The 288358-nt window shown below is 38.4% G+C and overlaps 16 protein-coding genes across 24 annotated transcripts in view; 12 read left to right on the top strand and 4 right to left on the bottom strand.

Annotated features, from left to right (window-relative positions):
* The first annotated feature begins 5833 nt into the window (after positions 1 to 5833).
* LOC124376574 (skin secretory protein xP2-like) lies at positions 5834 to 6803 on the top strand. The gene is made up of 2 exons (XM_046835738.1): positions 5834 to 6143; positions 6520 to 6803. The coding sequence occupies exons 1-2, from the start codon at positions 5834 to 5836 to the stop codon at positions 6801 to 6803; spliced, it is 594 nt and encodes a 197-aa protein (XP_046691694.1).
* A 5245-nt stretch (positions 6804 to 12048) lies between these two features.
* Positions 12049 to 23685, top strand: tnfaip2a (tumor necrosis factor, alpha-induced protein 2a). Of its 2 annotated transcripts, XM_046836969.1 has the most exons (12): positions 12049 to 12260; positions 14505 to 14654; positions 14769 to 15420; positions 15537 to 15651; positions 16501 to 16623; positions 17460 to 17548; positions 17864 to 17974; positions 18205 to 18325; positions 18436 to 18561; positions 18687 to 18842; positions 21975 to 22096; positions 23373 to 23685. In XM_046836969.1, the coding sequence occupies exons 1-12, from the start codon at positions 12209 to 12211 to the stop codon at positions 23530 to 23532; spliced, it is 1977 nt and encodes a 658-aa protein (XP_046692925.1). In that variant the 5' UTR covers positions 12049 to 12208; the 3' UTR covers positions 23533 to 23685. The 2 variants fall into 2 exon arrangements, with proteins under 2 accessions (XP_046692925.1, XP_046692926.1); XM_046836970.1 differs by lacking the exon at positions 14505 to 14654 and having other exon boundaries at positions 12051 to 12260.
* A 1932-nt stretch (positions 23686 to 25617) lies between these two features.
* Positions 25618 to 42699, top strand: LOC124376516 (exocyst complex component 3-like protein). Its single transcript, XM_046835638.1, has 14 exons — positions 25618 to 25902; positions 33530 to 33668; positions 33816 to 33962; positions 34520 to 34645; positions 34737 to 35355; positions 35473 to 35587; positions 36243 to 36365; positions 36474 to 36565; positions 36874 to 36966; positions 37385 to 37508; positions 39222 to 39347; positions 39567 to 39722; positions 40820 to 40941; positions 41864 to 42699. The coding sequence occupies exons 2-14, from the start codon at positions 33578 to 33580 to the stop codon at positions 42105 to 42107; spliced, it is 2178 nt and encodes a 725-aa protein (XP_046691594.1). The 5' UTR covers positions 25618 to 25902; positions 33530 to 33577; the 3' UTR covers positions 42108 to 42699.
* Positions 42700 to 48154: 5455 nt separating this feature from the next.
* LOC124376520 (macrophage-expressed gene 1 protein-like) lies at positions 48155 to 52236 on the bottom strand. Its single transcript, XM_046835644.1, is given in 5 exon segments — positions 48155 to 48558; positions 48560 to 48838; positions 48840 to 50032; positions 51707 to 51795; positions 51798 to 52236. Coding segments are annotated over 5 exon segments (2133 nt in total). The 5' UTR covers positions 52156 to 52236; the 3' UTR covers positions 48155 to 48344.
* Positions 52237 to 85290: 33054 nt separating this feature from the next.
* On the top strand, positions 85291 to 92262 carry eif5 (eukaryotic translation initiation factor 5). The gene is made up of 12 exons (XM_046836481.1): positions 85291 to 85419; positions 85681 to 85906; positions 87281 to 87560; positions 87662 to 87743; positions 87838 to 88010; positions 89234 to 89345; positions 90185 to 90306; positions 90406 to 90567; positions 91147 to 91308; positions 91414 to 91578; positions 91684 to 91824; positions 91913 to 92262. Exons 3-12 carry the CDS (start codon positions 87489 to 87491, stop codon positions 92009 to 92011), a joined length of 1290 nt encoding a protein of 429 aa, XP_046692437.1. The 5' UTR covers positions 85291 to 85419; positions 85681 to 85906; positions 87281 to 87488; the 3' UTR covers positions 92012 to 92262.
* A 171-nt stretch (positions 92263 to 92433) lies between these two features.
* Positions 92434 to 98416, bottom strand: enpp5 (ectonucleotide pyrophosphatase/phosphodiesterase 5). The gene is made up of 4 exons (XM_046836480.1): positions 98343 to 98416; positions 94437 to 95296; positions 94145 to 94321; positions 92434 to 94064 (listed from the first exon to the last, which is right to left on the bottom strand). The coding sequence occupies exons 2-4, from the start codon at positions 95269 to 95271 to the stop codon at positions 93664 to 93666; spliced, it is 1413 nt and encodes a 470-aa protein (XP_046692436.1). The 5' UTR covers positions 95272 to 95296; positions 98343 to 98416; the 3' UTR covers positions 92434 to 93663.
* A 1575-nt stretch (positions 98417 to 99991) lies between these two features.
* On the top strand, positions 99992 to 106147 carry fam167ab (family with sequence similarity 167 member Ab). Its single transcript, XM_046836577.1, has 3 exons — positions 99992 to 100287; positions 102369 to 102735; positions 104337 to 106147. Exons 2-3 carry the CDS (start codon positions 102376 to 102378, stop codon positions 104598 to 104600), a joined length of 624 nt encoding a protein of 207 aa, XP_046692533.1. The 5' UTR covers positions 99992 to 100287; positions 102369 to 102375; the 3' UTR covers positions 104601 to 106147.
* Positions 106148 to 108288: 2141 nt separating this feature from the next.
* On the bottom strand, positions 108289 to 120607 carry ccm2 (CCM2 scaffold protein). Of its 3 annotated transcripts, none has more exons than XM_046836575.1 (10): positions 120175 to 120607; positions 114261 to 114437; positions 113721 to 113804; positions 113434 to 113614; positions 113124 to 113254; positions 111576 to 111717; positions 111216 to 111270; positions 110927 to 111068; positions 110626 to 110764; positions 108289 to 109824 (listed from the first exon to the last, which is right to left on the bottom strand). In XM_046836575.1, exons 1-10 carry the CDS (start codon positions 120202 to 120204, stop codon positions 109538 to 109540), a joined length of 1368 nt encoding a protein of 455 aa, XP_046692531.1. In that variant the 5' UTR covers positions 120205 to 120607; the 3' UTR covers positions 108289 to 109537. The 3 variants fall into 3 exon arrangements, with proteins under 3 accessions (XP_046692531.1, XP_046692530.1, XP_046692532.1); XM_046836574.1 differs by having other exon boundaries at positions 113434 to 113617; positions 120175 to 120605; XM_046836576.1 differs by lacking the exon at positions 120175 to 120607 and adding an exon at positions 115092 to 115271 and having other exon boundaries at positions 113434 to 113617.
* Positions 120608 to 126873: 6266 nt separating this feature from the next.
* xkr6b (XK, Kell blood group complex subunit-related family, member 6b) lies at positions 126874 to 168348 on the bottom strand. The gene is made up of 3 exons (XM_046836391.1): positions 167777 to 168348; positions 129216 to 129412; positions 126874 to 128149 (listed from the first exon to the last, which is right to left on the bottom strand). The coding sequence occupies exons 1-3, from the start codon at positions 168346 to 168348 to the stop codon at positions 127176 to 127178; spliced, it is 1743 nt and encodes a 580-aa protein (XP_046692347.1). The 3' UTR covers positions 126874 to 127175.
* A 119-nt stretch (positions 168349 to 168467) lies between these two features.
* On the top strand, positions 168468 to 185632 carry mtmr9 (myotubularin related protein 9). 3 transcript variants are annotated; one of them, XM_046836393.1, is made up of 12 exons: positions 172231 to 172248; positions 173006 to 173109; positions 173907 to 174162; positions 174929 to 175037; positions 175862 to 175987; positions 176080 to 176253; positions 176341 to 176558; positions 177285 to 177446; positions 178463 to 178604; positions 181243 to 181463; positions 181904 to 182055; positions 184029 to 185632. In XM_046836393.1, the coding sequence occupies exons 3-12, from the start codon at positions 173981 to 173983 to the stop codon at positions 184190 to 184192; spliced, it is 1650 nt and encodes a 549-aa protein (XP_046692349.1). In that variant the 5' UTR covers positions 172231 to 172248; positions 173006 to 173109; positions 173907 to 173980; the 3' UTR covers positions 184193 to 185632. The 3 variants fall into 3 exon arrangements, with proteins under 3 accessions (XP_046692350.1, XP_046692348.1, XP_046692349.1); XM_046836394.1 differs by lacking the exons at positions 172231 to 172248; positions 173006 to 173109 and adding an exon at positions 168468 to 168614; XM_046836392.1 differs by lacking the exon at positions 173006 to 173109 and having other exon boundaries at positions 172161 to 172248.
* Positions 185633 to 190733: 5101 nt separating this feature from the next.
* Positions 190734 to 196730, top strand: tdh (L-threonine dehydrogenase). Its single transcript, XM_046835601.1, has 9 exons — positions 190734 to 190882; positions 193293 to 193492; positions 193658 to 193700; positions 193826 to 193896; positions 194319 to 194468; positions 194597 to 194769; positions 194871 to 194961; positions 195253 to 195522; positions 195616 to 196730. The coding sequence occupies exons 2-9, from the start codon at positions 193303 to 193305 to the stop codon at positions 195753 to 195755; spliced, it is 1128 nt and encodes a 375-aa protein (XP_046691557.1). The 5' UTR covers positions 190734 to 190882; positions 193293 to 193302; the 3' UTR covers positions 195756 to 196730.
* Positions 196731 to 201464: 4734 nt separating this feature from the next.
* Positions 201465 to 221792, top strand: pinx1 (PIN2 (TERF1) interacting telomerase inhibitor 1). Its single transcript, XM_046836910.1, has 7 exons — positions 201465 to 201542; positions 201879 to 201988; positions 202526 to 202618; positions 202712 to 202793; positions 203130 to 203219; positions 207088 to 207170; positions 220183 to 221792. The coding sequence occupies exons 1-7, from the start codon at positions 201524 to 201526 to the stop codon at positions 220909 to 220911; spliced, it is 1206 nt and encodes a 401-aa protein (XP_046692866.1). The 5' UTR covers positions 201465 to 201523; the 3' UTR covers positions 220912 to 221792.
* Positions 221793 to 225598: 3806 nt separating this feature from the next.
* On the top strand, positions 225599 to 229236 carry sox7 (SRY-box transcription factor 7). The gene is made up of 2 exons (XM_046836901.1): positions 225599 to 226198; positions 227343 to 229236. The coding sequence occupies exons 1-2, from the start codon at positions 225967 to 225969 to the stop codon at positions 228296 to 228298; spliced, it is 1188 nt and encodes a 395-aa protein (XP_046692857.1). The 5' UTR covers positions 225599 to 225966; the 3' UTR covers positions 228299 to 229236.
* Positions 229237 to 241919: 12683 nt separating this feature from the next.
* rp1l1b (rp1 like 1b) lies at positions 241920 to 260853 on the top strand. The gene is given in 5 exon segments (XM_046836372.1): positions 241920 to 242058; positions 243774 to 244422; positions 246495 to 246672; positions 250839 to 255253; positions 255256 to 260853. Coding segments are annotated over 4 exon segments (9696 nt in total). The 5' UTR covers positions 241920 to 242058; positions 243774 to 243924; the 3' UTR covers positions 259861 to 260853.
* A 6159-nt stretch (positions 260854 to 267012) lies between these two features.
* Positions 267013 to 278383, top strand: blk (BLK proto-oncogene, Src family tyrosine kinase). 4 transcript variants are annotated; one of them, XM_046836368.1, is made up of 14 exons: positions 267013 to 267511; positions 268050 to 268188; positions 268404 to 268488; positions 268639 to 268663; positions 269023 to 269116; positions 269303 to 269401; positions 269493 to 269596; positions 270941 to 271090; positions 271776 to 271928; positions 273234 to 273413; positions 273522 to 273598; positions 274101 to 274251; positions 275456 to 275587; positions 275693 to 278383. In XM_046836368.1, exons 3-14 carry the CDS (start codon positions 268405 to 268407, stop codon positions 275893 to 275895), a joined length of 1452 nt encoding a protein of 483 aa, XP_046692324.1. In that variant the 5' UTR covers positions 267013 to 267511; positions 268050 to 268188; position 268404; the 3' UTR covers positions 275896 to 278383. The 4 variants fall into 4 exon arrangements, with proteins under 4 accessions (XP_046692324.1, XP_046692325.1, XP_046692326.1 ...); XM_046836369.1 differs by having other exon boundaries at positions 268057 to 268188; XM_046836370.1 differs by having other exon boundaries at positions 268067 to 268188.
* Positions 278384 to 288294: 9911 nt separating this feature from the next.
* The window catches only part of fndc4a (fibronectin type III domain containing 4a), a 36546-nt gene continuing 36482 nt past the window's right edge, over positions 288295 to 288358 (top strand). Inside the window, exon 1 of the mRNA XM_046836463.1 lies at positions 288295 to 288358. This exon is cut by the window's right edge and continues 470 nt beyond it. The gene's annotated coding sequence lies outside the window, so the exon portion shown is untranslated.

Below are 288358 nucleotides of genomic sequence, written 5' to 3' on the forward strand. Positions count from 1 at the left end.
GCTCTAGGAATGATTAAATCAGATTTTTAAAGTCATCTTGTGACTAGAGAGAGTATAATACTTATTGTAAAAGTTTATTACTTTCCCTTCTTAAATGAGCACACTCAGTATTCCTGGATTTCAGCTCTCTGTGCTTATGATAGTAGCAGTCGTTAAATTATAACAGGATGAGCCATCATCGTGAATGTGAATGAGCAGATGATGCTGCCAAAGAAGGTGTGATGATGGCAAGCTGAGGGGCTGAAGAAGAACAGGCTTCAGCTCGATGTGGAACTGTCATACAGATGAACAAATTTTTTAGTACAAGAATTCTAAATTAATTGTTTTGTAAGAAGGTCTATACCAGGGCAACTGATCATGGGCAAATAATGTAATGATGTTTAATAGCATCTCTTGTTTCAGGTGATTCTTTAAGATTTAGATTTCACCAGTTATCATAAGCCATTTGTTGCTTTTTAGTATAATAGTAAAAAGTAGAATGAAAACATCTTTTATCTTAAAAGAGATAGAGAGAGAGGTAGAAAGAGTGAGCGAAAACGAGGTGTCGTGACTGTAATAGCCAGCAAGGCTCTCTCATATTTCTTTGTTTTGCAGGGATCTCCCTCAGCTTTTTCCTGTTGCCCTGCCTGAGCTGAATCATTGATTACTTCTGGGATCATCTATTGAAACTAAACCCTAATGTGAACTTCTACATATTGATAGTGATTCCTAATCTCAGCCAGATATTCAGAACTATTCAGTTACATAAATACATTTTGTATTATCAGCATTGTCCTTCTTACAGTCATTTATCAACATCCAGGTGGTAATATACATAAATTAATTTCAATTTAAATAAAGATTGGGTCCTATTGCAAATAGACTGTGAACTTATTCAAACTAGCTCTAAAAAAATAAAGATCTACATTGCCCTCTGTTGACAAAAAGTCATAAATACAGCACAATAACTGATGACTTTAAGTACACTATTCCCAAAGTGTTTTTGCTGCATAATACTGTACACATAAATAAATAAATGAATAAATAAATAAATAACATGGGTTGAGTAAATATAAAAATGTGACTATAAAGTAAGATATACAAAGAAAAAAAAATTTTTTTTTGATGCATAACTATTTGGTTCCAAAAATATGTTCTTATTAAAAAGCCAGCCTAATTTGCTATGTCATTTATTTTATTCCCTAACATTTCTTAATCTGCCATGCTTCCCCAAAGTTCATAGCAGACATGTTGTATACTTAACCAATCAAACACTTCTGCAGCTCAAGTTATTGGAAATTTCTGTAAATTTATTAAAAAATCAATGTAAGCCCTAACTCAGTACATTGTAGACTAACCTAGGTCCCTACACAGTTGTTCTTTCGCTTTTTCTTTTATTCTTTGGGTCATTTTTGTGTTGAAATGTGAACAAAGTCTGAGTGTGCAGAATCTAGGTCATGTGCAGTCTGGAGGGTTTTCTTCAGGGACCTTTTAAAATTTTCATCTCTTCCTCAACTCTGAACCTTTTTATTTCGTCAAGCATATTATTCATCACAATAAGGTTGGTATTATCCAGGTTGATGAGCAGAATCTGGTTTTCAACCAATGTAATGCTGTTCAGCACAATTTTGGAATTTAGTTTTTGTCCCAGTGGACCAGAGAATATTTTTCCTCATGCGTTCACTTTAGCCACTCAACCATTAAGGTTTAATTGCTTATGTTTTTCTGTCTTCCAGAAGGTTCTGCCATGTCTGTGGAAGTTATCAGGGATCTCATTCGATTCCTTAATGAATGCCATTGAAGCCTGGTTACAGCACTAGGAAGAGACCTTGTGTGTCTGAACTTCTGTAATATCACGCAGTCCACTGTGGTCCAATGAGGTGGGAGGGAGTGCTTCAAAGCCAGAAGCACGGCTGGCATTTCTAGGCAATTGATGTGCCACCATAAATGGGGACTCCCAATAGACCTTGCGCCTGACCGCTCATGACCGCTCCCAATCCTGTGAGGAACGCATATGTCGTTATCACTGTGCGACGACCGGGAAGTCCAAACACAAGGCCTTAGTGTAGATCTCCCCACGCATCTAGGGCATGTAGGCATCGCCGTGTAACCTTGATCGTGCGGAGGGGATTGCCCCCCTAAAAGAACCCCTGGGCCCTGAGCCAACACTGAAGCGGTCTCATGTTCAGGAGGCCAAGTGGAATGACATTGGACACTACTGCCATGAACCCGAGCAGTCCAGATTAGAGTTCAACCTATTTATGGAAAGCATTTAAATATATTTTTTCGAAAACAAAACAAAACAAACAGCTTCTACGTACATACTTAGATAGCAGACATATGATTATGCTGCCCTATTTGTGCTCACTTACTTATGTACACAGAAAAAAAGTCCTATTCATGTTCCAATATACTGCAATAAGCTGCACATAGATGAGTTCAACAGTTTGTTCCTCATAGCACTATAATGGTGTTTTGGCTGTCAGTTAAAAATCATTCATGGCCCCAAAAAAATCATGCTTTGGTTGAAAATTGAAAAGATATTTTGGTTATTTAGAAAAGCAAAGTGGTAAGGCCTTCATATAAATTAGATATGTTCTAAGACAAGCACATCTTCTACTGCTGAAAACTAGCATATTTAAGCAGTACAAGCATGAGATACTGAAGATATTTTTTTATCTGATAAAACAATTAACAAAATAATTAATTAAATAATTAACTAATTAATTCATGAGACAATTAACAAAATAAATCACAATAAATGTATAAATTATTAGTAAGTACATTAATTACAATTTAATTAAAATTTCATATACATTTACTGTAGTAAAAAAAAATGTAATGTCTTTTACCCACTAGGAGTCTTACTACTATTAGCAATGTTCAGTGCCTTGCATCAGATCCACCCTCTTTACTATACTTTATAATGTTATACTTCATAACATTGACCAGTTTTATTTTGAAAATTTTCTCTTGTATGTGGGGGCGGGGGTTGTTTAGCTCATAAGAATTATTGATTTAAATATTTAACATTTAATTTACATGAAATTGATTAAATAACCTTATAATCAGGATCCTTTCTCTCTGCTCCCTGTAAATGTCCGCAATGGTCGGCTTAGATATCTTGTTCACCACAGAACAGTCAGGACATCCTTTCTCTCTGCTCCCTGTAGATGTCCTCAATGCTCTGCTTAGATATTTTGTTCACCACAGAGCAGTCAGGACAGCACAGGCCAAAGTATTTACTGTTTGTGTATGGGTGTAAGTTTTCCACACCACCACGGTTGTTATCAAATTTAAACAGATATCAAGTTACTACACTTACACACACACACACTGTTCACTGTGTGTTTAGCAAAATTCTACAAGCCAAACTGTCTTGAATCAGAGACACCTGCAGTCAAGCAAGGGCAACAAGCCTAGGCAACAAAAGGAATCTAAGGTTAGCTGAACCTAAAGTATGAAATGATGTTTTCCGAAATTATGTAATATATACATTTGCATAGCAGCCCTTAACAGGTAAAATGCGTAGCTTTACACTTAATAAAGCGCCATATCTATAGACTATATCTAGTTCCCCCTGAGCATTGAGCTATCTTTAAAACAAACACTGAACTGAATGATTTCATGCGGCTCTTACGTTCATATCGAAGTTTGTGTTTGTGTTTTTTTAATGTGCGTGTTCGCTTCGCTTGAGTTCAATACCGTATTTTCAAGACTTAAATGATCGTGCCCGTACTGGGAAACTTTGCGGTATATTCATCTCGCGCACATGCGCATTTGACGGAACACAAGGCAGATTTGACGGGGATTGTTTAAGGCAAGGAATGCCAAAAGTCCCACTATGTAACATGCATAGTAAAAGAAAAACGCTATTGTAAATTATTATATTTTTGTTTGTGGACTTGGTTAAACTAAAAGTTTGTGTGTGTGAGACAGTGCACACAATGTTCCTTGTTGAAAATGACTGTCCTGTGGTCTTAGAACTGTAGGAGTTAATTTCTGTCATTATGTTAGTGTGTGACACTTACAATAAATCTGGCTGAGCAGAGGTGCGTGTGTGTGTGTGTGTTAGAGGAAGGGATGGGTGATGTTCATGTGTGCCCATGTGTATGATGTGGCTCTTTGCGGTAACACAGTAAAAAATGTGGCTCTCGGTCTCTGACTGGTTGGCCACCCCTGGTTTACAGGGATGCATGCCAATGAGAAAATGCTTGTGAGAAAGAGAAAGCACATGCCTTCCAGGAAGCAGAGCAGTATTTATCACAGACTGCCTTACGCATGTAAAATGGGCTTACTGACCACTTTTTGCACCATGCGCATACTGTATACTCTAAAAACCTTTGACAAAGGTGTAGGTAGATAAAGTAATATATCTGCAACATTGTTTCAATTTCTCGCTTCTGAGCTCGATAATCTCGCACAGTAAGCCATTCCATTTAAAAAAATACTATGGAATTTGTATTCCATCAGAACCGTGTTATTATGTTTGGTAAGTCTATAAGAATAACAGCCAAAGTTGGTCATATGAGGTACGGTGACGTTGGAGCACCCTGACCTTAGAAAAGGATCGCCTCTTCTATCACAAAGACATGGAACAAGTTACGAATGATGAAAATCTCTGTTATCAAAAGTTTAGTCACTTTCTACATGTATCAGCTCGCTTACAATGTCACTCAAACTGAGCATAATGGATGCATTAAGGTTTTCCAAATGTTATTATACTCAATACAATAGTTTTGTTTCTTGGTAAAGATATAAAGTATCATAAAGTATCCTGACCACCTCAGACTGGTTTCCTAGCAAACTGTGGCTTTTCTTAGCTTTTTACAGCCCAGGATTTGATTACTGAAAATGCACTGGACTTTCCATTTTATTGCAGTTAACCTACTGCTTCCTGTAAAGATTAATTATTTAATGAATACATAGCTTGTCATGTTGTAGTCTATATTTAAAAGACACAAACATATATATACTGTACAATTATATGAAATGTTTAGTACCAACCATGCAGTCACAGTTAGTCCTAATTTATAAGCAAGTGCTTGCAAATAACCAAAGCAGATTAGTTCTGGAAATTATCAGTCTTATCTAGGTCCTGCTTAATATTCTGTGAAAACAGAGCATCTAGGGTGTGACATGTGTGATACTAATGAAAGAGTAAACAAGGATAATAACAATAATAAAGAAGAAATAATGTAACCACAATTCCAATAAAGTTGGGACATGCCCATGTTTACCACTGTGTAGCATCCGCTCTTCTTTTAACAACCGTCTATAAATGTTTGGGAACTGAGGAAACTAATTACCGGAGTTTTGGAGAGGGTTGTTGTCCCATTCTTGCCTGATCAATAGTCCTAGTTTGATTTGTCTGACCAAAGAACAGTTTTCCAGATTGCCACAAACCATTATACATGATCTTTGGCCCAGAGATGACGGTGACATTTCTGGATCATATTCATATATGGCTTCTTCTTTGCATGATTGTCAGGAAACCACCTGGCATGCCCCCCTCGGCGGCTGTCATGTTGCTGCTCTCTCTGCCACTTCCGGCTTTGATTCCCGACACCTGGTCCTCATTACCGACTCACCTTTATAAGCTCCCGTTTCAGAGTTCATTCCCCGCTGGCTCCTGCTCCCTGTGCCAATTGCACGGATTACAGTCTCTGTACGGATTCTACCCTTTCCGTGAATTCAACCTGTTCCGTGGATTCTACCTGTATTGTGGATTATACCGGCTGTGCCGATTTGACCTGTCTTCCGGATTCGCTCCGCGTTATGGTTAGTGACTCTCCCTAACTCTGGTATTGTTTCTCATCACCATAAACAATGTGTTTCAAGTGTTTCTCCGAGCATGCCGCTCCGCTCCGCTCCGCTCCAGTGTTTCTCCGAGCGCCCCTCCCCGCTCCAGTGTTCCTACGAGCACGCCTCTCCGCTACAGAGGTCCTTCGAGGGTGCCGCTCCGCTCCAGTGTTCCACCGAGGGTGCCGCTTCGCTCCAGTGTTCCACCCAGGGTGCCGCTCCACTCCAGTGTTCTGCCGAGGGTGCTGCTCCGCTTCACGTCACGCCTCCAAGTTTGTCCGAAGGCGATGTCACGCCTCTAAGTGAACCTGGAGACGATGTCACGCCTCCAAGTGAACCTGAAGACGACCTCATGCTTCAAGGTCTCTCCGAAGGCGTTGTTGCGCTTCACAGTCTTCCGAGCGCGCCGCTCCGCTCAAGTGTTTCTCCGAGCATGCCGCTCCGCTCCGCTCCAGTGTTTCTCCGAGCACCCCTCCCCGCTCCAGTGTTCCTACGAGCACGCCTCTCCGCTCCAGAGTCCCTCCGAGGGTGCCGCTCCGCTCCAGTGTTCCACCGAGGGTGCCGCTTCGCTCCAGTGTTCCACCCAGGGTGCCGCTCCACTCCAGTGTTCCGCCGAGGGTGCTGCTCCGCTTCACGTCACGCCTCCAAGTTTCTCCGAAGGCGACGTCACGCCTCTAAGTGACCCTGGAGACGATGTCACGCCTCCAAGTGAACCTGAAGACGACCTCATGCTTCAAGGTCTCTCCGAAGGCGTTGTTGCGCTTCACAGTCCCTCTGAAGGGGAGGCCGCGCTTTACAGCTCCTACCACAACAATGTAGCACTTCCAAGCCTCTCCGAAAGCGCCGTCAAGCTTCAAGTCCCCTTCGGAGGGGCCAACGCACTCCAGGATCCCTCAATAGCCGACGTTACGGACCTAGGTCCCTCCCTCCCACGGTCACAGAGTCCCCTGGAGGCTACGTCATGGTCCAAGACTCCGCCGAAAGCACCATTGTGCTTGATGTCGCCTTCAGCAGGAACTTGATGTCGCCTTCAGCGGGACCTTGGAGTGTGACGGCGCCTTCGCTGAAGGCGACATCAAGTTCCAGACAGCCACAGTGGGCGCTGTCATGTTCCAGACAGCCACAGTAGACGCTGTCACGCCTCCGCCATCCTCAGTAGGTGCCGTAACTGACAACCCCCGTGGATGCATCATACCCCCAGGTCTGCTCCAAACTCCCACAGAGGGCGTCACTGATCTCCGCCAAGGGCATCACACGGTCTCTGCTGACGGTGCCGCTCAGCCTCTGTTCTCTGCTGAGGGCATCGCTGGGCCCCTGATCTCCGCCGTGGTCACGACTCTAAAAATGATAGATCTTTTATTTACATTTTTGGATTGAACTGCAAAGTGTGTTTACAGATTTTTGAAAGTACTTCTCAGCCAAAGCAGTGATGTCCATCACAAAATAATGCCTGTTTTTAATACAGTGCTGCCTGAGGGCCTAAAAATAATGGGCACCAATATTACGATTCAGCCTTGTGCACAAATATTTCCTCGGATATTCTAAAACCTTTAAAAATATTATGTACTGTAGATGATGATATATTTAAAGTCTTTGAAATTTTACATTGAGAAACATTATTCTGAAATTGTTTGACAATTTGTAGACAGAGCTTTTCACATATTGGTGAACCTCTGCCAATCTTTACATCTGAAAGTTTTCAGACTTTCTTGGATACTTGTTTTATACCCACTTATGTAACTGACCTGTTGCCAATTAACGTAATTAATTGCAATATGTACTTCCACCTCTTTCTTGTTAGTACCACCTTTCCAGACTTTAGTTAAAATATTTGAGTGATACTGAAAGTGTTTGTGGTCTTTAAAGGTTTTTACTTTAAGTTACTTGGCATTATGTGGGTCTAGTGAAAGATCAAATGATCAATGTCCCTTGCTCTAATTTTCTGTTAACTACAGAATGCTGCTCAATTCCCAAACGTTTTCAATGATTCAGATATAGAATCTGAATGGGTTTTATTGCCAAGTGTGCTCACACACTCAAGGGATTTGTTTAGTTCTTTCTTTTTTAATGTAATAAAAAAAGTAGGTGCAAGGTTACAAAATTAACAGTGAGAAAATATGTTAGGAACAAAATAAACTAGTAAAAACTGCCATTGGTGAAATGCAGGATCATGCAAAATTGCTATGAGGTCAATTACATTTCACAGTACATACATGACACAGGATAGAACTGAAAAAAAAAAAACAGGACCTATGCAAAAAGGTCAAAAAAGTTTTAATAGCAGAAGTGAAACAAAGAGAATCTAATTCAAATGATACATTAACCATGAACTATTTTGAACCATGCCGTTTTATGAAGTGGGTTCATGAGGAAATGGGTGTATGTTTGAATTAGCACTTTTCTACTCTTTCAAGTCCATCCATCTATCAATTAAGGGTGTAACGATACATTAATTCATAACAAACCATTTCGGTACAGACCTTTTGGTTGGGTGCACATGTGTACCGAATTTAATCCTTTGTATGTGTGTAACATATTTAAAATTCCTGAGTTTCTGAGTTCCTCACAAAAATATTAAGTGCAACAGCAAGGTTGTTTAATCTCCACCTTGCATTTTAAGCATTGTTTCACTGTGGCCCCTTATTTTACACCTGAAATACAGTTTGTAGTGTCGAAATATGATTTGTAATGCATTGTAAAACTCAATTGGTTTGGTGCATGCGTGAAATCACTGCCAGTTCTGTTTTTATGACAGTTTAGTGAAATTCTTTAGCATTTTATGTCCAGATTCAAAAGTTTCTCTTAAAAGGAGAAAATCCTGATAATTCCATATATTGATGGAGTGAATAAATGAAGGATGGAAGGAATAAAGACATTTGTTAAAGTATGCTGAAATAAGTAGAAGATATCTTCAGAAAATTATATATTAAATGTAAAACACCCACCCACCCACACTTATATACACATCTGTATTTCCACAAATGTAAACTTTTTAATTTATTCCATTTTATTTTTGCTATCTATCTATCTATCTATCTATCTATCTATCTATCTATCTATCTATCTATCTATTTATCTATCTATCTATCTATCTATCTATCTATCTATCTATCTATCTATCTATCTATCTATCTATCTATCTACTGCAGTTAACAGAAGGTTTTGTCTTATATTTGTAACACTATGTGCAGTGGGTATTGTAAAAACCCATGTTTTGTCTTGCTAGTTATACTATGATTCTAAATCCACAATTTTCTTTTCCCACTGTACTATATATAATTACCCTGTTTTACTTTGCATGAGTTCACCTTCTTTGGCTTTCTTCTTCTTCCAAAAAAACATGTTAGCATTAAGTGTTGAAAATTAGCAATAAATGTACATAAATGTATACCAAACTCTCATCCCACACAAAAGAGGATTTACTCATACCTTGTACTACTGCGATCCACTTCAACCTTGACCAGTATAAACGAAAGATGATTAAACTTGTTTAAAAAAGACAAGCAAAGAAAACTCTACTGGGAGAGACATGAGATTTTTTTTGACAGACAGCCAGGGGAAATCCATCCTGGCAACTGATTGCCAGGAAAGAGAACTTGCCTACTTCTTTGTGTTTTAATGATTAATAGGTGTAGTCTACCCATTTTTGTTTGAGGTTTGAAGGGAGCAGTGCAGAGTATGTATGGTGTGGGCTGTAAGTGGGCACTGGTCTATTTGTTAATTTGTAATCAGTAAGGATTGGCCATTTAAATCCTTTATGGAAAATTCAGAAAGGGAGTGGATTAAACATAGCAATTGGGTTGGGTGGGAGAAATCTGGTATAAAAACTGAATATACAACAATATGAAAGGCCTCTGTGGACAGGAAAAGCTTTATCAATGTATTGTTGTAAAGGAAGTTGGAAGTCAGATAAAGAAGGTTCAGATTAATGATGTTAGGTGAGAAAGACAATTAGTCTACCCCAAGGTTTGCATGCAGTGACAGTTATGTGAATAATGTCTAAGAAGATAACAAGATATTGTCATCTTCAAGCATATATAGCATCTCAGCCTTGCTCTGAATTGGCCATTATTATGCTGCTCCTAGAGTATGATGACTAGTTATTTAGCTATAATGGAAGCTCTGTTGAAGAAAATGAGCCAAGTGATGCACTCTCAGTTCCTTATTCATCAAGATCAGCTGAGCCATCACCACCCAAAACAGTATTTTGCCTTGAAGTAGCACCATATTTTATTGGCTTATTATTACACCTAAGACTCAGTGCTCTTGTGTATTGTTGCATATCTTTCTTGAATGAAAAGAGTTTTAAAGATGCTACATACACATCATATAAAAAAACAGCAGATAATGTCATTTACATCTCTTATTTTTTGCATGCTAGCCGTAAGGATTTATATAAAACCAGTGACAAAATTAAGAGAACTCTAATTTAAGAGTTTGATCAGAATTTAGTTTTCCCCATGCTTCTTTAATGTCATGTAGCTGTGCTGCTGAGTGGGGTTGTGTATTTATAATTGATAGCCAACATTATGTTTGTGAATTATCTGAATGTACAGGGAAAGCAAAAACAGAACTTCATATAAGATTTATTTAAGCTTTGAAGTATTTGTTTTAGTGCTAACCAAGTAGTGACATACCGCCATTTATTATCTAAAAACAGGCATGAAGTTATCTGTTTAAATCGACTGAACTTGTGCAGCAAACTATCATGGTCACTGGTGTAAAATGCTGCCTTCAACTCCAGCAATACCAGATTAGCAACAGAAACAGAAACCTCTGAATAACTTTAGCCAGTAATGAATACTGTACTATGGCAGTCATAATTCTATAAACACTTTGTTATATTTAGATTTAACTAAACCAGCCTGGCATGCAGCGTAAAACACTTTCCAAATATTAAAATCTATTAGCTAATTAAACATTCAGACATTCTCCAGAATCATGTTTAATTTTTGATAGATTTTTAAAATAATATATGGGTTAAAATAATTTAGATCAGCTGCGAGAGCAAAATGAAGTGTCTCACCAGAGTCCATGTAAAATAAAAAAAATAAAGTAGACTTGTTTTTGAAACTGCTGTATTTTTCATGATATGCACACTGGTATTTACACAAACATTTATAACATTTGGCAGACACTCTTATCCATACTAACTTGATCTTATTTTTCAAGTGCATAAGGGCCTCATGGACTTGGAATTTGAACTAAGGACGCTTGGATGAGAAATCGAAAGTCTTAAATTTTAAATAACAAAAATCCGCATGTAGACAAATGTTCCAGACCTAACACATACACAATGAACAACAAGTGCATATTAAATGGCAGACATGGCAGACAGGAAGTGCTTGTTATAGACAATAGATAATAATCAGCAAATGGAAACATTTATTTGTTATCCTTGTGGAAACCAGCAAAACATCCTATCCACATCTCAACTAATTCACCATACAGGTCTTTTAACTCTGACGATTCTTAATATGCCAATTGAGTTTAAAAAATGACCCCACTGTAATTGCATTGTCACCCACAAACAAACTGCTCCCCAAAATCTTAAAAGCATAACCTGTTTCTAGAGGAATACATTCCAAGATTCCAAGCTCTTTCAAAAGATTTTTCAAAACAGTATGTTGTCACAAAGCAAACAGAATATTCCATTGTCAAAGTTCTAACTTTAAGATTTCCCTTTATTGGAACTAAGAGCCCAAATCTAACCTGCCGCAGCAAGACAATGCATTTGTACACAAAGCAAGATCTATAAAGATAAAGCAAAACAACTTTATAGACACCCAAATATAGTTTTATATCCCTTATGAGCAAACTCAAGGTGACAATGGTATAGAAAAGACACACGTAAAGAAACTTGAAAGGAACCAGACTCTAAAGGAAACCCACCCTCTTCTGGATGTTAACAGACAGTGTAATTATGAGTAAGTGCTCTTCATAAAAAGTTCATGGTCATTTTGTCACTTTCTTTAGGTTACATGGTATAAACATTTTAAATAAAGAGCCACACAAATGCCTGTATCGCAAATTATTATGATGCACAAAAATATTTTATTGGATCTATTTTAACCCTTTCTGTCTAGAAAACATCCTGCACAAAATGTGGCATACTGTAAAGAATGGAAAGTTGTGCTTGTAAATTAGCACCAGTGTTTTAAAATGATCTCAGCCCCAGAGGAATCCTGATTTCCAGGGTTGAGTTTCAGGATGGGGGGAATCCATGATTAACATGCAGGAAAACTGAAAATGAAAGAACTTCTATTTCTCCGTGGGCATTTCCACAACACTCCCCTCCCTGATGACATAACGGGGGTGGTAATATATATAGAAGTATCTCAGAAAGCGACAGTCCCACACACAGCAAGGGAACACGACTGCACTGATTTACAGAAGAGTTTCCGGGAAAAAGCAATCTGGATGAATCATGATGAAAACCTTCCATCTACCCACAGTAACCATGTGGAGGAGAAGTAGAGGTCAGGAAAAACTTTTTTATGTAGCTTAAATAGCTTTTGTACATAACTTATTATCATACTACTACTACATCATCATAATAATAATAATAATTATAATAATAATAATAATAATATTGATGAGGATCAGTATCATAATCATGGTGATGATGATGATGATGGTTCACCACACAAAGAAAAAAGAAAAAGAAAAAACATTATCATCTGCAAGTCGAAAAACTTTTCTTCCTATTTTTTTAGTTTAGTTTTTGGTTTAGTTTTTAATTATCAAATGATGCAGATGCAGGCAATGTTAAGGCATATAATACAAACTATATCAAATACCATTTTTATGCGTGTTCGTTCTCCAGAATGCGGTTATCCAGCTCATTGTATTAGACACAAAATGCGGTTTTTATGTAATAAAGTCCATTAGTGTAGCTCTTTCGTTTTTAAATAGAATAGTCGCTATATATGCGGGATTTTCTCTGTTCTGGCATGAACTCCACACATAGACTGCACGTATACAGTGTGTTCTGGGGGGAAAAAATCTTGAACAAGCTCCAGCCCTACCTTTTTTTTCTTTTTTCCTACTCAAGGACTCGTTTTACTTTTTTTTCTAAAGTAAGCATTGCGCAGTGCTTGCAATTTTATAATAATTACCTACCTCTAACAAAAAAAAAAAAATAAATAAATAAATAAATAAATAAATAAATAAATAAAAACCCATCAACGTGTAATTCCAGAGGTTTGCTCGGGGGGTTGGAGTTCTGTAGTCTGTCGGCTCTGTTCCCTGGTTAGTGACTGGCGTTAAAAGCAAGATGTCCGCGAAGAGCATGAGAAAGAAACATAGCTGAAATTCATACTTTTGCGTCAGTTCATCACCATACGGGCAGACATGCTTATGAATACGTGTGACTATTCGTGATTATACAGATCATTGTTAGAGGAGCTTCATAAATATCACATAACTGTATAACAATCAGCTGAACCTCTTAGGGACTGTCTAAAAAGTGCTGGAATTTTCCCAAAACGCACACTGTTGAAGTAATGTATTCATTGAGTAATATTATTGTATTAGTAGTAAATTATATGATTACTCATATATTGTTAACATTATCAGTAATATTATTCTCCATTTTAAACAGTGAATAGGACGCAAAAAAAGTTATAAGAGTAATTTCTCCTATTATAACTTTTTTTGCGTGTTATTCTCAGAAAGAAATAAAGTTTATTCTCAGCTTAAAATGAAGAATATTACTGATAATGTTAACAATATATGAGTAATAATTAATATATATATATATATGATATATGATATATAGATTGATTTTTTTAATTGTATATGTGGCATTATTGAACTATGTATTAGATACTATATGGCCAATTATAGACACTTGATTATCACAGCAATTTTTTTAATTATATTATATTACAAACCCTATTCCAAAAAGGTTGGGACACTGTACAAATTGAGAATAAAAAAGGAATGCAATAATTTACAAATCTCATAAACCTATATTTTATTCACAATAGAATATAGATAAAATATCAAATATCAAACATCAAATTCCAGAAAAGTTGGGACAGGCATCAATAAGAGGCCGGAAAAGTTAAATGTACATATAAGGAACAGCTGGAGGATCAATTTGCAACTTATTATTTCAAATGGCAACATGATTGGGTATAAAAAGAGACTCTCAGAGTGGCAGTGTCTCTCAGAAGACAAGATGGACAGAAAGGAGTTTCTCAGAGAAAATTGCAAAGAGTTTGAAGTTATCATCATCTACAGTGCATAATATCATCCAAAGATTCAGAGAATCTGGAACAATCTCTGTGCGTAAGGGTCAAGGCCGGAAAACCATAATGGATGCCCGTGATCTTCGGGCCCTTAGACGGCACTGCATCACATACAGGAAGCTACTGTAATGGAAATCACAACATGGGCTCAGGAATACTTCCAGAAAACAATGTCGGTAAACAAAATCCTCTCTGAAACTCTATTGGTCAAAAAAGAAGCCATATCTAAACATGATCCAGAAGCGCAGGCGTTTTCTCTGGGCCAAGGCTCATTTAAAATGGACTGTGGCAAAGTGGAAAACTGTTCTGTGGTCAGAAGAATCAAAATTCGAAGTTCTTTTTAGAAAACTGGCACGCAATGTCATCCAGACTAAAGAGGATAAGGACAACGCCTCTTTACAAAAACATGCTACATATATGACAGCTACATACATTCTGCCTGTTGGTTCATGAATTAAATTTTCACAGGTGAAGCAGAAGCTCATGACGATGACCTTGTTTGCTCAAACAATGTGGAGTCCCTAAATAAAGGTCCAGCACAGGAGAAAGCAAAAAATAAGCGAAACATTTTACACATGCTAAAAAAAACAAAAAAACAGCCAAAAACATGCACTCCGGGTAGGTTTTCGTTCATTAAAAATATTTGTACTTGTTTGTAAAATGAATTCAGCACAGGTTATGATCATTAAAATAGCACAGATGTAACAATAAATTATTCTCACATTCTTTCAGATTCCACAGAAATTTTGGATTTCAACCAGAATGTAAAACTGAATCTTTTGGCTGAAGCAAGCCAGCAACTTTTAGCAAAGGAAATGCAACTCTTTAAGCAACAATCATCAAATACAGAAGTGAATTGCCCTGAAGATGAAGAGGACAGTTTGCAAAAGGACTATGAAATTTTAATGCTTCATTTAAGAATGGCAGTCCAGGATTCCTTTAACAAGGAGAATCAGAAAATTCTGTGTAATGCTTTAAAGGCTATAAGTCAACAGGAGGAGCAAGACAGGAACTGGAAGGAAGAAGCAACAGAGAAGTGTCCACGTTGGAGGCCCCTAAAATGCAGAGAGATCCATGACATATTGCTAAAAAACATAGTAGAGGTTCGGCTGCAACAAGCCAATGAAGAAGAGAATGGTGCAGATAGGCTGTCCACCTCTCTGAAGAGAGAGGTATGTCGGATGGGCAAACGCATTCAAAAGGACCTGCTCCAAGTTGTTAGAGATGTGCAGCAATGTTACACTCCAGAGTTTGATATATGTAACATGTATATTCAGCTCTACCACCAAGCGTTCTCAACAAAACTGATGGAGTTGGCTCAAACCACCACTGAAATACAAGACTGTATCTACATACTATCCTGGATTCATGTTTATTATCCAAAGTAAGGGACAAGTGCTCAAGCATGCTCATTGGATGTCTACTATTCAAAAATGTGCATAATTTGGTTGAGTAGTGAACGGGTTAATTTTAAATACTGTAATGATTATTACTTTTCAGGGATATTTTGCAACATAGTGAACTGAAGCCACACATCAACACAGAATCATTAGAAGCTCTCTTACCAGAGAAAGATCTGAAATCGCTGGAGGAGCAGTATCTCTCACACAAAGAGGTGATGCCAAATGATAGACTTTGGATCCATGTAATATCATGAACTGAATACATATTTGTATTTTCTCAAAGACATTAGGTAAAAGCTTATAGCATACAGTCGAATTACAAAAAGAATGACAGTGTATGAAAATATTTCCCAAATCTGTTTTTAATAGGGAGTTTTTGCTTGAAACAAGTCAATTTGGCTGAGCTAATTCAGAAACTTTGGTGAAGCTTCCTTTATGAGGGAGTTCAATGATACCAACATTTTGAAAAACCATAATCAGAAATATTGTTAAGATTTGAAGCATATAATTGATTTGTCATTTATGTTATTTTATAGTGCTAATGTCACCATTATTATCCTACCTAAAATTAATATAAACGATCTCATCGAATTTGTGAAGTTGTGTTTGATAAAAGAAAAAACCATTACAAAAATGTCCATATCCCATGAAATTATAACCTTCGAACTTTTAAACATTTTATTCAGGATAGACATTCTTTGTTATCCTGTAAGTAAAACATAAACAGCTGTCTGTTAAATAAGTAACGTATAAATGAGGCACCGCCTTGAATAAGTAAAAGCTGCTGGATTAACATGTTACTAAATAATTAAATTTAATAAATAAATAAGTTATGAAATTAATAAGGTAACTCATGAGTAACTGAGTAAAAGCAGAAGCTTCAAAAAAACAAAATGCCCCCTAACTAACTTCAAATTTTTCTTTTTAGTTTCAGAATAGTTGAAAAAGCAATAAAATATAAATATAGTATTCAGAATGTTTTTGTGTTTAAAAAAAAAAAAAAAAAATAAATAAATAATGTTTTTTAATATTTCAAGGTAAATGTATATATTGTTTTATAGGTGGAGGTCAGTAAATGGCTGTCCAATGCTCTTAAAAAAGAGGAGGAAATGTGGCAGACGAGTGTTAAACCTGAGCTCATCGATGGGTGCTACTTCTCCAATCTTGCTATAGATGTGATACCTGTATGAACACACATTTTGTTTCTAAAGGACATACAGTGTTTGGACAGAAGTTTGCAGACACCTGAATATAAGATTCTTTTGTGCTTTTTGAACACCCCACTTCACCTTTAGTCCCCATTTGCTGTTATAATAATTTTCACTTTTCTGGAAAGAAGCTTCACTAGATTTTGGGAGTGTGCTTGTGCTTGGTCATTCAGCCACAAAGGTGTTCAATAGGGTTTAAGTCAGAGCTCTGTAGCAAGCCACTTCAGATCTTTCCCTCCAACCCATGAGCCAACTTCATGGAGCTGGCTTTGTGCACAGGGGCATTGTCACGCTCGAACTGGTTTAAGACTACAACATTTAAAGACATCCTATACAATTGCATATTGATTACATATTGATGGAAAAGTCAGGTGTCCCAGTATGTTTGTCCAAATATTGTATGTGACTCATGTTTGTGAAAGTTAAACAGATTCAATTTAATGCTTTTGTTGCAAAATGCTGTCTTAGCAAGTGAAGAAAAAGAAAATGTTATCTAATAATTTTTATGATGACATGGTTATATTGCATATATATATATATATATATATATATATATATATATATATATATATATATATATATATATATATATGACAATTCAGCCCATTTATATACTGATACTAAGTTCAAACGTATTTTATGTTATTTGTTTTTCCAACTTTAAATTTGAAATTCATTTTATTTTGCATATATTTAAGATATTTTAGATGTCATGAGTGGATTCACATTAAGTTAGCTACAGAGTAAATTTCTTATTGTCTGATACATGCATTATATAAATCTATCATATAAAATAAATCTCTGGTTTACAGATTATTGAGGCAGCCAGGAAAGAAACCATTGAAATTCTGGGTAACACAGATCAGAGAATTTTGCATCAACTGCACAGCTTCCTAGAGAGGTATCAAATATCTATTGTCACTATCAAGTTCTGTGTAAACACGATTTATCTATTAATCTATATTTAAATGAGTATGTGCTGCTATATTTAAATGAGTATGTGCTCAGTTTATTGTTCTGGAAACAGGAATTGCCTGGCATTAGCCCAGAATTCTGAGCCCCTGCCCATACCCCAAACACACTGTTTCAATACTAATATCATTTACTGCATTCTATTAATAATACTTAATGTTGTATTACTAATGTTTTAACTATACATTACTAAGAATAAACTTGTTTTTTTAATATTGCATTAAAATATTGTTTCTATTTGCAGCTATAAGAAATCCATAGCTGAGCTTATCAAAGGAAAGCACACCCCTGAAAGTATCCCTGACAATATCCCCAACAACCTGAAAGCCAATCTAAATAGCATTAGGCAGTTCAGGTGAGATAATGTCACATAACACAATAGTGCATATGGAAATACAGTACATACTGTATAGAATATTAGTTAGAATATACAGCTTTATTCTTACTCTCCAGCATTTCGTTCTGTACATAGACATATACAACTTTAGTCCAACATCTTAAAGTCTTAAGAATAAGAACAAATATGAACATAAGAGGACATCTAGATGTTTGAGAAAATGTTGTGAAATGATTGTATGTCTACAGGGAGTATATAGAGAAACACGACAATCTCACAGAAGGAAAGAAAGACATGCTGTTTACTGTATCAGAGATGAGAGACTCCTGTCATAGTTATTTCCTCACCCCCATACACAAGAATCTCAAGGTATCTACAATAAATTCATAAATCATATTTATTTAGTATTTCCTATTGTATAAGAGCATTGACTTAATAAATTGATAATGTAGCTGACTTTGATATAATTTTCTCTACAGGAGCAGTATCGTAAGTTGTGGACTCCAGCCTGGTTTTCCCAAAGTCATACAATCATTGACAATCTACTAAGCTTCCTGGAAGATATGATCCAGCATTTCACAGACCTACAGTCTGCCTGCTTAATGGTTAGTCTCTAATGAAACCTGAAAAATATCAAATTATATATATATTTTTATATAACAAATTTACAAATTCCTAATATACAAATATTAGGAATATCAGTAAACATAAACTCTGGCTGTGTATGTAGGAGCTGTTGAGGCAGCTGTATTCTGAGGTGATGATACAATATGTCAAGAGGATTTTGAAGGGGAAACTAAAACTAAAAGACAAGGATGAGCAGGAGGCAGCTGCACGCTTCATGTGTGAGGACAGTGCGAGAATAAACTCAGTGTTCATCAAAATTGTAAGTATGCAATGTCTAATTTATAGAATATATTCTATACATTTAGTAGCCAAAAGGCTGAGCTGCTGCGGTTTTTGAAAAAACTGAATTAGAGGGTATTTTTTCCAGGTCCCAGTCCCAGTGGCAATAAAATACACACCTTGCATTAACTTAAAATTATGCTAACCCTTAACCCTGACCCCTCCCCCTCCCCATCCACTGTAAACATCACTGATTACATTACTGCTTAAAATAAAACTTTGTATACATACACACACACACACACATTTCCTGAATGCTACTTTAACCACACATAAACAAAACAAATGACAACGCAACCCGCACATCTGGAATCTGTAATGAAGCAAAAAGCTTTGTATTTTTTTCAGAATTCCCCTAAAAAGTACATGTGTATGCAAAAAAAAAAAAAAAGACCCACATTAAATATAACATGATTGCATGTGTTCTATTATGTGCATTCTGTTTGGGTCAGAAACTTAAAAACTATTTCTATACCAAGAAAATCGAAACATTCTAATGCGATGCGCTGTACACTTTTTGTATGGTTTTTTCCAGGAAGAGGGAATGTTGGGGTTAAGCCAAACAGTCATTAGCTCAAAATTTCCCTGGATTCCCACGTGTCTGCTTTTTAAACACACGTTTAATCAATGCTATTTTCTCCGTAGTCATTTCTCATAATCCGAAAGTACTGCACTTGTAAAAGTGACAAAGAATGTACTTCTTTGAGGTTTTCCCAGAAGTTAAAAGTGTGTGTGTGTGTGTGTGTGTGTGTGTGTGTGTGTGTATCTCTATGTATGTATATATGTAAGAAAGTAAGTACACCCCTCACATTTCAGCACCCATTGTAGTATATCTTCTAAAGGGACAATGCTATAGAACTAATAGAACTTGGGTATATTTTAGCGTAGTCAATGTGCAGCTTGTATAGCAGTACAGATTTACTGTCTTCTAAAAATAGCTCAACTTACAGCCATTATTGTCAAAATTACTGTCAAGAAAAGTAAATACACTTTAAGTGATAACTGCTGTACGCCGTGTAACCATGCAAAGCCACAGGTCCTATTTATCATGTTCATGTTTCTGTCTGCTTGACAGGACCATACAAATTTGTGTATCTTGTATTAGAGCAGTTAAAATTTGGTGCTTTGAGTACAATTCTCTCAATCTGACCACTGGATGTTTAAAATGGCACCTCATGAAAAAGAACTCTCTGAGGATTTGGGCATTAGAATTGTTGATCTCTACAAAGATGGCTAAGGCTATTAGAAATTAGTAACATCCTAAAACTGAGTTACAGTACAGTGGCCAGAGTCATACAAAGTTTTTCAAGATGGCTTCCATTCAGAACAGGCTTTGCAGGGGCATCGTGCTATGTGTTTCAGGTGCAGAATCTGGCTTCAAAAACAGATGCATGAGTGCAGCAACTTTAGAGGTTGCAGAAGTGAAATGCATATGCCTCACACTCTGCAACAAGTCAGTTTGCATGGTCGTCGTTCCAAAAGGAAACCTCTTCTGAAGCTGTCTTTCAAAAAAACCCACAAACAGTTTGCTGAAGACAACCTGTCCAAGAGCATGAATTACTGGAATCATGTTTTCTGGTCTGATAAGATTAAGATTAACTTTTTTGGCTCAGATTATGTCCAGCATGTGTGACAATGCCCTGGTGAGAAGACCCAAGAAGATTGTGTCTTGCCTACAGTCAAGCATGGTGGTGGTAACATCATGGTCTGGGGTTGCATGAGTGCTGCTGGTACTGGGGAGCTGCGGGTTATTGAGGGAAACACAGATTCCAACATGTACTGTGACGTTGTGAAGCAGAATATGCCCCCCCTTCATAAATTGGGCCAACATGAAAACGACCCCCGACACACCACCAAGAGGACAACTGCCTTGTTGGAGGTGAAGGTGAAGGTGAAGGTGATAGGGTGGACAAGTATGTCTCCAGACCTGAAACCTATTGAGGCTGGGCATCCTCAAGCAGAAGGTGGAGAAGTGTCATGTGTCCAACATCCAGCAGCTCAGTGATGTTATTATGAATGCAAATGGATTCCAGCAACAACCTGTGCAGTTCTGGTGAATTCTGCTGAATTTCCATGGAAAACATTTCATGAATAAGGCAGTGCTAGATAACAATGGTGCTCACATAAAATACTGACACAGTTTTAAAATGTTACTTAGGGTGTCCTCAGATTTAATTACATTTGTTGTTAGTTATTTAGACAATAATGGATGTATGAGTTATTTTCAGAGGACACTAATTCTATATTGCAATACAAGCTAAATATATCCTAGTTTCATTTCTATAGTATTTTCCCTTGAGAACATATAATCAAAATGGTTGCTGAAATGTAAGGGGTGTACTCACTTTTGTGAGATACTGTACAGAACTAATATAAAATATTGAAACATGAATACTCCAAATGATATTTCAGTAGTTATTGAATTTAGCCCTTTTTTTTTTACTTTCTGTAAAAGTATTGCTGTTAACAAGCAAGAGTAGCTTATATACACAAGTTTATTATTGTGTAAACTGCGAGCATAAGCCATAAGTCACTTTCCTTAGAATACCTTGTTCAGCACAGTTTTATCACATTTTGTAGATAAGAAAAAAAACATATTCAAAATGGCTGAATATGCAAGACCTGAGTATTCAAATCAAACTAAATCATATCCACCAATTGTTTTCTTAAATTTTTTTTGGCCAGTTCCCTCTTGTCCCTGATCAACAGCTTCCAAATAAAGAATGAGGGCTGACATGTTGCTTACTCATGTATAATGTATAAATCATGTATGAATCATGAATCATATACATGATACATAAAACTAACTACATTTTAAAAAATCTTCTAATGCAAACACACTCAAAGGAAAGTGCTGCTCGCCCTGTCCATATACATGAGCTCAAAGATGTGGTTTAAATTTGTAGATATTTCTGCCAGACTCATTTTTCCATCCAAGATTTGCTTTGTAGTCTGGATTTCAGGCAGCTGTTTTTTTAAGCTTTCCAGCAGCTGTGAAACAGTAATAAACAGTAAAAAATCCTTGCACATGCTTGAGAATAACATTTAGCAAATAGAATCAATTATACAAAATTAATCATTATCTGACAAGATTGTTACTTTGCTCCCACAGGGATTAGAAGATAATTGGCTTTATGGCATTTTACCCAAATTATCAGAAGTGGTGAGACTGCAGGACCCAGGAGCACTTCAGCTTGAGATAGTTACGCTGGCCAGAACATTCCCGGACATCAGGTGAGACACATGACTGAAGACAGTTAGCATTGAAATAAACATTCCAGGTTGTCCTAAACTACAATAACAATAGATAATGCATTAAGTCATTAATATTCATCTCTCATAGCAGTGCATGCTTGCCTTTTTAATACTGCGGTGACTTTAGATTAGACCTATTACAGTCATTTGAACCTGGCCAAAAAAACTCCAACGCTTCCAGATATAAGTGCTGAAATGACTTATGATTCACACACACCATTAATGTGGCAAGAGCTGGTTCCTAGTCTGAAGTGGGAGTGTTAACTTTCGCACTTAGCAGCTGCAGTGGTAACACTTAAACTCATTTGTCAGGCATTCGGACAATTTGACACACTTTCATGGGCTGTTTTGTGATGTATTTTGCATTCATGTAAAAAACATACACTATATGGACAAAGGTATTGGGACACCTGACTTTTCCAGCCATATGGGTTTTACACCACAAGGTTGGAGGCACACAATTTTATATGATGTCTTTGGATGTTTTAGCACTTAATTTTATTTGAACTAGGAGACCAAAACCTATATGACAATGCCCCTGTGCACAAAAGCAGCTCCATGAAAATATGCTTTACATGGGTTGGAGTGGAAGACCTTAACCCTATTGAACACCTTCAGGATGAATTGAAAAGCTGACTGCACTAACCCTCCTTACCCTGCATCAGTACCTGACTTTACTAACACCATTATGGCTAAATCAGGATTCAATAAAGTGAAACACTTCATTATGACATCATTATGTTGGAAGTCTGTGTCTAAGCTTATTCTAAGTACATCATAGAAGAAGCAAAGACAAAGCAAAAGCAAAACAATATCCCAGAAATCAGAAAACATAGATATAAAAGAAGCAAAGTAGTGCAACTCCTCTAACATAGATCATTTTAAAGCCGTAATCTATTAGAAAATGATAGCAACTTTTATAACTAATAGTAAACTAAACCCCAAATATTTTTATAGCTCTTGTCGAAGAAAATAACAGAGTACCATTTAACGAAAAAAAAATTCCTGCTTACTTACTGAATATAAAAGCGGACATAACAGTTTGGGACAGAATCTATTTCCCATTGTTCAGGAAAATAAATAGTCTTTAGGATTCGGTTTCAAGCAGCAGAATTGAAATTTTCAGAATAAAAAGACAAAAAAAGTTAGGAATGATGAATGCCGTGAAGTCAAAATTGGTCTTTCACAGTATTGAAACTGTATTTCTTATTTAGAGGTGATCCACAATAACATTTCCTATGTTTTTTGTTAACAGTGAATGCCAAGTCCTTGCACTCCTGAGCTTAAAGGCGAACCTCTCAAAAGCAGATGTGCGCAGCATCAAAAACAGCCTGACTGAGAATCGGGATTCGCTGAACACTGAACCTACAACAGATTTCTTTTCTAAAGTGCCAATAAAACGGAAATTGCTGTAAAGCCGTATTATTGCTACAGATAAACTTTTAAATTTGCTATAATACTCAGGAGGTCATTGCTTATATATCATATGCTACATTTACTAACCCAATTATAGATTGTAGAAAAAATTTCATATCTGTTGTTAGTAAGAAACTGTACATATTATATATACATACATATATATATATATATATATATATATATATATATATATATATATATATATATATATTTTTTTTTTTTTTTTTTACACTAATGAATAATTTTCACAATTTTATAAAATGTTTGTGTGCATGTAAGCACTGGGGTCAAATACTTACAATGCTATTCTTATCTTTATGTCATTCTATTATATCCTTAGTTAAAAGATTGACGTGTAAGGGAATTATATAAAATTATAAACCTAAAAGAATGACCTCATGGTTCTTTATGCATTTTGTGGTTTCATTTAATGTCTTTTTTTGTGTATTGACATTTTTGTCTTTTTTTTATTTTATTTACCTTCTCTAATATAGATGGCATGCATCAGGTTTAATATATAAAGATCTGTTATAATAGGTCATAAATGACATTACATTTTAGAATTTGTTGTATGTTTAATATACAGTAAGCTGGGTTCTAAAAGTGTGTGATGGTCATTATTTTGTTGTGTTACAAGTGATAATTTAGCAATTTTAATTGCCACATTATTGATTAATTACTGATCTATTGCTATGCTAAGTTAGTGGGAAGATACAGTGATCTACTGTCAGGGTCACACTCACACACGCATGCACACACACTTACACACACTCACGGCAGTCCTTAGGTTGAAAGAGTCTAAGTTGCGCTAGGGAAGAAGTGTAGCTGATTCGAGATGCGCGGGGAGGAGAAGCGCAGCCGGTACCAGATAGTAGAGTCCGAATGGGACGGATAGCATAGAGTACTGCATGTAACAGTGACCCCATACAGCAGTACGTAACATCCCTGACACCTACACTAATATTAGCACCCATTATAAATAAGTAATAAAGGCTGTAAAACAATTTATTGTTTAACCTTTTTGGTCAAATATTTCACAAAATGCTCTCATGAAAATCAAACAACTTCAAAGTCCTCACAGTGTTATCAGGAAAAATAAATAGTTCATTATATGTGTGGCACATATTTACTGGCTCCTAAATATGCAGCAAAAAGTATAGAATGAAAGGTTCCAATCATTTTGCCACACATATGCAATTTTTATATTAGTATGCAATTGTTTGATATCCATGAAATACTTTTTGTGATTTTTCTTTGAACTAATGATCAGAAAAAGTATTTTTGTACAGCCTTCTTTGCACATGTTTACCAAGGAGGGCAGAGTATAGGAGATGGAGATTCACATGTTCATCTTGTATCTGCATGGGTCTTAGGTGTGTGTGTGTGTGTGTGTGTGTGTGTGTGTGTGTGTGTGTGTGTGTGTGTGGTGTGTGTGTTTCCCTACAGTCAGGTTTATTTCTGCCTTTTAGGATATACTCTGGACCCACTATGACCCTGACTTTAGTGCAGATAAAACAAAATAACAAAAAACAGTATTTGAACGTCAACAGATTTACCTCTGTCATACATCTTTTTACACTTTCCTGCACTCACAGGTTATGTAAATTGCTGATTTGGCACAGGAAACACATATTTCTGTTTGACATGTTTCTCTAAAATAATTTTTTCATGCAATAAAATGTCCAGCTGTGCAAAATTTTATACATCCCTGCCAGACCGACACTACTGAAACTTTACATTGTTTAAACTACCCTCACATGCCTTTTCTAATTTCTATCTATCTATCTATCTATCTATCTATCTATCTATCTATCTATCTATCTATCTATCTATCTATCTGTCTGTCTGTCTGTCTGTCTGTCTGTCTGTCTGTCTGTCTATCTGCATGCTTGTCTGTCTGTTAGTCATTCTGTCTGTCTGTCTGTCTGCATGCCTGCCTGTCTGTTTGTCTTTTCTTTTATTACAGTCTATCACAGATTCAGTGATGTCTCTTCAGGCAGTGAATGGTATAACAACTCTAGTGGGATGATGAGGCATAGCGGAGAGAGTAAGCATGTGATTTCAAGGAAAGCAGCCGGGGCTCTTATTATAAAGCAGACAGCAAAATAGCAGCATGCAATACTCTCTCGAGAGAAAGGTTAAAAAACATAAAAAATGACAAATATCTAACTGCTTGTTAATGTCAACAAATCTGGTTAAACCATTCGGCTGTGGTGTAGCAGATTAGAAAAGGAAAAGCCTATTTGAAGCAGTGACTGATAGAACTGAAACCGAAACAGTTTCTCCATCTGCTGACGTCAGTGATGTGAGGTAAGGACCAGGCTGCAGCATCCACTCACAACCGCACCCAGCCAGAGAAAAAAGAGGTAAGCAATGTCTTTTTATCCATCAATTCAAGGACTTGGGGGATATTTATTATACAATTTTGAGTTTAAAAGAGAATGTTGTCTTTAATATTTTTGCATGCATGTATCACTGTGCATGTTTACATTACTGTAGTATGGATTATTGATTTTTCCAGACACCGCAGTGCCAAATCTACTGTCAGATCTAGCATATCTGATTTTTATCAGTAAATAAGCTCTTAATAGATATCAAATTTTATCAGCTTGTTTTATTCAGTGCTGTAGGGGAATGAGATGCCACGGCTGCAGAATTGCTTCTTAAAGTCCACACTCTGCAGCTTGCATAATCGAACTGATGCAAGATCATTATCCATGGAAACAAATAGGTTTAATCGGGTAATTATCCAGATTAAATCATAAATGCCTGCATAGATTTGCTTAACTGGAATGGAAATGACAGTGATATCAGGGAAAGGGTGTGGTTAATAACTGGACTTTTTTTTTTTTTACATTTTAAAAGCATTGTGGCACATAGATCAATATTATGTGGTAGAATTAGTAAATAAATAAATAAAAAAGGAGAAAACAATTGCTCTGTTTATTTCTATAGCGCTTTTCACAACAGACATTGTCTCAAAGCAGCTTTACAGAAATCAACAGTCAAGGTGAATGGTGTGCATTTATCCCTGATGAGCAGCCGTGGCGACTGTGGCAAGGAAAAACTCCCTTAGATGTTATGAGGAAGAAACCTTGAGAGGAACCAGACTCAAAAGGGGAACCCATCCTCATTTGGGTGACATCAAGAGTGTGATCATAAGTCTTTCAACAATGCAGAACACTTGAGAATGAGAACTAACATGAGTACTGAAGTATAAGATTATAAGTAATGTTCTTTCTACAGTCTTATACAGTCATTATGGTTCTAAAACTAGGAGCTACTGAGCAACTCATAAAATAGCTCAACATTTGTGATCATCACAGATCCAGCACCATGCCAGAGCCTTTAAACACTCCAGGAGGTCCAATGTCAAAACTCCACACATGAAGTGGGATCCAATTGGCACTGGTACATGCCAATTGAGAAAGAGAAGCAGTGGAGAGAAATTAGCATAGCTGCTGTTCATGATTTTAACAGCACAAGTTGATAATGTGCATTTAATCAGATGTTCTGGAGCACAAGTTTATGATAAGTGACGTATGTTATGTGTAGGCTTTGCTAAAAAGATAAGTTTTTAATCTGCACTTAAACTGTGAGAGTGCGTCTGAGCCACAAACAATGTCAGGGAGACTATTCCAAAGTTTAGGAGCTAAATGTGAGAATGATCTACCGCCTTTAGTCGATTTTGCTATTCTAGGAACTACTAGAAGTCCAGAGTTTTGGGAGCGTGACGGATTGTAGCGTGTTAAAAGACTGGATAGATACATGGGAGCTAAACCATTTAGTGTTTTATAAGTAAGAAGTAGTAGTTTGTAGTCGATTTGAAATTTAACAGGTAGCCAGTGTAGGGACGATAAAATTGGGGTTATATGATCATATTTCCTTGACCTTGTTAGAACTCTGGCTGCCGCATTCTGAACTAACTAACTGTAGCTTGTTTATTAATGATGCAGGAAAACCACCTAGTAATGGATTACAATAGTCTATTCTGGAGGTCATGAACGCATGGACAAGCTTCTCTGCATCAGATATAGATAACATGTTCTTAGCTTAGAAATATAAGGTTACTGTCTATACAAGTTGCTGTCTAAAATAACTCCCAGGTCTTTTATCATTGAACTAGTAGTTACAGAATCTCCATCTAAATGCAGGTTGAAATGCTGGAGCTTCTGTGTACTGGTATTTGGGCCAATGTGCAAAATCTATAGTAGAAATTTATGGGTCATCCAGTCTTTTAATTCATTTATACACTCAGTTATCCGAGCTAATTTAGCTGTATCGCCTGGCTTTGATGAGATATATAGCTGGGTATCATCAGCATAACAGTGGAAGCTAATTCCATGCCTTCTAAAAATATTTCCTAAGGGAAGCATGTATATTGTGAAAAGCAGGGGTCCTAGAACTGAACCTTGTGGCACGCCATAATTAACTAGCATTAACCTGGATAGCTCTCCATTTAAGGCTACAAAATGGTAACAATTGGACAAGTAGGATTTAAACCAGCTTAATGCCTGTCCCTGAATGGCAATATAATTCTGTAAGCGATCTAGGAGGAGATCATGATCTATAGTGTCGAATGCAGCACTAAGATCCAGTAAAACTAACAGCGAGATGAAGCCTTGGCCTAAAAACAGGTCATTAGTGATTTTAACCAGAGCAGTTTCTGTGCTATGATGGGGCTTTAAACCTGACTGAAACTCTTCAAAGATATTGTTCTCTTGTAAGTGGGAACATAACTGGGCAGCGACAATCTTTTCTAAATCTTAGACATAAATGGGAGATTTTAAATGGGTCTGTAATTCGCTAGTGTGTTTGGATCCAAATTAGGTTTCTTAATGAGGGGCTTAAAACTGCTAACTTGAGGGATTTAAGGACATGACCTAAAGATAGTGAGGAGTTAATAATATTGAGAAGAGGCTCACCAGCTGTATATAACACTTTCTTCAATATATTAGTTGAAATGGGATCTAACTGACATGTTGAGTTAGCTTTGGTAATAACAATTTACAGCTCTTCCTGTCCTATACATGTAAAGCAGTGGAGTTGTGGAGTTGTAGGTGAGATTGTGTCAGGAGATGCTGTCAGAGGTTGGACCGCCACAATTGTTTTTCTAATGCTATCAATTTTTTCAGTGAAGAAATTCATAAAGTCCACTACTAAACTGCAATGGAACACATTTTTTAGATAACTGATTTGTAGTTAATTTAGCTACTGTACTGAAAAGGATCCTGGGATTGTTTTTGTTGTTTTCTATAAGTTTGCTCAGGTGTTCAGCTCTAGTAGCTTTTAGCACCTGTCTGTAGCTGAGCATACTGTCTTTATACGCAATTCTAAATACTTCCAATTTAGATTTCCTCCATTTTCTCTCCAGATTACGGACTGTTTTTTTGAGGGCATGCGTATGACTATTATACCAAGGTGCAGGTGTTTGTTCTCTTACCTTTTTTAACCGGATGAGGGCAACAGTGTCTAATGTGCTAGTGAGGATAAGGTCTATGTTGTTAGCCATTTCATTAAGATAATTAGCAGTTATGGGTTTAGTGAGAAATTGAGATAAATCAGGCAGGTTATTTATGAATCTGTCCTTAGTGGTCGGAACAATAGTCCTACCAGGTCGATAACGTAGTGGAACACGGCTAATCTGCTCTACCGGTAGTGTGTACAATATAAGGTAATGGTCTGTGATGTCATCACTCTGGGGTAAAATATCTATATCAGTGACGTCTGCTCCGTGGGATATTATTAAGTCTAATGTGTGGTTAAAACAATGAGTTGGTCTGGTGATATTTTGTTTAACCCCAAAAGAGTTTAATAAGTCCACAAATAATAATCATAAATCATAAATGACAATAATGTTTGATTGCTTTTAAATACTAGTCTTTGAGTAATACTTGCATTCAAACCAAAAATAGGGGGGTTAATCGAGCATAACCAGTGGGTCTGTGAATCAAACAGGTGGCATCTTCTGTAAAATATGCAACTCAGACACAGAAGGAGGTTTCTAGGAGGTTTTATAATTTTGTATGGAACTGTAATGAATGGATATTTGGTGCCACGCAGATGTCCAGGTTCCCTTTTGAGTCTTTTTCCTTTCCACAGTCGCCACTGGCTCACTTATTAGGGATAAACTTAAAATTATAAGGAACAAACTTACAAGCACTAAATTTATACATTATATTTTACAACTTTGTAACATATTTATCTCTGTAAAGCTGCTTTGAGACAATGTCCATTGTTAAAAGCACTATACAAATAAAAATGAATTGTATTATTATAAATCTAGGCAAAATTAAACATTATTTAAAAGCAATGTCAACAGGTAAGCAATGATCAAAACATGGTTGAGCATATCTAATATGAACAAAAGGAGTAATCCAAATGAGAAAACACGGGTTCACAGAGAGGCCAGCTTAGAACTTTGGGGTAGGAAAAATGTATTGGGTCTGTGTTAAACTATGATTACATTAAAGGGATTTAAAATACAAAAAAAGCTGGTCTGGAAGGAAAATATCATAATTAGGAAAGAGGAAATCCTAGAGGTTAAAATGGGTACAAATATATGGTATAGAGAATTTTGTAACTCCATACAAAAGACTTTTGTTAATTCTAACTTGAATGTAACTTGTTACCTATATAATAAACAGTCTTTCCATTACCCTTCTTATACACACTTTTATATGTCATGCCATCATGTTTTCTTCCCAACCCACTTGTTTATTGGACAGGCTTTAAAAAGTCCAATGCAAGAACAAGGTGAACAGGTGTTGGAATGTATTACTGAAGCCAAGGAAATTTCCAACGCTTGGGAAAAAAAGCTTTGAGGAGGTCCAAAGTGTGACACCAAGGAAATAAGAGAAGCACAAAAAAATGACCTTTTGGAGAAAAAAACCCCGGAAACTAACTGAGGAGTAGATTAGATTCAGGGATGTTTGTAGAGGATGATTCAGACAGAGGGAGATTTTAGGGGAATGAAAAAATGTGTAAAAAAAAAAACATTTTGGCAGAGACAATATTAAAGTTCAGGGGGATAAGCTTGGGACTGGAAAATATTGACTGAAAATAATCCCACTTCCTCAAAGACCAGGTTACACATTCACTTCCACTCACTCCATATCTGACTATCTCTTTTTGCTTGTAGGAAAGAATAAAATTATTGTACTTGCCCCCCTTTTTTTGGATCTTATTAGTGCCATTGCATTCCAGTTCTGTAAAACATCTCGAGTGTCTTATGTAAGTATAAGCCTAGAGGCTGAGATAGAACAGATCATGCAAAGAGTCAAGAGCAGTAAACAAAAGCTAAATTCAAACTAAGGGCATAACAGAAAATCCAACACACACACACACACACACACACACACACACACACACACACACACACACACACACTGTGGCTCTTTAGTGTTTTGGACTGGATAATTCCTAGGCCTATACAAGTTTCTGCAGAAAATACTATGTATAGCATACTCACTCTAATGATCCAATTGTACTGTACACATATACTGTACAAAACTAGGAAAGCTGAATGGTTTTATTGCTTGCATCATAAGTTCCTCCCTTGTTGTTTATTTATGGTGTGTTTGAGTTCAGGCTACATAGTTCAGAATTGTTTGATATGTATGCTGTAGCAGGTCCTATACATGTTCCAGTCTGATAGTTAAGGTTAATAAATACATGGTTTGACATGGCTAAAGTGCAACAACTCAAATGCCCTGCATAGAGCCCTGACCTTAACCCACTAATCATTTTTGAAATGCAGACTGCACACCAGGCCTCTTCACCCAGAAATCAGTGACTCAATAATGCTATTAAAGCTAAATGAGCACAAATCTATATAAACATGCTCCAGAATGTTTTGGAAAGTATAGAGGAAATGGAAAAGTAAAGTCTGTTAAAACAACAAATGGGATAAAGAACTTCATGTTGGTGTAATGGGCAGGTGTCCACATACTTTTAGAAATATATATTTTTTGAGTTGATTATAGTATTTTATACAGTTGGTTATAGGATTATAGCACACTATAATAAGTATTATCTTAGCATGTAACAATGTCTTGAATATAGGAAAATTTTGTATTTGTTTAAAGCATTAAATTGTCCTATTATATTGGTAGATTCAATACATTAGATTAGATTAGATTAGATTCAACTTTATTGTCATTACACATGTACAAGTACAAGGCAACGAAATGTAGTTATCAGCAATATCAATTGCAATATCAATAACAATATCAGCAAGTACAGGATATACAGTTTTTACATGATTTACATAAGTTAAATAGAAATAGAATGTAGTAGTGTATGAGGGAAGTAGGATCAGCAAGGGCAGAGTTCAGTAAAGAGACAGCTCTAGGAAAAAAGTTGTTCTTTAGTCGGCTGGTCCTGGTCCGGAGGCACCTGAAACGCCTGCCAGAAGGCAGAAGAGAGAACAGTCTGTGGGTGGGATGAGAAGAGTCCTTAAGAATACTGCGAGCTCGGCACAGACAGCGTTTCTTTTGGATGTCCACCATGGCTGGGCGTTAAGTCCCTGTGATGTGCTGGGCAGTTTTTACCACCCGCTGCAGTGCCTTGCGCTCTGCAAGAGAGCAGCTCCCATACCAGACTGTGACACAGCTGGTCAGGATGCTTTCTATTGCGCAGCGGTAGAAGTTCACCAGTATATCCAAGGAGAGCTGATTTTTCGTCTCTAGGTTACGACCGTAACCCTAGTTCCCCTTCAGGAGCGAGCTGCGTCGAAACGCTATGGGGCGTTCCCATAGCGTTCGACGCAGCTCGAGTTCCTGAAGGGGAACTTAAGTTTCCTCAGGAAAAAGAGGCACTGGTAAACCTTCTTGACCAGGCTGGAGGTGTTGATAGCCCAGGACAGGTCCGCCGAGATGTGGATCCCCAGGAACTTGAAACTGGAGACGCGCTCAACAGCCATCCCATTGATGTGGGTGGTGTCATGTGTGCCTCTTGTCTCCTTCCTGAAGTCCACAATGAGCTCCTTTGTCTTGAAGGTGTTAAGGAGCAGGTTATTGTTATTGCACCATGTGGCTAGGTGCTGGATCTCCTCCCTGTAGTCTCTTCATTGTTGGTGATGAGACCGATCACAGTAGTGTCATCTGCAAACTTGATAATGGAGTTAGATCCATTCACAGGCCTGCAGTCGGAGGTGAAGAGGGAGTAGAGGAAGGGGCTCAGCACACAGCCCTGTGGTACACCAGTGTTGAGTGTGATGGTGTTGGAGCGGATTGGGTCAGATCGAACCTACTGGGGTCTGTTGTTCAGAAAGTCCATGACCCAGGTGCAGGTGGAGGTGTTAATGCCCAGATCTACAAGTTTGGCTATTAACTTGGATGTATTGATGGAATTAAATGCTGAGCTGAAGTCAACAAACAGCATACGTGCATAAGTGTTCTTATTGTCCAAGTGTGTAAGCACAGAGTGGCAGTGCCATAGAAACTGTATCTTCTGTGCTCCTATTGCTGCGGTAGGCAAACTGGTGAGAGATGTGGATGGCAGAGAGTCCTTCAGGTGTGCCAGGACCAACCGCTCAAAGCACTTCATGACAATGGGTGTCAGTGCTACAGGGCGGTAGTCTTTCAGGCACCTTGGGTTGGAGTGTTTTGGCACTGGCACAATGGAGGTGCATTTAAAGCAAGTGGGAACAGCTGCTTGGGCAAGAGACAGGTTGAAGATGTCAGTAAAGAACCCAGCGAGCTGCTCAGCACATGCCCTGAGTATGCGTCCAGGGATGTTGTCTGGTCCAGTGTGCACTGATCCGGCACTCAGTGCATTGCAGACATCTGTGGAGTAGAGTGTGATACATGCCAACAGAATAAGACCATGACACTAGACAGGATGTCTAGAAATTGATTTTATGAATTAATTATCTCATTTGTTGTAGTTAATTTCAGAATAAGAAATAATCAATATTTTTTACTTTACTCGAGATGCATTCAAGATTTTTTGCAGTCCATTAGCTGAATTAAGAGTTTGTTGTCTTTTCAGCTTGACAGGAGAATTGTTGAGACTCATTGAGGCTTCAGTTGTACATCAATGACAAAACAATCTGGTTCTGCAGCTGCTTCTCCAAAGCAAAAAATGAAGAGTGAAAATAAAGTTCAGGAGTCCACTGATAGGCCGGAAGGTAAGGTATTTCAGATGTACCATTATATGCTATGGACAAAAATATTGTGAAAATATTGGGGACCACACAATTGTTTGGGATGTCTCTGGATGTGGCAGCATTAATTTTTCCATACTTGAACTGTTTACAAATTATTCCTTTTTCTAGAGCCCAATGGAGCTGCTGGTGAATCTAGCTCTGCATTGATGGCTGAAGAAAATAAAAAAAAATACAGTGGTTCTACAAGTCATTTTCTAAATCGCATGTTAAAGCCAAAAAAGCTGGGCAAAAAACATTCCTCAAAATCAAATATAAGTAAGTCTGGGCAAAAATACTGTATACACAGCATGTGGTGTACTTTTGTATAAGCAAATCTTTTCTAACGTTCATAATCTCATTATTATTATTATTATTATTATTATTATTATTATTATCATTATTATTATTATTATTATAGCATGCCCAAGAAAGCATCCATGTATTATAAAAAACTAACAAAAACATTATAATATACTTTGTAAAAATTTGTATTACTGCTCAAAAATTCACAAGAAGAAATGTATAACTATTCACATACACTTTTGCTTATTCTATTAATTACTGGAAACTGCTATTTAATTATTATTAAGATTGTTAGGATGCATTCACTAATAAAGTAGCAATTCTTGAGTTTTATATTTCTCCTCCTACTACTATTACTACAAGCAGTAAGTAATGATGACTCTGTTATAATAACTAGTAATTAATAACACTTCACATTAGATTTATTTCTTAAAGTCTAACCTTCTTCCTTGAAATCTACTTCCTCCATTACCACATTGTATAAAATATAAACATCTGTCTGAATGTTTATTGTCTTAATGGGGCTGCAGCTGACACGGATTCCATCATGATGGTTGAACAAACATCAAAATCCTTAAGTGGTTCAGCAAAACATTTCTTAAATCTCAAAATATCAAAAAAGTTGGGCAAAAAAAATTCCTCAAAATCAAATCCAGGTAAGTTTGACTAAACTGACTCCTGATTTCTGTACAGTTTGCTGTCAACATTTGTATCTGTTGTTGCAATGTATGGTGCTAATTATTTCAGAGCTCCTGGATTTCAGTCAGAATCTAAACATGGGATATTTGGCTGAAGCTAGCCAGCAACTTTTAGAAAGAGAGAATTGCCTCTTCAAATTACAGTCAACAACTGAGGATGTGATTTGCACAGAAGATGAAAAAGAATGCTTGAAGAAGGACTATGAGACTCTAATGGATCATTTAAAATTTGCTGTCCATGATTCATTTAACTTGGAGAATCAGGAGATGCTGAGAAGTGCTATAATGGCTATAGTTCAGCAGGAGGAAAGAGACAAGCTCTGGGAAGAGGCAGCAGAGGAATCCCCATGCTGGCGACCCATGAGATGCAGAGAGATCCACGACACAATAATTAAGGAGGTAGTGGAGGAACGTCTGCAGCAAGCAAATGAAGAAGAGAGTGACATGGACATACTGAAAAGAGATGTGATAAAGATGTGTGACATTCAGAAAGACCTGCTTCAAGTTGTCAATCATGTGCAGAAATGTTACACAGATTTCAATGTGGTTCACATGTACGCTCAGCTCTATCACCAGGCTTTCTCAGAAAAACTGAGGAAGCTTCTACAATGCAGTGTTACTATAGACGATTACAAATCCATACTGCAACAAACAAATGGTTTTTCAAAGTAAGTTAAAACAAGGAGATCATCCAAACAGTACCGTATTTGTTACATGTTATTAGAAAGCAGATTTAATGACACATTCATCAAACAAGCTTTATATAAATGTAATGCTTTTTTCAGGCAGATTTTGCAACACGACGAATTGAACCAACACATAAAAATTGAATCATTAGGAGCTTTGTTACCCGAGGAAGAGCATATGTCACTGGAGGAGCAGTATTTGTCACACAAAGAGGTGATGCAAAAGCCAAAAAAAAAATGTGTACCTTTGTATCTTATTGTGTCAATTCACTCTGGGCACATTTATAGGAAGCTTGTAGCTTTGCCCTTTTGAGCAGCTATTTGATCAGCTATGTGTCTGCAAGCAGATCAGTGCCTTCAATCATGCAGCTACAGGTTAAAAGTTTTTGTTAATGCTTTGGTTGCACATTTTAATTTGGAAAAGGTGATCTCAACCGATGAGATAGTCTCAGTGGTTATTTGAGTGGACTTCCTGTTAGTTCATATCATTCTTCTCTATTCAGACTCATCAACAAGCATTTTCTACCTGCTGTAAAATCACCCAGAATTTTCTTTTCTTTTCTCACCAATCTGTGTAAACTGTTTAGATTCTTTAATTCTCAAAGCAACCCTTCTGGCAGAACTACACCATTGTTAATGTCAGTGAGAATACGTTTTCCACATTCAGTTGTCTAATGTGAACATTAACTGAAGCCCTTAATCTGTATTAGCATTAATTTAAAAATCAGACTGCTGCCACAGACTGCTATCTATGATTGGATAACTGAACAGGTTTTTCCTATTAAAATGGAGAGTCAGTGTAATGACATACTCAGGAAATGCAAATTTTCCATGCAAAACCTTCTTTTCTCTTCTTGTCTTGTTTACAGAAAGAGGTCGAAACTTGGTTGACTAATGCTCTCAAGTTGAAGAAGACCGACTGGGATGCTAATAAAAAACCTGAACTTCTTGATGAATATTATTTTTGCAATCTGTATTTAGATGTTATAGGGGTATGGGCATCAGGCTATGTTGGCTCATTTTATTGTTTAAGTGATGTACATTAGCATGTCATTAATATTTTATCTTCTCTGGTCTTATTCTAATCTCTTATTCAACAGCTTTTTAATGGAGCCATAAATGAGGTCAGTGACATTTTAGGAAATGATAAAGCACAGAGAATTTTGATGCAGATGGGCAGCTTTCTAATAAGGTAATTTTACATTCACAAGATCAAGTGGTTATTTTTTCCATTAAAAAAAAATAGAAATATGTTTATACAAGCTAACTGAAACACTGGAACACTAATCTGGACATCTAATTCAGGCAAAAAATGATAGTCGAGCTGTAACGTAACTTTTGAGGTAATCATTTGAACTCAAACAGCACATATTTAATTTTATTTGCCAAATTGTATGGTCCCAAAAGGTAATGTAGCTAGGCTAGCTAGAATTATGGAATTATTTAACTAATTGCATGTGTCCAAAGCCTTCAGTAAATATAAAGATCTTTTTTTGTCAGTTATAAGAACTGCATGGAGGAATTTCTCCAAGGTCAGCAGATGAACATCACTGAAATCATGAAAGCCCAGCTGTTTAATATCAGCAAAATAAGGTAAGAAAATATAGTCCTGGATCCCTGGTATGCATGTTTGCATCACAAAACTTTTTTTGTATTTAAAAAAAATGAAGATTTTAATTTCAATATACTTTGATTGGTAGGGAAACACCAAGAACTTATCAAACTTGATTAGAAATTCGGCATGTACAGCTGGCATATTTCATTGTAATTAATTAAGACACTATTGAAAACAGTAGGAGCACTTTTTTCCTTCAACCAGTTTTGGTCATTGCAGAGTTAAAGAGAGTGTACAGTTTCAAAAAACTTTTTTAACTTGGAATATTAGGAACAGAAGTTAACATGAAAATTTGAAATGAAATTGATTGCCATTTTTGTTTTTTTGATATTTGACCAAAATGAGGAACATCTCAGATGGGAAGTTGTACTGTCTCTCTACTAACTGTATTCACAGGGAGTATATTGAGAAACAAGAGAGTCTTCCAGATGAAGTGAAAGTGGCCTGGCTGTCAACTTTATCAGAGTTGAGAGATTCCTGTCACAATTACTTCCTCAGTCCCATACACAAGGACCTCAAGGTACTTTTACACAAACACAAGTCCATCACTAAATTGTTTTTTAATGGTGGATTCACATAATATAATTAACCTACAACCTAGAGGGAACATTTGCAGCATACACAACTCTGTCTGGTTACAGTCAGAAAAATGTATATCTACCTTTTAATGGAACCTTCACGCATAACTTTTTTTTAAATGCAATATCCATTTTTGTTAGTGCTGTCCATGATACAATCACCTGATGAGAATTGATGTGCAATTTGTTTTGCTATACACTGATGCCATTAAGGGTTTATGAACAAAAAATAATATAAGACGTAATCAGACTTGATTACTTGATGTTTAAATATGGATGTTAGATAACAGAACATGGCAACTTTATATCTCTCAGAATATTTCACATCAATCTGCTGTTGTTTTCCAGACTGTTAGATGTCTGATTAGAACAGTCACACTTAACACTTAATTCTTTTTCAGGACCAAATTTCATGCTATCATGCTTGCTTACATAATTTAAGAAAATCCCTCAGTAACCCAGACAGCTTTGCCACATATTTCATAATATGATACATACTGCTGTTATTATTACCGCAAACAGCAACATGATAAGCGCCAATATACTGGCTCAACATGGATGATCTCTGATGATCGCAAATGTTGAGCTATTTTATGAGTTGTTCAGTAGCTCCTAGTTTTATTACCACACTGACTGTATAAGACAGTGGAAAGAACATTACCATACTTATAATCTTACATTCGAGTGCTCATGTTAGTTCTCACTCTCCAGTGTTCTGTATTGCTTAAAGACTATAATTACACTTTATACTTCATGTCACCCAAATGAGGATGGGTTCCCCCTTTTGAGTCTGGTTCCTCTCAAGGTTTTTTCCTGATTTCTGTAAAGCTGCTTTAAGACAATGTCTGTTGTGAAAAGTGCTATAGAAATAAACTTGACTTGACTTGACTTGACTTGACTGACACTTTATACTCATTCAGACGGATTCTTGGAACATGTTTTATATTAGCTGTATATATAGTGTTCACTATACTGATTCCTTGTAAATGAATTGTTGCCACAGAACATGCCAACTTTGGTGACAGTCCACTCAATTTTTGGTGGGCAAAAGTATTGGAACAGATAGTAAAGTGAATGAGAAATGTAAAGTACATGAGACTTATTTTACTTGTTGTTTATATAGAGAGATGATGTAGAGAAACAAGAGAATTTCCCATATGTAATGAAAGTGTTTTGGGGATTTCATTTATATCTCTCAGAATATTTCAATATTTTATTTTTAGTATTTTACTTAACTCTTTTTCAGGACATTATAAATTGTTGTTTTGACTATGCCTGATACTTGCCTGATGTAAAAGGTTCTTATCAAGTTATCCTTTCTTTTTTTACAAAATGACTTGAATTCTGTTTCTATAGACAGCTTTCTGGTGTTAATGTTGGTTTATCTTTTCAACAACAAACACATTCCTCACAGATGAAACCAAAACTCAAACCATGAGTAGACATCAATTGTTTAACATGCTCAAATGCATGCTTTGTTTATTTTGCATATTTAATTTTCCTTGTTTTCACTGAAAGGTTCCAGTTGATTTTAAAAATTATTTTATTGTAATAATGGCAGATTATTGGCTTTTTTCCATACTACATTTTAATAATTTTTATAATATGTACTTGCCTGTTTACATCTTTAACCTTGTTCCTGTGTTTTCATGCAGGAAAATTACTGTAAATTGTGGACTTCGATTTGGTTTTCAAAGCATGAAGAGATTGTTGACAAGTTCGAAGATACATTGAATGAGAAAATACATACTTTGAATAGGTTACACTGTGCCTGTCAAAAGGTCAGATTCACCACAAAATTCTCTCTCTCTCTCTCTCTCTCTCTCTCTCTCTCTCTCTCTCTCTGTTATTCCCTCTCTAATTATCTAACTTATATAGCTCAGTGTGTGTGTGTGTGTGTGTGTGTGTGTGTGTGTGTGTGTGTGTGTGCGGGTGGGTGTGTGTGTGCATGCGTGCGTGTGTGTGTGTGGGGGTGTGTGTGTGTGCGTGTGTGTGTTTAGGAGCTGTTGAGTCAGCTGCATTTTGAGGTGATGATTGAATATGTGAAGAGGATGTTAAAAAGGAAACTGAAACTTAAAAACAAGGACAAGCAGGAGGCAGCTGCACGCTTTCTGTGTGAGGACAGTGAAAGAATCAACACCCTGTTTAAAAGAAATGTTAGTAGGTCTCTCTCTCTCCCTCTCTCTCTCTCTCTCTCCCTCTATCTATCTATCTATCTATCTATCTATCTATCTATCTATCTATCTATCTATCTATCTATCTATCTATCTATCTATCTATCTATCTAACACACACAAATATACAGATAGCACAGCAAAACTTACCAAATTTCATGCTATCATGCTTGCTTACATAATTTAAGAAAATCCCTCAGTAACCCAGACAGCTTTGCCACATATTTCATAATATGATACATACTGCTGTTATTATTACCTCAAACAGCAGCATGATATGCTCCAATATACTGGTTTAACATGCTAGTCCATGTTTACTGGTAGTTTTCTTGAACAGCACATCCCAAAGTGGTTTATTCGTTATAGCTAGTGCAATTTCCTGATGATTACAATTGTTTCAATAATAAATGTGATGTGTTGTTCTTACCCATTTATAGGTACATGTAACATGATGAAACAAAGTTCTTTTTATAATAAAAATGATATAACAGTAATTTTGCTCATACCAGTACCTTCTTTTTCTCTTGATGTTAATAAGTCATAAATGCAACTTGTCTCAGAAATTGCAGAAAAAATTACTGACTGTTATACCACACTGACAATTTATACTCATTCAGACTCATTCTTCGAACATGTTTTTTATTAGTTGTAGATATTGTGTTCACTATACAGATTCCTTGTAAATGAATTGTTGCCACAGAAACAGTAGCATATTACACCAGCTAATTTTAGAAACCTATGATTTCTATGATTTTTATTCGGTTATAGAAAACCAATCAACACCGTCTGACCAATCAGAACTGAGATCTCTAATTTCACTGCTCTGATTTTAAACTGTATTATTCGGTTCATACACCCCAAAATGTGAATTTGCAGCTGTCCTCTATTTAAAATGCTTAAAATGTTCTGCACAAGTATTAATAATGTGCAAAGTAAACTTCAGATTTAGATTAAACCATATCCCAATTATTGCTGTGGGGCTTACATTTACATTATACACTATACATTTATTTAAATAATAAATCAAATGTTTGAGCATTTTTCACGTTTGAGAATAATTGATTACTTTATTTAAACAGGGATCGGAGAATGTATGGCTATCTGACATTTTACCCAGAGTTTCAGAAGTGATAAAGGAGCAAGATCCAGAAAACCTTGAACTGGAAATCTTTGTGTTGTTAAAACACCACCCTGACCTCAGGTGGGTTTTGGGCAACTTTACAGTATATAATTAACTCATACATTCAGTATTCACATAGTAAAATATACACTGAATGATGCAATGGAATGATGCAAAGATACAGCACATTATTGCTTGTCATGCAAGTGTTTTGATTTGCTTGCAACACTCATGTTTCTGCACACATCTCAGCAACTTATCCTGATAATTATTTGTTTAATTCCCAATAAGAAGCTGCTGTACTTCTCCAGAAACCTAGTGAAATTATTAATCAAACTAACTATATTTACTGGTTAACAGACATATTAATCTACAGATATGCTTTTTCAGTCCCTTGTCATTTCTAGTCCTGACTGCTGCAGCTTGCTCCTGCATACCATCTGATCCCTGTAACTAATGCATAATGCAGCTGCATGAATTGTTTTTCATTTCCACAAGGTTTCATTTGCGTTCATTTTCTACACTCCCTCTATTGGCTTTCTATAGCTGCTCTTGTATGATTTAATCTGATGCTTGCCTACAAACCAAAAATGGGTCAACACCCATATACTTAAAAACACTAATCATCATTTTTTTTTTCCCTTTGCCTTTTCATACTCCTCGCAACAAGAATTTATCCTGTTGCTACTCTTTTGTTTTTGATCAAGTGAACTATGAGGAGATTTTAAACTAATGCATATTCCAGCTCAAATACTGTATGTCAACTATTATTACTGTATGCAAGAAAAAAGTCCAATGGCATAGTCACAAAGGTGAGTCATCCAACTTATCCCGCCAGAAATTAGCTGTTCCCTAGTACAGTTTTTTAGAATGCACTGGAATGTGGATGGCCCATATATTCTGGAAGAAAAAATGAGCAGAACAACTTTCAGCCTTACAATTAAACCAAACAGCCAATGCTTTGTGCATTCTAATCACATTGTTTCCTCTTCTTCTTATTTAGTGAACGCCAGGTCTGTCAGCTCTTGCAGCTGAAAAGCAGATGTCCAGATGTGCACATGATCAGAGCGTGTTATCATCAGACTGTAAACAATCAGCCAGTACCCTTAGAAGAAAAAGACGACTCTGCGCTGGCACCAACATTCTTCTCCCATTTGCCTAGAAATATCTCGCTGAGTTTCCCTTCTTGTTTCTGCATTCTCCCCATCTTTTGTTGGAATGTAATGCTTCCATGTAGGAAATGTTAACAACTACGCTTTAATGAGCAAGGACAAAGATTCAAAAGCATAATTGCATAATTACATTACACATAGTTCAGGTTATAAAGACGAGCTGGCATTATTCAATATTTCTGCATCTCATTTTATAGGATTACAAAAATGGATAGCTAAGAATTAGTATAAGAGGGTTTTCAGGAGAAGAGAAGGAAACTATAAAAAATGCAGATGAGAGTAAACATGTCAATATTACATCCTAATTACTATGTGTAGTTCAAATATATTGGCATTATGTGATGCTGACATTTAAAGATTCATTATACAAGAATCTGGATAACTGACTTATTTGGGACAAAATTGCACCACCTTTTTTTCCTTTTCAGCATTGCCAACAGTAATTAAAGTCATTATCATCCTCCTTTTTTATTTAATTAGAAGCTAGAAATATATTAAATGTGGGCATGAATATAGGTACACATGTATGTGAACTAAGAGTTTTTACTTACCGTAATTTCTGGACTATTAAGCGCACCCATATATAAGCCGCACCCACTGAATTTTACAAATATTTTTATTTTGAACATAAATAAGCCGCACCTGTCTATAAGCCACTGAAACTAATGAACTTTACACAGGCTTTAACGAAAGACACGTTACACACAGTGTAACGAGTGAAATATGTTGCGCTTTCTTTAGGAGCAGAGCGGTATTTTGGGAATAGCCTGGCACTGCATTTTTCCGCTATTACTGCATGTGTGCAAGACGAGGATTATGTCCTTATTATTTTCTGATGCTCATTTCTAAGTTTCTTTGACTAACCCGTAACGCTGTTGCCAAGAAAATAAAAAGCACGAGTTTTGAAAACCTGTCTGTGCTTATATGATTTCTGTTGCAACTGGAGTTAGCGAGCTCTCCCTTCACCCAGACTCAACGTGCTACAACGGCTTGTATCTAAACAGTAGCCGACCAAGAAAGTCATTGTTCACTGTCTTTCTCCTTCCTTTCTCTTGGGAGTTTAACTTTTCTTCGTTTCCGTTCGGAAATTTCATTGGTCTATTGTTATGGGGTTCAGTTTTTTGGCTTGAAGTTTGTGAAACCGAGAAAAACCCAGGAAAAATTCATAAATTGCCCGCTTCGTTGTTTAAGCCGCGGGGTTCAAAACATGGGGAAAAATTAGCGGCTTATAGTCCGAAAAATACGGTATTTCAGTGTCTTTACAAAAAGCGTTATTAAACTAATACACCAACTACTTTGCCACACAATCAACAAAAATAATGGTAGTAGTTTAAATAAACCAAAATCTTCCAAAAATAAATAAATTAATCTTGTAAATAAATAATTATTTCACAAACTGTCAGGTTTAGTGTGATTTACCTGTGCTGGTGACAATTCTAAATGTTGTTTCTCAAATAAAAAAAATATAGCCAGTGTTTGGTAGAGAGGTTACGGTGGTGGTGTTCCAATATTAAACTAATAGCTTCTTTGCAACAATCATATCAGTTGGCCAAAATTTCCAGTTGTTCTTACTTGTTGTTGTTACTACTTGCAACTTGCAACTGTAAAAGAACAAAATCTGTGGGAAAATGAATCATAGTGACCTTGTCCATAAAATCAAGCAGTTCCAAAGCATAAGTACAGTGTCCTAATTTCCTGATTTCCTGATTTCTTAGTGGTGGTGGTACGTTTTTTCAAGTTGTATCTCATTTCCATCATTTCACATTACTGTTTTAAATGAAACATGTACTGTGATTGTTTTAATATATAGTCTGTGATACAAAATAAAACATGTTGAACCTGTTTAATGACTATTCATACTTGGTTTATGACTCAGCATGTATGCATTAACTAATCAGTATGAAACTCATAGTTATAAAAAAAAAAAAAAAAAAAGAAATACACACAGGAAGGATTAATGCAGTTCTCACAGAGTTAATGCTGGCCCCATTGCTCAGGAAACATGTGCTTTATTAATAGCATATGTGATGTCGAAATTGAGAAATAAATTGGCACAGAGTCCTCACATTTTTCGAAAAACAGCCTCAATTATTTATGGCATGGATTCCCCAAGAAACCATGTTGAATTTTGTTTTTTATATTCTCAACCATGTGGAGATGATTGCATCAAGACATTTTTGTAGATTTGACAAATGCCCTGTTCTACCAAAACCAAATGTGTTCTGTTGGAGTCACATCCGGTGACTGGAAAGGCCAATGAAAAACACTAAACTCTTTGTTATGTTCATGAAACCAGTTTGAGATGACTTTTGTATTGTCCCTGATGCATTATCATGCTGGAAGTAGTCATTACCGCAAGCTTGCAGTTTGATATGATTTTCTGCTCAAAACAGTTATACAGACTGGTTATCAAAGTTACTGTAGCTTTCTGTCAGCTTAAACCAGTCAGGTCATTTTTCGATTGACCTCTTCTTCATCATGCTGCTTTTTGGATACTTTTGCAGCATTGTGAATAAACTTTTGTGTGTGAAAAACTCCCATGTAATCAGCAGCTACAGAAATACTCAAACCAGCAGTTATGACATGATATAAACATTATACAAAGCTTTTGGCTTGTATCTGATTTTATGCATTGTACTGCTGTCACATGATTGGCTGATTCGATAATTGTGTGAATGAGTAGTGTACAAAACTTCGTAATAAAGTGCTCGTTGAGTGCCTCCATATTCTTTTCAAGGACCATTAAGTTTATTGTTTCAATAATATACATATTGTGTTTACACATGGTGGTTATGACTGTGTGGCCACTTCCGACTTCACCATTATCAAGTTTGCTGACGACACTGTTGTGGTGGGCCTGATATCCAACAACGACGAGACAGCCCACCTACAGGAGATTAAAAACCTTGAGAGATGGTGCCAGGAGAACAATCTTCTCCTCGATGTCAGCAAGACTAAGGAGTTGATAGTGGACTTCAGCACAAATCAGGAGCGGTCATACCAACCGCTAAACGTCAACGGGACCCCAGTGGAGAGAGTGGACAGTTTCCGGTACCTAGATGTTCACATCACACAGGAACTGTATTGGTCCTGCCACATCAACACCCTGGTGAAGAAGGCCCGTCAGCATCTGTACATTCTGAGACGCCTAAGGGACTTTAAACTACCATCTCAGGTGCTAAGGACCTTTTACACTTGCACCATTGAGAGCATTCTGACAAGTAGCATCACTCCTGGTTTGGGAACAGCACCATGCAAGACAGACTAGCCCTCCAAAGGGTGGTGCGTTCAACTGAACGTACCATCTGCACCGAGCTCCCTAACCTCCTGGACATCTACAGCACGCGGTGCTGGACCAGGGCCAGGAAGATTGTGAAGGACCTCAGCCGTCCAAACAATGGACTTTTTTCTTTGTAGCGTTTCGTTGTTGCTTTATATATACATATAATCCCGGTGAATATTCCTCATAAAACGTCTCAATGTGTAAGGTGCAGTATACATCCTGGTATATGTAAACATACTGATGTACTGAGTATAAGGCATTCGTAAGATGCAGGACAGATAGCAGCAGTATGACAGTAGTATAAAAAGACTAATGTGTAAAGTGCAACAGTGTCAGGTTTAAAGAATTTGTACATGTAACAGTTATTAAATAGGTGTTTATAAAACAGGTCTATTTTCTGCAGAATTCTGCAGAGAGCATAAAGTGTATGTGTATTAGTAGGAGGGAAATGCTGAGAGAGAGTGTTGAGTGAAGGACGGAGGAGTGGCTGGTGACTCCCTGACAATTCTCAGTGTAACAATAAACAACATAGAGCATGAAGACAAAATATTCTTGTAAATGTTTTAAAGTAATTATGGTTGTGGCAGCAGGGGTGTGGCCGAGCACCGTTTTGTAAATGGAGGGCGAGCCTGGGAGAGACAATAGGTAAGAATCACACACACACCTGTTGGGACCCACAAGAAGAGTGGCAGAAGGGCACCTAAGAAAAGAGAGACACGCAGAGACATGCGTGTGTGTGCATGAGTGAGAGAGAAAGTACAGAAATTAAATAAAGAATCTGGTTCTGTCAAACTGGTCACTGCCCCACTGTTCTTCCTTACTGACCTGCCCAAACCGATCGCTCTCCTACAGTGCTGTTTTAAATTACATAAATCATCAGGACACCAAGCCGAACTTTTGCTCCGTTTCGACACGGACGGTTTTAACTGCATCATTGCATCATAGCGTTTTGGTCTGGGAAATAGGGATATAAGTTTCAAATGCTTTACTTCAGAATGCGAAGCGCTAACAAAGAGGAAGAACCAGAAGCAGAAGCAGAAGCAGCAGAAAGAATCATGGCGGATTTGGTGCTTGATTTGAGACTTAGGGCATCATTAAAACAAATGTTTGGTGATTTAAAAAAAACAATTTTTGATGGAGTTTATAATTTTTTTTTTTTATATATCTGAGTAAAGAAAGGATTTTCATTTACTCTCTAAGAGCCTCTTTAATATTTATTTATTATTCCTTTATTTATATCTGTCATAAAAATTGTCAAACAGATATTTTCGTTAACACATTATTAACGCGTTAATTTTTACATTCCCACTTAGCTACAAAGACAGAGCTCAAATAAAAGAGATCTGTTAAATGATTCCTCTTAGGGTTATTTTAGGTCAGCTAATGGTATACAGTACACTTATTATATGTTATACTGCCCTCTGGAGCATATTCAATAAAATCACAATCCCAAAGTTACAGAAAGTGGTCGCTTCAGAATATGATGAAACTTGTATGCATTTTTTTACTATATATCACATCAGTGCATAAGAAAAGTGCACATTGTGAAACAAACACTAAAGTCAAAATAATGTATCTGCACTTTATTATATCACATTTTCTTTTTCCTTTTTATTAATTATTAATGATAAAAAAATACAATTAAAAAAGTACCAACATTTGTGTAATTATATAAACAGTTAAGAAAAAAGAATTATATGAAGAATAAATGACAAGATGAATAAAATAATGAAAATATTTATAGCTTGGATGTTTTTTTATATTAAAAGTCATAAAAACAAGAAGAGTCTCGACATTCTTGTGCATAGATAGAGGATATATAGACAATAGCAATGTATTTACAGGTATGAATATAGAATAAAGAAATAATATTAAGAAGAAGAAGAAGAAAAGGAGAAGGAGAATAAACTGATCCAAATTACTTATAGTTTTATTCCATTAGCATCTTCAGAAAGTGTTTCAACACTGGAAATTTACGTTTTTAACCAGAGTGTAAGTACATAATGTGTAAAAGAAAAAGAACATTATTACAGAATGCACAATAGTTCTGTTCACAACCAAATCAAGTCCTAAAATATTATTATGCTATCATTATAGTATTATAGTTATCATAATAAATGAATTATGAATTATTTTGTAGTTTTTATAATAAATGAACCAAATGAAAAAAGCATAGGTTTGTGGAAGCAGAATGGCTTGAATACGATTCATGGCATACTCTGCAGTGCTCTACTGCATATAAGCATTAGTTCCACCTTTTACTAAAGACTTTTAATGCACATTTGCTTTGTTTTACTCTGTTACTCTGTACTTTTTTAAGTTCTTTAGCCATGGTCCCTGGTCACAGTGATGTATGATCTACAGTAAATCACAATCTTCACAAACAAACAGTCAGCACTGCCCCAATGTTATAATAAATGCACAAGACATTTAAGTCTACCTGTAGAATATTTGTAGAAAAAAGAAAACGTGACGTTTAACCAAATCTTTGTTTAGAGAACAATCTGCACAATTTAATTTTCAAAAGCTCAACCTAGGTCTTGTGTAAACTTAGCAAGTTCATCTTAGCTATGTGATCCACAAAAATTTTTGAGAATGGAAGAAGGAGAGAATATACATTTATGCATTTGTACTTTTATGTGTCTCAAACAAGGATATAAGGATATAAGCATAATGCTAATAGTATAATATAGGCCAAATTGTTCACTTAAAGACAATTGTTTTATATTCTTTTCTTTAAAGATGACACATTAACTATGTTAAGATGTTTGATTCTCATTTCTTTGTTACAGTATCAGTCTGTATGCACATCATGCTGCTTGCATTAGTGTAGTTTATTGGGCTTCAAATACTTTTTCGACATAAAAATGAACACTTATAGCAGACTCAGCAGTTCAATAACATTAATTCTGGAAATAGGGCATGAAGCAATATATTTTATATGACCAATTTCCAGTAAGATTTACTATAAATGTACAGTGTGTATGTTTTTATAGAAGAGTTTTAATAAGTACACTGAGGAAGAAACACTATGCCAAGAGACTGGTGGTTTGACTCTCAGACTGTTGCTCTGTCTGGCATTCTATGGTTGTCTCACACTGTTCTTCATTATGAATCTCCTCATAGCCTCTATTGCTTACAAGAGACTTCTTCCTCCTTCTTATCACTACTGCTACAACTGACACCACAAGCATCAGCAAGGCTACAGCACCAAAAGCTATGCCAAACATTTTATTTTGTGACTGAGGATTTGGGTCCTAAAATTTGGGACATTTTCTCAATGTCCTCAGGCCTGGCCACCTTCCACATCTTAGTCCCTTTGATTCTTACCCAGGCCTGGTTTCCTTCAGTCATTACAAATACAGTGTTTGTGGCTATCAAACTGATCACTGGAGGTCTTGTAAAAGGTGGTAGATGAATGGGGGGTAACTCACCACCAGTGAAAATACCTGACTGAACACAGTAGAGAACCTGGCAGCCATCGCTTATGGTAAGGAGATGTTGGCTAAACTGTGGGGGCACCGTGATTGACTCCTGCAAGCAGATTGGTGGCCTGGCAACTAAAAAACCCTCCAAATGGTACAGAGAATTTTGTTGCTGCCTCATAGTCATTGCTTAGACAGATCATAATGCCACTGGATAAAAATTTTAAGGCAAAGAAGTTTGAAGGACAGGATCGAAATTTGGTTAAAGGATTTTGTAAAGAAGGGCCAAATAGACCACCAAAGAGATACCCTGAGTATTCTGGAACTTGGGCATTAGTGGAACACCAATAAGTATCAACCTGTGCTTTTCGAACATGATACACATTTTCACATTCATCTTGACAATTTTGGAAAAATAAAAAGAATCTAGAACATTGTTGGTAGCACTCATAACTATTATATGGTCTTTCTTGCACTTCAGAGCACAATAGTGAAGCAGTGTATGGATGTTGGCAGGAAAACAAGCCAGTGGCTGGATTTTTTACTGCAAGTTCCTGACAAATTTCACCTGCATCTGGAGTCAGCTGGGTGCACTTTTGAAAAACACCACCAAAACTGAGGTTGGTGCTTGGACCTTCACAAGATGCATCATCCACATTAGCTTGGAAGTTGAAATTTTTGGAGTCTGGATTAACACATCCAGGATAGGTGTTAATTTTGTAGTAACGTTCTATGGCCTTATGCACTGACAGAGCTAACTTGTTTACTGTTGGAATTGGGAGGTCTGGGAATGTTGATGGATTGAGAAAGAAAGGAAGTGGTAATCCACTACAGTCAATCGCAATTAGATTGTTTAAAGTGCTCTCCTGCCATTTTTGTAAAGTGATGCCAGGAAAAAACAAAGCTCCCCCATGACTCATGGTTATGGAGTATGTAAGACTACTCTGGTATGTCCTAGTTTCAGATGTTTCTTGTGACTCCTTACTGCCAATATCAAATTTTGCTTTGTTAAAAAAGTTTAAACCAGCCAATGCTGTAACAGTGGTCTGAGAGGACTGTGTATCATTAATATAAGATGATTTTAAATAGTCCTCTTGCATCAAAATAGCACCAGCATCCACACTTGTGATGACATGTGTACCATAATCAAGCACCATTTTTTCTGACAGGTAGGCAACCTGGCGTGTTTGATGGTTTTCAATGGCATCTGCAATTTCCTCTGCCTGTCGAGCAAAACGTGCATCCAGAGTGAAGTCAGGATAAGCCTTTACTGTGTACAGATGGTTACGCACCTGTGGTGAGCAAAAACAAGAAATTGAGGTGGTAGGTAAACCAGCCTAAATCAATTTATATGAATAAGATGAGGTTTTACGAATACATACAATTCAATAAGCACACACACACACACACACACACACACATTTGTTGTAAGTTTTATTTGGAGGGGTTTTTCCCTAAAACATTAACAGTTTCACAGCTAATAATTAAGTTTTGTATTGTGATCAATCTTTACCACTGGAAACTGCACCAGCTGGAAATTATTAATTTAAAAAAGGTTGCTTTTTTTCAGCATTGATAAAAAGCAGTGAAAAGGAATAATCAATATATTTTACCTTTACAGATAAAGATTAAGAGGACAACAAATATTACCAAGTAAATGCTATTGTACCAGTGTGTAGGTGTATATTATATTTGTCTGGTTACTTCACAGTGTTATGTTAAGTATTGACTGTATGAGAATACCCGACCCCTGTTCTGTAACAGGAGTGTAATATTAAAAAATTCTTCATGGTACATGCACAAGACCACCACCAATTCTGAAATGTGTTAGATGTGTTGTTATTTGCATATTCCTGTGCAGGTTTTAAACTTTTCTGTGTGAATATGCATGTGTTATATAAATTTCCTTTTCATTGATGTGTCAGAGTTAAATTTTGACAATTTAACATGTTTTGACTATATCACTGGTCCTCAAACATTTTCCTGCCATTCCCCACTTTAGAAGGGGTGGATTTGGAATACTTCAAGTTCAAAAATGTCAAAATGTATTAAAATATCAAGTTTTAATTAAATAACATAAAAAAGCATCAATAGATGCTTTAATTTACTTGCATTATGAATTACCTAATTGTTTGTTTGTGTTTGTTTTGAGTGTATGAAATAGAAACAAATCATAACTGAAGATTAAGGAAGAACACAGAAAAATTATATAAATCCTGCCATTCTTTGTACCCCACCTTTAATTCCCACTAGAGAAGCGTGCCCAACACTTTGAGAACCTAACATGTTTTGACTACACCTAAAATGTTTTGACTATCCCTAACATGTTTTGACTGTACATAATTCCAAAGAAGTAACTTGATGCCTTCTTGATGACTACAGGTGCCAGAATTTCACCATCAAATACAAAGAAAATACAGAATGCCAATAGAAATATAGAGTTATTTTTCTATAGTAAGTATATTCACCTTGAGGATATAATAAATATAAGTTGCATATTTATTTTTTTAATGGCAAATCAATTTAGACAATTTGGAAATGTAAAAAGTGTCCCAAAATATCTGAATTCACTAATAATTTACTAATAAGACAATAAAAATAAAAGTATGTCTATAGTTTATTTGCACAAACGTTTTATTAATAATTACAATTTTATGTTGACAAATAATTCTAGGCATTTACATGATTTACCACTTCTCAAAAAAAAAATATTCAATTGTTTTAAGCTTTAATTTAGTGCAAAAAGCAAAATGGATAAAATGCTGGTTATAAGGTTAATGTGTTTCCTCACAGTGTCCCAGAAAATAAAAAAAAGACATTCTCTGGACAAACAATGAGCTTTTTAAAAGATACTATTTCAATCATTTTAATAAATCAGTGTTTTTTTGCCTCATCATACTCTGTGTTATAAGTCTTGGTTAAAAACTACTGTTTTACTCTGAAAGACTGAAAGGTCTGGTCCTTACCTGCACCTGAGCCGTAACTGACTTCTCCTTGACTTGATATGTTTTCATGCGTTTGTTCTCTGTAGAGAACTTGCCATTCAAAATGTGTCGAAGGAAGCATCAGCATTGATCGATTTTGAAGTGGAACTTTTCTGTTTAAGCCATGAGCTAATTATCTCAGAGTTCATCTCCACTGAGCTCATCTTCTGTGGTATGACAAATGTCTCATCTGGAATGATATAGGCGCCATCCTCAGTGGTCTGGCATAGCGAATAGCTTATTTTCATCACCCGGCCCATATCTATGTTGCGCAGGTTGTCCCAACCTCCACCAGGCAGAACCTCGAGTGCCGGAACACCAAGGTTCTTGAGGCAATCACGAAGCCCATTGCTAGGTCGAATGACTGGATGAAAGTCAGCAGGATCGACGAATGAAAGAATAGATAAAAGAGAGAATAATGCTAAGCCCATGGTTATCAAGAGAAAAGGCTCTAAATCATAGGTATACAGGTATTTATTGTCTTGTTCTCAAGTGATGGGAGGGTCTTAAGTACCTCAGGCTGAAAATGCTAAACCGCATTTCTTTCAGTTTCATTTTTGAACTAAAGAAAAGAGAAACATTCAACCACATCCTGTTTATACAGAGTTCTGCATGTTTGCAAACGAATTTTCGGAATCTCTGTCTATGTTTTCTCTAAACATTGGCAAAATGTGATTAAATAATGTTTGAAGAAAACAGTTAATACGGGTCTGCAGGAAAAAACTGCATAACTGCATAACGTAGGTAATGTAGTGTTTAGAGCAGCAAATATCCAAATTAGACTAACGTATAATAATTTTACTACTTTCAGTGCAACCCAGATGAGGATGGGTTCATAGATCAATTTCTGTATTATGTTAGTTCAGGCAAATATGTAGCTCCTTGTTATTGTTTGCTGTTTAAAGGCTTTGGTTCAGCTCATTACAATAAGCACTGGACAGTGCTACCTATTTTATGGGTTATTATTATAACCCATAAATATAACCCGGATTTCTAATTCCAAGTTTAACCACAGCTTTTTTTGTATATAAAAAAGTTCAATAAAATCTGTTTGGTTAGAAGGTGTGGATTAATTTTCTAACACAGAAATCTTAAGAACACATTTGATGGTGACTCTGCAAGCACATTTCAGCTTTGATGCATGTAATTCATTGTTTGATTATGATATATAAATAAAATATGAAACTAAAATGTCCTTGAAGCCCCTTATGGTTGGCTGCAGTACAATTCTCATTTAAGCTCATTAAGCACTTTATTATGAATACTATACTAATTCAAGATGTGGGAAACATTTCTTTGAGATTCTGGTTCATTTTGACCCATTTCCTGCAAAAATGGTGCCGTGAATCTCACATTCTACTACATTCCAAAGTAGCCTATTGGATTCGGATCTGGTGACTAAAAAAACAAAACAATGAAGAACACCTAACACAAGAAAATGGTAAAAAAAAAAAAACAATCCTCAAACCGTAACACCCCCTCCAAAAGCCTGACCTAATGGCACAAGCCAGGTTGCTACATTTGTGCTTCGTCAGAAATCAAGATTCATCAGACAAGGGTAAATTTTTCCAGTCTGCCTGGTTTTGCTCAGCCTATGCTCAATGCAGCCTCAGCTTTCTCTTCTTGGCTAAACAAACTCAACCCGACTGTTGAACCCCATCTACCTCAAGTTTTGATGTATATTTTGGGATGCTTTTCTTCTCACCACAGTTGAACAGAGTGGCTGTCTGTGTTACTATAGCCTTTCTGTCAGCTCGAAACAGTCTGGCTGTTCTCTACTGAGCTCTCTTTTATTAACAGTTTCCATATGAAGAAATTACCACTTTTCTGATGTTTGTTTTTGCACATTTGTTAGTAAACTCTAGAGACTGCGATTTATAAAATCCCAAGAGATTATCAGTTTGAAATACTTGCTGATCAGCTTTCTCTAGTGTTTGCAGATATCTTCAACATCTCACTGAAGATATGTTATGTGCCAGCCTGCTTCAAAATCTCCATCCTTCATCCATGTTCCCAAAAAACCCAGGATCACAGTATTTAATGACTACAGACCTGTCACTCTTACATCTATAGTAATAAAGTCCTTTGAACTCCCTATGCTGCCCTACATAAAATACATCACAGACCCACTCTTGGACCCCTACAGTTTGCCTACAGAGCAAACAGGTTTGTAGATGATGCAGTTAACATGACCCTTCACTTTATCCTCCAACAACTGGACTGTTTGTGGATTTCAGCTCTGCCTTCAATAAAATCATCCCCACTCTGCTACAGAATAGGATCTCCCCCAGCTAAGTGTGCCTGACTAAACCTGCAGGTGGTTAACAGACTTTCTGTCTGACAAGAGACAACATGTGAAAATGGGAAGACATGTCTCCGAGTCACAGACCATCACCACTGGCACCCCACAAGGCTGAGTTCTTTCTCCTCTACTCCTTCCTATGTACAAACAGCTGCACCTCTAGTCACCAGTCTGTAAAGCTACTTAAGTGTACATGTAGCACTTGTCCTACAGTCTAGTATAAACGACCTTCTAATATCTCGGACCAGATCAGAAGACTATGTCTGCTCTTGAACCGGTGTTGCAGCAAGGCAGAGAAAACAATTGCAAACCAATATTATAATTGTATGGTAAGTATTTTCTCCTTATATCTCTATGTTGACTTATATTTTCGGTTTATTAATTTTAGTCACTCACTATTAGTCAGTTATCTTGCTCTTTTATGCACGTCACCCAGTTCAAATTCAAAAAGCAGGATGTCAATTATTTTACTCAACAACCTCTGTATTTTCTTCATTAACAGAACAATTTCAACAAGGTGCAAAAAGAAAATCAAAATAAGCAGTATGGTGACAATAAATGTCAGGTAAGGTACCTGTTATGCGGGAAATGGAGGCGGGAGCCGTAGTAACAGCAAACAAAGTTTATTTCCAAAAGAAAGGCAAAAGCCAACACAAAACACTCACACCGGATACGGAGAGTCACAAACTGAAAGTATATATCCGCTCGGGACGAGTAATCCACAGATGCGCTTGGGAAAGCGCGGTGCTGGGCAGGAACATAAAAACTTAATCCACATCGAGAACACAAATACAGCCATACCAGGAGGATCAGGGTAATCCAGGGTGCGCTCCGGAAAGGCAAGCGCAGCTGTGGAGAGAGAGAAGTTCGAGAACACAGGTACGTAGTGGAAACGTGCATACGCCGATTAACCTACAATAACGGACAGGGAGTGTGGGTGAATGTGGGGTTTTTATAGGAGCTGGGGAGAAGTGAGTGAAACGAGTTACAGGTGTTCCCCATGAAGCCCAATTGCGAGCAGCTCTGTGCGGGCGGGGCACGCACGGGAGAAGGAGCGAGGTGCTTTGGGAAAACCTGAAGTTTGACAGCCACCAAAGGGGGCGTGGCAGGGGAATTCCTGACACCCCCCCCCCAAAGGGGCGGCACCACCAATCTCCCAGGGTCGGAGGGGACCCGGCCGGAAACGCCACGGAGCCAGGAACAGCCAGGAAGGGCCTGAGGCTGAGCGATGACCACCCCAGCGACCTGGAATGGATCGACGTTACCCAGGAAGGTCTGGAATGGAACCTCATCACCCAAGGGGGACCTGGAGTGGAGAGACCACCCTGGTGACTACCGGAAGCAGGGCAGAACTCTCAACGGGGCTTACCGGCTGGAAGACCCTCTGGATGGAGACCGGAGATGGAGTGACGCCCCTGACTGAGCACAGAGGCTGAATGATGACCTCGGCAGGGTTCATCGGTGTGACGTCACCCTCCAGGGAGCTCAGGGGCGACCTGTCACCGTCCAGGGAGCTTGGAGGCAGGATGTCGCTGTGAAAGGGGTCACCGAGGGAGGAGCTCATGAGCGAGACGTCGCCGTGGGAGGAGCTTGGGAGCGAGACGTCGCCGTGGGAGGAGCTCTGTGACGTGACTTTGTCTTTTGAGTGCTCGTGGGGCGAGCCGTCACCTTTTGGGAGACTGTGGGGCGAGCCGTCGCCTTCGGATGAAGCCAAGGGCAGCGGTTTGACGTCCCTTTCGCAGTCCCAGAGCTGAGGTGAGTGCTCTGGGGACCCCTTGGCCGAAATGGAGATCTGTGATGTAGCTTCGCCTTCTGAGTGCTGGTAGGTTGAGCCGTCACCTTTTGGGAGATTGTGGGGCGAGCCATCGCCTTCGGGATGAAGCCGGGGGCAGCGGTTCGACGTCCCTTTCGCAGTCTAGGAGCCGAGTTGAGAGCTCTGGGGATCCCTTGGGTGAAGCGTCGCCTTGAGAGGTGGCGTCGCCTTCAGGGAGACTGTGGGGCGAGCCGCTGTGGGATGCTGGAGCGGAACCGAGCTCTCTTTGGGACGCTGGAGCAGAACCGAGCTCTCTTTGGGACGCTGGAGCAGAACCGAGCTCTCTTTGGGATGCTGGAGATGAACTGAGCTCACCTGGAGACCCTGGAGATGAACCAAGCTCTCCTGGAAGTCCTGAGATGAAACCAAGCTCTCCCGGAAGTCCTGAGATAGAACCGAGCTCTCCTCGGGGATCTGGAGCAAAGCTGAGCTCTCCTGGGAGTCTTGGAGCTGAGATGAGCTCTCGTCGGGGATCTGGAGATAAACTGAGCTCTCCTCGAGGATCTGAAGTGGAGAGGGATTCTCCTGGAAGCCTAGGAGCGGGACCGAGCTCTCGGGGACTCTCTGGAGCGCGGGGACTCTCTGGAGTGGGACCGAGCTCTCGGGGACTCTCTGGAGCGGGACCGAGCTCTCGGGGACTCTCTGGTGCGGGACCGAGCTCTCGGGGACTCTCTGGGACAGAGAGGAGCTAACAGGGACTCTCTGGGACAGAGAGGAGCTCAAGGGGACTCTCTCGGACAGAGAGGAGCTGTCACGGAGGTCGCTCTGGGACACAGAGGAGCTCTCACAGGGGTCGCTCTGGGACAGAGAGGAGCTCTCACGGGGCTCGCTCTGGGACGGAGCTGAGCTCTCACAAAGGTCGCTCTGGGACGGAGCCGAGTTCTCACGGAGGTCCTGGGACGGAGCCGAGCTCTCACGGAGGTCCTGGGACAGAGCCGATTTCTCACAGAGGTCCTGGGACGGAACGAAGCTCTCACGGAGCTCTCTTCAGGACTCTGGAGCAGAACGGAGCTCTCTTCAGGACGCTGGAGCGGAACGGAGCTCTCTGGGCCTCTCTGGACGCTCTGGAGCGGAAGGGAGCTCTCTGGGCCTCTCTGGACGCTCTGGAACAGAGAGGAGCTCTCCATGGAGACCTGGAGTGGAGCTGAGCTCTCCTTGGAGACCTGGAGCGGAGCTGAGCTCTCCTTGGAGACCTGGAGCGGAGCTGAGCTCTCCTTGGAGACCTGGAGCGGAGCTGAGTCATCCCGGAGGTTCTGGAGTGGGGCGGAGCCATCCCGGAGGTTCTGGAGCAGAGAGGAGAGCTCCTGGAGGTCCTGTAGGGGGACGGAGCCGTCCTGGATGGCCTGGAGTACGGTGGAGATCCCCTGGAGAACCTGAGGTGGAGCGGAACTCTCCTGGAGGGCCTGAAGCAGGGCGGAGATCTCCTGGAAGCTCTGGTGCGGAACGGCTTTCTCGGAAGCGGGGGAGAGGAGATGGAGATCAGCCGTGGTCATCCCGAGTTCCTTGGTGAGCAGCTGCAGGAACCGGGCGCACGAGCAGAACTCACCTCCAGTCGCGTCCCACAACTCACTGGCAAGCGAGAGAGTTTCCCCAGTCAGTAGAGAGATGTGGAACGCGATCTTCGCTCCTTCCGTAAGGAAGCTGGACGGGTACGCCTCCATATAACCCTTCACACTCCGTAAAAACACCCTCCACTCAGCCCTGTTGCCGAAGAAGCGAGGGGGTGTGGTGCTGCCGAGCACGATCGAAAAACAGCTGTGGGCTTCTGGGTTTTCCCGGAGGCGGAGATTGGCTGCCGCTTGATCGCGGCCAAGTGAACCCGACCTCCGAGGTCCGGTTCGTGCCGGGACCACGGCGTTAATCCGATCATGTCCCCTTTTTTTTTTTTTCTTCTCTCAGTCCGTAAATTCCTTTTCAGGGGTCCGTTATTCTGTTATGCGGGAAACGGAGGCGGGAGCCGTAGTAACAGCAAACAAAGTTTATTTCCAAAAAAAAGGCAAAAGCCAACACAAAACACTCAAACCGGATACGGAGAGTCACAAACTGAAAGTATATATCCGCTCGGGACGAGTAATCCACAGATGCGCTTGGGAAAGCGCGGTGCTGGGCAGGAACAGAGAAACTTAATCCACACCGAGAACACAAATACAGCGTACCGGGAGGATCGGGGTAATCCAGGGTGCGCTCCGGAAGGGCAAGCGCAGCCGTGTAGAGAGAGAGGAGTCCGAGAACACAGGTACGTAGCGGAAACGCGCATACGCCGATACACACGCACATGAACCTACAATAACGGACAGGGAGTGTGGGTGAATGTGGGGTTTTTATAGGAGCTGGGGAGAAGCGAGTGAAACGAGTTACAGGTGTTCCCCATGAAGCCCGATTGCGAGCAGCTCTGTGCGGGCGGGGCACGCACGGGAGAAGGAGCGAGGTGCTTGGCAGGGGAATTCCTGACAGTACCCAAAGACACACCAAATAAAATGTTTTTCAAATAATTGTTATTGCATAGAGAATAATGGAATGAACAAAATTAGTGCAGTTCAGTGTCTGTTCTGTTGCAAATAAAAAATAAAGAAAAATCAGGGAAAAATACTGATGCGCAGCTCCAAGGACAAAGGGAAAAATAAATGGCTCGTGTTAACAAATGTGGTAAAATCCGGGAAGAGAGAGGGAGGACAAAAAAAAAAGGAAAATGGTGCACTTATGGTCCTACCAAACAGATGAAGCACAGAAAATGATCCAGGTTCACAGGAAAACAAGGGTGGCTCGCCAGTTTCCACCAAGGTTATACACTCCTAGCCGATGGTAGAAACAATTCTAATTCCAGAATTCCAAATCCTCATCCAGCATCAAGGAGAGATGTCAACCAAATTGGGAAGTGGAAACAAGGGTAGAGGGGGGAAAAAAAGGGAAAACAACAAGGAAAAAAAAAAAACCAACCTTGCGAAGACAAGGCAGGAAAATAATTTATTGCAGTAAATTCTTATTTACCCACATTAATATTTCTAAATATAATTTCTAATGTAATAATATTCAAAATGCATCAACACATTTACTCACAGTCAATTACCCTTTTTTTCACATTTTCCTAAAAGAACTATAACAATAATTACTTCTTTAATTTATCTATGAGCATTCAATTAGCCTATAGCTCATAACAGAGCATGAAACAGCATGGTTAGCAGAACAGCACGTGAGCTATGTTACACACACTACACTAATACAATTGTACATGAAACTTAAGCAGTAAATCAACTCATATTTTATCACTTCACTTAAATGTTTAAACATATTTCAAAGGAATTATCCACAGTATTATTTCAAAACGTCTAACCCAGCCATTAGGGGGGCACAAGCCAGTGCACTCTTAGTGCCGGTCCCAAGCCCGGGTAAATGGGGAGGGTTGCGTTAGGAAGGGCATCCAGCGTAAAACATGTGCCAAATCAAATATGAGGATCACAAAGGAGAATTTCATACCGGATCGGTCGAGGCCCGGGTTAACAACGACCGCCACAGGTATCGTTAGCCGACAGGGTACCGTGGAAATTGGGCTACTGTTGGTCAAGGAGGAGAAGGAGAGGAGGAAGACGCCTACAGAGACGGCAGGAAAAGGAGCAGTGTAGGAGAGTAGAGGTTCGGGTTGGTACTTTAAATGTTGGTACTATGACGGGTAAAGGGAGAGAGATAGCTGATATGATGGAGAGGAGAAAGGTAGATATGCTGTGTGTTCAGGAGACCAAGTGGAAAGGGAGTAAGGCCAGGAACATTGGAGGTGGATTTAAACTGTTTTATCATGGTGTGGATGGAAGAGAAATGGTGTAGGGGTGATTCTGAAGGAAGAGTACAGTAAGAGTGTAGTGGAGGTGAAGAGAGTTTCTGATAGGGTGATGATCGTGAAGGTGGAAGTTGAAGGATGATGATAAATGTCATCAGTGCCTATGCTCCACAAGTTGGCTGTGAGATGGAGGAAAAGGAAAGATTCTGGAGTGAATTAGATGAAGTGGTAGATGGTGTACCTAGGAAAGAACGATTGGTGATTGGGGCAGACTTTAATGGGCATGTAGGTGAAGGGAACAGAGGTGATGAGGAGGTGATGGGTAGGTATGGTTTTAAGGAGAGGAATGTGGAAGGGCAGATGGTGGTAGATTTTGCTAAAAGGATGGAAATGGCAGTGGTGAACACGTATTTTAAGAAGAAGGAGGATCATAGGGTGACGATAAGAGTGGAGGAAGGTGCACACAGGTGGACTATGTGCTATGCAGGAGATGCAACCTGAAGGAGATTGGAGACTGTAAGGTGTTGGCGGGGACAGTGTAGCTAGACAGCATCGGATGGTGGTCTGTAGGATGGTTTTGGAGGCGAAGAAGAAGAGGAGGAATGTAAGGATTGAAAGAAGAATAAGATGGTGGAAACTGAAGGAGGAAGAGTGTAGTGAGGTTCAGGGAAGAGGTCAGACAGGGGCTCGGTGGTGGTGAAGAGGTGCCGGATGATTGGGCAACTACTGCAGGAGTGATGAGGGAGGCAGCTAGAAAAGTACTTGGTGTGACATCTGGAAATAGAAAGCAAGACAAGGAGACGTGGTGGTGGAATGAGGAAGTGCAGGAGAGCATTAGGGAAAGAGGTTGGCAAAACAGAAGTGGGATCGACAGAGTGATGAGAAAAGTAGGCAGGAGTACAAGGAGATGCGGCAGCAGGTAAAAAGGGATGTGGCGAAAGCCAAGGAAAAGGCATATGAGGAGCTGTATAAGAGGTTGGACACTAAGGAAGGAGAAAAGGAGTTATACCGATTGGCCAGGCAGAGGGACCGAGCTGGGAAGGATGTACTGCAAGTTAGAGCAATAAAGGATGGAGAGGGAAATGTGTTGACTAGTGAGGAGAGTGTGTTGAGAAGGTGGAGGGAGTATTTTGAGCAGCTGATGAATGAGGAAAATCACAGAGAGAGAAGGTTGGAGGATGTGGAGTTGGTGAAGCAGGATGTAGATAGGATTAGTAAGGAGGAAGTGAGAGCAGCGATTAAGAGGATGAAGAATGGAAAGTCGGTTGGACCAGATGACATACCGTAGAAGCGTGAGATGTTTAGGAGAGATGGCAGTGGAGTTTTTAACCAGATTGTTTAACAGGATTCTGGAAGGGAGAGGATGCCTGAGGAATGGAGAAGGAGTGTGCTGGTACCGATCTTTAAGCATAAGGAGATGTGCAGACCTGCAGTAACTACAGGGGAATTAAGTTGATCAGTCACACCATGAAGTTATGGGAAAGAGTAGTGGAAGCCAGGCTGAGAGAAGAGGTGACCATCTGTGAGCAACAGTATGGTTTCATGCCGAGGAAGAGCACCACAGATGCCTTATTTGCTTTGAGGATGTTGATGGAGAAGTATAGAGAAGGACAGAAGGAATTGCATTGTGTATTTGTGGATTTAGAGAAAGCGACGACAGAGTGCCAAGAGAGGAGTTGTGGTATTGTATGAGGAAGTCAGGTGTGTCAGAGAAGTATGTAAGGGTGGTGCAGGACATGTATGAGGACAGTGTGACGGCAGTGAAGTGTGCAGTAGGTACGACAGACTGGTTCAGAGTGAAGGTTGGACTGCATCAAGGATCGGCCCTGAGCCCTTTCCTGTTTGCAGTGGTGATGGACAGGTTGACGGACGAGGTCAGACAGGAGTCTCCTGGACTATGATGTTTGCAGATGATATTGTGATTTGTGGTGAGAGTAGAGCAGGTTGAGAAGAGCCTGGAGAGGTGGAGATATGCGCTGGAGAGAAGGGGAATGAAAGTCAGTAGGAGTAAGACAGAGTACATGTGTGTGAATGAGAGGGAGGGCAGTGGAGTGATGCGGTTGCAGGGAGAAGAGGTGGAGAAGGTGGAGGAGTTCAGGTACCTGGGGTCAACAGTGCAAAGTAATGGAGAGTGTGTTAGAGAAGTAAAGAAAAGAGTGCAGGCAGGGTGGAGTGGTGGAGAAGAGTGACAGGAGTGATTTGTGATAGTAGGGTATCTGCAAGAATGAAAGGGAAAGTTTATAGGACTGTGGTGAGACCTGCGATGTTGTATGGATTAGAGACAGTGGCATTGAGTAAAAGGCAGGAGGCAGAGCTGGAGGTAGCAGAGCTGAAGATGTTAAGGTTTTCGTTGGGAGTAACGAGGATGGACAAGATTAGAAATGAGTTTATTAGAGGGACAGCGCATGTAGGATGTTTTGGTGACAAGGTGAGGGAGGCGAGATTGAGATGGTTTGGACATGTGCAGAGAAGGGACATGAATTATATTGGTAGAAGAATGCTGAAGATGGAGCCACCAGGTAGGAGGAAAAGAGGAAGGCCAAGGAGGAGGTTCATGGATGTGGTGAGGGAAGACATGCAGGTAGTTGGTGTGAAAGAGGCAGATGTAGAGGACAGGGTGGTATGGAGACGAATGATCCGCTGTGGCGACCCCTAATGGGAGCAGCCGAAAGAAGAAGAAGAAGATTATTTCAAAACGTCTGACTCCACAAAAGACTGAACAATACACAACCCATAACTAAATAAGGTAGCCTTAGTTTTTTCTCTTTTTTTTTTGCTAATGTAACCCCTCTTGGTTCTCATGTCAGATTCGCCCGAAAAAAGACCACATTCACACCATTTTAGAGTTCATCCATGAGTTGTGTTTTGCTGAGGGTAAAATAAAAAGACACGCAGGCTGCATAGTTACACAGCTCATCCGGTCACAAAACTGTTAAATAATACAATTAAGGGAAACAAAATAAGTACACAAAAATAAAAAAAGGGATAACACAAATTACACACACGTATAGCGCGCCCGCACACGTGTTGAACACGTGTGAAACACCTGCTACTTAATTATGAGCTTAAAATAAATAAAAAAACTCAACTACTCCAAGTTGTCAAAAAACACTTTAGTGAAATCATATCATTTGTAAAATAAATAAAAAGTTTATCAACAGCATGTGTATAAATATTACCGGAGAGGACATTTGTTGCTTACCGTTTACCTCAACAGTTCAGGTGGAACTGAGAGAAAATGGCCGATGCAACTTGCGTTTTATTCTTTTCTTACTTCACCTATAGGTGTCACTAATTCCCCTCTTCTCGGGTATAATATAAAGACAAATGAATTACACAAAAAATATATATACTGTATAATGAACTATTTCACAGTAAAAAGTATTTTGGCACCATTCAAAATAAATCCATTTTCTTTGTTACATTCACCCCCTCTGAATGTGCCAAAATATAACAAACACGAATCAACAAAGAAACAAAACTCCCACAGAGACAAAATCCCAGAATTGCCATTCATAGCACAATGCTGTTGATCAGAAAAAAATGTTCATCTAAAGAACTGATAAGAAAAAAAAGTGCTGCATATCACTTCTTCTTAAACACGACCCAAATAAAGTGCCTTCTACACTTCATCCCGGCAACTCATACCTATATGCACTCCAAAATTGACATAACACCTAAACTGTGTACTCTAATGTTTCAAACCAAGAACAGAAAAGACCATTTGCCATGGTTCTGTTGTCCAGTGTTGAGCAGGGTCTGCCTGTTCATAGAACAAATAAGGCGGGACCGAGCTCTCGGGGACTCATCATGTCCCCCTTTTTTTTTTTTTTTTTTTCTTCTTCTTCTCTCAGTCCGTATATTCCTTTTCAGGGGTCCGTTATTCTGTTATGCGGGAAATGGAGGCGGGAGCCGTAGTAACAGCAAACAAAGTTTATTTCAAAAAAGGCAAAAGCCAACACAAAACACTCACATCGGATACGGACAGTCACAAACTGAAAGTATATATCCCCTGCTTGGCAGGGGAATTCCTGACAGTACCCAAAGACACAACAAATAAAATGTTTTTCAAATAATTGTCATTGCATAGAGAATAATGGAATGAACAAAATTAGTGCAGTTCAGTGTCTGTTCTGTTGCAAATAAAAAATCAAGAAAAATCGAGGAAAAATACTGATGCGCAGCTCCAAGGGCAAAGGGAAAAATAAATGGCTCGTGTTCACAAATGCGGTAAAATCCAGGAAGAGAGAGGGAGGACAAAAAAAAATGAAAATGGTGCACTTATGGTCCTACCAAACAGATGAAGCACAGAAAATGATCCAGGTTCACAGGAAAACAAGGGTGGCTCGCCAGTTTCCACCAAGGTTATACACTCCTAGCTGATGGTAGAAACAATTCTAATTCCAGAATTCCAAATCCTTATCCAGCATCAAGGAGAGATGTCAACCAAATTGTGAAGTGGAAACAAGGGTAGAGGGGAAAAAAAAGGGAAAACAACAAGGAAAAAAAAAAACCCAACCTTGCGAAGACAAGGCAGGAAAATAATTTATTGCAGTAAATTCTTATTTACCCACATTCTTCTTCTTCTTCTTTCGGCTGCTCCCATTAGGGGTCGCCACAGCGGATCATCCGTCGCCATACCACCCTGTCCTCTACATCTGCCTCTTTTACACCAACTACCTGCATGTCTTCCTCACCACATCCATGAACCTCCTTCTTGGCCTTCCTCTTTCCTCCTACCTGGTGGCTCCATCCTCAGCATTCTTCTACCAATATAATTTATGTCCCTCCTCTGCACATGTCCAAACCATCTCAATCTCGCCTCCTCACCTTGTCACCAAAACATCCTACATGCGCTGTCCCTCTAATAAACTCATTTCTAATCTTATCCATCCTCGCCACTCCCAACGAAAACCTCAACATCTTCAGCTCTGCTACCTCCAGCTCCACCTCCTGTCTTTTACTCAATGCCACTGTCTCTAAACCATACAACATCGCAGGTCTCACCACAGTCCTATAAACTTTCCTTTCAATTTTGCAGATACCCTACTATCACAAATCACTCCTGTCACTCTTCTCCACCCACTCCACCCTGCCTGCACTCTTTCTTCACTTCTCTAACACACTCTCCATTACTTTGCACTGTTGACCCCAGGTACCTGAATTCCTCCACCTTCTGAAGCTCTTCTCCCTGCAACCGCACCACTCCACTGCCCTCCCTCTCATTCACACACATGTATTCTGTCTTACTCCTACTGAGTTTCATTCCCTTCTCTCCAGCGCATATCTCCACCTCTCCAGGCTCTTCTCAACCTGCTCCCTACTCTCACAACAAATCACAATATCATCCGCAAACATCATAGTCCAGGGAGACTCCTGTCTGACCTCGTCCGTCAACCTGTCCATCACCACTGCAAACAGGAAAGGGCTCAGGGCCGATCCTTGATGCAGTCCAACCTTCACTCTAAACCAGTCTGTCGTACCTACTGCACACTTCACTGCCGTCACACTGTCCTCATACATGTCCTGCACCACCCTCACATACTTCTCTGACACACCTGACTTCCTCATACAATACCACAACTCCTCTCTTGGCACCCTGTCGTACACCTTCTCTAAATCCACAAATACACAATGCAATTCCTTCTGTCCTTCTCTATACTTCTCCATCAACATTCTCAAAGCAAATAAGGCATCTGTGGTGCTCTTCCTCGGCATGAAACCATACTGTTGCTCACAGATGGTCACCTCTTCTCTCAGCCTGGCTTCCACTACTCTTTCCCATAACTTCATGGTGTGACTGATCAACTTAATACCCCTGTAGTTACTGCAGGTCTGCACATCTCCTTTATGCTTAAAGATCGGTACCAGCACACTCTTCTCCATTCCTCAGGCATCTTCTCACCTTCCAAAATCCTGTTAAACAATCTGGTCAAAACCCACTGCCATCTCTCCTAAACATCTCCACGCTTCTACCGGTATGTCATCTGGTCCAACCGACTTTCCACTCTTCATCCTCTTAATCGCTGCTCTCACTTCCTCCTTACTAATCCTATCTACATCCTGCTTCACCAACTCCACATCATCCAACCTTCTCTCTCTGATTTTCCTCATTCATCAGCTGCTCAAAATACTCCTCCACCTTCTCAACACACTCTCCTCACTAGTCAACACATTTCCTCTCCATCCTTTACTGCTCTAACTTGCAGTACATCCTTTCCAGCTCGGTCCCTCTGCCTGGCCAATCGGTACAAATCCTTTTCTCCTTCCTTAGTGTCCAACCTCTCATACAGCTCCTCATATGCCTTTTCCTTGGCTTTCGCCACATCCTCTTAACCTGCTGCCGCATCTCCTTGTACTCCTGCCTACTTTTCTCATCACTCTGTCTATCCCACTTCTGTTTTGCCAACCTCTTTCTCCTTATGCTCTCCTGCACTTCCTCATTCCACCACCACGTCTCCTTGTCTTCCTTTCTATTTCCAGATGTCACACCAAGTACTTTTCTAGCTGCCTCCTCATCACTCCTGCAGTAGTTGCCCAATCATCCAACACCTCCTTAACACCACTGAGCCTCTCTCTGACCTCTTCCCTGAACCTCACACTACACTCTTCCTCCTTCAGTTTCCACCATCTTATTCTTCTTTCAGTCCTCACTCTCCTCCTCTTCTTCGCCTCCAAAACCATCCCACAGACCACCATCCTATGCTGTCTAGCTACACTGTCCCCTGCCAACACCTTACAGTCGCCAATCTCCTTCAGGTTGCATCTCCTGCATAGCACATAGTCCACCTGTGTGCACCTTCCTCCACTCTTATACGCCACCCTATGATCCTCCTTCTTCTTAAAATAAGTGTTCACCACTGCCATTTCCATCCTTTTAGCAAAATCTACCACCATCTGCCCTTCCACATTCCTCTCCTTAAAACCATACCTACCCATCACCTCCTCATCACCTCTGTTCCTTCACCCACATGCCCATTAAAGTCCGCCCCAATCACCAACCGTTCTTTCCTAGGTACACCATCTACCACTTCATCTAATTCACTCCAGAATCTTTCCTTCTCCTCCATCTCACAGCCAACTTGTGGAGCATAGGCACTGATGACATTTATCATCATCCTTCAACTTCCACCTTCACGATCATCACCCTATCAGAAACTCTCTTCACCTCCACTACACTCTTACTGTACTCTTCCTTCAGAATCACCCCTACACCATTTCTCTTCCATCCACACCATGATAAAACAGTTTAAACCACCTCCAATGTTCCTGGCCTTACTCCCTTTCCACTTGGTCTCCTGAACACACAGCATATCTACCTTTCTCCTCTCCATCATATCAGCTACTCTCTCCCTTTACCCGTCATAGTACCAACATTTAAAGTACCAACCCGAACCTCCACTCTCCTACACTGCTCCTTTCCTGCCGCCTCTGTAGACGCCTTCCTCCTCTCCTTCCTCCTTCGCCAACAGTAGCCCAATTTCCACCGGTACCCTGTCGGCTAACGATACCTGTGGCGGTCGTTGTTAACCCGGCCTCGACCGATCCGGTATGAAATTCTCATTTGTGAGCCTGCAACGTAGATCTTCAGACATGTCCGTCTTAACCACTGACTGCTGAACAGTCGACCGAAGCGGCAACTCACTCTCTGTTTCACCCACATCCTCCAAAGCAATGCAAGGATAAACGTCGGCCACTTTAGAGTTCCGCCTAAGCGTCACTGGTTTGTCGCTAGGATTGATCAACTTAAGTGGTATACTGCCATCACCCCAAAGCTGAGTGACAACACGACCCACCAAAACTTTCCTAGTGGCAGAATGAAGTCTAGAAGGTTCTACCAAAACAGTACTGCCTAGTGAAAATGTTCTGGGACCTTGGTTACACCCTCCCCTCTGGAATATATGCACGTCCCGTTGCATCTATCAGCGACTACAGGGCAACTACTGATTCTTCTAAGATAGAAGTGAATGCTTCGCCTAGGATAAGGACAGAATGACCAGGGTAAGTGGATTCCCTAACTGTGGATATTCAAACTTTTTGGGGGGGTGTCGCTCTCTTTGTGAGCACCTGGGGGCAACACTGTCTTTGGGTTCAGTGCTCCCATCTTCAGTTTGGGTGCTCTTAGTATGCCTCAATTCATTAGTAATTATGTTTCTTCCTTCGTCCTGTGACTCAGAGTTAATCGGAGCTACCTCAGTCGTTCGAGTGGGAGATTTACTTAAGGGCTCAGGGGGCTCTTGAGGTTTTGGTCTGGGCTCCACTGAGACATCTGGCTCAGTACTGCATAATTCAGGCTCATCCACACCTACTTCCATTATGACAAGTTCATCTAAAATTTGCCCTACAGGAATGTGTTCAAGCAAGCATTCCCTCATAGGCTCTTCAGTATTATCCTCCACATGCCCCTTAGCCGACGACTCTTCCCAAATAGGATCAAAGGCAGATAAACAAATTGCATTTTCTGGAACACCCAATGAGTGGCCAGTAGTAATTTGGGTTTCAGAGCACAAAATTCTTCCAGATTCATAACAGGGAATTTGTTCATCCTTAGATTCTGAGCATTCAGAAACAAACTCTGACTTCTGTCCCCATTCAACACTAGGAATAGCTCTGGTTGCAGGCCTTCTGATTACTTTCTGTTTTAGTTGTTTTTCAGATTTGCTTGGTTGCAAAAACCCACAGGGTAGCAATAAATCTCTGTGCAATGTCCGGAGAGGACCACATTTACCCTCTGGTTGGACAGTATATACTGGTAGATCGTGAACTCTTTTGACAATCACATGAATGTCTTGTTCCCATTTGTCAGCCAGCTTTTGCTTTCCTCTCAACTGCACATTTCTTGCAAGAACTCGATCACCTTTTTCTAAAGTTGACGCAACCACATGCTTATCAAATCTCCTTTTATTACTCCCAGCTACTTTCTCGGCATTCTTAGTGGCCACCTAATAACTGTCTCGCAACCGATTCTTTAAATCTTGCACGTATTGAGAGTGGGACTTAATTGTACTATCTACGGGCAGTCCGAAAGCCAGATCAACTGGTAGGCATGGTTGCCTCCCAAACATGAGTTCGTAAGGCGTGTATCCAGTGGTATCGTTACAAGTGCAGTTGTAGGCGTGAACTAAAGGCTTTATGAATTCCTTCCACCGTGACTTCTTTTCATTTTCCAATGTCCCCAGCATCTGGAGAAGTGTTCGATTAAATCGTTCAACTGGATTGCCCCTTGGGTGGTATGGTGTAGTCGTAACTTTGCGAATCCCTGCAACCTTACACAATTCCTTTATTGTACGTGAATCAAAATCTGCTCCTTGGTCGCTATGCAGTTTCTCTGGAAACTTATAGTGTACCAAAAATTTGTCCCACAAGCTCTTGGCAATGGTCTGAATAGTTTGGTTTCGAGTTGGTATAGCAACAACATACTTCGTGAAGTGGTCTGTGATGACCAATATGTTCTTGATGTTACTTTGGTCTGGCTTCAAGGACAGGAAATCTATGCATACCAACTCTAAAGGCCTGCTTGTTTGGATGCTCACCAAGGAGCTGCCCTGTCTGGGGGTGTTTTCCTACGCACACAGAGTTCACAGGTTTTGATTCTTTCCTCCACTGTCTGTGACATTTTTGGCCAAAAAAACCTCGACCTGACGAGATCCAGGGTCCTGTCGATACCTAAATGACCCATATCATCGTGGAGACTTCCTAAAACCATGTCTCTCAATTTGGTGGGCAGGGCCAACTGATACTGGGAGGCTCCATGTTTTTGCCTTTTCCTATATAGCACTCGACCCCTTAGTTCAAGTTGGTTCCATTCCTTTAGCCATAATCCCATTGTAGTTGGCTGGTTTCCCAGGTTCACTCCATTTTCCATCCCTTCAATAACCATGTTAATTTCTGGATCTTTCCTCTGCAGTTCTGCCAAGGCAGCTTCTGGGAGGTGAGGAAGATCTGTCAAACCATGATCATCCTCATGTTGGAACCCATCTGAAGAGCATTTACATTGTGAGTTAGGGATTCGACCCAGGTAAGTAAGGAGTGAAACGGGTTGGTACCTCCAGACGACCCGACCACCTGATGCCTTTCACAAATGGCCTTTATTGCGTCTGCCGTGAGACCAGATGACTCAAGTCCTGGTTCCATGAGATGGTGTAGAGTGAATTGTTTAATCCTTTCTCTCTCCTTTTGTGAGACCAGATCATCTAGAGGTTCACCGTGCGGTCGTCTGGAAAGCCCATCAGCATCTTGATTTTGGCTACCTGCTCTGTACTGCAGCTTAAAGTTGTAGGTTGACAAGCTGGACAGCCAGCGGTAGCTGGTGGCATCAAGCTTTGCTGAGGTTAAAATATACGTCAACGGGTTACTATCTGTTACGACTGTAAACTCTGAGCCATAGAGGTAGTCACTAAATTTGGAGGTGACAGCCCATTTTAGTGCCAAAAACTCTAATTTATGTGCAGGGTACCTACTTTCACCCTTGGTCAATCCTTTACTGGCAAAGGCTATGACTCGCATCTGTCCCTCCTGTTCCTGGTATAAGGCTGCACCGAGTCCAGTAGTACTAGCATCGGTGTGAAGAACATAGGGAAGCTTTGGGTCAGCAAAGCCCAAAACAGGTGCAGTTGTATCAATTATGGAGTCAAAGGTGCTCTGACAATCCAAATTCCATCGGTCACCAAAGTCTTCTTTGGGGTTAAAATACACCCTATCCTTTGGTTTCTTATTACCACTCTTCTTGAGTGGAGGATACCCCACTGTAAGGTCCGTGAGAGGTTTAACGATCTTGGAATAATCACGCACGAACCTCCGGTAGTACCCAGCAAAACCTAAAAAGGACCTTAACTCCTTTAAATTTGCAGGCCTCAGCCAAGTCTTTAAAGCCTCAACCTTTGCCGAATCTGTCTCAACCTTATATTGTGAGACTATATGGCCCAAATACTTCACTGACATTTGGAAGAACCGACATTTTCGGGCGACAGTTTCAGCCCATACTCCTTAAGTCGATTGAGGATTTGTTGCAGTCTCATTTCATGCTCATCTAGAGTCTTGAAAAGACTATGAGATCATCAATGAAGACCAGCACCTGTTTCCTATTTAAGTCTCCCATGCACCGTTCCATTAATCTTTGGAACGTACTGGGTGCATTAGTAATCCCCTGCGGCATTCTGTTGAACTCCCAGAACCCGAGTGGGCAAACAAAAGCTGTTTTACACTTATCAGCTTCCTCCATCTCAATTTGGTAAAAGCCGGATTTCAAATCAAGCACAGAAAACCACTTCGAACCAGTTAGTGTGGAAAAGACCTCCTCTAAGTTTGGCAAGGCATATGCATCCTTAATCGTCTGCAAGTTGAGCTTTCGGAAGTCAATGCATAGTCGCACCATACCATTCTTCCGGATGACACCAGCTGCCAGTAGTTCTTTAAGGTGCTTTCTAACAGCGTCAATGTCCTGGGTGTGGATGGGTCGGGTTCGATGCTTGAACGGTGTTTCATCACTTAACTTTATCTGGTGTTTGACTTTTTCAGTGTAGCCGTAGTCAAGGTCATGCAAAGAAAAGATTTTAGGCATGGAATTCAACAACTTAGAAATTCTCTCTTTCCAGCTTGTGGACAAGGGGGAATTACCAAAGTCGAAAGTGAGGTTAGCGCAGGTAGGTCTCACTTCCCTGGCTTTTACATTTGAACCCTGGCACTGCTGATCTATGACCTTTTGGACAGCATGAATCTCTGCTAACACAACTTTTGAAGGGATTTTTATGTCAGTCTGTGTTCCATTTTTCAGCAAAACTGGAAATTTAGAGGATCGTTTGTGAGGCAAGGTGTGCAAGGAGTTGGCAATCAGCAGACCACTCGGTAAGGGAACTGATAGTGGCTCAAGGGTAACCCAGTTCTCTGTGTGAGGGCCATTTAAGTGGACATAACCATCCAAAACCACTATGCTTCCTGCAGGAACAACTTTAGTAGAGTTCCCTCTCAATTTCACACAACCCAGAGTTTCATTGTTAGCTTGTTTCCACCTAGCCTCCAGGACCTTAAGTACTGCTTGGTAACCATGGAAGTCTGACTGAAAACTAGAAGCATTTCCCATAGCACACTTGCTGTAAAGCACATCTAATGAGTTAGTCCCTACCAGTATCTGGAAAAGACTTGTTAAATCTGGCACCACCAGGGCCAGTGAGGGGAATTCCATTTCGATTCCTATGAATACCTTGGGGAATTTTAGACTCAATGTACCCCAGATAAGGCACTGCCTGTCCGTTAGCTCCTTCTACCTCTAGCAAGTTATCCAATGGATTCAAAGGGTGGTCTTGCAAATTTATTTCATAAAATGACTGAGGAATCGTGGTTACCTGTGACCCTGTGTCTAGCAGGCAATTCACTTCCTTCCTCCGATGGTGACTTTGGCTGTGCATTTTACTCCCACTAGCCCCTTTGGTAAATGCTTCAATCGTGGTGCACTATGGCTGTTCACATAAGATGTCTGCTTGTAGCGTTCAGGGCGGCAATCTAAATGTCTGGTCTCCATATGCCCTGCTACAGAGACCCTTTTTAGTTTAAAGGCTGGGTGAGCTTTCCATGTAAAGAGTCCCATCGGCTTTGCCGCTCTCTTAACTTAAGTCGCTTCTCCTCGACTTTAGAAGGGTTTGCAGCGTTCTCGCAATTCATAGCCAGGTGTCCATCCTCGCCGCAGTGGAAACAGTACCAGGGCCATGGCCTGTTCATTTTCAGTTGCCCATTTCTGAAACTTATATCTGTCTCTGTTTCACACTGTCTATGTGTGGGAGAAGTTCTATGTACCTTATGAGAGGCACTTTGAGTGTGCAACTCCGCAATCTGACGTTTCAGCCTAGTAACTTCCAACTCATCTGAATCATTTAGCTTCAGTCCCTCTGTGACAGATGCTTTCATCATAGCTACCTGGGTACACAGTCATTCCACTATTTCCCTTAGGGCTGTCAACTCAGCCTTCTCTGAGTGGATCTTTTGACCGGGAGGCTGCTTTATAGCAGCAATTTGAACTTGGATTTCTGCAACTTGTTTTTTAGAAAACTGGTTTCAGAATTTTAGAGTTAGACACATCACATGAACAGACTGAAGCTTGATTAGAAACAGGCCGTGACTTTGGATAGGCATTAGAGGGCTTTGTCATCCCAAGATGCTTTCTCATCCGCTCCTCCTTAGAAGCTTGTTTATCCTCTTGTGTTCGAATAAGCACTGATAATTCAGCAAAGGTGGGTGGATGGGTTTCTCTTTTTTCTAGCTGGAGGTCAGCAATTAGATGATTGTCCCAACACCCTCTGCAAAATTGTTTCAAAAGGTAACGGTCACGTTTACTTTCTGCTATGCCACCTCGTCTGATTGCCGCACTCAGGATAACTTGTAAACAGTGCAGGTAATCAGATGATTTTTCACTCTGGTTCTGTAAAGTGCCCATGAGTTTGGCTAACAACTCATCTCCGTCCTCAACAGAACCATATACGGACTCCAACAGTTCAAGATATACAGTAGGTAGGGCTTGAGGGCGCACATGGTTTACAATGTCAGCAGCAGGAGGCGGAGACTATCAAGAATTTTCTCGTCCTGTGCAAGTCAGAGATGGAAGGGTCATTTAACAAGTGTCAAAATCAGGTTCATTGGGAGGTGTGAGAACCTCCCTGAGAAGACCCTAAGACAGATTGAAATCTGCTGTGACAGAGTGGCTTCGTTTGTTTTCACTATATGTTCGACCACCATTCTTTGGACACTGGGTGGGTCCATAATATTTTGGGGAAAACAGTGCAAGCTGTCACATCACCACTAGTGGTGGTTTCTGGAGAAGGCGGTGATGCAAAGGCTATTTTAGTCTTGGTTGGGTTTTTAGGCTCCAAGCTTTGGCTTTCTGACACTTTCACATTTCTTATACAGGGGGTGAAGGAGTTACTTATTGATGGTGGGATGATGGCCTGTGCGCTCTGATGATCACTACTACAACCATGTAAGCTCGCTTGCTGAGGTTCTGTTGGAGCTTGATTTTTGCATTGGGTTTCTTTCAGTTTCCCCAATTCCTCTTAAAGCACACTTTGAAAAGGCCTCCCACTCTCTTTGGCAATGGCCTTCAATTCTTCAAGGTACTCCTCAGTGGCAGAGCGGCTAGCAGTTGGAGTGTAAACAGTGGCTAGAGCACGCACTCGGAAGGTAACAGCTGGGTCAGAGATACTTCCCAAGGTTAAGGGTAAAAAAGGGTGCAAATTTTGGATTGCTGAGTTATGGTTATATTCTACAATAGCATTTCTATGAAACTCTGAATCTGGGCCATCAATGATAATATTACGGCCAATTGAACCATATCTCTGCAGGAACGTTTCTAGCTCATTGTCTACTTCAGTTAGTGTAAGACCTCCAACTAAGAGTGCATTTGCTACATCAACATTTTCCAATGCCACAATTTCCATTGTAACTGTTAGAATTTTAAACAAGATATTTCTGTTGCAAAACTAATTTCCCTTCACAGTTTTCTTGACAGCTACCCTTTGCTGCAAGAACCAGCTCCTGGCTGGCTCGCCAACTTTCTGTAGCACTTGTCCTACAGTCTAGTATAAACGACCTTCTAATATCTCGGACCAGATCAGAAGACTATGTCCACTCTTGAACCGGTGTTGCACCAAGGCAGAGAAAACGATTGCAAACCAATATTATAATTGTATGGTAAGTATTTTCTCCTTATATCTCTATGTTGACTTATATTTCTGGTTTATTAATTTTAGTCACTCACTATTAGTCAGTTATCTTGCCCTTCTATGCACGTCACCCAGTTCAAATTAAAAAAGCAGGATTTCAATTACTTTACTCAACAACCTCTGTATTTTTTTCATTAACAGAACAATTTCAACAAGGTGCAAAAAGAAAATCAAAATAAGCAGTATGGTGACAATAAATGTCAGGTAAGGTACCCAAAGACACACCAAATAAAATGTCTTTCAAATAATTGTCATTGCATAGAGAATAATGGAATGAACAGAATTAGTGCAGTTCAGTGTCTGTTCTGTTGCAAATAAAAAATCAAGAAAAATCGAGGAAAAATGCTGATGCGCAGCTCCAAGGACAAAGGGAAAAATAAATGGCTCGTGTTCACAAATGTGGTAAAATCCGGGAAGAGAGAGGGAGGACAAAAAAAAAAAAAAAAACACACACCTAGCCGATGGTAGAAACAATTCTAATTCCAGAATTCCAAATCCTCATCCAGCATCAAGGAGAGATAATAATAATAATAATAATAACCTTTATTTTGTATAGCGCCTTTAAAAGGAGTTTCTCAAAGCGCTTGACATAACAGATAAAATTAAAAGATACACATAATAATACAAACACTAAAACTGCCTGTACAAAAAATAAAAATTCAATAAATAACAGACAAAGAAGTCACATAAAAGCTACCCTAAAAAAGTATGTTTTAAGATGGGATTTAAAAACACCCAGGGATTCTGCATTCCTGATCTCTGAGGGCAGGGAATTCCACAGTTTAGGAGCCAAAGAAGAAAAAGCCCGATTACCCACAGTTTTTAGCCGTGTTTTTTGGGCAGTGAGAAGACCAGCTTCAGAGGACCGTAGAGCACGTGAAGGTGTGTGGGGGGTTAACAGCTCTCATAAATATTGAGGGGCCAGATTATTCAAGGCCTTATAGGTGAGCATGAGAATTTTAAACTCAATACGAAAACTAACTGGAAGCCAGTGCAATTTTTCCAGGATAGGTGTGATGTGTTCCCTTGCACTGGTCCCAGTCAGAATTCTAGCAGCAGAATTTTGTACCAACTGTAATTTACTTAGTGTAGCTTTAGGAACTCCAGCCAGCAAAGCATTACAGTAGTCTAAACGTGAAAATACAAATGTGTTGATCAATTTTTCAGCAACAGAGAAAGTCAGCATGGGACGTAATTTGCCAATGTTTCTGAGATGGAAAAATAACGCTTTGACAGTGCTACGAACATGATGGTCAAATGTTAAATTGGTGTCAAATATCACCCCTAAATTTTTTTGTTTAGTTTGGAATTGTAAAGCAGAGCCATCCAAACTTAAAGTTACAGACTCTGCTTTACACAACTGATGAGGTGAACCAATAAGCATCACTTCGGTCTTGTCACTGTTCAGACAAAGATAATTTTCTGACATCCATTTCTTAATCTCAGTAAAACATTGAGAGAGAAAAGACACAGGCATATTGACATCAGGTTTAGAATGAATATAGATCTGAGTGTCATCGGCATAAAAGTGATAGTTAAGACCAAGTGATCTTAAAAGCTGGCCAAATGGATAAATATAAATACTAAAAAGTAATGGGCCCAAAACCGATCCCTGAGGAACACCAGATTGCACCACACCAACCTTAGACTTGCAATCACCCATCACAACAAACTGCTTACGGTCAGAAAGGTAGGACTTAAACCACTCTAATGCAGATTCAGAAACCCCTAAAATAGTCTCTAAGCGGTTAATCAAAATTGCGTGATCTATAGTATCAAAAGCGGCACTGAGATCCAGAAGAATCAGTATAGATAGACGGCCGGAATCAGAAGCCATTAATAAATCATTAGTGACCTTAACTAACGCCGTTTCAGTGCTGTGGAGTTTACGGAAGCCAGACTGAAGTGGCTCAAAAAGATCATTAGTAGAGAGATGCAAAAGTAGCTGAGAAGCCACTGTTTGTTCTAAAATTTTGGCGAGGAATGGAAGATTAGAGATGGGATGAAAATTGTTCGGATTATCAAAGTTCAGGTTGTTAGTTTTTGGTACTGGGGTGACAGCAGCAGTTTTAAGTGCTGATGGTACAACACCGGTATACAGAGAGTTATTGATAATTCTCAAAACAGCAGGAGAGAGGGAATCAAAACAAGATTTAAAAAGACAAGATGGTATCGGATCAACTCTGGAAGTTGAGGCTTTCAATTTTGAAACCATGTTGTATAATGACTGGGAGTCATGAACAGCAAAGTTAGAGAGACAAATACCAGAGAATGCAGACACACTTAAGGATGAGGGAGCAGTGGTAACAATGTGATTACGTATATTTACTACTTTGGTGCTAAAAAACTCCAAGAACATATTACATAGGTGAGTTGAAGCTGGAACATTAGAGAGGCTGTGATTTTTAAGCAGCTTATTGATTATGTGAAACAGTTGTTTAGGGTTTTTCTGATTATTGACAATTATCTGGGAAAAATACACAGATCTTGCTGACACCATTTCAGCCTTATATTCAAGTAAGCTGACTTTCCAGGCCTGGTGATGAACCGTTAAACCTGAAATGCGCCATCTACGCTCCATTTTGCGACACAAAGCCTTCATTGTACGCAAATCATCATTGTACCACAAAGCAGAGCGTGCAAAAGAAACAGATCGTGACTTTAAGGGAGCCAATGTGTCCAGGCCACACAGGAGGACGGAGTTCAGCATAGAAACGTTATCATCCAGATCATCAGATAGAGAATCACAACTCAAAGAAGAGTCAATAAAGTCTGAAAAATCAGTGGGCTCAATAGATCTCCACTTGCGATAATTAATGATGCGAGTTCATGACAGGTAACTCCATTTTAAAAAAGACAGCCCGGTGATCAGACAGACCTAAATCAGAGGTTGACAAATGAGACACAAATGGAAATCACAAGGTCTAAAGTATGGCCTTTGTCATGCGTAGGAAAGTCCACGAGTTGGTCTAATTCAAAGCACTCCAATATGGACAAAAGTCTTTAGTTATTGTGGAGTCTTTTACATCCATATGGATGTTGAAATCACCCAGGAGAAGAATTTTTTCAAATCTGAGGCAGAGAAAAGACAACATATCTGAGAATTCAGATAAAAAGTCTTTTTTTGACTTAGGAGGCCTGTAGACTGTAGCCACTGCAGTAGCAATGGGGGCAGAAACACTCAAAACAAGGCACTCAAATGAGTCAAATTTGGGGGCAGCAACCAGACGCATGTTGACCTGTTGATTGTGTAACACAATGATACCCCCACCTCTGCCAGAAAAACGCGGAAGGTCAAATAATCCATAGCCAGCAGGTGTTAGTTCATTAAAAAGAAGACCATCAGATTCTTTGTGCCATGTCTCAGTTAAACAGACAAGGTCCAGCTTTTGTTCTAAAATAATGTCAGATAAAATGACAGCTTTGTTGTTGACAGAGCGTGCATTTAGCAGTGCTGATTTTAGCAGACGCGAGGGAGGAGATGAATCCGATGCAACATCCCCACGCCTGAGAGCTGATAAATTATTAAAATTAACCCCTAAAGGTCTGAACGGCAGTCTATGGGGTTTACGCAGAAATCTCGGACAAGCGACAGGTTTAGATGTTGAGCTCACACAGCTCCGCCTTGACGAGCGATGAATGTAACGCTTAGGTCGCAACATTCCAACATTACTGCAGAGAGCACGTACATCTTTCGCCAAATCGAAATGTCTGTTCAGGTTCAACAACTGGTATGCAGTGTACCTGAGAGCCATTCGGGGAGGGTCCACACCAACAGCAGCCTCACAGCGGTGTACGCAGTGTACGTCCTGGACCAGGCAGCAAAACAGTAAAATCCAGTAAACAGCACTCAGAGAAAAAAGCAGTAATCCAACATGCGAAGCATGAATCCACATCACGCAAAAAGACGCAAATTGTGCGACCAAAAACTACTAAAATTAAAATTAAAATAAACAAGGGAGAAGGAGCGGCAGCCAAAACGTGCCAGCGTGCCCTTTCAACCGAAAGTCAATCCAATGTCAACCAAATTGGGAAGTGGAAACAAGGGTAAAAAAAGGGAAAACAACAAGGAAAAAAAAAACCCAACCTTGCGAAGACAAGGCAGGAAAATAATTTATTGCAGTAAATTCTTATTTACCCACATTAATATTTCTAAATATAATTTCTAAATATTCAAAATGCATCAACACATTTACTTAGTCAATTACCCTTTTTCTTAAAAGAACTATAACAATAATTATTTCTTTAATTTATCTACGAGCATTCAATTAGCCTATAGCTCATAACAGAGCATGAAACAGCATGGTTAGCAGAACAGCACGTGAGCTATGTTACACACATTACACTAATACAATTGTACATGAAACTTAAGCAGTCAATCAACTCATATTTTATCACTTCACTTAAATGTTTAAACATATTTCAAAGGAATTATCCACAGTATTATTTCAAAATGTCTGGCCACGGGTGGGCTAACGCATCCACATCCATAGGTGCACCGTTTCGCCAGAGAAAAGAACAGAGGGCAACGAGTGTTTTATGGCGAATCTCTCCCATAACAGGTTTACCACCTGAGGATGGAGAGACCACTCCCCGTACAGGGATTTCCCCTGGACAAGAGATCCGCCCCCGCATTCAACACTCCTGGCACATGAGTCGCTCGCAGCGACAGGAAATGCTCCATGCCCCACACCATGAGATCTCGCGCTAGACGGTGAAGTCGAGGAGAGCGCGTTCCCACGTTCCCATTTATGTACGCCACCGCCGTCGTGTTGTCTGATCTGACCAATACGTGGTGACTCCGAAGAAACTGCACGAAATGTTTCAAAGCTAGAAACACCGTTAACAGCTCCAGAAAATTTATGTGCGCGCACCGAAGCGAAACGGGCCATTTCCCTTTCGCTATCCTGCCTTCGCACACCGCACCCAAACCTGCGAGTGAGGCATCCGTCGTCACTACTTTTCTCAGGGAAACAGCCCCCAGCGGGGTTCCCAACTCAAGAAAAACGCAATTTCTCCAGTGATGGAGAGCGCGTAAGCACAGTGACGTCACCATCACCTTGCGATTGAGGTGGCGCTTCGGACATACGCGCTGTGCCATAACCCAGCACTGGAACTCTCTCATTCGCAACAGTCCCAACGGTATGACAGACACTGCCGAAGCCATCAGCCCCAGCAGGCGTAAACAGAGTCTGAATAGAACTTTCTTTCCTCTCTGGAAAAGAGAGAGACAACTGCGAATCGACCAATAGGAAAGCCTGATACAGGTCTGAGTTCAATCTGAGACCCAGGAATATTATTTCCTGTGTGGGCACCAAGCAGCTTTTTGTCTTGTTTATCCTGAAAACGAAGCCAGTCAGGTGAGACAGAAGCACACTCGTATCCACCTCCGCTTGCTGCCGTGACGGAGCGCAGAGAAGGAGATCGTCCAAATACGCTGACACTCTTAAACTCATCGTTCTCAACGGAGATAGTGCAGCCTCGACACATTTGGTAAAGATCCGCGGAGCTAGAGCTAGCCCGAACGGAACCGCCAAATATTCGTAGGCTGTGCCCTGATAGGCAAAGCGTAGGAATTTCCTGTGTGCCGGATAAATGTGGTAATACGCGTCCTTCAGATCCACTGACGTAAACCAGTCTCTGGGACGAATAACACTGTACAAAGCTTTCATTGTGCGCATCTTGAACTTGTACTTTTTAAGGTGTTTGTTGAGGTTCCGTAAATCCAGAATGGGACGGAGACCCCCCGTTTCTTGGGAACGACAAAGTACCGGGAATAAAAGCCGAGCTGGCTGTCCTCTCGCGGCACCGATCGAATTACCCCTTTGCTCAGTAAGGAGGTTATTTCGTCCTCCAAAACCTGAGCAGATTCGCCCTCTGCTGTCGACCAAATCACGCCAAAATCAGACCACAGGTTAGGTTGCCCGCCTTTTCTTCCCTCCCTGAGGGTCCGCTGGGCGATGCCTAGCAGCTGCCGCTGCAAAAGAGGTCTTGTTCCTGGCCTGGGGCTGTTTCTGGCGAGCCTCCCTGCGCATTGAATGCTGGGCTGGGGGTTGCCTAGGGGCCCTGAAACCGGGCTGTCTCTCTCTGGATGCAGGGGCGAAATATGAATGTGCGGGTTGGGGAGGGCGAGCAGGAGGCTTTCTTGGGAGGCATGCCTCAAACGCTTCACCATCCTTCTTGCAAAGGTCGCATTGCTGGCGCATATTCGCCACTGCAGCCCCGAAAAGGGCTTTCGGCTCTATCGGGGCATCAAGGAACTCCACCTTCTCCCTCTCTGATAAGCCCGTCAACCCCAACCACAGGGCTCTTTCGCCTACCACAGCGAGGCCCATGCTGCGGCCGCTCTGGACCGCTCCCCTAGAAGAACGTAGGTTGAGATCCGCAATGACGCAGATTTCTTCCCACAAGGCTGAATCTGGTGACCCAGCATCAATCTGCCTCCCATCTCTTCCATGAGCTCTGCCTGGTAAGCCGTGAGCATTGAGGTGGCTGTGTGTGTGGTTGTACATCCCCAAAGCCTCCATATCGTGCACCTCCAGTCTAGAGAAACCCTTAACGGGCACTCTATGCGAGAAGGGTTTGTCCCAAAAACGACGCATTTCTGTGACACACGCCGGTACAGCAGGAATCAGCTGCTTAACTGGGGAAGTGCACGATGGCAGCCTCTTCCCATCATATAAATCACTCTCAGCATCGGGATGCACCTGCTGAGATGGCCATTCGATGGAAAGTCTTTTGGCTGCTCTCCTACACACCTCCATGAGGTCCAGCTCACCTGGCATGGGGGAAGGGCCCGTAGCACTTCCAGGCCTGGAGAGAAGATCAGGAGGGAGGATAGCATCCTCCTCGTTGTCCTCCAAATCTTCCTCCAAAAAATTAGCGACCTCATCATCTTCCTCTTCCTCACCCTTGTTATCCAGTAGAAAGTTTGATTCGAAGAGTGAAGGAAGGACAGGAGAAACCTCGTCCATCAACTCTCCCCAGCTGCACTGTGCTTGCGAAGCAGCCTCGTCCCTCTCTGCGGGCAGCGGAGAGAGACATGGGTCCCCTTTATTCGCGGCCACGACGTGCCTCTCAAAAACAGGTCTCGAACGATAATTCTAATACTAGCTTGACGCGATGTGAAAAGAAAACAGCAGAACGGAATAGCCGTTTTGACAGTGGATATTCTCCCCAAAAAGCAGCCGCGCTCGGAGAAGTACCTTAACGGCCTGTCTGTAAACAGTTAAGCGACCGCCCCCAGAGGATCTGCTGAGGATAGCTTCCTAAAAGGATCTTCACGGGGAAGAGAACGAGAATGAGGCAGGGACCGCCAGCAGTGGTGTATATAGGGAGGCGGGACTCCCGCATCACTGTCGTGATTGATCTGTCAGCCAACAGACGTGGTGTGATTGATGCTTCCAGGATTGGTCACGCCCGAGGCGATTCCCATAGTGAGATACCAAACGAAGGTTTGAAAGAGAACCTAGCAGTAGCCTCACTCCCCATCATATTATGTGACTCCGCTGTTGACACTGTCGATTCCTTCTGCTTCCTGGAAACCATTATCTCTAAGGACCTCAAGTGGGAGAAATAATTTCTCTGATGAAAAAAGCAGACCAGAGGATGTAGTTCCTGTGTAGGTCAACCTACCAAAGAAAATGATAGTGCACTTCTACACCTTCATCAGCGAATACATACATACATCCTCAATCACCATCTGGAACACCATTGCCACTGCTAAAGACAACAGCAGACTGCAGTGTGTCATCCACCCATACTGAGAAGGTGAATGGCTGCAATCTTCCACCCTTACAGGACCTGTATCCTTCCAGGACACTAAAGCTGGCAGCTAGGATTGTCACTTCCCTCGGGCAGAAGGTTGTGGTCCATCAGGACCAAAAACATCACGCCACAAAAACAGCTTCTTCCCATCAGCAACTAACCTCATTAACAAAAATCCACCTTCCTCTCTGATCAGCCTTCACAAACTCTAACATTAATGTAAACCTCACACTGTCATCTCATATGAGTTACATTAATGCAACCAGCATTGTCTACAGCACTGCAACCCTGCACCTTGGACTCATTTGAACATTGTATTATTTGCTTTGCCTCACTTTTACATTATCATTTGCACTGCCTCACTTCAAATACCCTACAAAAATTATATAGATAATCTTTATCTTTCTTAACTTTATTTTCCTATATTTTATAGTTGTTTATATGTTATAAACAACTATACATTCCTTGTACATGCAACCCAAAATACTTGTCATTGAAAATTATTCTGAAAGATAATTCTGAATAGGGGTTCCTATTAAAAGTGCTCAGTGAGGGTATATGCTATGCTGCCCTCTAGAGCATATTTAATTAAATCACTCCACTCTGCATTTAGTGTTTATGGTTACACATTAATTCAATCTAACCAAGTCAAAAGTTCATCCCATTCTTACATGTTGCTCATTATTTAAATAATAACTATTTCATCCTGGTCATGGTAATGATAAATCTCACTCAGGGAACACTGGCTACCATCATCTTCTCACGTGGCACTGCGAACTCATAAACATTCACTACGGACAATGTAAAGTAGCAGACACAGACAGTGACTCAAGGTCAGAAGTAAACAGAGAACCATAAAGCTGTGACACAGAAATGATACATGCAATTACAACATGCAGCCCATAACTATATGAGAACATATGCTATGTAAATATGACAGTAATTAAACTCAGATTTTGAGATTGAATCACTCTTGCTAATATACCTGAGTTAATATAATGAGCCCTCAGAGAAAGCCAGAAAGCAGTCTCCTAATTATGCTCAGTGGCAATCAACACCACCTGTACCTAGATCTATTTACAGGGAGCTCTTTACTCACCCAGTCTTGACTCAACCTTGTTGTGTGCTGGTGCGCAGTTCTCAGCTGGTAAAATTCTCCAGGGTACAACTTGGTATTTTAGGCTTCTGTAGACAACTCTTGAGGGAGAGCATTAGTAACAAGCCCAGTAAGCCTCTTTACTATTACATTGGTTGCAATATAACAACATAATTGTCCTCTTGTTTCATGGCAATTATGAATTAAAGCTCTGACTTCAAAATGTCCACAACATTATTTTAACTGCACTAAAGGTTTAACCCAAAGGTATTCATTATTCCAGAGATTCTCATTTAACTCATTTGATGGCATAGTTACTGAGGCCTTCATGAGCTTTGTTTAATTGGACAGAAAAAGAAAAAGACATTATTTCAGCACACTGGTTTTGCCAACCTGGTCGATACCCACTAGGGCCTTTCAGTGGTGCACTGTTGTCCATTGTGCTGCCCACTGGCTCAGTCAATAGTAAGCCTTTTCAGCCCTTCTGATTTCAAAGGTAATCCCGAGAGTCCATGTCTGTCCAAAGCATTCTTGTGTCATTGTCCTTTGTGTTTCTGGCAGCAAAGCTTTTGTTTGGCAACAGGATGAAAACACATCTAGAGCTTTCATTCTGTGTGCCATCCTCTGCACTGGTTAGCTGGGTATTTAGGTCAATACAAAAAGAGGAATGTGCTCTAAAAGAGAAACATGATCTGAAAATGTCCCTATTTACAAGTCTCTTGTTAATCAACTCATTTATATTGTATATATGCCCTCAAATTGAATACTGTTGTCCAGTTAACATCAGAATATTGGGTGCATACAATCAAGAAGTCGTCAATAAGCTTTTATTGTTATTTCAAGCATGTATAGCTGAACACAGAACATAGTGAGACAACATTTCTCCAGAGCTCTGGTGCTACATAAAACAACATAGAGCTATATACAGAACACAGAGCTAAGGACTACAGTAAGTTGTACTAACTACATAAAGTGTATCATGTGCAGCCTAGTGCAAACAATGCAGACAAAAGACAAGTGCAATAGACAACACAAGACAGATTGTGTGGGACAAATACACAAAACACAGAACAGCGCCACCCGTAAAGCTACTGTATAATATGTTATACAGTCCAATGTGCAAAAGGGAACTGTATACAAGAGACTACTTGTAAATAAACACAAAATGAATTTTGAATTTTCACAATTCTATGCATAGGAATCACAAAGAATGTGGTCCATATAACTAAGTCAAGAAGTCAAGTCAAGAAGCTTTTATTGTCATTTCAACCATATATAGCTGACGCAATACACAGTGAAATGAAACAACATTCCTCCAGAACCCTTAAGCTACATTAAACAACAATCACAGAAACAGAAAACACAAGGCTAAGGACTAGTAAGTGTCCTCACCACATAAAGTGCATGTGTGCAACCTGGTGCAAACAGTGCAAAGACAACACAAGACAGTGCAGAACAAAACACAAAATAGCTCCGCCAGTAAACCTGTTGTGACAAGACAAAGTAAACAAAATTGAACAGTAGCCAAAATGTAAACAAAAATGTTGTGCAAATGAGCAAAATAGCAGCAGTTCAGAACTGATGTGCAAAAAAGCATTTAAAAAGTTTATGGTAATGAAGTGATGTAATGTGAGTAGTACTGAAGTCATGGGTGTGCAAAGTGAGTATGAGTGTGTGTTGAGTCCTGGTTGTACAGATCAGTCACACAGTTCACAATAACATTCTTGTAATTACACTACATATTCAAAGGTCCATTAAATTAGATTTCATTCTTTTATGGATATAAAAATTTGAATCGTGCAACAGAAAAGGTCTGTTTTATGTTTAAAGAGTTTGGCCAGGATTAATATAAGATTTAGAGTCACCGAAGATTTATTTACTAATGTAAAGTGCTTCCACATAGAATCATTTTTCTTGTTAGAACTCAATAATATTTATTGTTAAAAGTTTTTATTCGGTTCCTGAGCTAATTTTAAGCAGTATTTATTTATTTATACTCCATATGCGAATTATTTATCAAAGCATGTTTGGTCAGTGGCATCAATTACGTCACAGTTAAAATTTGGTCAATGGCCTCCCGTACAAAAAACGTCACTGAAAAGGGCCGCATAGAATGATTGACAGGAAAACGAACCAATGAGGTTAGCCCACAGCGATAATGGGCGGGGTTAAACAACCAAGTTAATACTCGAAAGCACGCTGCTATAGAAACCGATTTGGAAGACGCGCTGTAAGAGGTAGGTGCGACGATGGTTACTCTTATTAACACACATTACAATTATTATTTAAAAAATATATATAAAGACAAAAATGATGTAAGATAAGTCATTTTGACAGAATATATTTCGTCTGGCTGGAGGTAGAAATGGTAAGCTAGTTCACAGCAGGCTAAGACGTTCTGCCATATGTTAGCTTGGACCAGCCTGTGTGTTTTTGAGCTAGTCTTAGATTAGATTGTCAGAAGAGGAAAAAAAATAATTTGTATGTGTTTATTTCAGATCCTATGATTTGAGGGCGTTACAAAGTTTATATTCAGGCTTCACCATTACGTTATAAGGACTGTTCCAGGCTGTTCAGTGCTGTTCTATAGGACGCAGTGCTGCATTGAGAGTACGACTGGCTCATACTACATTCATCTCAGGGAGACCAGCAGTGTGCTGTGTTTATGTCTTTGTTGGACGAAAACGCAGACTATTCGTACGTCAGGAGCTGCGGATGGGAAAGGTATACACGCATTTCCTCACTTCCTTGCCTGATTTTATTTAGCTTGCATGTGCTCATGCTCCTGTCTCGTGCCTCGGCTCCAAAATGGCGCCTTCCTTATAAATTCGCTTCACATCTGACCGCAATAAATCTGAATCTAATCGTTCACATGGACATTTTAACCCCCCGAGCCAGCGGCAGCTTCGTATACATGCGTTTATTTCTATGTTTTTTTCCCCCCTTTTCCCTTTGTAATATTATTAGTATTAAAGCAACATGTGGTCTCGAGTAGGGTTCATTCCCTGCTTCTGCGTTTCACTGCGCGTAATCTCGCGAGATTTCTTTGCTAATCGAGATTAACTTCCGCCTGCTCACGTGCCAGGCGTGACTCATTAGTGCGTGTGTTTCTAAGAGATAAGTGTGTTTGGACGAGGATCGGACTAAACATCATAACCAAACAGTAAATTTGGCAGCAGTGGTCATAGCCCCTGGATTGGAGACAAATGATCCGCAGTGGCGACCAAGAAAACGAGGTCTTAACCTCGGTATCGCCAAATTGTCACTCTTGGGGCACTTTAGTAAGGCCCTTCACCCTCTGTGCTCCAGGGGGGCATTCTTTCTTTTCTTTTTTCTTCATTCAGAAATGGTATAACATTACAATCTATCGGTTTTCAGACCAAAAATCTAGTCATTACAATTCAATCATTGTTGCCATTTGTTTGTTCATGTCCCACCAAGCAAGTCATGATGACATTTAATGATGCCGAGTTCATTTTTATCCAAGATTCACCATTAATCGCTGTTGCAGGCGAATTCACACAGAGGAATGCCAGCTGCATTTGGTGTCCTTTGAGGCCAATTTATTTAAGTCCACATCAACTACACAAGTGACTAGCAACAAAAAAAAAGTCCAGGTGTCATAAACATGAACATGCTGGTTTGCTGTTCATTTGAATAAACACGAGAAGCAGATAAACAGAATATAATGTTTTGTATGTAATTAAAGGTCTGCCACTTTAGTATTTTAGTGAGTGTCTGTCACCGTGCATGCATATTAGCTGCGTTTGCACTGGAGTCTATTGTTGTACACAAAGCCTCACTGGTTCTGCTTTGTAGAAATGTTCATTTGTTCATTTCATCGTGGCCGGTCATGACTGCTGCGCACTATTAAACATATGCATTACTAGTTCTTTTACCAGAATGCTAAAATGGGTTTATATATAGTAAATATTCTATAAAGTATAGAAAAACCATTAGTGGGTCAAACCATTGATCTAAACACACTCATAGATGTGGTGTAATTTCACGTGTGTAAATGCAATGTCTGTACTGATTAATGTGGACATACCTGATGATCTTCTCACCCTGCCTCCCCATCTCTCTCTTGTTTTACAGAGCTGTTGGACAGCTGCTGGAACCTGTGTGTGGGGAACTTAGCCTACAGGGTTGCCATTTAGAGCCTCGGTGGCCAAACTACTTTCATGTCAGAGACAGAGTCTTCTTGCATTCGTTTATGTCATCCTTTCCTTTCGGGACAGACAGTACGAAAAATCGTCACTTCAAGAACTCATCATCTTTCTGATAAATCCTATACTAAGCCACAATGTCTGTCAACGTCAATCGTAGCGTTACAGACCAGTTTTACCGGTACAAGATGCCTCGTTTGATCGCTAAGGTAGGAGTTAACGTTAAAAAAAAATTCAGAACTTTGCAACAGTGGTTTTGGAGTATATTGTATTTATTTTCCCTCTGATGTTTTTTTTTTTTTTTTATTAGGTGGAAGGCAAAGGGAATGGAATTAAGACTGTAATCGTGAACATGGTTGATGTTGCGAAGGCATTGAACAGGCCTCCAACTTGTAAGCATAATTTAATACAAAATAAAAATTTTTAATATAGCTTCATTGTGACTTGATAAGAAAAGAGCTGACATTTTAATAATGCCATCTTTAGATCCAACCAAGTTTTTCGGATGTGAGCTGGGAGCCCAGACCCAGTTTGATTCGAAGAACGACCGTTACATTGTCAACGGGTCTCACGAAGCAAACAAGCTGCAAGACATGCTGGACGGATTCATTCGCAAGTTTGTGCTGTGTCCGGAGTGTGACAATCCTGAGACTGATTTGGTAAGTATGCTCAAAGTGCTTTCATGCGATGACCCTGGATATACACTGCATTTCTCTTTATTTGTCTTTGATGCTCTTAAAAACAACCGCTTTCCGAACCTTTGAGCGTTTTATTTACATGGGTGAACCTGGTGCCCTCTGTGGTTGTACCCACTTTTTGTCAATTGGCACGTTTTGCTGAGTGTGCAGGTCACTTCCAGCATGTGACTACGAAGGGTTTAATTTCTCAGTGTGCCGTGTGAAATTGCTGTTCATAAGGGTTGCCATGACACCTACATTTTTTTTTTAAGTTAGAAAATGTGTCTCTATTGAGTTAAGTTGGTGTGTGTTAGGGGGTGGTGGAGTCTGGCCTTTTTTTTTAATTCTGCAGTGCAGCAGTCTGACTCCTGCATAGTCACAGATACACAGGTTTCTGCTTAGACTGCAGTAGGTGTATTGCCTCCAGCACTGGCACAGTCTGTGATGTATTTTGGTGTTGAATGTACATTGCAACTGTGTACAAAGTAGAGCAAGATTGTTTTAAAACCTCTTCCCAGTCTCTAGCAACTTTTGTCTACATTTATAGCATGTATTACAGTTTATTATTCAAATATGCCATAAATGAGTAGCTATAATACAACACAATTTGCCCCAATAAAATGAGACACGAGCCACCTGGCATATGAATCTTGAATGATTTACATGATGTTGAACTTTGCACCGTAAACAGCCGCTTCCTGGAAATCCTGCCCCCTTTCCCTGTAACATTCTTTTTCTCAAGGTAAATGCAGAGTGTTTAGTTTATTATCTGAAATGAAAACCTACCAGTATATCTTCACGTTGGATAACATGAAGTTTATATTTTTTATATATATATATTTTACACCCATAACATTATCTTTGAAATGTACCTGGTCACAATGTTACCTGCAAAATGCTCAGAACTGCTTCAGGTTTTGGCTGAAAGAGAAAAGGGTTTTGACCTCTAAAGATTCAATTGTGTCAAAATGAACACTGAATATTATTTACAAATAGTTTTAATTACCCTCTTTCTATTTAGTCATAATTTTTCATTTTAGAGATTTGTATTCCTGGCTGTTCCTCCACAAAACGATATATTAAATCATGGTGGTGTTTTTTGTTAATGCTGACTTAAGGTAGTCATTGTTTTTGTGCTGCTCAAATCTAAGTGGCTCAGGGGGTCTGTAGAGATTGTGTCTTAAATGTTTCTCTGTATCTTTTAGCATGTCAATGCCAAAAAGCAGACCATAGGAAACTCCTGCAAGGCCTGCGGATACCGAGGCATGCTGGACACCAGGCACAAACTCTGCACCTTCATTCTCAAAAATCCACCTGGTGAGTACAGATGAGTGTATTGAGGATTTCTTATCATATTCCATCTGTTAATTAAGGAGACGTTACCAGACAACCCCAAATGGACATTATTAATTTACTTTTTCTGATCAATACTTCATTTTAGATTTGGAATTTGGGATAAAGGAGAGATTTGACTCATTTATCATGTCCGTAGTAAATAATGTCCCTTGCGCTGACCTGCATTTCTTAGTACAGATTTCAGTGGTGAGGAGGTCTGGGGTAGGGTGGAATATACTCATTTCCAATGTCACCTGCAGCTTCAAATAATACTTAGTTCTTGCCTCCATTACAATCACTGACTCCATTTTGCTTATTTTTGTTTTATTGGTACATACAAGCCATTTTGGTTTCTTTTTATTCTTTACTGCCATGTTTCAGCATACCTTTTGTGTTCTTGATTTCTGTTGTCCCTCAGTTCTATTGAACAAGCAAAGGTACACAGATAAAATCTTTTTATTGCTGAACACATCTATATTCGTGCAGCGTGACAGGAGCGCGAAAGACTAAAATAGAACGCACGCTCCTAATTTAAATGTGCCTCGTTTCATCATGACTCAAAATGGTACATTTCAAAATGGTAGCGCACAAAATCTCTTCAGACAAACGCAGATTGAGGGAGTGGCATTGTGTTTCATGCCTAATGCTTTATACCCCTGGGGGTGAACTTTTATGTGGCTTCATAAGAGTCACTTTGATCGCTAACCACATTTAGAGGTTTAGTAGTCTTTCCCATATTTAATGTCTTTTCATTTAATTTGTTATAAAGAAATCCAAACCTAGCTCCAACTATTTCTTCTCCCCTCCCTGTCCTGGAGCAGAGAATGAGAGTGGTTCTATCAAGAAGGAAAAGGAGAAGAAAAACCGCAAAAAAGACAAAGAGAATGGCTCAAGCAGCGGTGAGACCGGAAACCGTAAGGACATAGATGCCCCTGATGCTGTGGTGAGTTCTGTCTTGTACATACCTGATCAAGGTGCTAATTATTAAATAAGGTGGTGTGTGTTAACCAATCTTGCTGTCTGCTGTGAAATTCCTCTGTAGGACGGAGATGATGATGATGAAGATTGGGCTGAAGAGACAACCGAGGAGGCACAGCGTCGTCGGATGGAGGAAATCAGCGAGCACGCTAAGGTCCTGACGCTAAGCGACGATCTGGAGAAAAGCTTAGAGGAAAGGGTCAACTTGTTCTACAATTTTGTGAAGGTGGGGTAAACCAGCCATTAGATATATATTGTATCCCTAACAAAATGGTACCATTTGTCCTTCAGGGTTTTACAGAGTCTTAAAATGTCAAAATCTAAATTTTAGACATTATTTAGAACAGAAAATGTAAGACTTTTTAAACAGGTCTAAGTTTTACAATGTACATATACTGCTGCTTCTAATGCTCATTGAAATGCTTCCGCAGCACTTTACAATGTTGTATTTATTCATGTTTTTATGTTTCTGTGGTGGTGCTGTTTTTTCTTTCACTAGTCCAAATTTCCCCGTCTTACGGCTACAAATGAGACCAATAAGCAACAGCCAATCAGCTTTCTGTTATTGGCGCAAATCTCTCTATTGTACCACAGACGGCTTTGATTTGTCAGCTATGGCGAAGTTTAGTGATACTCGGCTTGGGGGAAAAAAATTTAATTTAGGGTTTCAGGCTAGTTGCCACATATTTCAGTGGTTTTTTTTTTTTTTTTTTTTTTTATGTGACATGAGTCTTAAATTTCGTTCTTAATGGTCGCAAAAAGTCATACATTCACACAGAAACCCTGTTCCGTTTTGCCACTACAGCAAAAGAAGGAGCAGGGACTGATCGTCTCCGCTGATAAAGAAATCCTGGCTGAAGCAGAGCGGCTCGAGGTGAGGGCCATGGGGCCGCTCATTTTAAGTGAGCTTCTCTTTGATGAAAACATCCGCGACCAGATCAAGAAATACAAACGCCATTTCCTTCGAGTGAGTCCATCCATGTTTTTCTATATCGGTCCATTTTGTTAAGAGTAGCTGGTCCTGCTTGTAGCGCATGCATTGTGTAGCTTATGGAGCTTTTCCCCCTTACAGTTTTGCCACAATGACAAAAAAACTCAGAAGTACCTCCTGGGTGGCATCGAGTGTCTGGTGAAGCTCCATCAGAGTCAGCTGCTGCCCCGCGTCCCCATCATTCTCAAAGACCTGTATGATGCCGACCTGCTGGAAGAAGAAGTCATTCTTGCATGGGCCGAGAAGGTACGAGTGAAGACGCAAATCAGGCCAGGTTCCAAATTCAAAACTATAAGTTACGCTTACAAATCTAGTTTTTGTTTAATTTTAATATATTTCATGATGATCCAGGTCTCCAAAAAGTACGTGTCTAAAGAACTCGCTGCAGAGATCCATGCCAAGGCTGAGCCCTTTGTGAAATGGCTGAAGGAGGCAGAGGAGGAGAGTGAGGGCAGTGACGAGGAGGAAGCGGAAGACGAAGACAATGTGGAGGTAAGTATTTTTAAGTATATTATAAATATTAAAATGATCTCTGAATGTTTCTTTGCTCATGCTCCGATGTTTTCCATGTCCTTACCAGGTGGTGTATTCCTCTTCTGCACGTGAGCTGAAGATGGAAACTACAAAGCCGGTAAAGGCTGATAAGGAAGAGGAGGATATCGATATTGATGCCATTTAAATAATAATAAAAAAAACATAAAGTAATGAAGCTGCCTCTTGACACTTTGCAATGCTTGTTAAACTGTTCCTGCTCTTCAGCTGTAGGCCTGCGTCAGTGCTGTACTAGAACGCCTTATTTCAGTCAATATTTGAATTTGTTGCCATTGTATTTATATGCATGGATATGGATTGGGAGTGCTTTAATCATGTTCCTACCCCTTCCCACCCCCATTGTATTTTTGAGACTATTAAAGAATGTTTGCCAGTGAACGCTCTCTGCTTTGCTGCTGAAAGCTGCAGATGGACAACATGATACTGAAAGCTCCTGTTTCCTGCATGCTTGAATGAGCTGTCGGCAGAAAAACACATTTTTCAGACGGCATCTAGATGTCGACGCTTTTGTAAATCCGATTAAATTCAAAGATACAGTGACAAAAAATGTGTGCATCTTGCACTGGTCTTTATTTAAAATCCAGAACATGTTAGACAACAATTAAATAATTTACATCATACTTTAAACACTACAATATAATTTTACAGAAGTAGGGCAATCATCATAGTCAATCTTTTTTTCCTCCTCAATTTTAGCCACAGCATAAAAGCGTAAACAACACAAGCAACGTATGTACCAACAAAATGTATCAGCAAAACTACGTTAAAAGAGTGTGTTAAACACTGTTCTTTCCCCCTTCTTTTTAAAGCAACGTTTTTAAGGTACATCACAGTGGTTCTCCCCAATTGGGGTCTTGTGTAAAATTCTAAATCTAACATTAGAAAATCAATTCCTACTAATTTATATAACAACTTCACATGTTAGCTAAAGGATTTTGGCACACATCTGTTAAAAATATCCAAAGCTTGGGGGAAAACATTGTGCAAAATGCAACTGATCTAAAACTCTTGCGTTCCTTATACCTTCTACAAGTCCTGATGAGCTTGTGGTAATCTTAGTGCAACACGGAGGCAGATTAAACTGCCTTCTTTATGTAAAACAAACAAAAAAAACCCTGCCAGCATGAAACAAAACATTAGAAGCATGTAGCTATTGCACGTAACTAGATGGAAAAAAAAATACCAATGAAAACACAAATGATCAAAATCAATAAGCAAAGCGGTCAATGCCCTTGCCTTAAACTTTCACTTGTTAAACATACAATAAATACGGAACAAAACACTTTTTTTCTCTCTTTCTTGGAAGGAAAAAAAAGTTTCTGGTTGTATTTTTAAAATGGTTAAAGGTTTAGTTTTTTTCTAAAGAATTTCCTGTTCTTTCATTTTTTTTTAAGCATACCGGCCAGAGGAATTCAGAAACAAAATGCTCAGGCTTCTTTGAATTGAGGACTTCTTTGAATGATTGTTCAGACTGTTTGCGTGTAGCTTTTCTTGCTGTATTGCTCTACAGTTGCTAAACCTTGGCATGGCACCACTGGCACGAATTTGATTGGGTAGTCCTCCCTTCTTTCACTAGCCCGCAAATGAATGCGACCTTTTCCCCAAGTCTAAATGTCAATATTTGGAAACTAATGAATGGTTAAAACGGGCTCTGAAGCACCAGAGTGTGGAGAAATGCTACATGCTTCCAAGAGCCTCCCACTAGAGACCTCAGTGTTACTGCAAGCTTCACTTAAACTAAATAAAAGTAATGTGATAAGGAAAAATGCTGTTTTACTATTAAAGGCGTAATTCGTCCTGCAGTAAGGGCTGTGAAATCTCCCTGTTGGTTAGAGGCAAAGGGGGCAGTTGCCTCTGTGTGACCTGCTTCACAAACATGATGAGGAATCCCAGGACGAGGCAGCTGCCCAGGACCGGGCCCACAGCCCAGGTATACGAGGGTTCTTCAGGTACGGATGGGAGTACGGGTCCAGGTGTAAACGTCTCCACCAGCAGATCCCGCACACTCATCTGTGAACCGTTGTTAGGCAGTGGCTGAATGCCTAGAACGCTACACATGAGAGGGTACAGGTCGACCGAGCGCATAGAGGCTTTAGTGTAACCTGTGCGGAATGATGGGCCACGAGCAACAAACACAGGGTGCATGCTGGGTAGGTGGTTATCATAGCCATGGTTGCCCACTGTGAAAAATGAAAATCAGTTATGACCTGCTGATTGAAATAAGCACAACATTAGAGTACTGATTCCCATTAATACTCACACATAAATGATCCAGTTTTGTTCTGCACAATTGTCCAGCCTTCTTTCACCTCAATGATAATGGGCATTATTCTTACATTGTGTTTGTAGTGGAAATGATCAGGAATGTCTTCTCTCTTGTACACGACCATGTTAGGATTTGCATTCTCCAACAAATTATACACCTCATCAAATTTGCCTGAGAGAAAAGGGAAAAAAGTGTCACCTTGCTCTTTCATAATTATGTGACTGGTGTTTGTGTGTGTCAGGAAAACAAAATATCAAATAGATCAGTCCTAAATATAAAAACTTACCTTCTTTAGGTAAAATGCCCACCACTGGGCTCTTGTCTATCCATGTATAGAGATCTCGACTCACGTAGGCGTCCAGCTCAATGACTTTGTCATGTGACAGCTGTGTCATGCCGTGGTCGCTAGTGACAATGAGATTGATTTTATCATAAAGCCCAGCTTTTTTGAGCTTGTCTCGGAGAAAGCCCAGTTTGACATCAATGTCCTCAATGACCACGTCCATAAGCGGGCTCTCGGGCCCCAGGTTGTGGCCGCTCTCGTCAGGCTCTTCCCAATACAGCACTCCAAAATTGATCTCCTCTGGTCCTAAGAACCAGTTGATCAGCTTCTCGACACGCATCTCGAAGGGCACAGAGGCATTGTATGGCATGTAACGGGTCGGGTATATTCCTCTGATGGACACATCTGATCCAGGCCACATGGCAGCTCCACTCCTCTGCCCAGAATTCTGATTGGTTACCCACAGCGGTACCGCCTCCTCCCACCATCGAGAGTTGTACACTTCTGGCCCCTCCATGGAGAAGGAGCGATTCAGAACTGGGTCATACATTTCATTCGCTACGATGCCGTGACTCTCTGCGTGCAAGCCTGTCACTAAAGTGTAGTGGTTAGGAAAGGTCTTGGTGATGTAGGTGTTCTCCACACGCTCCACCTGCACTCCTTCGTCCATCATGGCACGGAAGTTTGGTGTGGGAACCCTGTTGACATAATCCCAGCGGAAACCATCAAATGACACTAGCAGCAGCTTGTGATGCTCTTCTTGGTGTGACAGAGGTGGAAGCAGCAGGGCTAGAAGGCCGCTCAGTACGTACATCTTCCTCATCGACAAAACGGTCATGTTGCACTATGATGTCACACAGAGCCTATAAATAGAAAATAATTCATAATGCACAGCTTTTTCTATCCAGGATCCAATCTGCATATACATTCAAGCACAGACACACACACACACACACACACACACACACACACACACACACACACACACACACACACACACACACAAACACACACATAGCATCTGGAAAGTATTCATAGTGCTTCACTTTTTCCACATTTTATGTTAAAGCATTATTCCAAAATTTATTACATTCATTATTTTTCACCAAATTCCTAAAATACCCTATAAATGACAACATAAAATAAGTGTGTTTGAAATCTTTGCAAATTTATTACAAATAAAAAAAACCCGAAGAAAATCACATGTACACAAGTATTCACAGCCTTTGCGCCAAACTTTGCTGAAGCACCTTTGGCACCAATTACAGCCTCGAGTCTTTTAAAGCATGATGCTTCAAGCTTAGCTCACCTATTTCTGGGCAGCTTCTCCCATTCTTCTTTGCAAAACCGCTCAAGCTCCACTAGGTTGGATAGGGAGCATCAGTGCACAGTCATTTTAAGATCTCTTTAGAGATGTTCATAAAGGTTTAAGTCTGGGCTCTGGCTGGGCCACTCAAGGACATTCACAGAGCCGTCTCGTAGCCACTCCTTTGTTATCTTGACCGTGTGCTTAGGGTCATTGTCCTGTTGGAAGACGAACCGTTGCCCCAGTTTGAGGTCCAGAGTGCTCTGGAGCAGGTTTTCATCAAGGATGTCTTTGTACATTGCATTTATCTTTCCCTTGGTCCTGACTAGTCTCCCAGTTCCTGCTGCTGAAAATTATCCCCACAGCATGATGCTGCCACCACCATGCTTCACTGTAGAAATGGTATATGCCAATTGATGAGCGGTGCCTGGTTTCCTCCAGACGTGATGCTTGGCATTTAGGCCAAAGAGTTCAATCTTTGTTTCTTATGGTCTGAGAGTACTTCAGGTACCTTTTGGCAAACTCCAGGAGGGCTGTCATGTTCCATTTACGAATGGAGGTCACTGTGCTCATTGGGATCTTAAATGCTGCAGAAATATTTCTGTACCATTTTTGTTTCCTTCCCCAGATGTGTACCTCGACACAATCCTGTCTTGGAAATCTACAGACAATTCCCTGAACTTCATGGCTTGGTTTGTGCTCTGACGTGCACTGTTAACTGTTTTGCCTTTCCAAATTGTGTCCAATCAACTGAATTTATCACAGGTGGACTCCAGTCAAGTTGTAGAAACATCTCAAGGATGGTCAGCGGAAACAGGATGCACCTGAGCGCATTTTTGAGTGTCATGGCAAATCTGTGAATACTTCTGTACATGTGATTTTGTTTCACTTTTATTTTTAAACTAACTTCTTTCGAACAAACTTTCACATTGTCATTATGGGATGTTGTCTGTAGAATTTTAAGGAAAAACATAACATTATGACCACCTGCCTAATATTGTGTTAGTCTCACTTTTGCTGCAAAAACAGTCATGACCTGTCGAGCATTAACAGCATTTACTTCTTTAGCAGTTTGAGCTACAGGAGCTCGTCTGTTGGAACGGACCACACGCCTTCACACCCCACGTGCATCAGTAAGCCTTGACTGCCCATAACCCTGTCACTGGTTCACCACTGTTCCTTTCTTGGAGCACTTTTGATAGATACTGAGCACTGCATACCATGAACATCCCACAAGAGCTGCAGTTTTGGAGATGCTCTGACCCAGTCGTCTAGCCATCACAATTTGGCCCTTTTCATACTCTCTCAAATCCTTACACTTGCCCATTTTTCCTGCTTCTAACACGTCAACTTTGAGGACAAAATGTTCACTTGCTGCCTAATAAATATAATAACAGGTGCCATGATGAAGAGAGAATCAGTGTTATTTACTTTAACAGTCATAATGTTATGCCTGATTGGTGTGTAGATTATTTTATATATATATGTATACACACACACACACACACACACACACACACACACACACACACACTTACAATCAAATGGTACAAAATACAAAATATTCAAATTATAAAATCTTACACAATCAAAAAAAATATAGTAACAACATGCAATATAATTGCAAACCTTATTACAGAGGGGGATTATTTATATATATTTTTGTCTTTATTCTCATGTTTGGGACTTTTTACCGGTTGCTATCTGATGTCTGAAGGAACTGAGACGGCAATGTCCTGGTTAATTTCTGTACCTGTTCAGCGTAATAAACTGTATGTGACATTGGAATCACCAATTGCTCTGGAATACTTTTGCTTCCAATTAATTTGCTAAAAATTTTATTCTGTCAAGACAATGACCCAAAAACAGATAAAAAGCATGAATGAAAAATGTCTCCATTTATCAAGAGCGCTCATTTCACACTCACTGGTGCCACCATGCATGAATAGGCATCTCTCAGGGATTAATGCGCTGTTAACAGGTGCAAAAGTCTCAATGAGACATACATAGATATACATATATAGAGCATGTATATAGGCATGTCATGAACACATATGTACACGAACACACACATGGTAGTGAACGCAGCACGGGTGCTGAGCAGAACACGACAAACCGATGACATCATCCAATGCAGCTCAGCTCCGTCACATTCACTGCTTCTAGTATTATATATATATATATATATATATATATATATATATATATATATATATATATATATATATGTGTGTGTGTGTGTGTGTGTGTGTGTGTGTGTAGATGTGTTTGCGTAAAAAAAAAAAATTAATTGAGAACACAATGTGAGAGAAATATCCGTATTTTTTCCAACCGCACATTGTCTAAAATTTTACCGAGGCTTTTGCAGGCTCCGGTTAGATCTGTGTGTGTGTGTGTGTGTGTGTGTGTGTGTGTGTGTGTGTGTGTGTGTGAGAATACGCAGCTGTACAATCAGCAGCAGCGCACTGACACACACTGCCCTCAACACCGATAAACGTCTTAATATAGCTGCCATGCTTCCTGTCCCAGTTATTAATAATAATAATAAAACATTTCACTGCAATAAACTACAAAGTATGAAGCCCATAAAGAGAGAACCTTACCTTACAACAGCAGCTCCCAATCTGACAACGGAGAAAAAATACCAAAAACGGTGTCGTAAACAGGAAGTCCCGCCCCCTCAGAGGGTTATTAACATAATCAATGCCCCAAACCAATTTCCGGTGAAAAAAAAATATATGCATGCATGTTTAGTGTTAACATACTAAATATGAATAAAACTTAAAATTGTATCTATTATCAATGAATCAAATCTATTTTGTCTATGAATACTATTTAGCATATGAATAATGTTCATAATGTTCATGCTGCAAAGCCTCAGACCCAAATTGATCATATATTTGATATGAAATCATGTATTTAATCCTATTCTAATCCTATTACATATTTGTAACCTTGAAATATGCATGAACCTTGTCATTTTGTGCGGATTTTTTCAGCCAAGCTTCAGTGAAAATATATGCTATACATTTTTTCCATATCTAGTCATCACTGTGAGGGGTTTTAAAAATGCATTAATCTACATGGATTTAAAGGAGACTTCCAGTGTCCTTCACTGCTGCATACTAATAAACATGATCCATCCAGAGCTACTACATTGTTATAAATCTTACTTTCAGATGTCTTTTGCCCCAGTAGAAGTAATTCTTTATTGTAATCAATTCGGTGTAAAATTATTATCTGTAGCCCCAAACAGCTGCAGCAGCATCCGCCAGGATCTAGTAGATTAGTAGTCGCGCTTCATTCCTTTGACCAGCAGATGTCAGTAGTGCGCAATGTTTTCAGTTTTGCCCTTAAATGTGTTCAAGGCCCAATCTCATATTAAACATTAGATATTTATTAAATATAAACAGTAATCAAGATCATTGTAATCTGTTGCCAGAATCTAAAGACCCAACGATCCATTCTCAAGAAGTTTAAGGATAGAATTGGACTGTAATTAACATCAACAGTCCACTAGAATGTCTCAAGACCACAGGTTGCATATACAGTTCACCTAAACAATATCACTGCACTCCTAAACAATAATGGGACTGTAATTAATGGACATTCGGTGTCACATAGATGAGGACGGGTTCTTTTTTAAGTCTGGTTCCTCTCAGGGTTTCTTTCTCATGACATCTCAGGGAGTTTTTCCTTTCCACAGTCGCCACTGTCTCGCTCATTAGGGACAAACTTACAAATATAAGGTACAAACTTATACGCACTAAATTTATCTGTTCTTTTATATCATTTGTAATCTCGGTGCCTTGAGACAATGTACATTGTTAAAAAAAATCCTATACAAATACAAATACATTTAATTCCATTGTATTTAATCAGAATCAGGTTTATTGGCCAAGTGTGTTGACACACACAAGGAATTTGGTTCCAGCTGTTAGTGACTCTCAAAAGTACAGACATAAATAAAACCTATACATGACAAAACAGACAAGACAAGACAAAAACATACTATACAAGACAACACAGACAATGTGAGACAGTATAGACAGTGTGGGTAATAAATAGGGATACAGCTCAGTTAATTGTATTTTTGTACAAAGAATGCAAAGAAGGATAGAATGAAGGGAAACGTGCATTTTCATTGCATCATTGTTATTTAAATACACCTTTGTTCTGTAGCATTAGGCATTAAAGGCTGTAATAGTTGCACTAGTAGGTCCCCTACAGAGGGAGCAGTTGGTTGGAGGTCACTGAGCTCACTGTTTCCACTGAATTGTGCCATGGGGGAAGTGTAAAGTAAGTCCAGAGCCTGACTGTTGTGCAAACTAGGAGGATGTGATCAGATACTTTGGTATCTCCGTGGTAACCAGAAACTGACGCAACAACCCTTCTTCCTCTTCCTCCTCCTCCTCCTTCTCCTCCTCCTCCTCATTTTTTTTATCATTCAAAAACAAGTGGAAAGTAGGAGCAGCGCGAGCGGCGCACAACTCCTTTCTTTTCTTCACGCGTGTCCTCCTTCCCTTCGTCTCCGGAGCTCTAGAATCGGTAAGTCTATATAAGCTTTAGAAGCAGCGATGGCGCACACTTTCTATACAATTTTGAGCACCGATTGAACTGAGAGAAACACACTGAAATTAAAACATACAAGAAAATTGTGGCGTTTCCCTCTGGAAACATCTGGAAATGTCATAATTCATTTCGTATTAATTTATGAATGCTGTGCGCGTGCCGTGGGATTTATGACCTTTCCAGATGTGTCAGATGTTCCATGCGACGTGTGGATGTTTTTTTTTTTTTTTCTTTTAATGGATAAAGACATGTTATTGTATACAGACCTAATGCACCTGTCTTAATGTTTTTATTTATTTATTTATTTATTTATTTAGAGTTTTAAAAAGTCTCCAAGAACACTATGTGCGCCGGGAAATTTGTGTTTTATTTAATTTAATTAAAAAAAATTTTTTTTCAAAATAAAAAGTTTACAGAGATAAAATATTTTTTAATAGATAACAGTGCTCGAGAACGTAAAAGAATGCTGTAATTAACTTATAAACAGTGATGACAATGAAAGTGCAACTTTTCATAGTAAACACTTTTATGATGGGATGTTACCTGGAAACCTCTGAGAGTCTGGAGGTTTTTCTGATCAGAGATTTGTTTGTTAGGTTTTTTTTTTTTAAACCTTTAATGGATCCTCCCAGAGAGACAGGCCGAAGAACCTTTTAGAGCTCAATACTTAACTTTTCACAAGATAAGCATCAGGATTGAGGCATCTACAGTACAATTAGTCTTTATCACTTAGTTACACGTGCATCATATGCAGACCAAGAACAAGAAAATTGCTGGCTGTCTGAATCAGTTTTGAAATTGTAATGAGGCAACTATAAAATCAGCAGGATAAAATGGCTGAGTACTTACATTGTCCATATGCTCTTAAAGCAAGACATGAGGTTGTCCTTAACATTGAGGTAAGATCTCGATGTGAAATGCACTTTTTTATTTATTCATTAATCTTTAGTCACTGTGCCCTGCTCAGGGCTGTGCATATCCTAGGAGCACGGGGCAAAAGATAGGAATGCATGTACAGAATTGAACACCTGTCTATAGCAGGGCACAGAAGGAACTGTGCCCTGTTGATGTATGTATTCGGAGACTTTGACCGAAACTCAAGTCTTAGAATAATTTTAAATAAACCACATATTAATATTATTAGCAACATAGTGCTATGCAGAAAATGTGCAATATCACATCAAAGTATAAGTCATTCAGCATCATGCAGTTTGGTGTCACACTTGGAATCAGTCAAGGAAACACCGCTATGTTAATTAGTGATACCACAAACAAAAAAACATTATGACTAAAACAGACATAGCAATCCTTTTACAGATGTATTTACAAAACAGGCTTGTCCTGAAGCATTGTTTGTTTCACATCAGTCCACTTTTATAAAAGTAAATCTTGTTGTTTTGTGTGCTAATATTATGACAGCACATTGGAATGAAGGATGTGACCTCTCCTGTCATCCCTCTCTTCCCTAAGCTTTGTGACCATACACACTGCTGCCACTTATCTGCCATTTTCAAAGGCTTCATAGGTATCGTTTCATGTCAAGGCGAAATGCTGACTCATAGGCTGCTTTAAGCTTCCATGGCAACTGCTAGCAAGGATTCAGAGCGTGACATGAGATGTAGAAATGAAACACTCAGTGTGAGCCTTCAGAAAAGTTACTGGTTAAAAACGATTGCTGATTTATGTTGCTGTATGGTGCTTTATTTCATTTTATAAGGCCAGACCTGATTACAGTAATCCAGGTTGAGTAACATATTTGTGACAGAAAAATCTAATATGCATCTTTTCTCTCCAGGATTTTAATAAACCCTGTTTTTGACTAAGACAAAGGAGAAAAATAACTGAATTAAGTTTTATAGAAGAATCACATTTACATGCTCTTCTTGCAGAAGATGTGGATTTTTATATTTGGATGTATAAAATAAGAGGATGAATTTCATGAATGTTTTGCCTTCAAAGCTTCAAGTTTCAGTGATCAGCTAAAGAAAAATACAACTTTCATTAGCATGTCGGTTTATCTCCAGTCTATTTTAACCACTTTTGTGTTTGTGTATCAGACAAGCCATGGACACATTGCCACAGATTCATGTAAACGACGTCAGTAGCCTGGACTGCGATAACTTAGAGGTTGCAACAGATGACCATCTAAGAAATTTAAAGGCTTTGGCTGAGAGACTAAGACTACAGACCAGGAGACCCTCCTATCAAGAGTGGAAGGACCAAGTAGAAGCTACCAATACCAAAGTACCATCGGATCCAACAAAGTCTACTATGTTAGATCATGGTGCAGAACAGGAACACACAGATACGTCAAAAAAAAAAGACCACACGTTGGACTTAACACAAGAAAGCAGCATAACTTCGACAAACCTGAAAGGGTTTGGGAATATTGATGAGGCTCTCAGTTGGCTGCGGGAGGAACTGGTGAGAGAATCCTGATTGTGTTTGATTGTTCATAGACAATATTATTTGAGATTGCAGGAACTTTGTTTCAAATGATATGCTAGATACAGTTTTGGATGAGGTTTTTTCTTAAATCTTTTAGTTGGAATGTTGCATCTCCTATTACTCTAAAAAAATACTAATTCCCAGTCTCAAGACCTATAATGTGGAAAATTACCATTAATAGTATAAATACTACTGCATAATAAATATGCATTTCCTTGACATTAATTAATGGTAAATGGATTAAATAATGTACTAGTGAACTAATGAAGGAATGTAGTGAAGTCCTTCAGTATGAGGATACAGTCTAAATATTTATTCAACAAATAGTTAATTAGCAAAAATGATCGAATGTATTAGATGACCAAACTTTTTTTTGCTACAGATTTGATAAAGATTTGCCTCATTATTAAATTATTAATTCTTTTAATTATTTTACCAATTAGTAGCTACTCATTCTGTAACATGATTGTCTATTCTTCATTATAATCTTCATACTCACAGTGTTTTTTTATTAGTAGTATTGAAGTAAGTATCACAGTAAGAGGAAGTGAAGAGGAGGTCATAATTAGATGAGAAGTGAGAAGAAGGTCAACCATAAGGTACCAAAAGCTCAGGAAAGCTTTAAGGACTTAAGTGGATATGGCAGTAAGAATAAGCACACATATAAATGACTCTGTTCTATATGTTGTCAGTTAAGCGTTGCATATGGCTATTAGGTTATTACTATTTTACTAGTTACATGGTCATTGTTACAACCTGTTTACTTGTTTATAGTTAGGTCTAAACCAGAATTAGGTTTATTGGCGAAGTGTGTTGACACACACAAGGAATTTGGTTCCAGCTGTTAGTGACTCTCAAAAGTACAGACATAAATAACACTATACATTTAGCTTGGACTATAAAAGACAAAACAGGCAAGACAAGACAAAAACAGACTATACAGGACAATAAAGACAATGTGAGACAAACTGAACTGATGCTTTCTAATGTTTCACATTGGCTTTCTGAATGGAACTAATTTACCTCGATTATCTAAAATAAATGTGACAGACATATTTTCCGTTAAAGTGTTGATACTTAATCTGCCCTAATCTGCTAATAATAATAATAATAATAATAATAATAATAATAATAAATAATAATTTCACAAAATCTGTGAAGTTGTGGGTTCATGCAGAGAAAATCAGGCATTGTAAATTATGTTTCATCACTTTTGGGAGGTAGTTTGAGGGATGTCTATGTTTTCCTGCTGTTCTACAAAAGGAAAACTATACAGTAAAGTTCATGTGCTGTACTGTATATTATTACGTCTTAAGTTACTTGAGTTGTATGTTTTGTTGTGTGAGCATATCATTTTGAATAGCTGCAATATTATCCTGAAATGTGTATTTAATTTAAAAAAAGACTATATCTAGATATAAGCCAAGGACTGTGCATGTGGTGAAATGACATCCACATAAAATAAATTTCTGGTGAATTCAGAATGTTTAAAATTGTTCTGTTGGGATTTTGAGCCGAAATATGTCTTTGTGGATTTGAATCCTATCAGATTACATCCTTCACCCCTTGTTTTGTAGAAGGAGATGCGTTTGCAGGACCAGCAGCTTGCCAGGCAGCTTATGCGCCTGCGAGGAGATATCAACAAACTGAAGATAGAGCAGACGTGCCACCTGCACAGACGAATGCTCAACGATGCCACGTTTGGCCTGGAGGAGCATGACGAGCTCTCTGATCTTCTATGTGATAGCCCTGTTACACCTGGGTTCGGTCTCTCCGCACCTCTCCGCCTGATTGGCGTCACTAAGATGAACATAAACACAAGACGCTTCTCCCTCTGCTAGCCTCAAAGTAAACAGGGTTTATATGTAACCTCTACCATGTCTTCAACGTAAAAAGACAAAAGGATCGTATATAATAGAAAAATATTATATTTTGTAACAAAAACTGAATCTGTTAGCTGTAATGATGTGTTTAGTGAGGGATTTGATTTTACTGCGTTCATCGCTTTATATATTGTATGAAGTATAATATATACATATCCAGATTTGTACATATGACAGAGTATAAAGAATTTATAAAGAATGTTATTTAGCTGCTCAGTACCTGATACTTCAACACTGAAAACTTTGGTATAAAACAGTGTTGCTTTTATGGTGGTTTTCAATGTTTTTATCTACTACTGAATTACTTTTTTTTTTTTTGTAATTTAGCTGTTTCAATGTGGAGGAGATAAAATTATTAGTTGTTAATCATCTTGATTAGTTTGTCCATTTATTCTACAGATGTACTACACATTGACTATTGTGGGGTGTGCTTTTATTAGACAAGATTCTTTATTGGAGTGCATTTCCAGAGATTTTATATTCCTCATAACCACAGCTGACAGAAATGACATTTCTAAATATATAAATAATATATATATTTTTTAATGTATTTATAAAAGATGTAGCAGGTTTTTCTTTTTTTTTTATTTAACCTCAAATAGGTGCATTTTACGTTGTGGACCAAACTTGAGAGATATATTTCTGCTTTTAGTTACATTATAAAACAGCTATAAACAGTCAATTCCTTTACAACACCCTTATTTTCTTTATTTTTAACTTGATAATGCACTTTGTAATGTTACTGACTAACCATAAAGCACAGGTCCTCTGTTCTGAAGACCACCTAAATTCATAGGTTTGCAATGCACTGACACTTCATACTCCTAGTCACTTTTAAATGCAAAAAAAAAAAAAAAAGAAAATCCTTAGAGGATTGTGTTTTTTTTGTGTGTGTGTGTGTGTGTGTGTGTGTGTGTGTGTGTGTGTGTGTGTGTGTTGGGGGTTATTTCTTTAAAAAGCAATTAGAATAAATTATCAAGACAACCTTTCATGGCTGTTCAATTCTAATTCATCAGGAGTGCTACACAACAGAAAGAGAAAGAAAATCCCCCATACTTACCCACAACTTTTTTAAGATGCCTCAGGATAAGATAATAAGGGGAACAAGAGAAGGCCAGGAGGGCCACGGCCCTGAAGATCGCATTTAAGAGGTTACAGTTTCATGGCCGCTCACAATGACTGGCTTCGATCAATGGAATGGAAAACACACAAAAAGGAGTAATGGAGGGAAACCCCATGCTCCCAAGAGACAGTATGAAACGACTAAGGCACATTTAGTCACATTTGTCACAAACAATGGCACATCAGTGAGAATGAATCTGAACACACACTAACAACATTTATAGTTAATATGCTACGACACGTGTTGCGTTTACTGCTTAAGCATTGTACAATGACTGTGTGACTTCCTGTTTATCACTGCGCTTGCTCTTTATGTTGTAGAGACTCTCACTGACTTACAATGTATGACCTACCTTTGTTATTAAAGCCTGAGGCTTCCCTTCGATTGTGAGTCTGCACCTTAACTCTATCTCACCACAAAAACAGTTTTCCCACTCAGACATTCTCTGGAATGTAAGATCGACATCATGCTTTAACTGTATGAGCGAACCAAAGTTCTGGGTGAATATACTGTATGGTTGAAGTACTTCCTCTCTCGATTCATTCCGTCTCACTGAATTTACTGTTTCACAAATAATGAGTAGAGGAAGTTGTCGGGTTTCCGCCCGCATTAGGCACCAGACTGCCCTGACCAGGAGATATTGTGTCACACAGTAGTGTTAATTTACATCAGGGCTGCCAAAGTCACCTGCTCCTCTAAAGGCTTTACCTGAGTCATACAGAAAGAAGGGCTTACTGCTATATTTTCTATCCAAGAGCTGTTCAGAATAAAGATTTTGCCTCTTTAGGACAGCAAAGACTGATCCTACTCCACTTTTAGCATCGCTGCAGGTAACCCAGGCTGAGGTCACACCACAAAAAAGACATGGCTCCTCTATTATCCACCCTGGGATCATTTAATCCTCTTTATCTAGCAGAGAAAGTTGCATGCTCAGACCATTAGCAAAGGCTTATGCCTATTTAAAGAGATCTCGTTGACTCTTGTGCATAAATGTGTGCGTGCAAGATGGAAGGGGATTTTTTGCTTATATAACTTTCATATTAAGCAAATTTTGATGTAATTTAATCATAAACTACTTGTAAAACATCATCATTAAAAGGAAATAAAGGCAATCTCTCTCAGTAATCAGTATGTACCAATCTGCCTGTTGCCAATCCTGAAACAAATGCTGTGAAAGAGCATCATCTGCTTAAACAAAGCATCCAGTCTAGAAAAGCTAGTTTTTTTTTTCTTTCCCTATTGAAAACTTTTGCATGACTTTTAAAAGTCAAAATCTTGTAGCTAGAAAAGTGTTGAAATGTTTTTACTACTTCTCATTGAAGGAAAACAGTTTTCCAAGTCACTGCTTACAGAACACATGGTATTCAAATTCAGATGGGTGACAATAACATAAGGGCAGGTGTTTCCAGACTAGTGTACTGCCTCAGACAATTAAGCAACTGACATCATGTTTTGTGGTATGTATAAAGAGAAGTGTTAGCAAATAGCTTAGCTACAGTGCTTTCAGTAATGCGGTAATATCAGAATGATCTGTAGTAGAATAGACACTTTCTTTCCTTAAATCTAGTGGCTACGCCAAAAAAAAAAAGGCTACACCAACTTCCGAATCAAATGATTATTAAATGTGCACTGTTGTATTCATTCATTCAATTAATTAAAATTGTGTGTGTGTGTGTGCCCTATAGTATTACCATCATTGCACTACAGCTACAGAGGATGCCATGACTATCGAATGTCCATAGCAAAGATTCACACAGCAATGGATATCTGCTAAATTGTAATGTGGAAATAAGAATACCGTTAACTTTGAAAATAAATAAATAAAAACGGCATCAATTAAAAAACACAAGATTTAGTGCTCCAGTTCAGTCCCTCAGCTCGGGTTTCCCTGCCTGTGCCGTTTTGCTTCTCCAGCCCATGGGTTTCCTTCCACCTTTATAAAACAGGCTGATTGGCCAAGATAAAGTGCTTTTGGGAGTGAATGAGTGGATGTGTGTGTGTGTGTGTGTGTTGCCTTGTGACAGACTCTTCTCATACAGGATGTATTGCTGCAACATTCAGTGTAACTTCTAGAGGCTCTGGCTTCACCACAACCCTGAGCAGAATATATAGCAGTTAATAAAAGTGAAATATTTTCACAATCATATTAAAATTTGATCATACAGGTCCTGAAATTTGCCCATTCTTCTTGTGTTCAACAAATCAACTGAGAGCTGACAATTCAGCTCTTGAAAAGTGCCACTGAAACATGTTATTCATAGTTTTAATTTTATGGCTGATTGGTGTCTATTGGATTATGTGTGATGTTGGGTGCAGAACAGTAACATGCTGATCCTGAAACATCTTGCTATCACAATGCAGGGTCCTAGAATTAAAGCAGATACATAACTTTAAAAATATTTAAGCTATTATAATATTTTCATGTGCAGGCCTTGTTAGGAAAGACCAAGTGATTGCAGGTTGGACCAACAGGGGAATAATAATAATATAAAAAAACCTATAGAACATTCACAAGACTCTGAATACTAAACGTAATATTTAATGCAACTCCTTGGTCACAGTCTGTACAGATTACAGAATGATTCTTACATCCCTGATGGATGATATAATAAGCAGTTGTTCTGTAAGGCACGATGTCTGGCAACCGAAAACTCCGAAAACGAGGCTACAACACAACAAGACCTATTTGCCCTGCAGTGTAACAAAACACCATCAGCCAGCTAACTGGCCTTGTCCAATATCTAAATACTCCCTGTATCAGCCCAAACCAACAAATATATAGAGCTACATTCTCTACCTGTTGCATTGCAAATAAACAGTCATGGGGTCATTACAACCAGCACTAGTTGTAAAAATGTAATAAGTAAAATGTGTTTACATGTTATGCAATAAAAATTAAAATAACACATCAAATAGTTAATATAATGAGAGAAATAAAAACAATGGATGGATTGGAGTTAAACTGGGAAAGAAAAACTGTGTTGCATGTCATAGATGGCAAATTACATGAAACCCCTGATCCACACAACTGCTAACTGAAATTCGTGCTGAATCTGAGAAATGTCCCTTGGCGCTTATCGCTTTTAACACGCTAATTACTAATCTCACAATCAACCGAGCAGTTGAGAATCGGGGGTTAAAATACTGCTAATATAAGCAAGTAAGACGGAAGATGTTGTTTTCTTTTTTTAAACTGACATTTGATACTGATAATTGCTTGATTTTTCATGCATATGACTTTCCTCAGAATCCACAGACTAACATATTATTTTAATGTGCTTTATAAAAATATAAATTCCACTTCGCTTTGCGTCTAATCGGTCACATTATTACACTTGACTCTGATGTTTTGCATTTGTGTGCATTCATCTTAAATGCGAATGCTCACAAAATAAAATGAGGTTTCATATCTTGCAATTATCCTAATATGTGCATAAAAGAAACCTAAATGCTGGTCTCAGATCAGCCTAAAAAAAAGCTACGGTCTCAATAACAATAGCAGATACTGCCAATAAACACTCATGAAAGAATCATCTGTGCCATGCACAGCTACAGAAGGTCTGTGTGCACTTCAAGTGTCTCGAAAAGCACCATCATCCAGTTGAATGACTGCAATGTGGTCTCAACAATGTATAAAAGCCAGATTAAACTGAGGTGGCAAAAAAACTAGTAATATTCCAGCATCATTTGAAAAAGTGTAGGAACCAGTGAACTATGTTACAGTCAGTATATCGAGTGGTGTTGGCTTAGAGACACTGACAAAGGTCAGCCATCAGGGTGACACACCGTCCTGGTCCATACTGCACCCTAAGGCCTCAATGTCATTGCTGATGTCTGAGATCATGCGGTCCCACTCATCACCCTCGGAGGACACTGTTCCTTCATCTGATCCTCCTGCTGCCCCGTTCCCATTGGTGGTTGAGTCAGAAGCTGAACTGGCTGTACGCCTGTAGCGGCCGAAGCTGTCAGTGATGATGCCGCGGCCGTCCTTCACGCCGATGGTTTCCAGGAAGTTTTCAAAATGCTGACTGTCCTTCTCTGGAATGAAGGGCCTAAGACCTGTAAATCAACGAGGAGGATTAGTAGGCTAATTAAGTATGGGTGAAGTTGAAGTTGAAGAAATGAATATTTTATACATCTTTCATGCACAACAACCAAATAATCGGACCCCTGGGCCAGTTCTATGTACACTACATAACCAAAAAGTTTGAAATCACTAACAGTCTTGAATGCTTTTGTATGCTTTAGCATTAGAATTTCCCTTCAGTGGAACTAAGGGGCTTGCACATGTTCTATCTTTGCAGAACTTCAGTCTCCTGCACTGCGTCCTGAACCCTGAGAAACACCTTTAAGGTGACCTGAAACACCAACTGCAAACCTTTGCAGAAGAGGGAACTGAATCTGAAATTGTAGTTTACAACATACGCGTATTTTTACTTTTTTTTTTTTTTTGTTTTAAGACAATTTAATTCAAATATATCAGATGTTGACAAAGTATTAGCGTAAGACAGGTGGACACTTTGTACTGTTAAGATACATGACAAAATTCTCAAAAAGAAAATCGCACTTGTCCAACTCGCAACTGCTGATGGTAAATACTGCCTCAGAAGGTTGCTAAAGTTTCTTGGGATTAGTGTGTTAAAGACTAAGAGACCAAAAGGGCAATTCAATCATTTCTTGGGCAATAGTCTGTGCTAATACATCAACATGGTTGTCAGAAGTCAGAGATAAGCCACACAGGACAAAACAAGCATCAGCCATAAATAATCTCAAAATGCAGACCAGTGTTTTGTATGTGGTTCCGGTTGAAAACTGCACCTTGGTGCACCACCGTGGTGTTTAATGACGTACTGTGCTCACCGAGTAAAAGGAACTTTCTGCTGTCTCCATAGAGCTGTCTCAGGTTGATACAGAACTCATGAATGGATGCACCGTTTCTGTACTCGTGCAAGTGTGTGGCAAACTGCTGAATCTCCTGAGAGGACAATTTCGTTCTCAACTAAAAAGAAACAAACAGAACCAGTGCTTAAAAAAACAAACAAACCAGACAATCATTAAAATTCATCATTAAAAGTGTCGTGAAACAAATTACACCAATAAAAAAGTACAGCGAAATCTCTCTCACACACACACACACACACACACACACACACACACACACCGTGGTCATGTAGTCCTGCAGTAGTTCTGCTGCTGTTGTGCTTAGTTCACTTTCACTGGCTGTTTTGTCCTGTGGTGAAGCTGGTGTGGATGATGGCGATGAACATGGAGAATGTCCTGCTGCTTCTGAGTCCTGAAACAAGCTGTGCATGGCCAAAACAATTACCATCATTGCGTTCTATGAAACCAGTGGTAGCTAGAGCGATGAGTTAGTTAACAAGAAGAAGAAGAAGTGTGGAATCTAAAATAATAATCTGATTTGCACATACAAGAATCAAGTAAATACTTACAATGTGCCTGGACCTCCTTCAAATGGCTCTTTAACATCCTTGCTGGAGGAGTCATCTTGAGATTAAAATAAACACAAGCAATGATGATGAATGATGTACAGCATTTGTTATTTAGTACACAGCGTCACTTTTGCTGCCACAAGTTTAATTTTATATTTTCTCTGTATGGCATTTCTTTATATCAAATCTTGAGCTGTAAATACATGCATTTTTACTATAACAACTGCAAAGCATGCAAGTACCAAAACATCTGATCCCTCAAATCAGAGACTAAATCTGATTTCCCTGCTGTATAAACCACATAAACAAATAACTGAAAAGTTAAACATTTCACCACCAACGTCTCCCCCCTGTACTCACCGCTGTAGAGGGAGAGATGCCGGGTGGGCGTTGTAGTTCCATCAAGAAAGTCGATGGTCCTGTCTAGGAAGTCGATAGTAGATTCTGTGTAGACTATCTGGAAGACCTGACTGAGGAGGAGACAGAGCTCCTCTGCTGCTGCCTGAAACAACACAACCAGAGACCACAGATCAAATCTCGCCTACATATAAAATTATATTTTGCAAACAATGAAAATAAAAAACTGATTCATCTGCAAACAATTTGAAGAAAGCAGTAGTGCTGCATTTTTTTGTAAATGTATATTTAATAATTTTTTTATTGAACATACAAAAATACATGATTTAACAATTGGAAGAGAAAGTAAAGACTAAAAAAAAAGATGGGTGCAAAAATACAGCGTATTTTATCATTGTTTAATACAAGTCACCCAATTACATGTGTCTGAGCACTGAACAATTTTAATAAGGGCTGCACGATTTCGGGAAAAATGTCATGTTGCGATTATTGTGGACATTATAGCGATATACGATTGCGATTATAAATGCCACCATTAATCCATTTGATGGGTTATGAAGGAAATTGCACACAGATTAGTGATAATGCTATAATGTGTATTTGTAAAACTATAAAGGTTTTTAAAAAGAATAATTTAGGTAGAGCTAAATTAAATAAAACAAGGGGAGAGAGAGAGAGAGAGGGAGAGAGAGAGAGAGAGAGAGAGAGAGAGAGAGAGGGAGAGAGAGAGAGAGAGAGAGAGAGAGAGAGAGAGAGAGGGGAGAGGGAGAGAGATATACCAGGCAGAGCTGACGGCTTGTATGAAGATGTGTGTTGGAAAGTGGAGGTTGGCAGGTAAAGGTGCAAGTGTGAGCGCGTGTGTGTCCCGGCATGAGCACGAGGAAAGGAAAAGCGGCGCAAAAGTGAACGAAAAATGAAAGAAAGCTATGTCTTTTCAACCATCGTCTGTCGTCTCTTTCTTCACACACAGAACCGGCGAGATCTGTTACAGCTGCACGCCGAAAAGGCACGTGACCACACACGCCACACGTGCACTGCCTAAATGGAATCTCTGTTTTTTTTTTTTGTAAGTGGCACTTAAATAAAATTTTGTTTGCCGTTAAATAATCGCATTATGCTTCTTATTATTATGCTTAAATAAATTTAAGCATAATAAAGTGGGCTCTTTATCATAAAATACCAGTAATGTAAGGAATAACAAATATTTACAATTCAGCAAGAAACCAACTGCCTGTGAAAATTTTCCAATGTTTGCATGTGAGCAGGGTTCCACCAAATTACGATAAAAATGTACCAGTCCGAAAAAACTAAACTGAGACCAGTTAAAGGTTATTTGTGTTGCATTCATTTGCATAGATTATGTTTTGCTAATTGCTGCCAAGTTTCTAACTGAATCATGTATCGAGTGTGAATTGTGTGCATCATTACAACCCAACATACATAATTCCAGTAGTCTGTGCTTCTGTGAGTAACTGGTCAGCATTATAAATAACAAATTAATTTGACTTATAACTAGTAAATGGTAGGATTTAAGATGAACAAATTAGTGACCTTGTTCTCGACGGCCAGCACGAGAAGGCAGCAGACATCCACAGCTCCACTCTCAGACAAAGAGCTCAAAGTAGTTGACTTCGACAGCTCTGGACATGTACTCGGACATGGGGAACCTCCAGGCTCTTGGGCTACACACACACACAAATGATAGAAAAGCTCCTAAATGTATCTGGATTTAGACCTGTAAATATTCTGGTTAATAAAGATTAAATATACGGATATTGTACAATATTACGCTGTTTCGGGTGTAAAAACAAAGTATTTGCGAAAGACTGCGACGCTGAAAGGCCAGAGTGTGCGAGTGTACCTGTTTTCAGAATCACCAGGTGAAGGAAGTCATCTCGAATGTAGGAAACAGCAGCGATGTCATGAATAGGTACTCTCAGGATGATCTCCTCTCCATCACGCCACACCAGCTTGATGTTGTACGCGGACAGGCTGACCACGGCATCTTGCTCCGACGTCAGCTGACCTGCCAGCTGGTGAGACTTCTGGGAGCAGAAATGGGGAGAAAAAAAAAAGCGAACATATTTAATTTATTCTGTGACTGATTTGCATAAACAAGAAAATGAAATCGTTAAATAGTCGCCTCACCCTGGCATTGTCAATCAACTGCAAAACCTCAGTGCGACTGGAGGGATTCAGATATCCTGGGACTGAGGTCAGCTGCCCCAGATACTACAACATAACAAAATACATACACAGAAATCAATATAATGTCACGTAAGTGTGAAAAAGAGAAAAACAACAGTAAGCACTTTTTAAACAGGCTTGATAACTGAATACAAATGAGATAAGTGGTTTTTAAGGTTTAGCTAGTAGCTCATTTGAAATAATTTTCTTCACACCCTAATAACTGGGGAAAAAAAAAGTCAAATTGGACCATAGCGGCTATATAATGTGCAAAATATTACCGTGCACATTTGAGTCTAACGTTATCTATTCGTTAAACCTGTATTGGCCAGGACTGTACGATTCTTTTCCCGCTGCCTTCTAAAGGATCGAGAACCCCTGGTTTAAATAACACACTCGGCTGCTTCGTATCCTTTGACACCGTTTCCATAAAAGCAGAGACGAGTCCAAATGTTGGACCTCTCTTCTATGTTGTGAGTCCACCGAGGTTAGTCCGCTCACCTTAACCTCTTTCTCGATGTAATCATTGAGCAGGATGTCGGGGTCAATCCGGTGGTCAGGGACAGAGAGTGAAAAGGTGTGAAGAGCCCGTCGTTCGGTGCACTTCTCCTGAGCTTTCTTATCTCTCCCTTTCTCCCCCTTCAGGAACACACGTTTGAAAGGAGACACGATACCTGGCTGCGCCGATGGGAGAAAAAAAAAACAGAAGAAGGGGAGCATTAGGAAAGAGTAAAGTACATACAGTGCTCTTTAAGTCACGCTCATGACCTTAGACTGCTTAGATGCCGAGAGGAGACAGCCACGATGATCCACCACTAGTTATTATTTAGTAAAACTAACACGTTCCATGTCACCTGAGTTGCTGTGGAAACTGTATCCACAGTGACCAGAAGCTTCTAGTGAAGGTAGTTTGATGCTAATTTAGACTCAGACAGAAACAGAAACCTTTTTTATATACTGACTTCAGTCTATTCCTCCATCTATGCTCTTTTGCCAGCAAAAACAAGATGGATGAACTGTTCATGCAGAGCACATATGCTGAGCCCTACAGTATTAAACATGTTCTTTAAAAAACAAGAGCATGAACGCACGAGAAAATCTTTTTTTTTTTTTTTTTTATGTTAACAGAGGATTACTCCCCAAAAACTGGTGGAAAGGCTGCCTATTCCCTTTGTGGTAAACCAACAGATAGTATTAAACACGAGAGTAGTGCACATGTTCCCTTCCTCATTTTCCGAGTTTGAGAAATGCATGTTAATAAAAAGAAAGAAAAAGCGCCTTTTTCGAAATGTGCAGAAAAGCCAGTAAAGCTAATGCTTCCGGTAAACCTACCTCCGTCTCCATGATTTCTTAATAGAAACTCACACACCAGGAAAAAGAGAGTAACTGTCGTTTTCAGTGGTCTTCGAAACACAATACTCCTGCACAAACACACTTGCGGCTGTTACTCAACAGCTGGCATGTGGCAGAAGACACGCGAGCCACCGCAGCAACAAGCAGCCCTCAATGTAGCAAAAGGCAGCACACTCCACCGCCCACAAAAAAACACATGCACGCAACCGATCATACGTTTAATGCTGCTGCAGTGTTTGCGAAAAGGAAGATGAGCGACCACAGCTTCCTGTGATGAAACACAAAACTGAACGCGAAACTGACATTATTCCTTTTTAGTTGTTCTTGCTAATAACAGGAAAAGAAGTCTAAATCATTAACATTCTGTACAGCAAAACCAAAAATTTAAATGTGGGATATACCCGGACATTTATTTAAACAAAAAGAAACTCTCTCTTTAGTTATATATTTGTTTGTGCCAATCGTTCCTTTTAACGTTCTTAGAACTACTTTAATTATTCAAGAAGCACAATTGCTGGGACACAACAGGGGCATCAACATTTCACAAGTCTGCTTTTACCTGTAATGTGAGAACATAAGACTCTACAGGTGAACTATGTGAAGGGAAATAAAGCTACTTCAAACCTGTAAGTCGAAACTGATGTCAGCAAATATGATCAGTTGGCCTAAAAAAATTTATTCACAGAAACAATCGTAACTGACCTTATAGTTACATTACAAAATGAACTAAACTGTGAGCAACATGGTCATTTTGTAGAGTTCAAATATTTAGTAGCTCACTACTGCAATCGTTTAAAGCAATCACAGACTATATACACCCAAAATCTTTTAAAGTAACAGCTTCATGATTTATAAGAGAAATTGTGCAATGTGTTTACTGAGCTTGTGTTGTTGCCCCAACAGTGCCACCTTGTGGTGATCTGATTGGATAGCAATGCCCAACATGCTCGCATGTACATTTCAGCATAGTGAAATTCTTTATTTACATATCCTAGTTTGTTAGAGCTACGGGTCAGCACTGATACAGCACCTTATAGAGCAGAGAGGTTTAAGGACCTTGCTTAAGGGCCCAACAGTGCCAGCGGTAGGGTTTGAACTGCCGATTGATCGGGCCGATTTTGGCCATTTTTTAATCAATCGGCATCTGCCGGTTGTGCTGCAAATTAGGCCGATTATCAGGAAGACGCATCTGACGCACCAAACCGCGTGTGTACGTTCTGCGCTTGCGTGAGAGAACATAACTCTCTCATACCAGCAGGTGGCAGTAGTCTGCATTCGGCATACAAACAGGAAAACCGGAAGAGCTAGAACTGTAAATATATAAAGTGAGAAGCGTTTCCACCTGCCGCGATCATTACTAACGGATCCGTGTAGCTTTTTTTTCAATCATCTCTTTTAATTTTCAAGACAAAAGCAAGAATGGCAAGTGTTTTTTTTTTTTTTTGCTCTCGCGCGTTCATTCGCTAAGATAATCAGCCAATCGGAGTTCTCTTTCTAGCCGACGAGCTCCGCCGCTGATTCGACATGCAGATCCGACTACAGATATTTTAGTCTGTTTCTTGCGTCCATTACAAAACAGAATGCTGCGATAGAAAAATAGTCACTGACAGGCAGATTTAATGCAGTGTAAAAAAAAAAACCTGCTCATTTTCCCCAATTACAATAAGTTTTATTAATAAAAGTGAAACTTGCCATTTAATCTTTTTATGAGTACATTTGATAGAGTAAAATGTCCATCATTCATGTATTAATATTTCTGTCTGCTTAAGCATGATGGCTATAAGTTAGTTCCAATAATCACTTACATTATTATAGAAGGTAAATAGTCATTGCCTCATTATGTTATCTTGCTATTTTTTGGGGAAACAGAGAAAAGATAGAAAAGTGCAAAGTTCTCCATTCTGAAGACTCGCAAAAAAAGAAAATGTCTACATAAAGTGCAGACAACAAAATATTCTTCCATTGGTGTTACTTAAACATCTCTTTATGCAGAAATCCTTGCTGTCAATACTTACAATACATTCAATACAATATATATTAAGGACGAGTTCTTCAATAAAACATGATTTGCCTTGAAGCGAGAGCAGGTGCACAAAGGTGTGTAATTACATATTTGTTTATTTATATATATATGTGTGTGTGTGTGTGTGTGTGTGTGTGGGATGCTCTGATTTGGTTCACTTATCACAGTGCTATATAAAGCAAATAAACAGCAGCAGTGCTTCTGCTGCCTCCAGCTGGCTCAGTAGTGTATTACAGTCCATACAAAAATAAAGGGCTGAGCTGTTTTACATGGTAAGTATTTGGTCTATTCACACAAGTTGAATGGGGATAACTGACAGGAAAATAAGTCAACACATCCCACCCTAAATTCCTATTTCTAAAAGGAAATGTAGGAACATTATGGCATCAAATCAAAACCACCAAACAAATTTCACTGGCTCTTTAATCCTCTCATGATTAAAAATAAAACAACACAACGCCTTTTGATCTCTGCAATTATTGCACTGCACAAATGCATTACCAACTGAATAAAAAGCAGTAAAAAAAAAAAAAAAAAGGTAAATAAATAAATAAAGCGACCAGCACTTCCAGACTGCCACACCTGCTGACCGAGCAAATGGCGCTCATTTCCTCAACATGGTCTGTAAACTCCCTGAGAAACCCCTACAATGACGGCTCAGCTGAGGGAGTGTTATTGTTTTCCAGATTAACAAGAAAAAGAAACAACGCTTGAGAGATTCCTCCCCTGGCTCGTGAGTAGGCAGTCACGGGGGAGTTATATCCTGTCTGCATCTTTAGCTAGCCCTGCCTTTTATTCTCCCTTGTGTTTGGTGAGGGAAAGTCTAAAGGCAGAGCTGACAGGCCTAGGAATAGACACAACAAGCTGAATTTTTTTCAAGATGCTGCAATATGCCAAAACGCCCGCCAGACAAAATGTCTTTCAAATGACCTGGGATATTAAACTAGCTCTGTTATATGTGCAAGCTTGAAACCTATGGTCATTACATCTTGTATTTTTTGGCTGGTAGAAAATATTTATAGGACTTGCAGAGTACTACATCAAATAATTTGAAGGCAGGCTTTCCTTGATTTTTGTTTTTGTCAATATTAATAACCAATCTAATGTTTAAAAGTTAAGAAGTCAGACCAACATGGCAGCACATGCTCGGTTCTGTGTCTCTCCAGATTATAATACTATAACTGTATATAGTTGCAAATTCATAGCATATGCTAGTTTATCGCATGTCTGTATTTACATTGTGAATCAACCTGTACACCTCATTTTACACACACGTGAATAAATATACATATGTCTGTGTATATGTATGTAAATAGTCGCTTACAAACATCTTGCATATATTAAAGGTTTTCTATATCCACCTATCTATATCTACACATATATATATATATATATATATATATATATATATATATATATATATATATATATATATATATATATATACTATTTTTGCTGTTCATACGTTTACATATTTAATGGCACCTTTATTGTACATTTCATTGCTGTGTGCCTGTGCTATTCAATGTTCTAGCTATTCATCCATCCATTCATCCATCTCAATTAACATAATAGAGAAATGAAAAAAAGCACTTAATGACACACTTATAATTACATTTATCCCTTTTTTTATACAGTACCATCATTTTTAATAAGAGCTCTTTCTGCAGTGTTTTATTCCTCTAATATTCAAATCCCCATTCTCCTGTGGGGAAGTGGTTGCTTAGTGGTTAAGACTGGTCTTTGGATCCTAAGGTTGTGAGTTCAAATCCAAACCAAGCTGCCACTCCTGGGCCCCTGAGCAAGGCCCCTAACTGCATAACTGCTCAGTTGTATAAATGATGTAAATAAATTAATTAATGAATTACCTGGTGTACTTGTTTGTATTCAACATTTAATGACATGGATCACCTGCAAACCACGTCCAGCATCTGTTTATAACACCACCTTTCTCACCACCTTGTTCCCTTCAAAAACATCAACCCACTAAACTCAAAGTCTGTTTCGCAACACAGTGTGATTAAGAAGTAGTTGTACCACGTGAATTGGTTGAATATGATCTGTCAGGTGGTGATTCATTTTCCAGAACACTATAATAACAGATCAAATGTTTGCAGTAACAAATGAAAACCATGTGGAAATGTTTCTAGAATACAACAGCTTTCTTCACTGATGTTTACCGAAAGAGTGTCAGCGCTTCGTATCAGTCAGAGGAAGGGCTATGCACTTACTCATTAATATGAAAAGGCGTGTTAAGGGAGAAAATGTAACGGGCTGGTGAGGATGGTGTTAGAAATGGAACTAACTTTTTCTGCAGGTGATCCACATCACTAAATGATAATGACAAACATCATTAACACATTGCAATTTGGATTAATTAGCAAGATATCGAGTAATAGAAGAATAAAACACTTCCATAAGGGCTGTTATTGGAAAATAATTAATGCTGGGATACCAAAAGTAACTCTGCTTCATGTCAGGCAAACTCATTGGTAGTTTTCCATAATCGCAGATTTTAATGTCTTAATTTCTGAAGTAATTTGTATAATCTGTATCATTTTATTGACCTGGAATTTAATGGATTTATAGCAAACCTTAGAAATTAAAAACAAATGAGACTAGAAACATAACTTGGTGGGTAGTGTTTGGGGGAAAATTCAACAATATTTAAAACAATAGACAATATTATTATTATTATTATTATTATTATTATTATTAATACAAATCTCAATAATGCTTCAAATATGTGAGTAGTTTTTTTCTGAGCAGTCACTACATATTTGACAGTTAAAGGGAGAAACCTTGTAAGTGTGGTTATAATAAAACCCACTGTTTGTAATGACATATTGTATAATAACCTGGGAGTTTACATTAATATGAATATCATCCATAAGAACACCAAAGTTCAACAGACATGTTTAAGATAAAAGGTCGGGGAACTCGCTAGCTCTGTGGCTAAGCTAGGACGCTAGCTAGCCTGCTCCTGTACATACACATGAAAACATCAGCCTGAGTCTGACAGACAGGCACAGAACTTACCTTTTTAATTTTCTTCTCATCATCCCCCATCTCTAGGTACAAATGCTATTCATGTTTAATGGGATAGAGGAGGCTATCAGGGTTTAAATTGCTTCACTAAACACTGGTCTCCCTCTCCCTCTCTCTCTACAGTAACGATAATCAGAGCACCGCTCCACCGCTCGGAAACTCTACCAACTGAAATAAAACCGCAGTTCTGTCGCTTGTTCCTGGCAATAGTAGAAGTAAACAGCCTTCTTCCTTCACGTTTGGACGGAGACTTGTGCGAGAACGAAAGCAGACAAAGTTCAAAAAGAAAAAACTTCCAACTAGAACAAAAACAGGAGCAAACTTTTTAATCGTGCCGCCATTTTGGGCGTAGGACACTTTCCCCAGAATGCTTTGCGCGGACTGGAAAGTTTGCAGTAACAGGATGGCTAGTGGGCATGCTCCAGTATAACTGGAATTTTAGATAAGGCTAAAAATGTGAAATTAAAATACAAATATAATTGATGTTTATAGCAAGTTGATTAAGTAAACTCATAATTAACAAACTCATACTTTGTCCCGTGTAGTCTCTTTCTCCTTCTGTCTCTGTACATGTATCTCTCTCTGTCTATACATGTGTGTATATATATATATATATATATATATATATATATATATATATATATATATATATATATATATATATATATATATGTATTTATTTATTCATCTGCTTATTTACTGAAATATTCCTACATGGAAAAAGCATAAGCATAATGCAAAGTACAAAATAAAGTTGTTACCCCCCTCTCTGTCTCTCTCCCTTTTTGCACTCAGGGACCAGTTAACTATAAAAAATTATTCAACTTTAGAGTACAGATTTAATTTTGTAAACATACTCCAACTATTTCAATATATCATTCTCACATTTAAATGTGTGCAGTAATAATTTGGATACTCTCTGAAATATTAAATTTAAATGCTGTAAGAGGGCAATAAAACAACAACTCTTATAATGGTGGATTATGATTTCCAAAAATAAGATTAAGATGTTGCGCTATGCCTACTGGGCCCATGAGGGTCTCTGAACCCTACTTTAATTCTAAATGAATCTTATGTCTGCATATAGATTGTGAATTTTCCTGTATCCTATTATTCTGTGTTTATTACCACCAATCAGGCATAACCTTATGACCACCTGCCTAATATTGTGTTGTTCCCTTCTTCAGCAATTTGAGCTACAGAAGCTCATCTGTAGGATCGCACCTCAAGGGCCAGCCTGGTCAACACTGTTCACCATGTTTGAACACTTTTAATAGATACTGACCACTGCAGACTGGGAAACAACCCACAAGAGCTGCAGTTTTGGAGATGTTCTGTCCCAGTCGCTCAATCCTTACACTTGCCCATTTTTCCTGCTTCTAACACATACATTTTGAGAAATATATTCCACCCACTAACAGGTGTCATGATGAAGAGATAATTAGTGTTATCCAGTTACCCGTCAATAATGTTATGCCTGGTCTGTATATGTGTATATGCTTTTTATATATATATATTGTTTTTTTAATATACCATGGATAATAGTAGTATTCTTATTGTTCTACTATAAAATGAACGCAAAAAAATGTAATGATGAAGTGAATTATAGAATGTATTAATTCTTTATTAAACAACAATATGTTACTCTTGGAAGTCTATCTCTATCATATCAGTACATTCACATACACATCTGTACATATACATCTGTATATAACCACTTTTAATCTTTCATTGGGCAAACTGTGCAAGTGTATACAGTATACATCTTATGGTATATTTGCACACACGTTCAAACCGTATATTCCTTTTTGTGTCTTAACAGAAAAATCTCATCTAATGATTGACAGTAAAGCTTGACAATTTTTTTTTTCCACTTCTGATGTATTATTCAATTTTTTCCCATCTAAAAATCAAAGTATACAAAAACAACTGTAGCACCATGTGTTATTAACATCATTAATGTTGTTCCCTAAAAGATAGGGCATTATACAATACTGGACATCAGATTTTTTTCAGATAATGGGGACCCGGTGAAACAACTGACTTTGAATTCTATTTGACAACATTAGATAAACTTCTCTTTAAGTTTTCAATATAAGTAAATATAATAGTCAGAAAAGTAAATGCTACACACAGTAGCAAATGGTTTGCTGATTTTTTTTTTTTTTTATCAATGCTCTTAAATACCCCATGTAATTCTGGGATATGGTTACATACTCATCAAATACATGAACAGTTGAACACAAGCAAAAATGTAATCGAACCAGTCTCTCACAGCATTGATAACAATTCTAAAATCAGCAGCATTTTATCTGACAACCATAGCCATTAATAAGATCAATTTCCAACAAAATATTACAGCCAGACCTACAGTAACAATAACAACAACAAAAAAAAGAGATACACACAGGTTCTGGACATAGAGATGACAGGAATATACAACACAGCAATCACCTTCTGCATTTTCTTTTTGTCAGCAATTCCTTTTGTCAGTATTATTGTTATGCCTCTGGATGAATGTCAGAATGATGAATTTGTATCTTTTTTTTCTTGTTTGGAAAGGGAAAACCCTAGTGCAGATACAAAACAAGGGAAGTTTATAAAAACCGATGAAATGACGAATTATTTTTCCACTGTCGCTTCTTTGTGCATGTTGAGAAATAATAAGTGCCACCATATTTTAAGAGTTGAAAGTTCAGCTGTAAACTATGTTGAGGTGCTTGTTCTTCCAGAGTAAAGAGTATGTGACATTAAAGGAGCAGATCCTTCAGATGGCTGCCTTGCTCTCAGAGCCGCGACATAGGGTCCTGCAGTCCACATTCTGTGGTAGCACCTTTAAAATTCATCTGTAAGCACCAGGTCGACAAACATAAATTGCACCATTTGTTTTTTTTTTCATTTACTTTGTCTAAAGAACATTTGGCTCTGTTTTAATACAGATGGCACAACAGTACAGGTTGATACTGAACCTGGCGCAATGAGTCACTACTTGGCAATGCTTTGAAAGAACCCAGGGAACGAGTGAAACACTGCGCCCAAGAAGGGGAACATGCAAAAACATATTGGACGCTGCCGCCGCACGAGGCATTCTGTGGACATGCTAGGAAGCGGGCTGATGTCAGGGCAGTCTGTGGGTAAAGACAGCAATATATGCCTTTAGAGACTTCTGTGCTTCCTATAACGTCCTTCAAACAGATTTCCACAATGGACCCAGTCAACGCCTTGTCTGCATACAATATAATTCTCCTACTCATTTTGTTCCTACGTATGTTTTTGCAGGCAGAAATCCATTTGGTTAAGAAATTTTGGTTCACAAGACAAACAACAGACAGAAAAAGGTTAACTTGTTGGCACTACAGATCATTCATCTTGCAAGACAGAGGAAGGCATAAGACAGAAATACATCAAATTCATTGCTAAACATCTTCACAACTGTGTATCACTTTCGTGAACCCTGTTGAATAATGGACATTCAAATACCGTATTAAATTCCAATTGGACCAAAATCATAAAGAGGCTTTCATTATGAATGTCTGCTCAAATTAGAAAAAAACGTATAGCCCGATATTCAAGCAGATCTTAAGTATTGCCTTTTGTTTATCTCTCTGGTAATTTCGTTTTGCAAAGAAAAGCCTCTTGAGGATAGGAATGTCAGCACGTCAAGCCTATTTGATGCAGTTTTCATTTCAGTTAAAATTGGTTACAGTACCGTGTGTAATATGAAAAGAGCAAGAGACACTGGCATTGTTGTTTGCTGTACCGGCTGCCATGGCTAGAGAGAAGCACCCAGTGAAAAAAGGCACCACAAAGTATCTGTTAATACAGGACTATTGTTGGCTACTCTTTTCTGTCTACTTTTATGTGGTGAAAGATTTGAGTGTCAAGTGTCGATTATACAGCTGTTCATTTGTCATTTATTGTCTTGTAAGGCAGTAATCTATACATATGAACATAATTCCATTAGCCAACTTAGTCCTCTCCACAGAAATTCTTTCAGATATAGCAGTGAAGGGGAGAAGAAATCACAGTGTATTTGCACCTGGTTAAATGTGTATCTCTCTCATGAAAGAGTGTTAATACTGTAGTAGCGAAGTGTGCATGTGAAGTGTGAACACAGCAGGGGTGTGCCGGGCAGCCAACATATCCAACCATCACATTCATTTTAATCATTCACACTAGCAGGTATCGGGGAATATCCCAGCAAACAACAGTGCGACAATGTGCCAAGCACCTAAAAGAGCCATAGGCCTCTGGGTTCATAGGGTGTAGTCAGCGATATTACACAAGTCACACAAATGCTACTGGATCTACTCTATAGCTTAAACTTGCTGGGTTTTTTTTTTTTTTTTTGCTAAAGCTAATTATTTTTTCTCAGTAGAACAAAAGCAAGGGTGTCTGAAAGAGCGTGGTGAAATTGTTAGATTCTGGTATGAACAATTTCCTGGCTTCTGTCTTGGGATAAAATATTTGCATCAGAATATATACCCAATCTTATTCTCATGAGCAGGGTGTAAGGGTCAAAGCAGCAACCAAGGATAGACCCGAAATGTTGGACAACTGACTCAAAGATCAGTGGAATAGAAATTTGTGTGTGTGACACATTTTTGTCTTGTCCAATCACCCTTTTCCATCCTTGGCAAAAAAAACCCATCACCCCATCCACTACAACCAGTCTGAAGTCTGCTTCTGAAATTACAGCAGGCACAAAGGGGTCTGTAGTAGCCCATGTCTCAATTTTTGCAGTGAACCTTGGCATCCTATGTTATTATTATTAGTAGTAGTAGAAGTACCTATTAGCTGCTGAGACAAATCTTATTAGAAACAAATTTCTAAAGGTTATAGCACACAATGAAAAACTGATAATTTCAACACGCACACACCACATATATATGTGTGTGTGTGTGTGTGTGTGTGTGTGTGTGTGTGTGTGTGTATGTATGTGTGTGTATGTATGTGTCTGTCAAAATTTTGGAAACATCCAGCAGTTCTGTAGGATTTGGGTGTGGTGACTCAGCCACTTCATGATAGACAACACTCTGGCTCACTGTTTGCTCTCTAATTTACACTTACAGAACTTGACCATATGCTTGGCCTCATTGTCTTGCTGTTTGGTGAAGTTGGTTCCATTACAGTCCAGTCTAATGAGCCACAGTCCAGACCAAATTGCACGGAGCCATGTTGGAGCCATGTTGGTTTAGTATTTCTTGCAACATTAAACCTTTTACCTAAACCTAAAACATTTTACCTACATGTTCTCCAAATATAAAGAGAAATGTCAAAGCTACATGTATTTCATCCAAAACCTTCTAAAACTGCCTATGGTGACAGTTTGATAAAAATGAATAATACTGTTAAATGATGTTGTTTGTTGCATTTAAACAAAAGGAACTTGTATGTGTCTTTTAAAAAACAACCAAAAACTAATTGTTTCCAAATTTTTGACAGATATATTTATACTTCATCATGGCAAACTCATCACACACCACATTCCCTTTTAGTGTACTTCTTCCTTAAAACGAGGTGCAGTGCTCTATGTACAAGAGATTGACAATACCGCGACAGAACTATTAGTTATTTTGCAAAAGAGCAGCACCATTGAAACTTCCACACATTGGCTGGCACATTTGGAGAACCCAATTATTCATCAAAGTACACAACCTTAGCATGCATCCTTTATCATAAAAATCAGATAAAATAACCCTTTCTTTTGTGTATATTACAGTGCACACCAACATAATAAAAGGTTCCTAATGAAAAACTCATAGTAAGAATAGTGCACAATTTACAAATCTTGTGCAACTCATAGCTTATTTTTAATAACTGCTGAACCTTCTCAAGAATAGGGAATGATGGAGGAATCCAAGAGATTAGTCTTAGCACCGCATTCTGCAAAGATTTTTCTTTTTTTTAAACTCTTAGGTATAGGGGTGTTTATACTGACCATTGTTTTTGATAATTAAAACCCTCAACCCTCCAGTCTTTGGGATTTCCTCATTCACAGACATTGTTTAAATAAATGACTCCAACAGCTATTAAGCTTTAATCCATATGCCCATAATATTGAATCAAATGTGCAAACATTGACAAATAATGCATACAGTACGTTTATGCAAAATGGAATAACACCCATGCACATTTTTTTTTAACTTTTACACCCTCCACTAATGGATAGGAAAAAAACACAAATGCATTTTATATTTTAAGGCTTTCGTAATTACTAAAGTGTTTATGGCAGTGTTATAACTCTTAATTTGGGTCTTTAAATATCTAATTATTGGAAAACTAAATGAAAGTCAGTCATGGGTAATCAAACAAATATTAGCGAGACTTCAGCAGAGGTCAGTGAAGAGACACTGAGAAACCTTTGTCCTAATATCAGTAAGGATTAAACATGCTGTGCTCATTGTGTTCTACAGGACTGTAAGATAGTGCTGATCCCTTTTGGGTCCTATATCAACACAATTACTCATAATTAAATTAGGCACAAGAATGAATTCCCAGGAAATCCAAAAATTAAGATAATGAGTGCTATGGTCCTCCATCATTCCCATGAGACTTTGCACATCTCAGAGTTAGCAGGGACAAAGACACTATCCAACATTATATATATATATATATATATATATATATATATATATATATATATATATATATATATATATATATATATAAATATATTGGTGGCACACATCCACATAACAAGGGCCCCATTGCAGGACTGCTTATTTTTGACATAGTTCTCCATTTCTGCAATAATATTCTCTTCATTTGTGAAAATAAATGATATATTTTCTCTGTTTAGACCATTTTAGATCTTTGAAATACTCTAAAACTTGGCTGAATAACTGAAGAAAATAAGCACCCACATGGAGAGAGGTGAAGCAGTGTGTGTGTGTTTATGTGTGTATGTATGTGTGTGTGTGTGTGTGTGTGTGTGTGTGTGTGTGTGTGTATACGTGTGTAGGTAAAAGAGAGAGAGATGAGGGGTGCCTTTATAGGGAGGACTCATACTGGAGCAGCTCATAGAGGAGAGGCCCATCCCTGTACCTGATGCCCACTGCATTGGGGCTGATGTACTGAAGGATATTTATAGTCCGCCGCAAACGACGGTCTACAAAGTGTGCGTCCCAGGCTGGGTATCGCTTCCTGGGCATGTCAATCTTAATCAGGGGCCCCTCAGGGTGTATAAGCCGACCTGCTGCATCAGTGGGCTCTGTAGACCTCACCTGGAATACAGGCAAGCAGGTATCTGTGGCAGCTTCCTCGGCTTCTTCGTATTCCCCTGAAGCCATGCCCCTAGTGGGGGTGGCCTGAGAGCCACGAGGCCCTGGGGTCGGGGCCATAGGCTCAGCCTCTGGGGGCAGGGGGAGGCCCCAAAGGAGCTCAGCGCAGCAGGAGCTTGCCAGGACCCTCAGCCTGGGACCCATTGGATGCAAAACCCCATAGTAGAGGACCATGCAGGCCACTCCTGAGGCAAAGCACAGGAAGACACCGCAGAACACAGACGCAGCATACGAGTCAGTAGTGATGGGGTCTCTGTAGACATACCACAAGACAGTCAGGATAGTGTTCTCCACTAACACCAGCGAGTAATAGGCTACCATTCGGTATCGAGTCCTGCCTTCCTTCACGCTGAACCAACAGAAGACGTAGACCACACCAACGACCATGTTGAAGAGCACCTCTTCCCACTTGGACATGCAGAAGTCGGTGCCACCATGAATCACCCAGAAGGCCATAGCACACCAGTGTAGCACCACAAAAATGCCGAAGTAGAGATGGAAAACCGAGGCAAAGAGGGCAAAGGACAGTGCCCTTGAGGAAATGGTGAAGAAGCGCCACAGAAGATGCACCACAGCTCCACGGTAGCTCATGCTCTTTTGGTCATCGCGAGAGTCACGCAGAAGCTTATGGTAGGAAGCCAGCACCCAGGAGAGAGACAAGAGAGAGGCAACAGCTGACATGCCTGCAGTGAGGGTGGGGAGGATTGACAGAAGGAAGACAAATAGGCAGAAAGGATCAAACTGACCATACATGATTTGTTGTGTACAGCATTCTGAATATTGGTCAAAGGTGTTGTTTTTTTTTTTTTCGAAACAAAAAGTAAAAATGATAACATAATAAATGATCTATAATAATAGCTAAAAAGTTTTAAAATAATGTTAAGAAAACTAAAAAGATCTAGTCTAATTACTTATTCAGTGTGACAGTGCATGCTTGAACAAAATGCAATAAATATAAAACATAAAGAAAATGACTTCTAAACACTTTTCAATTTAGTATACATGTCTCTAATTACTTATATACTTAATCCTAGATATGTTTTCTAACACTTACCTCTTTCTTTTTCTATGTATCTTTTTTTAAACCATAGCCAAGTTTACTATTCATCCTGCTCAGTGTTCTTCAGGATATTCATAGAGACTTCTGCGTTGCTGTGAGTGCACTTATCTGCTCAGCTGAAGGTTTGTCCCCACAAATTCTGGATACTCAAAAGTGTTAAACGTAACAGTTCTTAGACTGTTTCGACTCAGACAGAAGTCAGTCATATATTTTTTTATAGAAAAGGATGAATGAATATAAAATTTTTAACGGATTGATGCAACACAAAATCATGAGATCCAGGGAGTAATACACTTGTCTGGCCTCAAAAGCAGAATTGTCTCTCATGCATTCCGCTTAGTATGAGCATGAAAAATTCAAAAGTAAATCTAACCTAATTTCTAATCACAAAGATTTTATATGCAATGTGTATAATAAGGTAGTCATTTTGAACAGCAAATCAAAACAATTTTAGGCAAACATTGCATCAGAAACCTCTATAATGTACAACAATAGTATTTTCAGTGGTTTGCAACTATACAAAAAAGAATAAAAAAAACTTTCTATAAACTATCATTCTGAAGTTTTCATAAATAATTACACAAAAATATTAGAAATCCTTAATGTTTTCAAAGCACAGAAGCAGTTTAACTGTAACACAATGCAGAAACGTCAGCAGTCCTAGCACTGAGCCTTGGGGCATTCCTTACACTGCAGCGTCTCAGCGCGGTTCTTCTGGATCATTATGCAGAGCTGGAGCACTAACTGTGGGGCGCTTTCCAAAAAGGTCTCGAGGAGACGAAGCATGTTCACATCAGCATACTCGTACATCATGGCCCAATAGAAACGTCGCTGATTTTCCTTTTGCCTCCGACTCTGTATGCCGAGGTACATGGTCCGGATATACCTGAAGAATGCAGATGCACAAAGGGAAAAGAAAGGAGGGATAGTCTGAGAATGGAGGAAACAACAGGGAAATCACAGCAATCATAAATATGTGGTAATATGTGGAAAAGAAAGAAAGAAAGAAAGAAAGAAAGAAAGAAAGAAAGAAAGAAAGAAAGAAAGAAAGAAAGAAAGAAATTCCTTCAGTGTGTGATCACACTTGGCCATAAAAAACATTCTGATTCTAATTATCAATCACTGCATGCACTGAATTCGGGAACTGAGCAACATTCTGTAAAGAAAGAAGGAAAGAATCTCTTAATATTCTGTATGTAAATATATACATACATTTTGCAGATGCACACAAACACAGAGCGGTCACTCGATTATACATTGCATAATCGAGTGACTGCTCTGTGTTTGTGTGCATCTGCAAAATGTATGTATATGTTTTTAGTTTGATTCAATTCTAAATCAGCCATTAGTAATATGTACAGTTATAGACTGAAATAAAATTACTGTATTTGTGCATACAGAGTGAGGTTTCAGTGCATCCTTCCAACACACAAATGCCCAGTAGGAGGCAGGTGTCTGTCTAAGCAGGCGAGGAGACATAGGGTACCATGTAATTAACCATCTGGAATTAATAGTTTGAAATCAGATATGAGATGTGGATATCTGGGAAATATTAACTTCTGAGGAACCATTACAGAAAAATACATGACCGTGACTGTGGATAAATATACTTGTGATGTAAAAATGTAAGAGTAATTAACTCATTTCCATGAATGCAATGTATGTATCCTGAGACAGGTGGAGAAAAGCAAATGATACTAAATATTTCAGATGATGAGGTCAAGGTGATGTGAATGGCATTCACAGGATACCTGCTTACCAAAGCTAAAAGCCTCCAAAATATATATCTGTGGTGCATCTGTAGCACCACTAGAGGGTACATTTCACTACTTTGCAAGATTTGCTGAATGTGATACAGAGTCCAATGCTGTTTGTCTGGCGATTATGATGATCTCAGTATTCCTCTTGGAATTCCACTACAAAGCAAACAACATGAGTGAGAATTCATTTTAACATGTCAAATAGACTAATAATAAAATGATATAATTCAGTGAAGGCCAATGCTAATAAAAAGATTGCTATCTTCTGTGCCTTCACACTCTGGAAAATCCTTCCTTCCAGATGTGAGAAACTGGCTATTTAAAGACTGAGGCATCAGCGTTGGTTAATTTTGGGGCTGCCCCAAGTTTGGATTTTGAAAGGCATGTGTGAATGAGAAGAACAGTTCTGGAAAAAAGTCTACAATTGTTCACAGTTAAAATTTTTAGCTTGGATCCAATTTAGCTGGTTCACATTTGCAGTGAAGCCAGTTAGGATATTACATTATCCTTTCAGTACTGCATTATTATTCATTCAATAACCATGTGGAGCCAATCGCAGGAACTCTTGATAGGGCTGGAATTGCATGTGGAGACTAGTAACATGTACCTATATAAGCTTATCCAGGCAGGTTAAATGATTCTTATGTTATCCTGGGATTATATCATGCCACCCACCTCTCTCTTTTTGTACTACTCACAGGTCAAATAGGCTTATGATACATGCATGTTATTATTTTTATAATTATAGTTAACATTAAGATCATTAAGATGCTTGAAATTAATGTTTGACTTTCAGCTTGAAGTGCTGCTGCAGCAGCCAACAACCTTGCAGTTATGTGGCCGTAACTGAGCCATCTGCTCTTAGGCACTTGCTGTTTACACACTAACTAACAGCAATGTTTACTGTTTAGCCTATGTGATGTTGAACACTTTAAAAAACTATTCTGCATAAATTATAATTTGTGCACTTTTACATTTATCCCAGATATTTTGGAGCTTCCAACCTATGGTGACTAATTAAGTAATGGAAGTCTTTTTTATCCAAAAATTCTGCAATCAGTAAAGTTACAGCTTACAGATTTAACAGTACACCTATTATTTATTGAGTATATTGGGCCCAGAAAACACTTAGCAGATAATTGATATTATGTTAATAATGTTAATATTACATGCATTACATTTTTTTGCTATAACACACAATTACAACCCATTTACATTCCTGTCTATTGCATCTGCTCCATGGAACATATTCACAGAAGAAGCATCGAGATTCTTGCCCTAATAGACCCCTTTTTTTATTGCTTGCTGCAATTAAAATCTTTGAAAACTAGGTGTAATAATAACTCTAATTATTTGAGCTAAATAGGGCAGTGAGCATGTTTTCTCACTTGCCCCTATGGGCAAACTGTATATTTGTCTAAAAACATGTAAGACTGAGGCCTATGCAGGAATCAGCTTATTTGTGTAATTACACATAGTACACCATGAAAAAATTGGAATTTTTTTATTAAGCATTCAGCTGAAAATTACAGGTTTTTTAGGGAATTCTTTCCCATTTTTTCTAGCATAACAGATGTTTATCAACATGACAAATGTGTACTATAAAGCGCAAAGGAGAAGTTGATAATTACAATACTGTTTAAATATTTGTATTCAGTATTTAAATAATAATAAAAAAAAATGTATACTTTCAATAAAAAAAAGGACCAGTGAATTGAATAATTTTCTATGGTCACTTTTTTAAAATTTTATTTATTTATTTATTTTTTTTTTTTACAAAAACTGCATCTTGTATATGGTATGAAAAACATTATGTCCTTGAATGTTTTCAGGTCTTTTTTTAACTGACTTGAATTATTTATCTTGACTCTTGAATTTTTATATTTAGAAATTCATCATTGGAACATATTTTAAATGAAACGTAATCACTTCCTGCCACTCGACACTCAGATGTGGCTAATTGGAGCCATAATCATCTTTGTGTTTGTGGCGGAGCGTAATGGCTGCAATCGGAGCTGGTAATTATGAAGGAGAGCAAGGAACATTTGGTGGCAAACATCAGTAACAACGGTAACAAAAAGGCTTCATTGTGGGCTCCAGTAAAGCACGTTATCTTTAGGAGAGTTACTCAGTACATTAAAACTGAAAGCAAAAACCACGAAGGCCTCTCTTTTTTGTTTAATATTCTGCCACTTGAAATTTTCCCATTTACCCTGTGCTTGCACTTGGAGTGCTCTTTAGTTTAACTCAAAGCACTGTAAAGTAAGAGAAAGCCTGCTCGCATACCAGTGCCTGTAGTGCTGGGAAATCTCCGCTGGAACAGAAGAGCCTGGTCCATGATAATGATGTGAGGCCAGTCAAGCGAAGACAATAACTTGGAAATGGACAGAAATAGCCTGGCCTTCACTATTCCCGAAGGGAAGAAAACGCTGTAGTTCACATTTTTGTTTAAACCTTAGTGTTCATATGAGTCAATACGAGAATATTCCTCAGGGTTAGTGCCATATGGTGAGTTTATGTAGTCTTATTATGTTGCTTTCTAACATGTTTGTGTAGTGCATGTTTCCTATAACAGCATGGATATGATAATAGTGCAAGCTGCGAGACAAATCACATCGATTGCATTTATGTGCTCGTTCTAATACATTATCTGTTCTATAGTTCATTCACTGGGATAAGGCTTTGTGGATAATGGTAATGCCAATGGATTTAAAATCATATTGTTGAAATTGTATTTAGGAGATTAATTAGAAGTTGATTATAGGATAATAAATCATAAATAGGAACTTATAAGTTTCCAAGATGTTCTACAACTAGAATTGAATAAAATGTTAGAAAGTTTCATTTGCTGAAAAGTTCTTCTCTGGGCAAACCAATGGAAGTGATGTTTTACAAGGTGGTTAATGCAATGCAGATGTTTATTTATGGTGAGCAAACAATACTTAATAATACAAAGAAAGCTAAAGAAACAAAGCATCAAAGAAACCAGAGCATGTAGACAAGAATGACAGATAACAACTACAAGCATGGGTGAGACCAATAATGCAATGAAAGTGATATTATATACACTAATTATACACTAATGAACTCAAAACATGAATTAAGCGACAGTGTGAGTGCTGGGATCAGGTGATGTGTAGTGGATGATAGGTACTGTAGTTCAATGCCATAATCGTGTCAGAGTGGTTGCACTTGGTTAGACAAAAACCCAAAGTAAGCTATTTTAAGACTTTTGCTAACCACAAATAGTCTGATGTGGATGCCAAACATTTTTTTACATGACAGTTATATCTTTAAAAGACACGGGGAGCTTAGTCATGCGAGTCCATTTACACAAACTGTTCCAGTGACGGTGTATTATACATTTAAAATCGCATATGCCACATGCAAACTTTTATTTCCTGAAATTATATTTTTTCATCTTTCAGGAAAATGTGCCTTATTTTATTTTTACTATTAGATTACTATTTAGTAGTCATTAATTGTTATGTGGGACAGCAACTGATGAGCTGAAACAGAAACAGCCACATTCATTGCAAAAAAGAAAATCTCACAGCTGCATCTCTGTGTCTTTTATCAGACATCGGTCGCTAAATAGTATAGACTATTTTTAAGATATTTAAGGCAACAGTTCTTTCTGGAACATAAGTTATATTTCCGATATATCTTAAATATATCTAGCATATTAAAAAATATAATTCCGTGACTCTTTTGCCTTCTTCTGTACACAAATTCTTCATTTAATTATACACAGAAACATAATATTCAGAATTCAGTACAAAGCATGGCAACAGTAAACAAGATAAGAGAGGGCAAATGAATGCGCAAATGAGATAAATAATAAAATTCAATTACTAGCTTTGCATGGAGGCGGGTATTTTTCCATACATGTAATTGAAGTGAAAGATCTATAACTCTTGTGAAACATAAATTTGGGAGCATTAATATTAACACACACATGTCTGCACACTGACAAGCATGTACAACAGGTCCTTCTGTCAGATTTGAGTGTGCAGTCAGTCTGAAGCTCCTCGCTGACTCTTGTTGCAGCGCTCTGGCCTGAAACATGGATCCCATGAATTATTCGTGGTGAGATCATAGCATTTGCACATGCCTCGTTAGCTACCCTGCACTTGGCATACTTGGCCAGGCCATCTATAAGTGCTCGGCCTGTCTGTGCTGCTGATCCAACCCGGATCCTGCCGCACCCATGCTTTAATGACTAATGATTCAAGGTCTGTAGTGCATTGTTTCTGCTTAATTAACTCCTACTTGAAAACCAGGCATTGTCTGGAAGAGGAATTAAAGTATAAAAAAAGGGGGAGGTGATTAAAGATTAGAGTAAAAAAGTGTGCAGGAACTAACTATTAAAAAGGCAGACAGGTGCAGCGGATGTTTTTGCACTCAGGGGCGGCTGTTATAATACAGCCTAGCAGGGCCAAGACTCTTTGGTCTTTTCAGAATATTCATAGACATGAATATCAGGTATAATTTTAGGACCAAGTGCAACCACCACCAATGGTCATTAGTAAAACACACAGACTTTGATGAAATAGCAAACCCACAAACTGGGTATTACCAAAGTTCAACCCTTAAACAATAATAAAAAGTAAATAAAATAAAAGACCCTGTCATACAGTGCATTGTTAATTTCTAATAATTTCATGTCAATATATTAAAAGATTTGCTACATGCAATCGTTGGTCACAATGAAAACAATGTGACTGTTATGAATTCTGAGCACTACAGACACCAGCAGACATACTGACTGTGTGACGTTGTTTTGAAACGATCAGCAGCTATTTGAGGAACCCTTGTTGCATGCTACAGAAGGCATCTTGGCTGTCTTTGATACAGACTCTTGTGTGTGTATTAGGAGAAAAGGTCTGTTTAGTTGTGGTGAAGGTTGAGAGGGTAAAAGGTCTGCATCTCTGAATGTGATTTTGTTTGTGTAACTGATGAGAGGTGTATGTTTGTGAAGCAGGATTCATATGACTCATTCAGTGAGTCACTCGATGAAGTTGAGAGGGAACATTGCTGAGACTGTCAATGAGATCTGCTACACTACCTGCTGTGAAAGCTCCAATTCCAGACCACCTTTTGTGTCTCTTTACCTTCTCGTCTCTCCTGACTTTGTGCCTCTGTTCTGGTTCCCCCTCATTATACAGAATATGTTTGGCACTCTGAGTCGGAAGTATTTATAGCTGCGATCCTATTCAATGTGAGGAAAGGGGAAAAAAACATACAAAAGCTTCGGAATTCAATTTGGGCTTTCATGAAAGTGTGACAGCGGCAGATTTAAAAGCTTCCAGTCCTCCCAAGAGAAAGCTAGAAAATGCCTCATTTTAAGACAGTTTGGGTTTAAACACTTCCCACTGGGACACAAAAGCCTTTCTATGTATCAATGAAATAATATTTATGGCAGGTGACACAATGATTCAAATAAGCTTGAGAAGACCCCTTAACGGCACTTTGCTGTCAAATAAAGTGCAGTTTCATCAAGTGCTATGTTCTAAACAGCCACTTTAATAGGAACACCTGTACACCCGCTCAATGCTAAAATTATTCTACAAGCCATTTTGCAAATGCAAAGTTCCAAATGATGCATAGGACTATATTTTTTTACCATAATTGTGTGATCGTATAGACCTATTTAATGCAATTTTATGTCTGGACTTCAGACAGCGTCCATTGTGCATACCTATAATGTAAGGGCTACCTAAATACGTGATTTATGTGCATGTGTGTTCAAATGTTCCTGTATATCTCTTATTTACACAATATGTAAAGCCCTGTTCACTTTTAAGGAATGTAAAATCACTTGGCTGCTGATCACTGCTGTGTGTCTAAATTCTGTCTCACCTCTTACTCCCATTTACGTAACACATATTTGATAAAATATGTTTAGTGTGGATGTGTTTGTTTGTCTGTATTTTCTTGGGGATCATTTTAAATGATTTGTCCCAGGACCCCAACTCAATCAACAATAATGAAGAAACTGGATAAGGCTTATTCAGGTGCTCTGTCCTATTCACTCTTTTTTTTTTTGTCTGTCTGAGTTGTTCCCCCACTATGCCTGAGCACTTTTACCGTATGTAAAATTAGCCGGAGTTGAAAAAATTCTGTCACAAAGCTCCCATTATAACTGTCAGTGTAGACAAATTTCAGATATTGTCTCCATATGTGTCGATAATTGTGACTATCACTTACTGTGTCTCCATTCAGTCTAGTGTATACACAGATCCTTAAAGGTCTACCTGGCAGTAAACAACTTCCTGTGTCAAATACCAACTAATGCACCATTGTAATTGAGGAATCAGCACAAGTGCCTCTCATGGTGAGGGCTCAAATAATTAACACTACTAAAATCTCTTTGGGATGTATTGGGTATTTTCAGACACATATGTTAGTGTTGGTCTTTGCTGAAACTAATCTTCAATCTAAATTCAATACTGATGCAATAAATAGAGCTGGGACTTATACCAGCAAATCCAAGAAATCTGGATTTTATTTGCAAACAAAAGCCTGACTCCCTTCAATTTGTGTTTGTGTCTGTTTCTCACAGTCTCACAGCTCATAGTCATCAGTGGAACTCTGAGTCTCTCACACTCTGCCTGGCTCCACACAGCCACATTTTGTCACTATTAGCAACCGCCTGCTCATGGGGGCAGCAGGGCTGCTGATCACATGACCATGAGCTCACCGTGAGATGGAGGAGGAGGGAGGTGGCAGTGACGAAAGCACAACTGCTTCCTTCTGGTAGTGCAAGCTTCAGCCATGCAGTCATCTGTGACCTCCCATTCACTGTCACCTGGACTGCCATTTTAGGCTGATTAATGAGTTTACATCAAGGGTTGGGAGAAGAGAATCAAACCATGGCATCATGTCCAGTATGGAGTTGTGCTTACTTTCCTAATGAGGATAGATTACCTCGCCATTACGAAGAAAACTGTCTCAAGACCTTATCCGAATTGAGTATGCAAAACTGTCCTTGTGTGCCTTTGTCCTTGTGTCCCAGTTCCTTATAAGAAATTCTCAGCTACAGAAGCATTTAACATGCTACTTTATCACAGTCAGAATATGCACATGCACAGCACTGGTGCCCCGGGGTTGTAAATAGCAGCAAATTGGGTAGAAGCGTTGTCCTTTTGAATGCGTTCTCTAGCCAAAATGCACTGGCTTTGGCTCTACCAGGCAATGATTTCCTGTAAATAGATTTCCAGCTCTCCTGTGGCTGGATACATATGAGTAGTAGATTATCACTGTGATAAGGGACCTGTTAACTGGTCCATTTATCTCCACCACACAGAGCACACATGGCCTTACTGTACATGGCCAAGTTTCCCATGTTATCCTTTCTTGCTACTGTAGGTATTCCTTGCATTGTTAATTAAAATAATGTTTTGCAATTGTGTTTTGTAGTTTTTATTATTTTGATATCACAAGAAACTACTAAGAAAACTCTATTTTCTATGCTGACTTAATTTATTGGTATAGACATGGTCTCATCCAAGAGTTTGTGTTGTCTTTTCTTTTAGATGAAACCTTTGACAAGAGGGAATTCTTACTTCTTAGCTTAGCTTCATAGCTAGTTTTCAGCACAAATTAAGCCAAGTGTTAGAAGTAAAGGCTTAGGTTCTCTGGTGGTCTAGCGGCTAAGAATCCAATGCTTTTATTGCTGTGGCATGGGTTTAATTCCTGGGCAGGGAACCAACTGAGCCACTGGGGGTTTTCACAAGCCAGTGCACTCTCAGTGCTAGTTAAAAAAGGGGAAGGTTACATTAGGAAGGGCATCCAACATAAAAATATGTGCCAAATCAAAATATGTTCTATTAGGACAACAATGCAAATAATTACAAAATTATAACTGTTATATACTTAATAATTATATACTGGGCACTGGGCCCTGGGCCACTTCTGAGTAGAAAGTGTAACATATTTCATCTGACATTGATGTCATATTATGACATCCAGTTTGCTGTCATAACATAAAAGAGTCGATGATTAACCATATCATATCTCTATCAGAAGGACTTAAGCAGAAGTGTAGTGATAATATAGTCCAATTGTGGGTTACCTTGTGATAAATTGAGAAGACCTTGTATATCCTAATGCCTGCTAATAAACAAACAAAATCTAATATTGTGTAAAATTGAACCATACCCTAGCAGGTATTAAAATCATCAACTAAAAAGTTTTGTAGGTAATTTGGAGGTTTTCATTGGCTAAACAAAAAAAGGCAAGAGATTTGGTAGCTGTTATGATTTTGGGCAACAATCACAGAATGAAGCAAAAAAAAAAAACATGACAGCAACTATTGATTTTAAACAGAAAGTAAGAGAGTGGGGAATTTCCACTGTATGGAAGATGATGAGATGCTTTATCATTCCTTTGGAGAATGACGGCTCACATCAAGCAAACAAGAGGCTTGACTAAGCCAGGATGAAAAGACAGCTTGACCTAGTTGCCTTTCAGATGGTTGCTAGCTTTCGAAACTGACCCAACTACAGTGCAGGATAGGGAGATCAGGAATATTTTCTTTATTAATTTTTTGTTACAAAGAACTGATTCCTGGTGTTTGTGCTTTTTTGATGCAGTCAGTAGCAGCACACAAGCAATACCTTTTCTGTTTCAAAGCACCCAAACTTTGCAGTGTGTTTGCTGGTGTCTGCATTTATAAGTGGGTAATTTGTCATTGAACAGTAAATAGCCTGGGTTCACTGCTGTGTTCTGCACAAAGGCCTATGCTACTTTTATTTTCCAAAAGGACTTTTTCCCTTTACATATCAGTTGACAAGGAAGCAGCTGTGCACCCTTTCCTGCATTAAAAGGAAAATAAAGCCTAGACTTATGAGATAGTGTGATGAGTCAAAGTGTAATGTTCCAGCCTTGAGACAAGTTAAGGAAGCTCAAGAACTATAGACTGCTGCAATCACAGAAAAAAAAGACAGCCTGAATTATGTAGGGATGATCTGGGCAAGAGAGCAAGCATGAGGAGTGAGGGGGAAAAAAGCGAGTTAGACCACAAAAAGAATAGAAGAACCCAGGAGGTAAACTAATCACCAAACAAGCAAGCCAATTTTCTGGCTCTGTGCCTCCACCTCCCCCCCTTTTCTCCTCTTGTCTCTGGGGCTCTTTTGCTATTCCACTCACATACTCTGTCTCTCCGTCTCTCCCCCGCTCCATCTATCAGACCATACCATTTCACGTCCACCCCCGCCTCTCTCTTTTCAAGCCTTGCTGGACTATATCCGCTATGCTTCTTCAGGGTAAGAGGAGGGAATGAGTGACAGAGGTAAATTAGGATGAGAGAGGAAGAGGTCTAGTAGAGATGAATATGAATATAGACTGTCTTTAACCCTTACTAAACAGCTGCACGTAAAGGGAAACCGTATGATTGCGGCGAGAGAAAAGCAGCTGCTGCCTCATCATGCAGAGCTCTCACAGGAGGAGTACTAAGAGAACGTTTGATCGCGCATCTGTAATGTTTGAAGCCATGTTGATAGTGTTCCGTGCTCTCCAGGTGCCTGTGGGCGCCCGCCTCACAGCTTAGTGGCGCCTTTCTGATGATGATAGATGTGAGCACACCTCTGAACATCTGCATAGGGGATTTCTCCATCACAAATTCATAAAATCAGTTCAGTTTTATATATTCTGTCTGCTCTGCTCTGAAAAACCTTGAGTAATGGACATTCATAGAAGAATACAAGCATACAAGCTTGTATAAACAAGCATAATCACTGTAAACCCCCTACACACCCCCACACACATTGTTTTACTGTTTCATACATCTTCACTCCTGTGAGAGTTTACAGCTATTTACAGAATCCTGTAAAGTAATGTTTCATTTATCGCAACCTCCGGCAAAAGTGTTTGTGGTGCTGTGGGGCATTGTTGTTTTTTTATATGCCTCTGGCTCCCGGTTTCCATAGTCAGCATTCATCATCATTCACTCCATGGGCCATGTTGCCAGTTATAGGCATGTACTGTCAAATGGCAGATTCATGGTGGCAGACGAACAGTACTCTGACCTGAGGCCGTCTCTCAACACTAAGCATATCATACTGTGTCTCAAGTCACTTTGATCTAGTGCCACTGATCAAGTGAAGTCAGGAAAAGTAGATTGTTTGGCCGAGAAATTATTACCATAAAAGCAAACAAACAAACAACAAAATCCATCTTTCGGGTTCTTTTAGAAAACCGGAAGGAGAAAAATGTTAACAATTTTAAAAGAATAAAAGAAAGAATGAATGAAAAGGGTTGTTTTTTTTTTTACAACATTAACAAAGCCTCTGTGAAGCTGTGAGAGAGATGCAATAATGACTTGCAACATTTTTGAATGATCTACAATATTAAAAATAAAAAAAACAGTAATGTCTCTGAATTTGTGTCATTTCTGTTATGCTTTTTTCATACTGTAAATTGCACAACATGTTTTTCCTCTTTATGTGAGAATTCACAATAGAGAATCCAGGTCATAGCTAAGGGCATATTCAGAATAAGTTTTTTGCCTCCAATATTCATGCATCACCATATTTAGCCTTGTATTCTGGAGGTCTTAAATTTGTTTTCATGTTGAAATGCTTTAACCTTACTAAAAGCTTTAAAATGGTCTTAGTAGATAGCTAATATATTTGTACAAATATTTGCTACAATTTTATATCTTTAAAAGTCTCAATTTAACACTACAGCATAACAACACAGCACACTATAAAATAGCTCTTGTTTTTAACAATATCAAATAGAATTTGTCTAATATTTTGTTTTGCCAGCAGCAGGCAGCAAGAGGCACAATTAAAAATTAAATAATGTATTATTTTCTTTTTTCTAATTTGGTGTACTGATGAAGTAAATTAAAAGTAAAGTAAATTAAAATGGCTGTAAAAATTATATACCAAATTGCAGGCATATGGGAAGGATGTACTTGGCCTAGCCTTCATTATGTTATTTTTTGGTTTAGACTTATATATTGGGTAATATTTTGGGTAATTGTGCTGTGCTGTGAAAAAATAAAACCTGTGCACATATCATGGATAAGCCGACTAAGCAGCTATCTGCTATGGTTACAGAACACTTTGTGTAAGTAGAATTTTTAAAAGGGTTGTAACAATCAACATGAGTACTGTCTATGGCGTAGATGCCATCTCCTCTTTTCTCGTCTGTGTGGACCACAGTAGAAAAAAAAGGCTTCTACAGGGATGAAATATTTAAGAATTAATTTATTGCTAATGTCTTTTTTAGATATTTAATATTACTCAAATACATTTGAGGCATGTGCAGAATTTGTATGATCTAAAATAGAGGTCTTCGAATTGTGGCATTGCTGTATCAGACCTGCCAAACCTTAAGTGTGGTGGAAAGGAGTTCGCTATTTTAATATTAGAGTAAACTAGACTGAGTCACCACAATAATACAACAAATCACAAATCTTATACATTTCAAAATAAATGCATCTTATTTCAAATCTAGCACTGAGCTATCATATATAGATTTTCAATTAGCTATATTATTACAGTCAATTTCATGCTCTTTGTTTCATTCATAAAACTCTAGCCATGACTTAACTCTTTTGCCACTAGCATTTAAGCCAATCCCATAAGAAATCTTTCTTCTTTCATACACTGTAGCATAAGAACATTGCATGCAGGTTTAAACACACACACACACACACACACACACACACACACACACACACACACACACACACACACACACACAAACCCCTTATACATATTGATCTGTTCTGAGTAAAAGCCTGAAAAAGTAGACAGAGACAGAGACTATACTCTTCTGACAAAACAATAGGAATGTTTACATGTGTCCATTTTCATCACTCCAGATAAATTCAATCCAACTGCAGATTCTGAAAGTACTGCTTACTGCACGTGCAGAATGCCAGTCATCCCATTTACATCAAAAAGAGAGACCACTGCACTGTTATTTTTTAATACAATTGAGCAAATTGTCAGATTCCATTGTTTAAACTTTCAATCCACCTGCAATTTTATTCGGACTGGGCTCAATCAAATTATTCTGGGTGTTTACATGAAAGAAATATACTCAAATTGAGCCATCAGTTTGATTAGTATCGGGTTATTAGGTTGTATGTAAATGTAACCTAACCGGTAGAGTGATTAAAAAAGACAAAAATGATTTGTAGAAAAAACAGGACAAAATATTGTGAGAATAAAATGAAGCTAATTTGTCCATATATATTCTCGAACACTCCTTTTTCCTCCAACTTTATGTCCATAACTGCAAGATTTCAGTAGGACAAACAGAAAGGAAATTAATAACTGAAAACAGAAGGACAAACCTATGCAACAATCACTAGCCACACAAGATGTGTTGTTGTCATTACTATTCCCCACACATGCTGAGCCTATCAGTGTTCCAGACTGGGTTTTGAGTCAGACAGACAGATGCATTACATCAGTGACACTTAGTAATACTGGCATAGACATGACTTTAAACTTCAGTGCATGCAAACCCACCCGAGCAGATAAACACCATATCACAGAGCTCCCACAGCGTCACACCAGCACTCAAAGAGAGAATGCAGGCTTTAACAGTTTTTGTCTTTAATAGCTTGTCGTATTAGCAACCCAGCCATTAGGGTTGCACAAGCCAGTGCTCTTTTAGTGCTGGTCCCAAGCCTGGATAAATGGGGAGGGTTGCGTTAGGAAGGGCATCCAGCGTAAAACATGTGCCAAATCAAATATGCGGATCATGAAAGAGAATTTCCTACTGGATCAGTCGAGGCCTGGGTTACCAACAACCGCCAAAGGTATTGTTAGCTAACAGGGTACCGGTGGAAATTGGTCTACTGTTGGCCGAAGGAGAAAAAGGAGAGGAGTAAAAAGACTACAGAGTAGGCAGGAAAAGGAGAAGTGTAAGAGAGTGGAGGTTAGGGTTGGTACTTTAAATGTCGGTACTATGACTGGTAAAGGGACGAGCTGATATGCTGATATGATGGAAAGGAGGAAGGTGGATTTGTTGTGTGTTCAGGAGTCCAAGTGGTAAGGGAGTAATGAAGTGATAGAAGGTGTAACCAGGAATGAACGATTGCTGATTGGAGCAGTTTTAAATGGGAATGTAGGTGAAGGGAACAAAGGTGATGAGGAGGTGATGGGTAGGTATGGCTTTAAGGACAGGAATGTGGAAGGGTATATGGTGGGAGATTTGCTAAAAGGATGGAAATGGCAGTGGTGAATACGTATTTTAAGAAGGAGGAGCATAGGGTGATATATAAGAGTGGAGGAAGGTGCACAAAGGTGGACTATGTTCTGTGCAGGAGGTGAAGAAGAAGAGAATGAGAGCGAGGACTGAAAGAAGAATAAGATGGTGGAAACTGAAGGAGGAAGACTGTAGTGTGAGATTCAGGGAAGAGGTCAGACAGGGGCTCGGTGGTGGTGAAGATGTGCGGGATGATTGGGCAACTACTGCAGAAGTGAGACAGCTAGAAAGGTACTTGGTGTGACATCTGGAAATAGAAAGGAAGACAAAGAAACGTGGTGCTGGAATGAGGAAGTGCAAGACAGCATAAGGAGAAAGAGGTTGGAAAAACAGAATTGGGATCGGCAGAGTGATGAGAAAAGTAAGCAGGAGTACAAGGAGATGCAGCAGTAGGTAAAGAGGGATGTGGCAAAAGCCAAGGAAAAGGCATATGAGGAGCTGTATGTGAAGTTGGACACTAAGGAAGGAGAAAAGGATTTGTACCGTTTGGCCAGACAGAGGGACCGAGCTGGGAAGTATGTGCTGCAAGTTAAAGCAATAAAGGATGGAGATGGAAATGTGTTGACTAGTGAGTGTGTTTAGAAGATGGAGGGAGTATTTTGAGCAGCTAAAGAATGTGGAAAATGAGAGAGAGAGAGAAGGTTGGATAATGTGGAGATAGTAAAGCAAGAAGTGGATAGGATTATTAAGGAGGAAGTGAGAGCAGCAATTAGGAGGATGAAAAGTGGAAAGTCAGTTGGACCAGATGACATACCGGTAGAAACATGGAGATGTTTAGGAGAGCTGGAAGTGGAGTTTTTAAACAAGACTCTGGAAGGTGAGAGGATGCCTGAGAAATGGAGAAGGAGTGTGCTGGTAGAGATCTTTAAGAATAAGGGAGATGTGCAGACCTGCAGTAACTACAGGAAAATAAAGTTACACAAGTCACACCATGAAGTTATGGGAAAGAGTAGTGAAAGCCAGGATGAGAGAAAAGGTGACCATCTGCAAGCAACAGCATGGTTTCATGCCGAGGAAGAGCACCACAGACGCATTATTTGCTTTGAGAATGTTGATGAAGGAGTATAGAGAAGGTCAGAAGGAGTTCCATTGTATGTTTGTGGATTTAGAGAAAGTGTACGACAGGGTGCCCGAGGAATTGTGGTACTGTATGAGGAAGTCAGGTGTGTCAAAGAAGTATGTGGAGTGGTGCGGTTGCAGGGAGAAGAGCTGGAGAAGGTGGAGGAGTTCAGGTACTTGGGATCAACAGTGCAAATAAATGGAAAGTGTGTTAGAGAAGTGAAGAAAAGAGTGCATTCAGGGTGGAGTGGGTGGAGAAGAGTGGCAGGAGTGATTTGTAAAAGAAGGGTATCTGCAAGAGTGAAAGGGAAAGTTTATAGGACTGTGGTGAGACCTGCGATGTTGTATGGTTTAGAGACAGTGGCACTGACTACAAGACAGGAGGTGGAGGGTAGCAGGGCTGAAGATGTTGAGGTTTTTGTTGGGAGTGACGAGGATGGACCGTATTAGAAATGAGTTAATTAGAGGGTCAGCACATGTAGGACGTTTTGGAGACAAGGTGAGGGAGGCGAGATTGAGATGGTTTGGACATGTGCAGAGAAGAGACATGGGGTATATCAGTAGGAGAATGCTGAGGATGGAGCCACCAGGAAGGAGGAAAGAAGGCCAAGGAGGTGGTTTATGTATGTAGTGAGGGAAGACATGCAGGTAGCTGGGTTGAAAGAGGCAGATGTAGAGGACAGTGGGGTATGGAGACGGATGATCCGCTGTGTAATGGGAGAAGCCAAAAGAAGAAGAAGAAGCTTGTCATATTAGTGGCTTTTGCTATGTATGTGGTGTGAATAGGGTACACACTCCCACTATGATAAGTTAGGCCATATTTCCATTCACTACTGCTGTGAGGGCCTACACACTGGCGGGTGATTCACTATGATTCAGTCAACCAGCCTGCCAGTTACTAGGTCTGAGCTGGTGCACCCACATGCCTGAATACAGTTGGCGATATTTCGGCACAGAAATAGTTCAGATTAATTAACTACTTGCTATGAACATGTGGAAAGCTTGTGATCATGTGTTGGACCAGGACAGATGTTAATGTTTGTGTTTTTGTTGAGTTTTACATCCTTATTGTTGATCTATTTGATCATATTAGAACAATCTGAAGATTGCAGCTTCTAAACCTCAAGCTTTCAACATATTTAGTTCATCTAAAAGCATAATATTCAAAAGGAAAGCTACTAAAAGGTATTAAGTTTGAAGCAAGAGGAATTTAAGTTCAAGAATGTAAGAAGGTGATTTTTACTTTTTCTTTCCACAAAGCGATTACATTTCAAACAATTCACTTAACAGTAATAAAGAAAATACTGTAGAATTATTTTAGCTGTTTGTAATAAATAAATAAATAAATAAATAAATAAATAAATAAATAAATAAATAAATAAATTTTCTATGGAAAATCCTCACTTTTTACTTTTTACATTTTTATTTAGCCCTTTTTTTTGTACCGATTGGCCAGGCGGAGGGACCGAGCTGGGAAGGATGTGCTGCAAGTTAGAGCAATAAAGGATGGAGATGGAAATGTGTTGACTAGTGTGGAGAGTGTGTTGAGAAGATAGGGGGAGTATTTTGAGCAGCTGATGAACGAGGAAAATGAGAAAGAGAGAAGGTTGGGTGGTGTGGAGATGGTGAAGCAGAAAGTGGATAGGATTAGTAAGGAGGAAGTGAGAGCAGCAAGTAAGAGGATGAAGAGTGGAAAGTCGGTTGGACCAGATGACATACTGGCAGAAGCATGTAGATGTTTAGGGCAGGTGGCAGTGAAGTATGCCGAGGAAGAGCACCACAGATGCATTATTTGCTTTGAGAATGTTGATGAAGAAGTATAGAGAAGGTCAGAAGGAATTGCATTGTGTGTTTGTAGATTTAGAGAAAGTGTATGACAGAGTGAAGAGAGAGGAGTTGTGGTATTGTATGAGGAAGTCAGGTGTGTCAGAGAAGTATGGGAGGGTGGTGCAGGACATGTATAAGGACAGTGTGACAGCAGTGAAGTGTACAGACTGGTTCAAGGTGGAGGTTGGACTGCATCAAGGATCGGCTCTGACCCCCTTTCTGTTTGCAGTGGTGATGGACAGGTTGATGGACGAAGGTAGACAGGAGTCTCCATAGACTATGATGTTTGCAGATTTGCACAAATATTGTTATTTGTGGTGAGAGCAGGGAGCAGGTTAAGAAGAGCCTGGAGAGGTGGAGGTACGCACTGAAAAGAAGGGGAATGAAAGTCAGTAGAAGTAAAACAGAGTACATGTGTGTGAATGAAAGGAAGGGCAGAGGAGTGGTGCGGTTGCAGGGAGAAGAGTTGGAGAAGGTAGAGGAGTTCAGGTACCTGGGGGTCAACAGTGCAAAGTACTGGAGAGTGTGTTAGAGAAGTGAAGAAAAAAGTGCAGGCAGGGTGGAGTGGGTGGGGAAGAGTGGCAGGAGTGATTTGTGATAGAAGGGTATCTGCAAGAGTGAAAGGGAAAGTTTATGAGACTGTGGTGAGACCTGCGATGTTGTATGGATTAGAGACAGTGGCATTGAGTAAAAGACAGGAATCGGAGCTGGAGGTAGCAGAGCTGAAGATGTTGAGGTTTTCGTTGGGAGTGACGATGATGGACAGTGTTAGAAACGAGATTATTTGAGGGACAGCGCATGTAAGACGTTTTGGAGACAAAGCGAGGGAGGATTGAGATGGTTTGGACATGTGCAGAGGAGGGACATGGGGTATATTGGTAGGAGAATGCTGAGGATGGAGCCACCAGGAAGGAAGGAAAGAAGGCCAAGGAGGAGGTTTATGGATGTGGTGAGGGAAGACATGCAGGTAGTTGGGTTTAAAAGGCAGATGTAGAGGACAGGGGGTTATGGAGACGGATGATCCGCTGTGGCAACCCCTAATGGGAGAAGCCAAAAGAAGAAGAAGATTTAGCCCTTTTTTGTGCTCATTATCCTCCCATGCATTTTTAAAAATTATATTTATTATATATATATATATATATATATATATATATATATATATATATATATATATATATATATATATATATATAATGTTCAGATAAATAAGGGATTTTTTCTTTTTTTGTAGTATTTTTTGTGGGAATAGTTCATCATTTCATAAATTAAAGAGAAACTTTCATTTATGTATAAATAACAGTAAAAAGTAAAAGCATGGAAATCAAAATCAAAATGAAGTGTATAATAAAGACATGTATAATAAAGAAAATAAACCACATGACATAAACCACAGGACACTAGAATGGCAAAACGAAACCACATAAAGACTGGTGGTGAAGGAGCTGGTATACATACACAGCAGTTAATAGTAACAGGTCAGTTGAATAGACAGGTGAGGTTAAGTGACTTAATGTCCATTATATTCAATCCAATTGAGCCATTAATGATATTACTAACAGATTGTTTGAAATACCTAAACTGTAAGGTGAAGGAAAAAATAACACTAGTAGAGTTGGCATACATACATAGCAATAAATAGTAATAGGTAGTTAAATAAACAGGTGGGGGTAAATAAGTTGCCTATGATTTCTCTAACTTGTGTACTTTTTGTTTATCTGCAATTATTTAAAAAAATATATTTAAAAATAATTCCAGTAATTTTAAGAACATAATTTTATTAAAACTGCAAGGGGGTAGCATAGCTACAGAAGGATATTCAGACAATACTCTGAGACACAGAGAAAGAAAAAAGGCAAACGTGGTAAATAATATTGCTGTTTAAATATGGCATCGTCATAACTCGAAAGACACAGGAAATACAGTTGCAAATGGCTTTTTCAAATGAAACAGACAATATGAAACAAATGAAACAAAAACGCAAAGGGTAATGCAAGATTTGCAAATGCGTCTGATCCTAAAGGGTAAAATCTTTATAAATGACTGAAATGACCGTATCAGCACTGTCGCACTCAACGACACCTGGAGTGTGACCACCTCTCTGAAACAAGCACCACGCTACAGCCCCTGACCTGTTTCCTAAAAATATGAATACCACCCTCTTTTTCTGTGTCAAAACTGCTGGTGTAAACAGCCTGTCTTACAATTTGTCACAGCTGTTATGTAACCAGCTTTTCTCATGCAAGAGCTAAGGCAGCCTGACATTTGAATCAGTTTACCCTCCTCCAAAAAAGCTCAAGTCTCCTCTCACTCCTCAATCTGGAGCCATTTCAGAAAAATGTCTGAGTGAGACATTGAGAGCAAATTGGAGGAGACAGGCCCTTGAAACTCAGCACTTTAAGCAGCAAAGAGGTGTTGATGCCATCAGGCAGCAGAAAATCCAGACAAGTCGCCACTTTTCTTTGACTGTCTACAAGGGCTCGAGCACCCATCCTTGATGCTCATACACCCACTCTGTTCTATCTCTGCTGGACACTTGGAGCTGGCCTAGATTCGAAAGAAGAAAATGTTTTTTCCTTTTTGCCCTGTACCCCCTTAACCTCCCCAACCCCCTATCCCATCCATATTTTACCTATAGGCAGGAAACAGAAAATTAAATTTTCCCTGATCACAGTTTTGTGGTGCCTCCAGGGAAGATGGTTTCACTGAGAAAAGGAGCATAATCTTAAGAGGTGAGCGGAATATAGATGAATATGGACATGCTACACTGCGGTAAGCTTCACACACACACACCTACACACACCTACACACACACACACACACACACACACACACACACACAACACACACACACGCCACATGACCAGCTTGTAAAACCTTTTAATTATGGAATTTGAACTTTAGTATTAACTATGTATCAATGTCACGTCACATGTGCAATCAGCAAATAAGCAGAAAAAAAACAATCAAAAAATGCTTGGTCTGTGTATATGTGTGTGAGAGCAAGAGAGAATGGGAACGAGAGAAAGAGACAGAGAGAGAGAGAGATAGAGACACAGAGAGAGAGAGAGAGAGAGAGAGAGAGAGAGAGAGAGAGAGAGAGAGAGAGTACATATAAACACATGCACACCTGCTTGTCTAGAATTTGCAATAGCCCCCTGCTGTTTTCACCTTACACACAGAAGGAACACCACAGTGCAGCCCACAGAGCATGCTCAGTCAATGAGTCATTAGTGACCAGTGAGTCAGACTCTCTGAGACCGCTCGGTCACCTGGGGTGTGTCGATGAGTGCTCTTACTGTCGGTGCTATGACATTCCTGTGCCAGCTACATACCCTCTCCTGTACCCTTTCTATAGCATCATTGATCTTAACAGCACTGTATGTGTGTGTCCCCTCTGCAAAGCTTTAGAAAGTGTGTGCATGACATGACTATGCAGACATGGCCATAAATATATGGACATCTCCAAGATTACCAGTATTTTAGCTGTCTAATGCAATATATCAACGTTGAAATTAGATAATGAAAATGAATATATATACCGATCAGACATAACTTCATATAATATATATATATATATATATATATATATATATATATATATATATATATATATATATATGATATCTTTATATAACTTTTGCTGTCTAAGATATCCCTAACTGGTACCATGATGAAGTGGAATCAGAGCTATTCACATCACTGGTCATATTATAAATGTTACAGTGTCATAATGTTGTAATGCCTGATCATTGAATGTATATAAACACCAGCTTCCCATATTTACAGCATTTGAACCGTTTCCCCTGAAAAAACTCTTATCCAGAGAGCCACGTTAGCCACGCTTTCTGTATTATTATTTGTTTGCTTTTCATTTAAGAATATATAGCATATATAACTATTCTATATACTATTCTTTTTTTGCAAGTTTGTACATTTGTTATAATAAAGAACATGAAACAATTGCACATGCTGAAAGTTAGATGTCCTATGTTGAACAAGATGAACAAAGATGAACAAGATGTTCTGACTAATATTTTACAGCTGTGTCATGTGATATTTACTCATACAGTATCTTGAATACATTACTCATTATTCATACACTAATTGTTTTTGCTGACTAACATTTCAACAAAGGGGTTTTTGGTGAACGGTGACCAGCATAAAACATGGCAAACAATTATGACAGCACCAGGGATCAATCAGATAGGAATGTGAGCAATAAATAAATCAGTGCAGAATGAAAGCAAAATAGTGTGTTCTATTTTTAAAAAACATGTTTACTTCCTTTACAATAAACCTTTTTTTCTTTACAATTATCTCTGCACTATTTAATTCATATTGCGAGGATGCAAACCCCTGCATACCGCAAGTACGCATTTTGTTTCTCTGTCTGTCACTGTCATCGTGTGTTTATCTGTGTGCAGCATGTAAGATGTCCTCAGAGATACAGTAGTTATCTGTAAAGCCTGAGGCCATACAAACATCCTGAGACAGTCTCACAGGAGTCTCACGTCAACCTACAGCAACCATGACGAGAGCTACAGAGCAACGCAACCCTCCTCTCATCTCAATCCTCTGCTGAATTGGAGCTGAAGAACATAGAGTTCGAAGCAACCGACGTTACACGCCACAGCCATACAGCATCTGTTTTAGATCAGGCATTTTTGTGCCTGAGAAATGTTTTCCCTTTGGGGAAATAAAAGAAAAATTATTTACTTTAGTTCACAGATACCTTTATAGACTGAGAGACACCAAAAAGAGAGAGACACCAGAAAACATTAAGTAGTGATTTCAAAGGGGATGGAAAACCCCACTCTCAAAGAACCAGGCAAACAAAACCAAGAATATTTCTAAAGCAAAACTTGATCATTTCCAATGATACAAAGTTATGAAACTGTTAATGGTGCAAGTGGATGGTTTTAAATTCTGTTACTGACTGCCCAGTTCTGTACTGCTGGACCTCTTTCCAGTCTTACACTAAACAAGAAGCTCTATCAGAACAGATGGAACCCCCCTTAGACATTCAGTTCATTATACAAGATATAATTAGCTATAATTTATGTACATAGCACACCAAAGTGACTGTCAGCTGTCAGATGTCATTGCTTGCTTGGAGCCCAGTTTCTTTTTCTTTGTGCATCTCACACCATCAACACTTATCTGAAACTTACTGGTATTAGAAGGTTTCCTTTAATAGGCTATTTGGTATGGTGAATAAATATAAATATATTAAATTTTGTCTCATCACTTCAACAGTTTTGATCAGATTTTAACCAAGTCTTTAATTTCTATTTATGGCCTTTTGCACTTTTATTCTTACACTTTTTGCTTTTGAAAATGTTTCTATATTTCTCTTTTATCCATTAATGCTCTTCATTCCGAATGTACTGAACACTGAATTGCCTTTGTGTATTAAATAGAAATAAAACTCAGAAATTAGTTTTCATCTTATGCTGTCAGGTATGATAAATAAATAAAACCTAATATGGATCTGTTTTATAGCCTAAATAACCCAAACATATTTTACACTGCATTATTTCAAATGTATTTGATTAATTTAGTTATTAGATAGATAGATAGATAGATAGATAGATAGATAGATAGATAGATAGATAGATAGATAGATAGATAGATAGATAGATAGATAGATAGATAGATAGATAGATAGATAGATAGATAGATAGATAGATAGATAGATAGATAGATAGATAGATAGATAGATAGATAGATATAGATATATGCTGGTGTATGCAACTAGTTTACTTAACTTGCACTGCTAAACTGCTGTCAAACCTAATGTGATGCCTGGCATCAAACAACCAATTTTCACTGTATTAAAATATAAAACAAAAAATTTAAATTACATTTTAAATTAGTGCTTTGTATTTAATTGTGTGCTGAAGGCTACGTTTTGAGTCCTAGACTTTCTCATCGACTCTAAAAACACAGGATGGACAGGACACGTCCCAAAGTGACAACAATAGCATTCACTTCACTCCCACAAGAGTCAAACTACAAACAATATGTCCACCTTACCGCTTGCTAGCGTGACTTGACGAGAAAAAAAAAATAACACACATTTCTGCTTAACTGCTTAATTTCTGTAATTTGAGCTTTGTTATATATGTAATTTAAAAAAAAAAAAAAAGCTTTTTTTTATGAATACACTTTTATGATATACCTTGAATGATATGTAATATACACTCACCGGCCACTTTATTAGGTACCTGTCCAACTGTGTGTTAATGAAAATTTCTAATCAGCCAATCACATGCCAGCAATTAAATGCATTTAGGCATGTACACATGGTCAAGACGATCTGCTGCAGTTCAAACCGAGCGTCAGAATGGGGAAGAAAAGTGATTTAAGTGACTTTGAACGTGGCATGGTTGTTGGTGCCAGACGGGCTGGTCTGAGTATTTCAGAAACTGCTGATCTACTGGGATTTTCACGCACAACCATCTCTAGGGTTTACAGAGAATGGTCAGAAAAAGAGAAAATATCCAGTGGGTTGATGCCAGAGGAGAATGGCCAGACTGGTTCGAGCTGATAGAAAGGCAACAGTAACTCAAATGCAGAAGTATGCAGAAGAGCATCTCTGAACGCACAACACGTCGAACCTTGAGGCGGATGCGCTACAGCAGCAGAGGCCCACACCGGGTGCCACTTCTGACAGCTAAGAACAGGAAACTGAGGCTACAATTCGCACAGGCTCACCAAAATTGGACAATAGAAGAGTGAAAAAACGTTGCCTGGTCTGATGACTCTCGATTTCTGCTGCGACATTCGGATGGTAGGGTCAGGATTTGGCGGAAACAACATGAAAGCATGGATCCATTCTGCCTTGTATCAACGGTTCAGGCTGGTGGTGATCTCACCAGATCTCAATCCAATAGAGCACCTTTGGGATGTGGTGGAACGGGAGATTCGCATCATGGATGTGCAGCCGACAAATCTGCAGCAACTGCGTGATGCTATCATGTCAATATGGACCAAAATCCCTGAGAAATGTTTCCAGTACCTTGTTGAATCTATGCCACGAAGGATTAAGGCAGTTCTGAAGGCAAAAGGGGTCCAACCCGGTACATGTGTACCTAATAAAGTGGCCGGTGAGTATATATATATTTGATGAACAGATGTTCCAATGCCACTTAACCAAAGTTATGGCATAAGGCAGAGCCCATTGCTGCAATTCAAGCATTTTCACTTTGGAATTCTTTATTCTTTTCTTTTTTTCTGTAAAATAAATATTCAAGGAAATATTGCAACATTGTCATACAAGCTTGCCATCATTGTACTACAGTAAGGTACCTTATACCATTCTTTAAATCCATACAGCTCTTAAAAACTGTCATTTCACTGTGTTCTTACATTCTGTTTTTACTCATTGTTGTTACTGTTTTAGATGAAGACAAAACCTAAGCAGGGAAAGAAATTTAAATCTGGACCACGTTTGCTCATTACTGTGTGCTTAAACTTAATACAGCTTATACAATCTTTCAATGCAAGCTGCCCTAGATAAAACAGTGATGTTCAGGACTGTTTGGCGTCTTTAGTGATTTACACTTTTATCAATCCCATTTAAAAGAATTTCTTCTGTTTCCAAATGGATTCCTCTGTAGTAGTAAAGTGAAGAAGTGTGAAATCTTCGTTTTTTTTCAGTATGGAGCTATGTGAAGTCTTTTCAGTGTGCATTCAAGGAAAGACTTGCAAGACATATACAAAAAACACCAGTGTTTGCTTTTCTCTCTCTCTGTCTCTCTCTCTCTTTCTCTCTCTCTCCCCCTCTAAGCTCTCCTGCTTGGCTGCACTTTGCTGTCCTGTACTGTACTGTTCTTTGTGGTTGAGTGTGTTCTCTGAGGAACTGAGTGTGAGTGACCCTGCAATCGACTGCTAATACAACTGTCAGCACCTCCCAAAACCCGCCAGCGACAAGAGGTTGGGGCAGTGGGGGAGAAAAAAGAAAAGAGAGAGATAAAGAGTGGAAGAACGTGTGTGGGGGGGGGAGTGATGGGAAGCAATGAGGGATGAAACTGTGTATGTCTCGAGAGAGAGAGAGAGAGTAAGAGAGAGAGAGAGAGAGAGAGAGAGAGGGAATGCAGAAGGAATGAAGGAAGGGAGAGAGAAAGATACACTGGAGTATCAAGGTTTAGATGGTGTGGTTTGTTAATACTCCCGTCGTTGTTTGCGCATGGGTGACGGTTTGATGTCAGCTTTTTCTTAAAGAAAAAACATTTTGCTAAATAATATATCTTGAATATTTTCTACTTTCTAGATTTTTCTAGAACACCTCTATGTTCTATCTTACTGGTCTGGCTAGGATCACCAATGAGGAAGTGCATTAGAAGCTTTGAAGTGACCATTAATAAGTGTATCAGGAAAGAATGAGAAAGGCTTCATCCTCTGTAAAGGTCACATGGTGTAATCAAGACATGAAGAAAGAATCCTTTAGCTAGGAAAAAAATCCTTCTGGTAGGTCTCCTGAGACTGAGCACAAAGGTCAACGTCTCTCTAGCGTACACTAACAATCCTTGGATTAGGGTTTATTATGGAATGTGACTGTAGGATCTTTAACAAACATAGCTATTTCTCTTCTTCCATGCGAGTGATGCTTAGGATTACAGTGCCAGAGTTTCGGGGTATACAACCTTCCACAGAAACATAGAACGAAAGACAAAAATACTAGGGCTTAAAAAGAGAGAGGTGTAGATCGATGAAACCTTATAGTTGTTGTAGTTGTACAACAACTGTTGTGCTTAAAGATGGTAAAAGACAGATGGAGAGAGTGGGTGTTTATGCATCACAAGTCACAGAAGTGATAATTCACATTGTTTTTGGACTTTACACTTAAACAGGTTCAAAACGATCGTTCACAACAGGACACCGCATTTAAAATGGGTCACCATGTTGGCAACAAGGCACGACTTCAGATAAATGTTCTGCTTTTTCTCTACCACAGAGCTTCAGATGTCGCACTTAGCCAGATAGCCTCCAGCAAACTACTCATCATCTTAATTATAATCAAAGCTTTGTAACATACTGCACTAAATACACTTTCTACATGTTCACCTGATGACAAATATGTACTTTGTTATTATATATTGCTTATTTATTAGATTACAGGCACAGGTAAAAGCCAAATAATAACTTGCTGATCAGTATGCGTGTTTTTTATTTTATAGAACACTCGTTGACTTGTTTATTTATGTCAACGTTTCGATTCAATTCGACACCACAATGCATCACAATGTCAAATGTATAATATTTTTGCACATGGCTACATTTTCGTCAATGAATACAAGCAGTCAGATATATGAACTCCCTTTTCATTTTATCTGCTCCAAGAAAGTACACTTCCTGAAATGTGATGAAATTCCTGAAACTGAAGGACACAGCAGACAGCAGGTGCATTTAGAACTAATAAACACCAGTAGATACTAAGAGCCCATGATACTGTCAAGTATTGCATTTAAGTATTTATATTTAATGCACCACGTCTTTATCTGATAGCTGCCAATCCTTGACGACACAAGACAACCGTGTGAGACTCAAACGGCTCTCGTTTGCAGCACATGAGACAGATGTCCACGCTTATATAATGTGCCGTTATTGTTAAGACTCAATCATGACCGAAGTCCAAGAATCACATTATCGCTACCTGATTAGCTTGGCTCACTGACGCCATTACCTGGACTTTGATTTCATGGTAGAGTTCAGGTATAACCTTTTGTGTAAAGTGGCTGCCTGAAGGGAGGTTATATTGTGGCTCCAGCTCCATTGTTTGATCTATTTTTGGCTAAGTCCGTCTTGGCACTGGCAGGCATCAGCATCTTAGGGTGAAAAAGGGCTAACGTGGTTTCTCAAGTTAGCGGTATTCCCTACATATTGTATTGTGTGTGACAGGTTTTACATATAGCCCGTGTCTTGTCTAGTTCATGTTTACCAGTTTGAACACAAAAGCCAAAATTTGACCAGATCCTAGATCTCAACATACTGGTTAAATTTTTTTTTTATCACTCACTTTGGCCTTTCGCCTCCGTCCGCCATTTTAAGATGGCGCAACAAGCTGACGTCAGTAGGCTATAATCAATTATGGTGTATTACTGCGTTAATGCAGAATCGTCCACGTCTGCATCCCAATGCATAGAAGAAAATTAATTTCAGCACCCCTAATGTATATAGAAAGTCACTGTGTGAAAACAGTACTAAAATGACTGAAAGCATTCTTCACCGAAAGGCTAAATTTTTACTATTTATTTAAGTGTTCTATTAATTACCATAAGCTCAATGCAAAAACACATGTCTTTTCCTAACATTTTTCTTCATAAGGCTTGTGAACTTCCATGTCAGAACAGTACAGTTTCCTAAACTAAATATTTATACTAAACTAATGCAGTTTCCAGACTAAATACTGTAATCCTAATAATATTGCTAACTAAAGTCCGACTATCTGAGCATTTACTTTCTGAAAGTTATGTGAATCAGAACCTCTTTTAAAGGTTTGTGATTTGGAACAAATGTGCAGAATCAGAGGTCAGGTGATCGGAATCAGGTCATCAGTGGTGAATTCTGGGGTGGTTATGCTTGTAGGTCAGGGTGTTTTCTGTCGATTGTGTGGACTTTAAGTATTTCAGATTCAGTAGGAATACTTGCAAAGTCCCTTCTACAGAGTTAAAACAAAGCACACGGTTTGCTTTATTATATATATATACACACATAAGAAAGTGAATAGGAATGAATATTTAAGCAAAACGTTACCTCCTTGCAGTGTTTATTTCACTGCCATGTCTTTCACTTGAAACCAGACACCACATATGTTAATAGTTTCTAGACCCATAATTATTGAATTATACTATGTGATTTCCTTTGACAATTTATTTTGTTCTCACCTTTTCGTGAGGTAAAATGGTAAAATGTTTGAAAGTACTTATGAAACATGTCTAAACATTATCTCCTGAGATTTCACTGGACCAGGAGGCTATAGAAGCTGTTCATCTATTCGTAGATGCTGTGTGCAGAAAGGAAAAAGTAGTGTAGATAGAATATTTCATAATTTGGTTAGGAAAATTTTTTGTGAACATTGCTTTAGAGAGACTTGAAAGATAAGCTGACGTCTCATTGTACTGACACTGCTGGAAATTGAAATGTGTCATAATGCTGATTGCAAGAAATCCACTCTACTACATACAGTATAGATTTGTGATATTCCTGAATAACTACATTCGAAATGAAAAAGGTGCTGATTAAATCAATAAATGTTTTAACTCTGATTAAAATTACTTAAAGTAGATTCTGTGAGTGTTCTACAATCTGGCATTAAATCAACCAGTAGCCACCTTGGATCTGACATGGGCTCAGAAAGCGATTCCCTGAATTTCTTTGCAACAACTTAACTATTAAACATTTCTGAAAATTCCTCAATATCCTACAAACAAAATGAGTTGAATACATTCTGGACTTTTTAAGCTATTTTAGCACTAATTTTGAGGCTACTTTCTTGATACAACTGTTTGATTCCATTATTCCTCTCATCCTCGTCCTTGACAGATGCTGTATAAGTTTGTTTACTATTTCTTTTGTTGTTTTACTCTATTTATGTTTAAATACTGTCTTGTCTAGTTATAAAACTGTTTATCCACAAAACTTCTGTTTTAAAGCCTTTCATCTATTGCAGTAAATGAAACAGGATTACCAGTGCAATAGTAGTAGTATCTTAGTTATTTAGGCAGTGTTGATGTGAATATTCCAGGCAGAAAAGCAGGAAATCCCAGCTACTAATGTTGGGAGGTTTAAATTGGATCTGGCTGTCCTACACACTTACAAAAATAGCAAAAATAAATATATAAGCAGACACTTTCTCCCTGGCAAAGCTTTAGAGCTGTTTGCTTTGGATTTATGAGGATAGCTTGCTCTTCTCAGCTCACAGAAAAAAGTTAAACTTTCCTCTATTTTTTGCCTTTAAAACTTCACTGATTCAACAAAGCTTGAACTCTTCTAGTACCATCCAAATGTGTGCCCAGACTTTGAGAAACTTGTCAGAAATGAGCACAGATAATACATGATAGTACTTCTTCAGATAATACATGATTTTTTTGTCAGTGGGGTAGAGGGGCTACAAAAGTGGATAAAGTTGCAAAGTTCCTTGGTGCTAGATCAAGGACCATAAAAAGCATCTCAAATCAACATGAGATGTATGCCATGTACGGTATCTCACAAAAGTTAGTACACCCCTCACATTTTGGCAAACATTTTATTACATGTTATCAAGGGACAATACTAAAGAAATGAAACTTGGATATATTTAGTGTAGTCAATGTGCAGCTTGTATAGCAGTATACATTTACTGTCCTCTGAAAATAACTCAACATACAGCCATTATTGTCTAAATAACTGGCAACATCCTAAGTGAACATGTCAAAACTGTGTCCAAAGTGCCAATATTTTGTGTGAGCACCATTGTTATGTAGCACTGCCCTAATCCTTTTTGAAATGGAATTCACCAGAGCTGCAAAGGTTGTTGCTGGGATCCTCCTCCACTAATCCATAAAGACTTTATGAAGCTGCTGGAGGTTAGACACATGGTGCATCTCTGCCTCCGCCTGAGGATGCCCCACAGGTGCTCAATAGGTTTCAGGTCTGGAGACATACTTGGCCACTCCATCACATTCCTCAGCAAGGCAGTTGTTATCTTGGTGTCATGTTTGGGATTTTTATTATGTTGGAAAACTGCCTTTCAGCACAGTTTCTGAAGAGAGTGCATCATGTTCTGCTTCAGAATATCACAGTAGATGTTGAAATCCATGTTTGCCCTTAATGAACTGCAGCTCCCCAGTTTCAGCAGCACTCATGCAGCCACAGACCATGATGCTACCACCACCATGCTTGATTGTAGGCAAGACACAATTTTCTTGGGTCTTTTTACCAGGGCGTCGCCACACAGGCTGGACACCATCTGAGCCAAACAAGTTTATCTTAGTCTCATCAGACCACAGGACATGGTTCCAGTAATTCATGCTCTTGGACAAGGTTGTTTTTGTCAAACCGTTTGTGGGTTTTCTTGTGAGAACATTCAGAAGAGGCTTCGTTCTGGGACGATGGCCATGCAAACAGACTTGTTGCAGTTTGCGCCGTATGGTCTGAGCACTGACAAGTGGACCGTCTGCTTCTGCAACCTCTAAAGCAATGATGGCAGCACTCATGCATCTGTGTTTTAGAGCCAGTTTCTGCACGTGATGGACAGCAAGAGGACTCAGCTTCTTTGATGGCCCCTTGAGAGGTCTGTTCAGCAAGGAAGCCATCTTGAAAAACCTCTGTATGACTCTGGCCAGTGTACTGTAACACCCTTTCAGGATGTTACATATCTTCTAATAGCATAGGCCATCTTTGTGGAGAGCAACCATTCTAATTTTCAAATCCTCGGAGAATCTTTTTCATAAAATGCCATGTTGAACATCCAGTGGTCAGTTTGAGAGAACTGGACTCAAAACACCTAATTTTTACTGCTCAAATACAAGACACACAAATTTGCATGGTCCTGTCAAGCAAACAGAAACATGAACATGATGAATAGGACATGTGGCTTTGCCTGGTTACACGACGTACAGCTGGTATCATTTAGGGTGTAGTCACTTTTGTTGGCAGTTATTTAGACAATAATGGCTGTATGTTGAGTTATTTTTTGAGGACAGAAATCTGTACTGCTATACATGCACATTGACTAAAATATATCCAAGTTTCATTTCTATAGTACTGTCCCTTGAGAAGATATACTAAAACGGTTGATGAAATGTGAGAGGTATACACACTTTTGTGAGATACTGTATGTTAAAAAAAAAAAAAGGCATTCATTAATTCATTCATTTTTCTTCAGTAACCACTTTATCCTAGTAATGTTTTAAGTGCATTCAGAGCCTGCAAATATGCACACATTTACCTACCCATTCACACCTACGACCAAATTTAGCACAATCAATCTGTTTTTGGAAGGTGGGAGGAAACTTTAGAACCCAGGTATGTCATGTAAAAACAGGGACCATAGCGCAACCTAAAAATGATTGTTCAAAATATAGACAAGATTAAATCAATCATCCTGCCACTGTAAATCTCACAGGAGATAATAGAAGACAGTACCGGTGCTGTTCAGAACAATTCTGAACAAAGTTGTTAGACTTTGAGATGTCACAAATGTCTAATATAATATTTACACATCTACAGCACATTGGGTTACACACAAACCCCTTGGTTTTACAGATGACTGACATTAAAAATATAGAGTGGCGTGCTTTTACAGCCAAAATGAAAGAAGCATTTGATGAAGTGATGGCTAGTGACCACCTGTTGCTGAGGATAAAAAAAAATCATAAAAAATATGACCCTGTAGTTCTAAAGTCTTTTAAAGGATTCCCCCTATGGGCTGTTTTTCGATATACTGCTGAAATAGAGAAATATTTCATCAGATCGTTCATGACTGCTCAAGAAGTGGGAGAACAAAAAAAAAAAAGATTTGTCAGAAACTATACAAACATGCTTCATCTTTCCCTCTCTGTCGCTCACAGACTTTCACAAGCTGTCTAAACATGACAATTGTCTCGGAGTGGTGGTGCACGTCAACAACAACAACAACAACAACAAAACGCTGTCCTAATATTAAACCCAGATGGTGGGTTTGAACACATTCAAATTATTCATGACACTTCGTGGTCCAATTGGTAAACACGCTCACGTTCATTAGTCACTACAATTTACAGCCAAGCCAACAACAGCGTGCACAAATTAGTTGTTACAATCTGAACAGCAACAAGCAAAAACACGAGCAAATTAGTCATAAGCATCAACTGTGCATTTTGGCACTGATCATTATAGATGATATTCATATGACTGCATCACTCATATAAACCCCCCAAAAAGCACCATATAGTTTGGGCCAGAACTATGCGAGTCTACGTGTGCATGCTGTGATCATTCGTCATAGTTATAGCATATGAGATGACTTAAGATATACTACAGCAATGATACAGCCTTAAATCTGTTTTACCAGTCATCAGTGATTACATTTTCTATTTGGACAGCAGTATTACAAGATCTTAGCATGGTAGATATTTAGTATTTAGTTTTAATATGCTAACTTGCCCCAGGTAGATACACACATGATAATAGCTACTACACTTTAAGTCACCGCACGCTGTCCTTAAATATTTTTTCCCAACTGCATGCCTGTTCATGTTTTATTTCTTAAATAGTGCAATACCTTGTACTTGCTATCCAGCAGAGACAGCTGATATGGTCTTATATAATTTAGAATACCCCGGATAATAGTGCAAACAGGGAGCCATTGAATCTCTTTCAGCGGTTGCCTTGAAATGACTAGAGCAAGGCCGTGTTATAAATGTATTTTCGCACTGTGAAGGTTGTACACAGTCGGTGTGTCTGCTGGCCAATTCTGAACCGAGCTGAGTGAGTGGAAACTGTTGAATTGTCTGCTGCTGGGTTCACAGTGGCCAGCGTAATAGCACTTGAACATTGTTGAACTACATCCACTGCTCTCGAACATATATACCACGCTTTAGTTTGTCTTTTTTTGTCTTTTTTTTTTGCCATTTATACATATATCTTGAAGTTGCAATCGATTACACATCACACAAAACCACATATACAATTGGTAACAGGTTGGTGTTGCCAGTCGTGTACTGTAAGTTTTATGTGAACGCGCAGGAAGAAATTGAGTGTATCTGTTTGTGAACAATCAAATACTTAACAGTTTACGGACATCCTTGTTAATTGTTTAACCAACCATACTCTAATTCCCTAAGTGCTATTCAATCAGCAGTTTAGACAAAGTGAATATTGTTTGGGTCTGGTAGGAATAGTTTTCCTTATACACAAAGCTTTTGCATCGACTCTGCTGACCAACAGAAGACCCTGCTGTTAAATGTGTAGAGAGAATCAGGACACTGCACATGCTCATTTGGGGTGGGAGGGTTGATGGACCTAGTGAGAAGGACTGAGAAGCTGGGCTCTAACCGCCACAGACAGGGGAGAGAAAGTCTGCAGTAATGGGGAGGCCGACAGATGCTCCAGTTTCCTTGACAGGAATGGAGGTCAAGTGGAGGTTTATGTGAAAGGAACACAGGCAGAGCAGGAGGGAAAGCAAAGGAGCACATTATGACTTTAACTAGTGGATTGGGAGGACAAGAGAAGCAGTACAGTTCTTTTAACTCAAAACACAGTAAAGAAACCAAAGAGAATGTGACATTACTGCTCTCTTTATGTGACACAGCTCTCACTTTCATTTTCCATCTTTGAGTAGTCATATTACCATCTGTTATGTGCTTTTCCTACGGAAAACTCATCAGAGGCCATCTTTGAGTCTTTTCGTGCTGTTTTTTCTAACTTTTTTTTTTTTTACCTAGGTTAGTCAAAACCTTTTCAACATACACCTTTGCCTACTACCATCTTCCCTGCACACCTGCATTTTATTAGGCTGCTATGGGGCACTACTTTTTATTATTATTTACTACCACTCACTGAATATTGCTGCTACATTTCTCTTCAGAGTAAATCGTTTACAGACAGTTGTTTGCACTGGGTCTCCCATACAATTTCCCATTATTTCTCTGTTTGTTTACTGAATTCTTTTGCACTCACTTCACACAGTCTCACACAGCTCTACTGCAGCTCCTTATGCCAAGTTGCTTGGTCATTTATGAGGGCTGTGAAGAGGCTCTAAGTGGGGCAGCTGCTTAAAGATACACAGGGGCACATCACCGAAGTATGGCGTTTACTCTTTGTCCAAAAGTATTTGGGCACCTGACTGTCATGGCCTTATGTGGGGATTTTCAAAAAAAAGTGTTTAAGTGTTAAGAATTCAGTGACCCAAAGATGATACAGCATGGATATTCCCCTGTACTTTGAACTGTGATAAATAAATCTGTGTAAAAGTATTTGGATTAACTTTAATTTAGATATTAAACAAGGCCTTTTCCATCCAATATCAGTGACCCTAATTCTTTTGTGGCTGAATGGGTGAAATTCCATCAAACTGGAATCTGGAAAGGGATGTTCAACAAGCATATATCAACCAATAATAAAGCAGAACACAACGACCCTAAACATGTTAAATTATTACATTAATATTTGCTGCATCAAAGTATATATATTTACAATTATTTCAAGATTTATCAGATATAAACTTCTCTCAGGCAGAATCTGCTGAGGTACAAAGACTGTTTTGTAATGTTCTGTTTAGATGGCAAGCAAACAAGAATTCATACAATAAAGGAATACTGTTTACAGAGCAACCCAAGATAAACTGAGTAAGGCAATGACTGGGTAAAACAGTTAATAAACATCTTTGGTTGTATTGTATTATAACAAACAGTTTTTATAATACTAATGGCTTGTACGTGTGGTACATTCCATGCTTCTCATTTTACGCAACCCTGTGTGGTGCAATGCCTCTAGAAGCTTTTTCTTTCCTTTTGTGCCAGTTGAGACTGGCCAAACAGAGTGCAAATGTAGAGCTTTGGCTGCAGCTTGACAGTAGGCCACATGATGTAAACTGACTGATGGCTGCCAGTATGCTTTACACTAATTCACTTTCAATAACGACTCGCTGTTAGGGCCATGCTGTATTCAAAGCCGAACACTTGGGGTGAAAAGGGAATGCATTCTTGATGAGATGACAGTCTAGCTCAGAGAATCATGTACACACATTTACACCTAGGGGCAATTTAGCACAGCCAGTCCATCTACTGACAAGTCTTTGCGAGGTGAAAGGAAACCAGAAACTCTGCACACGCATCAACGTGAACTCCGGATTAAACTGTATGGCGGCAACGGGATCGTTGTGCCCCTGAGGACCTTCTACTTATAGTTGCAATATTAGCGATTGAAGCATAATCTCTTGATAAGTGCCCTATACAAAACTTTCCAAAGACAGCTGTGATGCTGGGAGCTGGAATAGAGCAATAAGTTGAAAGACCTAGGGTTCTCAACACGCATTTAGAAAGCCCTGTTTTATGCTATTGGTATTTCCTGAGGCGAAGTGAGAGGGAGAGTACTCAGAGTGTTCCCTAGAGATTTAGAGCGGTGTCATAGCCTGGGAATGTGAAGAAAATGCAAGAGCATGTCAGGCAATAGTGGATTGTCAGAGCAATAAGTGCAGTCATGTTACAAAGCTGGCGCCATCAGTGTTTCAGGCGCTTGACACAGTGACAAGTGTTTTCGGTTGTCGAGTTAAAAAAACTGTTTTGTCTCGCTGATGCTGTATTGCCTTCTCAATTAAATAAAAATCAGCCAATATTAGACTTTTAACAAATGATTAGAAATCACAATTAATCAAGAAAAGCACTGAATAAAAGTCTCCTCTAATGCCATTGTGATTAAAAGGTATTATTTAAAACAGTGGTTCTTCTAAACCTTTCAAATGCATAATGCAGAAGTAAACCCTGTGTGGCATAATCAACCTGATTCAAACTTGATCTTACATTGTCAACGTTCCCATTAACGGTAAGCAGTAAGCCGAATGCCTGCGGAGCATTCACCATCTTAAGGGTCATAAGAATGCACTCCTAAGACTATGCTGGAACCCAGATAACATGATGAGAGCATAGGCACTGTAGAAAACTGATTCAAATCTTAAATATCAATTTATGGTAACAAATATTTCCCTCTGTTTTATAGTGAAAAGACTTCAATTTCCTTGAAACAGCAATACTGTGCTTGAGTTAGAATCCTTAGCTATGGGTAGAATGATGAGAGGAGTGCAATAGAATTGTTTTACAGTGACGCACTAATCACTAAATATAAATAAAAACACCAAAGCTAATGTATTTTCTATTTAAACGTGTTAAAGATTTAACGCTGACTGACCTGTCAGTCACCTTTCCAATTATTTGTGCTGATAAGTACTAAAAACTTCAGCAACAGTTGTTATTTTTCTTTCTTTTTTTAGTTTGACTTTTTTTTTTTATTATACATAAATTGGTTACTTTTTTATTCATTAAAAATGTGTATGAAAGGATAATTTAGCCTAAGTTTTTCTTTTGAGGGTATGTTTCCTTGTACAGCCAGCTTATAGACCTCAGCTTTTGATTAAGAAAATTATGCTAAATCACTTAAAATAAAGGGCCTTGTGGTCAGGGGTTAATAATGGCCATAACTTTAAAATTGAAGTGTATATCAATTATCAGCTTGTACAGTGACGCCTGTCAGGTCAGTTCTCACGGTGCTGGATTACTTTGACACATACTGCCTATCTATACATTGCTGTAGACTATGTACACCCCTTCATTGTAACGGTATTCCCTAACGTGGCCTCTTTTGCCATATTAATGCTCCCTGCTTCATTGCAAAAATTATTCAGGCACCGTTTAAGGAATGTGACAATGTACTCAAGGTGTTGACTTGTTCTACAAAGTTTCCAGACCTTCAGCCTATTGAGCATCTCTGAGATGCTGGAAAGGCAGTCTGACCCATGGAAGCACCAGTTTACAACTAAACATCTTGGTGTGAGATACTACAGAACAGCTTCTGAGATCTTGTGGAGTCCATGTCTCAACAGGTCAGAACTGTTTCGGTGGCAAAAGGTGGTGAAAGTGGTTATGGCTGATTGGTGTACAATAACAATGGTCTTCAAACAATGTGTCAAATGGCTTTAGTTGGCTGGCTTTAAGCATCATATTCTGATAAGGAGATTAGAAGTGATAGAAGGCATTGATTCTGGGAGAACACAGGGTGGGTACAGAACATCAGCGGCTCTCTCGGGAGACTCGGTACGCTGTGCATGAATAAATAAAACCTTGTCAGAAGTGTGTTCTCACCAGCTGGAGACAATTGTCACCATGTGTGTTATGCCTCTGATAGAAAGCTTAGTGAGGCAATTCATGCAAGTTCTGAGGAATCTCACCCGATTTCGTAGCCTTAATATGTGAAAGCCTGCAGAAAATGGTTCAGCGGTGCGGCCCAGTGTGCTCTCAAACAGGTGGATTAAATAAGATTAACCAAATTTAAACTCACAGAGTCGTGTTGAAGAAAACTCTTCTGCTTACATGATGGAGTTTGGTATAGAGGCACTGAAGACAATAAAGCAGTGTTGGATGTCATTTTTGTTCTTTTATTGTATGACGTGTGAGGGGTTTTATAATATATATATTACAATCATTTCAATGTGTGTGTGTGTGTGTGTGTGTGTGTGTGTGTGTGTGCGCGTGTGAGAGAGAGAAAGCTATAATTTCACATCGAAAGCGATGACATCATGCCAATTGCCAAATGCCAAGCTCTTGATTAGAAACCAAGCATTTTTTTCTTTTCCTTTTTTTTTTTTTTTTAAAGGCAGCTAATGAAACAAAAGCACACAAATAAAATCTATAAAACATGACAGGAACCCAGCAAAGCTGCCGCGACGAATGCAAAAACATTTTACAGTACACACTCCGCACAGTCGTGGGTAAATGCTGGCACTGCGTCTGTACACTGCGGGAAAAGAAGAAAGATAAGCAGCCCCCCCCCACTACCACCCTCGACCGACGGTGCACATCAGTCGGAGTCCGACCAGCCGACGTATCGTGGCATGATTTCTGTCTCGTGCGTTCGCTCTCCGCGCTCTCGTTAGTGCTGCTATCACGGTCTGGATCGCAGCAGCGCGAGGGGGAAAAAAAGAGAAAGAAAGCAAACCGTGCGCAGGATGACGCGCACTTTCACGACGATCTGGTGAGGACAGTGGAAGGAAAAGTGAGCGCAAAGCGCCTGAGTGACGCGGTGCTCCGTGGGGACGCGGTGTCCGTTTGAGCAGATTTTCGTCTCGCCGCTGCTCTCGCAAGGATGTTGTCTTATGCGGGAGGGTGATGGGAGTGAGTGAGGGAGCAAGAGGATCCTCACATGCACCTACACACACACACACACACACACACACACACACACACACACACACACACACAGCGGTCCTCGCCTGATCACTACCAACGCACCTTTTTATCCCCCCTCACCTGAGATGTTCAGTGCAAGAGAGGATTATCCATAGCCTTTAGGTTGCTAAATAAACGATGGCGCAATCAGTGCATGCATTAGCTTTTTACTGGCCGTGTCATGGTGAGATTTCTTTCCAGCTTCCTATAGTTGTTTTTTAAGCATCCAAAGCAAGCACTGAAATGCGTAAATGCGCAAGACAGGCCAGGCTGGAGATGTACTAGTGTACAGTCTAGAGAGGCGAGTTTCTGCTCGCTGGGGTTAATTCAGGTGACAGCTACAAAAGCAATGAACAAATGTACCTGAAGCAAAGTACTGAGAGAGCTTAATCAGTGAAGGATCTGCAATTCAAGGAGAAGTGCAGCTTTAAGCTCCTTAAACTTTTAACCCTGGGCGCCGCTTACCTCCACACTTGTCCCATCTGCAGGATGTGGATGAGCGTCTGCCAGACCCAGACGGAGATGCGGCAGCACCTGCCGCGGCCGTGGGAACCCGCTGTGGCTCTCCGGCTGCTCAGCCCTTCCACGGAGCCCAAGCCTCCTCCCGTGTAATCCTGCACGAACCACCTGAAGCTCAGTATCTGCACCAGCACGGACGGCACGAGCACGAAGAAGAGCGTGAGCCCGAACCAGAGGTAGTCCTGCTTGGCGTAGTAGTCTGCCGCCAGCCACAGGTCAGTGCCCACATCCCAGAAGAAGACGAGCAACGCCAGCACGATCCACAGGCAGTCGAGCCAGAGGCGCTCCTCCCGCGCCGGCCGCGCGCCCTCGCGCCCCTTGCCCAGCAGGTAGTGCAGGCATGCGCTCCGGCAGCCCCAGTAGCATGAGGACGTGTTGCAGCAGTGGCAGATGTGCAGCGAGCTGCCCTCCCGCGTGTAGTCCCCGCCGCAGCCGCCGCCCGTCGCCTCGTCCAGGTTGTGCAGCTGGGCAAAGCCGGTGGCCGTGGCGAGCCCCCGACCGTCAGATTTCGCTGCCATCTTGCTCTCCCGAACGCCCGCCTCCGGCTTCCGCGGCTTGTGACGTCACTTCCCCGACACCTGTCTTGCGCGAGCGCGCCTAACGAGGTAGCCATCTAGGTCCGGGGTGACCGTGGCGCAGCGTCGACCAGTGCCAGCTCTCTGCACCGCCGCGTTCTGACACAGCACAGGCCGGGCATTTTCTTCCCCACAGCTGGAGCTGAGCCTGATTTATGGCCTGAGATGCCCCACGACGCACCTGGTATATGGCTTTGATGTGAACACAGGTTGGTGAATAAACTCCAAGCCCAATTTACCCCACCCACCCACCCAAATAAAAGCCCCCGAGGTGATGGCAGGACGCAGCGTCCTCACCTACGTAAGTGTCCCTGCCGCGATGCACAGCGAGCGCCCGGTCTGCTCCCTGAGACGCAGGACACGATTGGTACCACTGCTTCTTCAATCGAGGTCCCTTAAACCAAGACGCGGTTCCCTGCTCATTGATGATGCCACCTAGTGATACGCTATAAACCACAAAACTATGTGTGTGTGCGTGCGCACACGCGCGCGCGTGTGTGTGTGTGGAGGGGGCGCTCTCTGAATGATGTAATGCCGTAGTGAGCACGCCGTTCGTATTTGTGTTAACCCTTTACCGATGTAAAAATGTAATCAAGAGGTTTGTGATCACCTGCATGCGCTCAGACAAGAACATGCTCACACACTTTGCAACTATTTCTTATTCTCTTTCCTCAGATAATAGTTGTGTCTTGTATACAGATTTCTGATATATTCTGGATATTGGTCTGTTCCTCCTGCGCGCGCGCGTGTGTGTGTGTGTGCGTGCGTGCGCGCGTGTGTTATAATAGTGAGGTGGTGAATCAGCTGTTTAACACAGAGAAGCTGAGCTGGCCGTGGTGCTGAAGTCCCGCAGTGACTCATAAGAACAAGAAGGGGGAAGTATGTCGATGGATAATCGGATCAGATCTCTTTGCGTTATGAGCATGAGGAACCATGTGGATCACATTTGGTGCCAAATCCTTGCTTCATTCATGATGAGTGGCGTAATCAGCTGTCTATCTATCGGACGCATGCACATAGAGAGAGAGAGAGAGAGAGAGAGAGAGAGAGAGAGAGCATTGTGATGCTAAAATATTGCATGCAATTAGGGACAAAGTTACATGCACATGAATGGATTATTTTGCACTGACATGTTCTGACATCTTTTATAGCCGGCATTAGCTTTTTTTTTCAAACAGTTTGTGCTCCAGTAGATCTTCTGTGGGATCAGAGCAGATGAACTAACCTTTGCTCCCCACATGCATCAATGCACCTTGGGTGCCCACAACCCTATTGCCTTTCTTGATTATTATCCGTTTAATTAATGATGAGACCAGATGAACTAACCTTTGCTCCCCACATGCATCAAAAGCCTTGGGTGCCCATGACCCTGTTGCCGTTCTTGAATATTATCTGTTTAATTGATGTGTAAGCTGTGTTTCAATCTACATATTAATGTGATGATTATTAGCACCAGTTTGGTGTAACTGGATAATCATACACCGGAAACCTATCTTACAAAATCCCTGACTTTGTGCAAGTTGCAAGTTTAAGAATTTAAAAACAAAAGGGTAGTCACACCAAATATTGATTATATGTATTTTTTTGCTTACTTTGCATTTTGTAAATTGATACAAATATACTATATAATATATCATTTATTTTTTTTTACTTTACAGCATTTTCCACAATTGCCTAAAACTGTTGCATAGCACTGTATGTGCGAGTGTGATAAGGATAAGAGATGAGAGAGAAAGAGAGAAGGAGAGAGAGAGACAGACCCCAGATTAGGTTACAATGTGTTATTTATTCTCTGATTACAAGACAAGACATGCTCTCTGTTTCCCAATACGGCAGCCAACAACACTGTAATGTTGTCCATCCCTCTTTCTCGGCATCATAATTCTCAAACACCTGTGCCTCCACCAGGGAGACATTAGCCGGATTAAGACCATATAACTGTTACATTGCAGAGACCAGATTCATCCATCTGACTGTCAGTAGCCTTACACCAAGTCTAATCGTAAATGCCATACAGTAATAAGCTCAACTGCAGCAGTCTTTTATTAATGAGTCTGTTGATACTGCCTGAAGATCACCGGACCCTAAATCTACTGGGCAATGGTTAATTAATATCTGTAATCAGTGTGTTTTTTGTGAGTTGTTTCCCTATATTTTATTGTTAAACTTGTTTTTGGAATATAGGAATATAAAAAAAATTTAGGCTAATAAGCACACTATCAAAGCATAATGGAAATATTGCATAAAAGCAGGATGAAGGGGCTGTATGCAATGGTCTGCAGTGCAAGCAGTTGCTGAGAACTGCATTACAATAGAACGGTTTAATGGATACATGTGCTCACTCTGTCAGTGTCAGCTGGAGGCTTTTTTATGTGTTTCGCAGCAAAGAAAATCTCATGGAGATGTTTGACTAGAAACATTATCTGGGAACAACCAGCATTTTTGGGTCATTTCAGTGATGAGGGCCTATCAGAGCACCGAGTCAGCAATGCTGCATGCATGAGATGAACAGTGTCGGTTCATGGCGGTGAGTCGGTTCATCACTTGTCAAAGCATTCTGGCACTGTTTCACTGCTTTTTGGCTTTTAATCAGCCAGACCTGTCAGATTTCAATGACATACACAAAGAGAAGAATATTACAAAATGCTTTCAAAGAGCCAGCCACATCAACCAATATTGGATCTCTGCACTGTCACACTTTTGTGTAGGCAACTGATATTCCATGACCTGAGCTGATCCAGTTCCCGTCTGTCTCTTCTGCATCCCACCTCCGCTGACATCAACCCAGCTACATCCGCTAAAATATCAGTTCTTAGTCAGGAAAATCTGTTTCCCTACCAAACGCCATACATTTTTAATGAGAGCAAATGGATCCACATATTTTTGGAGGAGTGTTGGATTCGTGACACACATGTAACTTAAGCTAAATAATGCAATGTGTGTAATCGCAGCTGGCTCCCTCGAGGCTCCAGATGCTTCTATTGTTGCAATCAACAGGACGCTTTGGCACTTGTCGAGATGCACCAGACAACTAGACGAGTCTATAGACCATATTTACGATTGCATATACTATTATAAATATTTTAAATTATGAATAATAATGAGTTTTATTACAATAATATTTTTCTCTTAAATGTTTAGTCAGACTTTTTGTTATTCAATTAAATTATTTAGAAATACAGACAATTCCCTAAATACACATGCATTTGAAGTCCTGCTATTTTTCTGTAATAGAAGTATTGCGTGCGTGCGTGCGTGTGTGTGTGTGTGTGAGAGAGAGAGAGAGAGAGAGAGAGAGAGAGAGAGAGAGAGAGAGAGAAAATCCAGTCCCTTTGTATTAAGTAGTCGAATGGCTTGCAGAAAAAAAAACCTGGTACACAGTCTGGCTGTGAGCACCCGAATGCTTTGGTACCTTTTTCCAGACAGCCAAAGAGTAAAAACTGTGTGTGAGGAGTGTGTGTGAACAGCCACAATGCTTTTGGCCTTGCAGATGCAGGGTGTTGTGCAAGGGAAGAGATGGACTTGCTTGAACTCATTCTATAAGCCTTACTCTAGCTCTGATCTATAACTCTTTATCTAATCTAGGAGAAGCCACTGAACAACACACACACACACACACACACACACACACACACACACACACACACACACACACACACAGATATCTGCACATCATGGACTTGTGATCCTGCAAAGGAGGGGGGATTGGGCAAAAGTGATTCCGCTCCAGGCCAATAGGGGGAAATGTAACGTTTACTTGGTCTGTGAGCCACTCTGTAATAATCACACAAAAAAACTAAAAGAAAAAAAGCAAAACAGGAAAAGGAGTCAGGTGGATGAGGCGTAAGGAACATTTACTGCTATGTTTTAACTCATATTAATCTGTGAACTGGGTTTGTCAGCATTGTGCAGCCTGTTTTCTGCTTTGCTATAGTACAGGAACTCATGTCTCATGCCGCTGTTTTGTATTTATTGCATTTACGAAACAAATACTTAATCGCTAGCAAGCTAACAGGATGCATTACCTTTATTGACAAATAGAATTGCATAAACAATATTAAATGCCTGTGGGTTTTCTCCTGCTCTCTGTCATAACTCGTGTAAACATTTTTATTTTTATTCACTTGCAATTCACTGTAATTGTAGCCAGTCACAGGCCCTGTGTCTTCTGGTTCACATAATGGAGACTTTCCTTTACAAGACGTGGTCTAATGAGTACAAACAGGAGCCAGGAGTGTTTTAGGAACATAAATGTGTTTGTGGTTTTGGTCATATGATGTCGAATGATTTTTTTTTTAATTGACAAAATGACAACAAAAAGATTAATTTCACTTTGAAGTCTGAAATGTCTTTGTAACAGCAATAGTTCTACATAATAGTAAAGGAGTCAAATACAGTTTTCTACTCAATTCCCTTTGATTCACCAGGAAATGACTCTATATTTGGCAATTCAGATATAATGAAACAATTTAGATTAATGAGGAAGTGATATGACATTTTATAATCCCCTTTCAATCAGCTACATTAACAACTGATTGGGAATTGTGATCCATTTTTACCAAAATAAAAATCTCATATACATCTTTTATTCGCTGCACAGAATTTTCCTCTTTCCTGTGGGATGAATAAAGGTATATCTTATCTTAAAGTTGATTAAACACTATTAAATGCCTGTGGGTTCCCTCCAGCTTTTCAACATGATGCGTAAGTTTGAATTTTCCTCTTTATTAATTTATAATTCATTGTAATTGTAGCCGACCACATGCACAGTAGACATAATAGAGACTTGCCTTTAAAGAAGTGGTCTAAAGAGTCCAAACAGGAGCCAGCATTGTTTTGAGAACGTAAATGTGTGGTTTTGGCCATATGATGGCAGATGGTTTGCATGACCATGATTTCACATTTCTGTAAATGATCTGATATTTGGGCGTTCGGCTTTAATGACAATTTAGATTTATGAGGAAGTGATATGTGATGATCCCCTTTGAATCAGCTGCATTACTAACTGATTTCGAATCGTGATTCATTTGATTTACAGTGAATTTGTAAAATTCAGTATTTGACTTAATGAATTGACTTTGCTAGATTTCGATTCATCTTTGACGATACCATTGAATGTGTTATGACTCGACACGACGATATACTACTCTTCAGTTTAGTATCCTCCGATTAATACGTGATCATCTTGGCAATTTTATAACGTAAAGAAGGATTGTTTTCAGTACCAGCGTTACAAGCAAATCACCTGCTAGCCTAGCTGGACGTTAAACATTTATCATCTTTTCTCACCCAAAAATTGTCTTTTGTGATTCCTAGTCATTTATAATCACTAATAATTGACTTTTGATGTTTGTCTTGTGCAAATGTAACACATCGTAAGGCTAATGTGCACTTTATTTATTAAACTTTTATAAGGAGTAGAATTACAGGCATTATTCTTCTTGTAACATTGTTCTTCTTTCTTTTTATTCCACCTCTTCATTTTACTTTCTCCTCACTAGTGGCAGTGCTCCCTGCTCTTCTTTGAGAGCTGTACTGTATTCGTCCCCTCACCACACTCTTCCCAAGGCACAGAATGGAGTTTGCAGAGTTGATAAAGACCCCCCGGGTGGATGGTGTGGTCCTGCACCGGCCCTTTCTCCCCACCGTGGAAGGAACTCTGTGTTTAACCGGCCACCATCTCATCCTGTCCTCGCGCCAAGACAACACTGAGGAGCTCTGGCTGCTCCATGCCAACATTGACGCTATTGAGAAGAGGTAGGTTCACTGTACACCAGCTGAACCCAGGGTTTATAGTGTGCAGGTTTCCTTGCTCTCAAAAATTTATTTTTCAAGAAAAGGTCAGTGAACTGTTCAAGTACAGGGGGAACATTATGTTATACGGTGCTGTTATGAGTGGATTTTCTATGAAATAGATAAATGTCTAAAAACAGAATTACAGCACACCTGATTGACATCATTGCCACAGGAGAAAGTCTAACATCAAGTAGCAATGAGGATTACTGTTAAAAGGGGAAAAAGTGCAGTTGTCAATGGAAAAACATCCCTAAAGGGAACTACACTCACCGCTGAGATGATCCTGTGCAGAACCGACAGAGAAGATATTGTACATTTTCATTTAACATTTGGAGCCTAATAAAATGTCGGCTTGTATCACAAATGTCAGGGGGGAAAAAAATGCAATATTACCCGCCATGTCATTTGGTGAGACACCTGTCTCACTTTCACTTATATGTCTGGTAAGAAATCATTCCTCCGATTGCACGCGTACGCAAGGTTTACACACAGAACAAATGAATTCCATGGCCTTTTTTAGGTGTGTGAGAGCAGAAAACTGGGTATCATGTGTGACACCAGCTTTCTAGGATCATAACTCACTGGGGTGTATCTGTAAAATGATGGTGTGTGGGGTCTGATTATTGTTGCTGTTTGGTAACGGATTATGAAACCTCGCCTGTATGGAGCGTCAATCCGGAAATAAAAACCCGGTTATGAAACACTTTGTTTTTATTTACCCTCTTAGGTTTGTCGGCTCTCTCGGCTCAATTATCGTGAAATGCAAGGACCTGAGGATTATTCAGTTGGACATACCCGGCATGGAGGAGTGTCTCAACATCGCAAACTCCATTGAAGTGTGTTGGGTTTTTTTGTTGTTGTTTTTCCTTTACTTCTGTAAATTTGTTTGCGGATTAATATTTAGATGTGTAGCAATATGCAAACTCAGCTCAGACTGATTATTTATTAACCACATGGTTTAGGATCATGCACTCCTTTTACCATTTCACAGCACAACATTTTTACACTTTGTGTATTTGGTTTAGTTTAAATGGTTTCAGAAACATATATACTGCAACACTTACATTCTCAAAAATAACTGATCCGAATGTGTCAATTAATCCTGATATTAAAATATAGGACGTAAAATATGTTCTTTTAGTAAATAGTAGAAATATGGCAGGGTGGATTATATGGCTGATGATACACTTATTGTCAATCTTTAAAACAGTCAGTACTTTTTTTTTGTGTGTTTTTATTTCTTTTTTTGCCAGGGAAGAGCCTTCAGGACTTGTTTTTTGTGTTGTTTTAGTGTTTTTTCTTATTATGAGCTTCGTGATAGGAAAGCGAGGATGTGGATGTTTCACATTGTCAAATTATTTTCCTATAAGCACATGCCTGTAATTTATTCCTTTCTTCATTGGCTTTGTGCATCATAAAGGTTTATGATTCAATATTAATACTGTTATGTATTATCTTTTTTTTTAAGAAATGAGGTAATTTTTTGCAAGCTTGTGTAAGTATCGTACAGGGTGTTGTAATAAAAACGGCATGTTATACCCGGAGCTTAATAAGTAACCCAACAATTCTTATTTCTCATTCATGCTTGAGATGCCTGGTGTGTAACATATTGGCATGAAAAAAATCAGAACCTCAGATCTTATGTCATCTTTTTGTTCAGGCATTGTCAACACTCGATTCAGCCTCCCTGATGTATCCTTTTTTCTATCGGCCCATGTTTGAGATCATCGACGATGGGTGGCAGTTGTTTTCACCAGAAGAGGCCTTCAGAGATCTAGAATCGATGGTATAGCATCCCTTTGGATTACAGTGTCTATTGGTGTTCCTAGAAAGTTGCAGACTGCTGCTGAGTGTGTTTTGTTTATTGTTCTTCGACAGACGGACGAGTGGAGGCTTAGTGAAGTGAATAAAGATTTCATTGTTTGCTCCTCCTACCCTTCGTTGGTGGCTGTACCCAAGGAAATAGATGATGACACACTGTGCAAAGCTGCCGCGTTTCGCCACGGCGGACGCTTCCCGGTGCTCAGCTACTACCACAAGAAGAACGGCATGGTCAGCTGTTCGCTTTGGGCAGACTTGTGTGTGTAATTGTGATATGTTGATGCTGATTAGTCATGTACTTCCTGTCTGTGTCTTCAGGTGATGATGCGAGCAGGGCAGCCTCTGACTGGCACAAATGGACGCCGCTGTAAGGAAGATGAGAAGTTGATCAACGCTACGCTCCGTGCAGGGAAACGTGGCTACATCATCGACACGCGCACTGCTGCTGTAGCACAGCAGGCTAAGGCCCGTGGAGGCGGATATGAACTGGAGGCAAACTACCCACAGTGGAGGAGAATCAACAAGGCTGTAGAGAGGTGATTTATGTCAAAATCTTATATTTTATACAAATCGAGACTCAATTTGGGCTGAAAAAATGTAATCATGTGATGAGCAGTGAAACAATGCAGATATATATTTTTTAATATATATATACGTATATATACGTTTTTAAAATGGATACTGGATAAAAAAAAAAACATAAAACTCCATGTAAAATAATACTGAACTTTATTTAAAAAATAAATTATTAAAAAGCACTGAATGATAAAAAAAAAAGCTAAATAAAATACATGTGACTATATTAATTAAAATGTAGAATTATGTAATATAATAAATATAATATCCCACTCTTGGTACAGTGCGCAGTGGTGTCAGTAGAGGGCGCTCTTGTAATGACGGTGAACAGAAAGCCGGAAAAACTGTCAGTATGAATTTTTGCCAATTACTAAATACCAGAGGCAAAACATCATTGTCCTTATGGTTTAATGTCAAACTAAACAACAATTGACAAACTTTGTTTAACATTTTTTGCGTTCATCGTGCTGGTCGTCATGATATGCAAATTCGAAAACCCTTAAAAAATGTTTTTACTAATCTACAAAATAAAACAAACGAACGTGTTTTTACGTTTTAGGGCTACGTCAGAGATTTATATTAGATTCAGTGTTAACTTGTTCACCCAGTTGCAGACTTTTTTTAGATCTAAAATAGCTTGCACTGTATTCTGAAACCGTTGTTGCGATGTGTGTAATCTTTCACAGGTCGAATTTTCTACAGGAGAGCTTGATAAAGCTGGTGGAGGCGTGTAATGACCACTCGAACAGCATGGACCGCTGGCTTAGCAAACTGGAGGCCTCCAACTGGCAGAGTCATGTTAAAGAGATCCTCACCACTGCTTGCCTGGCTGCTCAGTGCATTGATAGGTCAGCATTTAACAGCTTTCTTCATTCTCTGCGTTTGAATTCCCTGTGTTCTGTCTCATCTCTGCTTTCTCAGCCTTGGACAGATGTGCTCTTCAACCCTCCGAATCATTACAGAAGATAGCTGTGTGTGTAACTAGTTTACAGCTGTGTTAATTACTGTTTTCTCACTGGCGGTTCCTTTCTGAGCTAATTAAAGAGCGTTTGCTTGCTTCATGCTCCCATTGTTGCAAAGCCCATTTGGGTAATAATGGTTAGCTAGTGTCTAGCCTGCAATCATCATTAAGTTCATAAACACTTGTACTGCTGTGTCTCATGCTGCTGTTGGTGAACAGCTCATTAATGTACTTTTGTGCTGCTGTGTCTTTAAATACGGAGTCTTTCTGCGCTTGACTATGAACCGATTTATCACGATGCTAGATTTATCTATTTTTGCGCGACATTGCTATGAGCAAATTCGAACATTGTTTGTGGTGTCGGAGAACGATACAGGCATAAAGCAATAATGCACTAAAAGTTGTGATTTATAACGCAGCCGTGGCAAACACTTCGTTCTGATTGGCTGGCAGGGGTACAATCATTTCTTATTGCATTGCATCTGAAGTAAATCTGGTTAAAGTGTAAGAGCTGAATATCAGCCCTCCACCTACTATATACCATGTAGACTTTTTTTTAAATGTAACCTTCTATCACATGGCATTGTCATTTAAATTTCTGTCAGAACTGAAGACTAATGTTACATGAAGTAAATAATTAATTTGCTTATAAGGACATTGAATTATATTTTAACTGAAAATATGTATTTTTAAAGGAAAAGGGCATGTTCTAGCTATTCAACAGCAGTATCTGGTGGATTTATACAGCATTATGATTTTTTTTTACTATTTAATTGTATTATGAATATTAAAGCCTTCAAAAAATGTTTTATTCAGGTGGTGAGAACTTTAGAAAAAAATGTATACCCAAGTTTATTGACATGTTTTTTGTTCTGTTTTCTCCTCCTGGTTTTGTGAATTCAGAGAAGGTGCATCTGTGCTCGTCCATGGAACAGAAGGCACTGACTCCACACTGCAGGTCACTTCTCTAGCCCAGATCATTTTGGATACAGGCTGCAGGACAATTCGGGGCTTCCAGGCTCTCATAGAGCGTGAATGGCTGCAGGTGAGAGACACCGCTGTGGACAATTAGGGGTTGGAATTTTTTCCCCAGTTTTAGTCATCGAGTTTTTGGCCTAGGCCCACTGTAGCCTCAGATTCATGTTCATGGCTGTCTGGACAGGACTCCAATGTTCTTGTCCATCAGCCTCAAGGTCCGACAGGGACATCCTGGAAGCCTTTCTACTCACCATGGTTGTAAATAGTGCTTGAGTTACCATAGTTCAAACCTTTTGGCCATTCTTTTAAACAGGCTTATAGGAAAAATATTCTCACCCACAAAATAATTTCTGCAATATTATGGTTCAACTAAAGCTGTCCAAATGAGTTAATTATGCGTTAACGCAAATTAATTTTAACAGCACAAATTTTACAACATTTTATAATTTTTAGCATGCATTTAATGCAGCAGATATACACTACAGACCAAAAGTTTGGACACACCTTCTCATTCAAAAAGTTTTCTTTATTTTCATGACTATGAAAATTGTAGAGTCACACTGAAGGCATTAAAACTATGAATTAACACGTGGAATTATATACATAACAAAAAAGTGTGAAACAACTGAAAATATGTCATTATAGGTTCTTCAAAGTAGCCACCTTTTGCTTACATTACTGCTTTGCACACTCTTGGCAAAGGTGTGTCCAAACTTTTGGTCTGTACTGTAAAAAAATAAGGCAAAAATAATAATTTACTCCACCGCAACACACATCCAGCAATTAAAACCATCCATGTGGAAATGTAGCAAAAGATCCGTTCATTGTACTGGTAATTTCGGCAATTTAAAACACCATAATTGCTTCAAAACATTTACAAAAGTGTTTTTACGAGCTGCCCTGTCATCTGAAATTGAAAACAGTAATGTAAAACTTGTCTGTTTGAGCAATTGGCTCAGTGCAAAGAAAGAGAAGTAATGGGAAGTATGTTCTTTTTCTATGTGGTTAATAGGCATGAACAAGATTTTTAAAAAACATGTCGACCATCTTTGAAACATGTTCATGCTCTATGCTGAGTATGGTTTTATTATTAAACATACATGCACAAAAAGCATCCATATTTATCAATGACCATGTTGATCAGAGTATTAAAAACATGAAAAGTAATCATTTAAGGTACATTTAGAACAGATAAAAAAATGTGATGGCAATCATGCGATTGATTGCAAATAAATATTTGAGTCGGTTGACAGCCCAGTTGAAACTCTATAGATAGTTGTTTATGAAAAAAAGGACTTTATTTATCTATATTTATACACTATTTATACGCTATGTGCATACGACAGGGTGCCGAGAGAGGGGTTGTGGTATTGTATGAGGAAGTCAGGTGTGTCAGAAGTATTTGAGGGTGACTGCAGTGAAGTGTGCAGTAGGAACGACAGACTGGTTCAAAGTGGAGGTTGGATTTGCATCAAGGATCGGCTCTGAGCCCTTTTGTGTTTGCAGTGGTGATGGACAGGTTGACGACGAGGTCAGACAGGATGTTTGCGGATGATATTGTGATTTGTGGTGAGAGCAGGGAGCAGGTTGAGAAGAGCAGGGAGAGGTGGAGGTACGCACTGGGGAGAAGGGGAATGAAAGTCAGTAGGAGTAAGACAGAGTACATGTGTGTGAATGAGAGGGAGGGCAGTGGAGTGGTGGGGTTGCAGGGAGAAGAGGTGGAGAAGGTGGAGGAGTTCAGGTACCTGGGGTCAACAGTGCAGGAGAGTGTGTTAGAGAAGAGAAGAAAAGAGTGCAGGCAGGGTGGAGTGGGTGGAGAAGAGTGGCAAAAGTGATTTGTAAAAGAAGGGTATCTGCAAGAGTGAAAGGGAAAGTTTATAGGACTGTGGGGAGACCTGTGATGTGCAGAGCATTGAGTAAAAGACAGGAGGTGGAGCTGGAGGTAGCAGAGCTGAAGATTTTGAGGTTTCGTTGGGAGTGACGAGGGACATGTTTGGACATGTGCAGAGGAGGGACATGGGGTATATCGGTAGAAGAATGCTGAGGATGGAGCCACAAGGAAGGAGGAAAAGAGGAAGGCCATGGAGGAGGTTTATGGATGTGGTGAAGGGGAAACATGCAGGTAGTTGGGTTGAAAGAGGCAGATGTAGAGGACAGGGGGTATGGAGACGGATGATTCGCTGTGGCGACCCCTAATGGGAGAAGCCGAAAGAAGAAGAAGAAGAATGTACACATTTTCGCCTATAAAATAGTCCCCTTGCACAGCAATACAGCACTCCTAGCGTTCCTGACACTTCTGTAATGTGTTCTGGAAGTCTTCTTTTCGAAGCGTGTGAAGCACCTTCTGTGATTTGCACTGGATCTCGGCAGCGGTGTCAAAACGGCGAGCTTTGAGCTGGATCTTCATCTTCGGGAAGAAGGTGAAGTCAGCAGGATCCCAATCTGGCAAGTAGGGTGGATGCAGAAGTGAAATCAGAATAGCAGACATGGTAACGCATGTGATCAGAATAGCACCAATTGCACAGCTCCAGGTGTACAGAGGACAGTGTGTTTTTTCTTTCAAACTGACTTATGAAAGTTGGATGCTTCCTGTGACTGTGCATGCAGCCTTGTGCCATCTGTTGGCGTGTTAAAAAACTAGTCTTGAAACCTTTTGATACCACCTCATATTTTATCTGACTGTCTTTTTTTGTTTTTGTGTGCAGGCAGGTCACCCGTTCCAGCAGCGCTGCACCCAGTCTGCGTATTCCAACGGGAAGCCGAGGAGTGAAGCGCCTGTGTTCTTGCTCTTCCTGGACTGTGTGTGGCAGATCCTACGCCAGTTTCCTTGCTCCTTCCAATTTAATGAACACTTTCTGGTCACTTTGTTTGAACACACCTACGCCTCGCAGTTTGGCACTTTCCTGGGAAACAGCGCAGCCGAGAGGTTCGGAGACTCATTTCTGCGTACCTGCTTTAACTTTTGCTGATGAATTTAAATAGTTATTTCTGTTCTTGTAAAAAGGATAATATTATTTTCCACACAAACCCATGAATTGTAGCTTTCATTGAATCTTGCCATACCTGATAGTCGAACAGTAGCACATCAGACTATAAACTAAATTCTTATTGCCTTTATTTAATGTCTGGTTTTAGGAAAAGTGCTGTCACTAAATGCATGTTGTCATATTTTCTTAAATGTAATTATGCATCAGCTTCCTAAGGAATTCTAACAAGTGGCTCGTGTCTTTTTATCTATTGATGAAACTGAAATTCTCCAAATAGACAGATGGATAGATATAATAGTATAACCCCTGTATTCAATGCATATTGAGAAAATGTAATTACAATGATGGCTCTATGAATACATACAATTTGTTGTGGCAGGGTAAAGTTGGAGCTCTGTCAAAAGACTGTGTCCCTGTGGTCATGGATGAACAGGCCCCAGGAGTTGGAGCGCTTCCTTAACCCTCTATATGAGGCCAACAGTCTTGTGATCTGGCCATCTGTAGCTCCGCAGAGTCTGCTGCTGTGGGAGGGTAAGAACATGCACTTAATCTTGGCGTAATCTTTTGACACTCTTACCCATTACATCTTATTTCTTTCCGTTTCCGTTTACGAAAGACAGTGTCTGTTACACGGCTTGTATCTAAACAGTAGCCTACCAAGAAAGTCATTGTTCACTGTCTTCCTCCTTTCTTTCACAACTATTTCTCTCGGACGTTTTTCTTTTGGCGTCGTCATATGTTTAAAAATCACCATCGGTGAAGCTTTTCTCCCGATGCCGTGCAGCTCAGAACACAGGTGAAGTGTGTTTTTTCATGCCCGGTTGTTTTCAGCGTGACGAATGATTCGCATTTCCTGTTGACAGTCCGAATGAGCGGCAGGTTAAATGTCAGAGGAACATCATCCATATTTATGATGTGCTGTGGCCCGATTCAGTGGGAGCGCATCTGATTTAATATAAAGAGTTTCATTGGTTCGCCTGAACCCGTTCGGAAATTTATCCTGTATAAATATAGTGTTCTTAATAAAGTGCACAGTAAGAATATATGATTTTGTTTTCTTTTGTATAACCATTAGGTGGCAGCAGTGTACTTGGGATTTTCTTAGTCCAATTAAACAAGATAAGACATACCGTTTGGAAAATTGATTTCTGATCTGGAAATGCTTGTTTGTGTTTGAATGTGCCTTCTGTAAGTCATTTTGTAGATTCTTTACTGTAGGCCATTGTGGCTGGAGGCAGAGCTTCATGAACAGGGGCAACTATGGGCTGGTTTCAGAATGTCAGAATTCCTGTGTTAAATGTATTCACTTTAAGCATTTTTTAATGGACTGATTTTACTTTGCTGCTGACCTTGTTTTAGGTAACTTCATATTTCATGCACCAAGGTCATCATGTATTTGAGTATGACTGGTTTCTGAGAATGTAAACCTGCAAGATTTGTAGAGAATCATGTACTCTGACTACTAAGTTATACATTATGGGGAGTTTCCTTCCTTTGAAATTGTCACTGTTAATGATGGCACTGTTTCAAAAGCAGGGTAACATTAGGTTGTTTATATGGCAGCAGGACTGGGGGCTAACGAAGTGCTGGCTCGAACTGGTTCTGTATAACGTAATGTAACATTACCACATGCCTTAAAGCCCACAGCAAACTGTACAGCAGTGCTTACTGTAGTTCTTAGAAAGAATAACTACTTATAGAACCTTTTTATAGCCTGTACGTTTATGATAAAAATAATAAGAGTTGCTGAATGAGCTTAAATAAGGCTTGGAGAAACAATAGCACTCCTTTGCGTATACACTTTTAAAAACTGATCTAAAAGTGACAATTGTGGACTAATGGATCCATTGATTTGTGTAAAGAATGAGATCATTTAAGCCTTTGATTCATTGGTTTTAGAGGTGTGTGTGTGTGTGTGTGTGTGTGTGTGTGTGTGTGTGAGAGAGAATTTTCCTCTCTCTTTACTGGTCACTGAGTTCAACGGTTCCTAAAACTACTCAGCATGTGAAGAGGAGGCATGTCTAACACCTCTCTAAATAGCAATCATAAACACAGGGCTGATGATATTATATGACCATTTGATAATTGGAATATTTGAAAGTGTTCAAGCACCTGGTCTCTTTGCCTGGCTGGAAAAGTAGGATAGCAGCTGTAATCCCAGCAAGGGCATGACCGATTTTGCAACATGTTTATAAGACTAGTGGAGACGGTGCATGGTGTAGGAAGGGTGTTGAAACTGTATTAGCATCATGGGACTGTTGACGTGCAGGCAGCACTGACATTTTGATATGTGATCCAACCTGTGTGACATGCTGCCACCCTTTCCATGTAGCGAGGCTCAGCTTTGCTGCTAGAGCATCATGTAATTCCATTACTTTTTGAAATCTATTGGTCTCTGTTAAGGTTTCTGAATGCTTAATATGTTTTTTTTTTTCTCTTGTAAGACCTTTGAAGAATACAGGAAATAATGCTGATGCATTAATTTTTTTTGTTCCCTATTAAAGGAGTGTTCCTACGCTGGAATCGCTCAAGCAAATGTCTGGACGAGGCATACGAGGAGATGGTCCATATTATCGAATACAATAAGGAGCTACAGAATAAAGTGAACAGCCTCCGGAGACAGCTTGCTCAACTAGAGACTGAGGACGGCCCTCTACAGAGTCCGTAGATATGCATCTTGATCTTACTGAGAAAATCTGAACGGAGCCATTCAGAGTTTTGGGGGTTCCTATTCAGCACTACTGAAATTTATTCTGACCCGTTCATGCATGCATGTATGTAGACACGTGTACACACTGACACGCATCAGTCAAAGTCAGACACTCTATCTATGTGTAGAGGGTTTTTCTTTTTTCCAATTTATCCTCTCATTTTTCTCTCTCAAAGTTCTCTTCACCCTTCAATCAGTGCCAATTCAGGTGCTTACACACTCCTGGAGAAAATCTTTGACATTATTAAACATATTTGTAGCTGTTTAGCTACTTTACACACTAAGTTGATCAGCTTGTACACGTGTAGGTGGTTGGATGTGAGCAGCTGTAACCAAGTTTGCGGTTCTTTTTTTTTCACACAGAAATGGAGGCTTTGGTCAGTGTTTGCCCAAAAGCAATTTGCTTAAGAAATGATGTAATAAGGGAAATGCTAAATGCTTTAGTTAGAGAAGTAGTAACTGTTCTGTTTAAAAAAAAGAATCTTGTGGCTTTTGCACACTTTGTTTCAAAGTGCCGTGATTTCCTGCAGCACATATACATGTGCTTATCACAAAAACAAACAAAAACTGAAAATTCTTGTCAATGTTGGTAAATTCAAGACATTCACCACAGGGTTTGACGGCACTTTACATGCTGTGGTCATCATTCCTGTTTTTCTTAAAAAGCGTTCTTACCAATCAAACGTAGACATTCCTTGATGTTGCAATGGTTACACACACACACACACACACACACACACACACACACACACACACACACCTCTAAAACCAATACTTAGTTACATGTCCCTTGTGTCTGTGAACAGTACCGTGTCTGTGCTGTAGATGCTGCACGTTAAAAAGCTATTGTTTGTGGCGGTGTTGGTGAATAAGACTTTCACATTTGATTACAGATAATGGTTTGAAGGTTTCTGGCTTTACCACTTTACCACAAAGTTAACACTTTATTTGTATAATTAGGCCATATTGCTTATCATTTGGCCAGTATTGTGTGCCACACCCACATGAGTGTTGTCTGGGTTGTTCACAGAATTCATGCTGATTTGTCTTGCTTTAAGGGATGTGAAGTGTCATGCGTTCAGTGGCAACAGTTTAGAGACAGTTTATTTGGATGTGTGTTGTACTGTATATATTCACAGTTTGACAGAAAAAGCATGTTTAGGGTAATGTTGTGTTTTTTTTTTTTTTTTAATGAATATATAAATTCCTCTGTGCAATGCATCTCCTAAGAAAGTAAACATGCTTTTTTTAACCTAATTTCATTGATTTGTATTTTAGCGATCAAGTGCATCACATGTTCATGTACATTATCTTTGTTTTATTTTTTGGGCATTAAAATGTTCTGTTGGTGCATAACCTGATTAAACAAACACTTAATAAAGTTATATCATGGTATTACATGTGTAGTGTCTTTTAGTGTCTATGTGGCACAAGCATTCTTAAGGAATTTCACAAGGTCATTATATAACATGGGGAAACAATGGAATTAACAGCTAACATGTAAGAACAACATTTGAGCCCATACGTATTTTGACACCAATACAATGGTAATTGAAGTTTAGAGTTTCAGCTCTTATTTCAGGGGTATAACAATCAGGTTGTATTAATTGTTTATGAATAACAGCCATGTATTTCTGTAGTACCTCCATGTTCACAGGTTTAAAAGTAATTGGGCAGGACAGGGTGGGCCTAAGGTGTGGTCTGTTCCCTCGTGATTTCAGGACGAGTGAAGGAAATAAAAGGTTGGTTGAATTTGCATTTGGTATCAGTTCAATTGAAATTTCAATGTGTAGGCCAAGGAGGCCATCTTTAAACTGTAAAAATAAAAATAAAAAAAAAACAGTAGCAGTAGAAACACTTCAAATCATTTAGGTTAATTTATAAAAACAAAAGATGAATGCACCAGCAAGCTCAGCAATATCGAATACCACACAAGAAAAAGGATAATTATAGAATCCAGTTCCTTGATGAAGAATATAATTATCATTAACTTGTATGTATCTGTGCAGAGATTTTGATGAACCCCAATCAAATATGAGATATTTCTATATGACTTTCTGGCCATCTTTGATTCATCTGTGCCTGCTAAAGACATGCTACAAGACAAGTTCACAAAGCATCCCATTGTTGAAATGACTCGATCAAGAAAGGGGTACAAAGAATCCCTTAAACAATGGCATTAATGAGAACAGGACGTTCCTGTCTGGAAGTCTAAAAGAACAAGATGAAAACATATCGGGGCGCCTGCCAAGAGTCCCACAATAACATTAAAGGAGCTGCAGGATGTAATGGTTGTTCCCTGTATGTGACAACAATCACTGGTATTCCTCACATGTCTGGGCTATGGGGTAAGCTAGCTAGATGGAAGGCCTTTCTCATGAAAAACATGATAATTCAACCAGTATACGAAGATATGTGTAAAAATTAGTCATTATCTGATAAACCAAAGTAGAACTTTTAGGCATAATCTTAAAATATTTGTTTGGCACATAAGACTGTTTGTTTCCCATATTGACAGTGAAGCACATTACGTTCAAGTTTTTTTACATTAATTATACCTTACATTTTAATAGGGATGTGCTGATCATTTTATATCCACTGCATACACACAGGCAGGGGCGTAGATCACACAGGGGATTCAAGGGATATGTCCCACGCACTTTTTATAAAAAGTAAATTCATCCCCCTCACTTTTTAAGTGGAAAGTTGTGCTTACGACATGTGGACGTTTTAATGGAGCAATGTATATAAATGCGGATTGATTTAACATTCAAAGAGACAGAATAGTCTATACATAGATCTATACACGTATCCATGGCAATCAGTCACTCACTTGTCACGTCATCATCACACACCCTAGTACTGTAGCTCGAGTCGCATCCACGGTCCTGCTCTGTATCCAACATTCGGTTGCGATGAGCTCAAAGCGGCAAAAAACGCTTTACTCCTTTTTTTTTTACAAAAAAATCAAGCAGTGTAAGTTGCCATATGGTATCCGAATTGTGTTGCACAATGTTTAGTAACTCTGCCTGTTGCAGAAACACTTTTGGCAGTTTTAAGTAGCTTTATATATTGAGATATATGTTAGTTTTAACACTGTGTAAAATTCTACTACTTTTAAACAAACCAGCCAGGAAGCTTAAAAGTAGTGACACTAAATGTGTATTTCATCTCATTGTATAATTGATATCGTTTGTCAGTTGAGTTCAATACATATTTTCTTTCAATAGTTTGTTTTGAATCACTTGTTTTATTCCTGAAACATGGACTGTAGAATAGAACAAAATGAAGTATTATTTGAATGTGCAAGTCTCCATTACTGTGTGCCATGTACTGTGCATACACAAAATACAATTTGAAATATGTAAATAATATACTCTTAGTAGTATAATGTACAACTATACATTTTTGGGGTAAAAAAGGTACAAAAATGTCCTTTTAAGGGTACTGTCCCAGTGGCAAGCTGTTGTATTTCTTTCTTTCTTTCTGTTTTATAATCATATATAATCATAAAGCATATAAAGCAAAAAAATTATGATTAAAAATAAAACCTGTCAATTACACAACGGTTAACTGAAGAAAAAAAAAACAGGTAACACTAGACATTTCGCCCAACAAACCCCTTTTAAAAAGATGGCTACACCCCTGCACACAGGCAAATTATTTATTAAAATAACAAGTTCAAATCAGTGTTAATTTTTCTTTTTATTTTGAGAGCCAGTGTTTTTTAAAATAGTAATTATCTGTGTAAAAGTCAGTTCTACAAGTTCGACAGTGTTTGACCACTTAGGGCTCATCTGTTCATTCCTTTCAGTCTGTATTTCTAATTCTATTTTATATCTTTTTATTCTTCTTATGTTACAGAACAGTCGTAACAGAAACCATTTCTCTGCATGTCAGGTGTATGGTTATATTTGCATAGTGTGCGTTATTCGAAACTGGTTATTCTTTCAACTTTCAACAACGCTTGATCATGTATGTGAAAATTCATAAATACAATTTTATAAATTAATCTTATAAGAATAAAATCAAGAATAAATATTAATAATCATTTGTATCTTTTCCTGTCCTAGCAACAATGACTGAAACTTTGTATGACACTTCTCATGTTTATTGACATGATAAATCGCTTGTATTTCTCAACTGTAAAGTCACTTACAGATGCACAAAAACATCTGCCAATTGAATTAATGTAGATGTAATCAAAAGTACAATGTAGAAATGCAGGAACGTGATGAGAGAGTAATTGTTTAGCAGAGAAATCAAATGACTTAAGTAAAACAAATAGAATTTTATAAATATATACCTATAAATAAAATATATATAATATTGTATATATAATATACAGATAATAGTGATTTAAGGGCAAATTCCATTTTTTTTTCTTTAATTGTGTTTATTTTTAGTATAAAATAAAAAAATGCATGTAGTGTGGATGTAGATGTATAATTGTCAGCTTTTTCCTCCTCCTAGAAGACAGAGAAAGAAGTGTTCAGTTTAGGAGAAGCAGTCAGTATTTCCTTGGGGGAGGGGAAGAAGCACTGAGAGGATCCATTTGAGCAGTATGTTTGCTCACGTATCTCAGGTTGAAAAAACTAACACTAACTTGACTTCACACTGTAATCAGACCGCACCTCCTGGGAGCATGGAAATGTGTTGGAGTGAGACATTAACCTGTCTGTTTTATGCAGGGTCATTTACAGGAGTTATATTTTCCTATTCTCCTGAAATTTTTATTTTTATTTGGGTTTCTTACATCCTTTTCAGATTTCTAACCATATAGTAAACTGTACATTAGGAAGCCTTTTATATAAAAATGTGTGTGTGTTTAAATCGTCAGTCAGTGACATGTTTTAGAGGTTTACTAAGTGAACAATCATATACACTTCCTGGCCACTTTATTAGGAACCTCTGCTCCCTTTTTTACTGATGCACTTTTCAATCAATCATATGGCAGCACATCAAACATCTGGAGAAAAGTGATCTCAGTGACTTTGTAAACTGTTGTGCATGAAATTTCGCTTTATTTCTCAGATTTTTTGAATCATGTTAATAAGGTAAGAAAAAGCAGGATAGAAAAAAAAAAATGTAACCAAAAAAACCCATCTTTTTATTCTATTAAAACTCCATGCCCTTCCTGTTTCCTTTCTTACTTTTTTTTATTTAAGCAATTAACTATAGGGTGTCGACTTTCTGGGTGTCCCAAAAGTCTTCAAACACATGAGACAATTTTGCCAGCAGCACATTGGTTGCACCTTGTACAATGGATGTTTGTGGAAGTCCACTTCCTAGACCTAGACCAGGGGTCACCAACATGGTGCCCACGGGCACCAGGTAGCCCGCAAGGACCACATGAGTAGCCCGCTGGCCTTTTCTAAAAAATAGCTGTTCCCTACTTTGTTAAATCATTGTTAATAATTATGAGAAATCATTAGCATGATCAGTGTCTTTACATAGATGAATATTATTCATTATTAATAATAACATATAATAAAAGGTCAGTTGAGCACATTTGTTATTTCAGATCAAACTGAAAACTGTGTGTATCAAACTGTGTGTCAAACTTCACATTAATTGGTACCCAAGAAGTAGCTTTCGGTTTCTAAAGGTTGGTGACCCCTGTCCTCGACAATTCTTGACAGTTCCAGTCATTTCCAGTTTGTTAATAAGTTTTGCAACAGTCTTGTGTGCGATGTGCTCGCCATGTTTCATGATAAAGTTCTTCGTAATCTTGCAACAGCTTCCCGATCTACCCGTGACAATTATTTTGGTAAAAAAAAAAAATATTTTTTTCTAATGCATGGAGACTTGTGGGACAACCTGTACAATGACACATAAGATAAAACGTCAGATTTAAGAAGTCTTTTTAGTCCCTTTATTTTAGAAAGTAAAAGTGCAGGCACATGTTGAAAGGCTGAGAGTCAGAATGAACCATGTTGCTCTCTGGGCCCCACACCAGGCACGTGCACTAGAATATCAGTGACGTCAGTGATGTCTGTGTCGTTCTGTCACTCTTTCTCTCTCTTTTTTTTAACTCTTTGTCTGTCTCTCTCTTTCTTTTCTCCCTTTCTCTGTCTGTCTGTCTGTCTGTCTCTCTCTCTCTCTCTCTCTCTCTCTCTGTCTGTCTCACTCTCTTTCTCTGTATCTTTTTTTACACTGTCTGTCTGTCAGTGCAGGAGCTCAATTTAAAACAGGCATTGACTATTGATTGATGTATATAAATAGTGCTTGGGTGTAAACCGGTCTGCCTTTTGTGCCTATCAGTGGAATGAGCATGGAGATGGAGATGTTTTCTAAATGAATTCAACTAATACAATCAAAGAAATTACACCGAAAGAAAAATTGGACGTGTGTCAGTAAGTAGCACCACGTTGCTCGCTGGGCCCCACGCCGGGCACGCGCTGTAGCATATCAGTGACGGCAAGGAGGTGTGGTCTGGAGTCGAGACCGCGCCTTCGCAGTTCCACCAATCAGAGCGGAGACCGGCTTCTCTTGAAAGCAGCTGGTCGCTGATATAAAAGCGTCTCAGTTTAGCTGATGCAACTGTGGAAAGAGACAAATCAGCACGCTGACCCAGTTAAAGGAGCAGCGCAGGAAAAGCATCTCATACTGCCAGGTCGAGCGTTATCATTTTAAACTAGCTTATTGGTAAGCAACATGCAGAAATATCCTGTTTCTTTTTTGTCTAAAATAACATTATATGATTTTTTAATGATTTGAAATGAGGAAGTGCAACATATCAGTCTATTGCTTTTGATTCCGGTGAGGTTAAATTGATTGAAATGCGCGTAACCGTGATTTCTTATTCACATTATAGACATTTCTATGTCCTGGTGTGACTCTTAGTTTATTTCGGCCCAGTGGGATTTTTTTTTTTTTTTACAATTTATATTTTCCAAATAGCCTTGACTGCGAGCACCATGGCACAGTATTAGCTTAGCGACGCGTGTCTCATTTCCGGATTTTGATCCTCTTTCTGAAATGATATATTTTCGATATTTAAAATATCACACCACAGACTGCAGGACTGATGAGAAAGAACAGCAGATCATCAGATTTCACTGAATCCACCGCCTGGGAGCTAAACTGCTAAGAGTCCCGCTGTAGAGGTTACAGCTGAGAGAATAGCACATGATGTCTTTTCATACTAATATTCGCAAATGTATAGACACCAATACACACACACACACACACACACACACACACACACACACACACACACTGTGATCTACTGATCCAGTGCTGTGTGGATCATTACATCTGCGACTGTCCTTTTTCTGACAAGCATGCTTCATAGGGCAGGGCTTCTCTCTCTCTCTCTCTCTCTCTCTTTCTCTCTCTCTCTCTCTCTCTCTTTTTGACTGTCTCTCTTTCTGTCTCTCTCTCTCTCCGTGTCTGTCTCTCTCTCTCTGTCTCTCTCTCTCTCTCTCTGTGTCTGTCTTTCTTTCTGTCTGTCTCTCTCTGTGTCTCTCTCTCTTTCTGTGTGTGTCTCTCTCTCTGTGTCTGTCTGTCTCTTTCTCTCTCTCTCTGTGTCTGTCTCTCTTTCTGTCTGTCTGTCTCGCTCTCTTTTTTTGACTGTCTCTCTTCTGTCTCTCTCTGTGTCTGTCTTTCTGTCTGTCTCTCTCTGTGTCTATCTTTCTTTCTGTCTGTCTCTCTCTCTCTCTCTGTCTGTCTCTCTTTCTGTCTCTCTCTCTGTCTCTCTCTCTCACACACACTGTGTGTCTGTCTCTCTTTCTGTCTGTCTCTCTCTCTCTTTCTCTCTCTCTCTGTGTCTGTCTGTCTCTCTTCTCTCTCTCTCTCTCCGTCTCTCTCTCTCTCCCTGTGTCTGTCTCTTTTTCTGTCTGTCTGTCTGTCTGTCTCTCTCTGTCTCTTTCTTTGTGTGTGTGTCTCTCTCTCCATGTCTGTCTCTCTTTCTGTCTTTCTCTCTCTGTCTCTCTCTTTCTCTCTCTGTGTCTGTCTCTCTTTCTCTCTCTGTGTCTGTCTCTCTTTCTCTCTGTGTCTGTCTCTCTTTCTGTCTGTCTGTCTCTCTCTGTGTCTGTCTCTCTCTCTCAGTTGTAACCCTGACTGTATTTCAGGTTTAAGAGTGGAATGAGGATGTTATAATGCCCTGTTGGGTTGTTAATGAAGTGGGTGTAACTCTGAATGCTTTTTGTTCTTATGAGTGGAATGAGGATGTAATTACCTTGTTATAAATTAACCTAAAAAAACTCACTGTGAGTGATTAAAATCCCAATGAGATCACCCACCATGCAAATCATATCTATACTGTCATTATTTGCATTTTATGCTGATGTGTTACTGTAGCCTCTGCTCAAGACTCTCAAGACTGTAGTCTTTGCTCAAGTAAATGAGTGTAGTTTCCATAGAATTATTTTCCACTTGCATCTCTCTCAAAGTCAGTGAGATGTAACACAGACCCGTAGTTTTTGTTCCGCGTGGTCAGGACGCGAGGATTTCTCCTGCAGCCTCCTTCTCACCGCGCCAGAACGGGCGCACGTGACACGAGACGATCTCGTGGCGTCATTTTAATCGCCTCACGCGCCCGTTATTCCCGCGCGCTGATTGGCCGCTCGCGAAGGCAGGGCAGTATAAATACTCGCCTAACGGCCAGAGATAAGGTTTCGACACATGCGGCATTTGTCACGTCGCGTTCCCCCTGTGTCACATTACATCAAGCAGTTTATTTAGTTTGTTTCTATGACCTGATTGAAGAAATTCACCTTGGTCTGACCAGATACCGGCTGCCAGAACCCTAAGCTTGATTGTGTTTAGCCATCTAAAAGATAGCAACATAGCAATACGACAAAAGCAAAAAAACCCCCCCAAAACTTATAGTATTTATTGTCAAGGTTAATTTAAGTTATAAGGAAGGTAGAATATAACTTTTTCTTTCCTTGATTTTCAGTTTGTAGAATTGTATATAAACGTATACATGTATATTTTTCAGAGGTTCACTAAAATGCTTTAGATATAGTATGTGGAGCATTGTTTAAAAAAACAAAAACCTCCCATTTTAGTTATAATCCCTGCTTTATTTTCGACCCACTTTTATTCACAGGTAACTGAAGATGCCAGTGGTCCGTGCCCTGACTAAGGTGGCTAAGAAAGCCCTTCTGGCCCCTGGATGTGGTTGCCAGATTTCAGCAGTGGCAGTGCGCCATGTCAGTTTTTCTCCCCGACAAGTAACCAGTGCATCAGATGCCAGCTTTCACTCGGTGTCCTTTTCTGAAACAGATCACCCAAAAGTCCTTATCACAGGTATGACTAACAGTCACTTTATTTAATGTTGCTTAATTTCATGACTCATGATCAACCATTGTTGCGTTTACTGGATTTCAGCTTCTTCTCAGGAATTGTGCAACTGGTGACTTTTTAAAAAAAATTCCTGTTATTTGACTGTTCTGCTTTTTCGGTCTATTCCAGGTGGCCTTGGGCAACTAGGTGTTGGGCTTGCCAAATTGTTGAGGTAAGGATAGATATGTTTACTGTCTTTTTGAGTAATAGATGTCTAATCCTCCGGGTCATTGTATAACTTTCTCAGAATTTCCGATTTTCTGGAAAGTTAACCTGATGTTTTATTCTGTTTCATAGAAAGAGGTATGGGAAGAACAACGTGATCCTTTCAGATATTAGGAAACCACCGACCCATGTCTTTCACAGTGGTGAGTATCGTCTTTTCTTTTTGTATCTCATGTAACTGTAGTTCAAAAGCAGGTCTTTCAATGCTATTCTACTGTTACTTGTATAAACAAAGCGGTCTTTGTAGCAGTTTTTGATAGCAGGACTGTTCTTTTCAGTATCTATAAAAATAGTCTGTAGAAATGTAGAAAGCAGCTTCAGTGGATTATTTTCCAAGCAATTATACACCTGTACTACAGGTACTTATATTTATAGCTGTTCTTTTAACTAGCATATCATTATAACTCGTTCCTCTGCAATTCTCTGTAATTTGGTCAGAAAGACAGTATGAAGTAATTTGTACACTGCCATCTGTATTATATAATGGTTGTTTGACTACTTGGCATAAAGCCAGAAAACATGAGTTCTGATTATGGAAGTGGCATTTTTCCTGATCTCTCTACAGGCCCCTTTATCTACTCTGACATTTTGGACTATAAGAACTTGCGAGAGATTGTCGTGAACAACCGGATCACCTGGTTAGTGCATTACAGTGCTCTTCTCAGTGCTGTTGGGGAAGCTAATGTGGCCCTGGCCCGGGCTGTCAACATAACAGGTATGCCTGCATAAACTTAACGTAATATATTAAATAATTTATAATTTGCATTTAATATAGTAAGAGTAGTTAAAACTTATTTCAAATGCATGTAAAATGTTTTAGTGGCATGTGTTCTATGTTCTTAGGTCTTCACAACATTCTGGACATTGCTGCAGAACATGGGCTTCGGCTCTTTGTTCCCAGCACAATTGGTGCCTTTGGTCCAACTTCCCCTCGTAACCCAACACCTGATCTTTGTGTGCAGCGGCCTCGTACCATTTACGGTGTCTCTAAGGTCCATGCTGAACTAATGGGCGAGGTAAGATGCATGTGTTCTATATTCAGCTTTTCATAGTAGCTCAGAATATTTCTCACAGTCATCTTGAATTTCTTCTCAACCATTTGTTCTTCCATTAATAGTACTACCATCACCGATACGGTCTTGACTTCCGTTGTCTCCGGTACCCTGGGATCATCTCTGCAGATTCACAGCCTGGTGGTGGAACGACAGGTACAGTAACCTCAGTCATCCATCATTATATCTGTGTAATAATAAGGCTTTTAATAAGACTCATTTACAATATGATTTGGCCATAATCCTGATCCCTTTACATTGGTCCTTAATTGGTCCTGGAACCTACTACAAGCACACCCTGATCAAAGTTGATCATGCATTGATAGGAAGCCACTTAATTTGCTGTGTATCATTATCAAGGAATTCCATTGCACAAAAGACAAAGAATGTAATATGACAACATGACTTAAATGTTTTTCTAAGTCTTGCTCTGTCTTTGCTCTTTAGATTACGCTGTGCAGATATTCCACGATGCTGTCAAGACAGGCAAGTTCGAATGCAACTTGAAGCCGGACACGCGACTTCCTATGATGTACATTGACGACTGTTTGCGGGCTACGCTCGAGGTCATGGAAGCTCCAGCTGAGACACTATCTATGCGCACGTACAACATCAACGCTATGAGCTTCACTCCTGATGAGCTGGTGCAGGAGGTTCAGAAACAGCTGCCTGACCTGCAAGTCACATACAATATTGACGCTGTACGGCAGGGGATAGGTAAGTGTCAAGATCGCTAATGTGCCTGTATGAAGTTATATTAATATATATGAAGGTATATTAATGTTCCTGATGTGTGATTTTCTTGTCTAGCTGACAGTTGGCCCATGAACTTTGACGACTCTAATGCCCAAAATGACTGGGGCTGGAAGCATGAATACGATCTGCCAGAGCTGGTTCAGACGATGCTTAACTTCATTGGTTCAGAGTCTCAAATTGCCCATGCCAACTGAATCAAATTTAAGGAATTGAAGCTTGTACACACATATTCTAAAGACTGATAGCCTTAGAGAACAGAGATCCCTGGTTTGTAAATAATTATATGGTCTCTGTCTCTTTTGTGTCTGGATTATTTGGAAGGAAGTTATAAAGATGGTGTATATTACTGTAAGAGATATAGCATTTAAATGAATGGTGACTGTCAATTCTTACAGAATATAATCTCCCAAATATCTTTTTATTTATTACATTTGAGTATTTTTTTAATAATTCAATTGTAAAAGTGAAAAGAATTTGAATCAGACATCGGTCAGGCTCCAAGATAGTGGAAGCTAATAAGATCCTTTTTTCTGTAAAGGAAATGCAGGTGTTCAGTGGTGGGGCTAAGGGTCGGCTTGGCAATGGAACCATTTTTATATTCCTTACATTGTCCTTTCTGCTATGTAATGGTTTTATGATCTACATTTTGAGCTCACTGCCTTATGGTTAGTAGTCCAATGCCTTAACTACTGAACTACCATGCAGTGTGTGAACTTGCACCCTTTCTTAAATTTCTTGTGCACTATTTATCTATTTATTAGCTTTTGCTGACATGGAAATGATCTTATTTGTCTTTTTTTTTTCTTATTGGTAATGCATTTGTATTTTTATTATTTGTATTTCATATTATTATATGGACAATGATTTCTATATAAACCCTTATTTTTTAAGTATTTCATATGAGCTTGCCATGTTAATCGTTAATTTATGTACTAAAATGCTAGGACAGCCTATTAACAATGCAATGAATTTTTGTTATCATAAAATGTCGGCGATCAAAGGTTTTGTGAAATGTAAAAATGTAAGCAGCTGCTTTGCATTTGCCGGGGAGTGACAGTCACCCGAGGGTCAACAAGAACAAAAAAGTTATTATACATGTGTTAGAACTTTTATATTCACAAACCACACAGTTTCAACAACAGCATTAATAAAGACATCTTAAGACTTTGTCCTTTTGCCTCCCTTTTTTAAATCGGTTGGTAAAATCTTCTCAAATATTGATAATAGTAGGTGTTCTTTTTGCAACACCAATTCCAAACAAGTTTGTACATTGTGTAAAAATGTCATAAATCAATATTCTATTCACAATAAAACAACAGAACGTATCAAATGTATAAAGTGAGAATACCAGTTTCATGGAGATACTTTCAAAAGATGGTCAATTTGAATTTGAGGGCTGCAGCAGGTCTCAAAAAAGATCACTGTGTATCATCACTTCTGGGTCTGGGATCTTATGAGACAAGTTTTGGGAGAGGAATGGTGTCCCATATGTGTCTAATACAGGATTCTAGCTGCTCATAAGTTCTGGGTGTCCTTTGTTGTATTTTCTTGTTTCATGATACACCAAATGTTTTTAAATGATGAAAGGTCTAGACTGCAGGCAGGCCAGTTCAGCACCCAGTCTCCACTACTACAAGGTAATAGATGCAGTATGCAGTTAGCATTGTCCTTCTCAAATATGCAAGGACATCCCTGGAAAAGTTGTTTTCTGGATGGAAGCATTTATTGCTATAAAACCTCTATATATCATTCAGCATTGATGGAGTCTTTTCAGATGTGTAAGCTGCCAATTCCACAGGCACTAATGCACTCCCATACTATCAGAGATGTGGCTTTTTTAACTGAGCGCTGATAAGTCGGATGGTCCCTCTCCTCTTTAGTTTGAAGGATGTGGTGTGAAAAAATAAATTGTTAATTTCTATTTGTTTGACCACAGAACAGTTTTACACTTTACCTCAGTACATTCTGATTTGCCCCTTGTGCACTGAGATTTTTCCGGATTCTTTGACTATTTTGATGATATTATGTACTGTAAAGGATGAGATATTCAACTGTTTTGCAATTTTATATTAATATTTTATGTTTTTCTGAAATTCTTATTATTGAAATGATCAAAATCCACAATTTTTAGACACAGTTTTTCACAGATTGGTAAAAATGGCCAATCTTTACTTCTGAGAGACTCTGCTTTCTAACATACACTATTTATACCCAGTCATCTTACTGACCTGTTGTCACTCAACAGAATTACTTACAAAATGATTCTCCAGCTGTTTAATTTTAATAATTCTTACTTTTTCCAGACTTTTGTTGCCCCTTTCCAACTTTTCTGAATGTGTTGCAGCTAAATTAAAAATTATCTTATTTTTCCCTTAAGATGGTACATTTCCATAGTTACATTTTTTTTATGTTTTCTGTTCTATTGTGAATAAAATATAGCATTGTGAGAATTTCACATCATCGCAATCTGTTTTTATTTACATTTACTTAAAAAAAAAATGGGGTAGTAAGAAATAAACATATTATTAAACCTTTGTTGGACTTTTACATAAATCCTTTACAGAAAATTAAAACATTAAAAGGCATCAAGAGCGCATGCCCTTTGTATGACTCCAGCAGGATATGAAATTGCTTAAATAGGCGTAATGTTTCCAGGAGTGCAAACTAATTGCTTTGATTGTGCATTCATTTGCACTGTGCCTGTTCAAATAAATACAAGTAATCTACAGTATGTAGACTTAAAGCCTGTTCCCCATCATGATATTAAAGATTACATTGTGCTACAAACCTGACAAACTAAAAGGTTCTCATATTGTCTTATATCACAGACATGTTTTATAACATAAAAAAAAAAAAAAATTCCAACAGCAACATCATTTTTTGTTATTTGCAGCCGCTGGCTTCTTTTTTTTGTTACTGGATAAGTGAGAAGACAGTATATATTCCCTGCATGCTTAAATCAGGCTACATGGCACAGTATCCCGGGAACTTCTGCAGAATGTGTAATGTGAGCAAGATAAGGCAGGCAAATAGCCGTAAATAATCCAACTCATGATTGCGATAAATAAATGCAAATAGTCCTGTTTGTGTCTAGTGTTAAGGCAAGGGTGGCAGTGTGATATGTAAACTTATTTAGCCAAGACATGTGAGAAATTCGGAACAAACGTTTTTTTTCTAATCAAAAAATGTACATTAAAACATATTAACAGCAGTAATATTACCGTATTTTTGTCACACATTTTCTATAAAACAATAACCATACTGAAGTATTTAATAGCTCTTTTATTGAAATCCTGAATAAAATATTGCCCGCTGTGCATATTATTTAAATAGAAACACTCTAGTTAGGTGTGTACACAGGTAGAAATGCAAAAAATTTTAACAAATTCTCCTCTTCTATTACATAATGTTACATAATACTGTAATAAGCATTGAATGTTATGAAACATATTATTTGGGCAAATAAGCCCAAATTCATATCATAAATATTTTTATTTGTTGGTTGATTAATAATAAGAATACAAGTATTATGTCTATTATAGATTATTGCACTCTCCTTGACCCCAGAGGTCAGAGCTCAGTCATTAGAAACTAATGATATTTTCAATAATGCTAGACAGATTCATAGATGTGACTCCATGTACTCATGTTTCGGTTGTTAATATTCTCTATTCAGGTCTCTTCTATAAAGTATAACCAGCTCTTTGTTTGACCAACAAAAGGAAAGGGATAAACCCTGATGTTGATGTGTGGATGTTAATTCCATGGATATTTTATGTATGAATAGCTGGTCTTCAGATGGCATTCTGAGCATGGCATATTTTTTTTTAATGCCAAATCATAATTGACATACCTACCGCTATGGGTAGTCATGCTGATTTTCATATACTTGCTTTGTAGAGCCAAAACAGTTGACCATGACTAGGACACTGCAAGGTGTAATAGATGCATGAACAAAAAAAATTAAGCTACAATATTTTACCAAAATGCTTCCTATTACACATGAAGTGTTATGCAAGATGCACACCCCCTCTGTTTGCCCAATTAGAGAGGCAGAGACTTGAGCAGGCCTATTACACAGAAGCTGGGCATGCAGTGAGATACCTGGCTCAGTCTCATGATAAGTCTGTGTTGGAAATGCCAAAACACTCTGTGGTGTAGATTTTTTGGCAAGCTATTGCTATGTGAACTCTAAGTAACCAACCTGCACTGTCATATAAACATGTTGTTTTAGAATACTTTAAACAAGCTTGTTTCCAAAACATGGCCATTTTAATATTGCATTTTAATATACTAAAGCTGTTTGTATAGTACATAATACATATTGTAAAATGCTTGTTTTAGATTTTTAAGAGGAATACTGAAATATATCTGAAAGCAAAACATTTCCATTAGAGTTAATTTGTGAAAACAACTCACAACATTTGTTTTTTGGAATTAATCCAGAGATGGACTGCTGATGTTGACCTTTTGACCTTCTTTGAGGGATGTGGAGAGCATGTATGACAATAGGTTTCAGTCAGCAAAAATCCAATTTTAGGTTTTTACTCCCTTGATTGCTTCAAACAGCATACGCACAGTCACAGCTGACAGCAGATTAACTTTTAACCTTTAAACAGAAGTACAATATAAAAAACGATTTTTTTATACATAATATTGCAAGCAGTGACACTAGCAAAATGCTTATTTGATGAAAAAGGATCCTTTTTAAAAATAAAACAAACATTGCTACATACACAACTATCATTTATATAACTTTTAAATACACACGATAGTCCGTTTGAAGGACACAGCGGTCTATTTAACATTTGTTCAGTCATAAATAAACACCTTTTATGTTTTTTTTTACTGATTATTTATAGTTCTCAACACAAGACAAATAAATCTTATCATTACACATTTCTCGGTCAACCCTACTATAAAAGAGATAAGACTCAAGTTTATAGCATAAATATATACTGTATGCCGTACCAGATTTAGATACAAAACTTGGCAAGCCGTCCTTTCTGGCTTTAGTTATTGTGAAAAGAACAAAAAGCTCTGCAGCACAGAGTAATACTGCATTATAGGAATATTACTAACATCAATAGCACTATAAATATTTGCCTATTTTAAAGCAAGACTTGTGATTTACACACATCTTAAGAAAGAAGTGTAGAACAGTGTAGAACAGCAATTAAATTCAATGTTTGCGTAAATAAAAAAGGCTACAGTGAGATTCATAAATTGCTGAAATTCTACATATTCTGTAATTATTCTCTCCGGCCATTTACACATAACTGTTTAGCGTTAATGAGGTTAGCAGTGATGGTCACTAAAGAGGGCTGGGGTTCAGTCTAGGTTCCAGTGCAACTTAAAGGTGTTCAGTGAGGCTAAGATCAGGGCCTTGTGCAGGACACTCAAGATATTCCACTAAAGCTTCGGCAATAATTGTAATGCTACAGTTACAAAGACACTTTATTCGATATTTCCCAAATGGAATTATTTTTTGGGACCAAATACATGTGGGAGTGATGGTCAGGTGGCCAGATATTTACTTTTGGGTTTATATTATTCATACTCTATAATGTAATCCTATTCAAGGTAGATTTAGTCTTGTACTAACATTTGACACAATAGAAATAGCTTCAGTAAATAAACTAACTAGATTCTGTGGTACATTTTTCTGCAAAAATGGTGACCATAAAAGAGTTAAAAAACGAAAACAACTTAAAATAACACTTTTCCGCCATCTAGTGTTGAAAAGCTGGCAATAGATTAAATCTAATAAGCCTGTCAGAATTATACACAAACACGAAGCATTTAGTATACATTTATTTTTATATTTTATGTGAAAATTAATGTTTGTCGCAGAAATTTTTATTGTGTTAAAAACCAAGCCAAAAAAAAAAAAAAAAGATTATTCAATCAGGCACATGAAGGACAGCCTGTCGGATTTGGCACATGTGTTCCAGGACCCAAGATGTCCATGCTTGCTGAGCGTAAGTTTTGTGTTTATTGTACATGTATTGCTGGTAATAATGTGTTATTATTATTATTGTTGTATGGACTGGATGAATAGAAAATCGGGGAATTGTGAACTTATTGATTGTTTTCAGTTTGAATGAGTTTTCATTTTTTTACTACCTGTTAATGTGTTAGCACGCATGCTAGTAATGCTCTCTGCTTATTCGCTTCTCTAATATGCTGAAATGAACAGTGATGGATATAAAGAATCAGAGAAAACTAACTTGAGAATAAAGTTTTCAGACTCTGTGATGAATAAACTAACGAACAGTTGTTTTTTTGTGCTGTTGATGGCTGGTTGTTTGGTTTAGCTCGCCGGAAGCAGAAGTGGTCTGTGGACCCGAGGAACAGCACGTGGAGCAATGATGAGTCCAAGTTCGGCCAGAAGATGCTTGAGAGAATGGGCTGGTCTAAAGGCAAGGTAAAGAACTGCTGCACCTTGCATCGGACATCTGATTTGCACCACTGCGCTGTTCAACAGTAACAGGTGTTTATTAAAACGCTGACTGTAGTGTTAGAGTTCTAATAAACACCTGCCCTACCTACCAGGGGTGGCTGCGCATGCGCACTTCTGCTTCTTCTATATTAGAAATGTATATTGTGGATACTGTTCCAAAGAGATTCTGTCTCTATCTATCTATCTATCTATCTATCTATCTATCTATCTATCTATCTATCCATCTATCCATCCATCCATCCATCCATCTATCTATCTATTTATTTCCGGCTGTGTTTATCTTTTCTCTAACTGCCTGTCTATTTATGAGAACTATGCATCATATATATTTTGTATCTGTCTTTTATTACTGTTATTTCTCCTTCATCACATAGTATTCATCTTTATTTATTGTGCCCTGCTTAAAATTTTTCATTTCAGTATTACTCTGTTTGTACAGCTCTTGAGACACAGCACGTGAAATGCTGCTTTATGACTAAAACTATTTGAATCATTGCTCAGGGTCTTGGTAAGAGTGAGCAGGGTGCGACAGAACACATCAAGGTTAAAGTGAAGAACAACAGCTTGGGTTTAGGAACCGCAATCAACAACGAGGTGAGAGTCTGCTCTGATCTTTTCTAGGTTCTTCTTTGTTTTAACCATTTGAATGACAGAATCATTAAAATTGGTGTGATTGTTATTTTTCAGGATAACTGGATTGCTCATCAGGATGATTTTAATCAGCTTCTTGCCGAACTGAACAGCTGTCATGGACAGAACAACACTGAAGGTAAGATATGCTTGCTTATTTGTTGTGACAGTATTAAGAGGTTTTTTTTATTACCACTTGGTGGTGCTGTTGTACGACAAGCTCCACAGTCAAATTTTGTAGTTTGCTGTACTACACCTATAGCGTATGAAAAACCCTTGTACATGTCTTAAAATGTCTTTTTATTCCATGCGTACTCTATCTGCCCTATAAGTTTCAGGGCTGAACAGTAAAATGAAAAGTTTGGTCCCTTTTAAGAACTGGAATTTCACTCTCATCCTTAATGCATTTATCTATTGAGACCATTAAGGTGTGTTGTTTATTTCAGTGTCTTCTGGAATTTTTTTGTTTCTACAGATTCGACCCCCGAACAGACACAAGGTTTCAGTTTGGAAGAGAAATCCAAGACCTCTAAAAAAAGGGTGCATTACATGAAGTTTACCAAAGGTGAGACTGTAACAGAGCTCACTTAGAATGATCTGTCTGACATGAGTAATAATGGAAAATGTATCAGTTTGAAGTCATTTTCAGAATTCTGTTCAGATTCCAAAAGAGAGAGAGACACACACACACACACACACACACACACACACACACACAATCACAATTAATAATGGGAAAAACCATATTTAAATGTTGTGTTTAATGTTTTGTAGATGTTTCTAGAAAATCTAAAACTGATAGTTTTGATAGGTGATATTCCAAAGTGGACATAAATTATGAAATCAGTATGAAATCAGATCGATTTGTTTCCAAAATGTCACTTCTGCACAGTTACATCATCAAAACAACGAGGGGCACTTCTAGAGAAAGTGGGCGGTGTTTTATAAATTTTTAAATGACCTGATAACTAGTAATATAGGCAACAAAGCTGACAGAATGAACCACTGATTATTTAATCCCTGAAAGTAAGAGTGAAGAGATGACATTGAGGTGAGTGTTGAATGATTTTTATCTCCAGCAGTGAAACAGATACAGTCATGAGGTGAGGTGATAATCGCTCACTTCTCATAGATAAATTGTAATTCTTGTTGTTTTCTATTAGTGAATTGATCTACAAATGGAGAGATAAGCGACTTTTCACCAAATTTATAAATTCTGGTTGAGAATAATGCAGGAGGGACCGTTCACACCGTTTTTGACCATGTAAAGAGTTTACGTAGACCCATTCAAAACTTTTGATTTTGTGAAATAACTGCCTGTGTTTTTATTAACATGTCTCTCAGATGTTCAGGTCTTTTATCCCTTGCTGCGTTTTGGCAGGAGTAGCAGTAGTGTTCATGGGTCAGTGCTGCAATAGATCAGCCTGCCGCGACACCTAGGTCAACTTAACCAGGGAGGGGCTTAAACCCACCTGCGCAAATAACTCTGGAATGTGCCAGGACTTTCCTGACTTCACCATCTTCCCTGGCCTAGAGCTAAACATTTCTTGTTTTTGACTGACCGTTAGATTGGAATATTAAAATCTGCTAAGGAACCGTTACAAAAGACAGCATTTGCACTCCAGACCTTGTCCGTGGTCATGCTTATTTTATTTTATTTTTTTTAAACAAAAAAACACAAATTTCCCCGCTCTGCTTGATGTTTTAAAAAAAGAAAAATGCCAGGAATGTGGTTGAAAGGTCTCTCATCTTTTATCAGTTACAAGTCACCGTTGCACACAGCTTAAAAGCACGACTTCCTGTTTCCTGTGAAGAGCACTGGCTGATGCATTTGCGGCTCGAAATGGCCTCAATCAGCGCCTAATGAGTGCCGCAGATAACAGCGAGACCGGGAGCATGTCGTCGTGATTTCAGGCACTTTATTTAGCCTTGAGACGGATGAATGTCCTTAACAGACAGGATGAGAGTGGATGTTCCCAAACGTAGATCACTTTATAAGAGTGCATGTCCTTACACAAACCTTATTCCTGAGGCTCAGGCCCTGGGACAACTTTGCTGACCTCTGAAATTTTAGTGGTCATGGGGTGGAAACTTTTGAGACAGTACATGTTTAGGTTTTTATGAAGGTGTTAGTGCATGGCTGAGTTTCATAAATAAATTAATGGGGCGATTTTTTTAAAGCTGAACTCATTTTTTTCCAGCACTTAAACCTCTAGAAGAGCTAATGCTCAGGTTTCAAGTCCTGTCCTTGTTATTGGATTTGGGCACGATTATTTTTCTGTTGCTTTTGTTGCCCCCGTCTCTTATGACATGTCGTCACACCGTTTCCTGCTGTTGGGATTAAAACTACAGAACAGAACCTGAACGTCAGCTTTTTGCGTCCTGGTTACTGTCTGTGCGAATGTGGTTTCCTAGCAATCAATTTCTAACATTAAACTGAAATGATTGACTAATCTAGTGTAATGTAGTGTTAAAAACGTTTTTTTTGTTTGTTTGTTTATTAGTGTCCACCACTTCGAGCAATATTACTTGGTTTGTTAGATTGGATTTGCTATGGGATTTCGCTGTATAGAAAGGCATCAGATACATGCCCAAGTCTCCTGGCACTGTTTCCCTTGCAGTGTGTTGTGCACTCTGAGGTGAAGGATTTCGCAGAGATAAACCTGTTCCATATGTAGGCAGGCATTATTTAGCTGGTGCTTATGCAATGTTATATCTGCTGAGGCTTAGTGCTCTCCTGTGATGTGTAGACATTTTACCTGTTTTGGTCAGGAGGCACAGTAATCTCTGGTAGCAGTGCACAAACTGGTGGTCCAGCTATAAAAATGCATCTAATTGCATAACTGTTCACGAATAAGTAGCAGGTAGCAGGTGATTATGGCGAGCAACCTGCCACCTTCATCATGTCTGTCATAATCGTGCTCCACCTGGATTCTTTTGCAGTTGATGTATTTCAGCTCTGGGGAAAGGCACTGGCATCTCCACTGCTTACCAAAGGCACTAGCAGCATAAACCAGTAACCCAGATTTAATTGTCCGTCCATTTATCAAGAGATCCGGGAGTTCTTGATGCAAGCTCAACTACAGCACTTCATCATCCATGTGACTGAGTAGGCCAATCCATTACAGAGTAGATGCATAAACCAGTTTTGGACTGTTAGCCAAATAATTGGCCTGATTTTGGGGGTTATTTTGATTGATTTATTTTTCTTTTGTGAATGCTCGTTATATGTTGCGATATCTACCTATATATATATATATATATATATATATATATATATATATATATATATATATATATATATATATATATATATAAAATAATGTGTGTGTGTGTGGTTATATATACGTTGACTGCTCTTTCAGTTAAAGAAACACCCCTAGCTTGCTAACAATCGTTTTCTGTCAGCTCAAGAATGTACCACACGTGCACAGAAAAGATTTGTGTTTCGAAAAATCTGCTCTTTGAAATATGAGAACGAAGCCCAGATATTATCTTGGTATCTTTTGAGTTTGTTAGTTGTCAGATTATGGAGTCCATCCATAAAGGCTCGTGTGCTTGGCTAATCTGCTTCGGCACTCGTCACCAACTCAACAGTGACCTTGAGAACCTCGCACATCTTAGCACTTTGACTGCCAACACAACAGGCAGCGTGGGCTTCAGCCTGGTGACTGGTGTCAGTGGGAAATGTTAAAGAATAAATTTCTGAGCTTTATTTGATTTCTCCTGGGTCAGGTCGCAGCTTGTATGTGCTTGGATGTTTGTTTAGCTTACTTAAAGGATAACTTGGTTACAAGGAGGCAAGGTCTCGCCTTTGAAAGGCAGAAAGCAAAAGCGCTTAGAGCAATAAATAACGCAGTCTTATCAGGAGCTGCTTTAAGGAAAAGGATGCAGCTGGACGAACAGGCTTGCAGGCCGAGACGGGCGCCTGCACTCTCCTGGAGCCTTTGAGCTGCTGGATGGCGGGAGGCGCGAGGCGGGGGCCGCCCATGCACCGTTTGTTTTTCTTCGTCCGCTCCATCCTCTGTGACCACGTAGCGCGCCCTCTTATGCCTTTAAAACCTTTCCTCTCGGCAGGAGTTCAAAACTGTCCCGCGACCCGTATCCATTTAAATCAATAATTTACACAGTCGAGCCTCCTTTTAAAAAAAATACTCGTATGTCAACAGTTTTCAGACAGCTTTCATGTTACAGAACGCTCATGATGTCTAAAACTTTTAAATAGAATAGAGTTTTGTTCTGCAACAGCTACAACCAGTGTTTTCTGTGCTCACCTCAGGATGCGTTGTCATGAAAGCTAATGATTTGGTCTGTATTAAAGGCCTAAAAAAGTAAACCATTGCCCCTGTCCCGTTTTAGCAACGGATTAAAACAATAAAAAGCAAAATACCTGTGTCTACAAATATAAACTCCAGTCTTTTTCTTTCTTCTAGGAAAGGATCTGTCTAGTCGCAGTCAAACAGACCTCGCTTGCATCTTCGGTAAAAGAGCCAAGCAGATAGGAAATCAGGATGAGGTAAGATGATCACGACTCATGCTTTTATTTTTTTTTTGTATCAGAAAATACGCTTTTATGTTCTGTTTAGCCAGACGAGGCACCGCTGTAGGAAACAGTGATTGAGAAGTATAAAAGTCAAACTTTTGGGCAGTATTACTGACGCCTTTTTAATTCAGCGTAGCCTCCCTGTAAGCACTGCTGACCTGCTCCGGGTGATGCGAGTTGCTTAAGGCAGGCCATGAGCTGATTATTAGACATGTCATGGCATACAGTTCAGGGGAAAGTGCAGAAATCCCATTAACGGATTAACATTGCTACTCTCTGTTCCGCCTCCTGCACCACGGTCACATCAGGGACACTACTGCAGTCAGCATGTGATGATGTGAGCATCACGTTAGCGGCAGTCCTACAGGGCACAGAGAGTGATGACATGCACAAAAATCATTTCTGAGAACTCCTTCAAATCCCTGGGAAAGTTAGTTTGAAGTTGGGACGATTAAATTGTTCTGGGGCTTAAAGAGAATTTTATTTTTTATTTTTTATGAGTTTACTTGGTGTGCTTAACTTGCTGGTGTGACATGTAACCAGTAGAGGTCCTTCTGTTGAGGTTCATGTATTATGAACGTGTCAGCGTTTAGCACAAGTCTTTAGTAATGACATGGTGAATATTTGATTAAATGGCTTTTAATATACAGATTTTACAATCGTCAGTTTAAATCTCAGGTTGTCTTCTGACCTCTTGTAGTTGTGTAATATTTGAATATTCAAGTGAGTATTCAATTTCAGTAATCTTTTAGCTTGTTCTATTAAATATTTTTTTTTAGGCATGTGGTTTACACTTTTGGTTTAAATTCTTAAAGGGAAGGGTGACATGATACTCAAAATCATTTCTCAAAGGGCAATATGTATATATTTTTTAATATTCAATTGAGCATTTTTTTTCCTATATAGAAAATAAGTATTGATACTTCAATGAAGAGAAGAAAAACAGTAAACTTTTTAATATTTTTACGATTAGCTACAAACACCTCATCTGCTTCTAGTTAGTTTGTAATAAAATGCATTTAAAAAGAAAACTATTAAAGGCCAATAAAAACAGTATCCGCCATGTCTCAATAAACCAAACCGTACCATAATTTATTACATCAATGTTTACAAAGTCCCACTTCATCAGAAGAAAGTGCATAATTTCCCGTCCTTTGCGCATGAATAATTCCTTTTCCTCACCCAGCAGGTGACACACAATGGCCACCGTTTCTGCTTTGCCCAAAATTGGAAATGTTGGCAGCGTGTTGTTGTTTTTTTTTTTTTTTTTCTCCAGCAATCGTTTTGTTCTGGCTTGCTATTGTGCGAGTCAAGAGGGACTTCATTGACCAGATCGAAAACCAATCCGAACATGGTCACAATGGCATCCCATGAGGCTCTGCTGTGAGGGCTGGTCACAACCTGAGGAGTTAGGCCTGGTGGAGGAAGTAGTGTGTGTGTGTGCGCGTGCGTTTGCCTGTAAGCACACAAAGCATTGGATGCATTCAGGGCACACGAGGATGTTTTTATACAGTGCCTACAGTACACAGGAACTGCGTAGCATTTTATGACTAACTTCACAGCTTGTAGTTACGGAATGTTGAGCGGGAAAAGCTTCGTAAGGCCCTGAGTCACATTTCGGCCAGTCTCTCTTCTCTGACCTCACATGTGGCTGATAAATATGTACACCGTCATGTTTATGCCTCGTGCCACACTTCCGATATTAAAGCAGTCTTGAATTTCGCGATCTTCTTTCCTTTCTTGGTTAAGTTTACGGGACTGAGATCTGACTGTGGGATCGCTTGGTCCAGGTCTTGGCAGCGATCTGTCCCACCTCTTGCACCAGGGGTTTTCCTTCTTCATTCAGCTTCCTGCCAGGTCCTTATCTCGTTTCACAATGCTCCCTGACAAACACACACGCGCACACGTACACACTCACAAAAGGCTGTCCCAGCACACCCCTGCTCTCCGGATGCCCCGTTACCATTCTTAGCTGAGGTAGTAGGGAAAGGAGCAGCATGTACCCCCAAGGATCCCGTACGCTTTTGTATCACTTCTATATTGACTGTAATGTTGCATAAAACAATTTCCCAATGCTTTCTTCTCAGAAGATGCAGCAGTTTTAGTAAACTCCTACGGTTTTTTTTTCCGTAATCACATATTCTATTTCTTGAGCATTTGTTTTAAAGGGCATCCTGAAATCAAAACCTGACCTTTAAACCTTTTTGGCTCACATCCATGGTTGTATTTGCACAATACGGCTGAGGAGTATAAAGAAAAATATTACCACTGTGACGGCAAATTTTTCTTATATATTTCTGGATTTAAAAAAAATTATTATTTATTTATTTATTAATTTTATTTTATTTATTTTAAGAAAGATTCTTTTAACCAATTACATCCATTAACAGTTCGTTTTTGTTCAAAGCTGATTTTATAGTGCAAATTTTGTTCAATTAAATTCTATTATTTTTTCCAGTCCTTTTCACTGTTATTTATTTACTGGTTATTATTGTCACATTTTTCAGAAGCAAAAAAACTTTTTTAGCTTACAAACCTATACACCATGATCGATATCCTTATTCGTAAAATTGTACAAGTATTGTGATGTTACTTTTTCACACACTTCTAATGCAAAACTCCTCGGTATCAGGTTTTGACTTCATTACGCATGGACTGATGGACGGAAAATAATACTAACTACTCTCATATCACGTCATCATCCTTCACTCTGTCCTTCCATCACTCTCTTTTAATCATCAAATCAAAATACTGGACTGTTTCACTTTGACTTTTTTTTTTCTTTCTAGAAACATGTATCTATGAATTAGCATTTGTCTAATCAGCCAGTCATGTGAGAGAAGTGTAAATCATCCAGTAGCTCTGAACCTCAAGTTTTGCTGGAACTGTAGCCTCAAAATTCCCTTTTTGATTGATAGAAGTGGTTGGTTGGTTTTCTGCAATTGTAGCTTATCCCCCTTCGTGGTTGCATAGGTTGTGCATTCTGGGATTCGTTTCTGCTCATCGTGGTTTGTAAGTGGTTATTTGAGTTTATGTAGCCATCTTGGCCTTATCAAAATGGCATTTCCACCAGTGTCCCTCAAGTCTTTTGATAACTCTCACAACTCCTATGTGAGAATCGCAGAGGAGCACAGCACATTCCTAAATAATCAAACAAGACAATGAGATTGCATTTCTAATGAAATCGTAATGCTTGATTTGAACAGTAGCAGGGTAAACCCAGTGGATTCATCTGCAGAACACAATCACATTTTATTCCCTCAAAATGTGTGAAAAACTTTTATGAGGATCTTCTCAGTAAATAAACTCATAAGACCACACAAACTTCTTCAAACAGCCCTCTGATGCTGTAAATGTTTTCTTTGCACCAATTGCTTATGTTGTTTCCGTGCTTTCAAATGTTTGTGCTGTAATATGCATATTAATGGAAAGCTCGTGGCCAGAAAAGTGTTGAGTTTCGCTCTCAGGTGTGTGATGATTTTTCTTTTGGGATTTTTTTATGATTATTTATTTATTTATTTATATGATGGAGAAGATTTTTTCCCCTCGCTATTGCACAGGAACAACACATTTCACTCTAGTGGTCTTTGCTCATCTTACATGATCTTTGCATGATCTTTGCATCAGTATGGGACCAAGTAATGATAAATGCTCTGTGTATTTGAAGCAAAACAAGTTCATTGTTTGTGAGGATGTTTATGCTGATAAAAAATTCAGTTATAGAATAAAGGTGGTGTGAATGACCAAGCTGAAGCAGCTTCCTCACAATCATCATATCTTTTTAACCATGTTTCTTTCTACCATCCTTTTTTACTCCCCCCCCCACGTCTCCCTTAGGGGGTTTAGTTAGGCTGCAGCATGGGGTGTAGGGATGTAGGAGTGGGTTTGATTTATCTCCCGCAGCCCTCTCGCACCCCCTCCACTCCAGCAGGCCTGAAAGAAAGAGCCGAGTTTGCTTGAACGTGGTGCGGTTAGCCAAGCTCCAGCATTAGCTGAAATAAAACCCTACTGCCGCTGGTGAAAAATGTCCCGTGATTGGCTAATTAATCAGTCAAAAGGAGAGCGTTGCGGCCTGTGACTTGAGGGACCCTAGCGGGCGACCGCTGAGGGCCTGCTGATAAATGGACTCCCGCCTGCTTCATACATCAACCAAACTTAGTCATTTTTTACCACTGCTGCGTGCGTCAAAGCTGGATCACCGAGGCCTACACTTTCGGTTTCTTTTTTTTTTTTTCTTCCTGCAATTTCAACTGTTTGTGGATTCTTTTTTTTTTTTTTTGGCCACTTTATTTGTGTATATAAAATAGTTGTCTGGATTTATAAAGGAACTTGGTGTAAAGCTTGTTGAATTATAATTTTTTCTAAGGATAACTGATCAAATATTACATTTCTTGAACATTTATTAGGTGTGCATATAATAAATTGCACTTTTTTGTCCTATCTATTCTACCTATTGTCTGTATTAAGCGGTTAGTTTTGATGTGGGTATTTAGCCTGTTGATGCCTATTTATTTATTTTGAAATTTTGTATTTGGACACCTGTTGCTCCCATTCACATAAAAGCTGATGTATTCCGTTTGCAATCTGAATCCGTATTTAAATTTTCTTTTAACCAAGTGCTTCGGATATATATGAACACTGGTTTAGTTGATACAAGTTAATTTACTCTTTTTTTTGAAAAACCACAAACAGCCATTGGTTGAAAATTATATCTAACGTACAGCTTGATGTGCTTCATTTAAAAGGTAGGGCCTATTTAAATTTCACCATACCTGGCCCTCCTGCTGGTTTTCATCGCGGCACTTTGATATCTCATTTACGTTTGCGTCCAGGGGATTGCTGTAACCCTTGGCGACCTCTCTCACTCCCACGCCAATGCTGACACAAAGCAGCAGGACCAGCGGGTGGCACCTGTATCCCCTCATGGTCCACCCACGCCCGTCCTCTTGAAGAATTGTCCAACAGCTCACTCATCCATTCCCCTGAATCAGCTGCATCCCCAAATGAGGCGCCACCGCATCAGCATGGCCGCTTGGCAGATGTGGCAAAGCGATGAGCAGCAGCAGCAGCAGCATCACTTCATGTTAGAAACTGAGTTTGTTTGCTGATGAGGCTAAACTTTAAACCAACCGTGCTGCCTGATCTTTGATGACTTTTTATGGGGTTTTGGCATAGATTCGAGATTAAAATTCTCATTCATGGTTTTCCACATTTGTAAGGAGCTGCGAATTGTTTTCCTATTGGTTGTTTGTGAATAGTGGCATGTTTGCATTGATGTTCAGTAATATCGAATTTTAGCGCGAATTTCTGTTGTCTCAACTTGAGCAAGCATTTGGATCATTTAAAAGAAAAAAACTGATTTGCAGCTGTTCCATGATCTGTTTGATGCTTTTCTCCTTTTTCTTTTTCTAAACACTGCACGCTTTCAGAAATCCGTGTGAGAGCATGTGGTATTGTGTCTGTGGTCACTAGTTACAGTAAAGGACAGGAGCACAGTCTCAGTGGAAAAGCTGCAGAATTTACCCTGCTCTTGAGTCAAATTGCATTGTGGACCACAAGTTACAAAAGTTTACGGTGATTTATGTGAAATTTGAAATAATATAAATGTGGTCCCAGAGTGCCCCAAAGTATCATACGAAAATTAAAATGTTGTGCAAATATTTTAAAAAGATTTTCCGTATTGCTTTCGTCATCGTAAAATCAAAACATTTTGTGTGTGTGTGTGTGTGTGTGTGTGTGTGTCAATCGATTAAAATATTTATCGAATTAATCAAATGATTCTCAACTTAATCGCACATTTTTATCTGTTTTAAATATACTTTAATTTAATTTCAAATTTTTAAGTCTTTAATACTCATCACATGGGCATGGACAAATATGGATGCTTTATGCAAATGTTTATTATTAGTGAAGCTATACTCAACATAGAGCGTTAAAGGTTTTAAATTTGCCTGTTTTATATTTATCTATTTATATAAAAAAAGAAAATTGGTCAAACAAATTAATCGCGTGTTAATAAAATTGCTGGCATTAATATGAAGTTTTTAACGCGTTAATATTGACAGACCTAATATATATTATATCTTCTTGGCAGTAAGTTTTTCTCACTGAACAGTAACAAGTTTAAATTCATTAATTACTTAATATATGAATTAATTTTCTATTTAAATTGTATTTTCAAGAATATTTTTATGAAAATAAAACAATTTAAATTGAATAAAAAATATTTTGTATAGCACTTTTTTACAATAGACAATGTCTTAAAGATAAAGCAGTAATACGTTTATATTTATTATAATTATACAGTATATTATATACTAAACTTTAGATTCCTGTAAAATATGGTTTAAAAGGAACAGATGCCCATTTATGTGCTGCTGAGCCTCGCTGTGAGCCGACGAGCAGACACTCAGGTAAACTTGCCATGTGAGTCGGCACGTTGTTATAGCTATCTGACCGCTTAACCTCAAACACTGTTTTGTTTGAAGTCAGGGAGCGTTAATTCATATCAGATAACATCTAATTGCCTTAAACAAAAGTGTGGCCTCCCTCATGGCTGTTGACAGGGCTCTATTTCTGCCACCATGGAATAATAGAGAAACAAGCCAAACTGACAACCGCCCTGTCCTCCCCTTCCCTCCTGTTCATTCCCCCTGAACCCAAACCACCACCACCCCGCCGATGGCTCACTCTGTGGCTGTCTGGCTGTGCCAGTCTGTTGACATGTACAGATTAGTGCTGCTGTGGAGGGAAACAAAAGGCAGCGCGCGGTAACAAGAGTCGCCGTGTGGCGCGGTAGCTGCATGCCTGGGCAGGACTGCCCTGGCAGGGTGATTACAGCACTGCAGAGGAAGCTAACTGCCTGCCACTCCTCGGAGCTGCTGCTGTTCCGGAGGCCCCGGCTCATGTTTAATCACTGCCCTTTTTTAATCGAATAAATCATGGCAACGTGGAGAGTAAAACAGCGCCTCCTCCATCTTGGGGCTGACACACCAGCTCCTTGGGGGGCATGGAAAGGCAAGCACTTTACAATGTAAAGCAAGCAGAATTTAGTGATGATGCCCTATGCAGAGTGTTGTGGTCATTTGTTTCTAGTGGGAAGTTAATGCAGGCCTCAGGAGACAGAGCTTTAGCTTTAAGCTCTTTTGTCTTGTGTTTGCTTCCTTTTTTCTCATCACTTTTTATTTTAACCTCTTTGCTTTAATTGGGCGCTAAATATTTCAACCACTTTAGTTGTATTAGTTGCTGAATATTTGTAGCCTAGACTGTTTTTACGATTTGGCAGAATTTGTGAAATCATTTCTTTTCCCTTTTTTCTTGTTCTTCCCCTTTCCCAAAGCTGTGACGAGCCTGCCGCCGAGCTCCTCTTTGGGAGTCTTGTTCTAATGTCGTCATGTCGCTTATATGTAAAATGAAATCGCTTCCTATTCATTGTCCTCACAATTGTTTGATGGCACCCTAGTGAGTTTGCCTGAGCTTATTCTTGCCTTTCATTTAAACCTTTCATCTATTTACATTAGTCACATGACTGTCGGTCACAATCTGTTGTCCTTTATGAAGAATATATAACTAGGATAAATACAAGAGTCAGATAATGGAGTCAGTTGGTATGTTCCAAATGATAATTTTAGGGTCATTTAGTATCTTGTAAAATGAGGTGTTAAGGTCCCAATTAAGTCGGGCAAAGCTCTGTATTGCGTGGGCGCCACCTGTTTTGCTGTCCACCCACATGAGTGGTATGAAGATGGCGCGCCAGCCTCTCTCTCCTCATCAGGGAGGGTAGTCTTGGTAATCTGGGGCCGATCCATACACCCAGACCACCACCAAATTTATAATACTGGCAGGACAATGAGAGCATGCTCACACATTCAGAGTTCTTCCCAATATTGCCCTGATAGTATCTATCGGCTTGTGCCCATAATGGGCCAGGTTTATTTGGCGTACACCTCGGGGACATAAACACTCCCAGATTTTTTCTTTATATAGCTGCTGATTGAGCGAGAACAGCAGCTCGTGGAAGTAAAATCACAGCACGCGTCCCTCAAAAAGTTTTTAAGCATATGGCCAAACCCACGTCAAAATGCCACCTTTTTATCTTCTCACTTACAGCGGCCCATAATGTTCAACTTGAATAGAACTGTTATTTTGAGCCAAATATTTGGATGTTCTTTCATCATATGATTATTGGTACTCAGTAAATACTTATCTTTTTATACATTTTTGAAAAAACACCTACACCAACATGCTTGCAGCTTGATTCAAAATATGAAGACCTTTCTCGACTTGGCGATATCCCTTCTCTTAAATATAGCACTATATCTTTTTAGTAGTTCGCCACCATATGCAGTCTTTAGTCCCTGGACAGTAGAAGTTCTCGTTGCTGACACAGCATTCGCAATGCTAAACTAGCATAGTCTTTATGCAGCGAGGGAAATTGCTTCCCGTTTATAAATTAGGGAGACTGTGACATTGCACAGAGTTGGAGATATTTGTTGCCGTTTTCAGCTGCAAATTGTAGAGCTGTAATCCTGAATTTAGATCCTTAAAAAAAAAAAAAAAAAGCTTTTTTCCATTATTATTATTTTTTAAACGTGAACATTTTGTTTTCTCACTGTATGTTTACATTGGTAGCAATCGTTTATTTATTTATTATCATTAATCATATTTGTGAGTCCTTAAAACTGCTCACAGCCTCATGTCTGTCCCAGATCCTATGGGTGTTCTCTTGGGCCTGCCTCTTCCTCCTCTTCCTTCTTCTCCTCCTCCTCCTCAGAGCAGCATGTGCTTGGGGAACGGTGAGCAGGAAAGAGCTAGTGACTCGCGCTGCTGGGGCCTTATCTGAGTGCTGCACACAGTCTAGAGAACGCATCCTCTTCCTGGGGCCTCCCTGTTGCCAAAAGGAGCGTCAAGGAGAGGGAAAGGGAGGAGAAATGGAGAGAACGGAGGGAGAAGGACGAGACGGAGTGGAGGGAGTTTAAAAAGAAGAAGCAGATGGCTTTTTTTTCCCTCCCCCTCTTTTAGTTGTTTCTTTGTCAGCTGGGACCTCTTAGACACTTACGCTCAGTCATGTAAGGTGGGCTTACACTGTCAGCATGCCTCCGTGTTTCTGCTTTTGTTTGTTTGTGCCAGACTCCCAGTGTGTGTATGTATATGTACAACACAAGTCCCTGAAGGAATGCTACCAGCAGCACTTCTCTCACCACATTAGAGAGATAAGGCTAATGGCGGTCCCCAAGCACGGGCCCCTCCGAACGCGCAACCACACACAGCTCTCTGATGAAGAGGATTTCCCTGCTCACTCCATCCCTCCTCTTGTCTCTCTCGCCTTTCTTCCCCTTCCTCTCGGGAGTAATTTTACAGTTCACACACTCCAAATGGCCTCCAGACATTTCACCAAGCCTAATCACTTCTTTACCACACTTGTTCACTTCTCTTTCACACAAACTGGCATTTAGAAATTTTGCAGGAGGAACGATATGGGTGAATTCAGTACCCCCAGTGATTTGAAAATATTTGCACTTTCTCTCGCTCTAGATTACATGAATTTATTTGTTAAGGGAAAATATAAAGCAGCAGAGTTTAGCTGGAATGCCTCAAGGGTATAGAGCTACAATATTACAGGGGTTTTATATATGCATATGTTATAGTCTTGTGTGGCCTGGTGCCATGTCTGGAGAAGCTGGTTAAAAGTTGGACTGAAAGAATAATGCCAGTCCAACAGCCTGGTAAATGCAGGGCTCAAATTAGGAAGTGATGATTGAAAGCACTGTCAACAACAAACGGACAACAAACATGCGTTACTACGGGACAGGCTTCAGAGAGAGATTCTGTGGGCTTGGTGTTACTTGGTTGTACTGATTTTCACCTCAGAGAAGTCCACCCGCCCCCCATACCATTTTATCATTATCTCTATTAAACGTCTCTTTTCAATTGTTTACACTCCCTCAAGGGACTTTTAAGTCCTCATTTCTTCACTTTGAAATTCACCTTTTAAATAGAATTAAAATATACTAATAAGAGCAAAACATGCAATATGCAAAATTAGAAAAGTTTTAATGGAAAGCCTGTGGATTGTATTTGTGTTTTTTTTTTTTTGTTTTTTTTTTTTATTATTATTTATTTATTTATTTTTCCCTTTTCTAGACATTACAGATCGTGGCTTTTCCAAAAAACTTTGTACACTCAAAATGAGCTATGAGTTCATACTAGCTTTGAGCTAACATGAATACCCCACATGAGCACTGTATGTATTGTCTACTGAAATTAGTGTACATCCTTTAATGTGCTACGATCCATGTAGTAGTGCAAGTCTGTAAGGCTTGAAAAAGTGTTTCCATTTGTTATGTTTGTTGCTCTTTTTACAGTAGGAGCACATAAACAACCCCCTGCCCCCCTCCAAGGTCCCTTGATGGGAGTTTTGAAAAATGCCGTTTTCATGGCTGCCTGTGACATAATGTAGAGCTCTGCTGTTGTTTAGCACAAGCTTCAGAGTGGGTATTCTTCACCCCAAATCATTATGCATTGAGCAGCCCATTAGCAAAATGAAGACAAATGGGGCAGAGGTGCTCCAGTGACTAAGTATTGGCTGGGTACAGTTTAATCCAAAGCACACTTCTGTGGTCTTTTCAACATAGTCATCGTGTCTACCGCTTTATGACCTGCTGTGATTCAACGGCTTGTATCGAGACACAAAAAGGTTTTACTCTAATACTACTGCTGGATCACCATTTTTGTGGCATCATCAGTTGCTTAAATATTATACATCTGCACAGTTTCCAGTGACGTGTAATAGTTTTAAAGTGGGACCTTTTTACTTAAAATTAAATTAGTTTTATGATAATAATTTTCATAATTTTTTAAGTACAAAAGTGTGAGGGAGAAATATTTTATGAACCAGATCCTGGTGTTATTAGATATTTTTTCAAATAAGTAATTTGCCATTTATTATTTAAAATAATATTAATTTTAATAATATAATTTTAATAATAATTTTAAGAAATAGCTTGTGAAATGCTACTCAGACAGGTGTACATGCTGTGTTTTTTATTTTAGAAAAGGTTAAGCATAAGTTGTTAGAAATTCAAAGATGGAAAAAAGTTAGTGTAGATTAGATTAAAATCACATATAATACAAATTAGGAACTGGATGCTCAAGTTTTTTCATCATGCCAATTTTAACTGATGGGGATAAACGTATTTATTTAAAATTAGCATTTTTTATCTATACATGTCTGGAAATCTGATTGGTCTGTGTACAATTTGTTCAGAAAAGGAGATAAAGAGAAAATAAAAGTAAAAGTGCATTTCATTGGCAGACGTTTCTGAAGAAATGCGCACTCTGAAGCTATTTCAGCAAATGATAAATAATATGGTACATATTATTGCGACACACTAAGAGATCAGAAATGTTTCAGTTGAACATGGGGTGGTGTGAGGTGGGATGGGGTTGTTCAGCATATGAGTATTTAAAGAAGAAGATTGTAAAAAGAGAATATGTCACACTTTAATGTCACTCTCTTGTTGCCTTTGAAAAGTTCATAGAGATTTATATTACCCTCTCAGAGGTGATTATGCGCTGATGGTTTATCAGTAATTTTACATCCATGTTGTTCCACAACCAGCAACAAACTGTTTTATGTTGTAATGCAAACAAAATAACACAAAGTCGAAAAATAGGAGAAACTATAACTATTTTAATATTTTCTATTTTCAAAACACAGTACACACAGACTGCTGTTTCTTACAAAGTTTGTTGAATTAACTTAAATTAACATAGTGAGATTTATTTATTTGAAGTTCAGTTCAAAGTAAAAAATCTAGTTATTGTTGTTTTTTAATTTTTTATTATTATTTCTTCCTGGTTTTGAAAAAGAAATTAGCGACTGAACTTTTTACTCCCTCCAAGTTTCACGTGCTGTTTGGGAGCGCCAGTGCGGGCGTGTATGAGACAGGTTAGTCCTGTTGTTAACTGTCGTATCCTCCGTCATTCTGCATCTCTGGTTCTGCAGGACCCTGTGTACTGTGTGACAGGTTATGTTTTCCACACATGTGCACATGTAAAATGACAAACTTCCTTTTTTGCTTATCTGTCAGCGTTTAGCTTCATCAGTCATCGTGTCTTAACGTTTCGGCAGACACACAGGCCTTCTGATTAAATCATGTAGCTGGTTATGTGTTTTCTTTTTTTTTTTTCTTTTTGAGAAAGTATTAATATTTTATACATAGTAATATTTCTGTCACCAAACAAAAATTATAAGAGTGAAAATTGTATCCCCCTTAGTTACTTAGACACCTCCTTTTAATAACATCTGATGAAATTTGGCACCTTTTGGGTTTTAATCTGCATGTAATAAGATCCCATGTCTGAGTGTTTTCAGCTCAACTTAAATAAAATGTATTTATTTTACAGTAAAACAGTGTGCAAAACAAGGCATTCCCAATACAGTCAATACAGACTACAATAATGGATGTGACAAAATCAACTTTGCCATGTTTCCCTATTTTTTGTTGTTGTTTTTATTAGTTGAGTAAAATCCATTTAGTTTGAGATTTTGATTTCTCATCATGGGTGAAATGTTAGTTTTGTTTTGTTTGATTTTTAACCAAACCATGGAGTTGAAGCTCAACCTGTGTGAGACAATTTATTTTACTATTTTATATTTATACCTAAACCCTAAACAAATGAACAGTGTTCCAGAGAACATGAGGGACACCAGCTTTCAGATGGCGTATTCATTTGTTCAATTGAAATATCTTTATTTTAAATAATATCAATAAATCAATTGAAATAACTTTATTTTTAAATTGTCATAAAAATATAAATTTGTAATAATTCTTCTAGTTCATTCATTAAGGCACTTCAGGCTGAATATATAAATAAAGATTGCAGTTATTGTTAAGGTGATAGAAATTATTGCATCAGCTCCAGAACACCTACATCCATAACATCACACTTAACCTGAGGATTTGCTTCATTGTTTCCACAGGCAAGCAATAGTACTGATTCTCAGGAGGAGAAAGAGCAGGACAGCGATGACAAGGATGGTTCATCAAACCCAGAGGCTGAGCTCAACACCGTGACCAGTACTCTGACCATGCAGGAGTACTTTGCGCAGCGGATGGCTCAGTTAAAGAAAGGTCGCGCTCAGAACCAGTCCTCCTCTTCCACTCCTGAAACCAACGGCAACCCACAATCCCAGTCAACACCAACCCAATACACCGAGGACTCTCCCAACACATGCGACTTGGAGCAGAGCAAAAAAAGGAAGAAAAAGAAGAAAAAGGATCGCAAGCACGACCAAGAAGAAGACAACGAAAGGGTGGAAGAAACCGAGGTAGCCCCAGTGACAGAAGAGGTTACTGTAGAGCAGACTATATCGGACAGCAAGAAGATGAAGAAGAAAAAGAAGAAAGAACAACAAGCTAGAGAGAAGGATGCAGTTGAGGAGTACGCTGAAATAGTAGCAAAACAAGATACAGCTGGGGAACTGGTGGCCCTTTCTACAGAGAAAAAGAAGAAAAGGAAAAACAAAGAAGCACCTACTCACACACCTACAGAATTAACTAAAGCAGATGATGAAGCAGATAACATCACAGATGCTGAGGTTTCAGATAAAAAGCAAAAGAAGAGGAAGCAGAGAGAACAGGAAGAAGAGCAGACAGAAGTAGTCGCTGGAAAGAAATCCAAAAAGGACAAGAGAAAAAAGAAAAACTAAAAAATATGGCTTTATACTTGATTGGGTTTAGTTTTTTCCAATAAACTGAACAGCAGAAATTGAGCATTTAAAAACACATTCTACAGCTCATTCAGTCATGCTTTGATCATGTCTTGCTATAGAAAATCCCTTTTGTGAAGCAAATATTATCAATGTATTAGCAGATTTTTTTTATATCACTTTTGCATGTGAACATCAAATTATACACTTTGGTCAATGCCATTTAAATGTCTCAATTGTGTTTTTGCTCCAAGTGTAATTCAAAAAAACTCCACCCAACCCCTGCTGAAGGTTTTTAAAAATCATAAATCATTGTCTATGCCTTATTAAATGTATACAGGCATAGGGGAAAGGTGTCATCCCCATGCAGCAATCTGAATCAATTCTCAGTTTTCTTTGTTTTTTTAAAATAGTCCTGCATCCTCTTTCTTACTGTCATAGTTTTCCTCTTCCTGGTGTGATGTATGAAGCTGCTGACAGATTGTAGCCCACACTTAAGGGTTTTAAAATACATACCTCACCCATGAAAAAGCTGATGAGCAGTCACATCCAAATATAATACCAGAGGGGTTTTTTTTGCCTTAATGTAAAATTTGAACCTCCTATGGGCAGCATAAATATGATGCTTAATTTAGATCAGTTCTTTCCATAATCTGGCATTTGTTTAATTTCCAGGCCTGTAAATAGATTACCACTATTGATTCAATCACTGATTAAATGCACGTTTCACATCTGTACATTTACTAGGTCTGGAAACAATTGCCTGCTTGTCACTCGGTGATATGACGGTACTTGAATCATAAAAAGTTATGGTGCTATGATTTAGACTGTATGCATTTTACACATGGGATAATAATAAAGAAAAATGTCAACCAGTTTGAGAATTTTGTCCTGGTAATTTTTTTATTTTTTATTGTACCATTTAAACCATTAATGCTGAATATTATTGCTTTCTTTGTGACCGATTGGCTAAATGTTAGCGCATTGTGGCAAAGAAAAGTGTTTACTAAGCTTAACCTGATTACAGCCAAATAGTCAAGAAACATTTTTTATGACCTTGAGGCCATACCTTCTTGCCTATTCCTGTGTCAGCTTGTCCATATTAGCTGTTCAGCATATATTAATAGTATCTATATACATGTATTTATGTTTAAATTATTTTAGTATACTGGGTAACTCTCTTAAGCGGCCAACAAAAAAAAAAAACGAACTGCAACAAGTTATAACAGAGGCCCAATGGGGCTGAAATAATGCTGCCCCATGTAAGTTAATGAGATGGCTGAATTGGTTTAGGTTAAAATATTCCATGGTTTTAATGATCTTGCTATATTAAAAAAATCTGAATGATTAAATAAATAAAATCAGCTGCTTCTGTCAGGGGTCACCACAGTGGATCATCAGTCTCCATACTACTGTCTTGTACATCTAAATAAAAAATAAAAACAAACTGTAAATGCAGACATGCATATTTTGTTTATGATGTAATTATCATTTTAAGTTTGGAAAAGGGAAAGGAGAAAGTCTTCTTTTTTCCAATAACCGAATTTCCTGAAATAGTTTCAGGCATTGTATGTTGTTTTTGAGATGATGTTGGAAATATTTTATGCAACCTGGCAACCCTAGATGCTGCTATTATCTCTTGGGTGTGTGAAGAAGGGAAATGCATCTGCCTCATCGAGCACTATTGCAAAAAAAAATATATTTTGAAGCTACAAACATTGTACGGTAAATGATTACATGGTGTTGGCTCACCTACAGGATTACAGGGATGATCACAGGTCTTTGCTTTCATCTAATTATGCCCTTATTAATGTCATTCTTCCCCACAAAAAAAACCCAAGAATCTTTTTCTAGACTCTAAACATTGTTCACTTAGCTTACAAACAAACAAAATATAATGCAACATGCAATGTATGAAGACGACTGAGTCGCCAACTAAATAATTTTGTTTAGTTGAATGTGATGTGTGTTTTTGAAGAAAATGAATCCATAAAAATGAATATTGATGTGCTGCACAGGACTTTGGTGGTTCATAATGTCTAGTAGGGTGATAAGTCTGAGCTATGTTCACTAGTTTAAATCCTCCCTTTCCTTATGGCCATTTACATTGTTTTCTTTTTTTAATGCTTGTATAAGTATTTTTATGAAAAGGTTGTCACTCTTCATGAGTCAGCCCGTGACTCAGCTGCTCGTTCAGCAAGTGTAAGTTCATTCCACAAGCTGCGTTTCAGGACAGAGAAAGCCAGTAATGCATGTCTTCCTTGTACATTTTTTTGTGTTAGTTCTATTGTAAGAGAGCTTTAGCTTGGCAAAAAAGCTGCTTCAAAGTGTTTTTTATTTATTTTTTTTATTTAATAACCTTTAAAGACATTTGTGCAGAACTCTTGAGTACAGAAAATTAGTCATACCTGAGTTAGCTGTCTAATAGTTTTAAATTTCTGCAACCAAAGACACCTGAGTCAGAATTGTTCTTTTACAGATCTTCAATAAACCCAATTTACAAATGATTGTTGAATTGCACATGGGATGAGTGGATAAACCGAGCGCTATCATTGCACATACCTGTACTTCCCATCGAGACAGACTGGTTTGTGATCACACACTAGAACACACACACTAGAAATCAGTACCAAAATAGCTATAAAGGAAAAAAGTGGAATTACTCATGCGCATCTTTCAGCACCCCAACAGATGTCCTGACTGTCATCTCTGTTCAGAGTGGTGAGAACAGGAAATGAAGGACCTTATTCTGTGGCAAATTCACACAGACTTCCTGTTCCTGTGTGTGTGTTTAGGGTGGAGGCTAATAAACTTCACCACTGTACATATTGACATGTTTCGGTACTTCTTTTTTTACGGAAATATAGAGGAAAATATTTCAGTAATGGACAAACTTTGGTTTGGCAACAACTCAAGACTTTTCCAAGTACAAGAATTAATGGGTGTAAGCACGATCTGCGCTTTTCTCCCAGCACTTCCTGTCTGCTCCACAACTTCCATGGGGCAGCCATTACTTCAATTTTCTGTCAGCAGGAACCCTCTGCCTGATAAGACGAGTTCTGCTGACTGTGAAGAAACTGACTTCATTCCAGTCTCAGATTTTTTTAACAGTGCCTAGGCTACTTGTAAACATTTCTGAAACTGGTGATGCATTCTTGGAAATTAGGTTCCACGATGAGTCTCAAAAGTCAGCTTGAAAAGATGGTGCCTTCTTACTACTAATACTACTTATTTCATATTTCTATTTTATATACCTACCGAATATGAATGTAGTACACCGTTATAACTGATGTATTGTATATAACTGAATGGCAAGGACCATGGGTTTTAAAGTCATTGTTTTTTTTTTAAGAAAAACATTAATGATACAATACCCTACAATAGATCAGCAGTTAAGCAATGGGGCAGTTTAATAATATTTTTTCCCATAGTGTAGATTGTTTTAATTCAATTTAAATCATGAAGTTATCTTAGTTTTTCAGCTACATAGATATTCTAAAATATGGCCTACTGAAATAGCGACTTGTGCTTGTCTTCCCTTAAGAGTGACAAATAATCTTTGTTCCTTATGAGAAAGCTTCACGCCCTGCTGAATTAACAGTTGACAGCCAACTAATTGCTGACACTGAGGAGGGCTGATGATGTCACCACACCACCTAGTCTTGTGCAAAGATACCAGTGGAACAGTTATGAGTGTAACCATGAACAGGTTTGATAACTAATCTCAGATCTCCAAACAGCTCACAGTATTTGGCAAACATGGACTGATTTACAGCTTTAAAGGTGCATTGGGTAGGATTTCGTAGGAAAAATACCTCTAATAGTTAAATGGATGGAATCACCTGATTCTTTTTTCCTCATTGAGCCTGCCCCTGTTTCCACCCATGTACACAAAGCTCAGTCCCAAAATATATTGTGCTTCAGCTAGAGTTTGTATTAGCACTTCCTCCAATAATAAACAGTTTGAAAGCAACTCAACAAACATGTAACCTCTCACAATGATTGAAGAGGATGTAAAGGCCATTGAGGGGCATGTCTATAAAATAGATAGCAACATAGCAATTTACATACAAATGACCAATTTGTATTTGTATACACTTGTTCTGGGGCAGCATTTATACCTAATTTTCCACAACATTTGCTCGAACAAGAAAGGAAAAATATCGCATCTTTAATGTATACACCTTCTACAATCTCAATATACTATCATATATTGTGTTTATACATAATGAGTCAATTTTTTTTTTATACAAATAATCTGTGATTACCTTTTAGAGTATAGGTTTGAACATTGTATACATTCTTCCTAGGTTGTTCCTATGTTAATACTTTTTTCTGAACATGGTCTCAAGCAAAAAAATTTTTTAGAATGATTGAAGAAATCCTAAACAAAATATCATGATAGAAATCACTGATTACATGATTTGAAAATGAAGATTTGAAACTCCTAAACAGCACTTGACTTGTCATTGCACCTCAGTGGCCATAATAATGTGTCACGACAACACAGGCAGAAACTCATTTTAGGACCAAATGGATATTGAGGTAGTTTCCCCCGTTCTTTTTTTTTCCGCACGTCTCAAGTTGCAATCAAGGAGGAGTCGCATGCGTGTCCTGCGTGTCCTGCGGGGCCTGAGCTGGAACCTGCAGCTCAGATATAAAGCGCTTTCCGAGCACAGGGAAAGAGTGAATCACTGCTTTCGAGGAGGAGTCCAACCGAGCACACGTTCTCACCCCATGCCGACAAACACAGAGTAGCACATCATTCAGGACAGTGAAGGACAGATACAGAGCAGAGTCACAGCACACACACACACACTCACACACACACACACACACAGAGTCAGGACTTGGATTTATTTTTCCCCCGAATCTGCAGGTGACATCGCACGTGAACGTGAACCGTAGAAAGTTTCAGAAAGAGAGGGAGACAGAAGAAGAGAGAGAGAGAAAGAGTTTGAGACTAATTACCGCAGGTAGAAGTTTTCAGATTGGACCCAGTGAGGAAGAGAGAGAGAGAGAGAGAGAGAGAGAGAGAGAGAGAGGAGTGCGCACATGGCTGCCCTGATTAGCGCCTACTCGTCCTGGCCGGAGAGCTTCGAATGCACATCCACGGATGGAGACGCAAACGACGCCCGCACGAGCCACCGAGCAGCGGCGGATAAAACCCCGGAGCCCCGCATCCGCAGACCCATGAACGCCTTCATGGTGTGGGCTAAAGACGAGCGCAAAAGACTGGCCGTGCAAAACCCGGACCTTCATAATGCCGAGCTCAGCAAAATGCTGGGTAAGTTTTAAAAAAACACACCATATGTATTTCACTTTTTTCTTAATTGTCTCTTCATTGTCTATTATTATTATTATTATTATTATTATTATTATTATTATTATTATTATTATTATTGTCTGTATCCTCATTCAAAGTTTCCCCATAATTTTCTTTACACTGACAGTGTTAAAAGTTTTAGAGTTTAAACAATTAACCGCAACTATCATAAACAAATGTTTAACGTCTTATTATTATTATTATTGTTTTTATTGTTATTGTTATTTGAACAGTATAAAAAGGCCCGAATTTGTAAGGATCGCCCATGCGCTGAAGTAAACGTTGTCGTATTTGCGAAGATCCCATGCGATTTGTTTTTTTGTTAAAATACAGTTCAAAGTTGAAAAAAATTTAAATTTAAAAAATATATATATGTTGTGGAACAACTTTTTAACTTGATTTACAGCTGTGTATGAACATGGATCATCAGTAATTCTATTTATTATTGAGCCTGATGTAGATGGAAGTTTACGGCGGGGTGTCAGGAAGTGGCAGCTTAATACTGCTGAAATCAGGAAAAACATTTTATTATTATTATTATTATTATTATTATTATTATTATTATTATTATTATTAGCTTTTAATATCAGACTTTATTTCTTATTATTTTTAGGGTATTAGAATATGTTTTAATTTTATAATTACATTTGAACGTTATTTTTTTTTCTCCATTTGCTGTCAGGGTTATTATATATTAAGCAAATGTATCTAATACATAATTGAGTAGGAAATTAAAAACAAAACAAAGCTCAATATAGCTATAGACATATTGTTACTATAGATACCAAAACATGATGGAAAGTAAGACACAAAAGCAACACCCTCAAAGTATCATGCGTATCTTTCCTTTCAGTGATTTACCAGATATTTGGATTTTCAGTTCCATTGGACTAAATAGTACATTCTACTGCATGATATGATTTATTGGAACATGTTACTCCTTTTTACAAAATTTTTGAAATTGGAAGAGTTGTGTTAAAAGGTGAAAATAAATGAGTACTTCCAGGATGTTGGAATCCTAGTGTGATCATGTTAAATGCAGTCGAATATGGGAGCGAGATACCAATGTGTCTAACATTCATTATTTTTATCTGGGTTGTTATAGGTAAATCCTGGAAGGCCTTAACTCCCTTACAGAAGAGGCCGTATGTGGAAGAGGCTGAGAGGCTGCGGGTACAGCATATGCAGGATTACCCCAACTACAAGTACCGTCCTCGTAGAAAGAAGCAGCTGAAGAGAATTTGTAAGCGGGTTGACCCAGGCTTCCTCCTGCCTGGCATTGGCCCAGATCAGAGCTCACTGGCCGACCCGCGAGGTTGCTGTCACCCCCTGGACAAAGAAGAAGAGAGTACTGTCGGTGGAAGCAATGGATTCTCTTCCCCCGGTGCTTTGCCTGGTGTGAGGGTCTTCAGGGACCCTGCAAACTCCAGCAGCAATTTTGACACATATCCTTATGGCCTTCCCACTCCACCTGAGATGTCCCCTCTTGATGTGGTAGATCATGAGCACACGTCCTACTACTCAGCATCCAGCTCTGCCAGCTCCTGCTCAACCTCTGCTTCGGGCCCAGAGGAGCAGCGTCCCACCCCAGCTCACATGGGCAGCCCACCACCTTACCACTCCGAGTACTCCCATCAGTCCTCTCTCCACTGTGGTAGCACACATCTGAATCACATCCACATGCCCCACCAATGTAGTGGAACCACCCTTATCTCCACTCCTCCACTGGCCTACTACAGCACAGCCTTTTCTCAAGTCCCAGTGCATCATGGTCTCCAGGGCCACTTGGGGCAACTCTCACCACCACCTGAGCAGGGCCACTTGGAAACTTTGGACCAGCTGAGCCAGGCTGAACTGCTGGGTGAGGTGGATCGTGATGAGTTTGATCAGTATCTAAATTCCACCAGCTTTCATGCCGAACAAGGCAGCATGACCGTGACAGGACACATCCAGGTAACACCAGCATCCACTTGCTCCAGCAGTAGCACCACAGAGACAAGTCTCATCTCTGTACTGGCCGATGCAACGGCCGCCTACTACAATAATTACAGCATCTCTTAAAGAGTGCAGCAAACCAAGAGACAATAATTTAACTGTCAATACAGACAAAAGCCCAAGGACTTTAAATGGGCCTGTAATGTGATTGGCAGGTGAACAAAGAAGGAGTGATGTAGAGAGGAAAAGAAAAGCTGCAGGAAGTCATGGGACGCCTCAGGGATGCATAGATAAATGCTCTAAAGTTCATTCCCATCTTTATTTCCAAAAAGAGAGAAGATGAGAATAAAGTGAATGGACTAACTGTTAGTCCTACTGAAATGTTCTCTGCCCAAGATGCTTGTATATTTGCTCTACAGCTTATTTATGTATCTAAATGTTTTGCATTAATCCATATTGTACTGCTGTTTCTTTTCCTTAAATAATCATCTTTAATACAAACCTCATTTTTATTTTTTACCTCAAACCACCATATTTAAAAGAAACTAGACTCTTCTGCAACTTTTTATTCCATCGGACTTGTTGTTTCATGAAGGAAATTCTGTAGTCTCCCTTTTTTCTATCTGCATTCATATGAATAAATATATATATTATACTCATAAATTGTTACCAAGAAAATAATAATAATGAATATTATTGTATGCTGATTTAGGTTTGTGCCATTAATTTAATTTGAATAAAATACCAAATCTCTAATTTGATATCTCCACAGATATCAGTGTGACATCTTAAGATTGTAGCTCACAAAGAAAGCTGATGTATAGTGAAGATTGGGATGCTTGTATAATCATTATGAAGGGCTGGGCATTAGCATATTTCCTTGACGAATTGCGTTGTGTATGTGAAAGTAAACCCAGCACATTGACAATGTTTATTGTTATGGACGACCTGAAAAATAATGCTTTGTAGATGCTCTAGCATTTTTTTTGTGAAATGTTCAAATGAATGTTCTGAGAAGCCAGACAAAACAAGGCTCCAGTAAATAAAAACAACATTTAAACACAGGTATAACAAAGACTCTTGTTTTGGTTCTGATAGTCAGGCATCACTACGATGTGCTCCACATTTTATTCCTTCTTCTTTCTACAGTTTTCTTCTTATGTGGGTTCCAAACTCACATACATTTTTTGGCCATGTGGAAATCAGTTCATTATTTGAAAAAAAAAAAGTTTCAAACCTAAAACAGTCTTATTTTTAAGCATACTTTTGTTTGTGGTAGAATTTCCATTATCTGAGATTAAGCTTTGATTGGAGCTGTGATGATCTATGCACCATGGAGCTGGTGGTACCCACCCTGTGTTCCCAGGCTGGTATGGTTATCATGTGTCCTGCACAGTTTCACTCCTTCGCACTTTCAGGATTGGGGTGGAATTCAGAGTCTGTGCCTTGCTGCCTCCATTTCTATTGGTCTTTTGTTTGCTGTCTTAATCGGGGGGTCTTAAGCAGAAGCACCCCTCCTATTTCAACGCCCACCCTTGCCAATGACACCCCCCACCCCTCCACCCCCATATCGCTCCCCACTTACTATCTTGCTGATGCAGACTTTTGTAATCTCCATGAAATAAATAAATGCACCCCAACACTGTTCAATGTTTTACACGTTCATGGTTTTTCTTCTTGCTTTTTCCCCCCCAAAAAATTTCCTCTTCTTTCTCGATAAAAGGAATCTGAAGGGGGAGAGAAGTGGGTGGTGGTGAGCATTTGACAAATCCTGGAGTCTGGCTTGGTCTTCCTGCATTTTTTGGGAACGGTTGAGTCGCGTTCCTTGTAAAGAGGATGTAGCGGAGGAGCAGTGTTTCCTGCCTGATAAGAGTAAAGCCTCTCTCTGTCAGGATGTTTGGGCCCTGGCTGGTCCACGCATTAAAAGAGCCCATGGCAGGGGAAAGGGAACCTGCTGTTCGTTTTAGCTGGGAGGAAACATGGCTCTCACTGATTAATATCTTACACTGTGGTGTTTTTAGGGTTCTTATTTGACCCTTCTGTGGCCTGGCCACACACTGTAGACTCAGCACAGATTCTCCTCATTTCTCAAAATTAAAGACAGTATAATACAGCCGAGAATATTCACATTATTTTATTATAATATAATTTGTTTTATAACGTCTGGTCATCCCGATTGTAGTATATTAAATAACATTTATCATGTGTCAACATTTGAAAATGATTTCATCTGAGAAAGATTGTTATTTTTCTTGCCTGTGGCTATATTCTTAAAAGGAGATTGTTTTTGGGACAAAGGGGATTTGGAGATCCTCAGGCCTGCACCATGCTCATGGTTTAAAGCCCAGACATTTCAAGGGTGCTTATTGCCTCAGGGTGGGTAGGGCATAGGGATACACTAAACAGCAAATATTTTTACAGTCTAATAACTGAGGAGATACATGTATTTTTTATAATAATGTTTTTACTTTGTAGTAGTTGGTTTGTGACCAATCCACCGATGCACCAGTAGAGGATAAAGAATATCAAAGAGCCTGCTCATTGTCAGGAAATGAGGGCAAATGTTCAGCTCATCTGCTTCAGCATCTTTGTCAGTCTTGGCCCAATACAACATGGGCCAAGAATACACTATTCATAGTGTCACCTTAAGATTGGCCCCATTTCCATATTCTTTACATAGGTTAAAAATAGCTAATAATGATGATGATGATAATAATAATAATAATAATAAAATAATAATAAAACAAATAATAATATTTAATAATATCAAAATGTTAAATACTTTAGATATCCTTAGAAAACAAATATTTTGTGCTATTAAATTGAAATACAAAATGGTCCTAGAAAAGCAATTTTTTAAATATTTTTTTAATTAATGACATCTTACATAAGCATTCAAGATTTACTTATTCATATTGGACAGAAATATGACATTCTGCACTGAATGAGAATGAATAGATGTTTTCACTAGGTAGATTTACAGAAAGATGTGCAGATTATCTGGATGATGCTGGTGGAATATAATATAATATAATATAATATAATATAATATAATATAATATAATATAATATAATATAATATAATATAATATAATATAATATAATATAATATAATATAATACATATCAAATAAATATTAAGTGGGTTTGATGTCAGACAAGTCTGGTGGACACTGTGCTACTGCTGCATTGGAGTTGGAATGCAAGGGAACTGCAGAAGATCTTCTAATAAAGTAAAACTCTACATTTAAGCATATAGGTATGGAGGTGTATATCTTTGTAGTTCATCTGCACAGACATAATTTCGTAATAAAATCAAAGCTAACCACAAATGTAAGACGTTTCACACAATTAAGTAATTGATGCCCTGTCGGTCGCTTCATTCATGAGTTTTGCATGGATTTTTGAGGACAGTCTTTCCTAAGCAGTGTGTGGTATGCAACTTTTCACACCGATTATTGATCCAGCAATACACAGCTGGTGGTTTTTAAAATAATAGATGGTTGATATATTGAAATACATGCATTGCCATTAATGCATTTACCTGTGCATGTAAGCCTTAAAGTGCACACAGTTTTGTGTGTTAAGGACAGGCCCAAAATCTCATCCCTATTATCCAATATGTTTTAATTGGAGAAGATATTAACAGTGTACTGTATTAAATCTGCAATGGAACCCCATCCCCAGCTGGATTTCAGGGACGTTTTATGCATAGTGTTTTAGGGGTATTTAAAGTGGTATTCACTTAAGGCTGCATTCACAGTGAAATATTGGGTAATTCTTTTAATAAAATAATGATAATATTGTGTAAACTCAAAGCTTTTTTCCTGTGAATAGGCCTCACGGAGGTACCACAGTTTGTACATAATTTTGTATGCTTTATTTTTTATGCATTTATATAAACAAAATAATTTGAGGTCTGTTAAGATTTTTTAGATGCATATTTGTAATAATTCACAGATATAAATTAGCATACATCCTAATAATCTTTTATTATTAAGAAATTGCTTTTCATTTGGGTAAGCTAGGAGTCTCCAGAAAGCTTAAATGCTATTTTAATCAGCATATTACTATGTTTAATTAAATTTAAAATCATTGTAAAGAACATTTTTGGAAAAATGTTACAGTGTATTTATATCAAATTTCAATGACAGTAAAGAAAAATACATATTAAAACAATATGTGATTTATTGTAATGCAGAACCATAGTTTTTTTGGGGGGGTTTCAGCTTTTGAAGCAGGTTCTCTAAGCGATTTCAATAACATTGAATAATAATTTACAGTAATATATGCATGTGCATCCAATGTCTTTTTAAATGTTGATTAAAATGTAATGTAAATGAAAAAATTATATAAATAAATAAATATTTTTATTTAATTCAATATCTTGCTTTATATCTTTGTAATATTTATAGTTATACCCAAAGATTTATTTTAGATTCTTTAAGATGGGCCACATTTGTGTCTGCAGGAAACAGGCTGAGTAAACAAATTTCCCTTTTTTAATGACCTCTTCTTGTTTTTTTCTCCATGATTGCTCCCTGGATCAGGTCCAGTGTCAGGTCAGAGATTGTCAGGTAGTCTCAACTATTTCCTGTTTCCACCATGGTGACGTCATATAGCCAAGCAAATAAACAAGGCGACCTTTGCAGGTACATGATGCTGTGACAGCATGTGGGCGGCCCTGGCGAACACATCTGGCTAAAATATTAAGTATCCACAGGGAGAAGAGATCATGCTTAATGACATCCCTACTGGAGACACACTGGCTTGGGCTCTGATCTCTCTATGCCTGCCTGGGTGTGGAGAAAAGCTAAACGATGGCATAGGGCCTCAGCCGGATATGAGTATGATAAACATCATATAGTGCCGGTATTAAAGGAAGTCTGGAACTTAAAGGAAGTCACTTATTGGAGGTACGTGTCATGGCTGAAGTATCCCGGCTCACTGTAAATAATAGGAAAATTGCATGTTATTTAATAATCAGTCTGCAGTTCTGATTTAATTTCAGCTGCAGCTTATTTTCTGTCTGAAAGAGTAAAACTATCAAAATGATCATTATAAAAAACACCCTGAAAACTTTGCATTGATCCTTATAATTATTGATCCTTATAATTAACACATGATCTGGTCATGGTCATGTTGGTCAAATTTGCCACTAACATTTTCATATATTACGAACAATCCTATATACCTGCCTGCTGATAGTGATACACCGATTACTGATTGTAACACAGCGGAAATCTTTGAGTGTTGCAGCGATGCTTTTTATTCCTTCGGTCCATTGAGTCCCCTCACCTTGTCAAGTGTACACTCTGTTTAAATATAAAGTAGTATTCCAAAGCTGTAAATTTTGTTCCCACAGCACCATCAGTGTCATTACAATTTACATTAGATTGCTAGATACCTTAGGGCAACTAAATCAAAGAGCTGCATTTTGCATTCTTGCTCAGTATTTTCAGACCTGATAGTGGCACCTACACTTTATCATTTGGATTTGAGATTGCTGAAATGGTTTTCTCTTCAATGCTATTGGAACTATATGAGCAATGTCCACCTGTAACATCAGTGTAATAGACAACAGCTAATTTCACCTGGGAATAATGAAAACAAGAAATGAGCACAAAGACCATTTCAATATAAACCTACTTAATGTGTCTTAAGTCAATAACCGTTTGTCCTTAATTACTTCATATGATTCATTATTTTATGATAAAATAGTCTATAAGTTTCTATAAGATACTCTTTATTTTCTGCCTTCTTTTTTTTATTTTTCTCCACGTCCTATTCCCTCATACAGTTGTATAAAACATTACACTGCATGTCATACTCTGTATGTGTGTGTATGTGACAAATAAAATTTCATTTGATTTGATTTAATTATTTATTTTATTTACTCTTTCCACTCTGATATACAGCATCTTTTTATACCCACCTTCCAAGTTGATCGTAGTTTGTCTGTTATAGTCACGCTATCACATCAATTCAACAGGGATAGAGAGCAATAATAACCTGTTTACTGCACATACCTGGCATTGATTACTGGTGGCTGGGGATTATAATGCTAGCCATTTTCCTGCTCATTGTGCTAAAACAACAGACTCGGCAAGCAGTGTTAGCGCAGGCGTGGAGTATGGCTGGTTGAAGAATGGAGCAGATCAGGCCCAGGGCTGTGTGCCATGTGGTAGAGCCAGCACACAGGTACAGATAGGGACCCCTGGAAAACTTGAGGGACGCTGGAGCTGGCCAACGGACACCCACCTGCACCTGCATATGAATACACCAGGCGTATAGAGTAGGACACATGTTTCTTGCAGATACCGAAGGGTGCCATTAACTAGGAAAATAAGGCTGGTGTTCTTCTGCCAACCCTGGGATCTTCAGTTACCTTTTCAGCAAAAAAAAAAAAAGCAATTCCAGCATCAACAGTGCGCACCTTGTTTTCTCCTGTTTATTCCAATAGGCTTGAGATGCATACCAATTATGATCTTCTGATTTGAATTCAACCTCATTAAAATACATAATATGTTTACATAATAAGCATGGTGCAGTTTTTTTAAAAAGATTTAAAGCCTGTCTAAGACATTCCGACACAGCTAACCCCAAAACTCACAGTTGCTGCGACACATCAGAATCTTCACTGTCAAAATGACATTAGGGAATTAGTATCACTAAGCCATACACATAAAATTGACTGAAAATATTAATTTACATGTCATATCAGGGTCAAGGCATGTAAATAGTACAACCTGTGGGTTTGTTTTTGCGCAGAAAAGGATCTCCCCGGGGTGTCATAACTCTTTAACCCCCACATGGAGGAGGATGTTCCTATTGTGCTTCCTAATTGCAATGTGGATCTTTCATTTAGTTTGTGAAACAGTCTTGCTGTGTCCTGTCCTCCTGTGTGCAGATGTATTCAAGAGTTGTCTCTGATTTACCTAAAATGTATCATTTAATCAACCTGAAGGTTTAATGTGAGCTTTTAGAAATAGGTAAAAATGATTGAAAATGTTTCTAAAGGCTGTCCTTAGAAAATATATATCTATATTATAATAGTTTGTGGGCTTCTCTTATAGTTTATATTTAATAGAAATATAAGAAAACATTTATTTATATATTTATCATGCAACTAAGTTAAATATAGTTTGTTAGATACCATAGACCAAGTATGTCACTCAAAATAATACGTTTGAGCAGAGCGGTTCAGTGGTTCATGTTGGAATATCTTATCTTTTTTTTAACCCTCAACATCTTATGTATGCTACCTCTCAACAATATATGTTCAAGCTCATTTACCATCAATACAAGTGCAGTCACCAAAAATTTGTTTTCATTTTGGTCTTTTCATGTTTACATGTGTATTTATCTTCAAATCTTTTTTTTCCCTCTCTTTTTTTTTTTTTTACAGAAAAAGCTCTTTGAATACCGATGATTCTATAGCTTTCTCTAGACGTGTGCCAAGGGAAAAAAATTAACCCTGTTTAGAAGGAGGGGATGGCAGAGCGTCTCTATCCTGTCAATCACAATGACACTAGTCAATCTCAAGTTTCTGTAAAACCAGAAAAAGACAGATGGTGATTTTTATTTGAGTTTGTTATACTGCCCTGTGACACAGCATGAACAGCAGTTTGGCTGTTGGCAGTTGGCAGGCTTAACATGTCATAGAGGCAGCATGCATTGCCCTATGTATTGCTCTTCACCCACCTACTGGTTTGTAGTTATTGTAACATAAAGAGAGAACTGGCTGGTGGATGGGAATAATATGTGACCAAATTGGGAGGAATATAGAGATTGCATATTTTGTCACATGTAGGGCATAAGGTTTAATTTTTCTTTCATGAATAATTATTTTTGTGTTTACTTTTTCCTATTTTTTATGTTTGCAAAAGTACACATGAAAAATGTATGATCATATGTGAAATGTGTAATTGTCCTCACTGGAAATAAATTTTGCTTTTGTTTACTTGATTCATTTCCCCACAGTGGTAGTAATGACAGTGATGAGTGGTTTCTTAAAATGTTGCATCCTGCCCTTGACTTACACAGGGAATGCTGTTTGTTATAAACACATCACATTTACAGTGTGGTTTACATAAATATGAATACTTATTTGATTATGGGTTTCGTTGTTAAAATTACATTTTCGTACACATACCCCATATAAATATGGTTTCTCATTAAGTTTTGTTTGGATCAATTAGATCACTTAGATCTTCAAGGTGTAAACCTCCACATTCAAATGTCGAACTCTAACCAAAGTAAAAAAGCAGCAATGCCTTGATCCTATGTGTTTATGTGTGTCAACAGCAGGAGCAACGGTAGCATTCTGACCTTGGCCACTACTCAAAGTAGCAGCACTTCCCCACATGTGTGCAGGCATTTTGTATGGATGTTGTTGATGTCTGGATGTTGTTGATGTCTGTTAGGAATCTCTTCCTGGTGGATGCTCAGGCTCATTTCCTTTAAGACTTTACATCAAATAAGACTCCTGGAAATGAGTCATAATATCCCCAAAAGCCTGACAGTGTGCCATGACAGCATCTTGGCAGGTGCAAAACAGGATGTAAACTTTTTGACACAAGTTGTGAACTCCATATGCTGTCATACTTTTTACAAGAATGTTTGCGGGATATTTCGTGAATGCCATGAGTCATTAAAATTGGTTGATCTTGAGCGCTCAGTGTATAAGACATTCATGTATTTAACAACAACAGCTGCATACAGGGATAAAATAAGCTTTAAGTATGTATTACTGTAACATTTTGCGGCCAATATGTTTTACTATATCCTATTATTATACTATACTATACTATACTACAGTACACTACACTATACTATACTATAACTATAATATACTATACTATACTATACTACAGTACAGTACACTATACTACACTATACTATACTATAACTATAATATACTATACTACACTGCACTACATTATTCTGTACTATACTATACTATACTATACGATACTATACTATACTATAACTAATATACTACAGTACACTACACTATACTATACTATAACTATAATATAACTATAATATACTACAGTACACTACACTATACTACACTATACAATACTATACTATACTATAACTATAATATACTACACTATACAATACTATAACTATAATATACTATACTATACTATAACTAATATACTACAGTATACTACACTATACTACACTATACAATACTATAATTATAATATACTATACTATTACTAAAATATACTACAGTACACTATACTATACTATACTACACTATAACTATAATATACTACACTATACTATACTATACTATAACTATACTATACTCTACTATATAATTACTTACAAACGGTATTTTTTAAAATTATATTACTTTATATTTAATGCTGCACAAATAGTTTTTCAGCACATATGTAAGTAGGCTGGAAAGTGCCTGCTTTATGTTATGTAGGCCTGCATGCATTTTGTTCTTAAAATTAGCTCAGTCCATGAAAATAGGTGGGATTCTCTTTAAGAGGCAGAACATGTAGCTATTCTTGATTATGCAGGCAGGGCATGTGAAAATTGCTAGGGCACTGCAAAGCCACTGTTTGTAGGTTAGCTAAATTTGGTCCTGCTAAAAGATAACACTAAAGCTGAAAAAGTTGCAGACCTTTCAATAAGATTTATATGGCAGTTCAAGCTCAAGGCCAACGAATCAATGATACTCCAATGATAATCAACTGATAATGCATTACAGATCATTTATTTGTTTATTATTTGTGAGTTATTACTGTATTCTGTTGGTTTGTGCTCAAAAACTGCTGCTCTAATCATTAAGACATTACTACGACTAAAATTTTTCTCATTCAGCCATAAAACGGCATCAGTAAGTCAGGTAATGTAGGGTGAGGAGGCCTGGGGAGGCAGTCAGTGTTCCTATTAATCCCAACGGTGTTTAATAAGGCTGAGGTCAGAGCTCTATAGCTGGCCACTTTGGAGCTTCCACACAAAACCATAAAAACCATATCTTCTGGAGCTCGATTTGTTCAAAACTACCACATCCAAAGTCATCCTATGAAACTGTGTGCCTCCAATTTTGTGGTAAAAGTTAGGGGAAGAATCACATATGGCTGGAAAAGTCATGTGTCCCAGTACCTTTGTTTATACAGTACATACACTATATGACCAAAAGTATTGGGACACCTGACTTTCCCAGCCATATGTGGTTCTTTCCCAAACTGTTATCGCAAAGCTGAAGGCAAACATTTGTATAGCATGTCTTTGGATGTGGTAGCATAACATGTTTCATTCACTTGAACTAGGGGACCCAAAACAGTTCCAGCATGACAATAAAAAACTCCATAAAGATATTTTTTTGCATGAATATTTTGCATATGTTTTGGAGTGGAACTGCCTGAGTTTCTGTAAAAATGATCCCTCTGCTATCCCATGACCTTTTGGACAAGTCCAATCACAGACTGTTTAAAACAATCTAACAATAAGAAATCCACAAGGTTTACCACAAGATTTACAAACCCCCCAAACCCCCAAAAAACATTGTTAAGCACATATTGTCAGTGATCCACCTGCCACGCCCCCTTTGGTGGCTCTCTATGCCTCCACTCTCCATAGAGCTCCAGGTTTAACCACGCACACCTGGAGCTCATCATCACTCTTGCCTCCACTCTCTCTGAAGCTCCAGGTTTAACGAGGCACACCTGAAGCTTATCATCACTCCACCCCGCTCCTACATAAACCCCTCACTCACATTCACTCCCCGTTTGTTATTGTTTATGTTAGACTTTCCGTGCTGCATGTGTTCACGTTCCGGTGGTCATACAGGACTCCACTTGTCCGTTCCATCCGGACTCCAAAAACCCATACCGGCTGCGCTTCACCTCCCCGTGCATCTCGGGTCAGCTAGCGCACCTCGGACTCTCTCAACCGTAGGACTGCCGTGTGCGTCTGTGTGCGCGTGCTCGTATCTCTCTCTCTCCCTCACACTTGCATTAAAACCCAAGCGAGCTGTACTCCGGCTTCCGCCTTCTGTTTCGCTCGCACCCCGACACATATACTATTTAATAATAATAATAAAAAACTTTTGGTCTCAGCTTCTTTCATTGTTTTTTTTCTTTTATTCTGAAAGTAAAATTCACATATATACTTTCACAAATGACCTACCAATTAAGCGTGACCACAAGACTGCATTATATATTCTTCAATCTGTAATACAATTTGAAAGTGAAACACAAAAGGATTAATTACATAACAACCTTAACATTAATAACATTTCCTATTACACGACAAGAACTAATTTATGTTATAGCTGTTTTTGTCACACGCAATGCGTATTCATTATGCGTTATTGTTGAACTTCAGTTCATTGGTATACACACCAGGCATTAATTAGTGCATAGTATTACATGTGCTTATGTTGAGCTCTCTAACATTAACTATCTAAAGGCTCTATCAGTATATGGTATGTGCCCATAGTTTTGCAGAAATTGTATGGATGCACAGATACCATTTGGAACTACGGCTAATGTCTATTTGTTCTGTGTTGAAGCTGGTCTGTTGTTTTCACCTGCAAAAGAGCCGGTGCTGGCACACTTTCTGATGCAACACATCCAATGTGAATCTGCCATTGCTTTTTGTCACTTTCATTTTGAACACAATGAATGTTTTGCTGCATTGAGTGTGCTAACTGCTAAAACTGTTATTATATTATAACAAAGAGTGGGGGAAAATGGATCAACATAATTGTTACATTTTAATTTGTGTAACACAGGGATGCCAACTCATTAAGTTATAGACCGCATTACACATTTCAATACCATGCTTAAATATGGTAATTTATTGGCATTTATCTGAAAGATGCAAATAAAAAATGTAAAAGTTGTGATTGCATAAGTATTCTCCCTCAATCTCTGTGAAACTCCCAAATTTGTTCTGGGTAAAGACATGTTTACACACAAGCATTTTTGCTTGTTAATAAAGATTTACATATTATTAGCACATTTGATAGCTGGCTGAGTTTATGGTCCATAGTTTATTCCTCTATTCTTCCTCCTAGTGAAATAACAAAGGCTGGATGTTATTTTACGTATAAGTTTTGTTGTAGTCCACAAGATTTCTATATACATTTAGTGGACCAGAATACAAGCTGATATCTTTACATTTTGTTGCACATTGTTACTTTTAATGTCCTGGTATAATGCTAAATGTAAATACTTATTATTGCAGGGGAAACAATAGGTTACGTGGGTTAGATGGCATCTTAAAATGTACAACAATTTAATTTGTACAGTGTACAAGCTGTATAATTTGTCATGCATCTTAATAAAGCTAGGCAAGAAAGAATCTTTCAGTTTGCACTAGATAATATAATTTGACTGCAAATGTATTGTGAAAGCAAACAGACAAACAAGCAAACTTGCAATACTAAACGAAATATTGTGTTGCATTGCATTTGCCATGAATTATTTGAACTGCATGATAAATTAGCATCATATTAATATCAACATAGTCTAACTAATATTTAGCATTTACTGTGTACTTGGTATTTCCGTCAGTATTACATATCATACATTTGCATATAAATATCATATCATATAATTTTTTTTTTTTACTGTACAGCTACTTGTCTTTTTTTCACCTTTAAAGGAAACAAAGAGGAAACAAAAATATTTTTATCTCTACTGACAGAAGGCAAAAAAGGCAAAAACAAAGTACTAAAATGTCAATGTTGTTTCTTAATTAGCATAAAAAAAGTATTTGCATAAATTCTCCCTTCAATCATGCAAAATAAAGAGTAAAATAAATATAAAAGGAAATGACAAACATAGCAGGAGCTCATTTAAGAACTTCCCAGTAATCAGGTTTGATGTACTGATGGAGGCAGCAGCGGCTAAGCCTGAGTGTCACGTGTGTGGTCTGAGAACTTGATCTCTGGATGAGAAAGTGAAAGAGTTTAACAGTGAAACAGACAGAAATATTCTTCACTCACCCTTTACTCACTTGCTTTTATACACTGAATTTCTATGCAGGAAAAATTCCCTGTTTTTTTTTTGCCAGGGATCTTCTTTAGGTCTATAGGTATCTGTTTATTCTAAATTATTTTGCTAGTATGTCACTTCCTGTTCCTGTGACTCAGAAGGTAGCTTAAAAAAATCCACTGGTCATTTTGCTTAGACAGATTCCTTTTGATATACAGAAAGATGGCTAGGCAAGAATACACACTTTAACTTGTCTTTACTAAATTACTACAAAATGCGTGAGGCTTGTGGTCTTGTGGTAAAGCTGTTGTTTCAGAGACTACCCAGAGAGACAAATACAATTTCTTTGACACATCTTAGCATTGAAGACCTAAAATCGGGGCTTCATGATTGGAAGCATCTTTGTGTTACTTTCTTGTCATTCCTGATTGCTGTCACTGCCATATTATATTTTTTTTCTACGAAAGGCACCAAAAAGATGGTGCATGTGCATGAGCTTGTCATTGCTACTAATTTCACATTTGTAAACATGCACAAATTAATTATGAATTTGTTACTTATGAATGGAGGTGAATGTAATGTAATGGCAATCTAAATTTTATTGTTGTCTTCTCTCATTAATTCTCAGAACCTACACTAAACATATCCCTTTTTTGCAGAATGGTGTAGAGCCTGTCATGTGTTCAAAGCCTCAGCAGATTTTAATTCCATCAGGGTGATTAGCTAGGCTTTTAATTCTATCCTTAGTATCTCAAGGCCCAGATGAGCAGGGCAGTTCTCAGATGAAGCATGGCTTTGAAACTTGGAGTTTGCTGCAGCTTTTCCTTTACTGCATGTAGAAACATTTTTATTCCTGCTATGGATCAGTTTTCCCAATTGCTTTAGAGACTGAAACATCATGGTTGTAGACACAGTGAGTATTTTCTTGTGAATCATTTTGTACATATTAAACCTTTGATATTACTTTTTTTAAAACAAGTATATAAAAACAGACTAAAACTTCAGATGCAATGTGCACAGATATTTTGTTTATATATTTCCTGATCCAGGGCAAAAACTATTCTTAAAGGTGTCACAGCTAGTTAGTGCATTTTGAGAAGCCATGCAACACACACACACACACACACACACACACACACACACACACACACACACACACACACACATTGACTCATCCTGTAGTACATGTAGTAATAACAAACTGCTGCTAGAATGGGATTTTGTTTATTGAACACAGACACTTGATGTAAAATGAACAGTGAAATGTTCCAGTGCTGTTGCACTTTTGCGACAGCATTCGTCTAATCAAATGAATAGATCAGAAATAACTGGTGTATAATTATATGCCATTCATTCGTACCATTCATTTACAACTCTGCCTTAAAAATATAGCTAGTAATAAACAGTAATAAAAGAAATGTAATGTTTGTTGAGCATTTCTACTTAGTTTTATTTTTGAAAACGGTACAGCAAGGATTAAAATAAATAAATAAATAAATAAATAAATAAATAAATAAATAATGTCACACTTGCGACTTTTCTTTAGTTCAAACTTCAGCAGCATGCATTATGTTTTTGTCTGAAAATTAGTCTGTTAAAAATGTGTTTTTCTTTATCTGCATTTATTTTCAATTCAAATCTTGTGAAAATTCAGGAAAGTAATGTTTATTTACAATGTACTGTATAAATTGTGCAGAACCCATGTAGAAAAAAATAAAAGATAGAGTGCCATTTGTGCTATATGTAAAATTAAAATATATTCAGAAGAGCATATTTATATATATATATATATATATATATATATATATATATATATATATATATATATATATATATATATATATATATATATAATGTGTATTCCAGGCTGTTGAAATCAAAGAAATGTTTAATACTTTAGTGTTTTGGTGGATTACATACATTGTCCTTGTCCTTTTAATAGCCTATAAGCATTTGCTGCAGCCTCAGCATGTTTGTAATTGAAGGTAAGCTCTTTAAGTCAGATGGCGCAACATATCTGTCTCTCATCTCTGATACTGGCTGTGGCTCAGGAGTCAAGCATCAATAAATTCTTTCATGCAGCTTCATGCAAAAAAAGTTGTAACCTCAGAATGTGTAAATTCACTTTATAGTGTGTTTGGAGTAGAACAATGTCTTTATTATGCTTAGATTTTCATTGATTTGTCATCAAGGCCACTTTAAGAAATATATTTTAGTGAACAAGTAGTAAACTTTTTTTGTTTGTTCTAAACAGAGAATGATAATCTCTTTAAGACCAGGAACATATAATAAGTTTACAGAATCTCTAAACAAACCTTTAATCTCATTAGGCTTGATTATTCAATCGAACTTTCTTAGTGCCTCAAATAATCAGATATTTACTTGGATGTGGGCACAGCATGAAGCAGTAGATGGTTCAACCCTGAGCTGGAGAAGTGCTGCATGTCCACATGAGTTTAAACTGGCATAAAATCCAGGTTATTCTCATCTCATGTCCAGTGTTCCTGTAATAGGATCCACATACACCTTGGTTGGAGAACTTGATTACTGGAGATGTACAACTGAACAGTAATTACTTAATGATATTATATAACTGTATATTTGTTGTTCAATGCTTTTTTTTTCCAGAAAAAGAGTGTGTGTATGTGGACTTCCTGGCTACAGATGTGAGAAAAGAAAATGGACACCTGCCTGCCAGAGTAAATAACCTATCCTGTTCTTATGTGACTATCATACATTTTGACTCAGGACTCCTGACTCACTGGTGTCTTTGTGCAAGATGACTTCACATAAGCACAGCTTTCAGTGTTTTGATGCGGTTGTGGAAAAGTCATCTTTTACTGCTGGGCATAACTTTGTATTACCGCACAAAAGCACATTTGCCTCAACACACTTGGAGCAGCTGGAGAATCGGAGATGTTCCTTGTGTTCAGAATCTCAGCAGGCCAAGCCAGTGACTTCAGAAGTCTCAGGGAATCGGTCTGCTTTATGGTTCCAAGCTCAAAGCCCAAGTCAGCAACATACACCCAGAAGGCCCATGCGTCCAGAGGGGGATCTGGTAGACAGTGTTGCCCATCAAAACCACAGTCAGCGCCACCATTATCACACCCACAAGCACTGCAAAAGGATTGTGCTTGTGAAGAATAGCAACCCGTCCATCCAGAAAACCATTCTGCTACACCACAAGCCTGTGCACAGTCTTAGTGTCTTTATGGATGATGTTTCTGATCTCATGCATTGTCTCATCAGAAAGCTATACACGCTGGATGGTCACAAGGTAAAACCACTCTGAATGTTCTTTAGTTGTATAAAGTGTTTAAAAAACTGTTTGGGTTTGATTACATCATGTAACATATCTTTATCATTTGATAAACACTTTTCTTGACCGAAATAATTATGCTATGGGCAAGATCTTAAGGGAATTGCATCAGGAAGCAAAAATAATACATGTCTTGTGTTTGAGTTATATGGGTTTACTTAATTTGTTTAGCTTGTTTTTTTATTGAACCATAGTACATTTATAGATGAGAACAAAACAAATGAAACGTTTCAGATGCAAATATTTTATGAAATAATCTACTTAATAGGGCCGACCTATTGCAATACAGAGGCCTCTTGTGGTGAAAAAATATAAAGTGTTTTGTTGTTTTGGCGTACAGTTCCATTGCTCATTGTAAATAATTTCCTTGTATCCTGTTTGAACTTTTTTATTCTAAATAACACAAATACAAATCATACAATTGCAATACAATTATGTGGATTGACAAGCAGATTAGATGTGTTTATGTTAAATGGGGTAATCTGTAGCAGAACAAAGGAAATTGTGGCTTGAGGTCTATAAAGAAGTGTTATAGCAGGTGTGGCTAAGGTATGAAACCTCAGGATCATTTTGATTGGCTAGTAGGAGAAGAGTAAGTGGAGAAAAAGAAAGAAAACAAACACTAATTGTGGTATTAGTTCTAATATTGATTACTTTACTACGCATTATACAAATTCAAGCATTCAAATACAACCAAGAGGTATTATATTATACATACTTTCCCAGTGTCATCAAGGACAAAGTTGGAGTGCTGTCACTTTAAGTAAGGACTTGGTCTGTAGTGTACAACATGTCTGGAGCTGATCCAGGCTTTTCCTGCTAATCAGGACTGAACTCAGCAGACCTCTGGCTTTTGCTTGGCATTGCTGGCCACAGGCATGTACTTCCCAGAGAAAACATGCTGTAAAGCAGCACACACCTCTCCACAGGGGCCTGATTGATACAAAAATGCCAGCAGGAATGGCACAAGTGCAGTGCAGCAGTAAATCTTACAAAGGTTCCAGACACAACTTTGTTGACAGCAGTTAAAAGTTTACCTCAGAGAACAAGAGATACGATATAGCAGGATTAAGTGGTACTGTACATGACAAAATGTATCACCTGAGATATAATGATATTAGAGATATAGATGATATTAAATAATGATTTTAATGGCTAGGACAAAGGATGTAGCTAGTTCTGTTATGTTTAAAAGTAAAATGGTCTTGATCAAGTTAGTAAAAGGAAGAGCAGATACTAAATTCTCAAAAATGAGATTTTTTAAATGCTCATTTCAGCCTTACTCTTAATAAACATTTTCTTTATGTTTATGTATCATATTTTCAAATGTTGTCTTCATATATTTATCTAGTAGAAAGCATTCTATTAGAATACATTTTCCTTTAGTGATATTCCAACATGCTGTAAAATAACTATTAATCTTGCTCAAGTCAGAGCTATTTTGATCCAACAGAACGAGGTCAATGGCTTGCAAACATAAAGTGTGAGCTGCTCAGAAATGTATCTTTCGAGATTTCTATTAAGTACATTTGATTCATTATCTGCAGTGCATTTTAGAGAGTTGCAAAGCAAGCATATATGGCATTAGTAAGTAAAATACTGCTTTTCAGGTATTTTTAATATCACATATTTAATATTTTAATATTGATATAAAAATCTACCAAAACAAAGTAATTACAGTATGCCTGACTATTTCTTGAAAATACAAGACATTTTTCTTTTTTTTTTACAGAATCACCTTCAGTCTTCTATGTGGCATTCTGATTATTTTATATATATATATATATATATAATTACTGCTATTAAACTGCTGTTTAAATTATTAGTAAGACGGTGTGGGGAAATTAGTAACACAGATGTTTGCACTTCCTGGAACCATTCAATGTGTATGGCAAGGCTTTAATGCTCTAGTTCCTCACCAGGTCCTGGGTTAGGTTATTGTTCTATTAAAACAGTATAAAGTTATTCTTTGTGATTTTTGTTCATAATTTTTAATCTATCCACATCTAAAATGCTGTTTTCTGTTTCAGATTGACAGCATCCAGAGTCTCTTACAGGGCCCTGGTGTTTTGGTTTGTGTGGGCCGTGAACCATTCCACCCACTTTTTAAGGACAGTTTCCAAAAGAATTCTGAAGATAAGCTTCCAAAATTGATCCTGAAGCCACAGTCTAATACCTACAAAAAGGATCAGGGGTACAAGAAAAATGGTATGCTAATTAATATTTTAAATGTAACTAGATTTTTTTTTTTTGAAAAGCTGGTCTTTGCTGGGTAAATTGAAAGATAAGCATAAACAGGCTATTTTGAATAAATATGTATATTGAAGTGCACTCCAGACTGAATTACCTTGACTATCAGGATCTTCCGGTTCCGCGGGGCACACTTCCGGGTCGGCGGCCATCTTGTCGTTTTTCCCGCGCCTCCCGGTATTTAAGTACACCAAAGAGTTTAGCTCGGGGCCAGATTATCTCACCGGGCTTCCTAAAGTCTCTGGTATTATTTACGCCACACTGTCTTCTCTGGATTCCTGTTCCTGATCCTGATCCTGAACCTTTGCTTCTGGTTTGAACTCTGGACTGTTTTTCAGTTTTTGTTTCTGCTTTGCCTGTCATGGATCTTGGACTGTTTTGGATTTTGTTTTTGTCTTTCCTGCATCGCCCTGTTTGCCTGTGTTTTTGTCCCTGGACTGTGTTTTTGCCTTGCCCCATTGCTCAGGTTGTTTCTCTATTAAAGCCTGTTTTCTCCATACCCCCGTGGGCCAAAAGATGGACCCAACAGATTTATTAAAGCATTGGGCTTGCTCCGCCACAGACCGGCAATTCAGGGACCCAACCGAAATGGCAGACATTTTGAAGCTTAGCCCCAAGCAGAGTATTTTCAGGTGCATCATGAACAATCAATGGCAAACCAGGTGGTTTTAAATAACCTCCTTAAACGACTGTCCATCTGGCCCCTGAGCTCGGCTGGGAGGGCTGCCCAACCTCAGCCTTCCTGCCTGACTAGGGATGTCGCCCCGCTCTTCCAACCTGCCAAGATCACCTCTATGCCTGTCTGCCCTGCTGAGCATGCCCCCAAGCCTGTCCTGTCCCGCCAAGGGCGGCGCACCGCTCTGGAGTCCCGCCGAGGGTGGCGCTCCGCTCCTGAGTGCCGCCGAGGGCCCAATCTTTACTGACTACGTTGCTCCAACCCGGGTTTCTCCAAGGTGTTTGCCTGGGCCCTGGGTTTTGCTGACGACATGGTCCAGACCTCCGCAGAGGGCGGGTTGCGAGGCCTTGCCTCTTCAGTCTGCCGTCTCTTATTCCAGAGACATCGGACAAGGCGGTCGCGGAGGGTTGGGGGGTTTGTCTACTGTCAGAATCTTCCGGTTCCGCGGCGCTTACTTCTTGATCCTGATCCTGACCCCTGTTCTGCGCTGTTTTTGTCTTCCCTGCATCGCCCTGTTTGCCTGTGTTTTTGACCCTGGACTCTTTTTGGACTGTGATTTTGCCTTGCCCCATTGCTCAGGTTACAGCAACAAAACAGGATAGGAACAGACTGTAAATAAACTGTTAAAACAGCAGAGAAAATCATTGGTGCTTCCCTGCCCGCTCTCCGGGACCTGTACCATACAAGAACCAGACACCGGGCAGGAATAATCACTACTGACCCTTCTCACCCTAGACACAAAATCTTTCAGCTCCTCCCTTCTGGCAGGCGCTACAGAACTTTGATCACCAAAACTGCAAGATACAAAAACAGTTTCTTTAACCAGGCAATCAACCTCATTAACAACTCACCATAAATATATTACATGCTTCATAGAATATCTACAGTGAGGAAAATAAGTATTTGTACACCCTGCTATTTTGCAAGTTCTCCCACTTAGAAATCATGGAGGGGTCTGAAATTGTCATCGTAGGTGCATGTCCACTGTGAGATACATAATCTAAAAAAACAAAATCCAGAAATCACAATTATATGATTTTTTAACTATTTATATGTATGATACAGCTACAAATAAGTATTTGAACACCTGAGAAAGTCAATGTTAATATTTGGTACAGTAGCCTTTGTTTGCAATTACAGAGGTCAAACGTTTCCTGTAGTTTTTCACCAGGTTTGCACACACTGCAGGAGGGATTTTGGCCCACTCCTCCACACAGATCTTCTCTAGATCAGTCAGGTTTCTGGCCTGTCGCTGAGAAACACGAAGTTTGAGCTCCCTCCAAAGGGTTTAGGGTTTGGGTTTAGGTCTGGAGACTGGCTAGGCCACGCCAGAACCTTGATATGCTTCTTACAGAGCCACTCCTTGGTTATCCTGGCTATGTGCTTCGGGTCATTGTCATGTTGGAAGACCCAGCCTCGACCCATCTTCAATGCTCTAACTGAGGGAAGGAGGTTGTTCCCCAAAATCTCGCAATACATGGCCCCGGTCATCCTCTCCTTAATACAGTGCAGTTGCCCTGTCCCATGTGCAGAAAAACACCCCCAAAGCATGATGCTACCCCCCCCATGCTTTACAGTAAGGATGGTGTTCTTGGGATGGTACTCATCATTCTTCTTACTCCAAACATGTTTAGTGGAATTTTGACCCAAAAGTTCTATTTTGGTCTCATCTGACCACATGACTTTCTCCCATGACTCCTCTGGATCATCCAAATGGTCATTGGCAAACTTAAGACGTGCCTGGACATGTGCTGGTTTAAGCAGGGGAACCTTCCGTGCCATGCATGATTTCAAACCATGACGTCTTAGTGTATTACCAACAGTAACCTTGGAAACGGTGGTCCCAGATCTTTTCAGGTCATTGACCAACTCCTCCCGTGTAGTTCTGGGCTGATTTCTCACCTTCCTTAGGATCATTGAGACCCCACGAGGTGAGATCTTGCATGGAGCCCCAGTCCGAGGAGATTGACAGTCATGTTTAGCTTCTTCCATTTTCTAATGATTGCTCCAACAGTGGACCTTTTTCACCAAGCTGCTTGGCAATTTCCCGTAGCCCTTTCCAGCCTTGTGGAGGTGTACAATTTTGGCTCTAGTGTCTTTGGACAGCTCTTTGGTCTTGGCCATGTTAGTAGTTGGATTCTTACTGATTGTTTGGGGTGGACAGGTGTCTTTATGCAGCTAACGACCTCAAACAGGTGCATCTAATTTAGGATAATAAATGTAGTGGAGGTGGACATTTTAAAGGCAGACTAACAGGTCTTTGAGGGTCAGAATTCTAGCTGATAGACAGGTGTTCAAATACTTATTTGCAGCTGTATCATACAAATAAATAGTTTAAAAATCATATATTGTGATTTCTGGATTTTTTTTTTAGATTATGTCTCTCACAGTGGACATGCACCTACGATGACAATTTCAGACCCCTCCATGATTTCTAAGTGGGAGAACTTGCAAAATAGCAGGGTGTTCAAATACTTATTTTACTCACTGTATAAGTGACTGCATCAGAACTGTCAGTCATTAAATTATCCATATATGTTACACACTATGGCTGCTGTATATTATACAAAGTTCTAAAGTAACACTTTATCGTACTTGACGCACAGTACTGTAATTTGCACTACCATGCACTCTCACACTTTATGTACATCACTGATCTGTCGTATAATCTGTATCCCTATTTAATACTTATACTGTCTATATTGTCTCACATTATCTGAATTGTCTTGTATAGTCTGTTTTTGTCTTGTCTTGCCTGTTTTGTCTTGTATAGTCCAAGCTCAATGTATAGTTTTATTTATGTCTGTACTTTTGAGAGTCACTAATAGCTGGAACCAAATTCCTTGTGTGTCAACACACTTGGCCAATAAACCTGATTCTGATTCTGATTAAAGCCTGTTTTCTCCATACCCCTGTTAAAAATTCAGTACCCTGCATTTGGGTCCTCACTCACCTAGTCACCCGCATTCTCTGACAATGACATTTGATATGCGGTATGCCGTTTTCTTTTTGCATGAAGCATAAGTTAAATGTTAACTGGATAAGACACAGTTGTTAATTGTTCCCATTTCATATATATTAAAAGTCATGGTCTCAGTTGTTTAATTAAAGTATTTTTAGTATACCCTTCTTCTTGAAAAATAAATAAATGTACAGTTTAGTGAAACAAGTAGACTACATTTATATTGTACTTTGTCAGTCCTGGGAAGCTAAATGCTTGACTAAGTGTACTAAAGTTACATTTAACTGCTGTATTATCATGACATCCATCAAAGTAGTGAAAATTCATGTTCAAAAGCAAAAAAACATTTTGTGTGGCCCATGACCATGCTATGTAAAGACACTATATTTTTAGATATTTTCATCAGAATTTAAACTTTATAGCTACACCAAATGATTTAACCCATATTTACTATATTTAGTGTAATATTTATCTTTCATTTTTCAGTCAACAATGGAGTAAAAGCGAAGAAATCACCAGATCCTTATCCTAAAGCCAGAAAGAATACACTGGATGAAGACATCGAAAAACGGGTACTTGTCAATAAAGATGGTAGCTTGTCAATGGAGATGAAAGTGCGGTTTCGACTGCTAAATGATGAGACATTACACTGCTCTACTGAGATTAAGAAATCCTCATGCACTTTTAATGTGTCCTTTCCGGGACAAAACAATGTGTACTCTCCTCACAGTAGCTATGGCGAAAGTTGCTCAGCGGCAGAGTCCCTGTCTGCTAGTGACATTGATGATGTGTGCATTTCCAAACTTTACCAGAAGAATATGGAAGAGCCACATTGTCAACACTGCTGCACACACTGTGAGAAGTATGACATTTGGAACGATCCAGCCCTTAGTGAGCAAGAAACTCTTGGACACATCGGATCCTCTTGCTCAAGTGCTCCATCGCATAAAATAAAATGCAAGAAAGATTCTTTTGACAGTATACATACAACATCATGTGAGGAATACACTGAGCAAGTAGTAGAAAAGGAAACCTGCATTCAGAAGACTGTTGTAGAGGGGGACAACGGTGACAACATAGTTAGATATCGCACCATTAGTCGTTGCTGCAATCGTAGTGGAGTGTGTTCTGTTTCAACGAAGGCAAAGAAAGCAGGCTATGCTGATGAGAAGCATGAAGAAAATGAAAGCCCTCATGCATGCACTGAAAAAGTTCCCTCTAAAAAGATTCAGCATACAAGGGAGGATGAAAGGCCTTTATCTGTTGAAACCAATTCCTCAGATATTCTGGCAACTTTTAAAGGGGATGAAGATAATGATGAACGTGATATCTCTACATCCCAAAGTTGCGAAGAGAATGATGAAAAAACCAGAAATACTAAAGTGAGCCCTTATTCATTCACACCCTCTAAGCCACTGGAATCTCCGAAGCAGCCTTTATCAACTAGGGCATCAAGCACAGCTTCATGTTGTTCAGTGAAATCCAAATCCTTCAGAAGGTTTGTAGTGAGAGAAACACAGGAAACTGTTGACCAAGATAAAAAAAATGCACCTTCCTCTCCACCACATGAGTGTCAACAAAAAGAATCAATAGATGTGGCTATGGAAAATGATATATCTGAAGAGAAATTGAAGGCAATCATGCAATCAGAAGATTTCTTATATACAGAAACTGGCATGAGAACAGCATCTGATTTGTCAAAAACATGTGATGACATTTCAGGGGATACTGTAGAAACTTCTCGGTCAAATAAAAATGAAAGATCAAAAGGCTTGTCAACACCACAAAATCGACATGCCCATTTAAACAATTCTAATAATTCTGTCGTAGATGAACAAGAATTTCTTAAAATCAGCAATTCAACTCAAAAATATTCAATAAAAGAAGAGAATATTGAAGTGACATCACTTGCCACATTTGCTGATTCAGACACATATCAGTCCCCAGTAACAAAAAACAAATATGAAGAACCAGCAGATGCCACTCAAGATGAAAGAATTGCAAGCTCTATGTCACCTAAATCAAATGATTCAACAAGATCAAGTCAGTCCAGATTGTCTATAGTCGCATGTAAAGAAACAAGGGAATCTAAACTGCAAAACTGGGAAAGAACCCAAACTGAAATATCTGTTGATTCCTCTGCATCTACAATCTCAAAACAATCAACATTTACATATAAACAAGGTGAAGGGACTGAAGACCAGGCAGGGAAGAAAATGCCTCATGCACTGTCAATGGTATCACAATCATCACAAATGTCAGATCTGAAGACTTCTGAGTTTACAGGAATGAAAGACTCAATAGAAGACAGATCTCCTAGCATCATGTCTGTCAAATCTAGTGTCTCAGAAGCAACTTCTGTTAACCTTGTGAAAGTAGAGTCATCTGAAAGCCTAAAAAGTGCTTTGTCAATCAAGACAAATACATCAGATCAATCAAGAACATCTAAAGTTTCAGCTGGAATGCCAGTAGACATGGATACTGGACATTTAAAGGAGCGAGTACCAAGTGTCATGTCTGGTAAATCTGATGTTTCTGTAAAATCTAAAACATCATATATCTTTGATAGCAGCCCCTATTCTAGTAATGGAGAAGATGCAATAGAGGACTGTGCTCCAAGTGCAAAATCAAATAACTCTAATATTGCTTCAAGGTCAAATACAACAATGGTTTCAACCATGGGCCCTGAAGAAGCAGAGCTTTTAGAGGAGAAAAGGCTAAAAAGACCCTCAAGTGTGATGTGTTCTAAATCTTGTAAATCTGCTCCTTCTGTAAGATCAGCAAATACCAAAACAGGTGATGGAAAAGATGATAATACAGCTGAAAATATAGAGCAACTGCAGAGATACAAGAGATACATAAATGTAATGCCTTCTAATTTCAGTGATTCAGATCTATCAAAGGGAGCCAAAACTTCTAGAGCTATGCCGGACAAGTCTAATGATTTTAAAGACAAATCGGAAGAGCAAGCTACCATCACAATGTTCACAAAATCAAGTACCCCTACACAATCAAATAAGTCAGAAATACTGGAAACAGCTGCGGGGGGAATAAAGGGAAGACCTTCAAGTAAATTGTCTTCAGTTTCAAAAGAATTAGAAAAATGCATGATTTTGGAAACAGCAAGGCAATGCAACCATACAGAAAAGAGACCTACATGCATTATGTCAAGTACAGGTATGGGGGAAAAAGAGGAAAGATCTCCAAGTGCAATGTCTTTAAAATCAAGTGTTTCTGAAAAATCTGAAAAGATTTCAGAAGCAGCACAGGAATGTGACCATCCAGAAAACAGACAAGCAAGCGTTATGTCCATCACATCAGTTGAATCTATGGAGTCAGCAGTTTCTGGTGTCCCATGTGAAAATGTGGACGATGAAACAAAACACAGTGCTCAAAGGTCAGAAAATGCATTGTTGATAAGATCTCCAAGATCTGGAAAGTCAAAAGCAAAGGCAACTGATTGTGCAATTGATGGGTTAGATACAGCACCAACTCAAAGTACAGTGTCAAGAAAATTGAATGAATCTAAACCTTTAAAGAAAACGTCTGTTTTAGAATGTTATGAAGAACCCCAAATACCAAACACAGAACAAGTAGTAGAGAGATCACCTATTGCAGTCTCTGCTAAATCTAACACCTTTGTCAGATCAGAGAAGTCAGATACACAATCAAACAGAAAAGTGAAGAAACCACATCTTAACACCACTTCTCCAGAATCTAGAACGTCTGCCAAAGATGAAAGGTTAAGCATATCAAACAGTTCTCCAAATGTCGATGATATTAAATCTGAGGAAGCTTGTGATATTAAGATAGAGGAAAGAGCAGCAAGTAGCATGTCGACCAAATCCAGTGTATCCTCTAGATCTATGGAATCCAATATTTCAGCTTTGTCTGGTGGACAGACTGACACTGAAAATTTCAATAGAAGGTCTGATATTGCTCTGTCTGCGTTAAAGATATCCATGACAGACTATTCAAATAATGCTGACAATGAAGAGAGGGTGTCCAGTGCTTTATCCAAAAGTTCTAACAGTTCAGTTCACCACAATTCTGAAAGGGTTTTAACTCCAGCAAGCGCTTCAGTATCCATTGGAATTGTAGAGGAATATGATGATGATAATGTTGAAGAAGACTCCAATGTGTCTTTGGCCTCAGTACATTCTACATCACATCTGAACTCAAAAACTATGTGTTGCAAAGATTCATCAAAAGCGATTGAAAACAAAAATCAGCAGTACGGGCAAACACCAGAAGACAGCAATAAAAGTTCAACAGGGACAATTGTCTCAGATATATCAAGGAAATCAGAATGCACTCAGAAGAACTCTATTCAGGCAATATTAGACAATGAAGTGGCAAACACTAAATCTACAAAAAAAAGCTCCAAGAAATCTTCCAATCACAGTTTGAGCAGCAGGTCCTCTAAAATTGTAGGCAGAACTTTCCCAGCAGTGCCTGACCAACCAAATATATCCAATACACTGCTACATTTGGAAGCAAATGGACATAATGGTAAAGTTAATGACAAATGTCACAGTGTAGATGAACGATTCAAAAGCAATCTTTCAGGTTACCGACACTTTAAAAAACAAAAGGAAGAGATTTCAAGGCCACATTCAGCAGATATACCTTCAACCACAGTTTCAGGGAAGAAATCCACAGAGCCGGTTATTTTCCTTGGTGTCTCAAATCATCATTCGAATCCATCAAATGAAAATACCAACAAATTAAATGGTTCTCTGGGTGCTACAGATTGTAGTAGGAATGCCATTGATAACCAAAGTGAAAAAAACAGTAACTCTATTTACAGACACAGCAGCAGCTCTTCGCTCGGAAGGCAGAAAAGAACTCCTGTGAGTTGGTCCCATCTATCTTACCGAGTTCTTCTCCTAGAGAAGTAGTGAATGAGTGGTTGGAAAAAAGTCCACTAGATTGTGCTTTATATGATGTTGGGGACGAATTCCATGAGAACTGTAAGGAAGGAGAACCATTAAATATGTCAGGAGAACTTACACAATATGGAAGTGGAAAAGAAAGTGATGGAGAAGCTGATGCAGTTGTGCCACAAAAGGAGCATCCAGTAGTTGAGAATAATGAGGACACAGTGGGTGATATAAAAGACACTATGAAAGGGCTTGCAGTTGAAGAAAACAATCAACCCTGTTATTTTCCTGAAGTCCCTTCTTCTGTCCGGCTTATGAAAATTTTACTTAGTCCCAAACTTGACCGATGTAACAGTTTACCAGAAGTATCTCCTGTTTATGGTAGAAGACTTAGCACATCCGCAAGAGGGTTTTTAGACAGCCTGGTTAACCTTCACTTGTTAGATTTTGATTCCAAGGATGTGAATGACAAAGCTGAAAAGTACAATGATCTCATGAACATGCTTCAATCTCTTTGGCTATGTGATCCTTCGGACAGATTAGCAATCATACCGAAAAACAAATGTACCAAACAACAGTCTATGAATGAAAAATTCAATGTCAAGCCATCCTCAGCGGTAGATCTTAACAGTAGCTCCCAAGACTCTGGAAAGAGTAGTGCTGATGAGAGCATGATGGCTCAAAAATCCCAAGCAAATACAGCAGGTGATGCCACTGAGATATTGACAAATGTACAAGACACTGATACAAAAGAGAAGACATTTAATGGAATAGAAACAAAATCTGATCCAGCAACCCCTGATATTGCAAGTCGGAGCCGATGGACACCAGAGAATGGGGCTGAGGAGAATATGCATGTTGTCTCAGATTTGATAGACAGAAGAAACAATTATCGAAGAGAACTTACTGACAGAGCATCCATTTCAAACAAGAGCTATGGAAATTATAGTACTGCTGATCAAAAGCTAACTGACCATGAAGAAGATGCAAGTTCAGAATCTCAAACATCAGAGCAATATTCTGAGTTAACAGAAAATGTTTTTCAAGATCACGATCCTGTGTGGGTTCTGAATCTGTTGAATAAAATAGAAAAGCAGTTTATGACACATTATGTCACGTCAATGGCTGAAATTAAAGTCCGCTGGAACTTAAATGACAATGAGCAGCTTGACATCATGATATGTGAATTAAGAGATGAGGTCCATAAAAGAATACAAGCTAGCATACACAATGAACTCAGAAAAATACAGGCTCATGCAGGACGACCTAAGCCACCAAAACAAAGCATGTCACGTGGATCAAGTGTTTTAACTAATCAAAGGCACAGGCGTCTAAAAGTAAGTCTCAACCAGTCTGTAGATCCAGCAGTGAACGCTGATGACGACAACTCAGCAACAAACGATGATGAACACTGCCCATGTGACACATGCATTAAAAAGAAAGCATCACCAAGGCCTGTGTTAACAATGGATGTCTCGAACTGTGCTCCAAAAATATTAGACTTTGATTTGAGAAATATTCTCCATTTAAAAAGAAACCTTCCCTCAAATAGCAAAAAAAATGTGATAGAAACTGGAAACAAAGAACAACTCACAGAGGTTCCAAATCTGGTCGAAGATGCTTTACTCGACAGCTCCAAGAGTGAGGTGAAGCAGGAGATAGAATGTGAATTTAAATTATTAGAACAGGAACAAAATGAATCTGAAAAATCTAATCATAAAGTTCTTGAATATGCCCAAACTTTTGTGGAAAGCAAACAACATGAGGTTAAAACATCAAGTGTTGAAACAGGAGAAGAGACAGCAGAAGACAAAACAGACAAAAAAGAGTCAATAGAAGAAGAAACAAATGAAGGCATTGAGGTTACAGAAGGAGAAATGTCTGAATCTGAACCCGAAGAAGGAGAAGAAATATACAAGGATGAAAACAAGAAGCATGAGGATGCTGAAACTGAAACTACATGGAACAACATGTCAGAGAAACCTGATACAGCAGAAAAAAGAGAATTAGCTGGAATAGAGGAAGAAAGGGGAGCTAACCATAAATCAGATGGAATAACATATTTAGAAGATGGAACAGTTGAAGATGATACTGCAGAGGCAGAGAAAAGTGAAAGCACAGATACAGAACAAAGAGATGGAAATGATTCAGCTAAAGAAGATGTATATATAAAGAAAATAAGCAAGGAGAACAGTGAAGATGACTTATTGGATGAGGAAAAGGTCATTGAACCTGCAGAAGATGGAGATATAACTGAGCATGAGTCTGCAGAAGGGGCTAATCCAATGAACAATGAATCAGCAAAAGAAGGTGAAACAGACAATGATAAATTAGATGGGGAAGTATCTGAAACAACTGAAGATAGAGAGACTAGCAGGGACAATTTGGCAGATGTGGGAGATATGAGTGAAGCTAAAGCAAAAGAAGAAGATGAAGCTACAGAAACAAGTAACACTCAAACAGTGGAAAATACATTTGATGATGCAACAGAAGAATATAAAGAAACACCTACAGCTAAAACCACAGAAATTGCTGATGATGAAAAAGCGGATGATGCAGTGGCAGGTGATGCTGAAAACAGAGAAACAGATGATAATGAAACATCAGATATTGATGAAACTGTAGATAGTGGAAACACAACTAAAGCCAAGACTGAAGAATGTGATGAAGCACATGATGACGGAACATCAGAGGAAGGAAAGTCTGTTGAAGCTGTAGTGGTGGAAGATGAGCAGACAGATGAAGCAGCAGAAGAAAATGGAAACAATAATAAAGATGATGAAAGAACAGAAGAGTCAGAGAGGTCCAAATCTGAAGTAGCAGAAGAGATTGTTAAAAATGAAATAGTTAAAGGAGAAGAAGAAGGAAAGGTGAATGGAGACGTATTTAAAACTAAAGCTTTAAAGGACTTTGTTGGAGACAGAATGAATGTAGAGAATATACAGAAAACTGGACCTACAAATAAAGAAAAAACAGCTAATGCAATAGCTAATTATAAAACTGCAGACACTATAGAGATGGATACAAGTCAAAGTGATGATGGTGAAACAGCTGGTGATAAAACACCAAATAACAACACGATTGATCACGGAACAGCAGAAGATGGGCAGACACTATATGATGACATCACAGCTGATGATGGACCATCAGAAGATGGAGAGACAACAAATGACAGCACATCTGATGATGAAACAGCAGTAAATGGAGTGACGCCAAATGACAACACAGCTGAAGATGAACAGACACTAAATAATGACAACACAGCTGATGATGGACCATCAGAAGATGAAGAGACAACAAATGACAACACAGCTGATGATGGACCATCAGAAGATGGAGAGACAACAAATGACAACACAGCTGAAGATGAACAGACACTAAATAATGACAACACAGCTGATGATGGACCATCGGAAGATGGAGAGACAGCAAATGACTACACAGATGATGATGGAACAGCGGAAGAAAGAGAGACAACAAATGACAACACAGATGAAGATGGACAGACACTAAATGATGACACAGCTGATGATGGACCATTGGAAGATGGAGAGACAGCAAATAACTACACAGATGATGATAGATCAGCAGAAGATAGAGAGACGCCAAATGACAACACAGCTGAAGATGGAACAGCTGAAGATAAACAGACACTAAATAATGACAACACAGCTGATGATGGACCATCGGAAGATGGAGAGACAGCAAATGACTACACAGGTGATGATGGAACAGCAGAAGAAAGAGAGACACCAAATGACAACACAGTTGAAAATGGACAGACACTAAATAATGACACAGCTGATGATGGACCATCGGAAGATGGAGAGACAGAAAATAATGACACAGCTGATGAGGGAAGAGAAGAAGATGAAAAGCTTCCCAAATCGAAGATGGAAGAGGTTGATGAGACAAGTGAAGCTAAAACAGCAGAAGATAATCAAAGAGCAGATGGACAGACAGGAGATGATGAAGAAACTGGTGGTGAAACGACCACTGAAACTGAAAATGAAGAGAATGAAGAAACAGCTGAGGCTAAAACAGAAGATGGAGAAACAGCAGATAGTCGAACTACAGAAGATGAGGAAACAGTTGATGAGAGAAAAGCAAAATATGATTATTCTGCCAATAAACTAGCACCAATAACAGATGTAACAAATGACAGTGAATGTCTAGAAAATGGAGAAACACCAGGAAATTTAAATGGAGAAACACATGAAAGTAACACTACTGAAGCAGTCATCAATACATACAATATTAAAACAAAACAAAACTCAGAGAGGTTGCAATTAAATCAAGACACAGAGACATCTGGAAGTAAACGATTTAATGTAAATGTCTATTCGGTAAACACTCGAGAGTCAGATGACGGCGGAGATGAGGCTGAGGATGACACTGAACCTGTTGTTGAAACATATGGAAAGACCCAAGGGATAAAAATTCCTGCTACACAGCCAACAAAATGGCCACTGTGTAAAGATGACCAAGCTGATAAAAGAACAATAGCGTCATTTAAGTCTACTGTGAAAATGTACACAGATTCTGAGGATGGAGAAGATGCGGATGGGGAGGATTCAGAAACCGAAGTATACAAGGAGAGCAGTGTTGAAAATGAAGAAGATTAAAAACCATTAAGATGAAGTGAAAATAAAATATTTTGCAAACATTTGTGAGGGAAAAAAAATCCACTGTAGATGGGGAAGATGGTGGTCTATGTCTTTGTTGTTTGAACAGGAATCATTGATATCATGGGTAAAAGGTGTTCTGATTTTTGTCTGTCCTGTTTGGCTGAAGCTGTGTCCATGATATTCTCAAATTCTTGTTCTTGGCTGATAAGCATGGAACCTGTGGCCTTTTCTTGTTGTGCTCCGCCAGCATTTAGGCTTGATGGTTTGTGCATGCTGAGATGCTTTTCTGCTCACCATGACTACAGTGATTAAGAGTATACAATATCCTTTTCTGGTAGCACCAAACAATCTATCATTTCACCATTATGTGAAAACTCTAGAGACCAGCAGACCATGAATTACTCAAGCCAACTGTTCCAAACATACATCCATCCTTTTTCCATTTTTGGTGTTTCAATTAAACACAAATGGAAGCCCTTGAGCTGTACTGGCATTTTATACATTAGGCTGCTCCAACATGATTGGTTGATTAGAGAACTGCATAAAAGAGCAGGTACACAGGTGTTCTTATAGTGGACTTTTAATCTATGTGTAATTGTGATATTACATGCAATATGTTGTTATGCAAATGTCTGGTTTAGGTGCAAAAAAACACTTATAAGAAGTGAAAATATTATTTATGTAACATTCTGCAAACTTATTGATATTTAAATCATATTTACGTATTTGGTTGTATTCATTTTTTCTTGTTGGTAAATAGTAGGAATGTAAAATAAAATAAAAATATGCCCCATAAAAATCATGCTCCTGTGAAAAGATCGTGAGTATCACTTACCTGTCTGTTGATAACCCTAAAGCATATCTATGTAAATAGAAATAAAAATGCATGTATAGCGCTGATCCCATATGATTGGCTGATTGTATGATTGTGTAAATTGTGCATAAAAGTGTTCTTAATAAAGTAAATGTATACATATTTATACAGCACTGTTTTCTCTCCTTGGTATGGTGGTGTTATAGACGGTACCGTTTTGATCATTTAATTAACACATTAGTACTTAATGCTGCTTATTTTTACTTGCATGAACTTTAAATTTTTATCTATGATGACTTTTATTCTGCAAGAAGTAAAGACTATTTGCTCACATCACACTCCAATTTTTTTCCTGACATTGTACTATATCTTTTCCCAAGTTTTTAAATAAGCAAGTAATTATTCCACCAGCACAGACTTTATTTCTGAACCTTCAATAGATCATGGCATGACATCTATGACAATATAAAAAATGTTTCCCAAAAATATTGAAGGAGAAAATCAGCAAACTATTAATAATTTGCCCCACCTCATCCATCAACTAGAGTACCCCTAGTTATAAGTCAATTCCCAGCCTTTGTGACACTTGAAGCTGCATTTTCCTTTTTGTTCCCTAACCTGGTTGTTTTAACAGACTGGTCAGTTTTATTGAATGGGGGCAGAATTCAAGGATCCAGTAACATGACAACTGCAATTACTCAGGACACCCAGGACTTTGTGGACACAAGCAAGCCTCTTTTAAGGGATAGTCAGTGAATATTTGGTATTTAATATTTGTCATTTGATATCATTTTCTTGTTTATTTTTAGCTAATATCATTAATTATATCAAACTCTAAGAGCCATTGTAAACTAATTTACATTAGCACGCATGCAATTTAGACCTTATGCTAGTATAACACTAATCATTCTCTTAATCCTTCATCTTCCTTACATTACATTACATTGTCGCTGATGACTATTTAGCTGAATAAAGGCTCACTATTAATATTTGCTTTAAATTATAATTAATCTTTGCCTCTGAGACATTGTAAGTGTAAGGCTATGTATTTAAAACTGTCCTAGGAGACTTCATTCTCTGCCTCAGAGGTGTATAGCCTGCTGTACAAGTTTGATGGATAGTCCTCTCTCTGCGAGTTTCCATCCAGTGCTTCCGGAGGGGATGTGACATAAATAATTGGTGTCACTCCCATCGACCGAGCGCCACACATTTGGAGAAGGTGCTAGAGCAACTCCCACAATACAGCACAATCCCTTCCCCATATCTGAGGATGCTTTCACAGGGTAATATTGATGCCATAGATAACACAATCAGCTGACCAGTAAATAGTTGCAGATTTTCCATTACTTCTAAAGTATTTTTTATTTTATTTTAATGCTTTCCTATACCAAATATATCGGAAAATATGTATACACAAAGCTCACTTAATGATTGCTCAGAAACAGTTCTTCATGTTTCCATCCTTGTAAAAACTGGGTACAACCAGGTAAAAACTGATTCACTTCCAGGGTTTTTACCATTGCTAAACTAACACCACAACTTTCTGAAAAAAGTAGGCTAATATATTGTAGCTTTAGATCCTGATTCATAGAAGGTTGTCTGAAAAAATCATAAATAAATGTTTGTTTGTTTTACATTTTTATGTCAACCATTCAAGTAAATAGGTTTTCAATTCTTCTTTCTGTCCTGAAACAATCACTCATTGTATTTTTTGACAAAAGCTTTCAGATGATGGTTTATTTGAATTGTCTGAATTGAACTTGAAATATATAACATAAAATCGAATTCTAATTTAAAACTTATTTTTATATATTAAATATGTATTTTTTTTTTTTTTTTTAGCAAAGATCATGATGGGTAAAAATAAAAACCTCCAAAGTTATTTTGCCTAAAGATATCTAAAATCTTGCTCGCTGGTGTGATTTTCTCACACAGTAAATGTCATGCTTTGATCAAGTTGGTTAGATACTTGCCAAACAAAAAAGTACATAAGCCTAAGCAGTTCAATTTGTAATCAGATTTTGACTCAACATGTTGTATCTGTGCCTGTTGTTGATGTTCCTGTTCTCCAGTCCAAACTGACATGGAATTTACATGTACCTTAGTGAGCTGAAGAGTCTAGATATGATGTGAAAATGGGTTTTCTATAACATTGAAAAAAGACCTCCATTGGGTTCATTGCAGGTGCATGCTCACAACATAACAATAATGACACACTTAAACTGTATTCAAAGCCAATCTTGAAAAACACTTCCTTTGCCTGTTATCTGTTAACCACACTTTCACATTAAACTATCAGGACAGACTGCAGGTATTTTTGCAAGATATATAAATATAGTTCTATATATTCAAGCACTGTACAGTATGAGAAATTGTCAAGGTTTAAGCGTTTGGGATTGATTTTTGGCATCTACGGTTACCCAGGCTTGTCTGGAAATTTAGACAAATAAGACAAAATGCAGGAGGAAGCACCTGCTTGCTGACGAGGAGCTATTTCCACCCTCAGTGCTGGGAGACGTAGAGCTCTATTCCGGTGGATAGCACAGGGGGCTTTCCCCCATTTTCCCTGTTTACCTTCAAGTGCAGTGCCAGTGTCCAGCTGCACAGATGTGCACCCTGCATCCCCACACTCCCAGGCCTCCAGATGTTCCACACAAACAAGTATGCCAGCGTGTTGATGAGGAGAGGTGACACATGAGCATCTGTTTTAGAATTTCCTGCTTTATACTTAACATATTGCACAGGTGGAAGTCACAAGTGCAGAACACTTACACTGTGTTCTGGATTCTCTGGCATGCTTGGCCTTTGTACCTTACTCGATGCTTTAATAAAAGAATTATGAGTTGATTGTGGTTTTTAAAATGTAAAATTGTTCTAGGTGCTTCATGTCCACTCAAGTTATATTACAGTGTCAAAGCTGGCATAGCCTGACCTTTTTTTTTAATAATAATATGGGCCTATTGCCAAGGTCATGTCTCCTCAAACCATCAGCTGTAGACAAAGAGTGATTCCACAGAGGAAGAGCGATGTGTGAGTTTGTCCTCGGAGTAACCACTAAACAACTGCCCCTTGAGCACATTGTCCAGTTTATTGCCGAGTTGATTTGTCCATCGTCTCATATAATAAAAGGGTGAATGAATGTGTGATGTGTGAGACTGTCAGAGGAGTTTTCCCACACGGTGAGAGGAAGAGTGAAAATGGTCTCACACTATGTAGCTTCTCCCCCCCTTCCATTTAGGAAGCACCAAGTGCAGTTATGAATGGGGTTCCTCTGCCTTTGTCCTCAGACGGAGGAAGATTGGCACAGTTTGCACTAGATGCGTGAGTATGTGAAGGTGATGTGGATGAGAAAGCACCGCTTCACTTTTACCAGGCTATTCCTTATTGTTCTTTGAAAGGTTATGCCTCCTGCCCAACATTCACAAACACCAATGGGCTCATTAATTAAGTTGATATAAATCAGTTTGTTAGTATGACTTGAAGAGTTTATCATAGATGTAAGACACACACACACACACACACACACACACACACACACACACACACACACACATACAATGAAATGGAGCAACAGAAGGACTACGTTTGCTGTGTTAGCACATGCTTGACAATATGTGCATAGTCTTTTTCTTCTTTTCTATTTCTTTCTTCCCTATTTTTCAGTGCTATTCAGGTTATACTGGGGAACAGGATGCAGCGTCTGGGGACCTGAGTTGTAGGGACACAGTATCCGCAGACCCTGGGAAAATCAGAGTGGACAAAAAAAGGTATCTATAACCAGGGCACTCTCAACAAAGCTCAAATCACACCTGCAACAGATGTTGTCAGAGAGGCCCCTCTTACTGAACATCTCAAACACAGGTGGTCTTCCACAGATCCACAGAAGCTTGGCCAGAAATGAATGTTTCTGGACTGTGAGCATGCGATCAAAAACTATTCCCATAAGAAAAAAAAAGAATGCATAGGAAGCAAGTTCGATTGTTGCTTGATATCTTATTGTTCCTGTGAGTTTTCATATTAATCTGATAGATGTCTTCCTGATGTGTAGGAAAATACATTTGTTTGGAAAGACAGTTGTTTAGTATGAAACTGTTTATTCATTCATTTATTCATTCATCAGGACTCATTGTTTAACGCATAATTTCCTTCCCTCCTTTTCATATGGAATCTCTCAGCTGTGTGAACATGAAACATGAACATGATTAATGATTTCAGCTCATAAGTGACTCGATAGGAAATTACAGAACATATGCACATGGATAACAAGACTTTATTGTGCTCTAAAGCACAATTCAGAAATTATTTTGCCGGTAATATGTGATCAACAATTAGATTTCAGATACTGGAGAACCTTTGAACCACATTAGATTGTTCAAAATAATTCATGTGACCTGTCATGAAATATTACAGATCTAAAGTCCAGAACTTGAGGTAATGTGTGGAGACTTTCCTCTGTGTCCTTGTCACTAGATCCACCATGACCCTGACTGGGATAAAGAGATTTCCAAAATGAATCAATGCAAAGTCCTCACACTTAAAAATCCATGTACTTTATGTACTTAATTTGTTTCCAAAACTGTTCAAAATAAAATGCATGTGAGGTGGGATTTTAAAGTAATAGCAGTTGGGAGTGCTAATGTGGTTCAAAAGTTATCTCAGTTGGGTCAGGAAAACACAACCTTGTAACATAATGCACAGGAACATCACACAACAAACCTAATCAAACCAAATCAGGGCGAAAAACATTTCATTATCCTTATGCAAATTGTTTAAGCCATTTAAACCTTTATTCACTTTCTCAGTTACTTAAGCACACATATGCTAATGATCACTGCATATAATATATTCTCTTAAATTACTGCAAGATCAACAATTACAATATATTACAGAACTAAACAAAAATACTGAATCATCAAAACAATAAAGTTAAAGTTCATAGAAACTGTAGTTTGTTTGCAAAACTTTCTGTTTATACATATTTGTCAACACATGACCTTCACATCCATATGTGGTTCTCTCTAAAACTGTTGTCAGAAGAGATGGTAGCACACAATTGTATAAGATGTCTTTGTATGCTGTAGCATTAATAATTCCATTTGTGGGAACTGGGATGCTCAAACATGTTCCAGCATGACATTGGCCCTGTGCACATAGTGCACATTGCTAAGATTGGAACTTGTGTGAACTGCTCAGATCCCTGACCTCAGCCACACTGAATGCCTGTAAAAAATGAACTGGAACACCAGGCCTCCTCACCCAGTATCAGTACCTGAGTTTATTGAAACTTTAGTGGCTGAATGAGCACAATTCCCCATAACCACACTACAAAATGTAGTAAAAAAAACTTCACAGAAAATTAAAGGTTATTTTAACAGCACAATAAATCTGGACTAAATTTGGAATGTGACATTCAACAAAGCACATATGGGTGTGATGGTCATAAGTTCACAATTACTGCAATTATTGGGTCATATAAAGTGTGTAGCAATTGTAAGTGCTAAGCATTGTATATGTTTTGTGTAGAGAAATAACAACGTGAGTTTGGTAGTAATGTATATTAGTAACTATAAAAAGAATAAAAACATATATAATGACTTTTGCAAGCGTACAAAAATTGCTCAATGTTAGAGGGGGAAAAAATATGTTATTTACAGCATCTTTATATGAGTCCTGCAATTTGGAAGAACAGCTTCCTGATTATTTCCTGCTCTGTTCCATTAAGTTTATATTATAATTTCTGAGCTTTGCTACCCTCTAGTGGCCATTAAAAATCCTGCAAACGAAGACAGTTCTCTAGCCATCAAAGCACACTAAAACCCAGACAAATATATAGAATCACATTTACAGTATAATTAAATGCACAGTGTCACTTTGATATGCAGGGGTGGTGTGATCCGGTGGTTGCCAGTTTGCTACTGTTGAGCTTTGCTTAACCATTTGATACACCAATAAACGTTAACAAACGAGAGAATGAAACGTTTAGACAAACATTGCAAAAACAACTGAAACCATGAACAGTTCACATCAGGGCATTTACTGTCACGGTATGAAGACCACAGCGAGCAGGAAATACATGTGCATGGCCTAGTAAACAACATCCTGTAATTGAGAAGAGATATAACTGAAGGAGATTTTCACTTATACCAACTGTGCTTTTCCCACTCTGCTCATGAAACTAGGATAAAGGTTCTAGGTTCTAGGCTCTTATATGCTTTCCTAGCAAAGAAACAAAATCTTTTGGGAAAGTAAAAGTGCCCAACCATGCAAAGAAGTTTTAAAGAAACTGGCTGTTATATAAGAAAAGGGATCAATGTATTTACAATGCAATGCACTAAATAAAAAATAGGAGAAAAATAAAACTACAAACTTTGCTGCTTGTAAGCTTAATAAAGAATACAATTTATAATAAAAAGTATGGAAAGATCATTTCCATTGTATTGAGTTAAATAGCCCATTGTTGGCCAGTGAATTACCAATTATTTGTTTGAGATTTTCATTCTGTATAAATTCTACAAGCAGTAAAGTTTGTGAACTGAGCATTAGTGAAGAGGAAAAGGAGGAGATTAGCAGTCTGTAGACAACGCTAGTGCATTTATCTATTTCAGCTAATGTGGTCTCACAGGGCTCACACATGGCCTCGGTGTGTCTAAGGTTGTGTGTGTGTGTGTGTGTGTGTGTGTGTGTGTGTGTGTGTGTGTGTGTGTGTGTGTGTGTGTGTGTGTGTGTGTGTGTGAGCCACTAAGAAACAGATGCTGCATGAGAGATATTCTAAGGTCTTTGGCTCTTTGGCACTTCAGACTGGATACTGTCTTACAAGGTCTTTAAAAGAAAAAGGTCAGTATAAAATAGACACTTTTTAAAACCAGATTTAAAACCACAGAGAGAGAAAGAGGGAGAAAGGGAGAGACAGAAAGAGAGTTAATTCCTTTTCTCCAACTTTTAGTTGTATTTAGTTATATGAGGCCCTTTGAGATACACTTTTATTTCAAGTTGGTAGTCTTCAAAGAGCAACACAGCCCCATCGTACTTTGTATTATATTTACTGTCCTACATGAGAAGCATCATAAAGAAAAGCCAAAAGAATTTTAACAAATATCTTTGTTTCTAATATATATTGAATTCTTTTTTTGTTGTTGTTGTGTCTGTAACTAATTGTAATCTATCCAGCATTATTGCAAACAGTACAATTTCTTTTTATTTTTTTTCAAAATTTGTGACTTTAGATGTGTTTTTGTCAAAAAGATTGGACAATAAAACGCTTTACACTCTCATTTCTCAGTTTTAATAGAAAAATATAAAAATGTATGTATTTGGACATAATATTCTTTCATTAAATTGTGTTTCCTTGTTGTGTTTTATGTTTTATTGTAAGGAATTAGTCATCTACAGGAACCATGTTCTTTTAATTAGCCCTCAGTATGATAATACAAATGCTTATATGGATTCGAGAGCTGAGTGCTGATATTAGTGGAGACTGACACGTCTGTGTTAAAGCATCTGTTCACTAGCAGGTACGTTAAAATTCTAATGTTATGTTTTGAAACACTGAAAACACTTCTGAATTTGAGCTTGAATGCTTCACTCAGTTATATTTGTGATGTTGAATATATTATAGTACAGTACCAGAATTACTAATAATGACTAGTTTTCGACAAATGTTTACAGTTTTTTCGATATAATCAAAATTCAGATACATTTAATGTTTTTCTCTCTGTGTTCTTTTAAGGATGGGTTGCATTTGCAGTGGTGAGAAGAAACATAAAGATAGATACCACGTAAATAACAATTCAGCAGCCGCCAATATCCTCCATGTACGTACTGCTAAAGTAAAAATTTAATCAATTGAAGTAAAATAAAGTAAATTTAATAAATAATATTGACAAGCTTTGTTTTTCTTTTTGCTCATATTAGCTTTTAGCTTGTTGCCCTAATTTTCTTTGTTCTTCTAAATTTATTTTCAGGGAAGAACACACAGTGGGATAAACGGTAATGTCTTTAAGAGTTTTTTTTTCTTTTCCAAGATGTAAGTCCAATAATTGTTTTCCTAGATGCTAGTTTAAGTTACTAAATATGAAAGCGGAGGCTCATGAACATATACTTTATTTTTTTTATATACATATACTTTATACTATTATATGACTGTATGTAGTAGTTTTCTAAAACTAAGGTGTAAGTTGGCCTTTGTGGTTGCATATTTAAAATGACAGCATCATACAATGAGTGCTAGTGCATCTGTATATTATTGTGTTATTCTGTTAAACAGAAGACATGTCAGCTGATTTTTTATTTAGAGAGGTGAATTTAATGTAAATATAATTGTGCTTGTTGTTCGATTTTATATGAAGATGACGATATTGTCATTGCGCAACACGATTTCAACTCAACCAATGATAACGACCTTGCATTCAAGAAAGGAGAAAAACTCAAAATCATACAAGAGTGAGTAGAACATTTTAATTCTCCTTCATATACATGACTGTATATTAAAATAAAACAATGGATAGAAATCCATTACTAAGAAGGTCCAAAATTGTGAATTAGGCCAAACAGAGCAATATCAAGGAATTACAAAGCAGTGTGTGCTTTTCAAACCTAATTAATAATGACATTCGATTGTGTGAAAAGAAATGGGGACTGGTGGCTCGCTAAATCTCTGGTTACTGGAAATGAGGGATATGTTCCATGTACGTATGTTGCCCGAGCCCACACGCTGGAGGTTGAAAGGTACGTAACTGGTTTTTCTTTAAACTGCCAATGGAAATATGCAAATTGTGTAATATTTGATATTAATGAGATAATTTATTCTGCATTTTAGATGGTTTTTCAAAAATTTGAGCCGCAGAGATACAGAACGTCTACTGTTAGCCCCAGGCAACAGGCTCGGCTCATTTCTCGTCAGAGAGAGTGAGACAACTCCAGGTCAGAACTAAAACATTGTTATTTTGTCAGTATTAACCAAAATACATCATACACCAACATGTTCTTATCCACAATCTTTTAGTTTGCCCACAGTCATTACATTAAGTCACAGCAGATACAATGTAAATATGAAAAATGCAAATGAATGACCTTAAACTTAAAATCTTAGACCCACTTACTATAGATTTGTAAATATAATAAATATAATAAATTATATTTCATATTATATATTTTATTATAATTTATATTATAATTATATCACCACCACCATCAAAGAGAAATAGAATAACATTGTCTTTTACATCTTTGAAGATTGTTGTAAATTATTAGATAAACACCCTTGTAAACACCAGTGTTCAGTGATCAGGCTTCGTTTTGAATAGTCCAAACTTGTGAGTGAAAGCTTCCATCTTGTAACTCACCCAATAATAGCTGCCACCTGTAGTACCACAGTACCACTGCAGTACCACAGCAAACATGTATAATGAGCTTTGAAGACAAAGGCATACATAGAAATAGCTAACTAATTCCATATAATTTAGGAGCTAATTTGGAAAAAACATTATTTAGCATTACATTACTAACTGGGAATGCTAACAATATATTTAACAAAATCTGTTCAAGCTTGTGTCATTTTTTTTTTTTCAACATTATTCATAGGTAGTGTTTTCCATAGCGATTTGGTGCATCGAATGTGTTCATAGATGTGTTAATGTAGATGTTACCTTGCTAGTTGCCATCCTAGCTACAGTAGCTTTGATTTTTTTGCTAGAAATAACTTAATTTCAGTTCGAAATGTTCTTGATTTTAAAATTGTGTCATTAATAAACAGTGTGTTAAGTAAATACGTTCATTTGTTCATTTGAAAGCACTGTCGTTTGACTAAACGTAACGTAACGTATACTTTGATGACTAAAAAAAGGAACGAATAAAAAATAAGTATTAATTCTAAATAATAATAATTATTAAATAATATCTACTATTAAACTCCTTTTTTTAGTCATCAAAGTATACGTTACGTTACGTTTAGTCAAACGACAGTGCTTTCAAATGAACAAATGAACGTATTTACTTAACACACTGTTTATTAATGACACAATTTTAAAATCAAGAACATTTCGAACTGAAATTAAGTTATTTCTAGCAAGAAAATCAAAGCTACTGTAAAAAAAAAATTCTTGGATGGGCAGGTTAGTTTAAAGAACCCAACACATTTGTGTAAATGATTGTAGATGTGTCATAAAAAGAATGTCGACTAGGTTATGGCCAATCATAATATAACAAGTATCACATTATCAGACAGAGGTTCCTTTAAACAAGTTTTTCCCAAAATCTAACCCACAGGAGCTTTCTCCCTGTCTATAAGAGACCTGGCACCAGAGCATGGTGATGTGGTCAAGCACTATAAGATCCGTACACTTGATAATGGCGGATTCTACATATCCCCCTCCCTGACTTTCTCATCTCTGCAAGAACTGATACAGCACTACGCAAGTAAGGAAAACTAATCCTGTTATTCAAAAGATATATAACTGTCATTTATTACTAATATTTATTTAATTAATAATAATTTTCACAGTGTTATCTTTCTGCATTGTTTTGTCAGTCTTTTTTTTCCAGACTGTCCTACAGCTGCTCTTGTAAACTTTATTCAGATATTTAGTTCTGGTATTATTAGATATATAAATTCCAGTACATTTGTCATTATTATTCAGGATTATGAGCATTAGTTAAGGCAGTCAGTTCTGCTTTAGCAAAACAAACTACTTTTTTCATTCACTGGAATGAAAGAATCAGTAAAACTTCTTATCTCTTAAACATCGGGCTCTCATCTCAGTTACTGTGCGCACTTCCTGTTGTGACTCTAAACATTTCTTTTTTTTAAACCACCAGACAATCATACTTTGCCTAGAAACATTTGACATAAATGTGATGTGTGTATTTTTAAAAATAGATCTTATGTCTTTTATGCCAACTTTCTTATATCTGTGCTAAATGTTTTAAGAGATAAAATAAATGGTTTATGCAGCATGTTACATGGTGTGTTGCTGTTAAATAACCTTTTCCATACTATCATACTTACATACTATGTTCACTATACATTTTCCTATTAACATACGGACATCATATTGTATATAGCTTGGAAACTTTCAACTTATTCCCCTGTACCTGTTTGCAGGATCAGCAGATGGCCTGTGTCAGAGACTGGGAAACCCCTGTAGGTCTGCAGCTCCTCAGACGCCATGGGCTCAGGATGAGTGGGAAATCCCAAGGGAAACATTAAAGATGGAAAAGAAGCTGGGTGCTGGGCAATTTGGAGAGGTTTGGATGGGTAAGTAAAGAAACTGTGCACTATAAATATATAAATAAATAAATAATCCCTGTCTCAGATTGAGCTGACTTAAAAGACAGAGGTTACTGTAAAGCAAGCTTACGGTAAAAGCCTAAATACATTGTAACCGTATACTGTATAGGCCTTGAATAAAACTTTGCACATTTATTTCTCTCTTTCATTTTTAATATCATTTGTTTCCCCTCTCAAGTGGGGTATGTATAGCTAGCAAGCTAAACAAATTTCAAACATGCATCAGTGTCTTTCATTAGTTAGTGTTTCAAGTGCATTACCATTTTATCTCAAACACATTTTAATCAACTTGCCATCCACCAGTTATATTAGTGTGCTCTGTGATATTAATTTGTTGTCTTATACCTTAGGGAGTAAACAGATCAAACAGCTGAATCCGAGACTTAGTAGAAGTAGAGAACTTTTACAGTAGAAGAATCTTTTCGCAGACATAATATTATTTAAGATACAATCTGATTGAGACAAAACCCATTTAAGAAGCTGTTCAAAAACCTCCAAAATGTGAAAGCAGGCTAATTTTAAAATAAATTTTTTTTAAATGATACATGTTGCTAGATAGAGTTATTTGTGACGATTACTAATACCAATACTTATACAGTATTACCAGAATGAGCTTGTGGGGACGAATTAAGGGTGTACTGCCTTTAAAGTAAATGGTTAAAACTTCATTGGCAAACCAGTTTATTTACTCAGACGACTGTCCCACTGTTCAGTTTAAACACTAAATTAATTGTTTTGCTGTGAAGGATTTTACAGTTTGCGCTCTAAATCTTGATTATCTATTGTATATATACTCTAGAGTTCGACAATGAAGTTTTAACAATTTGCTTCACAGGATTTGTGTGTCTAAATGTGATTTTAATTTATATAATGTATGAAAGCCACCCCACAAGCTAATTCTGGTAATCCTGTATCAGTATCAGCAATCATCACAAACAGCCACAAATCCTATTGCGCAACATGCAACATTTAAAAACAAATTATTTTCTTAAATAGCCGCTTTCACTATTTGAAGCTTTTTTAAACAGCTTCTCAAATGGGTTTTGTCTCTTAATCAGATTGTACCTTAAATAATATCAGGTCTGCGTAAAAGTTCTTCTACTGATTAGTCTCGGCTTCAGCTGTGTGATATATGGTATAAAGAAAAAAGCTAATATCACAGAACACGTTGATATTAAAGGTGGAGAGCAAGTTATTTTATATGTGTTTTGCTGCAAAGGGTTTTACAGTTTGCACTCAGAGTGTTGATTATCTATTGTATTTACACTCTAGGGTACTATAAAAACAACAAAAAGGTGGCCATTAAAACTCTTAAGCAGGGCAGTATGGAGCCAGAGGCCTTCCTGCAGGAGGCTAATCTTATGAAGAAGCTACAGCATGACAGACTTGTTAAACTACATGCTGTGGTCACAAAGGAACCCATCCTCATAGTCACAGAGTTCATGTTAAATGGTGAGTATATTTATAGCAGTACAGTATGTTTCTGATCGGGGTAGACAAAAGTATATCCCGTTTAAAGTTTTACTTATCATTTATTAATTTATACTGAAATTATTTCAGGGAGCCTTTTAGACTTTCTGAAAACCGAGGATGGAAGAAAATTAAAACTGCCGAAGTTGATAGATATGACAGCTCAGGTAGGTGAAAATCAAACTTGTTACACTGACATTTTTGTTTGTTGTATATTTAGAAATAATACCAACCAAATTATTTGCATACATACTGCAGACATACTTTATCATTTAGAAAGCAAGTGTAAAGAGTGTGTGATGAAGTTGATGGAAAAAGCCTATTCTCAGTTTGTGGTCAGGCTATGCGCATATGCTTTACGCAATTCGTTTATTAACTTCCTGACCAGAAATGACATCACTTTTTCCACCATACCCCCCCTCTTTCCTGAGACAGTTTTGGTAGCTTGAGAGGGGTTTTTTTTTTTAATTCTCCAAACCAGTCCTGGTCAATATCTGTACAGTAAATTTTATACTGGGTTAGAGACTTTAGACTCAAGACCTTTATAGGTTCTCTGTTGAAAATGCATATTGTCTTTCAAAAATGTATCGGTTTGTGTTTACAGCTTTGAGCGGCTTTAGATTGCAGGGTGCATTGCTGTTTTTGATTAATTTGACTCTTTAATAACAGATTGCAGAGGGTATGGCCTTTATAGAAAGAAAAAACTACATTCACAGAGACCTTCGTGCTGCCAATATATTGGTGTCAGAAACCCTGCACTGCAAAATAGCTGACTTTGGCCTGGCCAGAATTATAGAGACTGAGTACACGGCACATGAAGGTATGGCTGATTCCTTCTTTATGTATATCTTTAAGACTGTTTTCATTTTGCACTTTGGACATATCATTCAGCTTAGGAGACTTGATATGTTGTTCCTCTATTAACTATTGACACGTTACAGAAAAAGACAGAAAAGAAATTGAAAAAACAAAAGGCAGATATAAGGAATCTCTGACCTCTAAGAGTTCTTATAATGAGATTTTTCGGATCTTAGAATAAGCTGCTTAAATAAGAAGCACAACTTTAGCATGAACTTCAAATGCAACATATTTAGAATTTTTCCTCAGGCACAAAACAAAAATGTTGTTCTTGTGACAGTTCTATGATATAGTATAAGGTGATAAAATACATTAATATAGACAAAAGCAGTGATAATCCTAATTAAGTAGCTTTGTTCTCATATTCCCATAGTCATAGTCTCATGTGCATGGTAAGGTATAATAATTGTTTTAATACTTAGAAATAGCTAACGGTCACTGGCATTAGCTTCATTTGTACAGCAATTGGTGAACAATTGTGAATAACTAGTTGATAAACCAAAGTTTGGCAGAAATAAATAAATAAATAAATAAATAAATAAATAAATAAATAAATACAAATAAATAAATAAATAAATAAATAAATAAATAAATAAATAAATAAAGGAAGATGTAATATTATTATATGTTAACCATTTAAACTCACAGGACACATGCTCATACTCTTGTAACTACATAGTACTTAGCACTCTGTACATAATAACTACACGTACATATGTACGTAGTAACTACATGTACGTTTTATAAACATTCATATTAGTCATTAATAATATGTTCTAATAAGAAAGATGGAATTGAAAATCAAAAATCTTAAATGTTTTGTGGTTAACAGCTAATGCAAGAACTACATACAATAGATGTCAGCCTGCATATGAAATAAATATGGGTTGGAAAGTTGAATCTTATAGCTAAAAATATGAAGCTATAGGAGTAAGTAGGTGTGTGTATTAATATAATTATTTTAATATAAACTGTGGAAAAACATTTATTTATTTTCCTTTCCACTATAAAGACCACCCCCCCACAAACACACACACACACACACACACACACACACACACACACACACACACACACACACACACACACACACACACACACACACACACACGCACAGACCAACAAATACTGTAGATACTGATATATTGTCTTTATGATATATTTAGGTGCAAAGTTTCCAATTAAGTGGACAGCTCCAGAAGCAATAAATTTTGGTACATTCAGCATCAAGTCAGATGTTTGGTCCTTTGGCATTCTCATGACTGAGGTAGTAACCTATGGAAGGGTGCCTTATCCAGGTATTATCCAGTCCAATCTTGACATGTACAAAAAAAAACAAACATAGCAAAAATGTTTTGACTTTTACAATTTCTTCTTATAACATTGCGCATGCTTCGCTTTAGGAATGACGAATCCGGAGGTGATCCGTAACCTGGACAAGAAGTATAGAATGCCGTGTCCAGATGACTGTCCTCAAGAACTCTATGAAATAATGTTGGAATGTTGGCGAGAAAATGCTGAGGAGAGACCCACTTTTGAGTACCTGCAAGGCACACTCAATGACTTCTACATTGCCACTGAGGGCCAGTATGAGATGCAGCCTTAACCTTCACCTCCACATTCACTCCAAACTAACAAATGGTGAGGATACAAGGACACAAGGAGTATAAATAAAAGATGTGACGTGATGGACACTTTCTGCAACTGGCCTAATCCATTACTCCAATCGTGACTTTCTGGTGACAATGGTTGACATCAATCCTGCATTTCAACTAATTATGGAGTGGAAATTATGGAGCCATTTGGAGTTTATTTTCTTGCATTTTACATAATCTCTGAACCAGTATAAACTATTTTAAAATATAATGGATAATATGTTAATTCTGTTCAGGAAAGCCTCACTTCTTTAATGACTCTAGCCTTGGGACAATTTCCATGTATTGCAAACACAATGTGACATCGTGTTTGCACTTTTTGCAAAGTTTGGGTCAATGGTGCCTCTGACTTGCTAACATGGCCACCGATCTTTTTTTTTTTTTTTTTTTTTTAAATTGTTTAGAAAAGTTTTATTATATTTTACATCAGCCCAGTCTCACGGCATTTTGTGTTATAGTCACAAAATGTAATCTATTGATTCTTTTTCCCTGTCACTGAAGACGACTTTCTTTGTAATGTATTTCAATGAGAAGTATTTTTGGTGCCTCTGCCAAAGTTTTCTTTCTGCCGCTGGATACCACAGACGCCGTATTGTATTTTTTGTTTGTTATTGATTTTTTTAATCTTCAAGCACTATTACTCATTTAACATTTAAGCAGGAGATTTTATCCTTGTTTTTATTGCTTTATATTCTGTAAGCTATTTGCTATTATAAACCATTGTCAGTGGTTCCTTCCAGTCAAAATACAGTAAATATACTCTCCTGGTTAATTAAAGAAACTGCGTTAATCAGAGACACACGTTTATTACAGTATAACCCTTACATATGTTCTGCCTTATTCTCTGATAAAAATGAGGTACAATTATTACTAGGTATTTCTGTCAGCATTACCCATGATACACTCCGTTGCTATGGAGATGGATCCAGACAGAGGTAGTCATGCTGAACACGAATCAATAGATGAACGTTTGTGACTATATCACAAAATACCATGAGATTGTGTTGTTTATATGCATGTATACTGTACATTTATTTTTCTATAATTTTGTTTCTCAATGTTTTCAAGTTGATTGCATTTAAATGTATACTTATACCAAAACAGAAAAATTAATTCATTTTCTGATTATTTTTTATATAACATTACACTTTATATGTAATATATAAAAACCATAAGAGCCACTGACAGTGTTATAGGCATGTACACCCATGGACCATTATATTAGAAACAACTGTACACCTAGTCATATATTTTATTTATTAGGAACAACTGTGCACCTAGTCATTTACTTTATTTATTTTTCAATCATGTTTCAATCAAAGCAATACATAAAATAATGCATATATGTTCCAGCAGTTTGGGTTTTTTCATAATGGGACAAATGTGATCAGTGATCTGATGGTCTCAGAATGTTTCCAACATTATGTGGAATCAATGACTTAAAGAATTCAAGCTGTTTTGAAAGCAAAGGGAGACTTACTATTAGTGGTGTGTAATAATAGTAGTGGTAGTCTATTACTGTAAGTGCTTCCGCCTTTGTAAAACATTATTATTATTATTATTATTATTATTATTATTATTATTATTATTATTATTATTAATATTGTTATTATTATCTTTGTAAAGGCTTGATTGAATAGTTGACTACTTTGGGGTCCAGATAGAGAGAGAGACTCCAGTCTCACATGCAGTGTTCAAATTTGTGTTTAAGACACACCTAAAGCACTCCTCCCTTCTGTCTCGTGAAGTTTCCCATGAGGCTGAGACATGTTTGTAGATAAGGAATGAAAATGACACCAATTCCCCAGAGCTGGTCCTTAGATTTCCTGCTTAACGGAAACAGGAAGCTATGAGTAAGCATTCCTCTCATGCCACTGCAAGAGAACACATTCGCAGGCCAATGATAAGAGCTGCTTGGCTTGGAATTTCAAACAGAACTGCTGTAATATGGCTTTACTTTGCACTTGGCAAAACTTGTCATGCACATCAAAAAACATATTTCTTGAACCTGAAATGTGTATATGAGCCATGAATATACTGCTCAGACACTGGGAGTTTATCATGAAGGTACTGTTCTTGATGTGACTTGGAGTACGAGTGTGTGAATATGAGTGGTTGTGTAACTAAGCAACTAGCACATACTCAGGCAATATTTCTATGCCAGCTCTGCACTGTATGTGGATTCAAGAATTATACATTTAAGAAAAGTAAAAAAAAAAAAAACATTTCAACAAAAATTGTGATAAAGTCAAATACTTTTCTGATGTCATGACTGAAAGTGGACATATTTAATTTAGGTTCAACAAAGAACATTTGAAGCAACAAATTTATTATTTTTTGCATAAACATTCCATCACCATGTTTCTGTGTGTTTGCATATATTTGGTGGGTTTTCCTGATCAGTGCTTATAACTTAATAAATGACCAATTTAAACAGCTGAATATCTTAACTTTCTACATTGATCCAACATTATAATGTTATATTTCAGTACTTTCTGTGTATATAGACAGAAAATATACTTAATCAGCTACAGAAAAGGCTGACCACATTGTACCACTATTTGACTGAAAATCAAACAGTGCTTCTGAAGACTTTGTGGAAAAAGCATATTAGTCAGTTTCTTCATAACTGAATTGACAATGACTTTCTCTTGCATGTTCATTAATTTCTAATCAACTGAGAAATGGGATAAGAACATGTGCGATGTATGTGTGATTTCACATATGCAGCACAGACTCATTAATTAAATATTGGCTCAATATGAAAGTGAGATTTTTTTTTAGAATTACTCTTTGGGTCAGGTTTAATTGGGTCAGAAGAGTTTATCCTGCTTTGCGTTTTCCAACCACCAGGGGGCGACCTGCACTTAAAGGTGCAAGAGGTAAATGTCAAGGTCAAGTGTACTCTTAAGCTTTACAATGCAGAACCATGCTAATTGACAGCAAGCACTCAACAGAACAACACAGTTTAACTTAGTCTTCTGTAGTATGGTGTGAATAGATAGATAGATAGATAGATAGATAGATAGATAGATAGATAGATAGATAGATAGATAGATAGATAGATAGATAGATAGATAGATAGATAGACACGGATTACATATTTTTGTAAATTTGCTTTGTGCTACATGAAATAGAATTGATCTAAATTTAATCATATGATTAACTATTTGCATAATAATAGAATTATAATTATAAATAAATACACAGACAGGCTCTAAAGTAGTTTAACCAAAGCAGCCATATGCCTAATTTACACTAATAAAATAGTATCAGATGCCATACTAACTACCACACTGAAAGTGCTTTTCTCTAAAGCTACACTAATGGTGATTGACTCCATTTCACAGTGTAATTTTGCTATTTAGACTTTTAAAGATTTGACAGCTCATTTTCACCAAACCACAGCTGAACCAAACCCAACCACAGTGGTGAGCTTTCTAGATAATCAGATTTTAGCAGCTTACATGCAGGTCACTTTGGGCCACATACTTGTAACTGATGTCTGTATCTCCTAATCTCATCATTCAAAGATTTGTCTAAATTTGCAAGGAAATACTCAGAACAAGTACAAACTAACAGTAGTATCTGGGTCATTTAACATGTGACTTTTTGGTTTTCAGGCAATGCATCTGCATGAAAATGTAAGTTTTAAACAGAGGTTAAATCGCCCAAACTGAATGTATGTCATAATAACATTCTCATGCAAATATGTAACAACATGTGCTGTTTTCAGTGTGCAAAAATATAAAAAATTACTTAGAACAGAATTGTGAAAAGTATTCTTGTATAATAATCTAAACACCATGACCACCAATGAACCTCAAGGGTGCAAAAGCAGCTAAAAAATATATATTTTTGTAAAGATAAATAGACATATCTGAAAATAAAAAATGAGTGAAGTGGGAGTCCAAGTCCACTAAAAAACAAGTGTCCCACTAAGAAAATTTGTCTTTTGGCAAGGGCAAGTTTACACATGGGCCTGAGAAACGGATCAATTATTTTTATTGTTGACATTGACAGAGCATGGGGATGAGTGTGTAAGTTACCAAAATTGTAAAGAAAAAAATAACATTCAATATTCAGTTAGAAAGAAAACACTGTTTGAGATAGTTAAAGGTGGTATACCTGAGAGTAGAACGGATTAAACGATTCAATATGTGTACATATCAGTGAAGCAATGATAATGTTTACTTATCAGACATCAATAATGTACTCATGCAAGTTGGGCTGTTAAAACTTTGATAAGAATTCTAGCTGAAAGGAAACTAAAAGCTGTCTGAGTGTATAAATAAAAACCAAACGTAAATTAAGCAAATGTATTTGGGCTGCTGGAAAGGACTGGAGCAATACTTGTGAGTTCAGCAAAAAAAATCTAAACAGAAAATTTTACATTTTCCCAAATGTCTGACATAAACAGCAGTTAGTCTTCCAAATACAGTGGGGAAAATAAGTATTTGACACATCAGCATTTTTCTCAGTTTTCTATGTGGGCTATTGACACAAAATTTCCACCAGATGTAGAAATCAAGCGAAATATTGAATTCATACAAAGAAATCAGAACATTCAAGTATACAAGTTGAGTCATAATAAATAAAGTGAAATGACACAGGGAATAAGTATTGAACACATGAAGATAACAAGGTGCAAAATGGCATAGAAAGCCAGGAGATCACCTGAAATCTGTCAGTATTGAAAGAGAAACCCTGCCCCCTATCAGTACTAAATGATATCAGCTGCTTTAGTCCTAATTGATGGCCTATAAAGGCTTCTCATTACCCAGGAGGCACACAGGAAAGACTTCATGATGGGTAAAAGAAAAGAACTCTCTGAAGATCTTCGTAATCTTATTGTTAATTTTGATGGGAATGTTTATAGGCGCAGAATGCTGAATGTTTCTTTGAGCACTGTGGGGGCCATTATCCGGAAATGGAAAGAGCACCAGTTCACCATAAACTAGCCACGATCAGGTGCTCCACGTAAGATCCCTGTCCGAGGAGTCCAAAGAATAATCAGGAGTGTTCGCCAAGAGCCAAGAACCACTCGGGCAGAACTTCAGGAAGACCTTGCATCAGCAGGTACTGTTGTTTCAAAGAAAACTATAAGCAATGCACTGAACCGCCATGGCGTCCATGCATGCTCACCACGCAAGACTCTTGCTGAACAAAAAAGCATGTTGAGGCTCGGTTAAAGTTTGCGAAAGAGCATTTGGAGAAGCCTGTGGATTATTAGGCGACTATAGTATGGTCAGATGAAAGCAAAATTGAACTTTGTGGCAGTCATTCTACACACCATGTTTGGAGAACAAATGGGACTGCCCACCACCCCAGGAACACCATACCAACAGTTAAGTTTGGGGGTGGAAGCATCATGGTTCGGGACTGCTTTTCAGCAAGGGGTACTGGCAGACTTCATATTATTGAAGGCAGGATGAATGGGGAAATGTACCGGGACATTCTGGATAAAAATCTGCTGCCATCTACCAGAAAGCTGAAAATGAAAAGAAGGTGGACATTTCAGCAAGACAATGATCCCAAACACAAGGCCAAGGAAACAATGAAGTGGTTTCAAAGAAAGAAAATCAAGTTGCTTGAATGGCCCAGTCAATCACCTGACTAAATCCCATACAAAATCTATGGAGAGAACTGAAGATCAAAGTTCATAAAAGAGGCCCAAGGAACCTTCAAGATTTACAGACCATTTGTGTGGAAGAATAGGCCAGAATCACTCCTGAGCAATGCAGACGACTGGTCTCTCCATACAAGAGGCGTCTAGAAGCTGTAATTACCAACAAAGGCTTTTCTACAAAGTATTAAATAAAGTGTGTTCAATACTTATTCCCTGTGTCATTTCACTTTATTTATTATGACTCAACTTGTATACTTAAATGCTCTGATTTCTTTGTATGAATTCAATATTTGCCTTGATTGCTACATCTGGTGGAAATTTTGTGTCAATAGCCCACTTAGAAACACTTCAATGAGTGGACACACTGTGAAGATACACATATACATCAAATTAACCAGCAAATAGGATAAGGATAGAACAAAGGCTGCATGTCTCCTAAAGTGTAAGCATGCCAACAACAAAAATATAGCAAGATTAAAATGTTAAAAGAGCTAGCATTAAAATGTTATGATCCTGAAAAGTCTTTAAAACCATCATCAGAATACTGACAAAAGGCCAAATATCATAATTCTGAGTTTGGCCACATACCTAAGCAACGACAGGTGGGTACAGCCGGCCAAGCCATATCAGTATTTTATAAACTGTCAGTGGTGACACAGTATAATATGTCATCATTTGCAGCAGCCAAAAGGACTATTAATTGCCATAATCTTATTTAGACATTATGCCAGGTGTGAAGGAACTAATGAGGAACAACATTAAGAATAATGTATAAGCGTTGCTTAAACTAACAGGCCTTATTTGGTTTATGACTATCTCTCTCCACTCTTATGTTTAGCAAACAGCATACGACTCATACCGTTATATTGCTGGAAGTTTAAAAAAAAAATCTAAATTTGTCCAAATAATTGTTAGCAGCACTAATAATGAAACACATTGTGGTCTTTTAGCTGCTATAGCTTTTCCTTCTCGAGGTTCAATGTTTGTGCATTCGGAGATGTTTTTCTGATTAACATATTTGTAAAAATGTGATCATTTGAGTTACTGTACCCTTTCTGTCAGCTCAAAGCAGTCGAACCACCCTCTTACTCAAACCAGAACTTCAACTCGCTGGATGGTCTTGTCCTTGCACCATTCTTTGTGTGTAAACTTTACTCACTGTGGTGTGTAAACTTTCCAGAAGTTTGGCAATTTCCAAAATACTCCAAACAGCCCCCCTAACACCAAAAATCATTTTGACAAATCAAACTAAAACTCAAACATGATTTTGTACATTGTACTGAGCTAGTGTGCATATTTTATATACAAAAGTGTATATACTAGTATTGATATGTTTTTTTTTTTATATTTACCATCATGTCTCGCATGTGTTTTTGTCATATTTGCAGGAGACAGGTGGATGTTTTAAATAATTATTAATTATCAGTAATTGTTTTATCTTGTTCGGAATAATATTGGATCAAGAAAACAAAACAAAAACAAAAAACTAAATTGAGGAAGAGGTGGAAATACACCCTGAATGAAAAACTCCACAATAACTTCAGGCTCAAACTGAGGACTCTATCTGTATCAATATAAACTCAAAAACTATATCAATAACTGCTAAACCCTTATCCTGCCCAAGCCATATCTTTATTGGCTGCTTTAGTGGTATGATTATAGTAAGTAAGGAAATCATTTATTTATGTCAAGGGAAAAAGTATATCATATCATGGTCAAACTAGCTGACCTAGTTGTTGTAACATACCAAAATAAGACACTAAACACTGATGTGAAACCTACCAATCAATACACTTTTTGTTGCGTTCTCAAAAGCAGGAATAAATTTTTCCACTGTATGTTATCATCAATACTCTATGTCCCTAATTATACAATGATACCCCATTCTCAAATGAACTGAGAGGTTCTAATGATGCTAATCTTTGAACCTTATTCAAAAACGTGTCTGAATTGAATCAGAGCTGAGAGATGTTTCAAGACACATAAATGAATAGATAGATTTGTGCACGCAGTATCAGCAAAAAAAAAATCCTTGATCATATGATTATGTCACACAAATGCATTCCAAGCTGGTCTCTGTTTGTTTACAGATTCTATTTGCAGCTAATCTTCATAATTCAACCACCGACTCAACACTTCATTCTTTCATACTCCCCAGATGCTCCTGAGACCAAAAATATCTCTTTCAGAATCACTGGGGCTGCTGACTGCTCTACCTGCCATAACCAAATAGAACGTGGGATGAATGCCAAAAAGTGCTAGAGAAATACTGAATTCATGACCCTTTTTCAAAATGCAGACGTATGCAGGATAGTATTTTCCTTCTTTTTTGTTTTTTTAAGAGAATGATTTCACTAATGGTCTTTTCTTAAGAAAGCCAGAACTCTGAAGACCAAGAGCCAACTTTGTATGAAGTTGTCTAATTTGGCTGTAAGACAATTCTATGCCTTTTGACCTATAGAGAAAATTTCACTGCTGAATTGATAAATCCTGCACACGATGCAGTATTTTATTTATGCCTCCAGAACAGGCACAGATCAATGAACCAAATGAAGCATTACTAACACAGTATACATCATGCTAAAGAAGGAACAGGGTATTCTGTATAGGGATTGTTTGATCCGCTCAGAGCACCTCACTTATGAAAAGAAATGATTAAGCAATTTTGAATATTGAACTTGTGCTGGCTAGAATGTTTTTAGAAGATAGCACATTTGCACATTGATACCAGATAATGAGCACTGAATCTGTCTTCAAAGTACTTTCAATACTACACAAGTCGGCTACAAGAAATCTACATTAACATTCGAAAATGTTATGGAGAATCTGAATGAATTGTTTAGTCCAACATTCAACATAAATGCTCAATAGTAAATAAATGTACTCAGTATTTTACACAATGCACAACTTTCTCTTCAGTTTCTATTCTGCTGTATCAAACATTTAAACAAGCATAAATTATACACTCACAAAATGATATGAAGCATCATTAGTCTTTCTCACCAAACACAATTGCTTCTTTAGACATGACAAACTCACTCTCACTGTTTTTTTTTGTGTTGATTGTCCTTGTATTGGCTTAACAAACTTAGCTCTAGAATACTGGCTCCAAACTCAATAAGGCACATCGGTTATCAGGTGCATTATCCAAAACATCCAATGATAATTGAACACAACTTGATCATTATAATTAGAATGTATTGATGCATTTAGAATAGTGTTAAGAAATACCTCTTGGGGCTGCACTGTAAATCTTTAAATATCTTTTTCAAACTTCACATTATTATTATAATTATTAATATTATTAATTTTTAAAAATATATATTTTTGCTCTAAATCAGATGCAGGAGCTTTGATGCATAAAGTACACAGTGACTGCTCATAAGAGACATCTTAGTCTGTAAGTAATTTTACTCACTCCTGGGTATAATACATGATGAAATACAGTACTTGCTAAAACATTTCAAAGTTACATAAGACCATATAACAGATTAATCTATCACTTTATATACCTAATGAAGTCCTTATTTCTCCAAAGCCCTTTGCAGCTCTATCTTACCTGTGATCAATTGCCTAAAAAAAGAAACACTTTCCATCTAACACTGCTTAGTGTGTTCAACACCAGTCTCTGAAAGCAGACTAGTGAATAAATAATTATATTCCTCATTGCGCTTTTCCAACCTTTTATTTCAACAACTGTGAAATAAGTGACAATGTTTTAGACATTTTTACATGTACACATTTATTTCCCTTAGTAACCCGAAAAAGCTGCCTTTTCTGATCATGAACTTGAACAAAGGGCTTACTTGCTGATGCTGCGAGATAAATGGAATCATTTTAGAGCCTGTTGTTGCAAAATCAATAGTAGTACGTGCTTGTAATTTAAATATATTACAGCAACATAAACAAGTATCAGCTCTGGAGTAGCCTTTAGCTAAAAAATAAGGTTTGCATATTTATATATATATATATATAAATATATATTCATATACACATATATATTGCCCAGTCTTTTAAGTAGGGCCTTTACATACATGGAAATGAGAATAACAACAAAGCTCAGGTGGTGATAAAATTCCTGATCCTAAAAGGATAAAGATGGCCCTATAAAGCCACACTATTCCTGTGAGGAAATTGAGCCGACTGCATTTCTAGAGCAGAATTTGTTCAGTAATGCTACTAGGGTTGAGTCCCCGGTCTCAGCCACACTCCAAGGTACATTGGTTTTCTCCATACATATAAATTAGGTCACGAAGTATAAAGGCAAAAGGGGTACAAGCTCAAGTTTCTGCTAGGGTCTTAACATGCATATGTTTGCATGAGACTAATGCGCTTAAGATTGACTTGTTGCTCTGAAATCCATGCCAGATATCCATAAATGACAAAAGATTATAGTCATTCAAACTAAACACAATTTCATGGCATTTCAATATTAAAAATAAATAAATAAACAGGTATTAAATATTCCTGGATGTGTTTTAAACTAAATTCCTGGCAGACATCATGACTTGAAAACAATTAAATATTAGAGTACATGAAACCACTCCTGATCAATTTATATTGGTTTCAGAATGTTTGTCAATATTTAAGTCTGAGAGTTGATACTGTATGTAACCTTAGCTACAGCACAGCGTATATACATTGACTTTATAACATGATGTAATATGATGAGAAAGAAAGTATAAAAGCTTGAGAGAGAAAATAAACCAAACTTAAGTCTGGGAGTAAAACTGTCAATTATTTTTATTTCCATTGTGAGATTGGTATCGTTACCCAGTTGGGAAGTGTTTTTAGATAGAGAACTTCTGACAAGCCCTCTAGTGATTATCAAAAGGCATTTGTGTGTTTCTCCGTATTTCTCAAATTCAGTAATATCCAAATGAGTCATCTGTGGCTTACAGAGCCAGGCTTATAAACATATTAATCCTGGGCTGTATCCCAGTTTTTCATTCAAGTGATCGGAATAGTTTTAAAGAAATATTGCTTCTGGCTCATCCAAAATACTTGATTTGCTGAGTTGTACATCAGTCGTACTTGGAGTAAAATATAAAGATAAAATAGTAAATTATTTAAAGATTATCAATATGTGGGAGAGATTTCCTATGCCAGATTTTCTACTGGGGACTAACAATGTACATCTATTCATCTATGTTTCCTATCTGTCCATCTGTTGATCTATCTGTACATCTGTCTGCATGCACGCATGCATGTATAATGGCCTCTGTCTCATCAATATCTACAGAGATAGTGAAGAAGGACACATAGTGTACACAGAGATTAAATTTTACAGTATTTATATACCACTTTCCACATGGAGTGTGGCCACCAGTCACGCCTCCCTCCAACACTCAACACTCTTGCTCAGCCTCGCCCTCCTACTAATCACCTACACCTGTCCTCTATTTACCTGTCCTCTTTATAAGGTCCCTTTTCCCCTTCAACCACCATCCGATCTACAGTTTACAACCAGAGATCATCCGGACTACCTACCATTCTTACTACCTGAGGTTCCCTGCTCCTAGCAGTCTCGTTTCATACTCTCTTGTGTTTGTATATTTAAGACTAATAAACGGCACCTTGTTTTACTCATGGTTTCTGACGCCTGGTCTATCCGTGACAGATATACTGTAGATAAACATTTATAAACTAATGAGCAAGCCAGAGGTGACAGATGAAAATGTTTCTATATAGTAGACTGTTCATCCAGCAAATTACAAGGATGCCACTATTTCTACATGAATAAAATAAAAACCCTACAAAAATCTTCAATTTCTTTTATTTTTAACCTTATGATATGACCATGGTCTCAAATAACTCCTACTGGGCCATTGAACAGAAATCGCATTTCTGATAAAAAGTATAATAAATTTAACATTCTTCACCAAATAAACAGAGCTCCACAGGGATCTCATAATGTTCTGAAAATGCAATAATTTGCAAGCAAGTATGAGGCAGTATTATATATATATATATATATATATATATATATATATATATATATATATATATATATATACACACACACAGTACCTGCAAAAAAGAACTGTCCATGTCCAAAAAAAAAAAATTTAAAACCTAGCCAGAAATAAACAAATGCTTAAATTACTTTAATTTAAGGTGGTGACCATGGCATCAAAACAACCAGACATTTTAAGGTATATTGTGAATTTCTTTCCCCTTTGTGTACACCCCTACTGTATATAAGAAAATGTTTCTGTTTTTAGCTTTAAACATGTCACTGCAGCAAAAGGTCTCAGGAGTGCAGTTGTTCAATTGTTAATGCTCATTTTCTGTGAGGGAAAAAAAAAAAAAGCTTAATATTTTGCAAGTTGGTGCTAGGTCCATTTATTTATTCATTGATGCATGCGTGCATGCATGCACATATGGCAAGCAGATTTTGTGTGTGTGTGTGTGTGTGTGTGTGTGTGTGTCCTTTTTAATTCAACTGTGCCCTGTATTTGAGAGATCCTTTTTATTGTCCTCATACGTTAGATGTGATAGTGTCATGCCCTGATGCAGGAATTCCTAACCTAATAATAACATGAAGACTGGGGGGTGAACCGAATGTTGGCTTTGTGTCCCGTGCAACTGAAAGCACTGAAATCTTACAGACTCCAGCAGCATGCATTAACGAATAAAGACAGGTTTTCCCTCCACCCCTGAACCGAAGCGCGTGAGTGGGTGAAGAGTTAACGTTAGCATTGCCTTCACAGGTCCTCTGCTCCTTTACACATCTACCGCGCTCTCCATCAGGAGAATGAAGCGCACACAAACTCTGAGATCTT

The sequence above is a fragment of the Silurus meridionalis genome, chromosome 23 (genome assembly GCF_014805685.1).
Source record: "Silurus meridionalis isolate SWU-2019-XX chromosome 23, ASM1480568v1, whole genome shotgun sequence".
NCBI lineage: Eukaryota > Metazoa > Chordata > Actinopteri > Siluriformes > Siluridae > Silurus > Silurus meridionalis.

Excerpts from the sequence above, each read along its gene's own strand:
- ccm2 (XM_046836574.1), bottom strand. The coding sequence starts at position 120,204 with ATGGGGGATGATGAGAAGAAAATTAAAAAG. Across the intron at positions 114,438-120,174 it reads ATGAGAAGAAAATTAAAAAG|CCAGGTATCGTGTCTCCTTT; the intron begins GTAAGTTCTGTG and ends CCATCGGCGCAG. Across the intron at positions 111,271-111,575 it reads GCATCTCTCCCTCTACAGCG|ATGACTCCTCCAGCAAGGAT; the intron begins GTGAGTACAGGG and ends TTTAATCTCAAG.
- LOC124376574 (XM_046835738.1), top strand. The coding sequence starts at position 5,834 with ATGCCGCTCCGCTCCGCTCCGCTCCAGTGTTTCTCCGAGCGCCCCTCC. Across the intron at positions 6,144-6,519 it reads AGACGACCTCATGCTTCAAG|GTCTCTCCGAAGGCGTTGTT; the intron begins GTCTCTCCGAAG and ends TCATGCTTCAAG.
- eif5 (XM_046836481.1), top strand. The coding sequence starts at position 87,489 with ATGTCTGTCAACGTCAATCGTAGCGTTACAGACCAGTTTTACCGGTAC. Across the intron at positions 87,561-87,661 it reads TGCCTCGTTTGATCGCTAAG|GTGGAAGGCAAAGGGAATGG; the intron begins GTAGGAGTTAAC and ends TTTTTTTATTAG. Across the intron at positions 87,744-87,837 it reads ATTGAACAGGCCTCCAACTT|ATCCAACCAAGTTTTTCGGA; the intron begins GTAAGCATAATT and ends TGCCATCTTTAG.
- LOC124376516 (XM_046835638.1), top strand. The coding sequence starts at position 33,578 with ATGACAAAACAATCTGGTTCTGCAGCTGCTTCTCCAAAGCAAAAAATG. Across the intron at positions 36,566-36,873 it reads ATGGGCAGCTTTCTAATAAG|TTATAAGAACTGCATGGAGG; the intron begins GTAATTTTACAT and ends TTTTTTTGTCAG. Across the intron at positions 37,509-39,221 it reads CCATACACAAGGACCTCAAG|GAAAATTACTGTAAATTGTG; the intron begins GTACTTTTACAC and ends GTTTTCATGCAG.
- xkr6b (XM_046836391.1), bottom strand. The coding sequence starts at position 168,348 with ATGGCAGCGAAATCTGACGGTCGGGGGCTCGCCACGGCCACCGGCTTT. Across the intron at positions 129,413-167,776 it reads CAGATGGGACAAGTGTGGAG|GTATATCCGGACCATGTACC; the intron begins GTAAGCGGCGCC and ends TGCATTCTTCAG. Across the intron at positions 128,150-129,215 it reads CCGCGCTGAGACGCTGCAGT|GCATGTCAGCTGTTGCCTCT; the intron begins GTAAGGAATGCC and ends CCCTCACTGCAG.
- mtmr9 (XM_046836394.1), top strand. The coding sequence starts at position 173,981 with ATGGAGTTTGCAGAGTTGATAAAGACCCCCCGGGTGGATGGTGTGGTC. Across the intron at positions 176,254-176,340 it reads ACCACAAGAAGAACGGCATG|GTGATGATGCGAGCAGGGCA; the intron begins GTCAGCTGTTCG and ends CTGTGTCTTCAG. Across the intron at positions 181,464-181,903 it reads GGAAACAGCGCAGCCGAGAG|GGTAAAGTTGGAGCTCTGTC; the intron begins GTTCGGAGACTC and ends TTGTTGTGGCAG.
- sox7 (XM_046836901.1), top strand. The coding sequence starts at position 225,967 with ATGGCTGCCCTGATTAGCGCCTACTCGTCCTGGCCGGAGAGCTTCGAA. Across the intron at positions 226,199-227,342 it reads CGAGCTCAGCAAAATGCTGG|GTAAATCCTGGAAGGCCTTA; the intron begins GTAAGTTTTAAA and ends GGGTTGTTATAG.
- pinx1 (XM_046836910.1), top strand. Across the intron at positions 201,989-202,525 it reads TGGGCTGGTCTAAAGGCAAG|GGTCTTGGTAAGAGTGAGCA; the intron begins GTAAAGAACTGC and ends ATCATTGCTCAG. Across the intron at positions 207,171-220,182 it reads AGATAGGAAATCAGGATGAG|GCAAGCAATAGTACTGATTC; the intron begins GTAAGATGATCA and ends TTGTTTCCACAG.
- tnfaip2a (XM_046836969.1), top strand. The coding sequence starts at position 12,209 with ATGATGAAAACCTTCCATCTACCCACAGTAACCATGTGGAGGAGAAGT. Across the intron at positions 12,261-14,504 it reads CATGTGGAGGAGAAGTAGAG|GTGAAGCAGAAGCTCATGAC; the intron begins GTCAGGAAAAAC and ends AAATTTTCACAG. Across the intron at positions 22,097-23,372 it reads AGAACATTCCCGGACATCAG|TGAATGCCAAGTCCTTGCAC; the intron begins GTGAGACACATG and ends TTTTGTTAACAG.
- tdh (XM_046835601.1), top strand. The coding sequence starts at position 193,303 with ATGCCAGTGGTCCGTGCCCTGACTAAGGTGGCTAAGAAAGCCCTTCTG. Across the intron at positions 193,701-193,825 it reads GGGCTTGCCAAATTGTTGAG|AAAGAGGTATGGGAAGAACA; the intron begins GTAAGGATAGAT and ends TCTGTTTCATAG. Across the intron at positions 195,523-195,615 it reads CGCTGTACGGCAGGGGATAG|CTGACAGTTGGCCCATGAAC; the intron begins GTAAGTGTCAAG and ends TTTCTTGTCTAG.
- enpp5 (XM_046836480.1), bottom strand. The coding sequence starts at position 95,271 with ATGACCGTTTTGTCGATGAGGAAGATGTACGTACTGAGCGGCCTTCTA. Across the intron at positions 94,322-94,436 it reads GGGCATTTTACCTAAAGAAG|GCAAATTTGATGAGGTGTAT; the intron begins GTAAGTTTTTAT and ends CTTTTCTCTCAG. Across the intron at positions 94,065-94,144 it reads CAAAACTGGATCATTTATGT|TGGGCAACCATGGCTATGAT; the intron begins GTGAGTATTAAT and ends CATTTTTCACAG.
- blk (XM_046836368.1), top strand. The coding sequence starts at position 268,405 with ATGGGTTGCATTTGCAGTGGTGAGAAGAAACATAAAGATAGATACCAC. Across the intron at positions 268,664-269,022 it reads AACACACAGTGGGATAAACG|ATGACGATATTGTCATTGCG; the intron begins GTAATGTCTTTA and ends TTTTATATGAAG. Across the intron at positions 271,091-271,775 it reads ACTGATACAGCACTACGCAA|GATCAGCAGATGGCCTGTGT; the intron begins GTAAGGAAAACT and ends ACCTGTTTGCAG.
- fam167ab (XM_046836577.1), top strand. The coding sequence starts at position 102,376 with ATGGACACATTGCCACAGATTCATGTAAACGACGTCAGTAGCCTGGAC. Across the intron at positions 102,736-104,336 it reads GTTGGCTGCGGGAGGAACTG|AAGGAGATGCGTTTGCAGGA; the intron begins GTGAGAGAATCC and ends CTTGTTTTGTAG.